General features: G+C 33.5%; 1 protein-coding gene and 1 long non-coding RNA gene across 7 annotated transcripts; one reads left to right on the top strand and one right to left on the bottom strand.

The window, feature by feature from the left end:
- Window positions 1–82,730: 82,730 nt before the first annotated feature.
- LOC127717740 (uncharacterized) lies at window positions 82,731–125,028 on the bottom strand. 3 transcript variants are annotated; one of them, XR_007989325.1, is made up of 3 exons: window positions 86,758–86,896; window positions 85,540–85,660; window positions 82,731–82,903 (listed from the first exon to the last, which is right to left on the bottom strand). It is a non-coding gene; the product is annotated as an uncharacterized LOC127717740 (long non-coding RNA). The 3 variants fall into 3 exon arrangements; XR_007989326.1 differs by lacking the exon at window positions 86,758–86,896 and adding an exon at window positions 124,782–125,028 and having other exon boundaries at window positions 82,732–82,903; XR_007989324.1 differs by having other exon boundaries at window positions 82,732–82,903; window positions 86,786–86,896.
- A 606-nt stretch (window positions 125,029–125,634) lies between these two features.
- On the top strand, window positions 125,635–280,438 carry LOC127717736 (uncharacterized). 4 transcript variants are annotated; one of them, XM_052223503.1, is made up of 134 exons: window positions 125,635–125,923; window positions 137,792–137,879; window positions 151,766–151,853; window positions 155,666–155,894; window positions 156,435–156,578; window positions 157,678–157,803; window positions 159,149–159,218; window positions 160,437–160,558; window positions 161,694–161,810; window positions 162,737–162,952; window positions 163,181–163,327; window positions 163,622–163,793; window positions 164,356–164,634; window positions 165,560–165,691; window positions 166,238–166,422; window positions 167,287–167,523; window positions 169,047–169,154; window positions 169,766–169,963; window positions 170,556–170,762; window positions 171,875–172,012; window positions 172,474–172,638; window positions 173,126–173,275; window positions 174,139–174,231; window positions 174,893–175,040; window positions 177,021–177,160; window positions 177,576–177,793; window positions 178,599–178,791; window positions 179,330–179,512; window positions 179,935–180,132; window positions 180,911–181,124; window positions 181,550–181,899; window positions 182,576–182,806; window positions 183,823–183,966; window positions 184,605–184,773; window positions 185,616–185,791; window positions 186,628–186,889; window positions 187,464–187,657; window positions 188,041–188,127; window positions 189,164–189,403; window positions 189,853–190,014; window positions 191,407–191,575; window positions 193,822–194,000; window positions 194,529–194,684; window positions 195,291–195,404; window positions 195,944–196,059; window positions 196,448–196,685; window positions 197,048–197,281; window positions 197,598–197,762; window positions 198,308–198,589; window positions 199,218–200,021; window positions 200,456–200,638; window positions 201,742–201,869; window positions 202,315–202,459; window positions 203,033–203,179; window positions 203,488–203,763; window positions 204,357–204,608; window positions 204,940–205,242; window positions 205,653–205,901; window positions 206,219–206,440; window positions 206,823–207,085; window positions 207,420–207,697; window positions 208,257–208,528; window positions 209,042–209,194; window positions 209,856–210,059; window positions 210,433–210,603; window positions 211,267–211,549; window positions 212,317–212,567; window positions 213,094–213,231; window positions 213,620–213,809; window positions 214,211–214,392; window positions 214,991–215,215; window positions 215,720–216,057; window positions 216,321–216,489; window positions 217,065–217,379; window positions 217,866–218,045; window positions 218,814–219,035; window positions 219,200–219,310; window positions 220,185–220,418; window positions 220,597–220,884; window positions 221,373–221,508; window positions 221,908–222,058; window positions 223,497–223,677; window positions 224,084–224,423; window positions 225,402–225,580; window positions 226,541–226,720; window positions 227,118–227,290; window positions 227,513–227,690; window positions 228,341–228,478; window positions 230,369–230,524; window positions 231,439–231,687; window positions 233,050–233,202; window positions 233,615–233,809; window positions 234,203–234,705; window positions 235,298–235,646; window positions 236,085–236,243; window positions 238,960–239,191; window positions 239,588–239,787; window positions 240,296–240,466; window positions 241,032–241,157; window positions 241,505–241,705; window positions 241,924–242,181; window positions 242,967–243,179; window positions 243,979–244,119; window positions 245,040–245,400; window positions 246,229–246,518; window positions 246,814–247,068; window positions 247,531–247,754; window positions 248,183–248,344; window positions 248,936–249,118; window positions 249,935–250,308; window positions 250,876–251,038; window positions 252,792–252,980; window positions 253,478–253,676; window positions 254,156–254,301; window positions 254,682–254,930; window positions 255,487–255,760; window positions 257,718–257,945; window positions 258,242–258,571; window positions 259,200–259,613; window positions 260,084–260,254; window positions 261,305–263,319; window positions 263,670–263,918; window positions 264,445–264,678; window positions 267,784–267,954; window positions 268,264–268,419; window positions 269,141–269,326; window positions 269,703–269,789; window positions 272,559–272,887; window positions 273,510–274,102; window positions 274,599–274,990; window positions 275,431–275,643; window positions 276,456–276,619; window positions 277,598–277,709; window positions 278,530–280,438. In XM_052223503.1, the coding sequence occupies exons 1-134, from the start codon at window positions 125,851–125,853 to the stop codon at window positions 278,719–278,721; spliced, it is 29,889 nt and encodes a 9,962-aa protein (XP_052079463.1). In that variant the 5' UTR covers window positions 125,635–125,850; the 3' UTR covers window positions 278,722–280,438. The 4 variants fall into 4 exon arrangements, with proteins under 4 accessions (XP_052079463.1, XP_052079464.1, XP_052079465.1 ...); XM_052223504.1 differs by lacking the exons at window positions 218,814–219,035; window positions 219,200–219,310; window positions 220,185–220,418 and having other exon boundaries at window positions 220,867–220,884; XM_052223505.1 differs by lacking the exons at window positions 183,823–183,966; window positions 184,605–184,773; window positions 185,616–185,791; ... (3 more) ...; window positions 189,164–189,403; window positions 189,853–190,014.
- The last annotated feature ends 7,920 nt before the right edge of the window (window positions 280,439–288,358 follow it).

Raw genomic sequence — 288,358 nt, 5'->3', positions numbered from 1 at the left:
TTTGAGGATTTCGAAAAAAATGCCTCCAAACAGAAGGCATAAATATATATCAACGGTTCATTTTTCTATGGACACGCTGTGTGCAACTTTCCTTAAAATAGTAGCACTAGCTTGTGCTTGGGAAAATGTGCTTTATTTTTGTCATAAGGAAGTTACAGATTGATGCATGCTAGTTTTTTTTAGAATGTCCGCTAGTTATTATTCTGTGTTGATTGAAGAAAATTTACAAGCACTAGTCTGCACTGGGACACAAGTATGAAAGTAACCAAAAAAATGTCGTATCTTTGGCAAAATTTTAAATAACATTGAATATCTAACAATTAAAAAAAAAAAAACATTAATATCAGAAAATTATCGTGATTACCCACCCTTTGATAATCGTCAAAACTTAGCTTGGGATACATACATCGATCTGATCAATTATGACACTAATCAATATTCAACGACTTTCTCATATGTTCTAAAACATCAGAAGCTCAACGAAGAGATGCAATATGACACTTATCAATTGTTGACACCTTAGCCTTTAAATAAAACGACTTGGTGTAAGATTGTCAGAACGAACATTTCAGCAGAAGAAGAAAGTCGAAAATAAATCTTAGATCTTTCCGGGTACTTACTAAGTGCTAATGACAAATTTACATTAGCACTAGTCTGTGCTTGGAGAGGAGATTGGCAATTTACACCTTAGAAGAAATACAGATGAAAATTTGATAACATCAGTGAAGCCGAGAACATTATTTTGAAATCTTTCCAGGTACTTGCTACGTGCTAATGATAATACAACATTAGCACTAGCCTGTGCTTGGAGAGAGATCACAAGATTAACATCACAACATCAAGAGATAATGGAAAAGAAAGGCGAGACGAAGACGACAGATTTACAGAACAATCTGATATCTTCCCAGGTACTTGTTATGTGCAAATGGTAAACAAGCATTAGCACTAGCCTGTGCTTGGAGAGGAGTCGGAAATAGCTTCACCTAAGAAACACAGAAGAACTCAAAAGGTACCACTCATGTCCAAAATGTTTCCAGGTACTTGTTATGTGCTAATGATCAATACACATTAGCACTCTCTTTTGCTTTGAGGATTTCGAAAAAAATGCCTCCAAACAGAAGGCATAAATATATATCAACGGTTCATTTTTCTATGGACACGCTGTGTGCAACTTTCCTTAAAATAGTAGCACTAGCTTGTGCTTGGGAAAATGTGCTTTATTTTTGTCATAAGGAAGTTACAGATTGATGCATGCTAGTTTTTTTTAGAATGTCCGCTAGTTATTATTCTGTGTTGATTGAAGAAAATTTACAAGCACTAGTCTGCACTGGGACACAAGTATGAAAGTAACCAAAAAAATGTCGTATCTTTGGCAAAATTTTAAATAACATTGAATATCTAACAATTAAAAAAAAAAAAACATTAATATCAGAAAATTATCGTGATTACCCACCCTTTGATAATCGTCAAAACTTAGCTTGGGATACATACATCGATCTGATCAATTATGACACTAATCAATATTCAACGACTTTCTCATATGTTCTAAAACATCAGAAGCTCAACGAAGAGATGCAATATGACACTTATCAATTGTTGACACCTTAGCCTTTAAATAAAACGACTTGGTGTAAGATTGTCAGAACGAACATTTCAGCAGAAGAAGAAAGTCGAAAATAAATCTTAGATCTTTCCGGGTACTTACTAAGTGCTAATGACAAATTTACATTAGCACTAGTCTGTGCTTGGAGAGGAGATTGGCAATTTACACCTTAGAAGAAATACAGATGAAAATTTGATAACATCAGTGAAGCCGAGAACATTATTTTGAAATCTTTCCAGGTACTTGCTACGTGCTAATGATAATACAACATTAGCACTAGCCTGTGCTTGGAGAGAGATCACAAGATTAACATCACAACATCAAGAGATAATGGAAAAGAAAGGCGAGACGAAGACGACAGATTTACAGAACAATCTGATATCTTCCCAGGTACTTGTTATGTGCAAATGGTAAACAAGCATTAGCACTAGCCTGTGCTTGGAGAGGAGTCGGAAATAGCTTCACCTTAGAAACACAGAAGAACTCAAAAGGTACCACTCATGTCCAAAATGTTTCCAGGTACTTGTTATGTGCTAATGATCAATACACATTAGCACTCTCTTTTGCTTTGAGGATTTCGAAAAAAATGCCTCCAAACAGAAGGCATAAATATATATCAACGGTTCATTTTTCTATGGACACGCTGTGTGCAACTTTCCTTAAAATAGTAGCACTAGCTTGTGCTTGGGAAAATGTGCTTTATTTTTGTCATAAGGAAGTTACAGATTGATGCATGCTAGTTTTTTTAGAATGTCCGCTAGTTATTATTCTGTGTTGATTGAAGAAAATTTACAAGCACTAGTCTGCACTGGGACACAAGTATGAAAGTAACCAAAAAAATGTCGTATCTTTGGCAAAATTTTAAATAACATTGAATATCTAACAATTAAAAAAAAAAAAACATTAATATCAGAAAATTATCGTGATTACCCACCCTTTGATAATCGTCAAAACTTAGCTTGGGATACATACATCGATCTGATCAATTATGACACTAATCAATATTCAACGACTTTCTCATATGTTCTAAAACATCAGAAGCTCAACGAAGAGATGCAATATGACACTTATCAATTGTTGACACCTTAGCCTTTAAATAAAACGACTTGGTGTAAGATTGTCAGAACGAACATTTCAGCAGAAGAAGAAAGTCGAAAATAAATCTTAGATCTTTCCGGGTACTTACTAAGTGCTAATGACAAATTTACATTAGCACTAGTCTGTGCTTGGAGAGGAGATTGGCAATTTACACCTTAGAAGAAATACAGATGAAAATTTGATAACATCAGTGAAGCCGAGAACATTATTTTGAAATCTTTCCAGGTACTTGCTACGTGCTAATGATAATACAACATTAGCACTAGCCTGTGCTTGGAGAGAGATCACAAGATTAACATCACAACATCAAGAGATAATGGAAAAGAAAGGCGAGACGAAGACGACAGATTTACAGAACAATCTGATATCTTCCCAGGTACTTGTTATGTGCAAATGGTAAACAAGCATTAGCACTAGCCTGTGCTTGGAGAGGAGTCGGAAATAGCTTCACCTAAGAAACACAGAAGAACTCAAAAGGTACCACTCATGTCCAAAATGTTTCCAGGTACTTGTTATGTGCTAATGATCAATACACATTAGCACTCTCTTTTGCTTTGAGGATTTCGAAAAAAATGCCTCCAAACAGAAGGCATAAATATATATCAACGGTTCATTTTTCTATGGACACGCTGTGTGCAACTTTCCTTAAAATAGTAGCACTAGCTTGTGCTTGGGAAAATGTGCTTTATTTTTGTCATAAGGAAGTTACAGATTGATGCATGCTAGTTTTTTTAGAATGTCCGCTAGTTATTATTCTGTGTTGATTGAAGAAAATTTACAAGCACTAGTCTGCACTGGGACACAAGTATGAAAGTAACCAAAGAAATGTCGTATCTTTGGCAAAATTTTAAATAACATTGAATATCTAACAATTAAAAAAAAAACAACATTAATATCAGAAAATTATCGTGATTACCCACCCTTTGATAATCGTCAAAACTTAGCTTGGGATACATACATCGATCTGATCAATTATGACACTAATCAATATTCAACGACTTTCTCATATGTTCTAAAACATCAGAAGCTCAACGAAGAGATGCAATATGACACTTATCAATTGTTGACACCTTAGCCTTTAAATAAAACGACTTGGTGTAAGATTGTCAGAACGAACATTTCAGCAGAAGAAGAAAGTCGAAAATAAATCTTAGATCTTTCCGGGTACTTACTAAGTGCTAATGACAAATTTACATTAGCACTAGTCTGTGCTTGGAGAGGAGATTGGCAATTTACACCTTAGAAGAAATACAGATGAAAATTTGATAACATCAGTGAAGCCGAGAACATTATTTTGAAATCTTTCCAGGTACTTGCTACGTGCTAATGATAATACAACATTAGCACTAGCCTGTGCTTGGAGAGAGATCACAAGATTAACATCACAACATCAAGAGATAATGGAAAAGAAAGGCGAGACGAAGACGACAGATTTACAGAACAATCTGATATCTTCCCAGGTACTTGTTATGTGCAAATGGTAAACAAGCATTAGCACTAGCCTGTGCTTGGAGAGGAGTCGGAAATAGCTTCACCTTAGAAACACAGAAGAACTCAAAAGGTACCACTCATGTCCAAAATGTTTCCAGGTACTTGTTATGTGCTAATGATCAATAAACATTAGCACTCTCTTTTGCTTTGAGGATTTCGAAAAAAATGCCTCCAAACAGAAGGCATAAATATATATCAACGGTTCATTTTTCTATGGACACGCTGTGTGCAACTTTCCTTAAAATAGTAGCACTAGCTTGTGCTTGGGAAAATGTGCTTTATTTTTGTCATAAGGAAGTTACAGATTGATGCATGCTAGTTTTTTAGAATGTCCGCTAGTTATTATTCTGTGTTGATTGAAGAAAATTTACAAGCACTAGTCTGCACTGGGACACAAGTATGAAAGTAACCAAAAAAATGTCGTATCTTTGGCAAAATTTTAAATAACATTGAATATCTAACAATTAAAAAAAAAAAAACATTAATATCAGAAAATTATCGTGATTACCCACCCTTTGATAATCGTCAAAACTTAGCTTGGGATACATACATCGATCTGATCAATTATGACACTAATCAATATTCAACGACTTTCTCATATGTTCTAAAACATCAGAAGCTCAACGAAGAGATGCAATATGACACTTATCAATTGTTGACACCTTAGCCTTTAAATAAAACGACTTGGTGTAAGATTGTCAGAACGAACATTTCAGCAGAAGAAGAAAGTCGAAAATAAATCTTAGATCTTTCCGGGTACTTACTAAGTGCTAATGACAAATTTACATTAGCACTAGTCTGTGCTTGGAGAGGAGATTGGCAATTTACACCTTAGAAGAAATACAGATGAAAATTTGATAACATCAGTGAAGCCGAGAACATTATTTTGAAATCTTTCCAGGTACTTGCTACGTGCTAATGATAATACAACATTAGCACTAGCCTGTGCTTGGAGAGAGATCACAAGATTAACATCACAACATCAAGAGATAATGGAAAAGAAAGGCGAGACGAAGACGACAGATTTACAGAACAATCTGATATCTTCCCAGGTACTTGTTATGTGCAAATGGTAAACAAGCATTAGCACTAGCCTGTGCTTGGAGAGGAGTCGGAAATAGCTTCACCTAAGAAACACAGAAGAACTCAAAAGGTACCACTCATGTCCAAAATGTTTCCAGGTACTTGTTATGTGCTAATGATCAATACACATTAGCACTCTCTTTTGCTTTGAGGATTTCGAAAAAAATGCCTCCAAACAGAAGGCATAAATATATATCAACGGTTCATTTTTCTATGGACACGCTGTGTGCAACTTTCCTTAAAATAGTAGCACTAGCTTGTGCTTGGGAAAATGTGCTTTATTTTTGTCATAAGGAAGTTACAGATTGATGCATGCTAGTTTTTTTAGAATGTCCGCTAGTTATTATTCTGTGTTGATTGAAGAAAATTTACAAGCACTAGTCTGCACTGGGACACAAGTATGAAAGTAACCAAAAAAATGTCGTATCTTTGGCAAAATTTTAAATAACATTGAATATCTAACAATTAAAAAAAAAAAAACATTAATATCAGAAAATTATCGTGATTACCCACCCTTTGATAATCGTCAAAACTTAGCTTGGGATACATACATCGATCTGATCAATTATGACACTAATCAATATTCAACGACTTTCTCATATGTTCTAAAACATCAGAAGCTCAACGAAGAGATGCAATATGACACTTATCAATTGTTGACACCTTAGCCTTTAAATAAAACGACTTGGTGTAAGATTGTCAGAACGAACATTTCAGCAGAAGAAGAAAGTCGAAAATAAATCTTAGATCTTTCCGGGTACTTACTAAGTGCTAATGACAAATTTACATTAGCACTAGTCTGTGCTTGGAGAGGAGATTGGCAATTTACACCTTAGAAGAAATACAGATGAAAATTTGATAACATCAGTGAAGCCGAGAACATTATTTTGAAATCTTTCCAGGTACTTGCTACGTGCTAATGATAATACAACATTAGCACTAGCCTGTGCTTGGAGAGAGATCACAAGATTAACATCACAACATCAAGAGATAATGGAAAAGAAAGGCGAGACGAAGACGACAGATTTACAGAACAATCTGATATCTTCCCAGGTACTTGTTATGTGCAAATGGTAAACAAGCATTAGCACTAGCCTGTGCTTGGAGAGGAGTCGGAAATAGCTTCACCTAAGAAACACAGAAGAACTCAAAAGGTACCACTCATGTCCAAAATGTTTCCAGGTACTTGTTATGTGCTAATGATCAATACACATTAGCACTCTCTTTTGCTTTGAGGATTTCGAAAAAAATGCCTCCAAACAGAAGGCATAAATATATATCAACGGTTCATTTTTCTATGGACACGCTGTGTGCAACTTTCCTTAAAATAGTAGCACTAGCTTGTGCTTGGGAAAATGTGCTTTATTTTTGTCATAAGGAAGTTACAGATTGATGCATGCTAGTTTTTTTAGAATGTCCGCTAGTTATTATTCTGTGTTGATTGAAGAAAATTTACAAGCACTAGTCTGCACTGGGACACAAGTATGAAAGTAACCAAAAAAATGTCGTATCTTTGGCAAAATTTTAAATAACATTGAATATCTAACAATTAAAAAAAAAAAAACATTAATATCAGAAAATTATCGTGATTACCCACCCTTTGATAATCGTCAAAACTTAGCTTGGGATACATACATCGATCTGATCAATTATGACACTAATCAATATTCAACGACTTTCTCATATGTTCTAAAACATCAGAAGCTCAACGAAGAGATGCAATATGACACTTATCAATTGTTGACACCTTAGCCTTTAAATAAAACGACTTGGTGTAAGATTGTCAGAACGAACATTTCAGCAGAAGAAGAAAGTCGAAAATAAATCTTAGATCTTTCCGGGTACTTACTAAGTGCTAATGACAAATTTACATTAGCACTAGTCTGTGCTTGGAGAGGAGATTGGCAATTTACACCTTAGAAGAAATACAGATGAAAATTTGATAACATCAGTGAAGCCGAGAACATTATTTTGAAATCTTTCCAGGTACTTGCTACGTGCTAATGATAATACAACATTAGCACTAGCCTGTGCTTGGAGAGAGATCACAAGATTAACATCACAACATCAAGAGATAATGGAAAAGAAAGGCGAGACGAAGACGACAGATTTACAGAACAATCTGATATCTTCCCAGGTACTTGTTATGTGCAAATGGTAAACAAGCATTAGCACTAGCCTGTGCTTGGAGAGGAGTCGGAAATAGCTTCACCTAAGAAACACAGAAGAACTCAAAAGGTACCACTCATGTCCAAAATGTTTCCAGATACTTGTTATGTGCTAATGATCAATACACATTAGCACTCTCTTTTGCTTTGAGGATTTCGAAAAAAATGCCTCCAAACAGAAGGCATAAATATATATCAACGGTTCATTTTTCTATGGACACGCTGTGTGCAACTTTCCTTAAAATAGTAGCACTAGCTTGTGCTTGGGAAAATGTGCTTTATTTTTGTCATAAGGAAGTTACAGATTGATGCATGCTAGTTTTTTAGAATGTCCGCTAGTTATTATTCTGTGTTGATTGAAGAAAATTTACAAGCACTAGTCTGCACTGGGACACAAGTATGAAAGTAACCAAAAAAATGTCGTATCTTTGGCAAAATTTTAAATAACATTGAATATCTAACAATTAAAAAAAAAACAACATTAATATCAGAAAATTATCGTGATTACCCACCCTTTGATAATCGTCAAAACTTAGCTTGGGATACATACATCGATCTGATCAATTATGACACTAATCAATATTCAACGACTTTCTCATATGTTCTAAAACATCAGAAGCTCAACGAAGAGATGCAATATGACACTTATCAATTGTTGACACCTTAGCCTTTAAATAAAACGACTTGGTGTAAGATTGTCAGAACGAACATTTCAGCAGAAGAAGAAAGTCGAAAATAAATCTTAGATCTTTCCGGGTACTTACTAAGTGCTAATGACAAATTTACATTAGCACTAGTCTGTGCTTGGAGAGGAGATTGGCAATTTACACCTTAGAAGAAATACAGATGAAAATTTGATAACATCAGTGAAGCCGAGAACATTATTTTGAAATCTTTCCAGGTACTTGCTACGTGCTAATGATAATACAACATTAGCACTAGCCTGTGCTTGGAGAGAGATCACAAGATTAACATCACAACATCAAGAGATAATGGAAAAGAAAGGCGAGACGAAGACGACAGATTTACAGAACAATCTGATATCTTCCCAGGTACTTGTTATGTGCAAATGGTAAACAAGCATTAGCACTAGCCTGTGCTTGGAGAGGAGTCGGAAATAGCTTCACCTAAGAAACACAGAAGAACTCAAAAGGTACCACTCATGTCCAAAATGTTTCCAGGTACTTGTTATGTGCTAATGATCAATACACATTTGCACTCTCTTTTGCTTTGAGGATTTCGAAAAAAATGCCTCCAAACAGAAGGCATAAATATATATCAACGGTTCATTTTTCTATGGACACGCTGTGTGCAACTTTCCTTAAAATAGTAGCACTAGCTTGTGCTTGGGAAAATGTGCTTTATTTTTGTCATAAGGAAGTTACAGATTGATGCATGCTAGTTTTTTTAGAATGTCCGCTAGTTATTATTCTGTGTTGATTGAAGAAAATTTACAAGCACTAGTCTGCACTGGGACACAAGTATGAAAGTAACCAAAAAAATGTCGTATCTTTGGCAAAATTTTAAATAACATTGAATATCTAACAATTAAAAAAAAAACAACATTAATATCAGAAAATTATCGTGATTACCCACCCTTTGATAATCGTCAAAACTTAGCTTGGGATACATACATCGATCTGATCAATTATGACACTAATCAATATTCAACGACTTTCTCATATGTTCTAAAACATCAGAAGCTCAACGAAGAGATGCAATATGACACTTATCAATTGTTGACACCTTAGCCTTTAAATAAAACGACTTGGTGTAAGATTGTCAGAACGAACATTTCAGCAGAAGAAGAAAGTCGAAAATAAATCTTAGATCTTTCCGGGTACTTACTAAGTGCTAATGACAAATTTACATTAGCACTAGTCTGTGCTTGGAGAGGAGATTGGCAATTTACACCTTAGAAGAAATACAGATGAAAATTTGATAACATCAGTGAAGCCGAGAACATTATTTTGAAATCTTTCCAGGTACTTGCTACGTGCTAATGATAATACAACATTAGCACTAGCCTGTGCTTGGAGAGAGATCACAAGATTAACATCACAACATCAAGAGATAATGGAAAAGAAAGGCGAGACGAAGACGACAGATTTACAGAACAATCTGATATCTTCCCAGGTACTTGTTATGTGCAAATGGTAAACAAGCATTAGCACTAGCCTGTGCTTGGAGAGGAGTCGGAAATAGCTTCACCTTAGAAACACAGAAGAACTCAAAAGGTACCACTCATGTCCAAAATGTTTCCAGGTACTTGTTATGTGCTAATGATCAATACACATTAGCACTCTCTTTTGCTTTGAGGATTTCGAAAAAAATGCCTCCAAACAGAAGGCATAAATATATATCAACGGTTCATTTTTCTATGGACACGCTGTGTGCAACTTTCCTTAAAATAGTAGCACTAGCTTGTGCTTGGGAAAATGTGCTTTATTTTTGTCATAAGGAAGTTACAGATTGATGCATGCTAGTTTTTTAGAATGTCCGCTAGTTATTATTCTGTGTTGATTGAAGAAAATTTACAAGCACTAGTCTGCACTGGGACACAAGTATGAAAGTAACCAAAAAAATGTCGTATCTTTGGCAAAATTTTAAATAACATTGAATATCTAACAATTAAAAAAAAAACAACATTAATATCAGAAAATTATCGTGATTACCCACCCTTTGATAATCGTCAAAACTTAGCTTGGGATACATACATCGATCTGATCAATTATGACACTAATCAATATTCAACGACTTTCTCATATGTTCTAAAACATCAGAAGCTCAACGAAGAGATGCAATATGACACTTATCAATTGTTGACACCTTAGCCTTTAAATAAAACGACTTGGTGTAAGATTGTCAGAACGAACATTTCAGCAGAAGAAGAAAGTCGAAAATAAATCTTAGATCTTTCCGGGTACTTACTAAGTGCTAATGACAAATTTACATTAGCACTAGTCTGTGCTTGGAGAGGAGATTGGCAATTTACACCTTAGAAGAAATACAGATGAAAATTTGATAACATCAGTGAAGCCGAGAACATTATTTTGAAATCTTTCCAGGTACTTGCTACGTGCTAATGATAATACAACATTAGCACTAGCCTGTGCTTGGAGAGAGATCACAAGATTAACATCACAACATCAAGAGATAATGGAAAAGAAAGGCGAGACGAAGACGACAGATTTACAGAACAATCTGATATCTTCCAAGGTACTTGTTATGTGCAAATGGTAAACAAGCATTAGCACTAGCCTGTGCTTGGAGAGGAGTCGGAAATAGCTTCACCTAAGAAACACAGAAGAACTCAAAAGGTACCACTCATGTCCAAAATGTTTCCAGGTACTTGTTATGTGCTAATGATCAATACACATTAGCACTCTCTTTTGCTTTGAGGATTTCGAAAAAAATGCCTCCAAACAGAAGGCATAAATATATATCAACGGTTCATTTTTCTATGGACACGCTGTGTGCAACTTTCCTTAAAATAGTAGCACTAGCTTGTGCTTGGGAAAATGTGCTTTATTTTTGTCATAAGGAAGTTACAGATTGATGCATGCTAGTTTTTTTAGAATGTCCGCTAGTTATTATTCTGTGTTGATTGAAGAAAATTTACAAGCACTAGTCTGCACTGGGACACAAGTATGAAAGTAACCAAAAAAATGTCGTATCTTTGGCAAAATTTTAAATAACATTGAATATCTAACAATTAAAAAAAAAACAACATTAATATCAGAAAATTATCGTGATTACCCACCCTTTGATAATCGTCAAAACTTAGCTTGGGATACATACATCGATCTGATCAATTATGACACTAATCAATATTCAACGACTTTCTCATATGTTCTAAAACATCAGAAGCTCAACGAAGAGATGCAATATGACACTTATCAATTGTTGACACCTTAGCCTTTAAATAAAACGACTTGGTGTAAGATTGTCAGAACGAACATTTCAGCAGAAGAAGAAAGTCGAAAATAAATCTTAGATCTTTCCGGGTACTTACTAAGTGCTAATGACAAATTTACATTAGCACTAGTCTGTGCTTGGAGAGGAGATTGGCAATTTACACCTTAGAAGAAATACAGATGAAAATTTGATAACATCAGTGAAGCCGAGAACATTATTTTGAAATCTTTCCAGGTACTTGCTACGTGCTAATGATAATACAACATTAGCACTAGCCTGTGCTTGGAGAGAGATCACAAGATTAACATCACAACATCAAGAGATAATGGAAAAGAAAGGCGAGACGAAGACGACAGATTTACAGAACAATCTGATATCTTCCCAGGTACTTGTTATGTGCAAATGGTAAACAAGCATTAGCACTAGCCTGTGCTTGGAGAGGAGTCGGAAATAGCTTCACCTAAGAAACACAGAAGAACTCAAAAGGTACCACTCATGTCCAAAATGTTTCCAGGTACTTGTTATGTGCTAATGATCAATACACATTAGCACTCTCTTTTGCTTTGAGGATTTCGAAAAAAATGCCTCCAAACAGAAGGCATAAATATATATCAACGGTTCATTTTTCTATGGACACGCTGTGTGCAACTTTCCTTAAAATAGTAGCACTAGCTTGTGCTTGGGAAAATGTGCTTTATTTTTGTCATAAGGAAGTTACAGATTGATGCATGCTAGTTTTTTTAGAATGTCCGCTAGTTATTATTCTGTGTTGATTGAAGAAAATTTACAAGCACTAGTCTGCACTGGGACACAAGTATGAAAGTAACCAAAAAAATGTCGTATCTTTGGCAAAATTTTAAATAACATTGAATATCTAACAATTAAAAAAAAAACAACATTAATATCAGAAAATTATCGTGATTACCCACCCTTTGATAATCGTCAAAACTTAGCTTGGGATACATACATCGATCTGATCAATTATGACACTAATCAATATTCAACGACTTTCTCATATGTTCTAAAACATCAGAAGCTCAACGAAGAGATGCAATATGACACTTATCAATTGTTGACACCTTAGCCTTTAAATAAAACGACTTGGTGTAAGATTGTCAGAACGAACATTTCAGCAGAAGAAGAAAGTCGAAAATAAATCTTAGATCTTTCCGGGTACTTACTAAGTGCTAATGACAAATTTACATTAGCACTAGTCTGTGCTTGGAGAGGAGATTGGCAATTTACACCTTAGAAGAAATACAGATGAAAATTTGATAACATCAGTGAAGCCGAGAACATTATTTTGAAATCTTTCCAGGTACTTGCTACGTGCTAATGATAATACAACATTAGCACTAGCCTGTGCTTGGAGAGAGATCACAAGATTAACATCACAACATCAAGAGATAATGGAAAAGAAAGGCGAGACGAAGACGACAGATTTACAGAACAATCTGATATCTTCCCAGGTACTTGTTATGTGCAAATGGTAAACAAGCATTAGCACTAGCCTGTGCTTGGAGAGGAGTCGGAAATAGCTTCACCTAAGAAACACAGAAGAACTCAAAAGGTACCACTCATGTCCAAAATGTTTCCAGGTACTTGTTATGTGCTAATGATCAATACACATTAGCACTCTCTTTTGCTTTGAGGATTTCGAAAAAAATGCCTCCAAACAGAAGGCATAAATATATATCAACGGTTCATTTTTCTATGGACACGCTGTGTGCAACTTTCCTTAAAATAGTAGCACTAGCTTGTGCTTGGGAAAATGTGCTTTATTTTTGTCATAAGGAAGTTACAGATTGATGCATGCTAGTTTTTTAGAATGTCCGCTAGTTATTATTCTGTGTTGATTGAAGAAAATTTACAAGCACTAGTCTGCACTGGGACACAAGTATGAAAGTAACCAAAAAAATGTCGTATCTTTGGCAAAATTTTAAATAACATTGAATATCTAACAATTAAAAAAAAAACAACATTAATATCAGAAAATTATCGTGATTACCCACCCTTTGATAATCGTCAAAACTTAGCTTGGGATACATACATCGATCTGATCAATTATGACACTAATCAATATTCAACGACTTTCTCATATGTTCTAAAACATCAGAAGCTCAACGAAGAGATGCAATATGACACTTATCAATTGTTGACACCTTAGCCTTTAAATAAAACGACTTGGTGTAAGATTGTCAGAACGAACATTTCAGCAGAAGAAGAAAGTCGAAAATAAATCTTAAATCTTTCCGGGTACTTACTAAGTGCTAATGACAAATTTACATTAGCACTAGTCTGTGCTTGGAGAGGAGATTGGCAATTTACACCTTAGAAGAAATACAGATGAAAATTTGATAACATCAGTGAAGCCGAGAACATTATTTTGAAATCTTTCCAGGTACTTGCTACGTGCTAATGATAATACAACATTAGCACTAGCCTGTGCTTGGAGAGAGATCACAAGATTAACATCACAACATCAAGAGATAATGGAAAAGAAAGGCGAGACGAAGACGACAGATTTACAGAACAATCTGATATCTTCCAAGGTACTTGTTATGTGCAAATGGTAAACAAGCATTAGCACTAGCCTGTGCTTGGAGAGGAGTCGGAAATAGCTTCACCTAAGAAACACAGAAGAACTCAAAAGGTACCACTCATGTCCAAAATGTTTCCAGGTACTTGTTATGTGCTAATGATCAATACACATTTGCACTCTCTTTTGCTTTGAGGATTTCGAAAAAAATGCCTCCAAACAGAAGGCATAAATATATATCAACGGTTCATTTTTCTATGGACACGCTGTGTGCAACTTTCCTTAAAATAGTAGCACTAGCTTGTGCTTGGGAAAATGTGCTTTATTTTTGTCATAAGGAAGTTACAGATTGATGCATGCTAGTTTTTTTAGAATGTCCGCTAGTTATTATTCTGTGTTGATTGAAGAAAATTTACAAGCACTAGTCTGCACTGGGACACAAGTATGAAAGTAACCAAAAAAATGTCGTATCTTTGGCAAAATTTTAAATAACATTGAATATCTAACAATTAAAAAAAAACAACATTAATATCAGAAAATTATCGTGATTACCCACCCTTTGATAATCGTCAAAACTTAGCTTGGGATACATACATCGATCTGATCAATTATGACACTAATCAATATTCAACGACTTTCTCATATGTTCTAAAACATCAGAAGCTCAACGAAGAGATGCAATATGACACTTATCAATTGTTGACACCTTAGCCTTTAAATAAAACGACTTGGTGTAAGATTGTCAGAACGAACATTTCAGCAGAAGAAGAAAGTCGAAAATAAATCTTAGATCTTTCCGGGTACTTACTAAGTGCTAATGACAAATTTACATTAGCACTAGTCTGTGCTTGGAGAGGAGATTGGCAATTTACACCTTAGAAGAAATACAGATGAAAATTTGATAACATCAGTGAAGCCGAGAACATTATTTTGAAATCTTTCCAGGTACTTGCTACGTGCTAATGATAATACAACATTAGCACTAGCCTGTGCTTGGAGAGATATCACAAGATTAACATCACAACATCAAGAGATAATGGAAAAGAAAGGCGAGACGAAGACGACAGATTTACAGAACAATCTGATATCTTCCCAGGTACTTGTTATGTGCAAATGGTAAACAAGCATTAGCACTAGCCTGTGCTTGGAGAGGAGTCGGAAATAGCTTCACCTAAGAAACACAGAAGAACTCAAAAGGTACCACTCATGTCCAAAATGTTTCCAGGTACTTGTTATGTGCTAATGATCAATACACATTAGCACTCTCTTTTGCTTTGAGGATTTCGAAAAAAATGCCTCCAAACAGAAGGCATAAATATATATCAACGGTTCATTTTTCTATGGACACGCTGTGTGCAACTTTCCTTAAAATAGTAGCACTAGCTTGTGCTTGGGAAAATGTGCTTTATTTTTGTCATAAGGAAGTTACAGATTGATGCATGCTAGTTTTTTTAGAATGTCCGCTAGTTATTATTCTGTGTTGATTGAAGAAAATTTACAAGCACTAGTCTGCACTGGGACACAAGTATGAAAGTAACCAAAAAAATGTCGTATCTTTGGCAAAATTTTAAATAACATTGAATATCTAACAATTAAAAAAAAAAAAACATTAATATCAGAAAATTATCGTGATTACCCACCCTTTGATAATCGTCAAAACTTAGCTTGGGATACATACATCGATCTGATCAATTATGACACTAATCAATATTCAACGACTTTCTCATATGTTCTAAAACATCAGAAGCTCAACGAAGAGATGCAATATGACACTTATCAATTGTTGACACCTTAGCCTTTAAATAAAACGACTTGGTGTAAGATTGTCAGAACGAACATTTCAGCAGAAGAAGAAAGTCGAAAATAAATCTTAGATCTTTCCGGGTACTTACTAAGTGCTCATGACAAATTTACATTAGCACTAGTCTGTGCTTGGAGAGGAGATTGGCAATTTACACCTTAGAAGAAATACAGATGAAAATTTGATAACATCAGTGAAGCCGAGAACATTATTTTGAAATCTTTCCAGGTACTTGCTACGTGCTAATGATAATACAACATTAGCACTAGCCTGTGCTTGGAGAGAGATCACAAGATTAACATCACAACATCAAGAGATAATGGAAAAGAAAGGCGAGACGAAGACGACAGATTTACAGAACAATCTGATATCTTCCCAGGTACTTGTTATGTGCAAATGGTAAACAAGCATAAGCACTAGCCTGTGCTTGGAGAGGAGTCGGAAATAGCTTCACCTAAGAAACACAGAAGAACTCAAAAGGTACCACTCATGTCCAAAATGTTTCCAGGTACTTGTTATGTGCTAATGATCAATACACATTAGCACTCTCTTTTGCTTTGAGGATTTCGAAAAAAATGCCTCCAAACAGAAGGCATAAATATATATCAACGGTTCATTTTTCTATGGACACGCTGTGTGCAACTTTCCTTAAAATAGTAGCACTAGCTTGTGCTTGGGAAAATGTGCTTTATTTTTGTCATAAGGAAGTTACAGATTGATGCATGCTAGTTTTTTAGAATGTCCGCTAGTTATTATTCTGTGTTGATTGAAGAAAATTTACAAGCACTAGTCTGCACTGGGACACAAGTATGAAAGTAACCAAAAAAATGTCGTATCTTTGGCAAAATTTTAAATAACATTGAATATCTAACAATTAAAAAAAAAACAACATTAATATCAGAAAATTATCGTGATTACCCACCCTTTGATAATCGTCAAAACTTAGCTTGGGATACATACATCGATCTGATCAATTATGACACTAATCAATATTCAACGACTTTCTCATATGTTCTAAAACATCAGAAGCTCAACGAAGAGATGCAATATGACACTTATCAATTGTTGACACCTTAGCCTTTAAATAAAACGACTTGGTGTAAGATTGTCAGAACGAACATTTCAGCAGAAGAAGAAAGTCGAAAATAAATCTTAGATCTTTCCGGGTACTTACTAAGTGCTAATGACAAATTTACATTAGCACTAGTCTGTGCTTGGAGAGGAGATTGGCAATTTACACCTTAGAAGAAATACAGATGAAAATTTGATAACATCAGTGAAGCCGAGAACATTATTTTGAAATCTTTCCAGGTACTTGCTACGTGCTAATGATAATACAACATTAGCACTAGCCTGTGCTTGGAGAGAGATCACAAGATTAACATCACAACATCAAGAGATAATGGAAAAGAAAGGCGAGACGAAGACGACAGATTTACAGAACAATCTGATATCTTCCCAGGTACTTGTTATGTGCAAATGGTAAACAAGCATTAGCACTAGCCTGTGCTTGGAGAGGAGTCGGAAATAGCTTCACCTAAGAAACACAGAAGAACTCAAAAGGTACCACTCATGTCCAAAATGTTTCCAGGTACTTGTTATGTGCTAATGATCAATACACATTTGCACTCTCTTTTGCTTTGAGGATTTCGAAAAAAATGCCTCCAAACAGAAGGCATAAATATATATCAACGGTTCATTTTTCTATGGACACGCTGTGTGCAACTTTCCTTAAAATAGTAGCACTAGCTTGTGCTTGGGAAAATGTGCTTTATTTTTGTCATAAGGAAGTTACAGATTGATGCATGCTAGTTTTTTTAGAATGTCCGCTAGTTATTATTCTGTGTTGATTGAAGAAAATTTACAAGCACTAGTCTGCACTGGGACACAAGTATGAAAGTAACCAAAAAAATGTCGTATCTTTGGCAAAATTTTAAATAACATTGAATATCTAACAATTAAAAAAAAAACAACATTAATATCAGAAAATTATCGTGATTACCCACCCTTTGATAATCGTCAAAACTTAGCTTGGGATACATACATCGATCTGATCAATTATGACACTAATCAATATTCAACGACTTTCTCATATGTTCTAAAACATCAGAAGCTCAACGAAGAGATGCAATATGACACTTATCAATTGTTGACACCTTAGCCTTTAAATAAAACGACTTGGTGTAAGATTGTCAGAACGAACATTTCAGCAGAAGAAGAAAGTCGAAAATAAATCTTAGATCTTTCCGGGTACTTACTAAGTGCTAATGACAAATTTACATTAGCACTAGTCTGTGCTTGGAGAGGAGATTGGCAATTTACACCTTAGAAGAAATACAGATGAAAATTTGATAACATCAGTGAAGCCGAGAACATTATTTTGAAATCTTTCCAGGTACTTGCTACGTGCTAATGATAATACAACATTAGCACTAGCCTGTGCTTGGAGAGAGATCACAAGATTAACATCACAACATCAAGAGATAATGGAAAAGAAAGGCGAGACGAAGACGACAGATTTACAGAACAATCTGATATCTTCCCAGGTACTTGTTATGTGCAAATGGTAAACAAGCATTAGCACTAGCCTGTGCTTGGAGAGGAGTCGGAAATAGCTTCACCTTAGAAACACAGAAGAACTCAAAAGGTACCACTCATGTCCAAAATGTTTCCAGGTACTTGTTATGTGCTAATGATCAATACACATTAGCACTCTCTTTTGCTTTGAGGATTTCGAAAAAAATGCCTCCAAACAGAAGGCATAAATATATATCAACGGTTCATTTTTCTATGGACACGCTGTGTGCAACTTTCCTTAAAATAGTAGCACTAGCTTGTGCTTGGGAAAATGTGCTTTATTTTTGTCATAAGGAAGTTACAGATTGATGCATGCTAGTTTTTTAGAATGTCCGCTAGTTATTATTCTGTGTTGATTGAAGAAAATTTACAAGCACTAGTCTGCACTGGGACACAAGTATGAAAGTAACCAAAAAAATGTCGTATCTTTGGCAAAATTTTAAATAACATTGAATATCTAACAATTAAAAAAAAAAAAACATTAATATCAGAAAATTATCGTGATTACCCACCCTTTGATAATCGTCAAAACTTAGCTTGGGATACATACATCGATCTGATCAATTATGACACTAATCAATATTCAACGACTTTCTCATATGTTCTAAAACATCAGAAGCTCAACGAAGAGATGCAATATGACACTTATCAATTGTTGACACCTTAGCCTTTAAATAAAACGACTTGGTGTAAGATTGTCAGAACGAACATTTCAGCAGAAGAAGAAAGTCGAAAATAAATCTTAGATCTTTCCGGGTACTTACTAAGTGCTAATGACAAATTTACATTAGCACTAGTCTGTGCTTGGAGAGGAGATTGGCAATTTACACCTTAGAAGAAATACAGATGAAAATTTGATAACATCAGTGAAGCCGAGAACATTATTTTGAAATCTTTCCAGGTACTTGCTACGTGCTAATGATAATACAACATTAGCACTAGCCTGTGCTTGGAGAGAGATCACAAGATTAACATCACAACATCAAGAGATAATGGAAAAGAAAGGCGAGACGAAGACGACAGATTTACAGAACAATCTGATATCTTCCCAGGTACTTGTTATGTGCAAATGGTAAACAAGCATTAGCACTAGCCTGTGCTTGGAGAGGAGTCGGAAATAGCTTCACCTAAGAAACACAGAAGAACTCAAAAGGTACCACTCATGTCCAAAATGTTTCCAGGTACTTGTTATGTGCTAATGATCAATACACATTAGCACTCTCTTTTGCTTTGAGGATTTCGAAAAAAATGCCTCCAAACAGAAGGCATAAATATATATCAACGGTTCATTTTTCTATGGACACGCTGTGTGCAACTTTCCTTAAAATAGTAGCACTAGCTTGTGCTTGGGAAAATGTGCTTTATTTTTGTCATAAGGAAGTTACAGATTGATGCATGCTAGTTTTTTTAGAATGTCCGCTAGTTATTATTCTGTGTTGATTGAAGAAAATTTACAAGCACTAGTCTGCACTGGGACACAAGTATGAAAGTAACCAAAAAAATGTCGTATCTTTGGCAAAATTTTAAATAACATTGAATATCTAACAATTAAAAAAAAAACAACATTAATATCAGAAAATTATCGTGATTACCCACCCTTTGATAATCGTCAAAACTTAGCTTGGGATACATACATCGATCTGATCAATTATGACACTAATCAATATTCAACGACTTTCTCATATGTTCTAAAACATCAGAAGCTCAACGAAGAGATGCAATATGACACTTATCAATTGTTGACACCTTAGCCTTTAAATAAAACGACTTGGTGTAAGATTGTCAGAACGAACATTTCAGCAGAAGAAGAAAGTCGAAAATAAATCTTAGATCTTTCCGGGTACTTACTAAGTGCTAATGACAAATTTACATTAGCACTAGTCTGTGCTTGGAGAGGAGATTGGCAATTTACACCTTAGAAGAAATACAGATGAAAATTTGATAACATCAGTGAAGCCGAGAACATTATTTTGAAATCTTTCCAGGTACTTGCTACGTGCTAATGATAATACAACATTAGCACTAGCCTGTGCTTGGAGAGAGATCACAAGATTAACATCACAACATCAAGAGATAATGGAAAAGAAAGGCGAGACGAAGACGACAGATTTACAGAACAATCTGATATCTTCCCAGGTACTTGTTATGTGCAAATGGTAAACAAGCATTAGCACTAGCCTGTGCTTGGAGAGGAGTCGGAAATAGCTTCACCTTAGAAACACAGAAGAACTCAAAAGGTACCACTCATGTCCAAAATGTTTCCAGGTACTTGTTATGTGCTAATGATCAATACACATTAGCACTCTCTTTTGCTTTGAGGATTTCGAAAAAAATGCCTCCAAACAGAAGGCATAAATATATATCAACGGTTCATTTTTCTATGGACACGCTGTGTGCAACTTTCCTTAAAATAGTAGCACTAGCTTGTGCTTGGGAAAATGTGCTTTATTTTTGTCATAAGGAAGTTACAGATTGATGCATGCTAGTTTTTTAGAATGTCCGCTAGTTATTATTCTGTGTTGATTGAAGAAAATTTACAAGCACTAGTCTGCACTGGGACACAAGTATGAAAGTAACCAAAAAAATGTCGTATCTTTGGCAAAATTTTAAATAACATTGAATATCTAACAATTAAAAAAAAAAAAACATTAATATCAGAAAATTATCGTGATTACCCACCCTTTGATAATCGTCAAAACTTAGCTTGGGATACATACATCGATCTGATCAATTATGACACTAATCAATATTCAACGACTTTCTCATATGTTCTAAAACATCAGAAGCTCAACGAAGAGATGCAATATGACACTTATCAATTGTTGACACCTTAGCCTTTAAATAAAACGACTTGGTGTAAGATTGTCAGAACGAACATTTCAGCAGAAGAAGAAAGTCGAAAATAAATCTTAGATCTTTCCGGGTACTTACTAAGTGCTAATGACAAATTTACATTAGCACTAGTCTGTGCTTGGAGAGGAGATTGGCAATTTACACCTTAGAAGAAATACAGATGAAAATTTGATAACATCAGTGAAGCCGAGAACATTATTTTGAAATCTTTCCAGGTACTTGCTACGTGCTAATGATAATACAACATTAGCACTAGCCTGTGCTTGGAGAGAGATCACAAGATTAACATCACAACATCAAGAGATAATGGAAAAGAAAGGCGAGACGAAGACGACAGATTTACAGAACAATCTGATATCTTCCCAGGTACTTGTTATGTGCAAATGGTAAACAAGCATTAGCACTAGCCTGTGCTTGGAGAGGAGTCGGAAATAGCTTCACCTAAGAAACACAGAAGAACTCAAAAGGTACCACTCATGTCCAAAATGTTTCCAGGTACTTGTTATGTGCTAATGATCAATACACATTAGCACTCTCTTTTGCTTTGAGGATTTCGAAAAAAATGCCTCCAAACAGAAGGCATAAATATATATCAACGGTTCATTTTTCTATGGACACGCTGTGTGCAACTTTCCTTAAAATAGTAGCACTAGCTTGTGCTTGGGAAAATGTGCTTTATTTTTGTCATAAGGAAGTTACAGATTGATGCATGCTAGTTTTTTTAGAATGTCCGCTAGTTATTATTCTGTGTTGATTGAAGAAAATTTACAAGCACTAGTCTGCACTGGGACACAAGTATGAAAGTAACCAAAAAAATGTCGTATCTTTGGCAAAATTTTAAATAACATTGAATATCTAACAATTAAAAAAAAAACAACATTAATATCAGAAAATTATCGTGATTACCCACCCTTTGATAATCGTCAAAACTTAGCTTGGGATACATACATCGATCTGATCAATTATGACACTAATCAATATTCAACGACTTTCTCATATGTTCTAAAACATCAGAAGCTCAACGAAGAGATGCAATATGACACTTATCAATTGTTGACACCTTAGCCTTTAAATAAAACGACTTGGTGTAAGATTGTCAGAACGAACATTTCAGCAGAAGAAGAAAGTCGAAAATAAATCTTAAATCTTTCCGGGTACTTACTAAGTGCTAATGACAAATTTACATTAGCACTAGTCTGTGCTTGGAGAGGAGATTGGCAATTTACACCTTAGAAGAAATACAGATGAAAATTTGATAACATCAGTGAAGCCGAGAACATTATTTTGAAATCTTTCCAGGTACTTGCTACGTGCTAATGATAATACAACATTAGCACTAGCCTGTGCTTGGAGAGAGATCACAAGATTAACATCACAACATCAAGAGATAATGGAAAAGAAAGGCGAGACGAAGACGACAGATTTACAGAACAATCTGATATCTTCCAAGGTACTTGTTATGTGCAAATGGTAAACAAGCATTAGCACTAGCCTGTGCTTGGAGAGGAGTCGGAAATAGCTTCACCTAAGAAACACAGAAGAACTCAAAAGGTACCACTCATGTCCAAAATGTTTCCAGGTACTTGTTATGTGCTAATGATCAATACACATTTGCACTCTCTTTTGCTTTGAGGATTTCGAAAAAAATGCCTCCAAACAGAAGGCATAAATATATATCAACGGTTCATTTTTCTATGGACACGCTGTGTGCAACTTTCCTTAAAATAGTAGCACTAGCTTGTGCTTGGGAAAATGTGCTTTATTTTTGTCATAAGGAAGTTACAGATTGATGCATGCTAGTTTTTTTAGAATGTCCGCTAGTTATTATTCTGTGTTGATTGAAGAAAATTTACAAGCACTAGTCTGCACTGGGACACAAGTATGAAAGTAACCAAAAAAATGTCGTATCTTTGGCAAAATTTTAAATAACATTGAATATCTAACAATTAAAAAAAAAAAAACATTAATATCAGAAAATTATCGTGATTACCCACCCTTTGATAATCGTCAAAACTTAGCTTGGGATACATACATCGATCTGATCAATTATGACACTAATCAATATTCAACGACTTTCTCATATGTTCTAAAACATCAGAAGCTCAACGAAGAGATGCAATATGACACTTATCAATTGTTGACACCTTAGCCTTTAAATAAAACGACTTGGTGTAAGATTGTCAGAACGAACATTTCAGCAGAAGAAGAAAGTCGAAAATAAATCTTAGATCTTTCCGGGTACTTACTAAGTGCTCATGACAAATTTACATTAGCACTAGTCTGTGCTTGGAGAGGAGATTGGCAATTTACACCTTAGAAGAAATACAGATGAAAATTTGATAACATCAGTGAAGCCGAGAACATTATTTTGAAATCTTTCCAGGTACTTGCTACGTGCTAATGATAATACAACATTAGCACTAGCCTGTGCTTGGAGAGAGATCACAAGATTAACATCACAACATCAAGAGATAATGGAAAAGAAAGGCGAGACGAAGACGACAGATTTACAGAACAATCTGATATCTTCCCAGGTACTTGTTATGTGCAAATGGTAAACAAGCATAAGCACTAGCCTGTGCTTGGAGAGGAGTCGGAAATAGCTTCACCTAAGAAACACAGAAGAACTCAAAAGGTACCACTCATGTCCAAAATGTTTCCAGGTACTTGTTATGTGCTAATGATCAATACACATTAGCACTCTCTTTTGCTTTGAGGATTTCGAAAAAAATGCCTCCAAACAGAAGGCATAAATATATATCAACGGTTCATTTTTCTATGGACACGCTGTGTGCAACTTTCCTTAAAATAGTAGCACTAGCTTGTGCTTGGGAAAATGTGCTTTATTTTTGTCATAAGGAAGTTACAGATTGATGCATGCTAGTTTTTTAGAATGTCCGCTAGTTATTATTCTGTGTTGATTGAAGAAAATTTACAAGCACTAGTCTGCACTGGGACACAAGTATGAAAGTAACCAAAAAAATGTCGTATCTTTGGCAAAATTTTAAATAACATTGAATATCTAACAATTAAAAAAAAAACAACATTAATATCAGAAAATTATCGTGATTACCCACCCTTTGATAATCGTCAAAACTTAGCTTGGGATACATACATCGATCTGATCAATTATGACACTAATCAATATTCAACGACTTTCTCATATGTTCTAAAACATCAGAAGCTCAACGAAGAGATGCAATATGACACTTATCAATTGTTGACACCTTAGCCTTTAAATAAAACGACTTGGTGTAAGATTGTCAGAACGAACATTTCAGCAGAAGAAGAAAGTCGAAAATAAATCTTAGATCTTTCCGGGTACTTACTAAGTGCTAATGACAAATTTACATTAGCACTAGTCTGTGCTTGGAGAGGAGATTGGCAATTTACACCTTAGAAGAAATACAGATGAAAATTTGATAACATCAGTGAAGCCGAGAACATTATTTTGAAATCTTTCCAGGTACTTGCTACGTGCTAATGATAATACAACATTAGCACTAGCCTGTGCTTGGAGAGAGATCACAAGATTAACATCACAACATCAAGAGATAATGGAAAAGAAAGGCGAGACGAAGACGACAGATTTACAGAACAATCTGATATCTTCCCAGGTACTTGTTATGTGCAAATGGTAAACAAGCATTAGCACTAGCCTGTGCTTGGAGAGGAGTCGGAAATAGCTTCACCTTAGAAACACAGAAGAACTCAAAAGGTACCACTCATGTCCAAAATGTTTCCAGGTACTTGTTATGTGCTAATGATCAATACACATTAGCACTCTCTTTTGCTTTGAGGATTTCGAAAAAAATGCCTCCAAACAGAAGGCATAAATATATATCAACGGTTCATTTTTCTATGGACACGCTGTGTGCAACTTTCCTTAAAATAGTAGCACTAGCTTGTGCTTGGGAAAATGTGCTTTATTTTTGTCATAAGGAAGTTACAGATTGATGCATGCTAGTTTTTTAGAATGTCCGCTAGTTATTATTCTGTGTTGATTGAAGAAAATTTACAAGCACTAGTCTGCACTGGGACACAAGTATGAAAGTAACCAAAAAAATGTCGTATCTTTGGCAAAATTTTAAATAACATTGAATATCTAACAATTAAAAAAAAAAAAACATTAATATCAGAAAATTATCGTGATTACCCACCCTTTGATAATCGTCAAAACTTAGCTTGGGATACATACATCGATCTGATCAATTATGACACTAATCAATATTCAACGACTTTCTCATATGTTCTAAAACATCAGAAGCTCAACGAAGAGATGCAATATGACACTTATCAATTGTTGACACCTTAGCCTTTAAATAAAACGACTTGGTGTAAGATTGTCAGAACGAACATTTCAGCAGAAGAAGAAAGTCGAAAATAAATCTTAGATCTTTCCGGGTACTTACTAAGTGCTCATGACAAATTTACATTAGCACTAGTCTGTGCTTGGAGAGGAGATTGGCAATTTACACCTTAGAAGAAATACAGATGAAAATTTGATAACATCAGTGAAGCCGAGAACATTATTTTGAAATCTTTCCAGGTACTTGCTACGTGCTAATGATAATACAACATTAGCACTAGCCTGTGCTTGGAGAGAGATCACAAGATTAACATCACAACATCAAGAGATAATGGAAAAGAAAGGCGAGACGAAGACGACAGATTTACAGAACAATCTGATATCTTCCCAGGTACTTGTTATGTGCAAATGGTAAACAAGCATAAGCACTAGCCTGTGCTTGGAGAGGAGTCGGAAATAGCTTCACCTAAGAAACACAGAAGAACTCAAAAGGTACCACTCATGTCCAAAATGTTTCCAGGTACTTGTTATGTGCTAATGATCAATACACATTAGCACTCTCTTTTGCTTTGAGGATTTCGAAAAAAATGCCTCCAAACAGAAGGCATAAATATATATCAACGGTTCATTTTTCTATGGACACGCTGTGTGCAACTTTCCTTAAAATAGTAGCACTAGCTTGTGCTTGGGAAAATGTGCTTTATTTTTGTCATAAGGAAGTTACAGATTGATGCATGCTAGTTTTTTAGAATGTCCGCTAGTTATTATTCTGTGTTGATTGAAGAAAATTTACAAGCACTAGTCTGCACTGGGACACAAGTATGAAAGTAACCAAAAAAATGTCGTATCTTTGGCAAAATTTTAAATAACATTGAATATCTAACAATTAAAAAAAAAACAACATTAATATCAGAAAATTATCGTGATTACCCACCCTTTGATAATCGTCAAAACTTAGCTTGGGATACATACATCGATCTGATCAATTATGACACTAATCAATATTCAACGACTTTCTCATATGTTCTAAAACATCAGAAGCTCAACGAAGAGATGCAATATGACACTTATCAATTGTTGACACCTTAGCCTTTAAATAAAACGACTTGGTGTAAGATTGTCAGAACGAACATTTCAGCAGAAGAAGAAAGTCGAAAATAAATCTTAGATCTTTCCGGGTACTTACTAAGTGCTAATGACAAATTTACATTAGCACTAGTCTGTGCTTGGAGAGGAGATTGGCAATTTACACCTTAGAAGAAATACAGATGAAAATTTGATAACATCAGTGAAGCCGAGAACATTATTTTGAAATCTTTCCAGGTACTTGCTACGTGCTAATGATAATACAACATTAGCACTAGCCTGTGCTTGGAGAGAGATCACAAGATTAACATCACAACATCAAGAGATAATGGAAAAGAAAGGCGAGACGAAGACGACAGATTTACAGAACAATCTGATATCTTCCCAGGTACTTGTTATGTGCAAATGGTAAACAAGCATTAGCACTAGCCTGTGCTTGGAGAGGAGTCGGAAATAGCTTCACCTTAGAAACACAGAAGAACTCAAAAGGTACCACTCATGTCCAAAATGTTTCCAGGTACTTGTTATGTGCTAATGATCAATACACATTAGCACTCTCTTTTGCTTTGAGGATTTCGAAAAAAATGCCTCCAAACAGAAGGCATAAATATATATCAACGGTTCATTTTTCTATGGACACGCTGTGTGCAACTTTCCTTAAAATAGTAGCACTAGCTTGTGCTTGGGAAAATGTGCTTTATTTTTGTCATAAGGAAGTTACAGATTGATGCATGCTAGTTTTTTAGAATGTCCGCTAGTTATTATTCTGTGTTGATTGAAGAAAATTTACAAGCACTAGTCTGCACTGGGACACAAGTATGAAAGTAACCAAAAAAATGTCGTATCTTTGGCAAAATTTTAAATAACATTGAATATCTAACAATTAAAAAAAAAAAAACATTAATATCAGAAAATTATCGTGATTACCCACCCTTTGATAATCGTCAAAACTTAGCTTGGGATACATACATCGATCTGATCAATTATGACACTAATCAATATTCAACGACTTTCTCATATGTTCTAAAACATCAGAAGCTCAACGAAGAGATGCAATATGACACTTATCAATTGTTGACACCTTAGCCTTTAAATAAAACGACTTGGTGTAAGATTGTCAGAACGAACATTTCAGCAGAAGAAGAAAGTCGAAAATAAATCTTAGATCTTTCCGGGTACTTACTAAGTGCTAATGACAAATTTACATTAGCACTAGTCTGTGCTTGGAGAGGAGATTGGCAATTTACACCTTAGAAGAAATACAGATGAAAATTTGATAACATCAGTGAAGCCGAGAACATTATTTTGAAATCTTTCCAGGTACTTGCTACGTGCTAATGATAATACAACATTAGCACTAGCCTGTGCTTGGAGAGAGATCACAAGATTAACATCACAACATCAAGAGATAATGGAAAAGAAAGGCGAGACGAAGACGACAGATTTACAGAACAATCTGATATCTTCCCAGGTACTTGTTATGTGCAAATGGTAAACAAGCATTAGCACTAGCCTGTGCTTGGAGAGGAGTCGGAAATAGCTTCACCTTAGAAACACAGAAGAACTCAAAAGGTACCACTCATGTCCAAAATGTTTCCAGGTACTTGTTATGTGCTAATGATCAATACACATTAGCACTCTCTTTTGCTTTGAGGATTTCGAAAAAAATGCCTCCAAACAGAAGGCATAAATATATATCAACGGTTCATTTTTCTATGGACACGCTGTGTGCAACTTTCCTTAAAATAGTAGCACTAGCTTGTGCTTGGGAAAATGTGCTTTATTTTTGTCATAAGGAAGTTACAGATTGATGCATGCTAGTTTTTTAGAATGTCCGCTAGTTATTATTCTGTGTTGATTGAAGAAAATTTACAAGCACTAGTCTGCACTGGGACACAAGTATGAAAGTAACCAAAAAAATGTCGTATCTTTGGCAAAATTTTAAATAACATTGAATATCTAACAATTAAAAAAAAAAAAACATTAATATCAGAAAATTATCGTGATTACCCACCCTTTGATAATCGTCAAAACTTAGCTTGGGATACATACATCGATCTGATCAATTATGACACTAATCAATATTCAACGACTTTCTCATATGTTCTAAAACATCAGAAGCTCAACGAAGAGATGCAATATGACACTTATCAATTGTTGACACCTTAGCCTTTAAATAAAACGACTTGGTGTAAGATTGTCAGAACGAACATTTCAGCAGAAGAAGAAAGTCGAAAATAAATCTTAGATCTTTCCGGGTACTTACTAAGTGCTAATGACAAATTTACATTAGCACTAGTCTGTGCTTGGAGAGGAGATTGGCAATTTACACCTTAGAAGAAATACAGATGAAAATTTGATAACATCAGTGAAGCCGAGAACATTATTTTGAAATCTTTCCAGGTACTTGCTACGTGCTAATGATAATACAACATTAGCACTAGCCTGTGCTTGGAGAGAGATCACAAGATTAACATCACAACATCAAGAGATAATGGAAAAGAAAGGCGAGACGAAGACGACAGATTTACAGAACAATCTGATATCTTCCCAGGTACTTGTTATGTGCAAATGGTAAACAAGCATTAGCACTAGCCTGTGCTTGGAGAGGAGTCGGAAATAGCTTCACCTAAGAAACACAGAAGAACTCAAAAGGTACCACTCATGTCCAAAATGTTTCCAGGTACTTGTTATGTGCTAATGATCAATACACATTAGCACTCTCTTTTGCTTTGAGGATTTCGAAAAAAATGCCTCCAAACAGAAGGCATAAATATATATCAACGGTTCATTTTTCTATGGACACGCTGTGTGCAACTTTCCTTAAAATAGTAGCACTAGCTTGTGCTTGGGAAAATGTGCTTTATTTTTGTCATAAGGAAGTTACAGATTGATGCATGCTAGTTTTTTTAGAATGTCCGCTAGTTATTATTCTGTGTTGATTGAAGAAAATTTACAAGCACTAGTCTGCACTGGGACACAAGTATGAAAGTAACCAAAAAAATGTCGTATCTTTGGCAAAATTTTAAATAACATTGAATATCTAACAATTAAAAAAAAACAACATTAATATCAGAAAATTATCGTGATTACCCACCCTTTGATAATCGTCAAAACTTAGCTTGGGATACATACATCGATCTGATCAATTATGACACTAATCAATATTCAACGACTTTCTCATATGTTCTAAAACATCAGAAGCTCAACGAAGAGATGCAATATGACACTTATCAATTGTTGACACCTTAGCCTTTAAATAAAACGACTTGGTGTAAGATTGTCAGAACGAACATTTCAGCAGAAGAAGAAAGTCGAAAATAAATCTTAGATCTTTCCGGGTACTTACTAAGTGCTAATGACAAATTTACATTAGCACTAGTCTGTGCTTGGAGAGGAGATTGGCAATTTACACCTTAGAAGAAATACAGATGAAAATTTGATAACATCAGTGAAGCCGAGAACATTATTTTGAAATCTTTCCAGGTACTTGCTACGTGCTAATGATAATACAACATTAGCACTAGCCTGTGCTTGGAGAGAGATCACAAGATTAACATCACAACATCAAGAGATAATGGAAAAGAAAGGCGAGACGAAGACGACAGATTTACAGAACAATCTGATATCTTCCCAGGTACTTGTTATGTGCAAATGGTAAACAAGCATTAGCACTAGCCTGTGCTTGGAGAGGAGTCGGAAATAGCTTCACCTAAGAAACACAGAAGAACTCAAAAGGTACCACTCATGTCCAAAATGTTTCCAGGTACTTGTTATGTGCTAATGATCAATACACATTAGCACTCTCTTTTGCTTTGAGGATTTCGAAAAAAATGCCTCCAAACAGAAGGCATAAATATATATCAACGGTTCATTTTTCTATGGACACGCTGTGTGCAACTTTCCTTAAAATAGTAGCACTAGCTTGTGCTTGGGAAAATGTGCTTTATTTTTGTCATAAGGAAGTTACAGATTGATGCATGCTAGTTTTTTAGAATGTCCGCTAGTTATTATTCTGTGTTGATTGAAGAAAATTTACAAGCACTAGTCTGCACTGGGACACAAGTATGAAAGTAACCAAAAAAATGTCGTATCTTTGGCAAAATTTTAAATAACATTGAATATCTAACAATTAAAAAAAAAACAACATTAATATCAGAAAATTATCGTGATTACCCACCCTTTGATAATCGTCAAAACTTAGCTTGGGATACATACATCGATCTGATCAATTATGACACTAATCAATATTCAACGACTTTCTCATATGTTCTAAAACATCAGAAGCTCAACGAAGAGATGCAATATGACACTTATCAATTGTTGACACCTTAGCCTTTAAATAAAACGACTTGGTGTAAGATTGTCAGAACGAACATTTCAGCAGAAGAAGAAAGTCGAAAATAAATCTTAAATCTTTCCGGGTACTTACTAAGTGCTAATGACAAATTTACATTAGCACTAGTCTGTGCTTGGAGAGGAGATTGGCAATTTACACCTTAGAAGAAATACAGATGAAAATTTGATAACATCAGTGAAGCCGAGAACATTATTTTGAAATCTTTCCAGGTACTTGCTACGTGCTAATGATAATACAACATTAGCACTAGCCTGTGCTTGGAGAGAGATCACAAGATTAACATCACAACATCAAGAGATAATGGAAAAGAAAGGCGAGACGAAGACGACAGATTTACAGAACAATCTGATATCTTCCAAGGTACTTGTTATGTGCAAATGGTAAACAAGCATTAGCACTAGCCTGTGCTTGGAGAGGAGTCGGAAATAGCTTCACCTAAGAAACACAGAAGAACTCAAAAGGTACCACTCATGTCCAAAATGTTTCCAGGTACTTGTTATGTGCTAATGATCAATACACATTTGCACTCTCTTTTGCTTTGAGGATTTCGAAAAAAATGCCTCCAAACAGAAGGCATAAATATATATCAACGGTTCATTTTTCTATGGACACGCTGTGTGCAACTTTCCTTAAAATAGTAGCACTAGCTTGTGCTTGGGAAAATGTGCTTTATTTTTGTCATAAGGAAGTTACAGATTGATGCATGCTAGTTTTTTTAGAATGTCCGCTAGTTATTATTCTGTGTTGATTGAAGAAAATTTACAAGCACTAGTCTGCACTGGGACACAAGTATGAAAGTAACCAAAAAAATGTCGTATCTTTGGCAAAATTTTAAATAACATTGAATATCTAACAATTAAAAAAAAACAACATTAATATCAGAAAATTATCGTGATTACCCACCCTTTGATAATCGTCAAAACTTAGCTTGGGATACATACATCGATCTGATCAATTATGACACTAATCAATATTCAACGACTTTCTCATATGTTCTAAAACATCAGAAGCTCAACGAAGAGATGCAATATGACACTTATCAATTGTTGACACCTTAGCCTTTAAATAAAACGACTTGGTGTAAGATTGTCAGAACGAACATTTCAGCAGAAGAAGAAAGTCGAAAATAAATCTTAGATCTTTCCGGGTACTTACTAAGTGCTAATGACAAATTTACATTAGCACTAGTCTGTGCTTGGAGAGGAGATTGGCAATTTACACCTTAGAAGAAATACAGATGAAAATTTGATAACATCAGTGAAGCCGAGAACATTATTTTGAAATCTTTCCAGGTACTTGCTACGTGCTAATGATAATACAACATTAGCACTAGCCTGTGCTTGGAGAGATATCACAAGATTAACATCACAACATCAAGAGATAATGGAAAAGAAAGGCGAGACGAAGACGACAGATTTACAGAACAATCTGATATCTTCCCAGGTACTTGTTATGTGCAAATGGTAAACAAGCATTAGCACTAGCCTGTGCTTGGAGAGGAGTCGGAAATAGCTTCACCTAAGAAACACAGAAGAACTCAAAAGGTACCACTCATGTCCAAAATGTTTCCAGGTACTTGTTATGTGCTAATGATCAATACACATTAGCACTCTCTTTTGCTTTGAGGATTTCGAAAAAAATGCCTCCAAACAGAAGGCATAAATATATATCAACGGTTCATTTTTCTATGGACACGCTGTGTGCAACTTTCCTTAAAATAGTAGCACTAGCTTGTGCTTGGGAAAATGTGCTTTATTTTTGTCATAAGGAAGTTACAGATTGATGCATGCTAGTTTTTTTAGAATGTCCGCTAGTTATTATTCTGTGTTGATTGAAGAAAATTTACAAGCACTAGTCTGCACTGGGACACAAGTATGAAAGTAACCAAAAAAATGTCGTATCTTTGGCAAAATTTTAAATAACATTGAATATCTAACAATTAAAAAAAAAAAAACATTAATATCAGAAAATTATCGTGATTACCCACCCTTTGATAATCGTCAAAACTTAGCTTGGGATACATACATCGATCTGATCAATTATGACACTAATCAATATTCAACGACTTTCTCATATGTTCTAAAACATCAGAAGCTCAACGAAGAGATGCAATATGACACTTATCAATTGTTGACACCTTAGCCTTTAAATAAAACGACTTGGTGTAAGATTGTCAGAACGAACATTTCAGCAGAAGAAGAAAGTCGAAAATAAATCTTAGATCTTTCCGGGTACTTACTAAGTGCTCATGACAAATTTACATTAGCACTAGTCTGTGCTTGGAGAGGAGATTGGCAATTTACACCTTAGAAGAAATACAGATGAAAATTTGATAACATCAGTGAAGCCGAGAACATTATTTTGAAATCTTTCCAGGTACTTGCTACGTGCTAATGATAATACAACATTAGCACTAGCCTGTGCTTGGAGAGAGATCACAAGATTAACATCACAACATCAAGAGATAATGGAAAAGAAAGGCGAGACGAAGACGACAGATTTACAGAACAATCTGATATCTTCCCAGGTACTTGTTATGTGCAAATGGTAAACAAGCATAAGCACTAGCCTGTGCTTGGAGAGGAGTCGGAAATAGCTTCACCTAAGAAACACAGAAGAACTCAAAAGGTACCACTCATGTCCAAAATGTTTCCAGGTACTTGTTATGTGCTAATGATCAATACACATTAGCACTCTCTTTTGCTTTGAGGATTTCGAAAAAAATGCCTCCAAACAGAAGGCATAAAAATATATCAACGGTTCATTTTTCTATGGACACGCTGTGTGCAACTTTCCTTAAAATAGTAGCACTAGCTTGTGCTTGGGAAAATGTGCTTTATTTTTGTCATAAGGAAGTTACAGATTGATGCATGCTAGTTTTTTAGAATGTCCGCTAGTTATTATTCTGTGTTGATTGAAGAAAATTTACAAGCACTAGTCTGCACTGGGACACAAGTATGAAAGTAACCAAAAAAATGTCGTATCTTTGGCAAAATTTTAAATAACATTGAATATCTAACAATTAAAAAAAAAACAACATTAATATCAGAAAATTATCGTGATTACCCACCCTTTGATAATCGTCAAAACTTAGCTTGGGATACATACATCGATCTGATCAATTATGACACTAATCAATATTCAACGACTTTCTCATATGTTCTAAAACATCAGAAGCTCAACGAAGAGATGCAATATGACACTTATCAATTGTTGACACCTTAGCCTTTAAATAAAACGACTTGGTGTAAGATTGTCAGAACGAACATTTCAGCAGAAGAAGAAAGTCGAAAATAAATCTTAGATCTTTCCGGGTACTTACTAAGTGCTAATGACAAATTTACATTAGCACTAGTCTGTGCTTGGAGAGGAGATTGGCAATTTACACCTTAGAAGAAATACAGATGAAAATTTGATAACATCAGTGAAGCCGAGAACATTATTTTGAAATCTTTCCAGGTACTTGCTACGTGCTAATGATAATACAACATTAGCACTAGCCTGTGCTTGGAGAGAGATCACAAGATTAACATCACAACATCAAGAGATAATGGAAAAGAAAGGCGAGACGAAGACGACAGATTTACAGAACAATCTGATATCTTCCCAGGTACTTGTTATGTGCAAATGGTAAACAAGCATTAGCACTAGCCTGTGCTTGGAGAGGAGTCGGAAATAGCTTCACCTTAGAAACACAGAAGAACTCAAAAGGTACCACTCATGTCCAAAATGTTTCCAGGTACTTGTTATGTGCTAATGATCAATACACATTAGCACTCTCTTTTGCTTTGAGGATTTCGAAAAAAATGCCTCCAAACAGAAGGCATAAATATATATCAACGGTTCATTTTTCTATGGACACGCTGTGTGCAACTTTCCTTAAAATAGTAGCACTAGCTTGTGCTTGGGAAAATGTGCTTTATTTTTGTCATAAGGAAGTTACAGATTGATGCATGCTAGTTTTTTAGAATGTCCGCTAGTTATTATTCTGTGTTGATTGAAGAAAATTTACAAGCACTAGTCTGCACTGGGACACAAGTATGAAAGTAACCAAAAAAATGTCGTATCTTTGGCAAAATTTTAAATAACATTGAATATCTAACAATTAAAAAAAAAAAAACATTAATATCAGAAAATTATCGTGATTACCCACCCTTTGATAATCGTCAAAACTTAGCTTGGGATACATACATCGATCTGATCAATTATGACACTAATCAATATTCAACGACTTTCTCATATGTTCTAAAACATCAGAAGCTCAACGAAGAGATGCAATATGACACTTATCAATTGTTGACACCTTAGCCTTTAAATAAAACGACTTGGTGTAAGATTGTCAGAACGAACATTTCAGCAGAAGAAGAAAGTCGAAAATAAATCTTAAATCTTTCCGGGTACTTACTAAGTGCTAATGACAAATTTACATTAGCACTAGTCTGTGCTTGGAGAGGAGATTGGCAATTTACACCTTAGAAGAAATACAGATGAAAATTTGATAACATCAGTGAAGCCGAGAACATTATTTTGAAATCTTTCCAGGTACTTGCTACGTGCTAATGATAATACAACATTAGCACTAGCCTGTGCTTGGAGAGAGATCACAAGATTAACATCACAACATCAAGAGATAACGGAAAAGAAAGGCGAGACGAAGACGACAGATTTACAGAACAATCTGATATCTTCCAAGGTACTTGTTATGTGCAAATGGTAAACAAGCATTAGCACTAGCCTGTGCTTGGAGAGGAGTCGGAAATAGCTTCACCTAAGAAACACAGAAGAACTCAAAAGGTACCACTCATGTCCAAAATGTTTCCAGGTACTTGTTATGTGCTAATGATCAATACACATTTGCACTCTCTTTTGCTTTGAGGATTTCGAAAAAAATGCCTCCAAACAGAAGGCATAAATATATATCAACGGTTCATTTTTCTATGGACACGCTGTGTGCAACTTTCCTTAAAATAGTAGCACTAGCTTGTGCTTGGGAAAATGTGCTTTATTTTTGTCATAAGGAAGTTACAGATTGATGCATGCTAGTTTTTTTAGAATGTCCGCTAGTTATTATTCTGTGTTGATTGAAGAAAATTTACAAGCACTAGTCTGCACTGGGACACAAGTATGAAAGTAACCAAAAAAATGTCGTATCTTTGGCAAAATTTTAAATAACATTGAATATCTAACAATTAAAAAAAAACAACATTAATATCAGAAAATTATCGTGATTACCCACCCTTTGATAATCGTCAAAACTTAGCTTGGGATACATACATCGATCTGATCAATTATGACACTAATCAATATTCAACGACTTTCTCATATGTTCTAAAACATCAGAAGCTCAACGAAGAGATGCAATATGACACTTATCAATTGTTGACACCTTAGCCTTTAAATAAAACGACTTGGTGTAAGATTGTCAGAACGAACATTTCAGCAGAAGAAGAAAGTCGAAAATAAATCTTAGATCTTTCCGGGTACTTACTAAGTGCTAATGACAAATTTACATTAGCACTAGTCTGTGCTTGGAGAGGAGATTGGCAATTTACACCTTAGAAGAAATACAGATGAAAATTTGATAACATCAGTGAAGCCGAGAACATTATTTTGAAATCTTTCCAGGTACTTGCTACGTGCTAATGATAATACAACATTAGCACTAGCCTGTGCTTGGAGAGATATCACAAGATTAACATCACAACATCAAGAGATAATGGAAAAGAAAGGCGAGACGAAGACGACAGATTTACAGAACAATCTGATATCTTCCCAGGTACTTGTTATGTGCAAATGGTAAACAAGCATTAGCACTAGCCTGTGCTTGGAGAGGAGTCGGAAATAGCTTCACCTAAGAAACACAGAAGAACTCAAAAGGTACCACTCATGTCCAAAATGTTTCCAGGTACTTGTTATGTGCTAATGATCAATACACATTAGCACTCTCTTTTGCTTTGAGGATTTCGAAAAAAATGCCTCCAAACAGAAGGCATAAATATATATCAACGGTTCATTTTTCTATGGACACGCTGTGTGCAACTTTCCTTAAAATAGTAGCACTAGCTTGTGCTTGGGAAAATGTGCTTTATTTTTGTCATAAGGAAGTTACAGATTGATGCATGCTAGTTTTTTTAGAATGTCCGCTAGTTATTATTCTGTGTTGATTGAAGAAAATTTACAAGCACTAGTCTGCACTGGGACACAAGTATGAAAGTAACCAAAAAAATGTCGTATCTTTGGCAAAATTTTAAATAACATTGAATATCTAACAATTAAAAAAAAAAAAACATTAATATCAGAAAATTATCGTGATTACCCACCCTTTGATAATCGTCAAAACTTAGCTTGGGATACATACATCGATCTGATCAATTATGACACTAATCAATATTCAACGACTTTCTCATATGTTCTAAAACATCAGAAGCTCAACGAAGAGATGCAATATGACACTTATCAATTGTTGACACCTTAGCCTTTAAATAAAACGACTTGGTGTAAGATTGTCAGAACGAACATTTCAGCAGAAGAAGAAAGTCGAAAATAAATCTTAGATCTTTCCGGGTACTTACTAAGTGCTCATGACAAATTTACATTAGCACTAGTCTGTGCTTGGAGAGGAGATTGGCAATTTACACCTTAGAAGAAATACAGATGAAAATTTGATAACATCAGTGAAGCCGAGAACATTATTTTGAAATCTTTCCAGGTACTTGCTACGTGCTAATGATAATACAACATTAGCACTAGCCTGTGCTTGGAGAGAGATCACAAGATTAACATCACAACATCAAGAGATAATGGAAAAGAAAGGCGAGACGAAGACGACAGATTTACAGAACAATCTGATATCTTCCCAGGTACTTGTTATGTGCAAATGGTAAACAAGCATAAGCACTAGCCTGTGCTTGGAGAGGAGTCGGAAATAGCTTCACCTAAGAAACACAGAAGAACTCAAAAGGTACCACTCATGTCCAAAATGTTTCCAGGTACTTGTTATGTGCTAATGATCAATACACATTAGCACTCTCTTTTGCTTTGAGGATTTCGAAAAAAATGCCTCCAAACAGAAGGCATAAATATATATCAACGGTTCATTTTTCTATGGACACGCTGTGTGCAACTTTCCTTAAAATAGTAGCACTAGCTTGTGCTTGGGAAAATGTGCTTTATTTTTGTCATAAGGAAGTTACAGATTGATGCATGCTAGTTTTTTAGAATGTCCGCTAGTTATTATTCTGTGTTGATTGAAGAAAATTTACAAGCACTAGTCTGCACTGGGACACAAGTATGAAAGTAACCAAAAAAATGTCGTATCTTTGGCAAAATTTTAAATAACATTGAATATCTAACAATTAAAAAAAAAACAACATTAATATCAGAAAATTATCGTGATTACCCACCCTTTGATAATCGTCAAAACTTAGCTTGGGATACATACATCGATCTGATCAATTATGACACTAATCAATATTCAACGACTTTCTCATATGTTCTAAAACATCAGAAGCTCAACGAAGAGATGCAATATGACACTTATCAATTGTTGACACCTTAGCCTTTAAATAAAACGACTTGGTGTAAGATTGTCAGAACGAACATTTCAGCAGAAGAAGAAAGTCGAAAATAAATCTTAGATCTTTCCGGGTACTTACTAAGTGCTAATGACAAATTTACATTAGCACTAGTCTGTGCTTGGAGAGGAGATTGGCAATTTACACCTTAGAAGAAATACAGATGAAAATTTGATAACATCAGTGAAGCCGAGAACATTATTTTGAAATCTTTCCAGGTACTTGCTACGTGCTAATGATAATACAACATTAGCACTAGCCTGTGCTTGGAGAGAGATCACAAGATTAACATCACAACATCAAGAGATAATGGAAAAGAAAGGCGAGACGAAGACGACAGATTTACAGAACAATCTGATATCTTCCCAGGTACTTGTTATGTGCAAATGGTAAACAAGCATTAGCACTAGCCTGTGCTTGGAGAGGAGTCGGAAATAGCTTCACCTTAGAAACACAGAAGAACTCAAAAGGTACCACTCATGTCCAAAATGTTTCCAGGTACTTGTTATGTGCTAATGATCAATACACATTAGCACTCTCTTTTGCTTTGAGGATTTCGAAAAAAATGCCTCCAAACAGAAGGCATAAATATATATCAACGGTTCATTTTTCTATGGACACGCTGTGTGCAACTTTCCTTAAAATAGTAGCACTAGCTTGTGCTTGGGAAAATGTGCTTTATTTTTGTCATAAGGAAGTTACAGATTGATGCATGCTAGTTTTTTAGAATGTCCGCTAGTTATTATTCTGTGTTGATTGAAGAAAATTTACAAGCACTAGTCTGCACTGGGACACAAGTATGAAAGTAACCAAAAAAATGTCGTATCTTTGGCAAAATTTTAAATAACATTGAATATCTAACAATTAAAAAAAAAAAACATTAATATCAGAAAATTATCGTGATTACCCACCCTTTGATAATCGTCAAAACTTAGCTTGGGATACATACATCGATCTGATCAATTATGACACTAATCAATATTCAACGACTTTCTCATATGTTCTAAAACATCAGAAGCTCAACGAAGAGATGCAATATGACACTTATCAATTGTTGACACCTTAGCCTTTAAATAAAACGACTTGGTGTAAGATTGTCAGAACGAACATTTCAGCAGAAGAAGAAAGTCGAAAATAAATCTTAGATCTTTCCGGGTACTTACTAAGTGCTAATGACAAATTTACATTAGCACTAGTCTGTGCTTGGAGAGGAGATTGGCAATTTACACCTTAGAAGAAATACAGATGAAAATTTGATAACATCAGTGAAGCCGAGAACATTATTTTGAAATCTTTCCAGGTACTTGCTACGTGCTAATGATAATACAACATTAGCACTAGCCTGTGCTTGGAGAGAGATCACAAGATTAACATCACAACATCAAGAGATAATGGAAAAGAAAGGCGAGACGAAGACGACAGATTTACAGAACAATCTGATATCTTCCCAGGTACTTGTTATGTGCAAATGGTAAACAAGCATTAGCACTAGCCTGTGCTTGGAGAGGAGTCGGAAATAGCTTCACCTAAGAAACACAGAAGAACTCAAAAGGTACCACTCATGTCCAAAATGTTTCCAGGTACTTGTTATGTGCTAATGATCAATACACATTAGCACTCTCTTTTGCTTTGAGGATTTCGAAAAAAATGCCTCCAAACAGAAGGCATAAATATATATCAACGGTTCATTTTTCTATGGACACGCTGTGTGCAACTTTCCTTAAAATAGTAGCACTAGCTTGTGCTTGGGAAAATGTGCTTTATTTTTGTCATAAGGAAGTTACAGATTGATGCATGCTAGTTTTTTTAGAATGTCCGCTAGTTATTATTCTGTGTTGATTGAAGAAAATTTACAAGCACTAGTCTGCACTGGGACACAAGTATGAAAGTAACCAAAAAAATGTCGTATCTTTGGCAAAATTTTAAATAACATTGAATATCTAACAATTAAAAAAAAAACAACATTAATATCAGAAAATTATCGTGATTACCCACCCTTTGATAATCGTCAAAACTTAGCTTGGGATACATACATCGATCTGATCAATTATGACACTAATCAATATTCAACGACTTTCTCATATGTTCTAAAACATCAGAAGCTCAACGAAGAGATGCAATATGACACTTATCAATTGTTGACACCTTAGCCTTTAAATAAAACGACTTGGTGTAAGATTGTCAGAACGAACATTTCAGCAGAAGAAGAAAGTCGAAAATAAATCTTAAATCTTTCCGGGTACTTACTAAGTGCTAATGACAAATTTACATTAGCACTAGTCTGTGCTTGGAGAGGAGATTGGCAATTTACACCTTAGAAGAAATACAGATGAAAATTTGATAACATCAGTGAAGCCGAGAACATTATTTTGAAATCTTTCCAGGTACTTGCTACGTGCTAATGATAATACAACATTAGCACTAGCCTGTGCTTGGAGAGAGATCACAAGATTAACATCACAACATCAAGAGATAATGGAAAAGAAAGGCGAGACGAAGACGACAGATTTACAGAACAATCTGATATCTTCCAAGGTACTTGTTATGTGCAAATGGTAAACAAGCATTAGCACTAGCCTGTGCTTGGAGAGGAGTCGGAAATAGCTTCACCTAAGAAACACAGAAGAACTCAAAAGGTACCACTCATGTCCAAAATGTTTCCAGGTACTTGTTATGTGCTAATGATCAATACACATTTGCACTCTCTTTTGCTTTGAGGATTTCGAAAAAAATGCCTCCAAACAGAAGGCATAAATATATATCAACGGTTCATTTTTCTATGGACACGCTGTGTGCAACTTTCCTTAAAATAGTAGCACTAGCTTGTGCTTGGGAAAATGTGCTTTATTTTTGTCATAAGGAAGTTACAGATTGATGCATGCTAGTTTTTTTAGAATGTCCGCTAGTTATTATTCTGTGTTGATTGAAGAAAATTTACAAGCACTAGTCTGCACTGGGACACAAGTATGAAAGTAACCAAAAAAATGTCGTATCTTTGGCAAAATTTTAAATAACATTGAATATCTAACAATTAAAAAAAAACAACATTAATATCAGAAAATTATCGTGATTACCCACCCTTTGATAATCGTCAAAACTTAGCTTGGGATACATACATCGATCTGATCAATTATGACACTAATCAATATTCAACGACTTTCTCATATGTTCTAAAACATCAGAAGCTCAACGAAGAGATGCAATATGACACTTATCAATTGTTGACACCTTAGCCTTTAAATAAAACGACTTGGTGTAAGATTGTCAGAACGAACATTTCAGCAGAAGAAGAAAGTCGAAAATAAATCTTAGATCTTTCCGGGTACTTACTAAGTGCTAATGACAAATTTACATTAGCACTAGTCTGTGCTTGGAGAGGAGATTGGCAATTTACACCTTAGAAGAAATACAGATGAAAATTTGATAACATCAGTGAAGCCGAGAACATTATTTTGAAATCTTTCCAGGTACTTGCTACGTGCTAATGATAATACAACATTAGCACTAGCCTGTGCTTGGAGAGATATCACAAGATTAACATCACAACATCAAGAGATAATGGAAAAGAAAGGCGAGACGAAGACGACAGATTTACAGAACAATCTGATATCTTCCCAGGTACTTGTTATGTGCAAATGGTAAACAAGCATTAGCACTAGCCTGTGCTTGGAGAGGAGTCGGAAATAGCTTCACCTAAGAAACACAGAAGAACTCAAAAGGTACCACTCATGTCCAAAATGTTTCCAGGTACTTGTTATGTGCTAATGATCAATACACATTAGCACTCTCTTTTGCTTTGAGGATTTCGAAAAAAATGCCTCCAAACAGAAGGCATAAATATATATCAACGGTTCATTTTTCTATGGACACGCTGTGTGCAACTTTCCTTAAAATAGTAGCACTAGCTTGTGCTTGGGAAAATGTGCTTTATTTTTGTCATAAGGAAGTTACAGATTGATGCATGCTAGTTTTTTTAGAATGTCCGCTAGTTATTATTCTGTGTTGATTGAAGAAAATTTACAAGCACTAGTCTGCACTGGGACACAAGTATGAAAGTAACCAAAAAAATGTCGTATCTTTGGCAAAATTTTAAATAACATTGAATATCTAACAATTAAAAAAAAAAAAACATTAATATCAGAAAATTATCGTGATTACCCACCCTTTGATAATCGTCAAAACTTAGCTTGGGATACATACATCGATCTGATCAATTATGACACTAATCAATATTCAACGACTTTCTCATATGTTCTAAAACATCAGAAGCTCAACGAAGAGATGCAATATGACACTTATCAATTGTTGACACCTTAGCCTTTAAATAAAACGACTTGGTGTAAGATTGTCAGAACGAACATTTCAGCAGAAGAAGAAAGTCGAAAATAAATCTTAGATCTTTCCGGGTACTTACTAAGTGCTCATGACAAATTTACATTAGCACTAGTCTGTGCTTGGAGAGGAGATTGGCAATTTACACCTTAGAAGAAATACAGATGAAAATTTGATAACATCAGTGAAGCCGAGAACATTATTTTGAAATCTTTCCAGGTACTTGCTACGTGCTAATGATAATACAACATTAGCACTAGCCTGTGCTTGGAGAGAGATCACAAGATTAACATCACAACATCAAGAGATAATGGAAAAGAAAGGCGAGACGAAGACGACAGATTTACAGAACAATCTGATATCTTCCCAGGTACTTGTTATGTGCAAATGGTAAACAAGCATTAGCACTAGCCTGTGCTTGGAGAGGAGTCGGAAATAGCTTCACCTAAGAAACACAGAAGAACTCAAAAGGTACCACTCATGTACAAAATGTTTCCAGGTACTTGTTATGTGCTAATGATCAATACACATTAGCACTCTCTTTTGCTTTGAGGATTTCGAAAAAAATGCCTCCAAACAGAAGGCATAAATATATATCAACGGTTCATTTTTCTATGGACACGCTGTGTGCAACTTTCCTTAAAATAGTAGCACTAGCTTGTGCTTGGGAAAATGTGCTTTATTTTTGTCATAAGGAAGTTACAGATTGATGCATGCTAGTTTTTTAGAATGTCCGCTAGTTATTATTCTGTGTTGATTGAAGAAAATTTACAAGCACTAGTCTGCACTGGGACACAAGTATGAAAGTAACCAAAAAAATGTCGTATCTTTGGCAAAATTTTAAATAACATTGAATATCTAACAATTAAAAAAAAAACAACATTAATATCAGAAAATTATCGTGATTACCCACCCTTTGATAATCGTCAAAACTTAGCTTGGGATACATACATCGATCTGATCAATTATGACACTAATCAATATTCAACGACTTTCTCATGTGTTCTAAAACATCAGAAGCTCAACGAAGAGATGCAATATGACACTTATCAATTGTTGACACCTTAGCCTTTAAATAAAACGACTTGGTGTAAGATTGTCAGAACGAACATTTCAGCAGAAGAAGAAAGTCGAAAATAAATCTTAAATCTTTCCGGGTACTTACTAAGTGCTAATGACAAATTTACATTAGCACTAGTCTGTGCTTGGAGAGGAGATTTGCAATTTACACCTTAGAAGAAATACAGATGAAAATTTGATAACATCAGTGAAGCCGAGAACATTATTTTGAAATCTTTCCAGGTACTTGCTACGTGCTAATGATAATACAACATTAGCACTAGCCTGTGCTTGGAGAGAGATCACAAGATTAACATCACAACATCAAGAGATAATGGAAAAGAAAGGCGAGACGAAGACGACAGATTTACAGAACAATCTGATATCTTCCAAGGTACTTGTTATGTGCAAATGGTAAACAAGCATTAGCACTAGCCTGTGCTTGGAGAGGAGTCGGAAATAGCTTCACCTAAGAAACACAGAAGAACTCAAAAGGTACCACTCATGTCCAAAATGTTTCCAGGTACTTGTTATGTGCTAATGATCAATACACATTAGCACTCTCTTTTGCTTTGAGGATTTCGAAAAAAATGCCTCCAAACAGAAGGCATAAATATATATCAACGGTTCATTTTTCTATGGACACGCTGTGTGCAACTTTCCTTAAAATAGTAGCACTAGCTTGTGCTTGGGAAAATGTGCTTTATTTTTGTCATAAGGAAGTTACAGATTGATGCATGCTAGTTTTTTTAGAATGTCCGCTAGTTATTATTCTGTGTTGATTGAAGAAAATTTACAAGCACTAGTCTGCACTGGGACACAAGTATGAAAGTAACCAAAAAAATGTCGTATCTTTGGCAAAATTTTAAATAACATTGAATATCTAACAATTAAAAAAAAAACAACATTAATATCAGAAAATTATCGTGATTACCCACCCTTTGATAATCGTCAAAACTTAGCTTGGGATACATACATCGATCTGATCAATTATGACACTAATCAATATTCAACGACTTTCTCATATGTTCTAAAACATCAGAAGCTCAACGAAGAGATGCAATATGACACTTATCAATTGTTGACACCTTAGCCTTTAAATAAAACGACTTGGTGTAAGATTGTCAGAACGAACATTTCAGCAGAAGAAGAAAGTCGAAAATAAATCTTAGATCTTTCCGGGTACTTACTAAGTGCTAATGACAAATTTACATTAGCACTAGTCTGTGCTTGGAGAGGAGATTGGCAATTTACATCTTAGAAGAAATACAGATGAAAATTTGATAACATCAGTGAAGCCGAGAACATTATTTTGAAATCTTTCCAGGTACTTGCTACGTGCTAATGATAATACAACATTAGCACTAGCCTGTGCTTGGAGAGAGATCACAAGATTAACATCACAACATCAAGAGATAATGGAAAAGAAAGGCGAGACGAAGACGACAGATTTACAGAACAATCTGATATCTTCCCAGGTACTTGTTATGTGCAAATGGTAAACAAGCATTAGCACTAGCCTGTGCTTGGAGAGGAGTCGGAAATAGCTTCACCTAAGAAACACAGAAGAACTCAAAAGGTACCACTCATGTCCAAAATGTTTCCAGGTACTTGTTTTGTGCTAATGATCAATACACATTAGCACTCTCTTTTGCTTTGAGGATTTCGAAAAAAATGCCTCCAAACAGAAGGCATAAATATATATCAACGGTTCATTTTTCTATGGACACGCTGTGTGCAACTTTCCTTAAAATAGTAGCACTAGCTTGTGCTTGGGAAAATGTGCTTTATTTTTGTCATAAGGAAGTTACAGATTGATGCATGCTAGTTTTTTAGAATGTCCGCTAGTTATTATTCTGTGTTGATTGAAGAAAATTTACAAGCACTAGTCTGCACTGGGACACAAGTATGAAAGTAACCAAAAAAATGTCGTATCTTTGGCAAAATTTTAAATAACATTGAATATCTAACAATTAAAAAAAAAACAACATTAATATCAGAAAATTATCGTGATTACCCACCCTTTGATAATCGTCAAAACTTAGCTTGGGATACAACGATAACGATAAATATATTTTATTTGAGTGTCACACATTGATTGATACAGTACATATATACAAATGAATTTAAGTAATATCTTTAAAATTCAATCAATGCCCAGCCAAACATTTGACTTATGAGACACTTTAAAAACATACATGTACATATACACAATAAACTGCATGTTAATTTGTAAAATATTTCTAGAATTAAAAATCTAATAAATTATTTTTTTTTTTTAAATCGCTTTCCAAATACAATCAAATATAAAATGTTATTATTAATTATATAAAATACACTATTAGAGTTCTTATTAAAAAAAAGTTATCAGTTGTTTTCTAAAATAGAAATAAATATAATAAAAATATAAATCTCAATGACTAAAATTGCCTTATTTTAAAGATTTGAGAAAAACAAATATGCTTAATGTTTAAAACTTAGACAAAAACTAGGCTATCAAAATAAAACATTGTATATATCTTCAATCAAATGTAAATAATTTCCTTCTCATACATACATCGATCTGATCAATTATGACACTAATCAATATTCAACGACTTTCTCATATGTTCTAAAACATCAGAAGCTCAACGAAGAGATGCAATATGACACTTATCAATTGTTGACACCTTAGCCTTTAAATAAAACGACTTGGTGTAAGATTGTCAGAACGAACATTTCAGCAGAAGAAGAAAGTCGAAAATAAATCTTAGATCTTTCCGGGTACTTACTAAGTGCTAATGACAAATTTACATTAGCACTAGTCTGTGCTTGGAGAGGAGATTGGCAATTTACATCTTAGAAGAAATACAGATGAAAATTTGATAACATCAGTGAAGCCGAGAACATTATTTTGAAATCTTTCCAGGTACTTGCTACGTGCTAATGATAATACAACATTAGCACTAGCCTGTGCTTGGAGAGAGATCACAAGATTAACATCACAACATCAAGAGATAATGGAAAAGAAAGGCGAGACGAAGACGACAGATTTACAGAACAATCTGATATCTTCCCAGGTACTTGTTATGTGCAAATGGTAAACAAGCATTAGCACTAGCCTGTGCTTGGAGAGGAGTCGGAAATAGCTTCACCTAAGAAACACAGAAGAACTCAAAAGGTACCACTCATGTCCAAAATGTTTCCAGGTACTTGTTATGTGCTAATGATCAATACACATTAGCACTCTCTTTTGCTTTGAGGATTTCGAAAAAAATGCCTCCAAACAGAAGGCATAAATATATATCAACGGTTCATTTTTCTATGGACACGCTGTGTGCAACTTTCCTTAAAATAGTAGCACTAGCTTGTGCTTGGGAAAATGTGCTTTATTTTTGTCATAAGGAAGTTACAGATTGATGCATGCTAGTTTTTTAGAATGTCCGCTAGTTATTATTCTGTGTTGATTGAAGAAAATTTACAAGCACTAGTCTGCACTGGGACACAAGTATGAAAGTAACCAAAAAAATGTCGTATCTTTGGCAAAATTTTAAATAACATTGAATATCTAACAATTAAAAAAAAAACAACATTAATATCAGAAAATTATCGTGATTACCCACCCTTTGATAATCGTCAAAACTTAGCTTGGGATACAACGATAACGATAAATATATTTTATTTGAGTGTCACACATTGATTGATTCAGTACATATATACAAATGAATTTAAGTAATATCTTTAAAATTCAATCAATGCCCAGCCAAACATTTGACTTATGAGACACTTTAAAAACATACATGTACATATATACAATAAACTGCATGTTAATTTGTAAAATATTTCTAGAATTAAAAATCTAATAAATTATTTTTTTTTTTTTTAAATCGCTTTCCAAATACAATCAAATATAAAATGTTATTATTAATTATATAAAATACACTATTAGAGTTCTTATTAAAAAAAAGTTATCAGTTGTTTTCTAAAATAGAAATAAATATAATAAACGACTTTCTCATATGTTCTAAAACATCAGAAGCTCAACGAAGAGATGCAATATGACACTTATCAATTGTTGACACCTTGGCCTTTAAATAAAACGACTTGGTGTAAGATTGTCAGAACGAACATTTCAGCAGAAGAAGAAAGTCGAAAATAAATCTTAGATCTTTCCGGGTACTTACTAAGTGCTAATGACAAATTTACATTAGCACTAGTCTGTGCTTGGAGAGGAGATTGGCAATTTACATCTTAGAAGAAATACAGATGAAAATTTGATAACATCAGTGAAGCCGAGAACATTATTTTGAAATCTTTCCAGGTACTTGCTACGTGCTAATGATAATACAACATTAGCACTAGCCTGTGCTTGGAGAGAGATCACAGGTTTAACATCACAACATCAAGAGATAATGGAAAAGAAAGGCGAGACGAAGACGACAGATTTACAGAACAATCTGATATCTTCCCAGGTACTTGTTGTGTGCAAATGGTAAACAAGCGTTAGCACTAGACTGTGCTTGGAGAGGAGTCGGAAATAGCTTCACTTGAGAAACACAGAAGAACTCAAAAGGTACCACTCATGCCCAAAATGTTTCCAGGTACTTGGTATGTGCTAATGATCAATACACTTTAGCTCTTGCTTTTGCTTTGAGGATTTCGAAAAAATTAGATTTTATGTTTTGTTAAAATCAAACAACTTGAAGGTTTAATTTTGGACCCTTTGGACTAAAGACACGATTAGATTCGGCATATAAAAAAACCCCATTAATTTAATTTTTGATGAAATTAAACGGAAATTTTATTTCGGACCCTTTGGACCTTGATGTGGATCAATTTAAAAACAGGGCCCAAATCAAAAATCAAAATACTCTGTTATATTCAGCATATTAAAGAACCCAAAGAATTCAAGACTTTAAATTAAACCCAATTGAAATTTGTGAAGAAATGAGCTTATATACAAAGTATTTGAAAAGTATTGTTCTTGTCCCCTTTTTCCTAAACGGTTTCCATTTTCCATAATCCCCTTTGACTTATACTGAAGTTATTGCCCGGAAACCAGAAAATCCTTGGGTTTTTTTTTTTGCCCCTTTTTGGCCATAAATTCCTAAACAGTTTGGGTCATAACCCAAAAAATCAATCCCAACCTTCCTTTTGAGGTAGGAAACCTTATGGTACAATTTCATAGAGGTCCTTATACTTATACACGAGTTAATGTCCTGAAACAAGAAAAATACTTGTTTTTGACCCCGAATTCCTAAACAGATAAGACAATAACCCCCCAATATCAATTCAAACCTTCCTTTTGTGGTATGGAACCTTGTAGTACAATTTCATAGAGATCCGTAAACTTATACGCAGGTTATTGTCTGGAAACCAAATGTCTTAGGACGACAACGACGACGACGACAATAGACAACGTCATACCATTATACGACGGCAAAAAAATTGTGGTCGAATAAAAATGATAAATTTAATTCATATTATATTTTCATTTTTTACTAAGTAAGAGACAGCTTTGTAACAACAAACACATATATTTGGAATATCGTTTACATTTGTAAGTAGCTCATCATGGAACCAAACTGAATTAAAAGGGGAACATTAAAATGAGCCTGTTGTGCAGTGGTTGTCGTTTGTTGGTGTGGTTCATAAGTGTTTTAGTAGGGTGCCCAATGTCCAAAAAATCCTCTAGTTAACGAGTTTAAGTTAACGGATAACACACGGCTAATTATTTTTGCAAATTATAGGAAAATCATTATATTTTACAATTATGATTGTCGTCGTAAGTTCCCATGGTCACGATTTTCTAAATTTCGTGTTTTACAGGGTACCCCCAGATACCGTATTGTACATGAAATCTTTAACATGAAAAATAAAATTATTACGCTTTTTGTTGGCGGTTTAAATAGTACTTATAATATAGTTTATACATTAAATATATCATATAACAAATGCGGAAAGTATTTAAGTGATTTTAGTATAATTATTTCAGCATTTCAGTAAGACTAAAATTTTACCCGAAATTTACCACATTTTCATCGAAAGCAAAATTATAACGTGTATCATCACGATATTTTTTACTCTGATTAAAGCAATAAGACACGGTGCATGTGTGTGCCAAATTTCATGTGTGAATTGAAAGTAGTTTTGAAGAAATTAGCAATTAAAAACACAAATTAAGTCAACATTTTGACATTGATTAAACACGGATTATCCCGTGCCATTCATCATTTTTTTGCTTACACTATTAGGTCATTAACAAGGACAGTGGTCACTCAATACATTTCTCATTTTGCTTGTTGTGTGTTTGATTTATTTGTTTTGAATAGCCAGCTAACTTTGTAAATTTTTATTTTCTTCTGAGGAATATGTTTTGTGTCTGTTTTTCAATATTTTAAACTTTTAATTGAATAAATATTTTTCAATCGGAACTACTCGGCCTTTCTGGTTGCACGAAGAAATATTATTGTACTGCATAGCGAGAATGGCCGAGTAGTTACTAACTCGAATAATTCAAGCCCTTTCCGTGTCCGATTTTCTCCCACACGAGGTTAATGTAGCCTTCGTAGATCAGCGGAATATAACGACTGAATTATTCGGGTTAAGTAGTTACGATTGAAATATTTTTGTTATAATTGTAGTATAAGAATCAAATCGGCCGGTTTCGTTTCACACCCGGAATATGGCACATCAAGCCTATGTTATGGTCTTGCATGGTGTTTTCGACCTTAATAAAGGGAAAATTCGCGATTTTTTACTTTTCATCTTATTATGTTCATAATACAATAAAAAACATATTCACCAAGTTTTATCTGGATATGAACACTAATAAAGAAGAAAATTGGGAATCAATAATTTAATTTATTCGAACTTCCTGACTTATGTGACGTAGTTTAAGTCTTTTTGCATGCAGGGAGTGAATAAATCTCATTGTAAGTCTTGTTCGTTAATCATCTAATAACGCGATTTAAAGCGCATCGACGACTTTTGGTGTAGCTATTAACCAACTAATAATTGAGAAAGTAAAGTGATCAGCCGTGCAACTTTCAAAATTAAAATGTACGATTTATATTTAAAGGATTTCTGATATGATTATAGTAATAAAAGTAAATCATACAATAGAATATATTTTTTTATGATTTTTTTTCCGACGGATATTTTGAACAAACATATATAACTGATATTGTTTTACAAATGCATGTTTGTATTCTCACATGAAAGCTTTTACTTCAGTCTATCAAACATTTCACACTAGTACTGTGTAAATACAATGTGTATTGTACTGTGACACTTAGTGACTACCTGTTGAATGCGTGGTTAAATTCAAGGCAATTAAAAGATTAGCATTCTGTAATTCTATTCTTTTGATCTTCACTCAGTGAATTTTAGCCAACACGGTTCACCGTTACAGGTGTGAACAACATTTCGTATGAATGATAAAAACATTAATTATTTGGGGAGGAATATGGTGGCAAAATACCTGAATCGCTTTTATATATATCTTTTATATTTTGCGTAAGCTTAATTTTATAATAGATAGGTGAGTATTTTGTTGTAACATCGAAATTCTGTATTACTTTCAATTAAATAATTTTATAAATAAAAATGGCCCACGAAAACGAGCGTATAAACCAAACACTGTACTTACTTTTTTCAAATTATCATGGGTATTAAGCTTGAATATTTCAATGTTTAGCGAAAATTATCGTGGTTACATGATTAATATAGCTTGGTCCGTCCACAGCGATCTACATTTACCTAAACGGGAATGCCCTTATTAAAATATTTAAATCTCACAACGTAAACATACTTTAGCTATTTGACCAACGATGTTTAAAAAAAATATCAGAATCAATATAACGTCAACTTTCCTTTTTTGAATGGAGACAGACCGGCGGAATGAATTTTCAATGTGCTTTATATTTTGTACCTTTGAAAGACTTATCATTCATTCATAAACCCACCCTATACCAGATACATATATGTCAGTCTTAACTGACAAGAATACACCTCAAGCGGACAAGCAGTATATTCTTTAAATTTCTGTGATTTGATACGAAGAAAGAAAAAAATCCCGAAATTAATTTGATACTTTGATACTCCATATTTTTCCTGGAAAATAGTCACATCTTCGTTTGGTCTGAAAATAAGATAAGAATTTGGTATACAGAACATGCAGATGTGTGAATGTCATAAAACCTTGTTATCAGAAACCAATGTGAACCTGTATACGTAAGACCTCATGGGACGTCACCTAATTAACCACATACAGGTAATATACAAGTAGCTCTGTTATACCCGGAAATGTCAAGGTAAATCACTACCGATACAGAATGTACCAATGCAAAGAAAATTCTGATGATTGTGAAGCGTGACCATTCATGATTTCAGAGGAGTCTTAGGTGGAAATTGCCGGTACGATTTAAATTCTGACTAGATTTTTTTCTCTCAATTTAAATCACTGAACTAAAAAAAAAAGAAACCTACGTCCAAGATCAGAATTATTCATGTAAATTCATAAATACAACGTTCTTATTTTGTAACTTTCAATATACTTTACCTCCAACCACCGCCCCCCTCCCAACCTGGGAACAGTATATCTAACATTACAATGTTTGTGTACCTGCCCAAATAAAAAAAAAAAAAAAAGAAAAAAGAAAGAGATGAACGGTAAGTCACATCAGATTCAAATATTTATATGGTTGATTGTCGTTAACTAGAGATGTATAGTTACATGTCTCTGCGTTAACTTATAAGAATGACAGGAAAGTATATACTTGAAATAGATTTATGATGAATAATATGCAACTGCGGCACCTCTTTTTGTCAAAGTGTACATGCATGTATTTTAATGACTGTCCGTTATTTCGATTAAGAATGACAATTGTACGTGAAATTCTATAGTTGCCAGTGAGACTTTCTTTTACCAGATATGCGACTTTTCGTATTTATATTTTCTCTCATATTACTCTCATTTAATATTTTATGCATAAGTGCAATATTTGGGAATAGTTTATTCCCCCCCACAAGCCAACTAAATAAATTAATCAACCATCTAGCTAATCAGACGTTAATACAAATACTATCAGTCTATCCGGAGTGAAGTTTCTTTATTTCTTCAAATAGATTTTTTTGGGGATCATTAGTGTACGTCAAGTGGCATATATATTACATGCATGTCGGAACAGGAAAGTTAGCATAATGTACTTTTAGAACCATGTTCACATCATTATACATTATACTCATCAATTGTGGTGATGAGGAATTTCTTTAACTGTTCGAGAACAATCTAAATGAAATATAAATCTGTGATTTTACTATGTCCATAACTTCGATGAACCAAAGCAAGTAAGATATCAACCTGTATTTAAATCAAATTGGTTCTGAATGTTTTTCTGTTATATTCAAAAACATGTATATATTTTTAATTGCGACTATCTATAGTTCCGTAACTTTCTATCTAGGCGTATTAACCAATGATCGACAAGTGCGTACATTTTTGTTAAATCAATATTTGTATGTTTCAAAATGTCCATCATTATTGACAACGAGTATATACTTACATTTCCACAATTTACCCTTGGAAAAATTTTATCAAATCTTTTTTTGGAATTATTTAGATTTTCATAAATATCATTCTTTACACCAGAAATGTTATTTATAAACAAGCGTATGTGTTTAGTAATGACTAGTATATCACTATCGGACACGCAAGACAAAGATGTATATTACACCTGATAGTTTCAAAATGGAAAGTTACAAGTTATCGGCCGTGTACACTGATCAATACCCTTAGAAATGAAGGGATGCATGAACTTGCTTTATGTAATTGTGTAATAAGAGTTTTTAAGCCTGACAGGAAATCGCATGAATACCTGGACGTGTCACCTCACAATACCTCTGGGAATAATTCCTTTAGCCATGCTGGTGATCAGATAAGGGAAGGTCTGAATTTATTTAAATAATTAGATATAAGAAAATGTGGTATGAGTGCTAATGAGACAACTCTCCATCCAAGTCACAAATTGTCAATTTATAAAAGTAAACCATTATAGGTCAAAGTACGGTCTTCAACACTTGGTTTATTACATAAAAGTTTATTACATAAAAGAATTATGAACAAATTAGATTTTCGAAAACAATTATACACGGGACACTTATTTATGACTTTGAACTTTGACTTTTTAACTAATTCCCATATAAATTTCTTGTTTCAAAACTTAGTAAAAACAAGGATTTGTATAGTAACAAATACAAATCCTTGGTAAAAAAAACAAGACAGTTTAAATACGACAGACCATAGTTATTTAAAGAAAAAAATTACATTTTCCGTATCATGTTAGTTAGGAAAGGTTGCACAACCATGTCTATCATAATCATTTTTGTTACCCGGGAAACTGTTTATGCTTTTCTTGTCGGATAAAACAACTGTACGCTTGACAAGATATCGACACGCAATTACGACTACGTTAGGTTACTGCTGGTTTTGGTCCTTTGTGGTTTATAGATATATCGTGGTTTCTAAACCCAGAAGATGTCAAAATGGCCGCATGCAGAGAATTGATACTCTAAATTTAAAATCGATGGTGATCTCTTATATAGCAGAATAAAACTTTAATATTTATGAATTTGTGCTTTTTTATACAGAATGAACATAATATCAATTTTTAATTTTTTTGCGAAGTTTCCCTTTGTCCTCGGTGTGAACGACAACGAAAATATATCATCGTTCGTGCTTTAAATTATACACCAGCAGACACAACTGCAATACTTTCAAAGCTGAATTGAAAATAGGTTTGTCTTGAGCAAACCAGAACATGCTGAAGCCAATGACCTATATGTGCGAAGCTGGCAGCAGGAACTTATTTTTCCGGATTGACCATTTTTTTTTCATTTGTTGCTACGCATGCTTATTTTTTTCCGCGTCTTTGCTGCACGAAAATTTATCTTCACTTTTGTACACATTTATATCCTCAACTTTCCTGTATTTCATGTTGCAGAGTATTCATTTTCATCCGGTCTTGTACAAAGTCATTTGTTTTCAGTTCATACCAGGTCAAATTATTGATTTTCAAAATCATCCTCCCTTCCCTCCTTTCGAAATCAAATGGTCGTCCCCTTACTGAAAGCTAATGAAAGGACGTCATCAATTAATAGTCTGAGAAAAGTATGATCCTAAATATAATTACCGTAATAACTAGGATTCTACTGGTACAGCATGTTTTACTAACTGACTGATTTATGTCGAAATTCTTAGAGAAAAGATTATACATTCATCATACAATTGTATTGAGTGACCACTGTCCTTGTTAACGACCTAATAGTGTAAGCAACAAAATGATGCCTGTCCCAAGTCACGATCGAGCCGGTATTTGAGTGGTTGTCGTTGGTTCATGTCTGGGTTTTTTTCTGGTAAATTGTTTCGTTATAAATTAGGCCGTTGGTTTTCTCAAATGAATTGTTTCAATTTTTTATATCCGGGCCTTTTATAGCCGACCATACGGTATGTGTTTTTCTAATTGTTGAAGGCCGTACGGTTGCCTATATCTGCTTATTTCCGCATTTCCTTATTTTTATATTATACAAGTATTACATAAAATTAACCTTTATTTATCAATGTTCCATGTAATAGAGGTAAGGTCAGATGAACTCTGCCACAAAGACATGTACACTTTGCTACCATTCCATACACCAAATATATTTGACCCACTACTTATAGTATCTGAGATAAGGACTTGACCACTGAAACTTTACCTTGTTCACTGATCCATGAAATGAGGTCGAGGTCAAGTAAACCATGTATGACCGACATGTAGACCTTGAAAGGATACCATATATTAGTAACCAAATATAGTTATCCTAGATGCGAAGGATACCAAAGGGACATTCAAACTCACAAGTGAGACATTCACATGATGATAAAAAGTTATACAGTTTTTTAGCAGTCACCAAACCATGAAAATGAGGTCAAGGATAATGATTTTATGACAGACGGAAACTTTGTAACACAATGGATCTATATACAAACTTGAAAGTATGAATCATCCGATTCATCTACCCTCGGAAATATAAAGATATACAAATAGTTTACGGTGTTGCTGCCGCCACTATCAGATTGTATGCTGTATGCCTCGCATTCTGCGACCTTGTTCGAATGCGATTGAAAAAAGAACAACTGAAATTAGCTCTCTTACCTAAACCTGGTCGGTGGGCTTTCTACTAAACAGTAGACAATGAAACGTAATAGCTACTGCTAGCTTCGGAAATTTTTCTATGTCGTTTCAATCTGATTAAAATTCTGATCTATGTTAACTCGCGTGCTCGTATATATAAGCTCATATGAGGATATCGAAATCAGAGATCTATATTTCAATTAGATTGATGTTGTTTACAACCCTCTTTTTGTAGATAATCTTTTACTTCATGTCAATTGTAGGCCAATTTATGCTAAATAAGGCATGCAAGTGTGTAAGATGTAGTGATTAACCTGCTTCTAATTGTCATTTTGTTTTCATATATACTTTAACAGAAACCCTCCCCCTTTTTCACTGTTTGTAGTCTTTCTTATTTCTATAAAGCAAAGATATACTCAGACCTGCTTATTCAATCCATTCTGCGTAAATATTACACTAGTTTTGGAACTAAGTACAATTGTATGTGCTTCCACACTCACCAAAATAAAATTGGATATTTACCGAGAAAATCATTACGAACACCTCCTATCAAAAATGTAAAAATAACATTTTGGGAGGGTAACTTTAAAATGTCAATATCTAAAAAAACATCTCTAGAGATCACTTGTATCGAATCTTATGTAAAAATTCCGAATTTGAACATTTTAATAGATCAAGGTCACTGTTATTTAACAGCTGAATGAAAATTGTAAATGTGCACCCTATAAGTACAAATGTCAATCTCGAACCATATTTGGCAACATAAATATCAAATTATTCCTAAATATAGAACATATAATTATAATCCTTTGAATTATTCTAATTTATTTTTTTTATAAACGCATATATGTAGGGACGGCCAGCTGTCTAAACGTGACTCTGCGTTTTCCTTGAAATTTTAGTTTTGACGTTTTACCCAAATTTAAGAACATCGTGACCACTGTAGACAACGACGACATCAATATTTCGATGAGGCTTGTTCTCCTCTTTCCAATGATATCAAACACAGCCGTGTGTTATTCCGTTAACCCAAATCGATCAAATTTGTTGACTGGGCACCCTACTATTTCTCGTTTCTCGTTTTTTATATAGATTAGACCGGTGATTTTCCTGTTTGAATTGTTTTACACTAGTCATTTTGGGGCCCTTTATAGCTTGCTGTTCGGTGTGGGCCAAGGCTCCGTGTTGAAGGCCGTACTTTGACCTATAATTGTTAACTTTTTATACATTGTGACTTGGATGGAGAGTTGTCTCATTGGCATTCATACCACATCTTCTTATTTATATATACATTGAAGTTCTGTTGTTCATTTCTAGGTCTTCCTCCAATTTTAGCCTCTTTGCTTCATTTTCCAAGCGACTATTTTCAATATCTAGTCTGTCTTGTTCTACTTTTAATGTCTTTTTCTCCAAACCAAGCTGTTCTTTTTTCAATTTGTAGTCTTTTTTCCACTACAAGCAACTCTTCAGCTGTTCTTTTCCCTATTGCTGGAACAACTGTTGTTTTTGTTCTTTTAACTATTGCTGGAACAACTGTTGTTTTTTGTTCTTTTAACTATTGCTGGAACAACTGTTGTTTTTTGTTCTTTTAACTATTGCTGGAACAACTGTTGTTTTTGTTCTTTTAACTATTGCTGGAACAACTGTTGTTTTTTGTTCTTTTCCCTATTGCTGGAACAACTGTTGTTTTTGTTCTTTTAACTATTGCTGGAACAACTGTTGTTTTTTGTTCTTTTCCCTATTGCTGGAACAACTGTTGTTTTTGTTCTTTTAACTATTGCTGGAACAACTGTTGTTTTTTGTTTTTTTAACTATTGCTGGAACAACTGTTGTTTTTTGTTCTTTTAACTATTGCTGGAGCTACTGTGCCTGCGGCACTAGTAATGGAAACACTATTTACTGCAGTTCATAATAACATACATAGTGACAACATCTTGTCATTTTATTGAATGCTTGTCAAAGAAAAAACGCAAAAAAATGGGAGGACTATACATAACAGACCATGCAGAGGGGCCTGATAGGGGGGGGGGTCTCATCACGATTCACGAGTTGATTTTTTTGTCAATCACGATTCACAGAAAATAAATTTCCATGATCACGGATCACGAAAATATAAAAAAAAAAAAATCTTTAGAAAAACGGATCACGATAGCGAAAATGCGCCGATCACGAAGAACGAAAATAACCCATCAGGCCCCTCCATGCAGTGCATTACATTTGACCTCAAAAGTTGGTAGTTTAGTCTGGGTATAGTATACTAACAATTCATTATAACAATATATTATTTCCAGTTTCAGTGTATGATCAAGGAGCATAATTATTTTCTACAACTTAAAACAAAATCCACTAGAAAATAACAAAACATTAGTTCGAGGGGAAAGTGAGGTCACCGGGAAAAGGGATTGGGTCGTACATCAAGAAATATCTGATAAATGAGAAACACTATTATTTTTCTTTATCCACGCATTCATATTTAAAAAAAAACCCTAAAAACCTAATCGTTCTCGGTAATTTCATGGTGTTGATTATAGGATAATAAATTTGAATTTGAATTTCTTCTAAGTGATAAAACAATTTCTATCGGACCTTGTAGTTTTCGGTCTCCCATATCGATGTCAACATGGTCAATATTTGACCGAAATTCTAAGGGAAAGACTTTTTGACATGGTAGTTTTTGTTCTCGCACATTGTTACCAAAATGTTTACTGATATATGACATAATACAGAGCTTAACTATCACTGTTGAATACAATGGGATATAGAGAGAGCACCCGAGCTGAGCATGAAAATGTCCAATGGTGGAGGGAGTAACATCACTAGCTGTATATAAAGAGAACACCTGTTCTACCAGTTCGGGGGGGGGGGGGGACTTCAATACCTAATTATTAGGGGTGCCGCTGGGGTTCTGTTACCCCACCCTTTTCATATAATTAGGTTTCGAAAATGTATACCTCTTCATATATATAGCGTTGGTAAAAATGTAACATTTGCCCTATAATATTGGTTGGGTTTCGTGTGGTGACCGTGCGTGAGAAAAGTGGAATACCAAAGATCACCAAAGTGCCAAAAGAGGAAAAATTATCACCTTTGCTCGGAGCTCAGATCTGAGGCTCATATTCCTTATGCAATGTTTACTTACGGCGAAACTTTCGGTTGTGAAAAAAGGTCGGCACTTAAAGTTAACCAGCGAGGGACGTTAACCACCGAGGGTAGTAATGAATATTCATCTTTACTGGATGATTGACATCGATGTAAATAAAAACATGAGTGTAAATGCCGGAAGTAGTTGCAATTACTGTGTGTCATCGTCAGAGCACATTAGTTCATTTTAATTATTAGAAATCATGTTTTTGATGAAAATTGAAAAAACAAAAATGAAATTGAAATTGAAATTGAATTGAATTGAATTGAGCTATGTACAATACAGTAACAGTAGACACTTAGCATATTTTGCATGATAAATCGTGCTTTTTGCATGCATATTTGGTTATACTATGTACTCATTGTTTCCATACTGTTTTATGTTCAAATAAGACCTATATGTGAAACATTTATACACGATTAATATAAAGAAATGAAGTGGGTTCATACAGGATCATACAGTTAACGATTTTATAATGTACGAAAGCTAATACTACAATACTGTTTATCAGTAATCAACTTTCAATTGCATGAGTCGTTTGCAACGAAAATGAAAATACATAATAAATGCTTATGCAACTGTTGACATATCAGCGGAATTTTTAAACAATAAATATATTTATGTTTTAAGAAAAAATATTTTTTTTAATTACATTTTCAAAAATGATATAAATTTGTTTGATATTTGATAACCGCGTCCACTCTGCACTTCATTTGCGCCTATTTTATTTCTTTGTGCCATTTGTTTTTCTTCATTTGCACCAATTAACAGGTAAACACAAGTCATGAGACATAGAAGATGTATAGATTAATAGAATAACAAAAATATCCCTACTGGCCTTCTGCCATCTGCCCCTTGTTAACCCGTGACGGGGAGGAAGAAGTGGAATTTTGAGCAGGATAAATTTATTGCAAAAGTTCTAAAACTGTATACATCACACTAAAAAAAGAAATTTATGAAATAAGATAGTAACAGTTTGACATCAAAGCATATTTACAAGTCTTCCCTTGTGATATCTTCTCTACAATATATCATATACTTTTTATTAAAAAAAGTCATTCTTTTCCCTTGTCATGTTATGTTACGGTTGCTGCCACGTTGAGAGATCTGATTATTATGTTTACATATATTAAATTAATGCCTGGATTTTCTTTATGACATCCATAAATTAAAGTAAATGTTCGGGTAACAAAAGTGTTTTATAATTAAATCAATGAGCATAACATGTATCTATATACATGTATCTATAACATAGACATTCTCATTAAGAAAAAATTCACACACCTAATTAAATGGGCATTTAAAAAGTCAGAATGTGAATATATATGTTCAAACTCTTTTAGGTCATTTTTTAGTAGCAATAAACAAAAAAACTATGTCAATTGGACATGCTTTGATACTATATATGCCCTTGAATTTTTACTAGATAACATTTTTGTTCGCTTTGGAGATTCCGTATATCGTCAGGTTATCGGAATTCCAATGGGGACTAACTGTGCACCACTTATTGCGGACCTTTTTTTGTATTGCTATGAGTTACAATTTATGACAAAAATCAGTAAAGACCCATCGAAACAACATCTGATACACAAATTTAATAATACTTTTAGATATTTGGATGATATTTTGGCTCTCAATAATGACGACTTCAGTATGTATACTAAAGAAATTTATCCTGTTGAACTTACTTTAAATAAAGCTAATACTAACAATGACCACTGCCCTTTCCTCGATCTTGATATCTATATCATTAACGGAAAGCTTAATACTAAAATATATGATAAAAGAGATGATTTTTCATTTCCTATCGTTAATTATCCATTTTTAGATGGTGACGTTCCCTTGTCACCATCTTACGGTTTTTATATATCTCAACTTGTACGATTCGCTCGTGTATGTAACAATGTTTTAGATTTTAACGAGAGAAATTTATGTATTACTGAAAAATTATTACACCAGGGTTTTCGATATCACAAACTAGTCAAAACATTTACTAAATTTTATCATCGGTATAAGGACATCATTCGTAAATATAGCTCAACATGCAGACTTCTTATACGTTCACGTATTTCACATCCAATTTTTTATGGAAATATTCTTTATAAAGCACAAAAATGTCAGTATTCACCTCTGAAACTAACAAAACCTTTAAATAGACTTATTAAGAAGGGATATAGTTACGAGACTGTTGTCAGGTCATTAAAGATTGCATATTTTGGCGTTAATATTGATTCACTTATAGGGTCTTTGAATCGGCACTAAACACAATATAAAAACCAGTTGTTGGCATGACACGGGTTATGTTCTTCTCATATATGTTATGATGGTATGATACTAAACCCCTAACGGGAAGGATTGTGCCTGATATTCATATGATGAAGACATAATCTTTCAATCAGTTTAATTGAAGTCTGGAGCTGGCATGTCAGTTAACTGCTAGTAGTCTGTTGTTATTTATGTATTATTGTCATTTTGTTTATTTTCTTTGGTTACATCTTCTGACATCAGACTCGGACTTCTCTTGAACTGAATTTTAATGTGCGTATTGTTATGCGTTTACTTTTCTACATTGGCTAGAGGTATAGGGGGAGGGTTGAGATCTCATAAACATGTTTAACCCCGCCGCATTTTTGCGCCTGTCCCAAGTCAGGAGCCTCTAGCCTTTGTTAGTCTTGTATTATTTTTAATTTTAGTTTCTTGTGTACAATTTGGAGTTTAGTATGGCGTTCATTATCACTGAACTAGTATATACATTTGTTTAGGGGCCAGCTGAAGGACGCCTCCGGGTGCGGGAATATCTGGCTGCATTGAAGACCTGTTGGTGGCCTTCTGCTGTTGTCTGTTCTGTGGTCGGGTTGTTGTCTCTTTGACACATTCCCCATTTCCATTCTCAATTTTACATGTACTCATTGAACTGCTGCGTTTGGTTAACCTAAGTGAATGCAATTATCTAAAATGTATCAGATCTAAACTGTTTGAATTAATTTGGCGCAAATCAAAAATTGATAATTGGCGCAAATGAAACTATGATATTTCGATATTTTCAAAATTGGCGCAATTGATATACGCACATAATTTACCCTTAATTGGTTAGATTAAAAATAATATGATATTTAGATTTAAAAGCACCTCAGAAAATTGATTGATTGTTGTTTGCCATCAGTCCAGCGGCAAATATTTCAGCCAAGTTCGGGGAGAGAACTAAACAATTAATACAATAGGGATATAATGTTCCTGTAATCGGTCAATCGGAGTGAAGTGAGATAAATACGGAAATTTGGACTGCCACTTGCATATAGTTTGTTTGGATATATCTTTGGAATCGTCCCCCTTTTTTGGATTGACAAGAACTTAAGTCTTGCCAGAGGCGACCTCCGGATACCTCAACGATTTATTGATAGGGTTCTCTAATTTCGGATTTCATTGCACTCTCTCTACTCGAAGCTAACGATTAGACGTATCCCTTATTTAACGTGGATACGTATGTATACATCCTGTACAGCAAAAAATACACCCCCCTTTGGAAATAATTTTACCAGCAAATTTGAAAATGCCGATTATTTTATTTTAATTTGGACACGTATGTATACATCCCGTACAGCCAAAAGGATATCCCCTTTGGAAATATTTTTACCAGCAAATTTAAAAACCCCGAGTATTCTAACTTTAATTTGGACTTTACCGTTTACAGATGGAAACCTGCATTTCAGCGTTAGGTAACAGTAACCTAAAATAAGACATCTCATGGATTTGAATAGAATTAAGAAACTAAAACAAATGAAACTGTTTATGAATATCGTAAAATTATATTTGTAATGTTAATACCTTTCGATGCAAAAGGAATTAGAATTGTTGAGTTTAAAATTAAATTATCGGTATTATTTTAAGTAGGTGCTTCTACATGAATCAAATTTCGAATATATATAAGCAAGGGGTAGTTAATGCCAGATACTGTTTATAGACTGCATATTGGAGTACTTTATTGTAATGTCTCATATCCGACGGTAAGCATAAACAGATACAACCATTTCACTCCCTAAAATTTAGAACGTATGTAAAAGTAGCCCAAAAAAAAATAGTGCTTTTGGTGTCATTGTTTACTTTAACTAACCAAATAAATTCTAGAAATGAACTTTTAGCGAAAGAAAAATAAATATATATATAGACTATTTTGAGCTAAAAGTTACTTGTCTATGAGTTTGTATCTAAAATTAGGGATTAATGCGCTCCTTAGATTCCAGAAAACATAGGGATATAGGTGTAATACCACCAAATCATAGTACGTCACATCCGGTTGCATACGAAAATAGGTCGAAAAAAAATATTCCCTTGAATTTGACAGTTGTAGGTAATTGATCCTACATTTCATTGCAGTAAAACATTTCTGGGTAATAAACATATATCTTGGGTATTTCAAAGCACCATTATTTTTTTATTTGGAGTTTCTATAGAATATTTTGGAAACTTGAGGTCACATGGTTACTAAAGCTAGTACACAGGTTAAAAAAGGGGGAAAATTTGATTGGTTAAATTGCAGTGATGGTTATTTTCTTATATGCAATGAATGTTATGTGAAATTTTGTCCATAGTACTGGACAGGATAAAACTTTACTCATGCCAAGTATTTCTTTATATTAAACAAAGATAAATTCTGCACAATTTTTTGAAAAGTGCAAATTTAACAAAGACTAATACGGGAAAATCAATGGTGGTATTACACCTTTAGCTTCCTAAAGGCAGTTGATAGACTGTGTAATGGAGCACTGTATTGTATGTTAACCACCGACGGTAGGTATAGACAAATACTGTTGATATACGGTATATAGGAGTACTATATTGTATGTTAACCACCGACGGTAGGTATAGAAAAATACTGTTGATAGACTGTGTAATGGAGCACTGTATTGTATGTTAACCACCGACGGTAGGTATAGACAAATACTGTTGATATACGGTATATAGGAGTACTATATTGTATGTTAACCACCGACGGTAGGTATAGAAAAATACTGTTGATAGATAGTGCATATGAGTACTATATTGTATGTTAACCACCGACGGTAGGTATAGACATATACTGTTGATAGACGGTATTTAAGAGAACTATATGGTATGTTAACCACCGACGGTAGGTATAGAAAAATACTGTTGATAGACTGTGTAATGGAGCACTGTATTGTATGTTAACCACCGACGGTAGGTATAGACAAATACTGTTGATATACGGTATATAGGAGTACTATATTGTATGTTAACCACCGACGGTAGGTATAGAAAAATACTGTTGATAGATAGTGCATATGAGTACTATATTGTATGTTAACCACCGACGGTAGGTATAGACATATACTGTTGATAGACGGTATTTAAGAGAACTATATGGTATGTTAACCACCGACGGTAGGTATAGAAAAATACTGTTGATAGACTGTGTAATGGAGCACTGTATTGTATGTTAACCACCGACGGTAGGTATAGACAAATACTGTTGATATACGGTATATAGGAGTACTATATTGTATGTTAACCACCGACGGTAGGTATAGAAAAATACTGTTGATAGATAGTGCATATGAGTACTATATTGTATGTTAACCACCGACGGTAGGTATAGACATATACTGTTGATAGACGGTATTTAAGAGAACTATATGGTATGTTAACCACCGACGGTAGGTATAGAAAAATACTGTTGATAGACTGTGTAATGGAGCACTGTATTGTATGTTAACCACCGACGGTAGGTATAGACAAATACTGTTGATATACGGTATATAGGAGTACTATATTGTATGTTAACCACCGACGGTAGGTATAGAAAAATACTGTTGATAGATAGTGCATATGAGTACTATATTGTATGTTAACCACCGACGGTAGGTATAGACATATACTGTTGATAGACGGTATTTAAGAGAACTATATGGTATGTTAACCACCGACGGTAGGTATAGAAAAATACTGTTGATAGACTGTGTAATGGAGCACTGTATTGTATGTTAACCACCGACGGTAGGTATAGACAAATACTGTTGATATACGGTATATAGGAGTACTATATTGTATGTTAACCACCGACGGTAGGTATAGAAAAATACTGTTGATAGATAGTGCATATGAGTACTATATTGTATGTTAACCACCGACGGTAGGTATAGACATATACTGTTGATAGACGGTATTTAAGAGAACTATATGGTATGTTAACCACCGACGGTAGGTATAGAAAAATACTGTTGATAGACTGTGTAATGGAGCACTGTATTGTATGTTAACCACCGACGGTAGGTATAGACAAATACTGTTGATATACGGTATATAGGAGTACTATATTGTATGTTAACCACCGACGGTAGGTATAGAAAAATACTGTTGATAGATAGTGCATATGAGTACTATATTGTATGTTAACCACCGACGGTAGGTATAGACATATACTGTTGATAGACGGTATTTAAGAGAACTATATGGTATGTTAACCACCGACGGTAGGTATAGAAAAATACTGTTGATAGACTGTGTAATGGAGCACTGTATTGTATGTTAACCACCGACGGTAGGTATAGACAAATACTGTTGATATACGGTATATAGGAGTACTATATTGTATGTTAACCACCGACGGTAGGTATAGAAAAATACTGTTGATAGATAGTGCATATGAGTACTATATTGTATGTTAACCACCGACGGTAGGTATAGACATATACTGTTGATAGACGGTATTTAAGAGAACTATATGGTATGTTAACCACCGACGGTAGGTATAGAAAAATACTGTTGATAGACTGTGTAATGGAGCACTGTATTGTATGTTAACCACCGACGGTAGGTATAGACAAATACTGTTGATATACGGTATATAGGAGTACTATATTGTATGTTAACCACCGACGGTAGGTATAGAAAAATACTGTTGATAGATAGTGCATATGAGTACTATATTGTATGTTAACCACCGACGGTAGGTATAGACATATACTGTTGATAGACGGTATTTAAGAGAACTATATGGTATGTTAACCACCGACGGTAGGTATAGAAAAATACTGTTGATAGACTGTGTAATGGAGCACTGTATTGTATGTTAACCACCGACGGTAGGTATAGACAAATACTGTTGATATACGGTATATAGGAGTACTATATTGTATGTTAACCACCGACGGTAGGTATAGAAAAATACTGTTGATAGATAGTGCATATGAGTACTATATTGTATGTTAACCACCGACGGTAGGTATAGACATATACTGTTGATAGACGGTATTTAAGAGAACTATATGGTATGTTAACCACCGACGGTAGGTATAGAAAAATACTGTTGATAGACTGTGTAATGGAGCACTGTATTGTATGTTAACCACCGACGGTAGGTATAGACAAATACTGTTGATATACGGTATATAGGAGTACTATATTGTATGTTAACCACCGACGGTAGGTATAGAAAAATACTGTTGATAGATAGTGCATATGAGTACTATATTGTATGTTAACCACCGACGGTAGGTATAGACATATACTGTTGATAGACGGTATTTAAGAGAACTATATGGTATGTTAACCACCGACGGTAGGTATAGAAAAATACTGTTGATAGACTGTGTAATGGAGCACTGTATTGTATGTTAACCACCGACGGTAGGTATAGACAAATACTGTTGATATACGGTATATAGGAGTACTATATTGTATGTTAACCACCGACGGTAGGTATAGAAAAATACTGTTGATAGATAGTGCATATGAGTACTATATTGTATGTTAACCACCGACGGTAGGTATAGACATATACTGTTGATAGACGGTATTTAAGAGAACTATATGGTATGTTAACCACCGACGGTAGGTATAGAAAAATACTGTTGATAGACTGTGTAATGGAGCACTGTATTGTATGTTAACCACCGACGGTAGGTATAGACAAATACTGTTGATATACGGTATATAGGAGTACTATATTGTATGTTAACCACCGACGGTAGGTATAGAAAAATACTGTTGATAGATAGTGCATATGAGTACTATATTGTATGTTAACCACCGACGGTAGGTATAGACATATACTGTTGATAGACGGTATTTAAGAGAACTATATGGTATGTTAACCACCGACGGTAGGTATAGAAAAATACTGTTGATAGACTGTGTAATGGAGCACTGTATTGTATGTTAACCACCGACGGTAGGTATAGACAAATACTGTTGATATACGGTATATAGGAGTACTATATTGTATGTTAACCACCGACGGTAGGTATAGAAAAATACTGTTGATAGATAGTGCATATGAGTACTATATTGTATGTTAACCACCGACGGTAGGTATAGACATATACTGTTGATAGACGGTATTTAAGAGAACTATATGGTATGTTAACCACCGACGGTAGGTATAGAAAAATACTGTTGATAGACTGTGTAATGGAGCACTGTATTGTATGTTAACCACCGACGGTAGGTATAGACAAATACTGTTGATATACGGTATATAGGAGTACTATATTGTATGTTAACCACCGACGGTAGGTATAGAAAAATACTGTTGATAGATAGTGCATATGAGTACTATATTGTATGTTAACCACCGACGGTAGGTATAGACATATACTGTTGATAGACGGTATTTAAGAGAACTATATGGTATGTTAACCACCGACGGTAGGTATAGAAAAATACTGTTGATAGACTGTGTAATGGAGCACTGTATTGTATGTTAACCACCGACGGTAGGTATAGACAAATACTGTTGATATACGGTATATAGGAGTACTATATTGTATGTTAACCACCGACGGTAGGTATAGAAAAATACTGTTGATAGATAGTGCATATGAGTACTATATTGTATGTTAACCACCGACGGTAGGTATAGACATATACTGTTGATAGACGGTATTTAAGAGAACTATATGGTATGTTAACCACCGACGGTAGGTATAGAAAAATACTGTTGATAGACTGTGTAATGGAGCACTGTATTGTATGTTAACCACCGACGGTAGGTATAGACAAATACTGTTGATATACGGTATATAGGAGTACTATATTGTATGTTAACCACCGACGGTAGGTATAGAAAAATACTGTTGATAGATAGTGCATATGAGTACTATATTGTATGTTAACCACCGACGGTAGGTATAGACATATACTGTTGATAGACGGTATTTAAGAGAACTATATGGTATGTTAACCACCGACGGTAGGTATAGAAAAATACTGTTGATAGACTGTGTAATGGAGCACTGTATTGTATGTTAACCACCGACGGTAGGTATAGACAAATACTGTTGATATACGGTATATAGGAGTACTATATTGTATGTTAACCACCGACGGTAGGTATAGAAAAATACTGTTGATAGATAGTGCATATGAGTACTATATTGTATGTTAACCACCGACGGTAGGTATAGACATATACTGTTGATAGACGGTATTTAAGAGAACTATATGGTATGTTAACCACCGACGGTAGGTATAGAAAAATACTGTTGATAGACTGTGTAATGGAGCACTGTATTGTATGTTAACCACCGACGGTAGGTATAGACAAATACTGTTGATATACGGTATATAGGAGTACTATATTGTATGTTAACCACCGACGGTAGGTATAGAAAAATACTGTTGATAGATAGTGCATATGAGTACTATATTGTATGTTAACCACCGACGGTAGGTATAGACATATACTGTTGATAGACGGTATTTAAGAGAACTATATGGTATGTTAACCACCGACGGTAGGTATAGAAAAATACTGTTGATAGACTGTGTAATGGAGCACTGTATTGTATGTTAACCACCGACGGTAGGTATAGACAAATACTGTTGATATACGGTATATAGGAGTACTATATTGTATGTTAACCACCGACGGTAGGTATAGAAAAATACTGTTGATAGATAGTGCATATGAGTACTATATTGTATGTTAACCACCGACGGTAGGTATAGACATATACTGTTGATAGACGGTATTTAAGAGAACTATATGGTATGTTAACCACCGACGGTAGGTATAGAAAAATACTGTTGATAGACTGTGTAATGGAGCACTGTATTGTATGTTAACCACCGACGGTAGGTATAGACAAATACTGTTGATATACGGTATATAGGAGTACTATATTGTATGTTAACCACCGACGGTAGGTATAGAAAAATACTGTTGATAGATAGTGCATATGAGTACTATATTGTATGTTAACCACCGACGGTAGGTATAGACATATACTGTTGATAGACGGTATTTAAGAGAACTATATGGTATGTTAACCACCGACGGTAGGTATAGAAAAATACTGTTGATAGACTGTGTAATGGAGCACTGTATTGTATGTTAACCACCGACGGTAGGTATAGACAAATACTGTTGATATACGGTATATAGGAGTACTATATTGTATGTTAACCACCGACGGTAGGTATAGAAAAATACTGTTGATAGATAGTGCATATGAGTACTATATTGTATGTTAACCACCGACGGTAGGTATAGACATATACTGTTGATAGACGGTATTTAAGAGAACTATATGGTATGTTAACCACCGACGGTAGGTATAGAAAAATACTGTTGATAGACTGTGTAATGGAGCACTGTATTGTATGTTAACCACCGACGGTAGGTATAGACAAATACTGTTGATATACGGTATATAGGAGTACTATATTGTATGTTAACCACCGACGGTAGGTATAGAAAAATACTGTTGATAGATAGTGCATATGAGTACTATATTGTATGTTAACCACCGACGGTAGGTATAGACATATACTGTTGATAGACGGTATTTAAGAGAACTATATGGTATGTTAACCACCGACGGTAGGTATAGAAAAATACTGTTGATAGACTGTGTAATGGAGCACTGTATTGTATGTTAACCACCGACGGTAGGTATAGACAAATACTGTTGATATACGGTATATAGGAGTACTATATTGTATGTTAACCACCGACGGTAGGTATAGAAAAATACTGTTGATAGATAGTGCATATGAGTACTATATTGTATGTTAACCACCGACGGTAGGTATAGACATATACTGTTGATAGACGGTATTTAAGAGAACTATATGGTATGTTAACCACCGACGGTAGGTATAGAAAAATACTGTTGATAGACTGTGTAATGGAGCACTGTATTGTATGTTAACCACCGACGGTAGGTATAGACAAATACTGTTGATATACGGTATATAGGAGTACTATATTGTATGTTAACCACCGACGGTAGGTATAGAAAAATACTGTTGATAGATAGTGCATATGAGTACTATATTGTATGTTAACCACCGACGGTAGGTATAGACATATACTGTTGATAGACGGTATTTAAGAGAACTATATGGTATGTTAACCACCGACGGTAGGTATAGAAAAATACTGTTGATAGACTGTGTAATGGAGCACTGTATTGTATGTTAACCACCGACGGTAGGTATAGACAAATACTGTTGATATACGGTATATAGGAGTACTATATTGTATGTTAACCACCGACGGTAGGTATAGAAAAATACTGTTGATAGATAGTGCATATGAGTACTATATTGTATGTTAACCACCGACGGTAGGTATAGACATATACTGTTGATAGACGGTATTTAAGAGAACTATATGGTATGTTAACCACCGACGGTAGGTATAGAAAAATACTGTTGATAGACTGTGTAATGGAGCACTGTATTGTATGTTAACCACCGACGGTAGGTATAGACAAATACTGTTGATATACGGTATATAGGAGTACTATATTGTATGTTAACCACCGACGGTAGGTATAGAAAAATACTGTTGATAGATAGTGCATATGAGTACTATATTGTATGTTAACCACCGACGGTAGGTATAGACATATACTGTTGATAGACGGTATTTAAGAGAACTATATGGTATGTTAACCACCGACGGTAGGTATAGAAAAATACTGTTGATAGACTGTGTAATGGAGCACTGTATTGTATGTTAACCACCGACGGTAGGTATAGACAAATACTGTTGATATACGGTATATAGGAGTACTATATTGTATGTTAACCACCGACGGTAGGTATAGAAAAATACTGTTGATAGATAGTGCATATGAGTACTATATTGTATGTTAACCACCGACGGTAGGTATAGACATATACTGTTGATAGACGGTATTTAAGAGAACTATATGGTATGTTAACCACCGACGGTAGGTATAGAAAAATACTGTTGATAGACTGTGTAATGGAGCACTGTATTGTATGTTAACCACCGACGGTAGGTATAGACAAATACTGTTGATATACGGTATATAGGAGTACTATATTGTATGTTAACCACCGACGGTAGGTATAGAAAAATACTGTTGATAGATAGTGCATATGAGTACTATATTGTATGTTAACCACCGACGGTAGGTATAGACATATACTGTTGATAGACGGTATTTAAGAGAACTATATGGTATGTTAACCACCGACGGTAGGTATAGAAAAATACTGTTGATAGACTGTGTAATGGAGCACTGTATTGTATGTTAACCACCGACGGTAGGTATAGACAAATACTGTTGATATACGGTATATAGGAGTACTATATTGTATGTTAACCACCGACGGTAGGTATAGAAAAATACTGTTGATAGATAGTGCATATGAGTACTATATTGTATGTTAACCACCGACGGTAGGTATAGACATATACTGTTGATAGACGGTATTTAAGAGAACTATATGGTATGTTAACCACCGACGGTAGGTATAGAAAAATACTGTTGATAGACTGTGTAATGGAGCACTGTATTGTATGTTAACCACCGACGGTAGGTATAGACAAATACTGTTGATATACGGTATATAGGAGTACTATATTGTATGTTAACCACCGACGGTAGGTATAGAAAAATACTGTTGATAGATAGTGCATATGAGTACTATATTGTATGTTAACCACCGACGGTAGGTATAGACATATACTGTTGATAGACGGTATTTAAGAGAACTATATGGTATGTTAACCACCGACGGTAGGTATAGAAAAATACTGTTGATAGACTGTGTAATGGAGCACTGTATTGTATGTTAACCACCGACGGTAGGTATAGACAAATACTGTTGATATACGGTATATAGGAGTACTATATTGTATGTTAACCACCGACGGTAGGTATAGAAAAATACTGTTGATAGATAGTGCATATGAGTACTATATTGTATGTTAACCACCGACGGTAGGTATAGACATATACTGTTGATAGACGGTATTTAAGAGAACTATATGGTATGTTAACCACCGACGGTAGGTATAGAAAAATACTGTTGATAGACTGTGTAATGGAGCACTGTATTGTATGTTAACCACCGACGGTAGGTATAGACAAATACTGTTGATATACGGTATATAGGAGTACTATATTGTATGTTAACCACCGACGGTAGGTATAGAAAAATACTGTTGATAGATAGTGCATATGAGTACTATATTGTATGTTAACCACCGACGGTAGGTATAGACATATACTGTTGATAGACGGTATTTAAGAGAACTATATGGTATGTTAACCACCGACGGTAGGTATAGAAAAATACTGTTGATAGACTGTGTAATGGAGCACTGTATTGTATGTTAACCACCGACGGTAGGTATAGACAAATACTGTTGATATACGGTATATAGGAGTACTATATTGTATGTTAACCACCGACGGTAGGTATAGAAAAATACTGTTGATAGATAGTGCATATGAGTACTATATTGTATGTTAACCACCGACGGTAGGTATAGACATATACTGTTGATAGACGGTATTTAAGAGAACTATATGGTATGTTAACCACCGACGGTAGGTATAGAAAAATACTGTTGATAGACTGTGTAATGGAGCACTGTATTGTATGTTAACCACCGACGGTAGGTATAGACAAATACTGTTGATATACGGTATATAGGAGTACTATATTGTATGTTAACCACCGACGGTAGGTATAGAAAAATACTGTTGATAGATAGTGCATATGAGTACTATATTGTATGTTAACCACCGACGGTAGGTATAGACATATACTGTTGATAGACGGTATTTAAGAGAACTATATGGTATGTTAACCACCGACGGTAGGTATAGAAAAATACTGTTGATAGACTGTGTAATGGAGCACTGTATTGTATGTTAACCACCGACGGTAGGTATAGACAAATACTGTTGATATACGGTATATAGGAGTACTATATTGTATGTTAACCACCGACGGTAGGTATAGAAAAATACTGTTGATAGATAGTGCATATGAGTACTATATTGTATGTTAACCACCGACGGTAGGTATAGACATATACTGTTGATAGACGGTATTTAAGAGAACTATATGGTATGTTAACCACCGACGGTAGGTATAGAAAAATACTGTTGATAGACTGTGTAATGGAGCACTGTATTGTATGTTAACCACCGACGGTAGGTATAGACAAATACTGTTGATATACGGTATATAGGAGTACTATATTGTATGTTAACCACCGACGGTAGGTATAGAAAAATACTGTTGATAGATAGTGCATATGAGTACTATATTGTATGTTAACCACCGACGGTAGGTATAGACATATACTGTTGATAGACGGTATTTAAGAGAACTATATGGTATGTTAACCACCGACGGTAGGTATAGAAAAATACTGTTGATAGACTGTGTAATGGAGCACTGTATTGTATGTTAACCACCGACGGTAGGTATAGACAAATACTGTTGATATACGGTATATAGGAGTACTATATTGTATGTTAACCACCGACGGTAGGTATAGAAAAATACTGTTGATAGATAGTGCATATGAGTACTATATTGTATGTTAACCACCGACGGTAGGTATAGACATATACTGTTGATAGACGGTATTTAAGAGAACTATATGGTATGTTAACCACCGACGGTAGGTATAGAAAAATACTGTTGATAGACTGTGTAATGGAGCACTGTATTGTATGTTAACCACCGACGGTAGGTATAGACAAATACTGTTGATATACGGTATATAGGAGTACTATATTGTATGTTAACCACCGACGGTAGGTATAGAAAAATACTGTTGATAGATAGTGCATATGAGTACTATATTGTATGTTAACCACCGACGGTAGGTATAGACATATACTGTTGATAGACGGTATTTAAGAGAACTATATGGTATGTTAACCACCGACGGTAGGTATAGAAAAATACTGTTGATAGACTGTGTAATGGAGCACTGTATTGTATGTTAACCACCGACGGTAGGTATAGACAAATACTGTTGATATACGGTATATAGGAGTACTATATTGTATGTTAACCACCGACGGTAGGTATAGAAAAATACTGTTGATAGATAGTGCATATGAGTACTATATTGTATGTTAACCACCGACGGTAGGTATAGACATATACTGTTGATAGACGGTATTTAAGAGAACTATATGGTATGTTAACCACCGACGGTAGGTATAGAAAAATACTGTTGATAGACTGTGTAATGGAGCACTGTATTGTATGTTAACCACCGACGGTAGGTATAGACAAATACTGTTGATATACGGTATATAGGAGTACTATATTGTATGTTAACCACCGACGGTAGGTATAGAAAAATACTGTTGATAGATAGTGCATATGAGTACTATATTGTATGTTAACCACCGACGGTAGGTATAGACATATACTGTTGATAGACGGTATTTAAGAGAACTATATGGTATGTTAACCACCGACGGTAGGTATAGAAAAATACTGTTGATAGACTGTGTAATGGAGCACTGTATTGTATGTTAACCACCGACGGTAGGTATAGACAAATACTGTTGATATACGGTATATAGGAGTACTATATTGTATGTTAACCACCGACGGTAGGTATAGAAAAATACTGTTGATAGATAGTGCATATGAGTACTATATTGTATGTTAACCACCGACGGTAGGTATAGACATATACTGTTGATAGACGGTATTTAAGAGAACTATATGGTATGTTAACCACCGACGGTAGGTATAGAAAAATACTGTTGATAGACTGTGTAATGGAGCACTGTATTGTATGTTAACCACCGACGGTAGGTATAGACAAATACTGTTGATATACGGTATATAGGAGTACTATATTGTATGTTAACCACCGACGGTAGGTATAGAAAAATACTGTTGATAGATAGTGCATATGAGTACTATATTGTATGTTAACCACCGACGGTAGGTATAGACATATACTGTTGATAGACGGTATTTAAGAGAACTATATGGTATGTTAACCACCGACGGTAGGTATAGAAAAATACTGTTGATAGACTGTGTAATGGAGCACTGTATTGTATGTTAACCACCGACGGTAGGTATAGACAAATACTGTTGATATACGGTATATAGGAGTACTATATTGTATGTTAACCACCGACGGTAGGTATAGAAAAATACTGTTGATAGATAGTGCATATGAGTACTATATTGTATGTTAACCACCGACGGTAGGTATAGACATATACTGTTGATAGACGGTATTTAAGAGAACTATATGGTATGTTAACCACCGACGGTAGGTATAGAAAAATACTGTTGATAGACTGTGTAATGGAGCACTGTATTGTATGTTAACCACCGACGGTAGGTATAGACAAATACTGTTGATATACGGTATATAGGAGTACTATATTGTATGTTAACCACCGACGGTAGGTATAGAAAAATACTGTTGATAGATAGTGCATATGAGTACTATATTGTATGTTAACCACCGACGGTAGGTATAGACATATACTGTTGATAGACGGTATTTAAGAGAACTATATGGTATGTTAACCACCGACGGTAGGTATAGAAAAATACTGTTGATAGACTGTGTAATGGAGCACTGTATTGTATGTTAACCACCGACGGTAGGTATAGACAAATACTGTTGATATACGGTATATAGGAGTACTATATTGTATGTTAACCACCGACGGTAGGTATAGAAAAATACTGTTGATAGATAGTGCATATGAGTACTATATTGTATGTTAACCACCGACGGTAGGTATAGACATATACTGTTGATAGACGGTATTTAAGAGAACTATATGGTATGTTAACCACCGACGGTAGGTATAGAAAAATACTGTTGATAGACTGTGTAATGGAGCACTGTATTGTATGTTAACCACCGACGGTAGGTATAGACAAATACTGTTGATATACGGTATATAGGAGTACTATATTGTATGTTAACCACCGACGGTAGGTATAGAAAAATACTGTTGATAGATAGTGCATATGAGTACTATATTGTATGTTAACCACCGACGGTAGGTATAGACATATACTGTTGATAGACGGTATTTAAGAGAACTATATGGTATGTTAACCACCGACGGTAGGTATAGAAAAATACTGTTGATAGACTGTGTAATGGAGCACTGTATTGTATGTTAACCACCGACGGTAGGTATAGACAAATACTGTTGATATACGGTATATAGGAGTACTATATTGTATGTTAACCACCGACGGTAGGTATAGAAAAATACTGTTGATAGATAGTGCATATGAGTACTATATTGTATGTTAACCACCGACGGTAGGTATAGACATATACTGTTGATAGACGGTATTTAAGAGAACTATATGGTATGTTAACCACCGACGGTAGGTATAGAAAAATACTGTTGATAGACTGTGTAATGGAGCACTGTATTGTATGTTAACCACCGACGGTAGGTATAGACAAATACTGTTGATATACGGTATATAGGAGTACTATATTGTATGTTAACCACCGACGGTAGGTATAGAAAAATACTGTTGATAGATAGTGCATATGAGTACTATATTGTATGTTAACCACCGACGGTAGGTATAGACATATACTGTTGATAGACGGTATTTAAGAGAACTATATGGTATGTTAACCACCGACGGTAGGTATAGAAAAATACTGTTGATAGACTGTGTAATGGAGCACTGTATTGTATGTTAACCACCGACGGTAGGTATAGACAAATACTGTTGATATACGGTATATAGGAGTACTATATTGTATGTTAACCACCGACGGTAGGTATAGAAAAATACTGTTGATAGATAGTGCATATGAGTACTATATTGTATGTTAACCACCGACGGTAGGTATAGACATATACTGTTGATAGACGGTATTTAAGAGAACTATATGGTATGTTAACCACCGACGGTAGGTATAGAAAAATACTGTTGATAGACTGTGTAATGGAGCACTGTATTGTATGTTAACCACCGACGGTAGGTATAGACAAATACTGTTGATATACGGTATATAGGAGTACTATATTGTATGTTAACCACCGACGGTAGGTATAGAAAAATACTGTTGATAGATAGTGCATATGAGTACTATATTGTATGTTAACCACCGACGGTAGGTATAGACATATACTGTTGATAGACGGTATTTAAGAGAACTATATGGTATGTTAACCACCGACGGTAGGTATAGAAAAATACTGTTGATAGACTGTGTAATGGAGCACTGTATTGTATGTTAACCACCGACGGTAGGTATAGACAAATACTGTTGATATACGGTATATAGGAGTACTATATTGTATGTTAACCACCGACGGTAGGTATAGAAAAATACTGTTGATAGATAGTGCATATGAGTACTATATTGTATGTTAACCACCGACGGTAGGTATAGACATATACTGTTGATAGACGGTATTTAAGAGAACTATATGGTATGTTAACCACCGACGGTAGGTATGAATAAATGCTGTTAATAGACAGTGCATAGAAGTAATATATTATATGGTTACCATAGAGCGTGTTTGGATATGACGGTATACTCTCTAGAGACTGAAGATACAAGTACTGTTATATATGGTAACCACTGAGAGTAGGTATGGTTATAACGGTATACTTTAAATAGACTGTAGATACAAGAACTGTTATATATTTGGTAACTTCTGAGGGTTGGTATGGACATAACGGTATACTCTATATAAACTGTAGATACAAGTACTGTGATATATTGTAACCACCGAGGGTAGGTATGGACATAACGGTATACTCTATATAGACTGTAGATACAAGTACTGTAATATATATGGTAACCACTGAGGGTTGGTATGGACATAACGGTATACTCTATATAGACTGCAGATACAAGTACTGTAATATATTTGATAACTACTGAGGGTTGGTATGGGCATAACGTTATACTCTATATACTGTATATGTACTGTAGATATAAATTCTGTAATATATGGTAACCACTGACGGTAGGTATGGACATACAAGTATACTCTATATCGACTGTTTATACAAGTTTTGCATTGCATGTTAACCCCTGAGGATGGGTTACATTATACTTTCATCTGTTGTTTCCTTTTTTAGCCACACACACATTATCGACTGTTGATATGCTTTTCGTGATCATGGAAACGTTGTACCCGCCACATTATGTGTGTACCTTTCCCAAGTCAGTAAGTAGTCTTTAATTCAGTGGTTGCTGTTGGTTGCTGTCTTTGATATTGGTTTTACATTTATTGTTTCAGCATTACTCGGGCTGTTAGTTTTCGTTTTTCGTCACATCTAGTCAGGAATGGGTTTTAATAACATTCTACATCATTGCATAGGAGTACTACAGTCTATATAAGTACATGTATACGTATGGGTTACTCATTGTTGATTCACGTTCGTTTGTCTTAGGTGGATAGTTTTCTCATTGGCAATCATACCACATATCTTCTTATCTTCATTGCATCATCTAAACATGGAAAATACGTATACAGAAAATATATACGTATAGATAATATATATATAAGATCCATACAATACATACAGACCATATATCGAAACCAATATATACTAAGCATTCAGGCACTCATACAAAATGCATCTTAGAACCAGAGGTTATTTTGACACTGTATATGAGTCAGATATACAGTATGTATACAGACTGTATGTAAAAATTAGACCCATAGACAAAGCATACAAAAAATGCATAGACTGTATTAAGAACCACAGGCAATGCACACACTTTATCTTGCAGTAACAAGCAAAACATAGACTGTATCTTCAACTTAGAACAACTTACAATGTATACATACTTTATATCTGATCCATAGACAGTGTATGAATCTAAGATATACCGACAACAGAAACTGTATCTTAGAATCATAGTCAAAGCATATAAACAATGTAATAGACTAAGAACCACGAACAATACATAAACTTAATTTAACTTACAACAAAAGACAATGCATACAGACTGTATCTTGGAAGCACAGACAATGCATTGATTGTGTCTAATTAAAGAACCTTTGTGAGCAGACTCACATACCCCACAGCCCGACATTGTCACTTAGCAAGCAAAATCTCAACAGATTATTAAGTTCAAAGACGCATAACTCCTTCAAAAGCCAACTGATACTAATTTCTTGTGGATATGCACAAAGTTCAAAGGCATAATTCCTAATTCCAAACAAGAGTGCACATGCACGCTGAAAAGTCTCGCCTTCTTTACTAACTATTGATTTTATGTTGATAGTTCTAAATATAAAGCTTTACTACAACTATAAACTGAACATGACAGTGGCGGATCATATGACCTTGACCTTGACCTCATTTTATTGGATCATGTCCAAGAAAATGAGGTCAAGGTCATATGACCAAAACGAGAAATACATATACACCTTACAATCTTTCAATACACTAAATATAGTTGACCTATTGCTTGTATTTTCTAAGAAACAGACTAAACCAAGAAAACTAAACATTGACAAATGAACCATCAATATGAAGTCATGGTCAGATGAACCATGCCAGGTAGACATGTACAGCTTACAATTCTTCCATACAACAAATATAGTTGACCTATTGCTTATAGTTTAAGTAACCAAAACAGACCAAAACACAAAAACTTAACACTGAGCAATGAACCGTGAAAATGAGGTCAAGGTCAAATAAAACTTGCGAGACTGACATGTACATCATAAGATATTTCCATACACCAAATATAGTTGAACTATTGCATATAATATTAGAAAAAAGAACAATACTCAAAAACTTAACTTTGATCACTGAAACAAGGAAATGGGGTCAAGGTCAGTTGATACCTGTCAGTTGGAAATGTACACCTTACAATCATTCCATACATGAAATATGTAGACATATTGCATACAGTATAACAAAAACAGACCAAAACACAAAAACTTAACTATAATCACTGAACCATGAAAATGAGGTCAAGCTCAGATGAAACCTGCCAGTTGGACATGTACACCTGACAATCCTTCAATACACCATAAATACTAGACCTACTGCTTATAGTATCTGAAATATAGACTTGACAACCAAAACTTAACCTTTTTCACTGATCCATGAAATGATATCGAGGTCCAGTGAAAACTGTTTGATGGGCATGAGAACCTTGCAAGGTATGCACATACTAAATATAGTTACCCAATTAATCATAAAAAGAGAGAAATTAACATTACAAAAAATCTTAACTTTTTTTCAAGTAGTCACTGAACCATGAAAATGAGGTCAAGGACAATGAACATGTGACAGACGGAAACTTCCTAACCTAAGGCATCTATATACAAAGTATGTATCATTCAGGTCTTCCACCTTCTAAGATATAAAGCTTTTAAGAGGTGAACTAACGCCGCCGCCGCCGCAGCCGGATCACTATCATTATGTCGAGCTTTCTGCGACGAATGTCGCAGGCTCGACAAAAACAAGAATGTGTCCACAGTACACGTTTCCCCACTCGCACTATCATTTTTTATGTTCAGTTGACCGTGACAAGGGGGTAAAAACTCTAATTTGGCATTAAAATTAGAAAGAACATATCATAGGAAACATATGTACTAAGTTTCAAGTTGATTGGACTTCAGCTTCATCAAAAATTACCTTGACCAAATAATTTAACCTGATGCGGGACAGACGGGCGAACGAGCGGAGGAAGCATAGACCGGAAAACGTAATGCCCATCTACTATCGTGGGTAGGGCATAAAAATTTAATCATAATTTTCTGTCAATATGCACATCGACGTAGCATGTCATAACTATTTAAAAAATTTCATGAAACTCTGTTGTGTACTTTCAGAAAGTTGTGATGACAAACTGTTGTAGGAGTATATTAAGGCCAAATTTCTCATAACTAATAGAAAATCAATGAATCGATAATTTCATAATTTCCTGTCGATATTATCTACAAAGATTTATAAATTCTGTTATGTGGTTTCAGAGGAGTTGAGATAACGAGAACAGGACAGACAGACTGATGGGTCAAAAACATTGTACCCTTAGGAACTTTGTTTGGTTTGGTATAATAAAGGGTCTGCTAAATACTGTAAGGCTGAGATCAATTAGTCAATTGGTCACACCAGTTTTTGGTGAAGTTCGTATTGCTCAGTCTTCAGTGTTCTTTGTTGTGTTTTGCATACTGTTGATTGACTTTTAATCTTTTTCTTTTTTGCCGTGGTTTTGTCAGTTTATTATTGACTTATGAGTTTGAATGAGCCTTTGTTATCTTTCGCCTCTCTCTTCGATCAATTTGGGAGTTAGGACATACTAATTTAGGCCCAAACTTGTCTCTGATTGTTCAGTGATTATTGCAGATGTAAATCATACTAGCCTTTACAAGGTTCTATATGGTATGTTTTTGCTCATAGTTGAAGGCTGTATGGTTGCATATAACTGCTTACATCCACTTCATTTGAACTTGAGTGGATAGGTGTCTCATTGGCAATCATATCACATCTCCTTATTTTTACAGTATTGTATTAGTACTGCTACTAATCTGGTTACTTCCTGTTTATGAGGCCGGTGCCTTAGAAAAGAATTGTAACAACAGATCTAATCTTTCAAAAACCAAAGACTAACTTTACTAGGAGCAGCAGTTAGTTGTCATAGATACTCATGTATAAATAGGCAAAAAAACAAAACATCTGCCACTTTTATAAAAGGGACTACACATAGTTTTTGAAAGGGTATAATCGGTTTGTGCCGAAAATACTTTCTTTTGTCCCGAAACTCATTTGTGCTAAATGGTAATCTCCACCCACATTTTCGTGTTGCTTAGTCTTTAGTTTTCCATGTTGTGTCTTGTGTACTATTATTTGTCTGTTTGTCTTTTTCTTTGATAACCATGGCGTTGTCAGTTTATTTTTGATCTATGAGTTTGACTGTCCCTCTGGTATCTTTCGCCCCTCTCTTATGACTGGCAGTTCCCTTTGCAATAAGGCTGATATTTGTAGTTTTTATCAACAGCTTGCACTTTTCTAAATTACATTCGCTTCTTAAGACTGACCTAAACTGCTTTTTAACAGTGTAATTTGATTAAGGTAGTGTTTATCAAACAACTGTTGGAAATATTTTGGACAACCCTCTTATTTACAATATTATTTGATTAACACCTAGTGATATTTGATGGTATCTTGCATAACATTAATAAAGTCTTTTTTAACAGGCAACTTGAAATTATTGGCCCCTTATTTATGTACATCTATAGCACATGCATGTACTGCTGATCTGCATATATGATAGCAATATATTCTTATGTTTTCAATCACCCCTTATTTCTTCACTCCATTTTATAAGATAACAATCTTTTTTATTCCATATTTTATTGTTTTTTTTAAAATGTATCATTATTTAGACATAAAGACAAAATGAAGCACAGTGAAAAAAGTCTACTCTGTCCTGTAAAATTTTAGATGTTTTTGTCGTTCAATCTTTGACACTTGTATGGAAACACTAAATCTTGATTACCTACAACAGAAATATTATCACTTTTAATAAATAAGTCCAATTAAGTTGCTGCAATTAACATACATGTAATAAGGAAAACGACAAAATTCAATAGACAAGATCAGATCTCCACATGAAGAATATTCAAAAATATATCAAACATAAAAGCCAAGAACAGTAAGTTTTATTTGCCATTTAAGGACAAATAGGACCATTCCACCATTTGAAGGGAAAAAACGAAATGTACAGATTACATAAAATTTCAATGCAAAAATACAATTTATGTGCAACACTTTTCATTTAAATAAATAAATTCAACACACAGTATTTGTCTATACCTACCGTCGGTGGTTACCATACAATAAAGCACTCCTATAAAAAGTCTATATACAGTATTTGTCTATACCTACCGTCGGTGGTTACCATAAAATACAAGACTCCTTTACAAAGTCTATATACAGTATTTGTCTATACCTACCGTCGGTGGTTAACATACAATACAGTACTCCTATACACAGTCTATATACAGTATCTGTCCATACTTACAGCCGGTGGTTACCATACAACACAGTACTCCTATACACAGTCTATATATACAGTATTTGTCTATACCTACCGTTTATGGTTACCATACAATACAGTACTCCTATACACAGTCTATATACAGTATTTGTCCATACTTACCGTCGGTGGTTACCATACAATACAGTACTCCTATACACAGTCTATATACAGTATTTGTCCATACTTACCGCCGGTGTTTACCATACAATACAGTAGTCCTATACACAGTCTATGTATACAGTATTTGTCCATACCTGCCGTCGTTGGTTACCATACAATATAGTACTCCTATACACAGTCGATATACAGTATTTGTCTATACCTACCGTCGGTGGTTATCATACAATACAGTACTCCTTTACACAGTCTATATACAGTATTTGTCCATACTTACCGTCGGTGGTTACCATACAATACAGTACTCCTATACACTGTCTATATACAATATTTGTCCATACCTACCGTCGGTGGTCAACATAAAATACAAGACTCATATACACAGTCTATATACAGTATTTGTCCATACCTACCGTCGGTGGTTAACATACAATACAGTACTCCTATACACAGTCTATATACAGTATTTGTCAATACCTACCGTCGGTGGTTACCATACAATACAGTACTCCTTTACATAGTATATATATATACAGTATTTGTCCATACCTACCGTCGGTGGTTAACATACAATACAGTACTCCTATACACAGTCTATATACAGTATTTGTCCATACTTACTGTCGTTGGTTACCATACAATACAGTACTCCTATACACAGTCTATATACAGTATTTGTCCATACTTACCGTCGGTGGTTACCATACAATATAGTACTCCTATACACAGTCTATTTACAGTATTTGTCTATACCTACCGTCGGTGGTTACCATACAATACAGTACTCCTATACACAGTCTATATACAGTATTTGTCCATACCTACCGTCGGTGGTTACCATACAATACAGTACTCCTATACATAGTCTATATATACAGTATTTGTCCATACCTACAGTCGGTGGTTACCATACAATACATTACTCCTACACACAGTCTATATACAGTATTTGTCCATACCTACCGTTGATGGTTACCATACAATACAGTTCTCTTACACACAGTCTTTATACAGAATTTGTCCATACCTACTGTCGGTGGTTACCATACAATACAGTACTCCTATACACAGTCTATATACAGTATTTGTCCATACCTACTGTCGGTGGTTACCATACAATACAGTACTCCTATACACAGTCTTTATACAGTATTTGTCCATACCTACTGTCGGTGGTTACCATACAATACAGTACTCCTATACACAGTCTTTATACAGTATTTGTCCATACCTACCGTCGGTGGTTACCATACAATACAGTACTCCTATACACACTCTATATACAGTATTTGTCCATACTTACCGTCGGTGGTTACCATACAATACTGTTAGAGCATTAGGAGTAAATCATATTTGTATGATAAGTAACAAAACTATTTTACGCAACAAATGGTATGAATGAATATTGTATTATTACTTAAAATATTATCATTTTACCCAGTGAATTTTTATTTGGTCTTTTGATTAGTTTTCATTGATAAATTTATCAGGACTGGGTTGAAACTAACCTTCAGATTTTGAAGGCTGTATCAGGTACCAGGATTGTAGTATAAAATTTTACTACCTGTTAACCCATGAGTTAATCAATTGTATAAATCAACAAGCTATCAGCTTTACAGGCTAGGTAAAATTGTTCAACGATTGTTTCATTGTTCTTTTTAATTTAACAAAAAAAAATACCTGTTTCAGTAGACTGAAAATAATATTATTTTATAAAGGAGGATGCATTTAGATCAAATTGTGACATGAAAATGTCAAGATTCATTCGAAATTATGGACAAATGATAATTAATAAAACCAAGTCGTAACCATTGCCTTTCTCTTTTCTATTTACAATATTTATGACTAGGTAATATTGATTACTTTTTTCAACTATTTTCATACTCTTTTGTTTCCTCTACTTTTCTATTAAGGACATAATTGTTTATTGCAAACTAAACATCTGCATATTTAAACTATTCCTGACTATACTCTACCTCAAATTCTGGAAACTGCAAAATTTTTCTTATCATGCTTATGGCATGAATGGTAGCTGAACAATTTCAATTTTTTGGTAATCTGGATTAGTCTTTTGCCACTGTTCTGACCATTCTGGGGCTACATAAAAAAAACATGACAGAATTATTAAAATTATTTGTGTATAATGTTTGTGTACAGTCATGTTCTTAAAAGGATAAAAAATATTTTTAGTTTACAAATAAATAATTGTGATTTTAATATCTTAATATTATAAAAGAAAAGATTCAATTTATATTTTAATTAAAACATGAATGAGCACATATAAATCAACCTTTTACTCAGATTTAAATCTATCATCAGTTATTATAATTACTACATGTAGCTATAACTATCATCATCTAATTTTACAAAACAGTATTTATTTTGGTGGCACATCCTGCACAATTAGTATGATATGCCTTAGGTGTCATTTTGATGCAATCACATTGCAGGTGGTTAATGTCTTAGGTTTTTATTGATGAATAAATTACAGTTTAGGCTGACCTGAGGTCAATAGGCATAAACAATGACGAATGTCATCAAACTATCGGATTTTACTGTAATATAATGATATTGTGACATTTATGGGAAAGAGCATAGGAGTTGGTTATATTGTTCAATAAATTTGAAAGTTTATAACTATGTTAATATTAATTACATAATAATTAAATTACCTAAAAAATCATTTCAAAGATTGCTCTTAAAACATTTTTTAGATCAGAGCCTGTTTGCAATATATTCAGGGGTAGTTCAAATAATTATGACTTCTTAAAAGGTTATGTTATGGTTTTTTTTCTGCAGTAGGAATACTTCAAAGCCAAAAAAAACACATAAAATAGGGTTTCAAGACGTCATTATGATAATAATTTGAACTAATTTGGGATAACAATACATTTAACTTCCTTTGATGTCCGGGGGGCAGGGGGGGAGCCAAAAAAACACATAAAATAGGGTTTCAAGGCGTCATTATGATAATAATTTGAACTAATTTGGGATAACAATACATTTAACTTCCTTTGATGTCCGGGGGGGGGGGGGGGGGGGGGGGACCTTTTGACAAGTAATAATTCTTGAAAGTAACAATAATTATTTCTTATTGACTATTGTTACTTTGTGCAGCGAGCGCGATGGCCAATGTGTGGTTCTCGAGTTATTTTTTAAAAAGGGGGAGTGTTTGTTAGCTATATCAAATTTACCCAGTTTTGATTCAAGAAAGAATCTAACCATAAACTCCAAGGTTCCTGCTTTTCTGAGCAGAACAAAACACGAGACATTCTCGTCTCTAATATAAACAATAGTTAACTCATTTCTTCTTACAGGTTACTTTAATCCATCAATATACGGCAGCCGGTACGAGCACAGAACCGTACAAATGCAGCACCGGAATACGTCTCCAGAACCATTCAAAAGTCATGCGCAGCAGTTGTTAGCTAATTACCGACAAACAATTATGACCTGAATGTACACCAATAATCACGACATATATATTGATTTACTCGGAGACATATATTATATCTGAGACTACTATAACTCAGTAGTCTTAGATTATATACACTTTTAGTTTGTACAATGTCTCTGATTTAATGATAAAGTATAGAAATTAAAGACTTCATTAATTGCATGTTAGCCGGTGTTTTGGGTTCAGTATGTAAAATTTAATGTTTTGAGATGCGTCCTTAATTAGATAACTTTATATTTTATTATCTTTGTCAGTTATATATTAGAAACCTCTGTTATTTACACTTCATGATCTATTGGTCCCAAGAGACATATTTCAATTTGGTTTTATGTGCTAGATAGTGTATCCTACAATAAAATATGAATATTATACAATTGGTTTCTTAATCTTTGGTTTATTTTCTTTCTAAATATTTTTGTCCGAATTTACACGTACAATTTTTCTTCGAATACACTTGTTTTCTTAAATATGGAATAGGGAGTCGGTAAGATAAACAAATTAAAACATTTATGTCACATTATACAGCTGTTATAAGGGAAAACAGTTGCTTCTCGATAAATTTGTACGTCTATCCATTTTTGCTTAATTTTAGCTGTATATTTAACTATTAAAATATTTTTTCATTAACTCATTACATAACTTGAAAAATGAGTATGTGAAAACTGACAAGATAGAGCATCGCAACCGCTGAATTTTCACTTCAAAAATAATTAAAAAAATGGTTGGTTAAAAGGAGGTAACAATTTTTAATAATGAAGACAATTTGGTTCTGAGAAGGTTTTGTTGAATTACCAGAAATATTAGTTGGTTCTAAGGAGGTTTCGTCCTATATTTTAAATACAGAAGTAGGTTCTTACAGGGTGTATAATTTACTGTAAATAATGATTGGATTTGACTTATATTAATAGGGAGCTACCATTTGATTTGTATGGGGAGGGGGGGGGGGGGGGGTAGGATGAAATTTGAGTAAAAAAAATAGGCAGGGTGAGCAACTTGGCAAAAAAAGGCAGGATGACAATTTATGTAAAAAATGTCAGGATAAACTATTAAAAAATCCCCCCCCCCCCCCATAAAAATCAAATAGTAGCTCTCTAACTTTAGTTTGCCCCAACCAAATGTTATGAAACTTATACACAATGCTTATTACCACAAAACACAGATCAAGATTGAATTTGGGTGGCGTCACTTTTACCTTTCTAGAGTTATGCCCTTTACAAATGGAAAATTGTTAAAATTTTCGTTTCCGTTCTCCAACTTAAGTTTGCCTCAACCAAATGTTATGAAACTTATACATAATGCTTATTACCACAAAACTCTGATCAAGTACGAAATTGGGTAGCGTCACTTTGACTGTTTTTGAGATCTATATACAAGCGGGCCGGGGGCATCATCCGTGTGTCCCATAGACACATTCCCCATTCATTTTCATTGAGATCCTAAAAAAGTACAAAAGTTGGTTCTTGCAAGGTATATACAGTTGAATTTAATGTATATAATGGTTGGGACTGAGCATGGTACGTTTCGTGTCTCAAATAAACAAAATGGTTCTGAGGAGGTAACGACCTAAAGTCGATAAAAAAATCGGTTCTGACAAAGTTTTGTTGTTTTTACTGTAAATAACGATTGGTTGTGAGGAGGAACCGACCTAGAGTCTACATAGATAATTTAGTTCTGACAAGGTATTGGTGTTTGTACTGTAAATAACGGTTGGTTCTGAGAATGTACCGACCTAAAGTTTACCTAGGAAATTTAGTTCGGATAATTTATTGTTGTTTTACTGTAAATAACGGTTGGTTCTGAGGAGGTACCGTCCTATAGTCGGTACCAACATTCAGTTTACTCAGAAAATTTAGTTCTGACCAGGTATGGTTGTTTTTACTGTAAATAAAGGTTGGTTCTGAGGAGATACCGATATAAAGTTTAGTTATATAAATTCGGTTCTGACAAGGTATTGTTGTTTTTACTGTAAATAACGGTTGGTTCTGAGAAAGTATCGACATAAAGTTTACCGAGAACATTTGTTCTGAGAAGGGATTGTTGTTTCAACTGTATGATATAACGGCTGGTTCTGAGAATGTACAGTCCGACATAAAATTTACATTCAAAATTGAGACCTGACAAGGTATGGTTGTTTTTACTCTGTATAACGGCTGGTTCTGAGAATGTACAGTCAGAAAAGTTACATTTGAAATTTAGTTCTGACAAGGTCATGAAGGTATGATTGTTTTAACTGTAAATAAAGTTGGTTCTGAGGAGGTACCGATATAAAGTTTAATTTCGGTTCTGACAAGGTATTGTTGCTTTACTGCAAATAACGGTTGGTTCTGAGAAAGTATCGACATAAAGTTTACCGAGAATATTTGTTCTGAGAAGGGATTGTTGTTTCAACTGTATGATATAAAGGCTGGTTCTGAGAATGTACAGTCATAAAATTTACATTCAAAATTGAGTTCTGACAAGATATGGTTGTTTTTACTATAAATAAAGGTTGGTTCTAAGGAGGTACTATAACATAAAGTATACATATACAATTTAGTTATGACCAGGTATTGTTGTTTTTACTGTAAATTTTTATTAATAACGGTTGGTTCTGAGGAGGTACCGACAAAAAATTTAGTTTAAAAATTTATTTCTGACAAGGTTTTTTTTTTTTTTTTACTGTAAATAAAGGTTGGTTCTGATGAGGTACCAACATAAAGTTTACATAAAAAATTTAGTTCTGACCAGGTATTGTTGTTTTTACTGTGAAAAAAGGTTGGTTCTGAAGAGGTGCCGACATAAAGTTAAATGAGAAAATTTAGTTCTGACCAGGTATTGTTGTTTTTACTGTAAAAAAACTGTTGGTTCTGGGGAGGTACCGACATTCAGTTTCCTTTAAAAATTTGGATCTGGTAAGATATTGTTGTTTTAACTGTTAATAACGGTTGATTCTGAGGAGGTACATCCATTCAGTTTACTTTGAAAATTTGTTCTAAGAAGGGATTTTTGTTTCAACTGTATATAATGGCTGGTTCTGAGAATGTACAGCCATAAAAGTTACATTTAAAATTTGGTTCTGACAAGGTATTGATGTTTTTACTGTAAAAAAAAAGGTTGGTTCTGAGGAGGTACCGACATTCACTTTACTGACAAAATTTGGTTCTGATAAGGTATTGAAGCTCTTACTGTAAATAAAGGTTGGTTCTGAGGAGGTACCGACATTCAGTTTACGTAGAAAGTTTAGTTCTGACAAGGCATGGTTGTTTTTATTGTAAAAAAAGGTTGGTTCTGGGGAGGTACCAACATAAAATTTACTTAGAAAATTTAGTTCTGACAAGGTATTGTTGTTTTTACTGTAAATAACGAATGGTTGTCTGGAGGTACAGACATAAAAATTACTTAAAAAATTTGGTTCTGACAAGGTATTGTTGTTTTTAGTGTAAATAAGATTGGTTCTGAGAAGGTACCAACATAAAGTTTACTTAGAAAATTTAGTTCTGACAAAGTATTGTATTTTTTTACTGTAAATAAAGGTTGGTTCTGAGGAGGTACCGACATGAAGTTTAACGAGAAAATTTGGTTCTGACAAGGTATTGTTGTTTTTACTGTAAATAACGGTTGGTTCTGAGGAGGTACCGAGATAAAGTTTACTTGTAAAATTTGTTCTGAGAAGGGATTGTTGTTTCAACTGTATATAACGGCTGGTTCTGAGAATGTACAGTTATAAAAGGAGGTACCGATAAAAAATTTACTGAAAAAATTTGGTTCTGACAAGGTATTGTTGTTTTTACTGTAAATAAACGTTGGTTCTGAGGCGGTACCGACATAAAGTTTACTTAGAAAATTTAGTTCTGACAAGGTATTGTTGTTTTTACTGTAAATAAAGATTAGTTTGGAGGAGGTACCGACATAAAGTTTACTGAGAAAATTTAGTTCTGACAAGGTATGGTTGTTTTTACTGTAAATAAAGGTTGGTTCTGAGGAAGTTCCAACATAAGTTTACTTAGAAAATTGAGTTCTGACCAGCGACTCTTTTTACAAAAAATCTTACGATTAAAATTGATCTTAAGTTATACTGAAATGTTCATAACTTACGAGTATTTTTACTCTTAAGATTTTTTGTGAAAAGAGCTCCTGGTATTGTTGTTTTAACTGTAAATAACGGATGGTTCTGAGGAGGTACCGATAAAAAATTTACTGAAAAAATTTGGTTTTGACAAGGTATTGTTGTTTTTACTGTAAATAAACGTTGGTTCTGAGGAGGTACCGACATAAAGTTTACTTAGAAAATTTAGTTCTGACAAGGTATTGTTGTTTTTACTGTAAATAAAGATTAGTTTGGAGGAGGTACCGACATAAAGTTTACTGAGAAAATTTTGTTCTGACGAAAAGGTATTGTTTTCACTGTAAAAAAAGGTTGATTCTGAGGAGGTACCGACATTCAGTTTACTTTGAAAAATTTAGTTCTGGCAAGGTATTGTTGTTTTACTGTATATAAAGGTTGGTTCTGAGGAGTATAGACATAAGGTTTACTTATAATTTTTTCTGAGAAGGGATTGTTGTTTCAACTGTATATAACGGCTGGTTCTGAGAATGTACAGTCATAAAAGTTGCATTTAAAAATTTAGTTCTGACAAGGTATGGTTTTTATCTTGAAAAAAAGGGTGGTTATGAGGAGGTAGCGACATAAAATTTACTGAAAAAAATTTGTTCTGACAAGGAATTGTTGTTTTTACTGTAAATAACGGTTGGGTCTGAGGATGCACCGACATTCAGTTTACTTTGAAAATATGGTTCTGGCAAGTTATTGTTGTTTTTACTGTAAATAACGGTTGGTTCTGAGGAGGTTCCGACACTTAGTTTACTTAGAACATCAGATCTGATTAGGTATTGTTGTTTTTACTGTAAAAAAAGGTTGGCTCTGAGGAGGTACCGACATAAAGTTTACTTAAACAAAGGTTCTGACAAGGTATTAATGTTTTTACTGTAAATAAAGGTTGGTTCTGAGGAGGTACCAACATAAAATTTACTTAAGAAAATTTAGTTCTGACAAGGTATTGTTGTTTCAACTCTATATATCGGCTGGTTCTGAGAATGCACAGTCATGCATAAAAGTTACATTTAAAATTTGGTTTTGACAAGGCATTAATGATTTCACTGTAAATTAAGGATGGTTCTGAGGAGGTACCGACATTAACTTTGCCGAGAAATATTGGTATTGACAAGGTTGTTTTCAATGAAAATAAAGGCTGGTTCTGAGGATGGACTGACATAAAGTTTACTTAGAAAATTTGATTCTGACAAGGTATCATGTTTTTTTTACTGTAAATGAAGGTTGGTTCTGAGGAGGTACCGACATAAAGTTTACTTAAAAATTTAGTTCTGACAAGGTATGTTTGTTTTTACTATTAATAAATAAAGGTTGGTTCTGAGGAGGTACCGACATTTAGTTTACTTAAAATTTAGTTCTGACAAAATTTGGTTGTTTTTACTGTAAATAAGATTGGTTCTGAGGAGGTACCAACATAAAATTTACCAAGAAAATTTAGTTCTGACCAGGTATTGTTTTTGTTTTTTCTGTAAATAACGATTAGTTCTGAGGAGTAACCGACATAAAATTAACTTAAGAAATTTGTATCTGACAATGTATTGTTGTTTTTAGTGTAAATAATGGTTGGTTCTGAGGCGGTACCAATATAAAGTTTACTTATAAAACTTAGTTTTGACCAGGTATTGTTGTTTTTACTGTAAATAACGGTTGGTTCTGAGTAGGTACCGACATTCAATTTACTTTGAAAATTTTGTTCTGGCAAGGTATTGTTGTTTTTACCGTAAATTAAGGTTGGTTCTGAGGAGGTTCCGACATTCAGTTTACAGAACAAAGGAAAGCATGTAGAACAAAGAAACTCAAGCTATGGTGATCTGGCAGGGGTGATCCGGCTCAGAACCAAGGAACTAGGATGTAATAAATAATGACGAACGGACAGACGTACTATGTTATACTATAATATGTATTGACGGGTGTAAAAAAAACTAGCAGAAGAAAAACACTTATCATATAATATAAGGTCCAGTATTAAAGTTCATTCTACCATTCAATTTCAATCTCCTTCTTATGCGTTTTTAGCACTTTAAGATTCTTTTGTAAGTATAATTTATCAAACAGTTTCTTGATAAGTTCACATAAATTTGAGTGATGATACTAAATGTCGACGAACGGACGGACGTACTATGTTATACCATAATATGAATTTGACGGGTGTAAAAACAAAACCTAGCAGAAGAAAAGCACTTATCTTATAATACTTGGTCCAGTATTAAAGTTCATTCTACCATTCAATTTCAATCTCCTTCATATGCGTTTTCCCCTAGCACTTTAGAATTCTTTTATAAGCATAATTTATCGAACAGTTTCTTGATCAACGGTTAAACCTTTGATCAAGGCATTTTAAACGCTTCCACTTATTTCAGAAGCTTGTAAATCAGTTATAAATTTTGCTACATTAACGACAAGATAGCTTTTTATAACTCGTTGGTTTCCTTCAGTTTATTCAAATGTCGTTGTAGTAATTTCTTACTCATTATTATGCTATGACTATGTGTCGAAGAGTAAAATTTCGTGAAGTTTGCCAAATAACACAAAACTTTGCGAAATCATGCAAAATTTTTCGAAATAAGGCAAAAGTTAAAAATTTAAAAGAAAAACCCACCCTCCCACCTCTTGATTTTAGCGATATACTGCTGCTGTTTTGATTTATTTTTCAGGTTTTTATGGACATATATTATTTCCGTGTACCCAATGTTGTATGATGATTCGTCATGGCTCACCAAGTGTAGAAATTCCAAGATGACTCAAGAAGAGATTTAATTAGCTATATTCCGTTCAAATTTTGATCGTTATTCTATAATTGAACTTTCTACACCTTAACTAATGGACAAATGTTGAAATATTTTGACACAGAAGCGTTGGATCAATGAACATTTTCATTCTCTTAAAAATCAACTAATTTTTTTGAAGGACTATCTGAAAAAGATTGGCGGTAAAGCGACACAACGCCAACAATCTTGCACCATGTTCACATAATGGACTATAATATCCGTTACTGAGCTTCTGTTCCCAGGGCCAGTATTTTTAAAGTCAATGTCAGTATTCATAAATGGACAGTAATGATAAAGTGCTCTTTTTGTACAGATGGTTCTAATTGATCATTCTTGATCCATGCTAATGTTATAATTGATCAATCGTGATCCATGCTAAGGTTTTAATTGATCAATCGTGATCCATTCTAATATTATAACTGATCAACAGTGATCCACGCTAATGTGTTAATTTTGATCATTTGTGATTCATGATCATGCTATAATGTTTCATCTTTATTGATGATAATGTTTGATAAATTTGTGAGCCGTGGCCTTTATTTTGCCAATTAAAATAATAATTAATTTATATCTCTTTGGTATTTATTCAAGCATGAATATTAAGTTAAATCACTCGGCGCTAATATGCGTCCGCACTTTTCCTATATGTTCATCTTCAGTTTGTTTCAAATCTTGTATAGGTATGTGGTAACTTTCTATACGCTCTATAATTCGTAATGGTACATGTATGTATGCCGTTGCTCGTTTATCCGTTAGTTCATTTTTTTCACACAAGGACTGTTTTCTAAATGTCTTCAAATATATACTATAATTCGCTGTATTATAGATTCACATTTATAGATTTTAACAAATTGTTGGCGTATTTTGCGAAAATGTGACCAAATTGTAAATGCCTAAAGATGCACCAAAACAGCAATATTGATAGTTTTGCGTTGTTATTAAAAGATTGGAATATCGTATTTAACCAAGCCCAAAATTATTTGGACGGTAATTCTATATGGTCTTTCAGATGCAAATTTAATAATTTTTTGTTAACGATTCTTTTTTTTGCAAAATTTCACAACAAAAAAAATGAAAAATGTGCAATATTGTCTTCACTAGCAGTATTCCTGTAACACTAAAAATAATTTCAATAATTATGTATATTTAAGTTTATGAAATAGACTCCTAATATAAATATTTGAATAGGGTTTAACAACTTTCTGATTTTGACACTATTAGTAACATACGTACATATACGAGGGAAATTTTCCCCACACCTTTATAATGACATTGTGTATATATAGGTTTGTGTGTGTGTGTGTCTTTTTAATAAAATTGACTTAAAATACTTGCTCCGAGATTAACTTGGGGAATGAATAATAACTTTATTTGCTTATTTCACCTATACCACGACTGTCATTCGGACATGGATGTCAGCTGAAATTTTGATAGATATTCAGCAGAGAGACAAATTTTTATCTGATTTTAGGACTTCTAAAAATCCTGAAGATTTCAAAAAGTTTAGTAAACTTAGAAATCATGTTCAACGATCATGCAAAACTGCAAAATCTGACTATTACAGCAGTGAAATTGAAGAAAATAGAAATAACCCAAAACAACTTTGGAAAAGTTTTAAAAATTTAGGATATCAAAAAGATCCTAAATCAAATCCTAATATAGTATTAAATATTGATGGGCAAAACTGTCACGATAACAAAAAAATATCAAATAATTTTAACATGTTTTTTACAACTATAGCTGCAAAACTGGTAGAAAAACTACCAACTGCAAAGGGTTTATATAGTGCTACTACAAATATTGTTAGATCCTTTTATGTTCAGAGAAGGAAATCAGATATTTTTTTTAACCTAAAGCATGTAGCAGAGGAGTTTGTGTATAAAGAACTATGCAGTTTAAATATAAGTAAGATCATGGGCCTAGATGGTATTCCAGCAAGGTTTCTTAAGGATGCAGCCCCAATTCTGAAAATACCCATTACTTTCTTGATAAATTTATCTATCTCTGAGGGTACGGTACCTGACGATCTGAAAATGGCTAAGGTCAAGCCCCTATTTAAGAAAAATGACAGACTTAAGCCTGAAAATTACAGGCCTGTTAGCATTTTAAGTATTGTTTCTAAAATTCTAGAAAAAGCTGCCTATAAGCAACTTGAAAAATTTTTGATTTCAAATAATTTATTATTTGAGTTTCAATCAGGATTCTGAAGTTCATATTCAACTGATTCTTGTCTCATTCACTTGATAGATCACATTAAAGCTCAAACAGCCAAAGGTCTTTTTACAGGCATGGTCCTATTAGACCTACAGAAGGCATTTGACACAGTAGATCACAAGATATTATGTGACAAATTAGAAGTAATTGGGGTTAGATCTATACCTTGGTTTGAGTCATATTTAACAAACAGAAAACAGGTTGTAAGTGTAAATGGGATGATTTCAGAAGTGTGTAATATTACATGTGGTGTCCCTCAAGGTAGCTTACTGGGTCCACTTTTGTTTTTGATCTATGTCAATGATGTTCAAACTAGCATCGACTCAGATTGTAAAGTTTTGATATATGCAGATGATACTGCAATTTTATTTTCCCATATAGACCCTGGGGTCATCTCGCATAAATTACTAGTATCCAGAATGCTGGAATCATGCCATGATTGGTTAACTGACAATAAATTGTCCTTACATTTGGGAAAGACGGAGAGTATAATTTTTGGTCCTGGTCGAAAACTTCGGTCTTTAAAACCGGGTGATTTTGCTATCTCCTGTAATGGTATTAATATTGAATCCAAAACTTTTGTAAAATATTTGGGAATAATAATTGATCAGTTTCTAACTGGTGATTTTATTGTCAACTCTATAGTGAAAAAAGTCAATTAAAGGCTTAAATTTTTATATAGAAACAAAGAGTGTCTAAATTTTCAATCTAGGAAAACATTGTGCTCTTCCCTAATTCAATGTCATTTTGACTATGCATGTGCATGCTGGGATGAAGGTATATCAAAACAAATGAAGAATAAACTTCAAGTGGCACAAAATAATATTGTGAGATTTATTCTGCAATTACATCCCAGAAAGAATGTGACATATATTGAATTCAAGAAATTGGGCTTTTTAAATATTAGTAATAGAGTCAAACAACTAAGACTCAATCATGTTTTTAACATTTTTAACAATATATGCCCAAATTATTTACATACTAATTTTGTTAAAAATGAAACATCTTTCAATACAAGATCTAGTAGTAAAAACTTTTATATACCAGGAATTAAAGGGTGTGAATCAACCACTTTCTTTTATAATGGAATAAAAGACTGGAATTCGTTACCAGACATGATTAAAAGTTGCTCTAAAAAATATAATTTTAAAGTGCAGGTGATCCATCTTTAATAGTGAATTTGTTTTTTATTAATTATACTGGGGCTTTGACCATTTATCTGTGATAAATTCTAAATGATTTGTGCTTGTATTTTCTATGTATCAACCCTTGGTGTAAACTGGAAGTCTCGTTATAAAAGGACCCCACTGGAAATAAGTTTTACTAACTTTTGTGGGTCATCCTAAGATATTAGGCTACAGTGTAAAATCTAGTCAAGTTAAATTTCACTCATTTCTAATCTAGTCTAATCATATTATCAAAATATCATGAAAATTTTCATAATTTTATTTTTTATTTCTTAATTTAAAATTTTTAGTAAACATGTATATCATTTTAGTGTCTATAAACTATGTCTAGTGCTATATCTGTGTCTTTGTAACATTTTGTATCTGTCAAATTCATGCCTTTTTATCTTGAATAAATATATATATATTATATTGAGAAAAATGATCGTGAAAAATACCTAACGGTGGTCGAAAGCATTGCGATCGGATCGTGAATCAAATTATTTGTAATTCTACTTCAAAATCTATGAAAAATCTGCTGTACTTTCAAAACGCGGAACAAATCCAAAAAAGAATTGTGTCTGTCAAAATGATTCTTAATAATACTGAGGGGGGTTCGGAGGGGTCCTGATCCCGAAATCCCGGGCTTAAAAACATGAAATCCCGAGGTCCCGAATTTAAAGAAATTTAAATCCCGACATCCCGAAATTCGAACAAAGAATTCCTGGATCCCGAAAGGATCAACCCCGAAATAACGAGCTAAAAAACACCCGATCCCGACGTCCCGAAAATTAATTGTCATCCCCGATCATTGACATTGTTTCAACAGACATAGAATGTCATATTCCGAGATTACTCTGACGTCCAACGGTTGTTTTGCCAGACATGATGGGGCGCTGTTGTCCCACGGCCCCAGCTTGTCTGGCAAAACAGCCGTTGGACGTCAGAGTAATCTCGGACTACAACAGACATAGATAGAGCTATCTGTCTTGGATGAAATTAATATTAAATTCACATGAATTTAAAAAAAAAAAAAATTGCTTCGCTGAGCGCAGCTGGATACGACCGCAGATGTCCAACCCTGAAAAGTTGGGGCCAAAATGGACACAATATTCATGCTTGATACAGGTCTGAATTTGGATTGTAATTAAATTTTTGACACATAATAGGTTTCTGACACAGAATAACTGTAGTCAAAGAACTTCAAATTGGTTATATGATTTGAATTTATATTTTTTGCTTTTGTACAATACACTATGCGAATTGACCCTCCCCCCCAAAAAAAAAAATTTACCCCGTTTTTTTGCGTTTGTGCAATACACTATGCTGTTGAATATTAACCCTCCAAAAAAAAATATTTGAAGAAATTTTCTTTTAATTTCTGAAATCTGAAATGAGAAAAATTGTCCCCCTCCAATTTTTTTTCACCTCCCCCTTTCCCTTATTCAAAAAAATAATTCTTTCCCTCAAGTTATGGTCCGTATCTCAGACAATCATCATTTCTTAATACATAATTTACAAGCAGTGTAAGGGAGGTAATCAAACATTGTTATTCAAATTGATTTGGATTTTGATTTGGATTACCTCCCTTACACTGCTTTTAAATTGTCTCAATTGTCCTTTAACCAGGAAAACCCTTGTTTTCCCCTTTTTTTGCCCCTAATTCCTAAATGGTTTGATCCATAACCCCCCAAAGTCAATCCTTACCATCCCTTTGTAGTATGGAAACTTGTGGTATAATTTCAGAGAGATTCATACACTTTAACACAAGTTATTGTCTGGAAACTACAAAAATGCTTATTTGGGCCCTTTTTTTGGCCCCTAATTCCTAAACAGTTGGGACCATAACCCCCAAAATTTATCCCAACCTTCCTTCAGTGGTTATAAACCTTGTGTTAAAATTTCATAGATTTCTATTTACTCATACTACAGTTATTATCCGGAAACCATCTGTCTTCGGACGACGCTGACGACGACGACGACGACAACGTGATACCAATATACGACCAAAAAATTTTTAATTTTTGCGGTCGTATAATGACAGATGAAAACCTCATATCCCCTTGTTAGTCTATTGACATGCAATTAGAACTCTTTTGTAAGGGAAATTTTAAGAGTTCCAACGTTAGAGACCAAAGTGGTGGTATTGTGATTGCAATGCTAATAATAGTTAGGGATGAGTTATTGGTGCAACTACTTTCAGTTTGAAATACATTGCAGGTTTCAGGGGCAAAAGGAAAAAGTATTTTGCTCAGTCAGAATAATGCATGTGATTGTGGTTAAAGGTATTTTAAGGGAATGTTTTAATACATTGAGATCTACATGCATAGCAATATAACTATCTTACTCAGGATGTTGTTGAAATATTCAGCTCACTCATTATGTTGATCCTATTATGGATAAAAAGTTCCAACTGGATGTCAAGCAGCCAATAAACAATCATTATCATTATGATGAAAACAACTATATCAAAAGCTGTTTAATATTTTTCAAGGGCATTTTTTGGAATACATACACATATTTTAATTGTATTCAACACATTTCATTTACCTAACTAACATAATTTCTCTTGTTAAACTGCATCTTCTATGCTTCCTTGATATATACACATGTATGAATTTACATGAAAATTCACACAGTCAAAGGTTATTTGACGAAAATAATCAAAATTATACTAAACCAAAGCGAACCAGAAAGTAAGATATGGTACAGACTGTACTACAGGCACAAATACATCATATTATATGCATATGAGCATGTTTCTCCTCCTTTTCTTTGAAGTAACTTAGTCGTAATATGTACATAAAATTCTAAATCGCACAATTAAAAAAAAATTATACCGCTCGCTCCACTTGTAGAGCACCCGCCTCAACAAAACTCATTTTCAAGAAATAAATACAATAAAAAAAAATTCGCTCGCTCACCCCAAATTTTTTGGAGCTATTGTCCGAAGAACTAAAAATCAAATTGGTGTGGCCTAATGGTCACATTCCAATATATAATGATATATTTGAAACTGGATCTTTGGTGTGTCAGATAGTACAGTAAAATAAAAAGTTTTTTCCCCTTGAAACCGTTCATTTTGTTTTTGAAAACAGTGAATTTTGTTGATTTTTCATCAAAATTGATCGTGAAAGACAGGGCAACGCATTATCTTGATCGTGAAAGACAGGGCGTGACTAGACGGACACAAGACGTTTGCGCTTTTTTTTACCTATAATAGTTTACCTGTAATCTTTAGGAAATTTACCAAAGTCATAGAAAGATGTTCACGAATTCTTTGAAAGTTCTTCCGAACAAACGACAAAATCAGAAAAAATTATTCGGGTAAACCAGACATCTATACTACTAATGGAAGAAACCGATTTTATTGAGGCGCAACTCCTCTAAACCATACAAAGTCGGAAGTATTTGTGATATGACCTATAAATATAGTGTTTTTACTTCCTAAATTTGTCTTTGAAACAATCTTTTTTCCACAGAAAACGCCAATTTTTGAGAACATATCCAAATTCGGAGACCGTTATTGATTCGTGTCTTATACGCTTTCGCGCATCCTCAGTCGACGTAATGCCCGCAAAATTTACTTTATATATAAAAAATATAGGACAATGGTGTAGATTAAAAATTACACCATTCCAGGCCATTTGGTTTTCCACATAATAATCAACAAGTTCCGGGTCGAATCCAATAGTATATGTCACAAAATTACCAGATCCCTGTTACCTTATCTGTACGTTCCGCCTTTGTCAGGCGCACAACCAAACGGTGTCAATGATTCAAGATTTGCTATAAAAACGGGTAATAATCACACCTGAACTTCGTCATTATACAAGGAACAACTGTGCACCTTATAATCAGCATGACTTTACCAAATGACAATACGAATTCTAAAAATCCAGGCTAAAAATAAGGCGTAGGTTCTTTATTTCAGTCACGGATCCGCGATGTCGCGGGTAAACTATGGTCTAGTATTATAAAAAAAAATATAATTTCTTGGTAAACGATACAGAAAACGAAACTTTTATAGATGGAACATTTGAATTTTGAGCGAAATTTTTCAATTAGCTTTCTAATTATTTTAGTAGTGGATTTAGAATTTGAAACTATATTCCTCTTGTACTAGGGGTATAGAGGAGGGTTGAGATCTCACAAAACATGTTTAACCTTGCCGCAGTTGTGCGTCTGTCCCAAGTCAGGAGCCTCTGGTCTTTGTTAGTCTTGTATGTTTTTTTTAATTTTAGTTCATTTATATGTTTTGGAGTTTGTTGTGACGTTCATTTTCATTGAACTAGTACACATTTTGTTTAGGGGTCAGCTAAAGCTCGCCGGGTGCGGGATTTTCTTACTGTGTTGAAGACCCATGGGTGACCTTCGGCTGTTTTTAGCGGTTTGTTGTCTCTTTGGCACATTCCCCATTTTCATTCTCAATTTCATCATCGTTTATCTAAGCTTAATTCAATTTTATGAAGACCGAAATTGTATTTTTAAATCACCCGCTGTACATCTTCACTTTTAGAAAGATTCATGTTTATTAAAAGGAATTTACTCCCATCCATCCTCCCGGAGCGTAGTCGTTTTCATCTGACACAAGTATGATGGTGAAAGGTTGATGATTTTAGTTGTATATAAATATATGAATATTTTGTGTTTTTTGTTTTTTGTTTTTTTATGTTATGTTGATAAAGCACAAATGTCCTAATGAAAAAGCGCAGATGTCCTTTTTTTAAAAAGCGCAAATGCCCTAAAAATTAAAGCGCAAACGTCCCGCAACGGACCAGACTTAATAATAAGAGAAAAATATTTCTCTTACCAATTGATTAACTTGCAACTAGTTGAAGCGTGCAGGGACTTTCTATGTTAGTATAGAAAGTCCCTGAAGCGTGTAACTATTTTTTGTTTTTTTTTTATTTCAACACTTTTCCTTAAAAGTTATTAAAATAACTAAAAACGTGTGAAGATAAGTAGATTTACAAGATGAAAGAACCTTCAGGAGCAAAAGTAAAAGAATATATGTATCTATAATGCTTAATGTATCGGCCCTTGAACTATATGCATGTGTACGCATTGTACCCAACTAGGTGGGGAAATTACCAATCCACGTACCTCGATGGTGCATGGTGCCACGCTTGAACTGTAATTCAGCCGATTAAGTTGTATTCTCAATCATAAATTTGTATATGAAATCAAAACTTATAGAGAACGGACAAATATACTGATATTGCTATAAGGCACCTAAAGTCGGTGTGGTATTATAAGATTATCAGATCAAAAAGCATTGAATGATTATAGCCCTATTCACCAACAAAAGAGAACCGGAATGAGTCATGCAAATCCAATATTTGCTATACCAATTAAAAATATAAGTTATCCTATAATTAAATAATGATTTGAATGTTTTCGTAGAATTAGATCTTTCATGATCCTTTTCACGATCTTCAAAAAGCAGTGCGCCATCTTTCACGATCCAAAAAATCAATATTTTGTAAATATCTCATTTTTTGCTAAATTTCTTATTATGCTAACACAAAGTAGCTTTAAACTACTGTGACCTATAATGGTTTACTTTTATAAATTTTGACTTGGATGGAGAGTTGTCTCATTGGCACTCATACAGCATCTTCTTATATATCTATTAAAAACCATTTGAATCATTAAACTGGAATGATATTTTACAAAGAAAAGTTGTTTAGTCATTTGAATTATGAAAAACAACTTGTTTGTTTACATATTTAATGTCATTTAAATGTCGAGGAGCAATCTGCCTTTTGTAAAACTGTTATGTTAAAACGATGTACTTTTAAGGCTTGAATTTTCTCACATACTGATCATTATGTTGAACCTTTTTGACAGACAGTTTTTTTTTTTGCAAATTTGTCCGTATAATTCATTAAATTAGATTAGTAATTGACCTTGGATATGTCTTTTCGATAAGATTTCCTTCACGGTCCTATACCAGAACTTTCACGATCCAATCGCAGTATTTGACCACCGTTAGGTATTCTTTTACGATCATTTTTCTTTTAAACTGAATGACATCCGTGTATACGGGCTAGACGGAAACAATTAAGAACAAACATTAACGCAGAAAAAAGAATAACATGATGCCGCTCTATTGTTTCAATAAGAACAGTTGGGCACCTTATATAAACCACTGTTATTGTAAAATCGTATGGATAAGAGTAAGAACACATTAAATATCAGAAATAAGTCAAATATTAAAGAATATATATTTAAAAAATTGAAGAAAAAACAAAAACAGAAAAAGGGGTGTTTATTTTTCGGTTTCAGTACTTTTATGAGATTTTAGTATGACAATGATAAGGATTTGTGGCGATTTAAATTTGCTTAATTGGTAGTATTAGTATTGCATTGAAATATATTTTTATTACTGCTATCTTATGCCCCATCTCAGTGCGTTACGAGCTGAAAATGGGGGATTAATGACTAATAAAAGTGTCATTCTAATTAAGCTTCTGTTATTCAAAGTTTATGAAGATCACAATTAATTATTTTATCTATTTTATTTCTTTGATTGAGCACGGAAGTATCATACTGCAAAGTAAATATTTCAATGGATTTTAGAAGTTAACATAAAAAGTTGCATTTCCGTTAAGCTCAAATTTAGTATAGGTGTAAAATCATACAGACGTTACGCACGATATTGGTGTCACTATTGGTAACGTCGAATGTTAACGTAAAAAGCATATAAATATTGACGTGTTGTAATATTGCGTTTCAGTATATCTTTTTTTATACATTATTTTATGTGATTAAAACAAGATATAGGTATACAGTTTGTGTTCTGTAGTAAAAAGAAATATATAGAATACGTATTGTGTTCTTTGAATGAAAGAATATGTGGGATATACCGTGTGAGTACATGGCCATAAGAATTCGTCCCTTTAATACAATATTTTGCTATATACATATCGTATAAATCGATGTGTTTTTTTTCAAAAAAATATTGAGGGGCCATTTCTGGTTGGATCTGTCATACGTTTTTTTAATGGTAATATATTTGTTGTGAAACGTTAATTACCAATTTCTGATGATATAAACACAAAATTTTATTATTTGTCATAAATTTTTTTCTATATATTCCAACCAAATAAAATTGTAAATAAATTTGATACTTATTCTCATCAGGAGGAAAAAATTAACTGAAGACAAAAATATGACCAAATAAACAACTACACTTCAGGCAATGCTGCGTCTTTCAACACATGGTTTGTGAAAATCCTACTCTAAAAGCCGTAAAAAAGTGTATTTTTTAAAAGTAGTTTTATATTAAATAATTTTAATTTTTATCTTGTCTGACCGATTTATATGTGTTTGAGAAAGTCAGAACTTATGAAATATACGACTACCGGAGATCATGGTTATAGAATAAAGGCAAAACGAACGTACTTCTTCCATTGAGTCCGAACACCAACAATTGTGGAACTATAATATAGACATGGATAAACTATATTTACGCACATCAAAGTTCACGGTCTTGCATTCATTTTACATATTTTTTTAAAGAGTGAAGAGAAGTAGCGCCGTTAATTTTGAAATTTTCGGATAAATTGACTTTCTTTTTTTCTTTTTTTTTAAAACTTATTAACAATTTTTTCAAAGCTGTATGGAAGACTGGTAGAAGTTTGAGCTCAAACTTTTACGTTTTTATATATGTTTTTTAGGATTTTATCATGTATTTCCATAACGAATATCGAAAAAAAAACATTGTGCACAGTATGGAATAAGTATGCTTTCAATAAGGGAGTGCGGAATGAGCAAAGGATTATTTTTCAAACAAGGGAAGGTTATATAGTGCAGACTATGTATAACAAAATATAACTTTGTTTTTCTTGAAATTGCAAGCGTTGCAAATCGTGAAAAAAATCAATACAAAACATTCATTGCTTAATCGCTTCATTAAATAGTAAATGGATGAGTAAAATAATGAAAAATTCTCTTTTTAAACTAATAAATAGTATTGCTAGGAATAATATGCAAGTACTCTCATTTTGTCTGTAACACGAGATAAAACGGAAAATGTTTGAATATTGATTGATTGATTGATTGTTGGTATTTAACGCCACTCTCAGCGCTATTTGCTATAGAAGGAGATGACGATCTTTTATTTCCATCAAATGGGCTTACAAAGAGTATATTACAATATAAGACATTATTTATACAACAACAACAAAAAAAACAAATTGGTGTCTATTTTTTTAATTGGTGGAGGAAGTCGGAGTACCCGGAGAAAACAACCGACGTTCGACAGGAAACCGACTGGCAATCCTAGTAAATAAGGATCGGAGTAGAACGCCATTGCTTCGAGTGGGGTTCATCGAATTAACAACCTCAATGTTGACAGGCTATTGCTTACTGTAGATAAACTTCTAAGATCGCTCGGCAAACGAGGCCTCGGAAATAACAGAAAAATAAAAAAGATGTGGTATGATTCCAACGAGACAACTCCCTACCTAAAACCGAATGACATAGAAGTTAACAACTGTAGGTTACCGTATGGCCTTCAACAATTATAAAAGTTATAAATAATTAGCAAATCCCATACCGCGCAGTACGCTATAAAAGGCCCCGAAATGGAAAATGTAAAACAATCCAAACGAGAAAACTAACGGCCTAATTTATGTACAAAACAATAAACGAAATACAAATTTTATATGATGTACAGCAACAAACGACAACTACTGAATAGCAGGCTCCTGACTTGGGACAGGCACATACATAATGTGGCGAGGTTAAACATGTTTGCTGATGCCAAACCCTCCCTTAATCTGGGACAGTGGTGAAACAGTACAACACACTCGCACATTCCAAAATTATATCATTTTCTTCTTCAGTTAAATTCATTGTGTCTCATTTTAAGAAAACTTTACAGATAAATCAAGTCGAATGACGACTTTTCAATAATTTAAGTCCCCTTTGAAGATATTTAGGCAACTATTTGAAAGTAGTGGGCAAAGTTAGGTGTTGTCTCACAGATTTTTTTTCATTAGTTTAACTAATAAAATATTTAAACGGCAGTTCCAGCTCCGATCCACAACAGAAACGGTCACTGTACGGGGTTTAGGCTATTTGTATACTAACAAATACGTATGGAATATATCTTTTATTACGTTTTTTTTTGTAATTTTACTGTAACTTGTTATAGTTATTAAAAAAAAAATCCGAATTTGATTTATTGCAGTTGTACCCAAGTTTGGCTTAATTTATTATAAGTTAAAACGATCAACATTTGAATTAATATGAATAACGTTTTGTATATGATGTAAGTAATATTTGAATTAATATGAATAACGTTTTGTATATGATGTAAGTAATATTTGAATTTCTACTTTGGTAATAGGAAGATTTTAGTAAATATGTATTTTTTGTTGTTGTTGAGTTGCTGTCACATTGAAATATACCCATATCACGTTTTATTAAAAATAAATGTTAAATTGAAAAGAGGAACCATTTCAACGAGGTGAAATAAAAAATATATATTCTAATTTCATACATTAGGTATTCTTTTATTAGAATAGATACGTTACAAATACATAATAATACACCATAATGCGAACATACGTTGCCTATATAGTTAACGTCAAAAACGTCAAATTAGAGATGCTGTGACATTTTGGTAGACCACCATGTGACCGCTTTATTTTGATGATTTCTGCATAAATCTTTATTTCAAATATATCGAAAGGTTCCTTTTGCAAAGGAATTTGATATTATGATTATTTTTTTCAAACAACTGATGTTGTTTTCGCCCTTTTTTGAAGATTTGTAATAACTTGTCCTTCATAATTCAAAGCAAAAATGAAGACGCTAACATTGTGACATTTTGGTAGACACCCTTTCAACGCATTGATATTCGATACTAATCGATAAAAATATAATTGAATGCATTGAATATTTTCTTTTTTATTTGGAATTTATCATACTGGTTTCATTTCTTCGTTCTAAAATATTTAACACATTATTTTTCATTGTTTTCTGTAACCCACACCGGAATTACTAGCGTTAAACGTTGGTTAAAAGTTTTGTGACGGGAGACCTTTGAGAATTCATATACCTAGTATTTTTTGGTTTAATGCCAAAAATGAGATTGATGTCCGAATAAATGCTGTTCAAATGTTATAGATTAGGAGACATGTTACATTTTCTGACTACATGAAATGTTTTGCACAGTTTTACTCAATATTGATAATTTCTTTATACAACAGTTTTTTTAAACGTGGTTGTGACAGTGTACTTCGTGCTAGGTTTTTGGTAATGATATCGAAGTAATCATGGGATTTGCTCTTTTCCATTGGATTTCTTTGCCTTCAAAGAGTTTTCCAAACTTGTTTTACAAAAGGATATGCGCTATCCTGAATTTGATAACATAAATCTCTCGCTATACGTGGACTATGAACTGTTGTGCGGTAAGGGAGTGATATTTATCATTGGTGTCTACAATCAATAATGACTTCTTTCAAGGTCTACTCATTCCGAAAATTGCGCTTTTCCGTCTTAAACACATGTCATCCCAAAGCCCTAATTTTACTCTTCCAAATGGTATAGCATTGTTATGTTTCATATACTTATAAGTAACCGAAAATAGGAGGAATACTCAAAGAACAACATTAGTATGTTACCCGTCTACACGGAAAATATAACATTTTTCTCGTTAGTATTCGGACAGCTGATTGACAAAACCGAATAAAAAACAATAAGCCATGATCTGTAATTTCACTTTATCTGTCCTGTATTTTTCTTATTTAAAGCTGATTTTTTGTCAAAGGTACATGAAAACAGAAAACGTCACCAACATTGTGCGTAACGTCACAATAAATATCTTAGGTTCATTGCAGAATTGAATATTTTTCAAAATTCTCTAAGGCTTCCGCGTATCTCGACTGCGATTGTTGCAGTAATAAGTGAAATGTTGACTCAAAAAAAAAAGATGTTTTCACAATTTTCTCCATATTCTATATATATTGATCACGGAGAAGCTGGTATGTCGTGCTGGATTTATAAATTTCCAAGAACTTTTTGACAGAGTTATTTTCTTTTACTATATCATCATATAACTTGTTTTATCGTAAAAAAGAATACACGTTAAAAGTTATCAAAATATACGATATTGTGATGAATGAATAAAGCACTTCTTTGGTCCTAATTGGCACCTTAAATCGCAGATATCAACAAAAGCTAGGCTACAACAAAAAGATGTCTGCAGAACTCAAACTTTATTGAAAGAACAAACAACCTGAAAACTAGTTTACAATCCCGACCCAATTGTCGTCAAACATAAACGTTACACTATGAGTATATGAATGATGTAATTTGCACTAGTGCATTCATTCACGACCATGACGTTGATAATAGAAAATAAAAGGATATGGAGTAAATGTACATGGGACAAAATCGCACACAGTACATAGAAAAAATAAAAAAAAAATATCAATGAACAGGGCTTTTATTCCCGTTCTTCATCTTGACAGTTGATGTAGGGTCTTCAACAATGAACGAATCATTCATACCCAACAACAAGGTCAAGACGGCCCCTACCGTCGGCTAAATCGGTCCTATTGATAAAAATAAACCACAGTTCACCTTCTTGCTCCCCACCCGCCTCGGAGTGCCAACTTGTGCGATGCTTATGTACGACGGTTCTCCAGTCGAAAGCACCAGGGATACAAGAAAAGTGTAGTAATTTTGAAAGACATCGATCGCCACTAAAATATGCTTTGAAGTTACACATGTCGGGAGCGGTCAATGAATTACATAATTTATAAGTACGGGCGAGGTTTTTCAACATATATTTGTCATACATTGCCCAACAAAAGGCCAATACATTTGAAACAACAAATGATAGACAATACATATCAAACTAAACAACAAATGATAGACAGCACTTCCTCAGATCCAACCGTTAATTTCAGTAAAACAACAATACCTTGTCAGAATTAAATTTTTTAAGTAAATTTTGTGTTGGTATCTCTTCATAACCAACCTTTATTTACAGTAAAAACAATAAAATCTTGTCAGAACCAAATTTCTTATTAAGTAAATTTTATGTTGGTACCTCCTCATAACCAACCTTTATTTACAGTAAAAACAATAAAATCTTGTCAGAACCAAATTTTCTAAGTAAACCGTATATCGGTACCCCCTCAGAACCAACCGTTGTTTACAGTAAAAACAACCATACCAGGTCAGAACTAAAATTTCTCAATAAACTTTATGTCGGTACCTCCTCAGAACCAACCTTTCTTTACAGTACAAAAAACAAAACCTTGTAAGAACCAAATTTCTTATTAAGTAAATTTTGTGTTGTTACCTTCTCATAACCAACCTTCATTTACAGTAAAAATATTAAAATCTTGTCAGAACCAAATTTTATAAGTAAACTTTATGTCGGTACTTCCTCAGAACCAACCGTTATTTACAGTAAAACAACAATACCTTGTCAGAACCAAATTTTATAACTAAGCTTTATGTCGGTACCTCCTAAGAACCAACCTTTATTTACAGTAAAAACAACCATTCCTGGTCAGAACTAAATTTTCTCAATAAACTGTATGTCGGTACCTCCTCAGAACCAACCTTTATTTACTGTTAAAAAACAATACCTGGTAAGAACTAATTTTTATAAGTTAACTTTATGTCGGTACCTCCTCAGAACCAACCTTAATTTACAGTAAAAACATAAGTACCTTGTCAGAACCAAATTTTATAAGTAAACTTTATGTTGGTACTTCCTCAAAACCAACAGTTATTTACAGTAAAACAATAATACCTTGTCAGAACCAAATTTTATAACTAAGCTTAATGTCGGTACCTCCTCAGAACCAACCTTTATTTACAGCAAAAACAACAATACTTGGTCAGAATTAATTTTTATAAGTAAACTTTATGTCGGTACCTCCTAAGAACCAACCTTTATTTACAGTAAAAACTACCATTCCTGGTCAGAACTAAATTTTCTCAATAAACTGTATGTCGGTACCTCCTCAGAACCAACCTTTATTTACTGTTAAAAAACAATACCTGGTAAGAACTAATTTTTATAAGTTAACTTTATGTCGGTACCTCCTCAGAACCAACCTTAATTTACAGTAAAAACATAAGTACCTTGTCAGAACCAAATTTTATAAGTAAACTTTATGTTGGTACTTCCTCAAAACCAACAGTTATTTACAGTAAAACAATAATACCTTGTCAGAACCAAATTTTCTAACTTAACTTTATGACGGTACCTCCTCAGAACCAACCATTATCTACAGTAAAAACAACCATACCAGGTCAGAACTAAAATTTCTAAGTAAAATTTATGTTGGTACCTCCTCAGAACCAATCTTTATTGATAGTAAAAACAACAATACCTTGTCAGAATCAAATTTTTTAAGTAAATTTTGTGTTGGTATCTCTTCATAACCAACCTTTATTTACAGTAAAAACAATAAAATCTTGTCAGAACCAAATTTCTTATTAAGTAAATTTTATGTTGGTACCTCCTCATAACCAACCTTTATTTACAGTAAAAACAATAAAATCTTGTCAGAACCAAATTTTCTAAGTAAACCGTATATCGGTACCCCCTCAGAACCAACCGTTGTTTACAGTAAAAACAACCATACCAGGTCAGAACTAAAATTTCTCAATAAACTTTATGTCGGTACCTCCTCAGAACCAACCTTTCTTTACAGTACAAAAAACAAAACCTTGTAAGAACCAAATTTCTTATTAAGTAAATTTTGTGTTGTTACCTTCTCATAACCAACCTTCATTTACAGTAAAAATATTAAAATCTTGTCAGAACCAAATTTTATAAGTAAACTTTATGTCGGTACTTCCTCAGAACCAACCGTTATTTACAGTAAAACAACAATACCTTGTCAGAACCAAATTTTATAACTAAGCTTTATGTCGGTACCTCCTAAGAACCAACCTTTATTTACAGTAAAAACAACCATTCCTGGTCAGAACTAAATTTTCTCAATAAACTGTATGTCGGTACCTCCTCAGAACCAACCTTTATTTACTGTTAAAAAACAATACCTGGTAAGAACTAATTTTTATAAGTTAACTTTATGTCGGTACCTCCTCAGAACCAACCTTAATTTACAGTAAAAACATAAGTACCTTGTCAGAACCAAATTTTATAAGTAAACTTTATGTTGGTACTTCCTCAAAACCAACAGTTATTTACAGTAAAACAATAATACCTTGTCAGAACCAAATTTTATAACTAAGCTTAATGTCGGTACCTCCTCAGAACCAACCTTTATTTACAGCAAAAACAACAATACTTGGTCAGAATTAATTTTTATAAGTAAACTTTATGTCGGTACCTCCTAAGAACCAACCTTTATTTACAGTAAAAACTACCATTCCTGGTCAGAACTAAATTTTCTCAATAAACTGTATGTCGGTACCTCCTCAGAACCAACCTTTATTTACTGTTAAAAAACAATACCTGGTAAGAACTAATTTTTATAAGTTAACTTTATGTCGGTACCTCCTCAGAACCAACCTTAATTTACAGTAAAAACATAAGTACCTTGTCAGAACCAAATTTTATAAGTAAACTTTATGTTGGTACTTCCTCAAAACCAACAGTTATTTACAGTAAAACAATAATACCTTGTCAGAACCAAATTTTCTAACTTAACTTTATGACGGTACCTCCTCAGAACCAACCATTATCTACAGTAAAAACAACCATACCAGGTCAGAACTAAAATTTCTAAGTAAAATTTATGTTGGTACCTCCTCAGAACCAATCTTTATTGATAGTAAAAACAACAATACCTTGTCAGAATCAAATTTCTTAAGTAAACTTTACGACGGTACCTCCTCAGAACCATCCTTTATTTACAGTAAAAAAAAAAGTACCTCGTCAGAACTAAATTTTCTCAATAAATTTTATGTCGGTACCTCCTCAGAACTTACCTTTATTTACAGTAAAAACAACAATACCTTCTAAGAACTAAATTTTCTCAATAAAATTTATGTCGGTACCTCCTCAGAACCAACCTTTATTTACAGTACAAAAAACAAAACCTTGTCAGAACCAAATTTCTTATTAAGTAAATTTTGTGTTGTTACCTTCTCATAACCAACCTTCATTTACAGTAAAAATATTAAAATCTTGTCAGAACCAAATTTTATAAGTAAACTTTATGTCGGTACTTCCTCAGAACCAACCGTTATTTACAGTAAAACAACAATACCTTGTCAGAACCAAATTTTATAACTAAGCTTTATGTCGGTACCTCCTCAGAACCAACCTTTGTTTACAGTAAAAACAACCATTCCTGGTCAGAACTAAATTTTCTCGATAAACTGTATGTCGGTACCTCCTCAGAACCAACCTTTTTTTACTGTTCAAAAACAATACCTGGTAAGAACTAATTTTTATAAGTTAACTTTATGTCGGTACCTCCTCAGAACCAACCTTAATTTACAGTAAAAACATAAGTACCTTGTCAGAACCAAATTTTATAAGTAAACTTTATGTTGGTACTTCCTCAGAACCAACAGTTATTTACAGTAAAACAATAATACCTTGTCAGAACCAAATTTTATAACTAAGCTTAATGTCGGTACCTCCTCAGAACCAACCTTTATTTACAGCAAAAACAACAATACTTGGTCAGAATTAATTTTTATAAGTAAACTTTATGTCGTTACCTCCTCAGAACCAACCTTAATTTACAGCAAAAACTTAAGTACCTTGTCAGAACCAAATTTTCTAACTTAACTTTATGACGGTACCTCCTCAGAACCAACCGTTATCTACAGTAAAAACAACCATACCAGGTCAGAACTAAAATTTCTAAGTAAAATTTATGTTGGTACCTCCTCAGAACCAATCTTTATTGATAGTAAAAACAACAATACCTTGTCAGAATCAAATTTCTTAAGTAAACTTTACGACGGTACCTCCTCAGAACCATCCTTTATTTACAGTAAAAAAAAAATTACCTGGTCAGAACTAAATTTTCTCAATAAATTTTATGTCGGTACCTCCTCAGAACTTACCTTTATTTACAGTAAAAACAACAATACCTTCTCAGAACTAAATTTTCTCAATAAAATTTATGTCGGTACCTCCTCAGAACCAACCTTTATTTACAGTACAAAAAACAAAACCTTGTCAGAACCAAATTTCTTATTAAGTAAATTTTGTGTTGTTACCTTCTCATAACAACCTTCATTTACAGTAAAAATATTAAAATCTTGTCAGAACCAAATTTTATAAGTAAACTTTATGTCGGTACTTCCTCAGAACCAACCGTTATTTACAGTAAAACAACAATACCTTGTCAGAACCAAATTTTATAACTAAGCTTTATGTCGGTACCTCCTCAGAACCAACCTTTATTTACAGTAAAAACAACCATTCCTGGTCAGAACTAAATTTTCTCAATAAACTTTATGTCGGTACCTCCTCAGAACCAACCTTAATTTACAGTAAAAACATAAGTACCTTGTCAGAACCAAATTTTATAAGTAAACTTTATGTTGGTACTTCCTCAGAACCAACAGTTATTCACAGTAAAACAATAATACCTTGTCTGAACCAAATTTTATAACTAAGATTAATGTCGGTACCTCCTCAGAACCAACCTTTATTAACAACAAAAACAACAATAATTGGTCAGAATTAATTTTTATAAGTAAACTTTATGTCGTTACCTCCTCAGAACCAACCTTAATTTACAGTAAAAACTTAAGTACCTTCTCAGAACCAAATTTTCTAACTTAACTTTATGACGGTACCTCCTCAGAACCAACCGTTGTTTACAGTAAAAACAACCATACCAGGTCAGAACTAAAATTTCTCAATAAACTTTATGTCGGTACCTCCTCAGAACCAACCTTTAAGTCAAAACAATCATACCTGGTCAGAACTAAATTTTCTCAATAATCTTTATGTCAGTACTTCCTCAGAACCAACTTTTTTTTACAGTACAAACAACAATACCTGGTCAGAACTAATTTTTATGAGTAAACTTTATGTCAGTACCTCTTCAGAACAATTAACAGTAAAAACATAAGAACCTTGTCAGAACCAAATTTTCTAAGTAAACCTTATATCGGTACCCCCTCAGAACCAACCGTTGTTTACAGTAAAAACAACCATACCAGGTCAGAACTAAAATTTCTCAATAAACTTTATGTCGTCACCTCCTAAGAACCAACCTTTCTTTACAGTACAAAAAACAAAACCTTGTCAGAACCAAATTTCTTATTAAGTAAATTTTGTGTTGTTACCTTCTCATAACCAACCTTCATTTACAGTAAAAATATTAAAATCTTGTCAGAACCAAATTTTATAAGTAAACTTTATGTCGGTACTTCCTCAGAACCAACCGTTATTTACAGTAAAACAACAATACCTTGTCAGAACCAAATTTTATAACTAAGCTTTATGTCGGTACCTCCTCAGAACCAACCTTTGTTTACAGTAAAAACAACCATTCCTGGTCAGAACTAAATTTTCTCGATAAACTGTATGTCGGTACCTCCTCAGAACCAACCTTTTTTTACTGTTAAAAAACAATACCTGGTAAGAACTAATTTTTATAAGTTAACTTTATGTCGGTACCTCCTCAGAACCAACCTTAATTTACAGTAAAAACATAAGTACCTTGTCAGAACCAAATTTTATAAGTAAACTTTATGTTGGTACTTCCTAAGAACCAACAGTTATTTACAGTAAAACAATAATACCTTGTCAGAACCAAATTTTATAACTAAGCTTAATGTCGGTACCTCCTCAGAACCAACCTTTATTTACAGCAAAAACAACAATACTTGGTCAGAATTAATTTTTATAAGTAAACTTTATGTCGTTACCTCCTCAGAACCAACCTTAATTTACAGCAAAAACTTAAGTACCTTGTCAGAACCAAATTTTCTAACTTAACTTTATGACGGTACCTCCTCAGAACCAACCGTTATCTACAGTAAAAACAACCATACCAGGTCAGAACTAAAATTTCTAAGTAAAATTTATGTTGGTACCTCCTCAGAACCAATCTTTATTGATAGTAAAAACAACAATACCTTGTCAGAATCAAATTTCTTAAGTAAACTTTACGACGGTACCTCCTCAGAACCATCCTTTATTTACAGTAAAAAAAAAATTACCTGGTCAGAACTAAATTTTCTCAATAAATTTTATGTCGGTACCTCCTCAGAACTTACCTTTATTTACAGTAAAAACAACAATACCTTCTCAGAACTAAATTTTCTCAATAAAATTTATGTCGGTACCTCCTCAGAACCAACCTTTATTTACAGTACAAAAAACAAAACCTTGTCAGAACCAAATTTCTTATTAAGTAAATTTTGTGTTGTTACCTTCTCATAACCAACCTTCATTTACAGTAAAAATATTAAAATCTTGTCAGAACCAAATTTTATAAGTAAACTTTATGTCGGTACTTCCTCAGAACCAACCGTTATTTACAGTAAAACAACAATACCTTGTCAGAACCAAATTTTATAACTAAGCTTTATGTCGGTACCTCCTCAGAACCAACCTTTATTTACAGTAAAAACAACCATTCCTGGTCAGAACTAAATTTTCTCAATAAACTTTATGTCGGTACCTCCTCAGAACCAACCTTAATTTACAGTAAAAACATAAGTACCTTGTCAGAACCAAATTTTATAAGTAAACTTTATGTTGGTACTTCCTCAGAACCAACAGTTATTCACAGTAAAACAATAATACCTTGTCTGAACCAAATTTTATAACTAAGATTAATGTCGGTACCTCCTCAGAACCAACCTTTATTAACAACAAAAACAACAATAATTGGTCAGAATTAATTTTTATAAGTAAACTTTATGTCGTTACCTCCTCAGAACCAACCTTAATTTACAGTAAAAACTTAAGTACCTTCTCAGAACCAAATTTTCTAACTTAACTTTATGACGGTACCTCCTCAGAACCAACCGTTGTTTACAGTAAAAACAACCATACCAGGTCAGAACTAAAATTTCTCAATAAACTTTATGTCGGTACCTCCTCAGAACCAACCTTTAAGTCAAAACAATCATACCTGGTCAGAACTAAATTTTCTCAATAATCTTTATGTCAGTACTTCCTCAGAACCAACTTTTTTTTACAGTACAAACAACAATACCTGGTCAGAACTAATTTTTATGAGTAAACTTTATGTCAGTACCTCTTCAGAACAATTAACAGTAAAAACATAAGAACCTTGTCAGAACCAAATTTTCTAAGTAAACCTTATATCGGTACCCCCTCAGAACCAACCGTTGTTTACAGTAAAAACAACCATACCAGGTCAGAACTAAAATTTCTCAATAAACTTTATGTCGTCACCTCCTAAGAACCAACCTTTCTTTACAGTACAAAAAACAAAACCTTGTCAGAACCAAATTTCTTATTAAGTAAATTTTGTGTTGTTACCTTCTCATAACCAACCTTCATTTACAGTAAAAATATTAAAATCTTGTCAGAACCAAATTTTATAAGTAAACTTTATGTCGGTACTTCCTCAGAACCAACCGTTATTTACAGTAAAACAACAATACCTTCTCAGAACCAAATTTTCTAACTTAACTTTATGACGGTACCTCCTCAGAACCAACCGTTGTTTACAGTAAAAACAACCATACCAGGTCAGAACTAAAATTTCTCAATAAACTTTATGTCGGTACCTCCTCAGAACCAACCTTTAAGTCAAAACAATCATACCTGGTCAGAACTAAATTTTCTCAATAATCTTTATGTCAGTACTTCCTCAGAACCAACTTTTTTTTACAGTACAAACAACAATACCTGGTCAGAACTAATTTTTATGAGTAAACTTTATGTCAGTACCTCTTCAGAACAATTAACAGTAAAAACATAAGTACCTTGTCAGAACCAAATTTTCTAAGTAAACCTTATATCGGTACCCCCTCAGAACCAACCGTTGTTTACAGTAAAAACAACCATACCAGGTCAGAACTAAAATTTCTCAATAAACTTTATGTCGTCACCTCCTCAGAACCAACCTTTCTTTACAGTACAAAAAACAAAACCTTGTCAGAACCAAATTTCTTATTAAGTAAATTTTGTGTTGTTACCTTCTCATAACCAACCTTCATTTACAGTAAAAATATTAAAATCTTGTCAGAACCAAATTTTATAAGTAAACTTTATGTCGGTACTTCCTCAGAACCAACCGTTATTTACAGTAAAACAACAATACCTTGTCAGAACCAAATTTTATAACTAAGCTTTATGTCGGTACCTCCTCAGAACCAACCTTTGTTTACAGTAAAAACAACCATTCCTGGTCAGAACTAAATTTTCTCAATAAACTGTATGTCGGTACCTCCTCAGAACCAACCTTTTTTTACTGTTAAAAAACAATACCTGGTAAGAACTAATTTTTATAAGTTAACTTTATGTCGGTACCTCCTCAGAACCAACCTTTATTTACAGTAAAAACATAAGTACCTTGTCAGAACCAAATTTTATAAGTAAACTTTATGTTGGTACTTCCTCAGAACCAACAGTTATTTACAGTAAAACAATAATACCTTGTCAGAACCAAATTTTATAACTAAGCTTAATGTCGGTACCTCCTCAGAACCAACCTTTATTTACAGCAAAAACAACAATACTTGGTCAGAATTAATTTTTATAAGTAAACTTTATGTCGTTACCTCCTCAGAACCAACCTTAATTTACAGCAAAAACTTAAGTACCTTGTCAGAACCAAATTTTCTAACTTAACTTTATGACGGTACCTCCTCAGAACCAACCGTTATCTACAGTAAAAACAACCATACCAGGTCAGAACTAAAATTTCTAAGTAAAATTTATGTTGGTACCTCCTCAGAACCAATCTTTATTGATAGTAAAAACAACAATACCTTGTCAGAATCAAATTTCTTAAGTAAACTTTACGACGGTACCTCCTCAGAACCATCCTTTATTTACAGTAAAAAAAAAATTACCTGGTCAGAACTAAATTTTCTCAATAAATTTTATGTCGGTACCTCCTCAGAACTTACCTTTATTTACAGTAAAAACAACATTACCTTCTCAGAACTAAATTTTCTCAATAAAATTTATGTCGGTACCTCCTCAGAACCAACCTTTATTTACAGTACAAAAAACAAAACCTTGTCAGAACCAAATTTCTTATTAAGTAAATTTTGTGTTGTTACCTTCTCATAACCAACCTTCATTTACAGTAAAAATATTAAAATCTTGTCAGAACCAAATTTTATAAGTAAACTTTATGTCGGTACTTCCTCAGAACCAACCGTTATTTACAGTAAAACAACAATACCTTGTCAGAACCAAATTTTATAACTAAGCTTTATGTCGGTACCTCCTCAGAACCAACCTTTATTTACAGTAAAAACAACCATTCCTGGTCAGAACTAAATTTTCTCAATAAACTTTATGTCGGTACCTCCTCAGAACCAACCTTAATTTACAGTAAAAACATAAGTACCTTGTCAGAACCAAATTTTATAAGTAAACTTTATGTTGGTACTTCCTCAGAACCAACAGTTATTCACAGTAAAACAATAATACCTTGTCTGAACCAAATTTTATAACTAAGATTAATGTCGGTACCTCCTCAGAACCAACCTTTATTAACAACAAAAACAACAATAATTGGTCAGAATTAATTTTTATAAGTAAACTTTATGTCGTTACCTCCTCAGAACCAACCTTAATTTACAGTAAAAACTTAAGTACCTTCTCAGAACCAAATTTTCTAACTTAACTTTATGACGGTACCTCCTCAGAACCAACCGTTGTTTACAGTAAAAACAACCATACCAGGTCAGAACTAAAATTTCTCAATAAACTTTATGTCGGTACCTCCTCAGAACCAACCTTTAAGTCAAAACAATCATACCTGGTCAGAACTAAATTTTCTCAATAATCTTTATGTCAGTACTTCCTCAGAACCAACTTTTTTTTACAGTACAAACAACAATACCTGGTCAGAACTAATTTTTATGAGTAAACTTTATGTCAGTACCTCTTCAGAACAATTAACAGTAAAAACATAAGTACCTTGTCAGAACCAAATTTTCTAAGTAAACCTTATATCGGTACCCCCTCAGAACCAACCGTTGTTTACAGTAAAAACAACCATACCAGGTCAGAACTAAAATTTCTCAATAAACTTTATGTCGTCACCTCCTCAGAACCAACCTTTCTTTACAGTACAAAAAACAAAACCTTGTCAGAACCAAATTTCTTATTAAGTAAATTTTGTGTTGTTACCTTCTCATAACCAACCTTCATTTACAGTAAAAATATTAAAATCTTGTCAGAACCAAATTTTATAAGTAAACTTTATGTCGGTACTTCCTCAGAACCAACCGTTATTTACAGTAAAACAACAATACCTTGTCAGAACCAAATTTTATAACTAAGCTTTATGTCGGTACCTCCTCAGAACCAACCTTTGTTTACAGTAAAAACAACCATTCCTGGTCAGAACTAAATTTTCTCAATAAACTGTATGTCGGTACCTCCTCAGAACCAACCTTTTTTTACTGTTAAAAAACAATACCTGGTAAGAACTAATTTTTATAAGTTAACTTTATGTCGGTACCTCCTCAGAACCAACCTTAATTTACAGTAAAAACATAAGTACCTTGTCAGAACCAAATTTTATAAGTAAACTTTATGTTGGTACTTCCTCAGAACCAACAGTTATTTACAGTAAAACAATAATACCTTGTCAGAACCAAATTTTATAACTAAGCTTAATGTCGGTACCTCCTCAGAACCAACCTTTATTTACATCAAAAACAACAATACTTGGTCAGAATTAATTTTTATAAGTAAACTTTATGTCGTTACCTCCTCAGAACCAACCTTAATTTACAGCAAAAACTTAAGTACCTTGTCAGAACCAAATTTTCTAACTTAACTTTATGACGGTACCTCCTCAGAACCAACCGTTATCTACAGTAAAAACAACCATACCAGGTCAGAACTAAAATTTCTAAGTAAAATTTATGTTGGTACCTCCTCAGAACCAATATTTATTGATAGTAAAAACAACAATACCTTGTCAGAATCAAATTTCTTAAGTAAACTTTACGACGGTACCTCCTCAGAACCATCCTTTATTTACAGTAAAAAAAAAATTACCTGGTCAGAACTAAATTTTCTCAATAAATTTTATGTCGGTACCTCCTCAGAACTTACCTTTATTTACAGTAAAAACAACAATACCTTCTCAGAACTAAATTTTCTCAATAAAATTTATGTCGGTACCTCCTCAGAACCAACCTTTATTTACAGTACAAAAAACAAAACCTTGTCAGAACCAAATTTCTTATTAAGTAAATTTTGTGTTGTTACCTTCTCATAACCAACCTTCATTTACAGTAAAAATATTAAAATCTTGTCAGAACCAAATTTTATAAGTAAACTTTATGTCGGTACTTCCTCAGAACCAACCGTTATTTACAGTAAAACAACAATACCTTGTCAGAACCAAATTTTATAACTAAGCTTTATGTCGGTACCTCCTCAGAACCAACCTTTATTTACAGTAAAAACAACCATTCCTGGTCAGAACTAAATTTTCTCAATAAACTTTATGTCGGTACCTCCTCAGAACCAACCTTAATTTACAGTAAAAACATAAGTAACTTGTCAGAACCAAATTTTATAAGTAAACTTTATGTTGGTACTTCCTCAGAACCAACAGTTATTCACAGTAAAACAATGATACCTTGTCTGAACCAAATTTTATAACTAAGATTAATGTCGGTACCTCCTCAGAACCAACCTTTATTAACAACAAAAACAACAATAATTGGTCAGAATTAATTTTTATAAGTAAACTTTATGTCGTTACCTCCTCAGAACCAACCTTAATTTACAGTAAAAACTTAAGTACCTTCTCAGAACCAAATTTTCTAACTTAACTTTATGACGGCACCTCCTAAGAACCAACCGTTGTTTACAGTAAAAACAACCATACCAGGTCAGAACTAAAATTTCTCAATAAACTTTATGTCGGTACCTCCTCAGAACCAACCTTTCTTTACAGTACAAAAAACAAAACCTTGTCAGAACCAAATTTCTTATTAAGTAAATTTTGTGTTGTTACCTTCTCATAACCAACCTTCATTTACAGTAAAAATATTAAAATCTTGTCAGAACCAAATTTTATAAGTAAACTTTATTTCGGTACTTCCTCAGAACCAACCGTTATTTACAGTAAAACAACAATACCTTGTCAGAACCAAATTTTATAACTAAGCTTTATGTCGGTACCTCCTCAGAACCAACCGTTATTTACAGTAAAACAACAATACCTTGTCAGAACCAAATTTTATAACTAAGCTTTATGTCGGTACCTCCTCAGAACCAACCTTAATTTACAGTAAAAACATAAGTACCTTGTCAGAATCAAATTTTATAAGTAAACTTTATGTTGGTACTTCCTCAGAACCAACAGTTATTTACAGTAAAACAATAATACCTTGTCAGAATCAAATTTCTAAGTAAAATTTATGTTGGTACCTCCTCAGAACCAATCTTTATTTATAGTAAAAACAACCATACCTTGTCAGAACCAAATTTCCTCAGTAAACTTTACGACGGTACCTTTTCAGAACCAACCTTCATTTACAGTTAAAAAAACCAATACCTCGTCAGAATCAAATTTCCTAAGTAAACTTTACGACGGTACCTCCTCAGAACCATCCTTTATTTACAGTAAAAAAAAATTACCTGGTCAGAACTAAATTTTCTCAATAAACTTTATGTCGGTTCCTCCTCAGAACCAACCTTTATTTACAGTAAAACAACAATAACTGGTCAGAATTAATTTTAATAAGTAAACTTTATGTCGTTACCTCCTCAGAACCAACCTTTATTTACAGTAAAACAACAATACCTGGTCAGAATTAATTTTTAAAAGTTAACTTTATGTCGTTACCTCCCTAGAACCAACCTTAATTTACAGTAAAAACATAAGTACCTTGTCAGAACCAAATTTTCTAACTTAACTTTATGTCGGTAACTCCTCAGAACGAACCGTTATCTACAGTAAAAACAACCATACCAGGTCTGAACTAAAATTTCTAAGTAAAATTTATGTTGGTACCTCCTCAGAACCAATCTTTATTTACAGTACAAAAAACAATACCTGGTCAGAACTAATTTTTATAAGTAAACTTTATGTCGGTACCTCCTCAGAACCAACCTTAATTTACAGTAAAAACATAAGTACCTTGTCAGAATCAAATTTTATAAGTAAACTTTGTTGGTACCTCCTCAGAACCAACAGTTATTTACAGTACAAAAAACAAAACCTTGACAGAACCAAATGTCCTATTAAGTAACTTTATGTCGGTACCTCCTCAGAACCAACCTTAATTTACAGTAAAAACAACAATACCTTGTCAGAACTAAATTTTCTAAGTAAATTTTAGTTTCAACTTGGTACCTCCTCATAACCAACCTTTATTTACAGTAAAAACAACCATACCTGGTCAGAACTTAATTTTCTCAATAAACTTTATGTCGGTACCTCCTCAGAACCAACCTTTATTTACAGTAACAAAAAACAATACCTGGTCAGAACTAATTTTTATAAGTAAACTTAATGACGGGACCTCCTCAGAACCAACCTTAATTTTACAGTAAAAACATAAGTACCTTGTCAGAACCAAATTTTATAACTAAACTTTATGTTGGTACTTCCTCAGAACCAACCTTCATTTACAGTAAATACAACAATACCAGGTCAGAACTAATTTTATAAGTAAACTTTATGTCGGTACCTCCTAAGAACCAACCTTAATTTACAGTAAAAACATAAGTACCTTGTCAGAACCAAATTTTCTAAGTAAACTTTATGTCGGTGCCTCCTCAGAAACAACCGTTATTTACAGTAAAAACCAAAATTTCTATGTAGACTTAATATCGTTACCTCCTCAGTACCTTGTCAGTTGTCAGAACCAAATGTTATTAACTAATGTTTAAAGTGTAACCTCCTCAAAACCAACTGTTATTTAAACTAAAAACAATACCTTATCAAAACCATTTTTTTTATTTATACTTAAGATCGTTACCTTCTCGGAACAGACCGTTTGTTCCAGTAAATATAACAATACCTTTTTTGGGATAATTTTTCTTTCTGTGCAGACTTTCTCATATACCTTTTCAGAATAACTTTGAAAACCAAGAATACCGTGTCAGAACCAAAATTTCTATGTAGACTTTTGGTCGTTTCCTCCTCAGGAACAAACCGTTATTTTAAGTAAATATTTTAATACTTTTTTTGAATAGTTGTCTTTTAATGCAGACTTTAGGTAGTGACCTGCTACAACTTTTCGTTATATTCGGTAAAAACAAGTATGCCTTGTCAGAACCAACATTTTTTTCTCACAAATAGATAAAAGTATTCTAATCCAAGCAACTGTTTTACACATATGATCAGTATAACTAAAATTATATTTATACGTTATATCGCTTCTTTTATTACCGTTTGATATATTAATGAATTATATGTTAGCTCGGCTACACAAAATGTTGTTTGAATAATTTTCATTGATTGAATAATGCACACTTTTATTGTGATTGGGGTAAAACTCAATGTCACCTAGCTGTGGTATCCATTGACATTAAAATTTAAAAACAAAATATTTTCTACTGTTAGTTCAGGGGACAACACGGAAAAGCCCCTGAAAGGAATTGGAAGAGAAGGTGAGAAGATACTGAAAGAAATTCAAAAGAAACATATTCATGAAATGAATATTTGGAAGTGACTCAATGGCAATTTGAAAAAAATGAAATAAAAATCACTACTTTCATTTCCGGGGGCATCGGTCGCAAATTCGCAAACTGTTGAAGAATACTCTAAATCTTGTACTGAGTAAATTACGAACTATACACTACACAATACATTATACAATACAATACAATGTGTGTTTGTTCCAATTAAGGTTCCCTAGGGAGCAGTGACAACGATATCGAACGGGTGTTTCATGTATCATCCGTGTCAGCTAGTGTGGGGTATAAATCCATATTATGTATTTTGATAAAAATAAGAGAGCTATATCATATTGAAATTGAGCTATTTAATGTTGGGGTTATCTATCTTTGATGTTTTTACATGTCTCCTGTTTTTCTAATTAACTTAAATCTATATTTGTAAAATTACAATAGTTTATCGGCTGCTTATTTCACTTAAATACTAATTTGTAATTCATATAAAATTTTAATATATATCTTATATAACCTCACATGGTAAAGTAATCACCACGTAGACATTTTTATTACGCCGGCTCTGTTAATGCAAACAACTTTAATGTTTTATTTCAGGGTCGTTGTTATCTGTCTTAATTTTACGGGAGTGAGATGTCAATCAAAGACATATCTGCGCAAGACTTATATTGGTTCTGAGAACGTACTCCGGTTCTGCACAAGTAATGGTTCTGGGGAAGTACACCGCTGTCGTACCCTGATCCTTTAATCAGCTGTTTATCTGTTTACCATGTTTAAACTGGTCCGCCATTCCATCGTAGTGCAGGAGGCTCAGTGCAGCGATAAATAAACACAACAGGGGTCCAGTTTATTCACGGGTAACGTCTGTAAACCAAGAACAATATAAAACATTGTCGACAGTCCCTCAATTCTGTATACTTTTCTTATCTTCATACTAAAGAGCTCCAAAAGTAGGCGTGCATAGTTGCACTGGGCGTGTCTAAAAACCGACCCTCGGTGGTTAACGTCTCTCGCTGGTTAACTTTAAGTGCCGATGGTGAAAAAATTACAGGACTGTTCATATCACAAGTAATGGTAACTTTGTAGACCTTATCTATGTATTCTATGTGCTGTGTGCGATTTTGTCCCATGTGTACATTTATTCCATATCCTTTTATTTTCTACTTATCATATATTTCTGATAGTTTTCCCCACCTATTCACATATTTTCAAGCTGGAAAATGTGACCTATTCCAGTGGCACGTCCTATCACCTTGTATATAGGAAGTGGTCCCCCCCCGAGTCTAAAGAGTAATACAATTGTATTATATGTTCTACATATGAAAATCTGGTTCCTCTACAAAGGGGGTTTAAAGATCTTTAAAGATAAGTGTAGATTAGATTGGATTAGTTAATTAAATAGCGGACGTCAAAGAAGGCCCCGACTGTTTGACGCTTTTGTGAGGTCCATTATTTCAACAGAGTTCTGTTCCCATCCCCTTTTCTCCATGTTTAAGTTTGATTAATATTTTTTCTCTATTTAAATAAAGTTTTCAAAAATTAGAATGTTGACATAATTACCAGGTAACCGCCTGGCGCATGCCAAATAAAACCGGATGTAGCATGAATTATATTTGTTTACGGGTGCAAGACTGGGACGATTGGAAGTTATTTCGTTGCTCTAATTTTTCGAATTTTATGTGAAAAGCTGCAACACCATCATGTAAAAGTGAACAAGAATTTCGATATGCATATATAGTACTTTAAGAGCGGGTCTCTTTATTTTAGATTGTGTTGTAAATGATTGTTGAAATACAACAGTAGTTGGATAACGAATCTGCATACCGACTACCCCGTTATGAAAGAGGAAGTGATTTTATTTTCATTGATATATTTGTGCTGGTCACAAATTCATTTAGTCAAATCTCAAAGTAAGTTTTGTATCTTAATTTTCTAATGGATTGGAGATATATTTTTTCTTAATTTTTCGGCCCTTTTTTGACTGCTTTTCTCTATTCTTTATTTTATTTTTATCCATTCTTTTCTATTCTGTAATATAATTTCTCTAATTCTTCGTCAATTTATCCCTTTGTGCACCATTGTATAAAATAAATTTAATCAACGTGTGGTTCGTTTGATCTCAGTTCTTCATTGGTTAAAATCCGATTATGACGTCGAATTTTCTTGCTTTCCTCAGAATTTCCTATTCTGACGGCATGAAAAAAGGCGACCATGCCTGATGACGTCACATAGAAAGAACACATCTTTTTGCAGATCATGCAAAAAGAAGGAACAAGTTTGCCTGCATATTGTTTGAAAATCATGAGAGAAACAGATTCCACCACCAAATCTTGTGTAATACGATATTTATCCACTCTCGACAGTTATATTTTAAACATTAAAAACGCTTGGCAAGCCTCGCGTTTTAAATTTGAAAATTTAACTGTCTCGAGTGGATAAATATCGTATCACACTCGATGCAGTGGTAGAATCTATATATAACCCAATGGGTCATTTGAACTTGGCAACCACAATATGCAAATTCAATTGATCCAACCCCTCATTGATAGCTACATACAATGTATGTATACAGAACTTTGTAAAAATATGATATATGTACAATCCCAAAAAATTGGGAATAGTTCTCAAAAAGAATAGCTTTCAGATATTTTTATAGTGTTTATTATACTTGAAACGGAAAGAGTTCCATATGGCACTCCCACGGAATAAACTGTAATACATTATTGTGTTCTTTTAGTATGGTGGGGGTGCAATGTGGATCTCTTACCCTTGAAACATCATGTTGGCAAGAATAATGCCTTACATGTATAGTCACCAAAAAGGGGTTGACTGGGTGCATGGCAATTTTGCATCAAATTTTATGGGTATGCGGACCAGTTACCGTCACTTAGGAATCAAGCCACTAAGTAATTGAGATTACCACTTAATATGATCATTAAGTTCATATTTTGATATTTTAAAATTGTTAGGAAGAGACAGATGAATTCCAATGTCAAATTAACCAAAAATTATCCTCATTTGTTTAAAATTCAGAAGATCTTCTTCCTCTTCAGGGATCACCACAGAATTTATTTTAAGGGTGGTGTTCACGAAAAAAAAAATTATATTGAAATTACAATCACAAGATCTTTATTGTAGATCATAATCTGTTAATTAGGAAAAAGATAAACAAATTTAAGCCATTGTAAAACAAATGTAATATTAAGGCATGAATTTATACTTTTTGAAGTAAAAATTGCCAAAAATTTTACCTTTTCATCACATTTTTCAAAAATTCAATAGGTGGTGCTGAGAAATTCAAGAGTGGTGCTGGAGATTTAAGGGTGGAGGAGGTCCACCCTTAAATAGCCTGTGGTGATCCCTGCTCTTAATATGTTTTCATATTAACTTGATTAATAAACCTTTTATTTCTTTTGAAAGAAAATTTTGTTCTGAAGCAAGCTTTGATATATTTATATATATTACTTTGTCTGAAAACCATAAGTTTTCTAAAATTGAGAATGTCATAAAGTGATGGTGTTATGTAAATGTATCTACACAAGTTTCTTCCCATGACGTGTTAAAAAAAAATGATAAAAACAACATTATCTTGTCTTAATGGTATTAAATAAAACAAAGTTTTTAAGAATTGAATTCAGGAATGACTCTCAATGGTTATCTGTATAAAATGTATATATTTAGCTATAATACTATTAAACTACAACAAGTCTGTACTATTTTGTATAAAAATAAGCTTGAAAAATCAAATTACCCAGTATTACCCGTTTCTATGAGTATTGCCCAGACCGGGAAAACCCGGACCCGGGTAATACTTTGCCAACCCTGAAAAAATGTCCCATTTTCTAGTGTAATGTACATGTAGTGTTTCCTGCATCTTTCATGTCTTGAAAAGGGCAAGGGTACTTTTTTCTCAGAGGGCACTCTAAGCACGATTGGCAATACTTTAAGGGCACCCTTAGTTTGCAGGACTACACCTTTATAAAATTTCTGTAAATTTGTGTGATTTTAAGTAAAATGGATTCAACTAATCATTGCCTATACAGTGATTCAGCTAGACTTCTGGAGCTTCAGCTCAATTTCTGTTATTAAAACTTTCTTTGAGAAGTTAACTGAATTTTTCAAATTCCTTCAGAACATTTAGAGAGGAAGGTGGGCAAATGTCCTATGACCAGTATATACATGTACATTTCGTACATTTAGTTAAATAACTGTAAGAATTTATGAACAAGAAATTATTTGAATCTGGAATAATTTTGAATTCTGGAAAATTGATAAGAAATGTATGATAAAATCTAACCCCATTTAGGAGGGCATGCATGGCTAAGAGGGTTAGTAAATTCATTCTGAAACATACATTTTGTGTACATCAGAGAAAGTAAAATTAACCTTAGCCATGCATTCATGGCTAACATTTGTCTTTAGTCTGGTTAGATTTCATCATATATTTTCATATCAATTTTCCAGAACTCAAAATTATTCCAGATTCAAATAATTCCTTATTTATATACATTAATTTTAGCACTTTGAATTTTTTTTAGTTTTGTTTCATCATAAGCACATGCTTCATATTTGATCAAAAACAAGTAAATATATACAATGAAATCCCAAACCTTGCTTAAGTGCGATAATAAAAAAAATTGAAAATTGGGAGCATTATATATGGGAACTTCTAACTATTTTAATTTTTTTAAAGGCTCTTCGTTTTAAATCAGATCAGCTGATTTTGGAAATCATGGTACAGTTTTGTACTCAGAAAAATCTTAAACAGGGGACTTCTAAAATATAAACAGAAATTCATCATTGTATATAGTAAGTTTCCTTTTTGAATATTTTTATTTGTCGTATTTATTTGGACTATTTTTGTAAAATTTCAAACATGAATAAATACTCTTTTGAACCTTTTCACATTTTAATATCACAGGCCTTTTATAATGTTTTATAGCTTTCTACTTTCAGATATTAGTATTGCTTATCATTGAAAGACGTACAGTGACCTTTAGTTGTTTACACCTTTATCCTTTGGCCTTTTAACTTTTGAGGATAACTGTCTCATTGACAATTATACCACATACCCTTTGTTTTATAAGGATCGTAAATATTGTTGAGAGGAATCAATTCCACGGATACATGTAACTGTAAAAAAGAACAGTTCACATAAACATGATAAAGATCATAGAGAAACAATGAAATTATTGGCATGCATTTTCACTGAACTACATGTAGTACACATTTTTGTTTAGGGGCCCGGCCAGCTGAAGCCAGCCTCCGGGTGTTGGATTTTCTTGCTGTGTTGAAGTCCCATTGGTGGCCTTGGGATGTTTTATGCTCTTTGGTCGGGTTGTTGTCTCTTTGACGCATTCCCCATTTCTATTCTCAATTTTGTTTTAATTCTTGAAGGAAATTCTACTCATTCTAATTTATTATCTATATATATATATTACATTGTATATACAACTCGTCTAAACATGTTAGAGAAAGCAAATTTTTTGTTCTTCCCTCGCCGGGATTCGAATTCATGCTACTGAGATATTGTGACACCAAATCGCCTGCACTGTATACGACGCGCTAGACCACTCGACCACCTAGGCTTCACTATAATAAAGCTTTCGGTGGCCGGGTGTTATGTTTAGACGAGTTGTATATACAGAATGTACACAGCCATGTATCACAATCACTGCTGGTGATCCGATGGATAAATCTGTTGTAGAGTTGTCACTGGTACAGACGTACTTATATATATTACATTGTATATATAAATGATAAACCTGCTTATTTTTGTGAATACTTTATAAAGTTAAAAGTTGATTTCACAACAATTTATAATAGTGTTCATCATGGTCATTGTATCTTGCAGTCCTTGATCGTGAAAAGATAATTAAAAAATTCTTGACAAATTTTATGTAATACAAACTTTTTTTTCAATTTTGTCCTTAAATCTTATGAGAATAGATAATTTTTGCGACATTAAATAAAATTGGCCTCTAGGCACAATGATATCATATTATAGTTGGCAGAGTGAGACAATTCAAGAAGACAGGAAAAGAAAAACGTCCTACATCAGCAAGCAAAACTTTAAATTTAAATTTGTATTTGCCAAACAACAGAAATCTTTTTAACCATATGTTAACCTAAGTTTTAAGGTTATTTTGTAAAATTAACTATCCCTGGAATAAAATGAAACGTATATGAACTTTTTGTAGAGATGCAAATGAGTTTGCAGCATACATTTTGAAAGAAAGAAGACACTGTTATTTAAATTGGACAAATAATGTCAGATTTTAAAATTCTACATGTATATATGATTTTGGTAAATGAATTTCCAATCCCAAATTATAATTTTATTCAACTATAAATCAAAGAAATTGATCAAGAAGTACAAAAAATAGTCAATTATGTGCAAATGTATATCTGAGAAGAAAAGTAAAAAGTTTAGAATTCTCAAAGAAATTTCACCATATTTAAGACCAAATTTACAATATTACACCAAATATGATAAATATTGACTATTTATAATGCACTTGTATATCGTTTTACTTAAATTTCTGCAAGAATATATGCCAAATTCATTAAAAAATTCAAATTATAATGAGAAAATTGAAATGGTTGAGAATTATTCAGAATTTAAAATGTAATTTATAAGGGTCTATCTACATTGTACATGTACTTGTAAAACTAGATTTCCCATTAATTCTTTAATTTTACGTAAGAATTTTGGCTTTAAACTTCATGTTTTATTCATTATATAAAAGATGGCCTCCTGTGTCGCCCAAGTAAATAAGTAAATATCTAAAGTCTGACTGACGTACTTGTCCTGAAAATTATAACATTAGAAGGTCTTCTTAATTTGTTCATAAATAACCCTGACAAAGGAGGCATATTTCATTTAAATCACTTAAACAAATACATTTTGTTTGGATAAATATTCGTTTGAGATTTTATGTCAATAATTTGGCAAGAGTTATATACCTATGCTTAAAAAAGAAATTACTGACTATCAGTTAAAAAAGTTTGGTTGTGAAATAACATTCATACAAGATAAAACTTCTGTATAATTAGTGTAATTACGATTTTATAATTGACGAACTTCAGAATGTCACCTTGGATTTTGTATCATATTGATCATGATTTAAGTTAGTCCAATGTACATGTATATTATGAATCTACCCTGTGACAATTCTATACCTTAGCTTAATTGGTGGCCTACCAAGCCCTAAATAGAGAGATGCAGCTCCCCTCTGCCCTTTATGTGCATCACTTTGCCCTTATCTAACTGCCCTATGTATTTTTGTTTTCTATCATGTCTATGGGAAAATGAATACTTTTCATTGCAAAGAAATCATTGTAACTACTGGGAAAGCTTTTTACAACCCCAAAATACTAATAATCCAGCAAAATATATAAATTTATTTAATCATTGTTAATAATTACAATTTTTCATCTGTAAACCTGAAAATGTTGGTTATTTTTCAGACAAGAAACTGTGCTAACGTGCCCTTCTTCTTACAATTGTGCATTGCCCCTAAATCATAGCTAGAACAAGAACATTCTTTATTATACATACATGTAGTGTAATACCACCATTGATTTTCCCCTATTAGTCTTTGTTCATAATATTCACATAACATTTCATTGCATATAAGAAATAATTACACCTTATGTAAGAATCCTGGGTTTTGATTGGTTGATAGCCAGTGTATTTTTCACCAATTTACTGTTATCAAATGAATATCGTTCATTTTTTAACGCCGCCGGGGTATATGCAAAAAGGATATGATTTTTTTACCCTCTCTGCCATGGTATTTGCCAAAAAATACTCTATCCGACTGGACGCTTGTAACGTCACGATCATCAATGCGTTTTTGAACGTTAACATTCGGTGTAATTAAACAGATATAGCATGTTCTTGAGGGGTATTTGCGAAAAATACCAGTCTTGAGAATGAATTTCCCTCGCCTTACGGCTCGCGAAATTTAACATTCTCTCGACTGGTATTTTTCGCAAATACCCCTACTTAACACGATCGATATATCTGTTCAATAACCATCACTGGAAGTTAACCAACCAAATTTTCCCCCTTTTTATACGACTGTAAAAATTAAAAAAATTTTGGTCGTATATTGGTATCACGTTGTCGTCGTCGTCAGCGTCGTCCGTAGACAGGTGGTTTCCGGATAATAACTTTAGTATAAGTAAATAGAAATCAATAAAATTTTAACACAAGGTTTATAACCACTAAAGGAAGGTTGGGATTGATTTTGGGGGTTATGGTCCCAATTGTTTAGGAATTAGGGGCCAAAAAAGGGGCCCAAATAAGCATTTTTGTAGTTTCCAGCCAATAACTTGTGTTAAAGTGTATGAATCTCTCTGAAATTATACCACAAACTTCCATACAACAAAGGGATGGTTAGGATTGACTTAAGGGGGTTATGGCTCAACCCATTTAGTAATTAGGGGCAAAAAAGGGGAAAAACAAGGGTTTTTCTGGTTAAAGGACAATTGAGACAATTTAAAAGCAGTGTAAGGGAGGTAATCCAATTCAAATTAAAGAACACTGTTTGATTACCTCCCTTACACTGCTTGTAAATTATGTATTAAGAAATGATGATTGTCTTGAGGTGATAAGCTGTCAATTTATTTTTAGCAGTTACTTATTAATTAATATTAATTTTAGCCATGACTTTGTATGTCATTTTATATTTTAAAACTTTTATGATGTATTTAAATGGGTAATTTTGGTTGCAAACTGCATTAAAAATTTGATGAATTGAGATACTGACCATATCTTGAGGGAAAGAATTTTTTGGGGAATAAGGGAAAGGGGGAGGTGAAAAAAATTGGAGGGGGGGGGGGGACAATTTTTCTCATTTCAGATTTCAGAAATTAAAAGAAAAATTTCTTCAAATATTTTTTTTTGGGGGTTAATATTCAACAGTATAGTGTATTGCACAAAAGCAAAAAACGGGGCTAAAATAAATTTTTTTTGGTAGGGGGGGGGGGGGTCAATTCACAACAGCATAGCGTATTGCACAAAAGCAATAAATTGAATATAAATTCAAATCATATAACCAATTTGAAGTTCTTTGACTACAGTTATTCTGTGTCAGAAACCTATTATGTGTCAAAAATTTAGTTACAATCTAAATTCAGACCTGTATCAAGCGTGAATATTGTGTCCATTTTGGTCCAACTTTTCAGGGTTGGACATCTGCAGTCGTATCCAGCTGCGCTCAGTGAAGCAATTTATTCAACCTGTGTACAAGCTTTAGTAACCATGTAACCTCAAGTTTCCAAAATATTCTATAGAAACCCCAAATAAAAAAATAATGGTGCTTTAAAATACCCAAGATATATGTTTATGACCCAGAAATGTTTTACTGCAATGAAATGTAAGATCAATTACCTACAACTGTCAAATTCAAGGGAATATTTTTTTTCGACCTATTTTCGTATGCAACCTGATGTGACGTACTATGATTTGGTGGTATTACACCTTAATTGTTCTTAGAAATGAAAAGACATGATGTATGCTGCATTAATTCCTTTTATATGCATTTAACACACTCAAAGCAAAGGAAAGTTTGTTTTATTTACAGTTCTTTGTCATACATTTGTAGTTATCTTTTTCAACATGTACATTTTGTAGCAAAAACTCAAACTTCACTTTTATAATGTTATTTTAAGACAGCTCCTTAATAGAAAAACAAAGGATATGGGGTATCCATCCATGACACAAAATCTGTACATGCACAGCAAAAAAACCACACTATAAGCAAAGGAACAGCGCTTTTATTGCTGTTCTTCTTCTCAAAGTCACAGTGAGGCCTTCAACACGGAGCAAAAAAACTCTCACCTCACTGCAAGTTTAAGACTGCCCCTAGCACCGACTTTAGTGGAATTCTTTGTAAAAATAATTTTGGATAGACTTTATAAGATGTAACACCACCTAATCGGGGCTGGTCAAAAAAGAGCATACTGGAAAGAAGTACATATTTAAAACAAAATAATTCCTACGCATAGGAACACATGTACATATGTGCTTAAGTTCCTTAAGCACATATGTGCATGTGAGTGTTTTGAATAGAACAGTCATTTTTCATAATAAATGTTATTCTTAAGAATGAAAGAAAGAAATCAAGGGCAATAACTCTCTTATTCTTAGCTACATGTTGTAATTGAAACTCCCTGAAATGTTGAATGATTCTAATTTATTATTTTTCTCTCTGTCATTTGATATTGCATTTATGTGATGTATAAATAAAGGGCCATACATGTACATGTACATGTATATGCCAGTCTGATGTACAGTAGTGTAAATAAGAACTCAATCCTTTGCAGATAATTGAAAAATGTTAACATTTGTCTACTGTGTATTTTATGAAGGAAACAGATTTATCCTTTGTATTTTAAACGACAAAATATTTCTCCAATCACAACTGTTGCTTAGCAAGCATCACTTCCAAAGTTTGAATATTCAACTGCCTTAAGTGATGAAATATTGTCTCTGGTGTGTGCCTCAATGCAATAGGTCACTGTACATCCTTCAACAATGAGTAAAACCTATACCACATTTATCAGTTAATATAAGGATTAACAGATCAGATCAAAAACATTACTTGTCAAACAAAAATGTTAACTGTAAATTTTGTTTCATATGCAAAATCATCAGGGCTGACAAAAACCCGGGTTTATGAGTATTGCCCAGCCCAGTGGGAAATACTGGGAAAACCCGGGCTTTACCGGGTAATACTGGGCAATACTGGGTAATATGAAATACTGGCTGAATTTTAAAGAGGATTCAGTGATTAATCACAAATGCAATACATTAAAGATTATGATATGTATAAAAATAAAACATAGTATTTTAATTTATAAGTTCACTTGTTTTAAATATATATAACTATTAAGAACTAACAAATATATGGAAGGAAAATCACTTTATAGGTTGCACTTTGTAAATACAGCTGTTTCTCAAACCACGCCTCTTTTGGGGAGATATATAATATTCATAGATATGTTAATTTGTTAACGTACTGGTTCCCATTTATGATCTCTGTGTTTCATCTCATAGAGACATCACTTGGGAATGTAACCAGTATAGAAAAACATGGTAGCGCCTAAATTTTAATTCTTAGGAGGTCCAAAAATGGAGGTAAGGGTAGTATAGAATTTTAGTATAAGTTTAAACTCTTAGAAGTTCAGGGCATATAAATGTTGAAAATATGCCGCACAACCCTATATTTTGACCTTTGAATAAAATAGTAGTGTATATAAACTTTCCGTTCTAGGATATTATTTTTCACGAAACTTCATAGTAAAAGTGTCACAGTTTTAGCCGCAAAGGGAGTTCCTATGGGAAATTGCATTGTCTATATTTACAGAATTGCAACCTTAAACAGTTTTTGTTCATTGCTAAAAATGTTTACTTTAAATTAGAATATAGCAAAGTGCTCTCGACCAATGAAAGTGTAGAATTTGGTGTTCCTTAATTGTGAAGAATGAATGTAAATCATGTTCTTAGTAAGGGATTATCCTTTTGTTTAGGCCTATTTACAGTTCAAAACAAAGAATTTGTATAGATGAGTTACAACTGCCTGAAGCACATTTATTAGGATTATTGATTTAAAGTTGATTTCGAAACAAACAAAAATGATCAAAATAAGTTTGAAGTTTACTTGTGCAGTACAATGATACCGTTTGTGTTATCATGTGAATACTTAGAACTTTCAAATTACCCAAAAATAAGCAATATCAAGAAGAAAAAGATAAAAAAATTTAAAATCAAATATAACCTAAATCTTTAGCTACATGTGTTACGCTTATCAATAGTCGGATAACTGTATTCGCAGTTAGTAAAAATCGTCATTTCCAAAATACCGGTACATACAGGAAATTGAATATACTTTTGAATTTCCTATAAAAAGCAATTCCTTTCAAAATTTAAAATTTAGTTAATTAAGTAGTATTTAATGTAAAGAGCTGGAATAAAATTGGCCGCGGAATACACTTTAGTTGTAACTCTGATTTTGAATTTATCTAATTGAACTGTTACGTAGATAAACAAAAAGATAATTCCTCGCTAAAATATTACATAATTTACACTCATACTCACAATTAGGAACACAGCTTATACAATTTCTACAATTGCATTGTAAAGTTGTGTCATCTAATGTCTAAAACACAATTTATTAAAATTTCCCAAGTTAAAAGTAAGTCCACACATCACTAAGACCAATACATAAACGAAATGCCTAAAAGGGAAGTCATCCATTAATTATAAACATTTCACGGACAATGAAACAAATTCTTGAATAAAACCAATCAAGAGATCATTTGAGCCTTGAGCACTTTACAATATTCTAAGTTTGTAAGAGAATGATAATCCCTTTCATCATGATAAGTACTCGCTAACGCTCGTACTTAATCATGAAGAAAGGGATTATCATTCTCTTACATATACATAGTACATATATATGTATATCACTAATCAATAAGTAATTATTCAGATTATAACACAGATTTGTTTATATAACAATAATCAGCCTTCTCATTTCTATAAGTGTTCATGACATGTCCCCTAAGGTGTTTATTTAGCAAATTGATTGTATTTAAAACAATTAAAATTTACAATTCACTTAAATACTGCAATAAAATGTATATTTTCAAAGTTTGTATTATTGAATCAAAGCTTGGAAATTAACAAGGTATTCTAAAATGTGCAAAACTTGTATTCTGCCTGCATAGAATTATTGAAGAAAAGGAAGAAATTGAATTTTCAATCCTCTAGAAATGACACTCAATGGTTTTCTGTATAAAATGTATATATTTAGCTATAATATTATGAATCTACAACAAGTCTTTACTATTCTGAGTAAAAATAAGCTTAAATCAAAGTACTGAAGTACTGAAAATCGGATGACCGCAAGTCAGTCTTTTGGATGGTCACAAGCACTTGTCTCAGAAAGTAAATCACATCTCTATACCTGAAAGTGAGGTTAATGTACAGAGATATATTTTTTTTTAAGTCAAGTTCGTGCGTGGATGATGAATAAATGACAGGGAACTCAACCTCACCGTAATAACTATAATATTGTAGTAATATTATTCTAATATTTGTATATAACAGTTACATGTACATGTATATATAATTTTCATCCATTTGTATATCATTCTATTCTACTATTCTAATAATAGTGCAGTGCAAGTGCATGGTGGACACTCTTCTGTAATAATTCGATTTTTCTAATAGATTGGATTTGAGCAGGCATTCATATTTTCGTGCAAAATGTTCTTGAGATATTCGACTTCCGCATGCGTTTACACAACTTTTCTGTACGTGTGCATAGATATTAATGATTTTTTACTTATATATATATTTCTAACGACAAAACATTTTCATATTATTAATTTATGTTCTAAAAACAATATTTTTATGAGTCTTCATTGAAGAAATGAATTTATAACAAGCGATAAGGAATGTTATTTTGCACTCGATAATGTCTGCGTAACTATAGATCGGTTACCAGTCAAAAACGAAAGTTACGTACGTAGAAATCTCTGTGGCAACAATACATCGAAATGCCCTCAGGGTCATCACGATGTAAAAATCATATAACCCAGTATTGCCCAGTATTACCCATTTATGGGAGTATTGCCCAGCACGGGAAATACTTTGCCAACCCTGAAAATCATTGACTAGATAAATAGACATTATACATAAATAGACATTATACAATTTTTTTTAAATTTCAACATTTCAACATTTTTCTTATTTATTTCAGCATGTAACTGTGCAACAGATTGTACCACAAACTGTGTTGCAGGAGAATTCTGGGATGGTGGATGTGTGGCATGTCCTCAAGGTTACTAGTAAGTATACTATGCAGGAGAATTCTGGGATAGTGGAGCATGTGTGGCATGTCCTCAAGGTTACTAGTAAGTATACTATGCAGGAGAAGTCTGGGATAATGGAGCATATGTGGCATGTCCTCAAGGTTACTAGTAAGTATACTATGCAGGAGAAGTCTGGGATAATGGAGCATATGTGGCATGTCCTCAAGGTTACTAGTAAGTATACTATGCAGGAGAAGTCTGGGATAATGGAGCATATGTGGCATGTCCTCAAGGTTACTAGTAAGTATACTATGCACTGGGATAATGGAGCATGTATGGCATGTCCTCAAGGTTACTTGTAAGTATATTAAAAACAGGGAGATTTGAGAGGGGGGTTCTGGGGGTTGGAACCCCCCTTTTTTTTTACGATCAATGCATTTGAATGGGACATATAGTTGGAACCCCCCTTTTTTTTTGACAATCAATGCATTTGAATTGGGACATAAAGTTGGAACCCCCCCTTTATCCTGGGTTGGGAACCCCCCTTTTAAAAATAGCTGGATCCGCCCCTGCTTTTAGATGGTTTATGTTTTGCCTGTGACAAAAATAAAAAATGCGAGACATAGGAATTACAATCTGTCTTATATTTCAGATGGAAGAAGACCTGAATGGTTCATACCTTGTATATAGATGCTTATGTTACGAAGTTTCTGTCTGTCATATGTCCATTGTCCTTGATCTCATATTCATGGTTCAGGGACTGCTTAAAAATTTTGGGTTTTTTCATGTGAATTTTTCATGTCATATGAGTTAAAGGATACATGTAACTATAAAGATATTTAGTACATGGGTTCCTTGTAAGGTCTACATGTCCATCAAACAGGGTTCACTTGACCTCCACCTCATTTCATCGATCAGTAACTCGATTACATGTTACATGCAGAATTTGTCAAATAAAGAAATGAAAAATCCATGAAAATACAATTATTTCTGGGGCCTCTGAATTCTAGACAAATAAATGAATCCACAGTATTCTTTATACATATGTTTTGTTTATTTGCACTATCTGATGTATTTTGATTTAAAAAGAGATTTTTATCTGCATTGGGTCAGCATTCTGCCAAAAACCCTCCATGCCAGAAAGTTATTTTAAATCAAACCAATTTGAAAAAGATTTCCTTAACTTGAATACAGTTTTACTAGTCACAGGCTTAGAGCTAGTATTTTTTTTACAGAGTATTAAATGGGCATTTAAAAAGTCGGAATGCGAATACATATGTTCAAACTCTTTTAGGTCATTTTTTAGTAGCAACAAACAAATAGGCTATGTCAATTGGACATGCTTTGATACTATATCTGCCCTTGAATTTTTACTTGATAACATTTTTGTTCGCTTTGGAGATTCCGTATATCGTCAAGATATCGGAATTCCAATGGGGACTAACTGTGCACCACTTATTGCGGACCTGTTTTTGTATTGTTATGAGTTACAATTTATGACTAAAATCAGCAAAGACCCATCGAAACAACATCTGATACAAAAATTTAACAATACTTTTAGATATTTGGATGATATATTGGCTCTCAATAATGACGACTTCAGTGTGTATACTGAAGAAATTTACCCTGTTGAACTTACTTTGAATAAAGCTAATACTAACAATGACCACTGTCCTTTCCTCGATCTTGATATCTATATCATTAACGGGAAGCTTAATACAAAAATTTATGATAAAAGAGATGATTTTTCATTTCCTATCGTTAATTATCCATTTTTAGATGGTGACGTTCCCTTGTCACCATCTTACGGTGTTTATATATCTCAACTTGTACGATTCGCTCGTGTATGTAACAACGTATCAGTGATCGGGAAGGACGTGCGCCAATTGCGCTTTTCGACCATAACTGGCGCATAGGGTGACAAATGTAAGCGCCCACATGGCGCACGATATTTTTCACTTCGTTTTTAAACTTTAGATATCGTAAAATGGATTTCCGATCGTGAATCGTGTCGCCATATGTATGTACAAAACTGTGTAGTGTTCCCTCCAATGATAGGAGCACCACCTATTGATTTTTGGGACGTCTCGGGCGTTTTTCTATGGTAATAATAGCAACATGCGGTATAACTGATTACCCAAAATACGTAACAAACCATCATTCATGATATAAATTTTTATAAACAACTTTAAATTTGTGAAATTTGGCTAGTACAGTTGAAAATTTTTCTCTAATTATAATCTTTTAAGTAAGCTTGCTATTATTTCGATTGAAAAATCCAAAAGCCTTTTTATGAATGTAGTATTTGTTTCCATAAAAGGCGCTTAACTGTCCTTGTCAATTTTTTGGTCTTTGGCTTGTTTGAACATTTTTGTAAACATGCCTTCAGCGAATTGTTGTTGTGTCTTATCAATTAACGTTACTCTCTACTGTTATTCTTGTCATCGCGATGAAGTAATAATAATACAAGAAGTGCAGAGGAAATGCCAGAAACGTCATCTAATACGGAACGTCTGGAATAAAGTATGGCAATCGACGAAGACCCAAATTTAATGTAAAGAAAAACATGAACATGAACAAGGCAACAGTACCAGTTGTAAATAAAGGTTATCGTAAATATTGCCTGGTTTGGAAGAAATTATTGTACATTCATTGAAATTGAAATTACAAAGCACAGGAACAATATCCATGATATCAATTAGAATCATACAGGTACTGTAAGTACCACTGCCTCGTTGCTGAAATATACATTTTATTTTTTAATTATTTATTGTAAACGAATGGCCCACTCATTTGACAACATGGCCCATTAATTCTAAAAATGGCCCATTGAATTTATTTTATGGGGGCCCTGGGCCCATAGAGAAAAAATCCTTCCAGATCACTGCGTATTAGATTTTAGCTAGAGAAATTTATGTATTACTGAAAAATTATTACACCAGGGTTTTCAATATCATAAACTAGTCAAAACATTTACTAAATTTTATCATTGGTTTAGGTGTAATACCACCAAATCATAGTACGTCACATCCGGTTGCATACGAAAATAGGTCGAAAAAAAATATTCCCTTGAATTTGACAGTTGTAGGTAATTGATCCTACATTTCATTGCAGTAAAACATTTCTGAGTCATAAACATATATCTTGGGTATTTCAAAGCACCATTATTTCTTTATTTGGGTTTTCTATAGAATATTTTGGAAACTTGAGGTTACATGGTTACTAAAGCTTGTACACAGGTTAAAAAAGGGGGAAAATTTGATTGGTTAACTTCCAGTGATGGTTATTTTCTTATATGCAATGAAATGTTATGTGAAATTTTTTCTATAGTACTGGACAGGATAAAACTTTACTCATGCCAAGTATTTCTTTATTTGAAACAAAGATAAATTCTGCACAATTTTTTGAAAAGTGCAAATTTAACAAAGACTAATAGGGGAAAATCAATGGTGGTATTACACCTAATATGGGAAGCTGTACATGCACCTTTGACCTTGTGAGTACTCTCATGTGTTAAAATTTCTTGCTATTTAAGTGAAATATTACAAATAATGAAATATTCTGAGTGGATTGAGTCTCCAAAATACATTTTATGAGAAAATTTCCTTGAAATAGGACTTTACCATGAATATTAGTAGACAGAACAAGCCATACTTAGAGTCTTTGGGAGCTTTTTCTCCTTATTTCTTATATTCTGCTATACTAGAAAATTTTTCCTAAGAAATACTTTAATAAATATATAGTTTTAAGTAAATGAAATTATTTTTAAAGCAGTAACAACAAATTATTCACCAAAAGAGAAGTTTTTTATGTCCCTCTCTGGAACGCGGCGTAAATTTAAGTTTTACGCAAGGACTTATTGAAACCTCCTTGGAGACAGTAAACTTTTATACGGATAGTTCAAGCAGCTTGAATACTTCAATTAATCATTTATAATAACATTCCTATCATAAATGAGTGAAAGTTACCCCAAAATTTTTATTTATTGGCCTAAAAAGTAGAAATTTTGAGGAAATGAGAGGTATAAATGGACCAAAAGAGACTTTATAAGGAAGAATAAGAGGTCCATTAGTAGTATTTATCATCCTAAAGTCATCTTTTGTATCATATTCAACTGTTTGTAGGCAGATGAGATAAATATTTGATCATTTATTGGTCCACACTATATTCTATCATGATGCGGCTTGGTTTGAATTTTTCGAAGAAATTTTGCTCGAATCGCTGTAGATGTCGTCTTACATTATACTAGATTTTTCTCAAACTATTGAACTGATTATGACAAAACTTGACAGGAATGCTTGAAATAACCAGTATTACAAAGGAAAAAAGTCACATTCAGTTTATTCAACAAAAAAGTCTTCTTTAGGTGTAATACCACCAAATCATAGTACGTCACATCCGGTTGCATACGAAAATAGGTCGAAAAAAAATATTCCCTTGAATTTGACAGTTGTAGGTAATTGATCCTACATTTCATTGCAGTAAAACATTTCTGAGTCATAAACATATATCTTGGGTATTTCAAAGCACCATTATTTCTTTATTTGGGTTTTCTATAGAATATTTTGGAAACTTGAGGTTACATGGTTACTAAAGCTTGTACACAGGTTAAAAAAGGGGGAAAATTTGATTGGTTAACTTCCAGTGATGGTTATTTTCTTATATGCAATGAAATGTTATGTGAAATTTTTTCTATAGTACTGGACAGGATAAAACTTTACTCATGCCAAGTATTTCTTTATTTGAAACAAAGATAAATTCTGCACAATTTTTTGAAAAGTGCAAATTTAACAAAGACTAATAGGGGAAAATCAATGGTGGTATTACACCTATAAGGACATCATTCGTAAATATAACTCAACATGCAGACATCTTATACGTTCTGGTATTTCACATCCAATCTTTTATGGTAATACTCTTTACAAAGCACAAAAATGTCAGTATTCACCTCAAAAGCTAACAAAACCTTTAAACAGACTTATTAAGAAGGGATATAGTTACAATACTGTTGTCAGGTCATTAAAGATTGCATATTTTGGCTTTAATATTGATTCACTTATAGGGTCTTTGCATCGGAATTAAACATATTTATTCTAAAACCAGTTGTTGGCATGACACGGGTAATGTTCTTCTCATATATTTTATGATGTTATAATACTAAACCCCTAACAGGAGGGATTGTGCCTGATATTCATATGATGAAGACATAATCTTTCAATCAGTTTAATTGAGGTCTGGAGCTGGCATGTCAGTAACTGCTAGTAGTCTGTTGTAATTTATGTATTATTGTCATTTTGTTTATTTTCTTTTGTTTCCTATTCTGACATCGGACTCAGACTTCTCTTAAACTAGTTTTACTGTGCGTACTGTTGTACGTTTGTTTTTTCTACATTGGCTAGAGGTATAGGGGGAAGGTTGAGATCTCAAAAAACATGTTTAACCCCGCCGAAATCAGGAGCCTCTGGCCTTTGTTAGTCTTGTATCATTTTTAGTTTTAGTTTCTTGTGTCTAATTTGGAGTTAAGTATGACGTTCATTATCACTGAACTAGTATACATATTTGTTTAGGAGCCAGCTGAAGGACGCCTCAGGGTGCGGGAGTTTCTCGCTGCATTGAAGACCCATTGGTGGACTTTGGCTGTTGTCTGCTCTATGGTCGGGTTGTTGTCTCTTTGACACATTCCCCATTTCCATTCTCAATTTTATGCATGTAAATACAAATAATTTGATTAATACACAAAAACTTAAGTTTAATCATGGTCTACTAGATATACTTCCTTAAATGCTAGATCAGTTACTTTCTTTTACATAATTTATTAGTTAAACCACCCCTTTAATTGGAACGATGCCAAGATATTTTGTCTGTTTAAATAAAACCATGACAGAAAATAAATAATTACTGTAATTTGAAAACCAAATAATGTGTTTTAACAAATTTGAATGGATCAGTAGGAAAGTCGATACCAAAATACCTATAGCTGTTTAATATAACTATTTTAAATTGATTTGATTTTTCTTGACTCAATGTAGACATGTATATCTTGGGTATATTTGTACCTGCGTATAAGGCCACCCTTAACAAATTCTTTGTTTGATGTTGCCTACCCATGCCTTGTAGGGTTGGGATGGTAGTTAGGGATTTTATTATTTTTTTGGCCAACAACATATAAGTTACATGTTTTCGACAAGAAAACAACGTTATTAGAGCATGAAAAAAACTTTAAAAAAAAGATTTGTCATATTATTTTTCAGGAAGGCTGCTTTTTAGGTGGGTGGGTAGGCAACATCAAACAATTTCAATTTTATTTTTGGTCATAGTTGGAAGATTTTGAGTCGAATTATAGGTTCTGTGTGAGGGCTCACAACTTGTAGTGACATGAAACAGAATTTTCTTCATAATATAAGTTTCAAATGGAACAAATATTACAAAATTTGTTCCTAATGGAATAAAGGGTATAGCATATTTTGTTCCAACAGGAACAGATATTATGGCATTTTTATAATAAAGTTTCCAGGAGAACTTCTGTAAGGCGGGACAAAATATACATTGACAGTAGTCTATATTTAGTATCAGGATAACATAAAAAATAAGTCAAGAGTTGAGGATAAAAGCCTGGTGCTAATTTAACGCATTCCAGAGGAGAAAACATTCAATTTGAATCTTATTAAAAAAACATCTTTCAGCCTTAATGTTGTAAATATGTATATACATGTAGTGTGTACCAATTGCTTGGGATTAAAGTAGAACTGAGTAGAATACATTCAAAATAGCAGAATAAACAGGAAAATTCAGATAACTGTTTTGGGGCGACTATTTTCTTGATATTTAGTATAAATAATTTATGAAAGTTACTGAAATGTAATTACGTCCCTTGACATCATCTCATGACTTCTTAAATTTCTAATTATATATTGCCACTGGATTTGTTCAGTTGTAAAATCACATACAGGCGTTAGTAGATTTACTATTAAACATGGTAATTGCTATTTATAACATAAATTTATTACAAGTATACATCATCTATATTTAAATTCTTTTTAATACATAGAGTGAATTATATCCACAAAGAGGGCAGTATTAAGGTTTACATGCACAAATTCAATGTATTATATAATAATTATATTGTATATTCATGAATTTTTTGCCTTTTTTTTCACATGATGGTTGTTATTCAATGAGTGTTGGGCAATATATTCAATATGCCCAATACACACAAAAGCAGAAATTATTTTTCATTCCTCAAACAATAACAGTTCACTTTCAAAATACATTTCTATATGTTCAAATGTTTATGATCTACACCAGTTTGGAACCCCCCTCTCTGAAAACCAAAAAAAAAGAAGATTATTATTGAAGTCGAGGTCATAACCCCCCTCTCTGTGACACCCTGGGTACAGACCTGGTATTCCCTATTTACATGATCAAGACATTGTAAGACTAAAATCTATAAAATAGTCACTGTGAAAATAGCACCAGCAAAAAACTTTTGAAAGAAAAACACTGTTAGCAATGGTACTGTGAAAATGTATAGTGGAGTATGTTTTAAAACTGGAAAATCATTTTAATATGTACAATCAAGCATGAAATGTGATATATCTTATTTACTGCATAAAATCTCCCTTAAAAACTTTATATCTTCATTTCTATAGATAAACTGTAGGACTTTACTGAAAGGTTACCACAATTAATTGCTTCATTTCACAATTCAAAATACTTCAAATGAAAACTTTAAAATTTAGAATTAAGAAATTTAAAAAAGCCAACCTAAATTTGTTGACTTTTGAAGTGAATAATTATTGAGTTCTTATTTAATTTCAAAGGTTTGATTTTCTTAAGATTGAATTGCTCTGCGACAATGACCCAAAAAATCTGGTTCACATTATGTGGTAACAGCACGATTTTAAATCTTAGGCTTTAAATGATTAACAGTGGTATGTACATGTATGCCTTAACTATGTATCTACACAAAAAAAATGGGTATCCATTTTAGAAATTTCTATTACAAGATGATTTACATATATTATACTAATAGTACTTATTTTGCTCCTATTTATAGAACATCAGTTGGTTCATATTTTGTTTATTCGACTGGGACAAACAGCAAATGGTTATATTGTACTGTGCCATCATGAATATTAATTAAATATATATAATAAACATATAGACTATTCTGTAATCTCCCAAAAACTACATAGCTATAGACCTTAGCTTTGCTTTGGTTGAGCTAGCACGGATAGCCTATGGTCTAATTCTGCAGTGACATTATGAATATTAACATAGACTACAGAGACCTCAGCTTGGCAATGGTCCATATATTTTTTGGGAGATGACTGTCAAGTACATTAACAGTTGCTGCCATGTGGCCTTCAGTGCCAAGAATTACTTGTAAAATATTACATTTCTGTATAGACCATCTATTTCCTATTGTTATCTGTTATCTGGTAAGAATTAAGAGATATCCTGAAAAAAATCCCTGTATTAACCTACAATAGGAAAACAAAGGATATGGGGTATCCATCCATGATACAAAGTCAGTACATGCACAGCAAAAAAACACGAAAATAAAAGGAACAGTACTTTTATTGCTGTTCTTCATCTCAAAGTCACACTGAGGCCAAGTTCACTTTAACCTTATTCACTCGAAATTATTTCTTCAAAATTCATTATATATGTTAATTCTCTTCCTTTAAATGTTTATATAAGTGATTTAAAGTTTTTCTTGGGTTATATTGAGGTTTTCTCTGTACAATGTTGTACTTTTAATTTAAACATGTGAACAAGACCTGCTTTTATAACCTGTTATAAACTGTTTGCTTAAATCCATTTGGAAAAATGTCAATATTGAAAATAGACATTACAAAAGGTATTAGAACAGAAAAGTTGACTTTTAAAATTTAATTCTTATATTTAATTTAAAAAATTAATATTTTAAAAGGAAAATCAACAACAAAAAATTTCTACAAGCCTTGACAATAAAATAGGAATGTTTTAATCATAAGTTTAAAATTTTAAATTTATGCATGCTTATAATTATACGCCCGTTTACGGGACGTATTATGGTATACCGTTGTCCGTCTGTCGTCAACATGTCAGACATTAACTCAAAAATGCTTTAACCAATTTGCATAAAACTTTGGTGAATTGATCATATCTATTGACGTGAGCTCCCTTTCGTTTTTTATAAATTTTAGATTTAACGTTTCCAAGTTATGGGGTTTTATTTTTATTTTACTTAACTGTTTGCAAAAAACTTTGTATGTGAGGACGCATATTCTTGTAAAGGATTATTGAAGACTGTTACGGTGACTCTTACACGTGGATATCAAATAAAATATTTTTGTAAAAATCTATTTCAGAACATATGGCATACAATAAATTATCAATGGGTCTAATTAAATCAGAAGATTCTTTACACTGGTGTCCATTCTTTTACTTTATGACAAGAAGTATTTATAAAATAAGATGTTCGTTATACATGACTGAGACAGCAACCAATTACTGTAAATTCATAAATTATTGCGAGGTTTTTATTAATGCGAATAATGCCACTAGGTGAGTATCGCAATAGTAAGAACTTGCATTTTGATATCTGTCGTTATAACACAAATAACAAAACTAAATATAAACAAACTGCTTCAACAGTAGATATTGCTATCCAATTTACATGATATAAAATAAATCAAGATCTATAGCATCTGATTCTCATATTGTTTGAATCAAATTAAATAGAAATTATCAAAGATCTACGATCAGCACCAACTTAATTATTAGTTTTTATTAAACAGACAAAGATGAAAGTTGTTGTGCATAATAATGAGTTCATTGATATTAAAACTTTGAATCTCTCTCCACGACACATATTACAGGTACCTCCTGTAGGTTTTATGGCTTATCAAATGTGTTTGGTAATATCTATGTATGGCTTTTTCATTTTACCTGACAAGTGTATTGAAAACAAGACATTAAAACATTGCATAATTCAGCGAAAAATTAAATGCATTAAGAATAAAACTTTATTTCTTACAGTGTAAGTGTACTTGTTATTGATAATTATAATTGGTAATACGGATTTTCAATTTAGTTTTAAATTACTTCTATTGAGAGATAAGTTTTTCCATTAAAGATGAAAATTATCAATATGCATTGAGCTTTTAGTATTTGATTTTAGAGAAAATATGAGACCTGAAGCCAGAAGGGATTTAATTTGTATGGGAAACATTTCTGCTCTTGTAATGGTTTAGTTCTCATGCTTACAATTAAAAATATATATGTATTAAAATTGATGTATCAATACATGTACAAACGTATGTTAAGCGTAAATTGATATTGACAAGAGTGCTTCATTTCAAATTGAGAATGAGACCGAAGGAACTGTTCAGATGAAGAACGACAATAGAAGAACTTTTTTGAAAAATAAATTCCCAGTTTTTCATCAACATCAACCCCATACTCCTTTTTCAATAGACATTTATTGTACCATAAAAATTGTAAATGATTATGAACAATGGAGATTATGAAAAACCAGTCGCCGTTTTCATGAAAAATTTTACCATAAAAACTACTCCTGATTGTTTATAATTCAGATTGACTTATGATCCATTTTAATCATTTTTTTTGTGAAACTAGTACATGTCTTTACAATGTAATCCTGGATACAGTACTTATGTGGGCTAAGTCTTGATGGGAGGTCTCTATTTCATTTTTAAGCCATTTTTCTGTATTCTTTATTATTTTTACCCATTATTATTCTCTATCCTGTAAACCCCATTCAGTCAGACCCTCATTTATGCAACAGTTACAAAGTGTTCCACAAGTAGTAATAAAAGAAATACAAAAGTGGCATAATTCAATAATAAACCAATAAATGAAAAGAGGATGTCTTCTTTAATGTTTTTACTTACATAACTGTTTTAAATATGGGAAGTATTTTAGATTTTTTTTTCTTTTAAAAGGAAAAAAAAAAAATCAGTATTATAACCCTTTCTGTGTTTGTTGATCCTTATACAAGTAACCAAGCAAAACTTGAAATTTTTTGACAAATTTGATTTTACAGTAAACATTAAAGGGTAAATAGGTTTAACTACATCATAAAATCTGCAATATTTGTATGTAGAACCTATTAAAGGTAGATTGTCTCTCACATGATATATAGAAATCGTCAACAATTTATAACCGTTAATATCTAGCGGTAAACAATATGAAATTTACAATAAATCAAGTTCTATATATACTGACGAGATTATACTTTAAGGATGTTCGCTCCTCTGGTTTTTGAATTTTTGCCAGATTTTCAGAATCCTCTGGTTTTATCCATGTTTTGCCATAAAAAAAATTTGTCCACTATTCCCTACTTTTCTTTTCCTTATTTTATTACATATAGTTTTAAAAGCAATATTTGAAAATCTTATAAAATCCTTGTTATTTTTTCATAGTTTTTGAAACAAAAAAGCGGCCAATGTTAAAAGTATGAAAAGTCTAGAGAGAATCATTTCCCGCCAAATTTTCAATGGCTTTTATCTCGAAAACAAGCACACGGACCCTTCATTCTTTTCTGCATTTTTAGTTCCTCAATTTATATACTATCATTTTAGAACAGTCTTTTAAAAAGCTTGTTATTTTGAAACAAGAGTAGCGAACATCCTTAAGTCTTTTACAAATAAATTATTTATCACATCAAGAATGAGAAAAAGTAACATAGTTGGTACATACATGTACCAAATGTAAATCCTAAGATAATCTCAAACAATGGCAGATATCAAGTTCTATAAGGTTTATAGAACAGTTAAGAGACACACCATGATAATTCATAGTGAGGGATGGTGATACCACTGGCAATGAACACTCTAAATGCAAAAGAAATTACTATGATATATTGAACATAAAAATGAATATAGCACTGAGGACATGGAGTAGAGGGCATACAACTATTAATGTACATGTATATTAAAGTGATATGTTTCTGTCAATATTGTTTATTTTGACCGGACTTATACTGAACATATACAACAGAAAAAGGCAAGTTCTAATTAGGTACTGGATAGTCTATCCAATGCCTATTTAGAACTTGCCTTTTTCTGTTGTATGTTCAGTACTTAGGTAATTTGAACATTTAGTCTGTTATTTTTTTGCACCAAGTGTAAGATTAGTAGATTACAATTTGAAATAAGGTATTTTCTACTTCTGTTTGAATTCAGAAGTTTGTCCACTTGGAGTAGACAAATAGAAATAAAAAGATTTGGTATGATTGTCATTGAGACAATGAAATAGCCCTGCCTCAAGCTAACTACCCGTAGCTGCACAATGTAAGGTCATACACTGCAAGCACAGGGACACATGTCTACTTGTACACTTGTTGATTTTTTGTCGTGCCAGCGACTTTTGTCGCAGAAAGCTCGACATAGGGATAGTGATCCGGCGGTGGCGGCGTTAGCTAACTTCTTAAAAGCTTTATATTTTAGAAGGTGGAAGACCTGGATGCTTCATACTTTGTATATGGATGCCTCATGTTACGAAGTTTCCGTCAGTCACATGTCCAATGTCCTTGACCTCATTTTCATGGTTCAGTGACTACTTGAAAAAAAAGTTAAGATTTTTTGTAATGTTAAATTCTCTCTTATTATAAGTAATAGGATAACTATATTTGGTATGTGCGTACCTTGCAAGGTCCTCATGCCTGTCAGACAGTTTTCACTTGACCTCGACCTCATTTCATGGATCAGTGAACAAGGTTAAGTTTTGGTGGTCAAGTCCATATCTCAGATACTGTAAGCAATAGGTCTAGTATATTTGGTGTATGGAAGGACTGTAAGGTGTACATGTCCAACTGGCAGGTGTCATCTGACCTTGACCTCATTTTCATGGTTCAGTGGTTATTGTAAAGTTTTTGTGTTTAGGTCTGTTTTTCTTATACTGTATGCAATAGGTCTACTATATTTGGTGTATGGAATAATTGTAAGGTGTACATATCTAGCTGGCAGATGTCACCTGACCTTGACCTCATTTTCATGGTTCAGTGGTCAAAGTTAAGTTTTTGAGTTTTGGTCTATTTTTCTAATACTATATGCAATAGTTCAACTATATTTGGTGTATGGAAATATTTTATGATCTATATGTCAGTCACGCAGGTTTTATTTGACCTTGACCTCATTTTCAAGGTTCATTGCTCAGTGTTAAGTTTTTGTGTTTTGGTCTGTTTTTCTTAAACTATAAGCAATAGGTCAGCTATATTTGTTGTATGGAAGAATTGTTAGCTGTACATGCCTGCCTAGCATGGTTCATCTGACCTTGACCTCATTTTCATGGTTCATTGGTCAATGTTTAGTTTACTTGGTTAATGTTAAGTTTATGTGACAGTTGTAATAAAGCTTTATATTTAGGACTATCAACATAATATCAATGATTAGTAAAGAAGGCGAGACATTTCAGCGTGTGCACTCTTGTTTTTTTTATTACTCTAAAATTATATCATCATTTGTATAACACTACTCTTTGTATGTTTAATCTTCCAATAAATATTTACACACTTTTCTCAGAATGTACTTTAAGAATGGGTTCATATTTGGTCAGCAGCTTGAACAGAGATGAGTTGAATTGTCGTGAATGTATTGACACTTTTTGTCTGTCGGCCACTTGCTAGTTTACTGATACCGGTACTTTGAATTACAAGTGTGTGTATGCCTAGCACAACAACATGTGCATTCTTGTTTTAGTCAAGATTTATTGTGGGATGTAAACATCCATCTACCCAGCCATCTTATTTTTTTAAGATCTCTAGTTGGATCCGTTTCTGAGGACTTTATGCTGTTATACTTCCAATAAAGTGTCAATAACATGTCTGTTGTTTTATTCTTCAAATAAAAGTGCTAAAGACCTGTATGATAGTGATAATCAGTAGTATAATTCAAATATTTATATTTTTTCAGCTGTCCAGGAGGATCCAGTACAAAGACCATTTGCACCGCTGGGACGTACAATCCTGATCCTAGCAAATCAGCTTCATCTGACTGTTTAGTAAGTACATGTTTTAACCCCTGATAAACCATATGGAAATTTATTCTCAGTTGCCTCTACTACTGTGGATTTATTATTTTTTTATTTTTGTGAGTACTAATGTTTAAGGATTGAGGAAAAAATTGTATTTTCAGGGATTATTGATTTTGTTGTTATGCCATAGCTTACTAGACTTTTGGAAATGTATACTTCCATGAATATTTAAATTATTGATATATCTATACCCTTGAAATTCACAAAAGTGTGTACTCAAAGAATGAAAATGAGTCCACTGCATTAATATTATTAGCTCCTTTTTATACGACCGCAAAAATTGAAAATTTTTTGGTCGTATATTGGTATGACGTTGGCGTCTTTGTCGTCGTCGTCGTCCAGCGTTGTCCGAAGACACATTGGTTTTCGCACTCTAACTTTAGTTTAAGTGAATGGATCTCCATGAAATTTTACCATAAGGTTCAATACCACGAAAGGAAGGTTGGGATTGATTTTGGGGGTTATGGTACCAACAGTTAAGGAATTAGGGGCCAAAAAGGGGCCAAAAATAAGCATTTTTGTAACTTCCAGACAATAACTTGTGTGTAAGTGTATGGATCTCTCTGACATTGTACCACAAGGTTCCATATCACAAAGGGAGGCTGTAATTGATTTTGGGGGTAATTGCCTCAAAATTTTAGGAATTAGGGGCCAAAAAAGGGGCAAAAAACAAGCATTTTTCTAGTTTCATGACAATAACTTGTGTGTAAGTGTTTGGATATTTCTGAAATTGTACTACAAGGTTCCATATCACAAAGGGAAAGCTGGAATTGAGTTTGTGGGTAATTGCCCGAAACGTTTAGGAATAGGGGGCCAAAAAGGGGCCAAAAATAAGCATTTTTCTAGTTTCCAGACAATAACTTGTGTTCAAGTGTATGGATCTCTCTGAAATTGTACTGCAAGGTACCATACCACAAAGGGAAGGCTGGGATTGAGTTTGGGGGTGATGAATCATAAGGGGGTTCAAAAAATTTGGGGGGGGGATTTTTTTCTTTTCTTTTTTTTTCTTTTTTTCCTTTTTTTTTTCTTTTAAAATTTTCCATTTTAAGTTGGTTATTTCTGATTAATATTTAAAAGCAAATAATAATGATATGGTAGGAGATACACACCAAACAGGATGTGTAAATTATTATATAATAAGTATTGTGCAATAGCAAGAAATTTTCAATTGCACAGTATTGCACAATAGCAAGAAATCTTCAATTGCACAGTATTGCGCAATAGCAAGAAATCTTCAATTGCACAGTATTGCGCAATAGCAAGAAATATCCAATAGCACAATATTGCGCAATAGCAAGAAATTGTCAATTGTACAGTATTGCACAATAGCAAGAAATATTCAATTGCACAGTATTGTGCAAAAGAAGATACTTCGTATAAATTGCTTATTTCTTGATCAATTTCAATGGGGTTTTATTCTTGAATTCTTGGGGTTCTTTAATATGCTGAATCTAACCGTGTATTAAGTTTTTGGATTTTGGGCCCCGTTTTTAAATTGGTCCACATTGAGGTCCAAAGGGTCCAAAATTTAACTTTGTTTGATTTCATCAAAAATTGAATTATTGGGGTTCTTTGATATGCCGAATCTAACCATGTATTTAGATTCTTAATTTTTGGTTCCGTTTTCAAATTGGTCTACATTAAGGTCAAAAGGGTCCAAAATTAAACTTAGTTTGATTTTAACAAAAATTGAATTTTTAGGGTTCTTTGATATGCTGAATCTAAACATGTATTTAGATTTTTGATTATGGGCCCAGTTTTCAAGTTAGTCCAAATCGGGGTCCAAAATTAAACTTTGTTTGATTTCAACAAAAATTGAATATATGGGGTTCTTTGATATGCTGAATCTAACCATGTATTTAGATTTTTGATTTTTGGGCCCCGTTATCAACTTTGTCCACATTGAGGTCAAAAGGGTCCAAAATTAAACTTTGTTTGATTTCATCAAAAATTGAATTCTTGGGGTTCTTTGATATGCTGAATCTAACCATGTATTTAGATTTTTTATTTGTGGACCCGCTATCAAATTGGTTCATATTGAGGTCAAAAGGGTCCAAAATTAAACTTTGTTTGATTTCATCAAAAATTGAATTATTGGGGTTCTTTGATATGCCAAATCTAACCGTGTATTTAGATTTTTAATTTTGGGTCCCGTGTTTAAATTGGTCTACATTAAGGTCCAAAGGGTCCAAAATTAAACTTAGTTTGATTTTAACAAAAATTGAATTCTTGGGGTTCTTTGATATGCTGAATCTAAACATGTGTTTAGATTTTTGATTATGGGCCCAGTTTTCAAGTTGGTCCAAGTTGGGGTCCAAAATTAAACTTTGTTTGATTTCAACAAAAATTGAATATATGAGGTTCTTTGATATGCTGAATCTAAACATGTATTTAGATTTTAGATTTTTGGCCCAGTTTTCAAGTTGGTCCAAATTGGGGTCCAAAATTAAACTTTGTTTGATTTCAACAAAAATTGAATATATGGGGTTCTTTGATATGCTGAATCTTACCATGTATTTAGATTTTTTATTTGTGGGCCCGCTATCAAATTGGTTCATATTGAGGTTAAAAGGGTCCAAAACTAAACTTTGTTTGATTTCATCAAAAATTGAACTATTGGGGTTCTTTGATATGCCAAATCTAACCGTGTTTTTAGATTTTTAATTTTGGGTCCCGTTTTTTAAATTGGTCTACATTTAGGTCCAAAGGGTCCAAAATTAAACTTAGTTTGATTTTAACAAAAATTGAATTCTTGGGGTACTTTGATATGCTGAATCTAAACATGTGTTTAGATTTTTGATTATGGGACCAGTTTTCAAGTTTGTCCAAGTTGGGGTCCAAAATTAAACTTTGTTTGATTTCAACAAAAATTGAATATATGGGGTTCTTTGATATGCTGAATCTAACCATGTATTTTGATTTTGGACATTGGACCATAATAGGTAAATTAAAAAAAATTCTTAAAAGTTCTTAGACCACATTCTTTCTGTGTCAGAAACCTATGCTGTGTCAAATATTTAATCACAATCCAAATTCAGAGCTGTATCAAGCTTAAATGTTGTGTCCATACTTGCCCCAACTGTTCAGGGTTCGACCTCTGCGGTCGTATCAAGCTGCGCCCAGCGAAGCATTTTATTTCCAACTTAGTTCAGGATAGTCTTTATCTCTGCACTGAGAATCCATGTGAATAAAAAAAACCAGCTAACAGGCAACACACAAAACTGAGTACCAAGCTACTTAAAGTTGCTTCCTAATCTATTCCAAGTCTGAATTAAAAAAAGATATGGAGATTAACAATAGTGTAAGCAACAAATCCAAAAGTCAACATCTAGAGGTCAGCTTATGACCTTCAGAAAGACTGGATAACTAAAACATTTATAATTGGTCCTCTATAAATTTTGACAACAATAGTTTCACTGTATATTTGGCAGGAAGAACTATTAATTTAAAAGCTGAGCTTTGTTTTCTTAATTTTTTTTTAAATCACTGTAAATTCAGAAATTTTTGCAATGTTTTTTGTACTATTGAAAAAAATTGCCAGAGATAGGTTTCACAAATATAAAATATAAAAATTCAATAGCATTATTTGTATGCTGTATTTCCCTAAATCGTAAAAGTTAATCTGACATTTTTTCCATTGTTCTTCAATTGTTAAAATCAATGCATGCAAAAAATTCTGAATTGACAGTACTGGGTGAACATATTTTAAAATTTACTTGGTATTTATTTTGTCACTACATGCTATGGTGATTTTTAGAAATGTTTTTTGTAACCCATAGAATTGTGCAGCTGGAGAATACAGTAGTGCAGGTGCCACCGCATGCATCTCTTGTCCAAAAGGCAAATACTGTCCATCAGCAGGTACAGGTACCCCCACTTCCTGTGCTGCTGGGACTTATTCTTTAGGAGGAGAGGACAGCTGTACAGATTGTCCAATAGGAAGTTACTGTGTAGCAACAGATGAAGGACCAAGAGCTTGTGCAGCAGGAGAACATACAGCCAGCTCAAGTAAGTATACAAATTCTACTCCTTTAATTTCTTAGATGATATCTTTCACAGGGAGTCTGATATAAAGAAAATTCCTTGGCAGTGTTAGAGCTTGTATTTGAAAAGGGTGAGGTGCTATAATATATATACAGAAAACTGGGAGCTTACTGTAAATTCAGAAATTATTGCGATGTTTTTATTATTGCGAAAAATGCGACAGGGTTTTAATCGCAATAATTCAAACTCGCATTTTGAAACTTTTTTATATGAATTAAACAGGATTTTTCTCAATATCGCAAACATTAAAATCGCATTTTAGTCTAAAATGACAAAATCGCAATAATAAATGCACGCAATAATTTCTGAATTTACAGTATCTAAAAAAGGCTTTTTAGGGCATAAACTGCATTGGAAAAACAAAAGGATCACATTGGATAGATAAGCAGAAAGATACGTTTGTTCAAATATGGTCTATTAAAGGCAATTTTTCTTTGAAAGCTATCATTTTTCAAGTTTGAAATTAAATTGCATTAAGTATGTTTTTGTTTCTTTGTTATATAGATCAACAGTCATGTTCCCAGTGTCCAGCAGGTCACCGTTGTCCAAATCAAGGAGCAGCAGTTGCCTGTCCTGCAGGTTTCTATAGCAATGCTGGTGATGGGGCATGCTCAGCCTGTGCCCCTGGAACATATATAGGCTCAACAGGTAACTATTCGACTGAGAAACAGATTCATATAACTATTTCAATGAAAACAAAGGTTGCAGCTTGATCATTGAAAACATTTAGAAGTAAATTTCTGTAAAGTTGTATGATCCTCCACCAGTCAAAGCAAAGTTTGAGGAAAATTTGTTACTTTTGATTTTATGCCATTACTTAAAAAATATTGCAATTTTTTTTATTATACAGATTATACAGATTTTTTCCCATTCTTGCATTTCCCATTACCATTCTCAATTTTATTACTGATAATCTTTTTTTATGATAACCCATGCAATATGAAGTAAGGGAGGTATAATGTTTTTGTACCATCTGTCTGTCATCACTCTGTTGTTGCCATGCTAGCTCCTTTATTATAAGCCTGTTGACGGGACATATTATGGTATACCGCTGTCTGTCCGTCCATCCGTCCTCAACATGTCAGACAGTAACTCAAAAACGCTTTCACCAAATTTTATGAAACTTTGGTAAATTGTTTATATCTATTGATGTAATCTCCCTTTCGATTTATATAAAGTTTAGATTTTATGTTTCCGAGTTCTGTTTTTAATAAAAAATGCGGTATTTTTCCACTTTTCTGACTATAACTCAAAAATGCTTTGAACAATTTTCATGAAACTTTGTTGAATTGTTTATATATTTTGACATAAGTTCCCTTCCGATTCTTTTAAAATTTCTGATTTTGAGTTTTGAAGTATTTGGACATTATTCATAAAAAAGGGGGGATTTTCAGTATTTCTGACAATAACTCAAAAATGCTTTTAGCAGTTATCATGAAACTTTAGTGACTTGTTTATATCTTTTGAAATGACCTCCCTTTTGTTTTTTTATAAATTTCTGATATGACATTGCAGAGTTATGGAACTTCATTAGTTGAAAAATGGTCGAAAATTGTCCAGTTGGCTGGGCATATCATGCGCTCATGGCATGGCTCTTTATTTTTTGTCAGATCCTCTTTGAATTTTAATGAAGATTTCAACTTGTGTGATTATCAGAAAAATCTTAAATGCGAGAGCATTCTTTTTGGAGGGTGCCTTTTAGAAATATCCCATATTGCTCACTAAAGGTTTCTTTATTTTCTTTCAGGATCTAGTACTTGTGACACATGCCCAGAAGGAAAAAAATGTGAGAATGCCACATCAACACCAACAGATTGTGATCCTGGCTATGTGGCTGCAGCGGGATCTTCCACATGTACACTATGTGCTAACAGTATGTATTCCTTGTTATCTCCCTTAGTCAAGATACTTATACACTAATCCTGGATGGTCAAGAGACCCATACATTGGCCCTGGATGTATAGACCAATCTGTAGTTGGTTTTTATGAATGAGTTACATCGGTTGACATAAGGTCAATTGGCATAAATGATGCATTGAACAATCAGTTCTTACTGTGACATTACTGTTGATTCATTTATTCGTGGTATACCAATTTTCGTGGGTTTCGTGGGTCACAGCAAACCACGAATTTAAGAATTCAACGAAGAATAATCCCGAGAAATGTGTATGGAGTCGGATGTTTATTTCCGGTTATGTCATGCAGTTCTAGTATAGGGTTGACTAGCGATAAACATTGTAACATAACACTTGTTTTTATTGAAAGAAGATACAAGTATTCTAATTAAATCAACAATTAATATATCGAATATCAGTGATAATTATTAAAATTTGATTAAAACTGTTCATGGAAAATAACTGCAAGTTGTTAATTACCGTGTCATAGTTTGGTTTACTGGTGATTAAAAATCAATAGGATTAAGTACGGGGATAATGCCCGTAGGTAATATTGTTTATGACAGGAACATTTTATTTTCACACCTTTTACTTATATGACTGTTTATTATATCGTGATTAGGGAACTGAGTTTTCAATCATAGAATTTTGAATGCCTTATAAAATTACGAAAAGAATCTATAAATTGTAAAACAAACAATAATTAGTTGTCTCTGTCCATTATTGTAATAGAAGTTTTCAATGAACACTTTAACCTAGAATGACCAAGCGAGGATTTTGATAATTCAAAACTCTTTCAATGAATTCCTTCTTTTTTGTTTGTTTTATTATTGATCAAACCAAGGAGGTTATATGATCTTCAAAATCAAAAAGAAATGCACGAATTACGTATCTGTTTTTTTTTGTTTTTTTTGTAATCAGCGATCCACGAATTTACGTTTACCACGAAACGTCTTTTTTTCTCTATCCACGAAAATTGATACCCACGAAAATAAATGAATCCACAGTATTACATTAGCATTGTGAAAGTTGTCTATTGCTAGATCAATTATTTGTTAATAATTATTCGCTGTTATGCTTTTTTGCATCATAAATTATCAGAAAATCCAGACCATTTATTGTGCAAAGAGAAAATAAATCTTTGAATTTTTTTTTAGTTTATAAAGAATTATTTCAAAAAGAAACAATCTACCAGCAAAACCCTCAGAAAGTAAAAAAAAATTCTTGAGGCTTCTTGATTTTAACTTATATTTAAAAGTTTTAGCAAAGGGATACATCACCGATTTTACTTATGTTTTAATTTGAATATTTTTCTCTTTGCAGATGAAGTAGCGAGTACCACCCAGGCGATATGTGAACCATGTCCTGCTGGTAAAGCATGCACAAATCCAACGTAAGAATATATAATCTTTTACCTTTTCTTGGCCTGGTTACCACAGGGCAGGGCTTCCAAAATGGTTGAATTGTCCGGACAAGTCTGGTAAATTATATAATGACTTGTTGTGCCGAGGCTGAAACGGACATTTTAACATAGTTCAGAAAAAAATTTTAAGTTTTTGCGATCTTTTTGACCTGACCTTTTGTCTTAAACAGCCACACATTTCCGGTCATAAAAGTGACATGATGAAAAATTACTATCAAAACAAACCCTACTTTAATACATTCTCATTACCATCAAGGTTAAATAGTTCTCTGACAGCTGAAATTTACCTGTTGAAGTGTTCAGACGACAGGTAAACTATTTTGTACCGGACATTGATCGATCTATTAAAAGTTATTTTCTTAAATATCAGTGGTTTGCATCTTATGATTTTAGTCAACAAGATTTAGATTATCAGAAAACGAATATAAATATGATTTGATGACAATTTAAAAAGGTAGTAATAAAGGTTTTAAGGGAAAAATCGTCAGAACCACGTTGTTTGAACTAGTACACTCGTGCGCAGGTGTGAGATTTAGGTATTCATGCGAATTTTCAAAAATGCTAAAAATATCATTGATACCTTTATCTAATGTTCATTTCGAGTATTTTCCTGAAGAAATAACGGGAAAAGAGCTACTTAAACTCAATTGTGCTTTGTAAACGTACAGGTATTCTACGTATCTGTCTCTGGTCCATTTTTACCATTGTCAAGTCAACATCCGGTATTATGAAAATGTATTTTTTAAAACCGAAAGTGAAGTAATTTTGCACAAATAAAGAGTCTAAGGCAGATATTAGTACGCTGATGTTGCACACTTTGATTGGTGCACTGTCAATTTAACAGTTAATGCAAGAACATCAAATTTATATAAAAATCAATTTAATATCGTTTTTGTGTCAATCATAATTTATATGTTGCTCAACTGATTACTATGGTTGCCTTTTGTTACGTAGTCTTAAGGGATTAAAATCGGGATGAGACCAAAAAAAATGTCCTGCTGGTTCAAATATTTTTTGGAAGCCCTGCGGGTCACAATTGATGACGAGTTAGGTAAATATTTTAATTCATTTCTGTTAGATCTTTTCTTATGGATTTTATAATTTTCTGGTGTGTGGACAGTGCATTAATTTAACGAAATAAAACTATCAAAGTAAAGATTTTCATTTCAGTAATTGATTTACTTACAGAAATACCCCAGTAGATTGTAACCCAGGAGAATATGCACTTCAAGGAGATGCTGCATGTACTACATGTCCTGCAGGAAGTTATTGTGCCACAACAACAGCCGCTGCTGTACTTTGCCCTGCAAGTGAGCATTTATTAATTTATTACGTTTATTTATTACATTTAAAGAAAAGAGATGTGAGGTATGCACCATTAAGAGGGAACCCCCAGGGAATTTTAGAAAAGACATTTAGAAGGCAACATACTGGTCTTTCACAATACTGTATATTCAGAAATTATTGCATGCACTTATTATTGCAATTTTTGAAGAATTGACAAAAATGCGAGATTAATTATTGCGATTTACGAAATATCTGCATAAAGATATATATATATCAGATATCAGAATGCATGTTCTTATTATTGCGATACTGATCCAGTCGCATTATTCACAATAATAAAAACCTCGCAATAATTTCTGAATTTACAGTAGACAAATGTTCATACGATATATACTGTAAATTCAGAAATTAATGCATGCATTTATTATGTGAATAAATGCTACTGGTGAAAATGCAAGATTTAACTATAAATGTGATTGCAACAATTTTGTGAAGGAAAATTACTACTGAAATTCTGAATGTGAGTTTTTGTTATTGCTTACCTGATACCTGTCGCAAAAACACAGCAATAATTTCTGGATACAGTTTCAAGCCTGAAAATACACAAGCCTTGGTAACTTACAACTCTTGTTAGCATTGTGTGTATGTTGCATTGAGTGCTAACCAAAACAAATCATGACAAAACTGTGAATAATTCAATAGAGTCTGCAAAAAACCTGACATAAACAAAAAATGCTTTAAAGTTGACAAATGTTTTGGTATTAAATGACATAGAACATTATTAGGCAAGGTGATGGCACATTTTCTACAGAAAATACCTCTCAAACCAATGACTTTGAAATCTAGTAATTTTTGTTTCTCCCCTAAACAAGAATCATTTTGGAGTAAGGGCAACGATTCAGCTCAGAGTCACAGGTTTACATTGATATCTTGATAGGTAAAATATCTGACTCAGCGTGTCCTTCCAGTAAAAATCACAGTTCATTTTAAATCACATTAACATCTTTTTTACCTGATATTAAAGTTGTATCATTGCCACTGGAGTTTAAACACCATTTCATTTTTGTCATCATCTAAAACAAAAACACCCTAGGCTTTTCCTGCAGTAAATTGAAATTTCCAGATATTAAATTCTATATATGTTATCTCCCTTTTCAGATCAGTATTCAGCAGCAGGAGCAATGTCCTGTACAGATTGTCCAGCAGGATATAAATGTGACACAGCTGCATCAGTACCAGTTAAATGTGCACTGGGAGAGTACAGTGCTGCTGCTTGTAAGTAGGAATATATACACACACAATCTCAATTTTTTTATGACTCCGCCGTAGGCGACGGGATCATTAAGTGTTACCCTTGACCGTCAGTGCTTCGATCTTTCTGTCTTTCCATCCTTCCATCTTTCCGTTCATCCTAATTACATGGATAGCTTGAGCGGGGCATTCATGTCCTCAGACCCATTCTTCTTTTATTTTGCATAACACATACTGGTAATCTTCTGATGGTATGCTCAAGTTCAAAATGGTTCATAGTATGCTTAAGTTCAAAATTGGTCAAGTTCAAAAGCTTTCATGGTATGCTAAAATACAGATGATTTCATGGTATGCTCTACTTCAATGCTTTCATGGAATGTTCTACTTAAAAAACCTTTCTTGGTATTCTAAAGTGCAAAACATTTCAAAGCCAAGGTCAAAAATTGTTAGAAGAGAAAATAAAAAATGTTTCCAATAAAGCTAGACTTAGGCAGTGTTGTTGGCAGCTGTGTCATCATCAGCAGCAGCAGCATCAATAATTTTGAGATTAGGTCAGTTTAAGAGGAACCACTAAAGATAAATCAATGATATTTGATATACTGTTGTATAAACATTAGGACGTTTCATTTCCATGGGGATTATTTGGCTTCCCTCCCTCAGTCATGGTCTATTGACTTTAAAACAATTGCTTGGTTTAAATATTTAAGTTTGTAATTAGGTCAGTTTAAGGGGAACCACTAATAAGAAAGCAATGATATTTGGTATGCAGTTGTATAAGCATTGGCACATATTATTTCCAATTATTGTCATGGTCCATTGACTTCGAAACTTTTGCATAGTTTACATGTTAAAGCTTGAAACGTGAAATCAATTCCCCTATATATAGCTAGTTACAGAACATTACATTATTATTCAATTAAAAATTACATTTTATATTGTTCTGTTTACAGCAATGGTCTGTACCACTTGTACTGCTGGGAAGTACTGCCCTGATGAAGCTGCTGCTGAAACAGATTGCCCTGATGGATTTTATGCTCCCGCTGGTCAAGCCACATGTACTGCATGTGAACCCGGGAAGGAATGTTCAGATAAAACTCAGTCTACAGATTGTGCTGCTGGGACATACTCACTTGGATTACAAACCAGTTGTACAGCAGCAGATGCTGGTAGGTTTAACATTGATCATCGGATTTATAAATACTTTCGTCAAACTCTAAAATCATTGAAAATATTGCAGGGATCACACAGGCTATTTGACTTTGATGCTACTCCACCCATTGAATTTTAGCCCAAACCTTTAATTTCTAGCTCCACTTAATTTTCACAGATCAAGCTTTAAATTTTGAGGTTATGTGAGATTAGTTTGGAAAACAATTTTCTATTTTTTCTTATAGGATATGAAGTACTTGACAAATCAACAACACCAAATGCTTGTGATACAGGAGAATATAATCTGGCTGGCTCTTCGTCAAATTGTACGACCTGTCCTGGAGGTTCTTATTGTCCAGTAACAACATCTAATCCAATAGCTTGCAGTGCAGGTAGGTTGATTGACCAAAAAATCAGTTCAAGTTTTCCATTTTGGAGTGTATAGTGTGGAAATTGTTTTCAGTTATTCAGTATTTTCTGATGTTTAATTTGTAGCATTTGACAATATATCTCTCTCAACCAAATTGTGAAGACATATCTTTTTTCTTTGTTTTTTTTTTTTTAACTTTTTTATAGATTACTGATTATCCTCATTATTATCAGAAAATCATGTACAGAAAATACAGTTCATGACAGTGGTCATTGATTCATCAACTGAGTAAACAAAATTATCTTTTTTTTTACAGGATATCTCAGTAGTCCAGGAGCCACAGAATGTGTCCAGTGTCCAGCTGGTTATGAATGTCCAGATACCGCTGATGCATCCCAAAATAAACAATGTGCTGCCGGATGGCACTCTGTTGCTGGAGATATGGCTTGTACTCCATGTACAGCAGGATCTTACTGTTTTAGTGTTTCGTAAGTATCTCAATGTAATAATGATCACTTCACTTTAAAAAGCAGAAGTTTGCATATTGATGGTGACATTAAAGGAGTATTATCCCATGCCCAACAAAATTGGTACATATCAACTCTTTATAGATTTTTCTATTAAAGAAAGTATGAAGATCACAAAGGGACAATCAGAGACCACAATTTTGAAGAAGGTTGAACAACACCATGGCCAAAGGATATAATACAGGAAGCCAATTACAAAAACAGTTCAAAAAACACCACACAGAAAACTTGTGATTGAGCAATACTGATCCCACAAAAAATTGGGGTGAACCTGCGTACACCATAAGGCTCAGGACTCAGGAGTTTCTGTTCTGCTAGTTACAACCACTGCATTACTATTGGGAGGGGGGATATCTGGTGAAGCATCACGCAACAGTAGATTTGTAAATGTATCTTGTCTAATCTTTAGACTGTACCAAATTTATAAACCATCAGTCAGTACATGTTGATTCATGTTTCAGTTCAGTCATGTTATGAGAACGTCAAAAGACAAAAATCAATCAGTAATTTATTATTTTTGCAGGTCAAGTGTAGAGATACCCTGTCCGGATGGTCAATACTCCGCAATCAATTCAACAAGTTGTACTGTATGTGAAGCTGGTAAAATATGTCCAAACAAAGATGGTACAGGAATAGAAGATTGTTTAGCAGGAACCTACTCTACCGCAGGGCAGACTGTCTGTACCGATTGTCCTGCTGGTCATGCTTGTCCATCCACAACAACAACACAAACTGATGAATGTCCACCAGGGACATATTCGCTGGTCAAGGCAACATCTTGTACACCATGTCCTGCTGGAAAGTATGTTATAGAAGTTGTTCATGTTATTGTATAGGAAACTTACTGACCATAAGTTGTCTTTTCAAATCCATTTCAAACAACTTTGATATTAAATTAGAATATTTGTTGCACTTTTATTTTGTAGTGGATCTATTATAACTGATCATTTTAACCTTTAATGAGATTGCAATGCACATGATTATAATTATTTTGTGGAATAAAATGATAGAAATTATAAACTGTAAATTCTTAAATTTTCAAAAAAGTTCCAATATTCAGAAATAGGACTCGATTAGTATTGCATTGATTTATACTTACAATATTTTATCACAATACTAGTATATAGCATTTTCTGTAATTTATCAATTAGTTGTGTATTTGTCTGCCTATCAGTGATAAATGCATTAAGTGTTGCCCTTGTACATCCCCAAAATTGGTTTCTGTTCTCTAACTTTAATTTGCCTCAACCAAATGTTATAAAACTTATACACAATGCTTATTACCACAAAACACAGATCAAGTTTGAAAATTGGGTTGCGTCACTTTTACTGTTCATGAGTTATGCCCCTTTATAAACATAAAAATTGCTGAATTTTTCGTTTCTGTTCTCTAACTTTAGTTTGCCTCAACCAAATGTTATGAAACTTATAAACAATGCTTATAATCACAAAACGGTTTTAACTACGTGAATCCTGCATCTGTATGTGGAAGTTGACTCATGCATATTTACAAGAAGGGGCATCTGTGGCCCATAGACACATTCTCCATTTATTTTTAATTTATAGTATAAAATTTGCAACTGCACAGGAATAAACAATCATAAAACTATGATTTGCAATAACAATGAATTATTCAATTAAAGTTATATGATAGTTGATGATATTAAGATAATACCAAAGTCACAGATCAACACTCAAATGTTCAACTGTTCACATTATTTTTACAGGGCGTGCCCAACAACAAGTCAAGATGTTGAAGTTACATGTGACCCAGGAACTTACTCGTTAGATAATCAGACAGTCTGTACACAATGTCCAATAGGAAAAGAATGTCCAGATGTAGACACAAATTCTACTATGTAAGTAGTCATGTGACCTCCATCATTAACCAATTAAAGAGTTCACATGTTGTCCATGGGCAAAAATAAAGGAGCCACATGGCCTCAATTATTGGTCATTCAGACTGTTTGTAAATTATTATATAAAATTTTATTTTATTAGTGTGTCACATATTGATTGTACATTATACAATAACATAATAAAAGTATACATTTAAACAATCAATACCCAGCCATTGAGTTGGCTTATGAGACACACATTTACAATTATTGGCCATTCAGACTGTTTGTACACAATGTCCTGCAATATCCTACAGGCATGAATACTACTGTATACTAGAAAATAATGTGTGTAGGTACACAATCTCTCACAGGAAAGAAATGCACTTACAACCATTAACTTCAATGTGTGGATGCAATATCTTTTTGATTTAAAAAGAATTAAATACTACACCATAATATTATTTTGTACTAACAGAATTTTAGATTACTCTTGAACGTTAAGCAAACATTGATAAATATGTGTTAAATAGTGATTTAATTTATTCTAATGTATATTTTTTACAGTAAAGACTGTGATGCCGGTTACTATTCCCTTGGCAACCAGAAAGAATGTACTCTTTGTGATGAAGGTTATTATTGTCCACACACAACAAAGGGCCAAACAGTCTGCCAACCAGGATTTTACAGTGCTGCTGGATCAACAAACTGTACCGGATGTGAAGCTGGCTATTATTGTCCTGAACCTGAATGTAAGTGATTGTTTGTCTAGTTAAGAAATAATTCTATCATGCTCATTTTAACATGGGTAGGCATTATATTTGTCAATATCTTTATACCAAGCATTATTGAGGTGTAAAATGTTGACAAATATAATGCCTACCATGTTAAAATGAGCATAGAGCATGGCATGATAGTAGTATTTGTATTCTAATAGGAAAATTTAGAACTTTTGTACTTTAAAGTGTTCGAAAGGCAGCCATTGTGATTTGATGAACAGAAAAAGATAAAAAAGATAAAAAAAATCAACTATTTAATGATAAAAAATTAATAGATACACGTAAACTTACTGTGGATTCATTATTATTCTTGGATACCAATTTTTGTGGTTTTCGTGGATACAGCTGAACCACGAATACAAATATTCAACGAATTACAAATTTTCTATAAGCCTTGTATGCAGAGATTGACAAAACCACGAAATCAAATATCCACGAAAATGCCAGTTTTCCTCAATCCACGAAAATTGATACCCACGAAAATATATGATTCCACAGTACTTTTAAAATGATTTTATTTAATTTCCTAGTGAGTGAAACTTGTTGTTTTGTTGAACTCTGAAAATAAGTACTCCACAAATAATAATGAAGCCACAATTATTTAGTTCCCATAGAGAAAGTAATGACAGTATCTACATTAATCTAAATACTCCATTAATAGTTTATATGTTAAATTAAAAAATGATTGCAGGTTTTGTAAACAACATATATTATGGTATAAATGCAAAACGAATAATTATTTCAGTTTATAGATATAAGAAGATGTGGTATGAGTGCCAATGAGACAACTCTCCATCCAAGTAAAAATTTATAAAAGTAAACCATGTTTGATTTTAGATTCAAGAAGATCCGAATGTCCTCCAGGAACGTATTCTAATGGTGGATCCACTGCCTGTTCTAATTGTGATGAAGGGTACCAATGTGCTATGGGATCAACCAGTCCATCACCAGCTGATGGCCTGTGTCCAGCCGGAGGGTGGTGTGATGGGAAGAACTTTTACCGCTGTGAACCAGGACTTTATAACCAATATAATGGATCTGTAGATGCAAGTGCTTGTGTAGCTTGCCCACCAGGTAAGCAACCTTTCCTTTATATGCCTGTTTAAAAGTTCTAATTTTTTTGCCCTATATCTGACCAGGTAATATTCTTGTCTATTGTTTGCCAACCAGTTTATTCACATTTATTGTTAAGAGATAATTTTTCACAAGTGACAGGGAAAAACAGATTTAGTAAAAGCTGTTTCTGATGTTTTTCAATGAAAAAGAAATCCAACAACACACATACATAAAATAAAACTGAAAAGATTTTTTTTTAGTTACAGTTTTTGGTTGCTATCTCATGGACATTGATCTCTGTTTATTAGAATGTATTGATGCTGTATGTCTGGAAAGATACACCTATGTTTTAAACAATGAATCAAACATAATGTTTAATCTAGATCAGCTATGGTGGTTATGTGATTGAGTGCTGAGTTAGATAATAGGCTTAATCTTATAAAAAACGTAATAGTAATTTTCATCCATATCATATTTACTTTTCTACTCAACAACCAAATTCTTTCTATTTTTATACGCCCGTCAAATTTTTGACGGGACGTATTATGTTATACAAATGTCCGGCGTCCGTCCGTCTGTCTGTCCGTCTGTCTGTCCGGCGTAAACATGTCGCACCGTAACTTGAGAATGACTTATCCAAATTTCATGAAACTTAAGATAGTTGTTTCTTATGATGGCCAAACAATCTGTATACTTTTTGGTGAAAATAAGATTAAAACTTTTTGAGTTACGGGACTTAGTAACTAAAACAGGTGTGTGTTTTTTTTTCACATGTCGCGCCGTATCTCAAAAAAAATTTATGATTATTGCTTAAAACTGTACACACTTCTTAGTTATACTAATCTTAAGATCTGTATACTTTTTGGTGATGATTCAAAATTTTATTTTTGAGTTATTGAGTATTTTGTTAAAAAGGGGGAGGGGTTTTTCACATGTCGCGCCGTATCTCAAAAACAGTTTATGATTATTGCTTAAAACTTTACACACTTCTTAGTTATATTAAACTTAAGATCTGTATACTTTTTGGTTTTGATTCAAAATTTTATTTTTGAGTTATTGAGTATTTTGTAAAAAAAGGGGGAGGGGTTTTTCACATGTCGCGCCATATCTCAAAAATGATTTATGATTATTGCTTAAAATTTACACACTTCTTAAATATATTAATCTAAAGATCTGTATACTTTTTGGTTTTGATTCAAAATTTTATTTTTGAGATATTGATTTTTTTTTTTAAAAGGGGTGTTTTCACATGTCGCGCCGTATCTCAAAAACGATTTATGATTATTGCTTAAAATTTTACACACTTCTTAGTTATATTAATCTAAAGATCTGTATACTTTTTGGTTTTGATTCAAAATTTTATTTTATAGATATTGAGTTTTTTGTAAAAAAAAAAGGGGGGTTTTCGCATGTCACGCCGTATGTCAGAAACTATTTATGCTTATTGCATAAAAATTCACACACAAGACGACGGGCGTATCATGCGCTCATGGCGCAGCTGTTTATTGCTATATTTCATATATAATATTTGTATATCATAGGATACTACTGCCAAGGACCTGGAGAAGTGGACTACAATAATTATCCCTGTCCTGTTGGTCACTACTGCTTATCTGGGACCACACTTAGTGTACAGTACCCATGTCCAGGTAAGGTACAAGGGGAGATAAACCAGGTGAAATAACTATAATCAATTTTTGTTTTTTTGTTTGTTTCTTTTTTTTGGGGAGGAGAGGATAGAGGGTGTTAAGTTTAGTTCATATCCTTGTTTTATGCTCAGAAAGGTAAAAAAGTGTATAGATAGTCTGTCACATTAGTCATACTATATGAAGCAGAAATATGTAAAACATTATTGAACTGCAGATTTCTTCTCACATATTTTTTATATATGTGAAATTATGTATTGCAATTTCAAGGATTGGTTATTTTAAATACTGTAAATTTTGAAATTATTGCGAGGTTTTTATTCTTGCGGATAATGTGAATGGGTGAGTATCACAATAATATATAATATATCTGTATCTAGATTTACCTGAAATCGCAATAATTAATCTCGCATTTCTGTCCATTCTTCAAAAGTCGCAATAATAAATGCAAGCAATGATTTCTGAACTTACAGTAATGCAATTAGAATATAATTTATTTTTGCAAAACCTATCCCTCACAATTTTTGCAAGTATAAAAAGATTTCAATCATATCTGAATTTTATATGTATGCAGGAACTACCAATACATTGATACTATAACATACCTATTACAGGTGGAACCTACCTTGATGAAACCAATGCCACCAGTGTTTCCCTGTGTAAACCATGTCCTGAAGCTAAGTATTGTCAACAAGGATCCACTACAGATGGCATAGATTGTCCCGCCGGATTTTATTGTGTTGGAAATCAAGCATCAGGATTCCAGAATGCATGTCCCATTGGAACTTATGGACCTGATATTGGATATAAAAGTAAGTCATTAAGGCATTTGTATGCAAATAGACCATCTTTATGTTTACAATTACAATATATTTACACTTCATATGATCTAGGCTTTCCAATTAGTTAATACTTTTATTAATTTTATGGCGCAAAAAAAAATAGAATTTATAGACACTCCCACATATACCAATACTACTTTTAATGGACTCTGCATACATATTTTTGTATAAATACAGAGTCATCGTCAGTCAACACGTCTACATAGATTGCATGCCAATATATGAAGAGATATTATCTAATTTACTCTTTTGATGTGACCATTGATGTTACCAGTAGCGATAATACAAGGAAATAAGCAAAATGGACAGAAAATTTTAATTGATATTTTGAAAGGAATAACTCATCTTTGTAAAATCAATATGAAATCCATTAAATAAATGAAAAGCATTTTGCAAAAATTTATATTGCAAAAAAAAAATGGTAAAAGGTGTCTCAGAAGCGAACCAAACAAATAACCAGGAGTAAAAATGTTCTGAAAAACAGTGAAAAATGTTTAATAGAACATTGAGGAAATTGATGTGGTCTTTACGCAATGTAAAAATGTTTGACTTTTTTTTTTAGACGCCAGTGAATGTATTGCATGTCCAGCTGGATTTTACTGTCCAGCAGGAACCCAGTCAGAACCTAGGACTTCACCAATCCCTTGTGAGCCAGGAACCTACAATCCAACAGAACATACTGGTCACCCACTCAACTGTAAAGCATGTGAAAAAGGCTTTGCCTGTCCTGAAATCAACCAAACAGCATCAACAATGGCATGCAAGCATGGTAAGAACTGACTTAGCTAACTCGGCTGTGTATTTTTATATGTTGGATTAAGTTGTTTTATGTAATGTATCCGTTTTTATTCTGTAGTTAGTCCCCACTTTGGTTTTATCATGTATATCTATTATATAATCATTTTATAATATTTACTGTTTGCAAAATTATAAATTATTCTAAATAATAAGGATGTTCTTGTCCCAGGCAGAAAATCCTGGCTGTGTTAGGCGCAACTTTTTGGAAGTTTTGGTCCTCAGTGCTCTTCAGCTTTGTACTTGTTTTGGCTTTCAAACTTTTTTATCTGAGCGTCACTGGTTAGTCTTGTGTGGACGAGACGCACGTCTGGCGTATTGAATTTTAAGCCTAGTACCTTCTGCTAGCTATTATTCGTGTGTTTCTTTGTCCTATATGTTCTCCCATTTATTTGTATTGTGGTCCTGTCATGTGATGTTGTCGTTTTGGTGTTGTGTTTGACGTTGCCATAAAAGCGGGAGGTTTGGCATGCCACAAAACCAGGTTCAACCCACCATTTTTTTCTTAAAATGTCCTGTACCAAGTCAGGAAAATGGCCATTGTTATATTATAGTTCGTTTCTGTGTGTGTTACATTTTAATGTTGTGTTATTGTTGTGTCGTTGTTCTCTTCTTATATTTGACGCGTTTCCCTCAGTTTTAGTTTGTAACCCGGATTTGTTTTTATCTCTATCAATTTATGAGTTTCGAACAGCAGTATACTACTGTTGCCTTTAATTACCAATGAATGGAAAATAAATGAATATAATTACCGAATGTTATACAAGTATTGATAGATGCACTGTCTGAAAATGCTATTCAAGTAAACCCCCTTCTCTCTCTGGCAAGTACTTCTTGTCAACACCAATCTAGTAAAAACCCTTATTAAAAAAAAAGGAGAATAAAAGTTGAAAATAGTTTTGATGGTCCAAGTTTAAGATTTTTGCAAAATAACTTCTGTCCAAGGTTAAAAATGAAAGCCTGCCTCATGTACACACAGATTTAAAAAATTGTGCAAAGTGGATAAATTTTGTATGGCCAAGTTTCATAATACTTTTTATGTATACTAGTTTAACTAAATATTCTATTTGTGTTGCCTTTATGCAGGTTATTTTTGCCCAGCTGGAACAATAGTGGATGACCAGTTCCCCTGTCCACCTGGATCTTACACAAACAGTACAAACTTGACGTCTGCAGACGAATGTAGCACTTGTCCACTGGGAATGTATTGTGATTGGGCTTCAGGTGAGGTCACATGTACTTTGAAATTTGGAAAAGCATTATTCTTGATAAAAAAGGGGATGCATAAGTGATTTCCTTCTTGACTTTGGCAAGCAGATTATATATACTTGACAAAAAAAAAAAAAAAAATATTTTGCCTAATGAATCAATTTTTACCTTGAATAATTAGTGTAAATCAATGGGACAGCAAAATGAAATTAACAACACCTCATTTGTTGACTTTTGTTTTAGAATTTTGTGAGCTAATTACAACAGTTTGTTGGATACTTTTAAAAATATTACCCAGAATGCGTTTGATTTTTAAATGGTGAATTTTGAAAATAACATTAACTCATTGGTTAAACTGCTATTGTTTTAGAATGTTGTTAGCCAATCACAATGTTTTGTTTTATGATTATGAAATATTACCCAGAATGCCTATAAAGATCTGGAATGACAAATTATAAATGCTATTTGATTTCCAGGATGGCCTGATAATCCACCAGAGCCATGTCAGCCTGGTTTCTACTGTCCACTACAGACACCATCGGACAGTACATACCCTTGTCCATCGGGAACATTTTCTACTGCTTCAGACTTGTATGATGCCTCACAGTGTACACCATGTACCCCTGGTTATTATTGTAATGGTAAGTACCTAACTACACCCTTTAATGTTAATTAATAACTGAATATACTGTCAGAAAAACCCAGTTAACAAGCTCACTTTCTTTGATTTAGCTTATTATCATAATAACATGACTACATGCTACAGCTTTATAAATAACACTAAACAAGTTTATATTAAGACAATGAAAGATATTTTGGGACTTAGTTTAGTTAAAGTATATAAATGTGTGTGTGTGAAACATCAAGCATATTAATTGTATCTCAAAATTAATGAACTTCAAGGTGCATGTCAAAATACTGATAACTTGTACAAAAACTGACTTTTTGACAGTTTGTACAAAATTACAACTGGTACACAATATACTTATTGCATCTTATTCTTGCAACAAATTCAATATGCAGGTGTATCATGTGCTCAAGTTGCAAATGTTTATTATACATATCTATGCAACGCTATAATAATATCTTTAATCATATTAACATGTTGGATTGATATTCAACTTACAGGAGGAGAAAGTTCCGTATCTGGAATATGTCCGACAGGGTACTACTGTCCAGAAGGAACAAGAATTGCTACAGAGTTTGGTTGTCCCAATGGTACTTATAATGATGGACTAGGATTGTATGCTGAGTCACAGTGTAAAAATTGTACACTAGGTAGGTTAATTATACAGTCTCATAGTCTCATAGGTAGAGTCTCCATAATAGCTAATTGATGCCCTTAAATCTTTAAATAAAATACTGTTATCTGCATATTACTATTGATCTTTTATAGTTTAAAAAAAAAAAGATGACAACTGAATTCTGAATACTATGTGTGAGTATTCTTTTTATGCCCCACATAGGGGCATTATGTTTTTCGGTCTGTGCGTCCGTTCGTTCGTTAGTCAAGGTAGTTTTTGATGAAGTTGAAGTCCAATCAACTTGAAACTTAGTACACATGTTCCCTATGATATGATCTTTCTAATTTGAATGCCAAATTAAGAGTTTTGACCCCAATTTCATGGTCCACTGAACGTAGAAAATGATAGTGCAAGTGGGGCATCCGTTTACTATGGACACATTCTTGTTAATTACTATTTCGTTAGAAAAGAAATATGATCAAAAAAATGTTTGGTCACTGATTTAGATTTGGGCCTGAAGATTTTATGACTCCTTAAATTTGAAAAAATTATTATGGAATAGATACCTGGAAAAATCTCTTTTCAACCTGCTTTATTTCATATTAAGTGTTGGACACATATGTGGGTTATATATCAATGAGACAAGTGTCTGAATTGCATGGCTAGCTCTCAATTGCCCAGATCATAGACTTCAAAACTACGTAAAGGTAAATAAAACTAAATATTGTTTACAAATAAACTGTCATCAACACCTAATTATTTCAAGGGCCAAAAAAAAAAATCATTGTTGACAACATCCAACAAAATCTATATTTATTTTAAAAGCATAAAAAAATATTGAAATATATTATATCATAAATTATTTCCGGTAATTTTATATTATCATGTGTATTTTAGGACATTACTGTGAGTTTGCTGTGTATGAACCAACAGAATGTGAGGCAGGAACTTACATGCCATATGGAGCAGATACATTAGGAAATGTCTTAGGTATAGTTGATCTCTCAAAAATGAAATTTTAGATAATTACAATCATTATTTTTTAGGATTATCAAACTAAAATAAATATATCAAGAATACGATTTGAGATTGATATTACTGTTAAAGTAAATTTAAGTGAGGGGTTTATACTCACTTATTTAGCTTTAAAAAACATCTTAATATCCACTTGCATAAATTTGCATTCTCTAGAAGATAAAAAATCACAGACATGAAAAGTTTGAAAATAAAACCTTGCATACAGGCTTGGCTCAAGAAATGGCAATTTTAAATGCCATTTATTAAATCACTTTACAGTTTATAGATCATATAACAGACAACAACACCAACACCAACAAAACATATGAAGATTGGTTTGACACAAAATAAATTACTTCAAAGCAATATTTATTTGGAGTTTTATATTTGAATATTCATGCAGTGCTAAATTTCCTTTCAGGCATACCTGCTAAAACAAAGTTTTACACAAAATAAATTACTTCAAAGCAATATTTTTTTGGATACACCATAATATATATATTTTTTTGATATTCATGGAGTGCAAAATTTCTTTTCAGGCACACCTGTTTAAAGAAAGTTCTACACTAAATAAATTACTTCTTTGAAGCAACATTGTAGTTGAATATTCATGGAGTGTTAACTTTACTTTCAGGCACTCCTGCTAAAAGACAGTTTGACTGCTACGATTGTCCTGGAGGGTTCAACTGTCCACAGGGCACAGGAACAACCACACCTATAGATTGTACAGTAGGATGGTATTCAGAACCAGGCCAATATATATGTATTGTTTGTCAAATTGGGTAAGTTTATATTATCCTTTAATTATTAAAAAAAATTATAGCAGGCAGTGGTTTGTTTGTGTTTTTTCCAGAAATTCACCTCATCATTGTTCTAATTTTACCCTACTTGTGGTGAAATTGAACACAAATCACTGGCTGTTGAATAATGTAGAACCTAATATGGGGGTTTAAACAAAATTACCTTAATCAGACTTGACAATACCATTTCCAAACAAATTGATGTTTTAGTGCACATAGCTCATTGTGATGTCAGTTAGTGTTGGTTATTGTACATTGAGATTTAAATACATCCTTATTTACAGGACATTTACTGCACCCCATTAAGTATCTGCTTGTCCTAGAAAAGCTTACATTTCCAACTAATATGATGTTTTTGGTCTTGCTTGTGACAAAAACGAGGAAGCAGAAAAGCATGCTATTTCTGGGATAAGTTTTATGCCCCCGCTGTAGCGGTGGGGGCAATAAGTTTTACCCTTGTCCGTCTGTACGTACGCCCCAAAATTGGTTTCCGTTCTCTAACTTGGGTTTGCCTCAACCAAATGTTATGAAACTTATACACAATGCTTATTACCACAAAACACAGATCAAGCTTGAATTTTGGTGGCGTCACTTTAACCGTTCTAGAGTTATGCCCCTTTATAAATGGAAAAATAGTAAAATTTTTATTTTCTTCTAAATACCAAGTAATTTTTAAAATTAGAGTTATCTTCCTTTGTCCATGATTATAGTTGAATCAACTAAAATCAATGCTTTATACAATGCAATGTTTAATTTTTACTTCCACTGATAAAACACAGATCAAGTTGAATTTGGGTAGTGTCACTTTAACCATTATTGAGTTATGCCCCTTTATAAATCGAAAGATTGCAAAATTATTAGTTTGCATTCTGTAACTTAAGTTTGCCCCAACCAAACATTATGAAACCTATACACAATATTCATTACCACACAACTAAGATCAAGTACAAATTTTTTTGTTCCGTTTTCTTACTTTAGTTTGCCTCAACCAAATGTTATGAAACTTATACACAATGCTTATTACTACATAATACAAATTAAGTACGAAATTTGGTGGCGACACTTTTACCATCCTTGAGTTATGTCCCTTTATAAACGTAAAAATTGCTGAATTTTTCGTTTCCGTTCTCTAACTTTAGTTTGTCTCAACCAAATGTTATAAAACTTATACACAACTGTTCTAGAGTTATGCGTGTTTACAAATAGAAAAATTGCTGAATTTTTAGTTTCTGTTCTCTACTTAAGTTAGCCTCAACCAAATGTTATGAGACTTACACACAATGCTTATTACCACAAAACTCAGATCAAGTTCAAATTTGGGTACAGTCACTTTTACCGTTCTTCAGTTATGTCCCTTTATAACTATATGATATGCAAGCAGGGGCATCATCTGTGTCCACATGTGGACACTATCCACATTTATTTTAAAAGTTTTTTATTAGGTCAGTTTAAGAATAACCACTTATAGTAAGTCAATGATAATTGGTATGCAGTTGTGTTAGCATTGGCAAATCTCATTCCCATGAAAAGCATTTGCCCAGCTTCCACAGACACTGTCTTGTTTTAAAAATTTTTGCATAGTTTACATGTTAAAGTTTGTGGTTAGTACCGTTAAAGTGTATCAACGTATAGAAAGTCAATGGTTATCATCTGAATTAACAGTATCAGATGTCATTTCCATGGAAATTATTTGACCCTTTCCCCTTAGTCATGATCAATTTGACTTTGAAATTTTGCATTCATATACTATTCACTTATTAATATGATGCCATTTTAATTTCAACTGTTTAGAACTAGTTATTGAACTCTTACCTAACACTCTAGAAATAGAATGATCTAATATGGATTCACAACAGAAGTATTAACACAGTACTTATATTTCCACATGGACATGTCTAGAATTAGACTGAAAAACAGAGGATAAATGTAATGCATGAATTGTTTCTTTTTTTGTTATTTCAGACACTATTGTGACAATGCCACCACATCAGAGGAAGCCATGTTGACTGATATGAGATGTCCTGCAGGATCTTATTGTTTGGCAGGATTAACTACTGTCAGTGATGCCACTCCATGTTCTGTTGGAAAATACTGTTTAGAAGGTAGGAATCAAGTTTCAAGTTAAATTCCTGAAGTTCTGTCCAAGAATTTAAAATTGAATATTCCTCAGAAAATAATATTATATGAACATTAAGGTGGTACATAACACTACAGGGAGATAACTCTGTAAAAATCAGCTGACCGTTTTAATCGTGTTCTTTTTTTAAGGAAATATTAAGCTTCTCAATGATCCAAATTTGTGTTTGTCAAACTGCTATATATCCAATGAAATTTTCCGATGAAGTGTGTGGTTAAGTTTTTTGAAATTTTTATATTTTCGTCAAAGGGTCAAAGTAAATATTTAGTCAAAATTTTATGAAAACTAAACAAGCCAAATTAATTTTAGTCAGGTGTTTTGTACAACCTTAAGTTGAACTAGTTTTTATTGGCAGATTCATGATCAATTTTTTTCTTCAGCTACTGTTGAGGAAACCAACTGTCCCGTAGGAACGGTCAGAAAGACTGTTGGTGCAGCGGCTGTTACTGATTGTGCTCCTTGTGACGCTGGGTACTACTGTTTGGAAGGATCGTCAACACCTACAGGACAGTGTGAGAAGGGATACTACTGCCCTACCGATATAACAAATACCTACGGTTCAGTGCCAGCTTTGATTGGATCATATGGTTCTAGACAGGTAAAATTCACAATGCTTTGATTTTACCTAATAATTTTTAAAAGCTTACACTATTTTTATTTGATCATTTTTCAGGTGTTTCTTATTGATAGCATTGTGACAAGAAAGGTTTCTCAAAAATAAAAGTTGGTTGGTTTGGCTTTATTACTTATAACTTAACATCTTTTGTAAATTTTTACTGATTAAACAACACTAAGACAAAAGTTTGGAAATAAAATCATCTATGGCATTTGAAATTTTGATTTTTGATTACTTATTTTTGAAGATTTACATAACTCAAATGGACTAATTAGTATCTAGATGTATAGGGTACACCAGTGTGCTTACACTCTAGTTTGTAGTAAATAAACTTCTGTTAGACACAAGTCTGTCTGTCTGTCTGTCTGTCTGTCTGTCTGTCTGTCTGTCTGTCTGTCTGTCTGTCTGTTCCTCCATTCTTCTAACAAATATTTCTGTCACATTTGTCTCTACTGCTGAACAGAATGATTTCATAATATGGTCTGCAGCTTGACATTTATGAGTTGTAAGGTGTGAGTGAGCACTTTTCAGATCTGACAGTCACTTATTTACTGTTTACTGTTACTTTGCATTTTTCAATACAGTAAATGAACTTAAAAAAAGGTTGTCACAATTTTCTCAAGTATAACTGAAGTGAATGACTTCATATTTTAAGTCTTCAGCTTATCTGAGTGAAGAGAGCTCTTCCCATCTAATACCTGAAACCTAATTCCTGTTTCAGATACTTTGAATACTAGTTGAGGTATTCTTAGCACACCAACATCTGCATTCTAATTTTACTTTACAGGCCCAGTGTCCAGAGGGAACTTACACCGATGTCGAGGGTACTCCAGATCTAGCCAGTTGTAAACCTTGTAGTGCTGGATATTATTGTCCGATAGCATCCAGTGTTGAGACAATCTGTGATCGTGGATATTACTGTGTTGCCAACTCATCCAAACCAGAACCTTGTCCTATTGGAAGATATGGAAATGTATCTGGTATGTATCATGTCGTGTTAGATCTTGACATCAAAGATACAGATTGGGCCTTGGTGGTAGAATGGTCTAAGTAGCCCATCCAGATTTATCACTAGCCTGGCAACACTGAGGTTGTGATTTCAAATCCCCCTTATGACAAGATGTGCTCCCTCTGACCTTATTTGACTAGGATTGAAGGTTTTCCTGCTGATTATTGGTGGTTCTCTCCAGGTACTCCACCAACAAAAATAGGCCACCATAAAATAGTCAAGAGGGTTGAAAGTGGAGTTAAACAAAAACAATCAATCAATCAATCAAAGATGTAGATTACTGCTATTACCTTTCTATATGCAATTTATTAGTGGTTCCCAATACTTTTTCAATAATGGATTAGAATGCAACGTTTTTTTGAAAAAAATAGTTGGATTTTTGAACATCCATATTTTGGCCCCCTTTTACTGTAGAACATTAAAGTCACCTAAGAAAACACTATAGATATTATAAAGTGAAATCTTAGGAATACCTGATATTGGCATATTCTTGTATTTTCTGTTTTCAGGACTACCATCCCTTGAGAGCTGCCCACTCTGTGACCCTGGACAGTATTGTGATGCACCAGGTCTTCTCCAGCCTAGAGCTCCATGTGACCCTGGTTATGTCTGTATTTTAGGAGCTACCAGTTCATCACCAACAGATGGCACCACTGGATCATTGTGTCCAGCAGGAGGATATTGTGTACTAGGTACATAAAGTTCAAAAATATTTTTAAAAGTTGTTTATTTTAATGCCAACATAATTGTTACATTGTTAATCGTTTTTTCTATTTTAATGTATATCTTCTGACTTTGTCAGAACATTCAATATAACATAAAAAAGAATAAAAGGAATCACAACAGATAACATCAACCACCAGAACTTTACTCCTCCTGTAAAAAATTGATTCAAACAAAGCCAAACAACACATAGTCTAGAGGGGTACCGGTGGCCGAGTTGTCATAGTAGTCGAACTTCTGTATCACTAGCCTGTCAACACTGACGTGAGTTCGAATCCCACACATGGCAGGTAACAATTATATGCATGTTTGACTGTATATTCATAAAAAAATAATTTTAAGTTCATATATGAAGCAGCGCCTTGTCATATTCATATAAAAATAATTTTAGGTTCATATGAAGCAGCACCTTGTCCATTAGGAACATACAGTAATACCTCGGGAGCTGTGAATGATTATGATTGTACTGACTGTGATCAAGGCTATTATTGTTCCTCTGTCGCTGGAGGGGCACCAACAGGACAGTGTTGGGGAGGACATTTTTGTAATGGCAGTGCTAAAGTACCATACCAGTGGGAGACAGATCCAGGTAAGATTTAGGAAAAGTCTATGTAATACTGTGGATTCATTTATTTTTGTTGGTACCGATTTTCGTGGATTGAGGAAATCTTGCATTTTCATGGGCTTTTGATTTTGTTGATTTTTCAAAGTTTGCATTCAACCAAATTTGTATTTCGTTGAACATTTGAATTCTCGATTCACCTATCCCCACAAAATCCATGATAATTGGTATCCAATGAATGATAATGAATCTACAGTAGTTGACATCAGTAATTAGTGTTTGTTTTGGAAAATTTTTGTGCCGGGGGTTCATTTGGCAATTGCTTAAAATGCACCAAAATATTACACATGCAAATAGTATTTAGAATGTAACAATAGTGATATGAAATGCCAACCCATTGTAAATGTGTGAATTTAACCTACATACGTTAATCTATGTATCAAAAACATGAAAAATGAAACAACAACCTGCAAAAAATATCCAGGTCTACAGCATGTAAAATTTGCCTTAAATATTCACTTTTTGGATTCTAAAAATAAGAAGATGTGGTATGATTGCCAATGAGACAACTATACACTAGAGACTAAATGATGTAGAAGGTTAGTAACTATAGGTATTTGTATGGCCTTCAACAATGAGCAAATTTTATACCACATAGCAAGCTATAAAAGGCTGGAAATGACAAATGTTAAAACAAATCAAATGAGAAAACTGATTGCCTGATTTATTTACAAAACAATAGAAAGGATAAATTTTGTAAACAGAATAATCGTAGATGATGAAAGTGAAATAATTCCTATTTCAGGTCACTTTGCTATAAATGGATCGACAGCCCAGGAGGAGTGTGAGATAGCTACTTTCATGCCTTACCATGGTTACGCTGAATGTTTCGAGTGTCCACCTGGAGCCTACTGTCCAAATAAAGCCATGACAGAATTCTTCATTTGTCCAGCTGGAAAATACTGTGCAAACGGAACTTATGTGCCATTGGATTGTCCACCAGGAACATTTTCTGATAGGTAAATGTACATGTATAATTCAAAAATCGCTGTGCACAGTTAGTGCAGGCACATGAATTTTTAGAACAGCTGGAAAAAGTATAATACCTTATTTAGATATTCATTTGCAAAGGATAAATTCACTTAGATCCTTTATAATGATATTTTAAGTCCTTATCAACTGTTTCAGAGCTTCAATAGTAATTTAAAGGTTTCAGATATTGACCTCAAGCATGATTGAAGAGACATTATTCTTGAAAATGAGCATGAAATACATTAAAATTGGTATCAACAATTTAATGTTATTATAAATATTCTAAAGTAATGTAGATTCAGAAATTTTAGTTTGTATTTATTAGTGCAATTTTTTTGCAATGAACATAAATGCAAGATTTATTATTTCGATAACTTCGCCAAAATATCTGAATGTGAAATTTAAATTTCAGAGAGAACATGACAGACATAGCTAATTGTACTGACTGTCCAGCTGGGTCTTTTTGTCAGGATCGTGGTTCTGTCAACGTAACAGGACCATGTAAAGCTGGTCACATTTGTTATGGAAACGCTCTGTCTGATGATCCCGTATATAACAATGATACTGCCGGAAATAAGACAATAATTACTTACGGCGACACATGCCATCCTGGATATTACTGTTTGTCTGGTACTGCTGTGATGACACCATGTCCGAGAGGGACATATAACCCTGACAGAGGAGGAACGTCAGAGGCTGCAGCATGTCTACCTTGTGATCCAGGAACATATTGTAACGACACTGCACTCACTGATGTTTCCGGTAAAAAGCAATTTTATTTTTGTCTGTAATTCATGTTTGTTTTTTTAAAAGAAATCAACGCATATAAGTATACAGTATTAGGTCACTGTCAGTAAATCATAAACTTTTTCGTACGAGGCATACAAATTTTGGTAAAGGTGAGGTTTGAATACTGCAGCTGATACAATTATAGGTAACAAAATTTTTACACAAAAATAAAACTAATTTTTATCCCTAAATGAGCCTCATATTTTGAAGAAAAGTGATGTTATATGAAATTAACATTGTATAGAATTTCACTTTAATATTACTTCATTTGTTAATAAAGAAAACATGAAGTGCTCTAGCTGTAGTATAAAGCTAATTCAAGCAAACCATTGTAAAAAAAATTTATAGGTCAATTTTACTTGATCTCTTAATTTTTCATTTGATTGTGTCAAAATCTTTATTTGCAATTAAACATAAAATTAATTACTACATTTGATGAAAATAACAGCTTCCTTTAAACATTTCAAACATGAATTTGACAACTGTTAGATAAAACATAGGGTACAGCTACAGTGTAAACTCTATAACAAAAAACCATCCTAGATGCATTTTTTTTCAACAGGTTCTAATATCTGTTATCAGTTTTCAAAGAAAAAAGAAAACAATAAGTAATGTTGTTTTCATAATGTTGATTTTAATCTTTACACAGGTGATTGTGACGCAGGATATTATTGCACAGCAGGATCGTGGATTCCAGATCCAGTCAACAGTACTGAGGGTGACATCTGTCCACTCTATCACATCTGTCCAACAGGAAGTGATGCACCACAACAATGTGCCATTGGTTACTATGCCAACAACACTGGTCTTTCTTCGTGTACTTTGTGTATTGCAGGCTACATGTGTTATCCTGGTGTTGCACCACAAATATGTCCGCAAGGTAAGATATGTTTCTATGGCAAAAATATCAATCTGTGCTGGTAAGACTTTTGCTACACTACAGCTGACTTAGATTTTTCTATTTTCACCTCTCCATCATTGGAAACCCACTCATGTTCGCCAGTGGTGGATTCAGAGTGGTTGTAGACAGCATCCCTTTTGATTGGAAAAAGTATAAATTATTTGTCTGAAATCGTTTTTGAAAAAAATCCCCATACAACACTGCTTTATTTCTAACATCAATGACAGTTACTTCTCACTTTCCTCTAACCCTGGATTTGACCCTGGCTCCACCACTGTTCACTCAAATATAGCATGAGATTTAGTAAAATATTGAATACAATATCTTTCTTATTTTTCCAAGGTATCGTAAAATCAAGTTTTATGATTAGAAAAAAGAAATGGTATATTCACTCTTAAGGGTGGGAACACAGGACATCTTAAAGTTTTGCTTTAAACTCACACGACTAACCAATGGAAATGAAGAAATCACTATTTGAAAGGCAACTAGAAGTTTGCCATATTTTTGTCTGTAATGTTTAATTTCCAGAAGTTAGAATTTGATTTTATTGAAAAATGGTGCTGTTGAGGTTAAAAATATAGTCATACTTTAATAATGTGAATTCAGAAATGTTGGAATGCATTTATTATTATGGTAGTTGGACAAAAATGGGAGATAAGTTTTTACAATTTGAAGAATTGCTACATACAAATAATGCTATATAGTTTTTAAATTCAAGTTCTGAATTTTGTGAAATCTGATTGCAATTTTTTGGCAAAAATAAAAACATGAAAAAATATAGGAATTTGCAGTGTTTGAAAGGCAATGATTAGTTTATCATATTTTCTCTGTAATACTTAATCCTTCAATATTTAGAATTATGAAAAATAGTTGAGTCTGTCATATTTTTCTCTGTAGTACTTAATCTCCAATATTTTTAATTTTCAAAAATAATTGAGTCATACTTTATACTTTAATACTTCATGGAATTTGATGTTTTATTATATAATTTTCAGGATATTACTGTCCAGCTAGTACATTAGCCCAACAATTACGTCAACCTAAGGCCTGTCCTGTGGCGACGTATGGTAACCGTGAGGGTCTTGAGGCTGAATCAGACTGTACAACGTGTGATGGAGGATATTATTGTGAAACTACAGGTAGGTTTTACTGCTGAAACTGAATGCATAAACTGTTGAAAATGTAGAACTTTTTTTTCTGAATTTTGTTATTTTACTCATAATTTCATGATTATAGCATTTTTAAAAATGTTATTATATGAATCGAATGCTTCTTTTTTATAATTTTTTTGTAAAAGGTTTTAGAAGTGTTGATCATGCAAACATTTTTAGTATGAAGCACTTCAGTGTTTTTTAAACTGTACTAATAAGATTTGAATAATAGATGAAGGGTATTTGTGAATGAAACATCAACCCAACGACTCAAAAATCCAAAGACATCAAGAGATTAATACAATGACTTTAGCGATTAACAATTTTCTACTTATTCACATCTTTCTTAACAATCGAAGAATGATAATTTTTTTTCTTATTATATATATAAGGGAAAAAAAAAATGAACAAAAAGTGCTCATTGACATTAATATTTGGAATAAGAATTCCAACTATGAATATAGCAATGTTAAAACCTTACAATTAATCCTATTTCTATTTTTTATTTAAACCTATTAACTTGTTGAAAGTTTGACAGTAAATTGTATGCTTTAGAATACAATTTACTGTCATACTTTTCACAAACCATTACATGTTTTTAGTTCCAAGTTTTGTTTTTTTAATAGCCCTTACCAACGTAACAGGTCCTATACAAGCAGGACATTTCTCACAATATGGATCTGGTGTTTCCACCCCCGGTGATGACCCTGGAGTCATTTCTGGCGTCTGTCCAAAAGGTCATTATTGTCCAGAGCAGAGTTCTCTTCCAACATCATGTCCAGCCGGAACTTATGGGTAAGTAACTCACATAAGTAACCATAGTGATAACTTTTGGATGATTTCTATTTCTTATTTTGTCTTTAACAGAGAGTTCCAATATTATATCCAGCAAAAACTTCGTCATTAATCTTTGTCCCACCATAGTGATGACCTTGGTTTGTCCTACAAAAAAAATAATTTTCATAACTAAGGATTCAATATTATTCAGGCAATACCAACTTTTGTTGATTTTATGGCTGTAGGTGAACAACTAATTAAATTGTTAACCCAAATACACTTTTTTATGAGCTTGTTTGCAGACTTTGCCAAAATTAGAAATCAAATACTGTTAATTCAGAAATTATTGAATGCATTTATTAATGCAACTTTTGAAGAATGGACATAAATGCGACATTAATTATTGTGATTTTGGGAAAAGCTGCATACAGATATACGCATCAGATATCAGAAAGTGAGTTATTATTGAAATAACTTGCCCAGTTGCAATATTTGCATATATGAAAACCTCGCAATAATTTTTGAATTTACAGTAGCCTTGAAAATACAATTTTTCCTAAATCATTGGGAAAAAAAATGAATCAACAGTATTATTTGAGTGTTGTTACACTTGGCTACCATTCCCAGAGCTGGTAATATATTCAATGTTTGTATCCAGTTTTCAAGTTTGATCGAACTCACTGAGTCAGTCTAGTTCAAAGCAAGGTATATTTTATTCATTAAAATGTTATTGGACAACATCTTTGAAAATCATATAGAATAAGATAAAAATTATATTGTGGATGGTTTGGGTTATTAAAAATCCTCCTTCCCTCAAATTCAATTTTTGGACCAGCCCTTACTTTTTTCATTTATTACAGATTTTCCATCAAGCTACAATCTGAGGCTGCCTGTACAAATTGTGATGGAGGGTACTATTGTCCCAGTCAGAACATGACTGACAAAGGACCACAGTGTACTGCTGGGTACTATTGTAGCAGTAAATCACCTGAGCCAACACCTGTCAATTCAACTTATGGAGATATATGTCCTGCAGGTATGTTAATCAAACATCACACTCGCCATTTATCCCACGATGTGTAGACTTTGAGCAGCCATTTTTAGATTGAAAAAAAAACCTTGCCAAGAAAAGGTGAGGTGGGGTGTTGTAAATTCAAAACTTTTTGATGTTTTTATTATTGCAAAAGTAGGTTTTGCAAAAAATGAAAAACTAACAATTTTAATTTAACAGCATTACTTGGATGAAGAATATCCTGAAATCGCAATAATAAATGTCACATCTTTGTCGTTGGGCAACAAAAACCATAATAAATCCATGTGAAAATTCACGAATTATCAGTATCCTTTAACAACAACAACATTGAATAACCAAAAGACTTTTTGTGCATTTTAATTGATAAGAAAGTTCAAAGCAGATATAATTTCATGTAGTTTCCATGATAAAGATAGTTCTGAATTAGTGACAATTAATTTGCTGTTTCAGATGCTGAAGGTATTTCTTTCATACACTAACATGAATATGTGTTTAATCCATTTACCATTTTAAATACTGTTATAAAAAGAACAATTTTCGTTTGTATTTTTTGTACAAGGAATATGTGAAATTTTAAATAATTTAACACTAGTTGAAATAGGTAAATTCACAAATTATTGCATGCATTTATTATTGCGATTTTTGAAGAATGGACAAAAATGCAATATTAATGCAATTTCCAGAATATCTGCATACAAATAAATGTATCAGATATTAGAAAGTGAGTTCTTATCATTCCAATACTCACCCAGTCGCATTATTCCCATTACCGGTAATAAAAACCTCGCAAAAATTTCTGAATTTACATTATCTATACCATTGATGGATGTTATTTTCAGGGTCCTACTGTGAGATTGGATCACAGGGTCCCACACCATGCCCAGCAGGGTACTATACCAACCAGACAGGATTGTCAGCATGTTACGATTGTCCAAAGGGACACTACTGCTTAGTTGGTACATCAAGTCCAGAACCTTGCCCCATGGGATATTGGTGTCCTATCAATTCAGAGCTACCGTATACAAATCCATGTCCTACAGGAAAATACAACAACAACACAGGACAGGATCAGGCCACAGATTGTACAGCTTGTCCACCAGGGTGAGTACTGTTTTTGGGGATGTTTGTTCGTAGGAATTAAAAGGTTCCAGACCACTAGGTTTTAGCTAATTCATTTGAAAATTATATGTTAATGTAGAACACTGCTTATTTTTTTAATATCAATATTTTCTAATTTGAATTTATTTATATCTTGCAATAAAAAAGATTGTAACATTGTTCAAACTTGCAATTTTACTTTGCTCCTTGTAATTTTCTCATTTAGAAAATAAACGAAATTTTCCAGGTGTTGTTTTTATAGTGTCGCCTTATATTTCCATGCTGAAGTTGATTCCCAAATGAAAAAATAAGAATATATAGGCATCTGATCTCTGTGACCTATTTTCCACATATGGTAGTGGTCTGGACCTGTTAAAGAAAATGTGGGGCATACATGAATGAGACAGCAGCCGAATGACACTAAATCTACAGGTTAACATACTGTCTTCAGCAATAAGACAGATGTTTTTTACAATATGTAAAGTTCTAAATTGGTTTAATTCTAGTATGGAATATAAATTAAGTTCTGTTATCATATTTATGAAGTTTATTAATTTTGTTTACCTGTGTCTTACAGATATTACTGTGAAACACAAGGACTTGCCATGCCTACAGGAGAGTGTGATGGAGGATGGTATTGTATAGAAGGCTCAGAGTTTGCCCAACCTAATGATGTTGCCCAAGGAGGAGAATGTCAGGCAGGCAACTTCTGTCCTAATGGTAGTTCTTCACAGACACCTTGTACACCTGGATACTATTGTGACAATAATGGTAAAACTTCTTGCCTTCTTGCCCTTACATGACAATATTTCAGATTTGCCTTTCTGACAAATATAATTAAATTCAATTTTGCCTTTGTGACAGAAATGTTAAAATTTCTTGCCTTCTTATCCATTCTTGGCAGTAATGGTAAAATTAAATTTTACTGACAATAATGGTACAATTTCTCGCCACCTTATCCGTCCTTGACAATGATATTTTCATTGAGTTTTGACTTTCTGACAATGGTGAAATTCATTGCAATCTTGCCCATCTTTTATCCAATGCTTTATATAAGTAGGGGTTTGGACAGATTAAAAATTTTAATAAACATTCCTTGTGCTGACTGACAACATTTGATGTGGTATTATGAGTAAAATGACTTTTTATTTCAGGTTTATCAAATGAGACTGGTCTTTGTTCAGCAGGATATTATTGTAATGGAGGATCGTCTACACCCACACCAGTAGGTCAGGCTTACGGTAAGTACCAGTTTTATTGAGAGTTTAAGCTTTACGACGTAGGCATAGGCATTGGTAATCATACCACATATCCTTATTTTATTTAGCAGAGGTTTATGTGAGTGTAAATCTGGTTTAACTAAACCACATGTTGCCTGTACCAAGTCAGGCTATCAGGTTTGGAAAGTAATGGTTTTATTGTGTGTTTTAGTTATACGACAAATGGTCTAGAAAGGCATAGGGGGGAGTTTATGTGGGTGTAAAACTTGTTTAACTTAACCACATTTTGTGTCTGTACCAAGTCAGGCTATCAGGGTTGGAAAGTAACGGTTTTATTGTGTGTATTAGTTCTACGACAAATGGTCTAGATAGGCATAGGGGGGAGTTTATGTGGGTGTAAAACTGGTTTAACTTAACCACATTTTGTGTCTGTACCAGGTCAGGCTATTAGGCATATGGGAAGTATCAGTTTTATTGTGTGTTTTAGTGACAAGACATACGGTCTAGATAGACAAAGGGGGAGGTTTGTGCTTAGGTAAATCTGGTGTGATCCCACCACATTTTGTGCTTGTACCAAGTCAGGCTATCTTTGGTAAGTTCTCTGGATCCTTTACAGCAGCACTTATCAACCAGACTTATTGAAAAGACTTAAAAATGTTTGCACCAGCACCTGTAGGTCAGGCTTACACTAGTAACCAACTATGCATGAGGATCTTAATGCCAGCTCCTGCAGGTCAGGCTCATAGTTGTTTTTAGTAACACATTGTTTTCTTTTAGGGTAAAATTGCTGTTGTATTACTTTTGACAGTGGTTTTAGGATGACTGAGATTTCCTGATAATTCATTCCTAGATCTATATTTTTTTATAAAAGAGAACACATGACCATACTGTCGACTATTTTCAACAGCTGTACTAACTATCAGGCAATGAAAAACTTTTCCCAAAATATTTTAATTCAACTCTATGCCATAATAAAATATTTTATAATTTATCAAAGAACATTCCTACAGATCATACAATAATGCTTAATAGTAATAATCTCTTCCATTAATTCCAGGTGATGTATGCCAAATGGGTCAGTATTGTCCTATCGGTAGCCCAAGTGGTACCAACTGTCCTCCAGGGACTTACCTCAACACTACAGGAAGTACAGACCTCTCAGACTGTCACACATGTCTACAAGGATACTACTGTGCTGGGTACGGAAACCCTGCAGCATCAGGACCCTGTACTGTTGGATTTTATTGTCCTACTGGAATGAACATCTCAACACCAGGAGAATACACTTGTCCACAAGGTATGTGTCAATATATCACCTTTAGATTCTAATTAAAGAATCAATAAGAAGCCATCACGCTCAAGTTATGATTATTTGGTCACATAAGACACACACATAAGATTTTTCTGAACGAGTATACATGTGTACTGTATAAGGATGGAAAAACACAGGTCAATTCCATAAAGTAACATACATATTACATGATTCACATTTATATTTATATTTATGGAATTATGTAATTAACTAAAAATGAGAAAGAACTTTTTATTTTTAAAACACCCAGTTCTTAAAAATAAAAAAAGATAAATGATGATCAAAGTACACATTGGACAAATGTTGGAAATCCAGCTCCTCTCACCAATGAAAGAGACCTCCTTTTATTTGTATTTCACTTATGAATAAGTAGAAAGTAAAATAAAGTGAAACATTGTGGGCTATAATTATTACATAGTATTTTTTAATTATAGGTCATTACTGCCCAGAAGGAAGCCACCAGCAAGTCAGATGTGATTCAGGAACATACCAAGATGAGACTGAACAGGGAACCTGTAAAGAATGTCCTACTGGTTACTTCTGTGACAATGTCAAAGCACCAGTAGTATTGTATAGCAGTTCCGTTTGTCCAGAAGGTTTGTGAAATTATTTTTGTTTACAAAACAAATGAGGGCTATTCCATTAAAATGTATGTGGGAGGGTAGGAAGGGAAGTTTAATTATTGAATGTGGGTCATGGGTCTTTTTTCAGTATGCGTCTATTACCATTATGCAAAATTATCTAAAAAATGGTTCTTGGTTGTAGGGATATTTTAAAAGTCCTCTCCTACCCTCCCACATACATTTTAATGGATCCTACCCTCCCACATACATTTTAATGGAATAGCCCTGAACATAAAATGGAGATTACTCATGAAAACTTAAAATATATTTTACTCTTATAATCTCGTGTATGAATTTATCATGGATCCTTATTTTGAGAGACTATCATAACTTTTTGTGAGCATTTCATCACCATAAACTTTTCTCCTTTATATCAGTTGTTGTAACTGCTAAAATGTTCTATAATAAAAATATTCCAAATTTATTAAAACCATGTTAATCATACCTGGATCTTGGGGACGATCTTAGTTAATGACTTCTTTTGTTGGCTCACACTATTTTAATAAAAAATCCTTATGAAGACATCACATAATAAAACAACTATTTGTAATAAGTTTTGAATAACATACCATTATACAAATTACTTGGCAAAATGTCTGAAATGACTTACTTCTATTATGTAGGGACAAATTCCTTTTGTTTCAAATTTTTACCATTCAGAAGACTTTTAAAAATATCAATAGAATTTGCAGTTATGTTATTTTCAGATAAAATTTTCCATTTGCTCACTTATCTTATCTAACTCTTTTTATGCTATGATGGTTGTGATTTGATGCCCCTGCCATGGCAGAATGGGCATTTTAAGGTTTATCGTCCATTAGTACGTATGTCCCGAAATTGGTTTCCATTCTCTTACTTAAGTTTGCCTTGACCAAATGTTATTAAATTATTCACAACGCTTATTACCTCAAAACACAGATCAAGTTGGAATTTGGGTGACAAGACTTTCACCGTTCTAGAGTTATGTCCCTTAATAAATGAAAATATTGGTGAATTTACCATTTCCACACTCTTACTTAACTTTGCCTCAACCAAATGTTATGAAACTTATACACAATGCTTATTACCACCAAACACAGATCAAGTTTAAATTTGGGTGGCATAACTTACACTGTTCTCAAGTTACTCCATTACTGTTTGTTATTGAACAAAGGGAGCACTCAAACCCCTGAGTAATCTCTAATGACAACATACAGAAACAAATGTCTATAAGTTTCAAAGAAAGCAAAACATCAATAGGTTTGAATTAGTAAATTGACTCTTGCATATTTACAAGTGGGGGCATTTGTGCCTCATTAACACATTCTATTTTTATTTGATAATATTTCTGACATAGGTCAGTAAACCCTACTATTTTTATTTCAGGATATTACTGTCCAAATGGTACTAAATATGACAATGAGTACCCCTGTCCCACAGGAACATACAGTAACTACACAGGTCTACAGATGGAGTCTGACTGTCTCCTGTGTCCTGGAGGGTACTATTGTGATCTACAGGCCCAGACTGATTATTCAAAGATTTGTGCTGCAGGGTAAGTGTTCATGTCTCTCAGGCAGGGCTTCCAAAACGGTCATATATTCCGGACTTGACCGAAACTTTCATAAAAAGACCGGCTGCTCTCAGCCTCAAACGGTCAAATAGAATTGGTGTGCCACATTTTGTTATTCAAGGCATTTTCATGAAACGGTCATTTCAATATTTACCAACTATCGATCGATAAAAATGTCCGTTTGGGGTTTTGGGCATGTCCGTTTGAGCATTTTAGTTTATAATTGTGGCAATCTATTTCACAAAGATATTTCGGTCATAATTGGGTTTAATAAAACAGAAGCAGCATATTTCAGATACTTTGAAGTGTCTCAGTTAGTCTAATCCTCTGGGTACATAAATGTACGGCTTGGTCTTTAGCTTGTGTACATCAATAAAAAGTAGAAAAAACACGTTTTCTTTTATTTAAATAACAACAAGCTGTCAAACAATTATCCCTTCAATAAGTTATATTGAAGCCATAAATCATTCACTGATTACAGGTTTGTTACCTTTGATGAGGTGTCCTTAGCTTGTCTTTATCAATAGAATTAATGATGCGTAACAATGTACATAAAGGTAATCAGGTAAACGAGGTCAAACATGTAAGCGTGTATGGAACAACATCCTATTTAATTACGCTTTATAGATATTATTTTAAATGAGCATTCAGTTTAAAAAAGTATCCTGATATTTAAAAGTTATTCTTCAAATAAGGATATTTATAAATAATAAGTATGATGTATATTATTTTATTTAACACTGTACATCGTGTTAAATACTGGGGTACTCTCAAGGGGAAAATTTACTAAAATATACAGGAAAAACACTGAGAATAGCTTCGCTTAGGTATACCAAGCTGAGTTGTCCAATAAATAAGGGGGGCGTTCTCTATTCTTGTTTTCATATTAAAAACTGTTTTTATAATTAAAATCATAAAGAATAATATTCAATCATGACAATCTCAGACTGTTATAAAGACTTTGTCTCAAATTGAACTTTACAAATCTGCCATCATGGGCAAATGTAAACGCTTACTTTATTGCTAAAGAAAACTTACCAATGGACAAATTTCAGTCAATAAATGATTTAACTAAGTTAAATGGTGCCGTGATCACTTCTAAATTATATCAAGATAACAATGCCTGCTCCGAATTTATTCAGACAATTTCCGATGTTATAGAGAAAGAGGTGATGTCCGACATAAAGTTAAGTCCCGCCGTGGGAATTATGATCGACAAGTCAACTGATCAGTTTAAAACAATATCCTTCATTGGGCCTCCTCAATGTTATCTATAAATACCGCATCAGTTGTAAAAGTCACGTGGTCAGGTAATCAATACACAAAAAGAAAAGTATCACGTGTATTGATGATCAAGTTGTACTGCAATTAAAGCCAACATCAACAGTTTCAAATAAGATGGCCTTAATTTACAAAGTGTTAAGTACTCACAGAGAGAAGATAGATTATATAAACAGAAACAAAAACATGAGAACAGTCAGGTACTGAAGCTGATTGATGCAATGATGGTTACTGTAACACGATACACAGAAAAATGACACAATACCGAGGATAATATTTTATTTATTTTTAGAATGAAGAAAACAAAACAGTTATAAATAATTTTATTGCATATAACACTACTAATTATTTAGACACATATATCAATTTATGCATCCTCTCAGTTACATTTAAGTATCCAGCTGATCATTGACCGTCAAAAATATTTCTTTGAAAAATGTCCGGCTGTCGTCAGGAAATTTTGGAAGCCCTGCTCTCAGGGTAACAATATCTCTCACCATGTCTCATTGAGAACTACAAAGTACCTCTGTCCCACAGGAACATACAGTAACTACACAGGTCTACAGATGGAGTCTGACTGTCTCTTGTGTCCTGGAGGGTACTATTGTGATCTACAGGCCCAGACTGATTATTCAAAGATTTGTGCTGCAGGGAAAGTGTTCATGTCTCTCAGGGTAACAATATCTCTCACCATGTCTCATTGAGTACCACAAAGTACCTCTGTCCCACAGGAACATACAGGAACTACACAGGTCTTCAGACGGAGTAAAATGGTCTTATTCAAGTATTTTAGTATTCACAGTGTAGTATTAATGCACCATGACAACTCTTGCGAGCAGCAACTTTTTTTTATTTAATAGTGAGACAGAAAAAGTACTATGAATACCATTGCTGAAAATGTTTTATTGCTCTTATGGTGATTTTGAAGTCAAAGTGTTATTTTTCAGATACTACTGCCGACAAGGGGCAATGACTGGAACACCTAACCAAGGAACAGATGCTGATGAATGTCCAGCTGGTCACTATTGTCCAATCCAGACCTCTGAACCGGTCAAATGTCCAAAAGGAACATTCTCAAACATGACCAAACTGATTGGAGAAAGTGAATGTGTCAACTGTACTGCAGGTAATGTCTTATTGATTAAAACATGTTCAAAAAGACCCACTTATTATACCCCAGCTTGGATATTGCTATGACCTTGCCCATTCATCTGTCAATATTTTCATTAATTTTACAGATTGAGAAAGGATTTTATATTTGGTTGAGAACTTTTTAATGTTGAGTTGTATCATGTTAGTGATTTTCAGACGGGATACACTTTGCACAAATCACTTACATTTTCTTGTTATTGAAGAAAAAATTATTTCAATGGCACTTTTACTTAAAAATTCTAGATGATCATTTGTATAATGAAGAAAACGTTCATGGGGTCTTGAATTTAGATGGATTTATACTGAATTTACCATGGATTTATACTGAATTTACCATGGATTCACCCTTTGTGCTGAATATTTTACCACAAGGGATAGCAAAATTATTGATAAACCTTTTGTAACGGGTATTAATATGAATATCATCACGAATGGCCATTGATTGTATTATCCATACTATTAACTTGTATTCAGTACTAAGTATAAAATAAATATATTTCAGGTTACTATTGTGGACAGCTTGCTTTATTAGATCCAGAGGGATTCTGTCAGGAGAGATACTATTGTCCAGAAAGTTCTGACCTTGCTACATTCCTTGACTGTCCCATGGGTGCCTACTGTCCAACAGGAAGTGCTATACCCACACTGTGCCCTAATGGTATGAAACAATAATTTGGCTTGTATATAAATGGAATACTTTGGTTTTTTTTTATAAAAATGTTACTTGTAACCTGTCCCATGCTTTCATATAATTTGTACTATAGGTTATTTAGGCTGTATGTAGATTTCCTTTATCCAAAACATTATGAATGCATTTTTTAATGCAATACATAAAAGGAGATGTTGAATATTTATTGATGAGACCCAACTACACAAAAATGGACATTCAGAGTACAAAAATGTTCATTTTTAATCAGAAAAATAACAAAATAAAAGCATGTGCAGTTAAAAACATACTAAAAAAAGTTCTTACATGTAACACAATAATAGTCGTCTATCACATTCGTGCATTCTCCAATCATTTCAAATGTCACAATGCTAATGTAGTAATGTCATAGTAAGAGTGGATTGTTAAATGACATCATTTCAGGTCAACTGGTGTAACTCAATTATAAATGGGAACTCGATATTGATCTATACTTCTATAATAGACAAGAAAAAAAACAAGCACATGCAAAAAAAAATAAACAGTACTTTGTCAAAGAATGCTTACTGAACTTATTGATAACTTGAAGATGAGTTTTGAATGTATTTTATTTTTTAGGAACTTACTCAAATGCAACAAACTTAAAGATCAGTTCTGAATGTACAATTTGTCCTGGTGGTTATTATTGTGAGACAGAGGGACTCGTATCACCAACAGGATTATGTGGAGAAGGTAGGAGAAATCACTTTCAATATTTCATTTAATTAAAGACAATTATTTCAATTAATCACAGAGTACTTGGTCATTGTTTAACAATTTTGTAGAACCATTACTTGAATCAACACTTTATATATTGATTGCTGCAGTAGTTTTGTCTCCGAGAGTTTTGTTTGATCAGCATTTCCTATTTTCTATGATGATAATGAGTTCTGTAAACCAACTTATTTTCGTGTTTAGCTCTTTCTAGCCAACTTCTTGACAGTTTTTTTGTTGTGTTATTTCCTCTTTTCATTAATGTATTAAAATTTATAGAGAAGAGCATAGATTGACATACTCTTTTATAAACATGTTAATTTTTCGAAAAAAGTGGCAAAAATAAATCTGTCAATATAATAAATAGTATTTTGAAAGGGAAAAAAGTGTTTTTTAGCGTATTTTTTTTTCAACAAATGTCAATGATTATACCTGAATACTGTCTGAAAGCCCTTGTTCTTATGTTTACATTTATACAAAGTGTTACCCTATACCCTAATACTTTTGTTTATTTTCAGGGTACTATTGTCCAGATGGGACCATACAGAAAGAACCACCATTAACCTTCTGTCCTGTAGGAAACTACTGTCCCACAGGTGTTTCACAACCTATACCATGTAGGAACCAGACAGAGGTATGTCAGACCTTTCACTTATGGTCGTGAAAAGGGGGGGTATGTGCACTGACAAACGGGAAATAAAATGGACATTTCACAATGAAAGAAAAATTAAAATCTGACTTACATGTTGCTTTTTAACCAATTGGCATGAAACAATGTGGATAATGGGCTTCAAGCACAAAAGACATGACATAAAAATTGCAGAAAAAATAATTCAATACCACCAGGTTATCTATTCTTGTGGGAAATGTTTTTAAATTTAGAGGCCTGACAATGCCAAAGTTTTTTTTTTTTATTAATTTCAGTGGCTGGTCTAGTAAGATGGTTGATATTAGGATTTATATTGAACACGGTATTGACTTACTTGATGATAATTTCTATATTGTAATAATTTTTTCTTCAGAATAACCACACCCATGCAGTTGAATGTTACCCTTGTCCAGCAGGATTTTACTGTGCCATCTCAGGCCAAAGTGAGATATGCCCTGCAGGATACTACTGCCCTGCTGGCACTGGGTTGGACTGGAAGAGCTGCCCCCGAGGAACCTACAGTGATGTACAAGGGCTATATGATGAAAGCCAATGTAAACCATGTCCAGCTGGGCAATTTTGTGATGGGGAACATCTCACAACACCTTCAGGTAATAGAAATAGGGAATGTTTCAAAATGATTTTCTGTTGTAGATAAATTGTAAAGGGAAGATATACCAATAATTTTTGGGGTAAAATAAATTTTCTGTAAAAAAAATCTGCAATAATTCCATGTTCTGTAAAAACATTCTCAAGTATTTAAACTTGTAGTTTCACCCTACCGATGGAAACCACAAAAAATTGATAACCCGTGAACAAAAGTAAACCCACAGTATGCACTGATTATAAGAGTTATTTATATTGAACAAGATAATTATGAAATTTTGTTTACACTTCGATAGCTGATACAAATAATGCAACATTATTTACAAAAAAAGTGATTTTCTAAATTAGTTTTTCTATGATATTTCAGGTGATTGTTCTGCTGGCCATTGGTGTATGCAGGGAATAGACAGAGATTATCCGAATGGACTCAACCAATCTAGTCTGCTCAACAACACATGTTATGATGACAGAGAGCTCGGATATGGTGGTCTGTGTTTCCGTGGTCACTACTGTCCAGTTGCAACATCTTATCCAATCGTTTGTGACAATGGAACTTATGCAAATGTAGAAGGCTTGTCATCTTGTGATCAGTGTCCTATGGGTAAGATATGATCTGTACATAACCTTTTACAGTATTTTCTGCATTCTTCAGCTCTTTTTGGTGAACTGGATAAAAAACTTCACATTGTGTTTAGCAGCTGATATTTTATGGTATCTTTATGCAAAAAACTTGATAATCTGTTTATTGTACAATTTCTAGTCACCCCTCCATGAGAGTAGAGTATTAGGCTTGGTTGTTATGCCACATAGCTGACAAATTCTGCAGACATTTCAAAGTCATGATACAAGAATAATCGAGCAACTGAACAGTGTAATATATGTGCAAGGAAGTATGATAATGTTAATTATCTTTTCAGGTTATTATTGCCCACAAGGAACTGCCAATTATACTGATTACCCATGCCCAACTGGTCACTACTGTCCTGCCAGTACCAAGAACTGGAACCAGTATCCATGTAATTCTGGAACATTTAACAATCAAACAATGAGAACAGCTAGTGGAGACTGTCTCAGTTGTACAGGTAGGTCAACACATTATTATAACTGAGTCTAGAAAACTTTTCTATAAGCTATAAGCCAGATGTTAAAAAAAATATTTTGGAACTTTATCAATTAGGTATACCTTATTTAAGAAGTTTAGCAATTTTGCTATTGCTGAAAGGCTCTTGTAAATAAACTGCATAAATTATTTGTGAACCCACAGTTTGGAAGTGTAAATATCTTAGTTTTTTTCTTGCTGACTTTGAGTGTTTTGCATTGTTTACATGTTTGAATACTGCCATTTTAATTTCAACCTTTGCATCTCTGTGTCAACTGTTTATAATAGATCTTCATTCTGTAATTGACAATCCCAAGCTGAAGTTTTGGAACAAATCATCTTTTATATGAAATTGAAGTATCTCAAGCTGATATATTCAAATTCCTGCTGAAAGATTTTGACCTCCCTTGCAGGTGACAGGTTCAAAGGTGGAGATTTCAAATTTTGAAAGGAAAAAGAGTGATTCTCCCTTCTATAACTTGTGCCTTGCCAGATGTGAAATCTATTAATTGATTTTCCCTTTTGCAGGAGGATACTATTGTGGACAGACTGGATTATCTGAACCATCTGGTCCCTGTGCTGCAGGATATTACTGTGATGGTGGCGCCACTACTGACATGCCATCTGGTGCTGGTGGGAACCAGTGCACTGCAGGGTATTATTGTCCTGAAGCCTCAGCTTTTGCTGTAGCATGTGACCCTGGTTATTACTGTGCTAATGACAGACTTAACGAAACATCTGGAAAATGTAATCCTGGATATTACTGTACCAGTCTTGCTACTGTAGCTAATCCTACTGATGGAACAACAGGTAACCAGTTCAGTTATCGTACTGCTAATTTATTTTGTGGTGTTAATGTGAAGTATAAATTCATAGACACAAGTTAATTTTAAAACATGATAGTAATTATCTTCTGTTCTTTTGAAGTTCAGTTCTTAGAATAGATTAGAAATGAAGACACAAGTAGGGGAGGGGAATACCTTGTTTCAATTTTTTTCATTTTGCCTTCAGGGAATTTTTTAGAGAGCTAAAATATAGTAGATCATCTTGTAAATGACATCATTAAGACCTTTAGACTGGCAGATCTCCAGTCTCTGATACAAACAGAAATGTCTCTTTTGACCTTCAGAATGCTTATTTAAGATCTTAACAACTATTAAAAATAAAGAACTGCAGAACCAACAACTCTTAATTTCCATATTGGTAGAGATCCCTTAAGTGGATACAGATGGTATGCAGGGTCGTCAAAAGAAATTAAATACCACTATTAAAACTATATTATATGTACAATACATAGAATAGGATAGTATAGTAGAACTTAAGACAAATGATTGCAAATTGATTTGTAATGAATAGATATAGGCACTAAAATGGAATTAGTAGATTTCGGTACTAAAAAATGTTAATTTCATAAATCTTATGATCTGATGTATTATAGGAAACATTTGTCCAGAGGGAGCGCATTGTCCTGAAGGAAGTACATCTCCTACCCTGTGTCAAGCAGGATATTACCTCAATAGTACGGGAAATGACGACATGTCTGACTGTATTCTGTGTACACCTGGAATGTATTGCGGTGGAAGTGGAAACAATGTTCCAGACGGATTATGTAGTGCCGGATGGTACTGTCCAGGTGGTCAAGATACATCTATGCCAACAGGATACAATTGTACTCTAGGACATTATTGTGCTGAGGGTAGTTCAGCACCATTGCGATGTGCATCTGGTTCATACCAAGATGAGCTTGGACAGTCAAATTGTAAAGGATGTCCAGCCGGATATTTCTGTGATAACATTATGGATCCAGTTGTACTATATAATGATTCCTACTGTCCAACAGGATTTTACTGTCCAGAAAATACAACCATGTCCAATGAATTCCCTTGTCCAACTGGAACATTTAATAACGTAACACACCAAACTTCTGTGAATGACTGCCAACAGTGTTCCGGTGGAATGTACTGTGACCAGACTGGACTAAGTCAACCAGTTGGACAATGTCTGCCAGGATATTACTGTCTGTATGGAGCAAATAGTTCTACACCATCGCAACCTAGTAATGCTGATATCTGTCCAGAAGGTCTCTATTGTCCATTAGGTACTGTCAGCCCTCAGTCCTGTCCTCCAGGAACATTTAATCCCACAACAGGAAGACAGAGTGTAGATGAGTGTACTAATTGTACCTCTGGATATTATTGTCCTAGCTACAACATGACAGCTGCAGTTGATTTGTGTCAAGCAGGTAAGTTGATTTGTGTCTAGTAGGTTAGTTAATATATGTATAGTAGGTAGCTGATTTCTGTTTTATAGGTAGTTGATTTCTGTCAAGCAGTTTAGTTGATTTGTGTTTTGCAGGTAGTTGATTTGTATCTAGCAGGTTGGTTTGATTGATAACATATGTTCTTTTAAAAAAAAAATAAGAAATACCATATTTTGTTGGAACATAGAAAATCAAGGAAAAGGGTAAAATTCGCATGTAGATAATAGCTGTTTCTTGAATAAACAAAATATAAAATTTCCCAAAAAATATGAAATAGTTCAGATTAGGCCAAAAAAAAATTCCTTGAGAAATTATACAATTTTTTTTTACAATGTATAACAACCTGATTAGAAGAGATGATACTATTGAAATGTATATATTACAAATTATCATGCATATTTAAAACTTTTTTCTAGGATATTACTGCCCCAGTAAGGCTGATGTAGCTGCCTTCATTATATGTCCAGCAGGATCTTACTGTCAAACAGGAAGTGGTACACCCACAGCCTGTCCTGCAGGAACTTTCTCAAACATGACAGGTCTAACAGCTGAAGCTCAGTGTAGTAATTGTACTGGAGGATACTATTGTCCTGATCCAGGTAATTATCTCCTTCCCTATGTTACTACCACATTCCTCCCTCTTTAGGGAATTCTCTAACCTAATTGGTCTATTAGCAGATGCTCAGTGGACTAATTGTACTGGAGGATACTATTGTCCTGATCCAGGTAATTATCTCCTTCCCTATGTTACTACCACATTCCTCCCTCTTTAGGGAATTCTCTAACCTAATTGGTCTATTAGCAGAAGCTCAGTGTACTAATTGTACTGGAGGATACTATTGTCCTGATCCAGGTAATTATCATATTTAATTCTCTTTTTCTTCTTTTCTATTACGGTACAAAAACATACATTCATCTGCAATGAAAAAATAATCATTTTCATGAAGTCAAATAATAATTTACACAATTTTACAGTAGAATTATATTACTCTAAAAGGGGGGGGGGGGGTGTTTGTCATAGGTTTATTTATGCTAATTTCACCAATATCGCTATTAAAATTTAATTGGGAAAATATCGCCTTTGATAATTTTTGTCATGCCTTGATGGAGTCAAAAAGCGAGACATAGGTATGCTGTTTCCGGCGTCGGCAGGGACGGCGATGGCTGCGTCAACAATGTATTAGTTTGTGATTAGGTCAGTTTAAGATGAACCACTAATGTTAAGTCAATGATATTCGGTATGCAAATGTATTGGCATTTGCAAGTTTCATTTCCATGGAGATTATATAACCCCACCCCCTAATTAAGGTTCATTGATTTTGAAACTTTTACATAGTTTATAAGTGAATGTTTGTGTTTAGGTTTGTTTAAAGGGAACGACTGTATTAGCATTGGTACATCTCATTTCCATGGAGATTGTTTAGCCCTGTACCTTCAGTCATGGTTCATTGACTTTGAATATTTGCATAACTTACATATTAAAGTATTGTAATTTTAATTTCAACATTTGCATTATCAAAATAACAAATAGGCGAGACATATCTCTGTGTTAACAGTTTATTATCTTTTTGATAGATCAGAATCAAAGCTAAGAAAAACATAAAAATTAACCCTTGTAAACTGGTTCTGCATTTAAAATCTGCAAATTTAAACTCTGAGAAATAAACCACATTATCATATACATATACCTAATGTTTTGTAGGAATGACAGACACAGGATACCAATGCTGGGGAGGATACTACTGTCCCACAGGAATATCTGTACCAAACCCTGTAGGGTACATCTGTCCACAGGGAATGCATTGTCCCAATGGAAGTGAAATTTACAAGGTGAGATTTGGTTCAATTTTAGATGAACCACAAAAGAGCTGTTTTTTGAATGATACCTCTGTTCATAGAACATCTTCAATTGTTAACTCTGTTCATGAGAAATTTGTTGTTAGAAATTGAGGTGGGTAGTGAAATGATTTGGGTCAAGATTATTTAAATTTTTTATCAATAAGGAATTCCTTTTTTCCCTTTTGAAGTGCAAAATTTGATACTTATATGGTATATTGTCAAAACTCATAGAATGGTGATAAAAAAATGAAGTCGGACCACAATTATTTTTGAAAACATAATTTGAATGGAAAATTGCACTGGCACAAAAATAATTGTGAAGAAATACTCCATAAAATACTTATGAACTGTACTGTAGACCATGAACAAAGGGAATGAATTGTTTTCTGAAACCTCTTTGAATGTCCACTTAACCAATTGGAAATTACTTTTGCAGCAATGTGCAGATGGAACATACACCAGCACAACAGGGGAGAGTTCATGTGCAGTATGTCCACAAGGTTCATACTGTCTCCCTGTTATACCAGACAACTCTACAGACAACATCAAAGACTGTCCACAAGGATACTATTGTCCTCAAGGTGAGAAAATGGAATTAACACCCCAAGCACTGTACTGTAAGGAAATGAATACACTGCTCTTCATCTGGACATAAAGACTTTAATCAATGATGTAAAGAACTTACACCTTTAGTATAGGAGGATCAAGATGACCCCTAATATTGACTTAAAATGCAATTGTTACAAATGATCTAGAAGATACATATGCAGTTTTCAATGAATAACATTAATACCTGGTGAGGCCATCCTACAGAGACTGTTTAAATATTTGTTGCCGAACAACACACAATATTATTTATTACCATTCATTTACATATTTGAAAGATCACCCATTTGCTTACTTGATAACATTGAAATAATATTATGAACTATTTTGAACATCTTTTCTATATAATTCCAATCAGTGTTTAAAATGTGGACAGACTTTGAAGTATGAAGTTTTGTAGTCTAAGATTGCTCTTGTGAATTATTTCTTCAGCCTCAGTAAGTCATAAAAATGTTGTCCTACGTGGAAGCAATCACGGATTAGAAGTAGTGTAGATGAAAGATTAAAACATTTTGGGAAAAAAACTATAATTTCATATTTTTTAACAGGTACTGGAAGAGATTGGATGTCCTGTCCATCAGGGACATATTCTAGCGCATTGAGTCTGTACGAGGAGAGTCAATGTTTACCATGTACTGCAGGGAAGTATTGTATGGGAACACATCTAACTACTGACAGTGGAGATTGTTCTGCAGGTATGGTTTGGTCACATTTTTAGAAGTACTTAAATTGTTTTGCTAAAATTTAGAAATTTGTGATTTCATTTAATGAAGTACAAATGTAAACTTTATGGCAATAAAAACATATAAAGTCTTAAATGCATAATAATGTTATTGTTTGAAGTGTCCATAGCCACAGATACCGTGGCCAAAAGAAAATTAAAAAAAGACAATAGTCATTAAAAAAAGATTAAGCAATTTGCCTAAATGCATAATGATATTGTTGGAAGTGTCCATAAGATTGATTGCAGAATTCCAATCTTTAATTATTTCTTGTCTTTCAGGCTACTATTGTACATCAGGAGTGGATCGTTCAATGCCTGGAGCTAGTAATGACACGGCCACAGCAAACTGTTCCTGTCCATCTACGACATACTTTACTGGTGTGGGAGGTATCTGTCCAGTTGGTCACTATTGTCCAACAGGTACAGATGTACCCAAGGAATGTCTGGCTGGAAGCTATACCGATATGATTGGTCAGTCTGCCTGTACTACGTGTCCAGAAGGATTTTACTGCTTAACCAATGCTACTGAATACTTATCAACACCTTGTCCAGTTGGTAAGTATCTTATCATAAAACATTATTGCATATACTGTATTGGGGAATTATTATGATGATTTTACATCTGCTCTTAAGTGGGAGTTATATTTCTTAGAATGAATTATCTTTAGTAGATCATATTAGCTTTAAATGAATCAAATTTACTTAAAACCAGTACAAAGCTACATGTTTTATTTATTTTTTATTTTTTAAAGTAAATTATTTTCTCAGGTTTGGATTTAATTATCTTCCTTAAAACTTGAGCCCATTTGAGAAAATAATAAAATTTGTATCAAGACCTATTTTCCTAATATTCTATATAACATCAAGAAAAAGATATTGTTTTTCCGATTTATTATTACAAGTCAGAGCAAACTTCACATGACCTTTTAACACAAAACTTCCTAATAAATCAATGCCGTCCTAGAGCAAAATATTAAAGTAAAAGGTTCAACACCACAGTTATATAATAAACAATGTTATTTAGTAAAGCAAGTTTGAGAATGTTGAATTACTACTGTATTAAAAACAGTAATTCAAAAGAAAATCAGTAAAATGGTTTAACAATCATGATCAGAGGGTAATGTGATATTTCTGTCACTGTTCTATAGGTCAATACTGTCCAAACGGTACACAGTATGGTACACAGTACCCATGTCCAGCAGGAACATACAACCCATCCACACAAAGAACATCACTGTCTGATTGTATTGACTGTCCTGGTGGAGAATATTGTGAAGGAGTAGGTAACTCTGCTCCGACTGGAAACTGCACTGCAGGATGGTACTGTTCTGGTGGCGCTGATAGTCCAAATACAACAACAAATGGTGGCAAATGTCAGCCTGGATACTATTGTCCTGAACGTAAGTAGCCATAATATTATTGTTCTGAACCAAAGTCATTGAGGTAGAATAATTTGTTATTCAAAATGTATCTTACAAGAAAACACAATGAAAATCATATTTAAGTATTAAAATAAATTTTAGTAATGAGAATCCACCTTAAAAAAATAGCCTTGTTATTAAATTTAGAAAAACATTTCACAGAAAATTTCCATTTTACTTCATATCAACAAAATAGATGAATTATGTGCACTGTTAAGTTGATGTAGTGTGAAATTTATACATGAAAGTGATTTATTTCTTTTGGTTAAATAAATTTATCATAAAAATATTTCTTTTTGATTAATTCCAGATTCTTCTGACCCCACACCATGCCCAGGAGGTCAATACTGTCAATTCGATGGTCTAGACATGCCCACAGATAACTGTTCTGCTGGTTACTACTGTATAGCAAGGGCAACAACTCCAACACCAACAGATGGCACTACTGGTGACCTTTGCCCTGCTGGATATTATTGTATATCAGGAGCATCTTACCCTACACCATGCAGCCCTGGAACATACAGTGGTAGTACAGGAAATACACAGTCTGGGGATTGTCTGCAGTGTAGCTTTGGAGAGTACTGTGGAAGCTACAATCTCACTGAAACAACAGGTAAAAAGGCAAAATGTGACCTTGAATTTAAACTTTGATTATAAAATATCAATAAGGCCATACTTTCATGGTTCTTACATGAATCTATTTGCTGGATAAAAAAATGAAATCTTTGTTTTGGACATGCTGTCAAAATACAATAATTTTATGCACATTAAAAGCTTTAGGAAAGCCTTGGCTAAACACAAAACATTTCTGATCATGGGATGCAGCAGGGGTTATAGACAAATTCAGTTTAATGTGATATTAGAAATATCTCTTCATGTGAGAAATAGATAAAAAAGGCCACAACCATATGAAATGTTTAGTAATGAATTAGATAAAAAAAAAGAAATGATAAGCTTTTTTACAATTGAAAAATACATGTTACAAAAATATTTTGAAATGTTATAAAATTGTATTTTTTTCAGGGAACTGTACTGCTGGCTACTACTGTCCACAAGGGCAGATAACTGACACACCATTTTTGTGTACTGTTGGCCATTATTGCAAAGAAGGAACAGCGACACCTACAATCTGTCCAAGTGGATTCTATCAGGATTTGATTGGCCAATCAGATTGTAAATTATGCCCCAGTGGTTATTATTGTGACAATACAGCAGGAGTGGTTGTTGTGAATGACACAGTCACATGTCCTGAGGGATATTTCTGTCCAGAAGGTAGGAACTGATTATAGATTAGGGTTTGTATGAGGGGGGTTCTTTATTTCTGTAACTGGCCAATGAGATTGTAAATTATGCCCTGGATGTTATTATAGTGACAATGCGGCAGGAGTGGTTGTCGTGAATGACACAATCACATGTCCTGATGGATATTTCTGTCCAGAAGGTTGGAACTGACTATAGATGAGGGTTTGGATAGGAGGGTGTCTTTTATTTTGCTCTATTTCTATAGTCAAATATTATTTGTGCATTTTTCTCTGAAAATTAGAAGTTGATAAAGTATTTTTCACATTTAAAAATTTGTTATATTTAAGGTACTGAGAGAAGCGACCAATGGCCTTGTCCACTAGGTACATTCAACAATTTGACTGGTCTGAATCAAAGTTCTGACTGTACCCCATGTACTGGAGGATATTACTGTGGAATTGTGGGACAGTCTGCACCAACAGCTCAGTGTGATGCAGGATATTTCTGTAAGAGATATGCCGAGATGTCAGCACCTAATCAGACAACAGATGCAGATACCTGTCCTCAAGGTAAGTACATTTACTTTCATAGAACTAAAACGCAATGTCGAATAAAGTGTCCAATTATTATTGAATTAATTATTGTAAGTAGACGACAAATAGCCATAGCTGTGTTTGTAAAACCTTTCGAATTTTGGATCCTCTATGCTTTCAACTTTATACTTATTTGACCTATTTAACCTATTTGATTCGAGTGTCACTGATGAGTCTTTTGTAGATGAAACACGCATCTAGCATACAAAATTATATGTTTGGTATCTTTGATGTTGGTTTTTATTTACATCCCCTTTTGTGGTATGACATCAGAGGAGTGAAATAATTGGTTTTTATTTGACTAGGAAATCACTGTATTTCATTGCAATAAATGTACTAAATCATTATTTGACTTCAGGGTCTTATTGTACCATGGGAACTACTACTCCTGAGGCTTGCCCACCTGGAACATTTGGAGCGTCAACAGGATTGAGAAATGTGACTGAATGTACACCATGCACAGCTGGATACTACTGCCAGACACCGGGACTGTTGAACAACGAAGGTCTCTGTAACGCAGGATACTTCTGTGTTGAAGGATCTGACTCTCCTAACCAAGAGATTTGTACCAGTGGTCACTTCTGTCCACAGGGTACAGGTACACCAGAGAGATGTCCAGAGGTGGGTTATTTAATAAGCTGCCGACCATTTATTTTATTGGTTCATCATTTGTTATTGTATTATAATATTATGAACCATTTACTTACTATCTTTGACAATGTTGACAAACTAATATTTGTCTCTATAATGAACCAAAAGAGTAAAATTAACAAAATTTAAACTAATCATAATACAGCATGATTGTACATTCTTTTTATGTATATGAACGAAGGGATGTTTTATTTAATAATAACACCCCAAAAAAAAGAACAGATGCAATGTAGATTGACGTATAAAAATTACTACATGTTTTTTGTTGTGAAAACTTTTTAAAATATTGTTTTCTTTACTTCAGGGCACATTTAATACCTACACTGGATTAAACAGTTCTGATCAATGTACACCATGCACAGAAGGACAATATTGTATGGACGAAGGTTTGAATGCTACATCTGGACCTTGTGAACCCGGTTATTACTGCCCACCTGGGCAAAATTCATCTCGCCCATCAGATTATCCTTGCCCAGTGGCATATTACTGTCCAATCAATTCATCACAACCAATACCATGTGACAATGGAACATACATGAATCATACCCTCGGATCAGAATGCTACACATGTCCTGCTGGTTGGTAAGTACAATAGTTATCTCCCTTGCTGCTGGTTTAATAAGTACACAGTCTATCTCCCTACTTATTGACAAGTACAAAAGTAATCTCTCTTGGTGCTGGTTGGTATATCAGTTAATCTGAAATTTTAAAGAGTGGATAAATATTGCATTTAATGGGATTACGTGGTAGAATCTATATTTAGACAATCACTGAAAGAAAACTGTAAGAAAAGAAAACTTAAAGTTTGCCTCAACCAAATGTTATGAAACTTATACACAATTTACCGTAAAACTAAGATCAAGTTCGGATTTGGGTGATGTCACTTTTACTGATCTTGAGTTATGTCCCTTTATAACGTTATATGCAAGTGGGGGCATCATCTGTGTCCCATGGAAACATTCTCCATTTATTTTAGTTGAATGACTATTGTCCCCAATTGATGGTAAAATTGCAAAGTGTTGTTGTTTATTCAAAATATGATGATACATACCTAAATTATTGTTATCATATTTCAAATTTTATGACTTATAAATGTCTGCAGCATTTCAGTAATTTGCAATCTTCACTTTTTCCACAATAGGTACTGCCAACAAGGATCTGTGGTGGGTCAATGTCCAATCGGTCACTACTGTCCAGCTGGAACAGGATTTGATTGGCAGCAGTGTCCAGTAGGTACCTATAACAACGAGACTGGACTGACCAGCGACAGTGAATGTAAACCATGTCCAGGCGGGTATTACTGTGATTCTCTAGGAATGTCTACATCGTCTGGTCAATGTCTGGCTGGTTATTTCTGTGAATATGGTGTAGATAGACACGACCCAAGTGGAAATGGAACATGTACTGGTCCAGGTGGGTAAACAGATATATACTACACTCCTTCCTGAAATTAATACCTTGATTGTCTTATAACATATGGTGATACAAGGCTCAGTGAGGGATTTCTTAGTTATTTTGAATAAAATGCGCTGAATTCTTTCCAGTATGGTATTATTGATTAAAACCAACAGGACTTTCTTGTCTTTAAATTTTTACCTTCCAATGTAAATTTATGTAGAAAAACAAATTTATAACTCTCACCATCTCTGCAAGTGAGTATATGGAGATTCTTAGAGATCTGTGTGATTATTGCAGATATAAGTGCAACTACTCGTTAACCATCCAAATCCATATGATCCTTTATATACATGTAAAGATATCAATAAAGCAAGGAATTTTCGATCAAACATGTCAAGTGTGGATAATTAAAGGAATAAAAAAATTCCAACTATCATCTTATTAGTATGCTTAAAGTACCTTTAGTTTCAATTATTTTACATGTTATATTGTCAAATTGAAAATTAAAAAAACTTTGTATAATTACAGGTAGTCAGACTGGAGTTGGAGGAATCTGTCCAGTTGGTCATTACTGTCCAATAGAAACAACACATCCTATACCATGTGCTGCGGGATCATTCAGTAATGTGACAGGACTTTCTACATGTTACAACTGTCCAGAGGGATATTACTGTCTGCAAGGTACACATACATTATTATGCATTTTAATTCTTGTGAATCAAGTCTTGTCATGAAGCTGACTAGACAAACTGGTATCATTTCAAACAGCATCAAAAACATGGCAAGTTTTGTTTGAAATTTAGAATTTGTAAGCAAGACACCTTTCCAAACTGAGGGGTATTTAAGTGCAAATGTTGTTGGCTTGGTGGCTTATATCAATAAACAATACCAGTTTTAATTGAAAACTTATAATATTTCTTTAATATTGCAAGAGGCTAAAATATTTGAAAGTCTAAACCTAACCAGATCAAAATAATATGCAAACCTGAATAAAAAATCTTGAGAAAATACATTCCAAAATTTCAAAAGATTTCCTGGTTTATCACTGCCAATTTAAAAAAAAAATATCAGCATTTTCAAACCAGTCCTGAAGCACTGAGCTGGTGGGTACCCTTTGGTACTCATAGTCCACCATTAGAGGTAAATTTCAAGACAATTAATTTTCTTATATAAAAACTTTAACATGTTATTAAAATAGAATAATGTTGTTGTAATGAATGCAATTTTAGTATGGGTCTTAATTTAAATTATGTGAACTTTTACATTCCATGTTAAATAAACATTTTACTATTTCAGTATTCAACAACATCTTTATATTTTAATTTTTTCATTATTTGTAAAGGTGCTGAAGAATATGCAGCCACACCATGTGACCCTGGCTACTATTGTCCATCTGGTACCATTTCATCTACACAGTATCCCTGTCCTGCTGGTACCTATTACAACTTAACAATGGCAAGAGATGTAATGGATTGTCTCCCCTGTCCAGGAGGAGAATATTGTGCAACAGATGGACTTGGCTACCCAACTGGAAAATGTTCACAAGGTATATTTACAAGTAATCTCTCTTAGTTTACCATAGAATTTTGTAAGAATTATAACTTAAGTTAAATGATTTTTTTTATTTTATGGGTAGCCTCCCATGCCCCTATGCATGTAATTCTGGAACAGGCATTATCAGAATATGTTTATCCAGTATGAAGATATTTATCTCTCATATGTTTATATCCATGGAAACTAAGATTTCAAATAAAGTTTTAAGATATGAATGGTGAGGGATTGACATGCTTTTGGGATGTGGGATATAGGGGGTTAAAAAGGTGGGTGTGTGGGATATGCAGGGTTAAAACCATGGTACCCGGGAAAAAGAAGCTCATAGATCTTTAAATTATATTGACTTTTTTTATTTTTCTATACAGGATGGTATTGTACTAGTAATTCTAGTTCAGCCACACCCACTAGTCCTGAGGGTGGTGAATGCCAGGCAGGGTTCTACTGCCCAGAAGGATCCTATGCCAAACAGCAGTGTACACCAGGAACATACTGTCAGACAACTGGACTGGCCACACCCACCAGCAATTGCACAGCAGGTAAATATATTTTCTGGTAGTCTCTTTTAATAGAAAAATGAGATTTATGGTTAAAATCAGTGAAATACTAATTCAAGAAGAAGCCAAAACTAGTAATTAAAACATCACCATGTGATCTTCATTATTTTTCCCAGTGCAAATCCATGAATTTTTAAAAGAAAAAGAAGGAGGGATAAACCTTCTACCTTGTTTATTCCAGTCTAACACATGAGGATTTTAACATTATTTAAAAAAAAGTTATAGATTGGGTTTCAACTCCTTGTACCCACATCTGTATGCACTATGGGTCAAGTGCCCAAACCATAACTTGAAAAAACATATCAGCACATGGAACATTTGAGTTGTTCACACCAGTTAAGATACTCATTAGATCGCAGAAATGATTTGTAGGAGTTATGCCCTTTGAACTAAAAAAAAAGGTAAAAAAGATTCTAAATGATTCATCATTCTTTTGTTTTAATGTCTTTGTAACAAATTGATATATATATATAAGATGACCGAGAAAATATGATTAACAAATGTAAAAAGGCAAGAACAATATCACCTATTTTGTTTTTAAAACCAACTGTAAACATCATTTTGTTCAATGTGTTTGGTACTTTTGTTCCAGATACCATTGTACATTTGTATTAGTTTGAAAAATGACATCTTTTATTATTTTAGGATACTATTGTGTATTGGAAGCTTCAGTACCCAACCCAACTGACGGCACCACAGGAAACGAATGCCCAGTCGGTCACTACTGTCCAGAGGGTAGTGCAGACAAACAACCTTGTTCCATGGGATATTATCTAGATGTGACTTTACAAGATGATATGAGTGATTGCAAACTTTGCCCAGGTGGTCTGTACTGTGCAGGATCTGGTTTAGAATTACCTACTGGCAACTGTTCAGCAGGGTACTATTGCCCTGGTGGCCAAAACATGTCCATGCCTACAGAGTACAAGTAAGTATACATGCAACTGAAACTACATTTAGAATAAGAAGCAGTTAGTTGTTTCCCTTAAATTAAGCTATTGGCAGAAGACAATATTGATTTAGAAATATATAAAAAAAATATGGTAGTTTGATAAACCATAGAGAACTTGGTTTCTTATTAAAGAGTAAGTTAACATTTAGAATTAGAAACAGGCAGTTGTCTGTGTTAAATAAACAATTGAGGGGAGGCCATATTAATTAAAGAATATATTAAAAATATTGTAGCTTGTTAAACCATTTGGGTTTCTAATTTTTAAAGAGATATGATAAGGTTTTATCATCAAAATGTTTTGAGAAAGACTGGCCAAAAAAATAAATAAATATTAATAATTTCCTGAATACGATTCTATAAATGTACAATAAATGTAAACATTTCACTGTACATCTGATAATCTACAGTATAGTATAGGGGCACCATGTTTTCAAGTCTGTGTCTGTCCACTAGTCCATCTGTCTGTTCCCTATCAAGTTAAAATTTTTGTTTAAGGTTGGTTAAAGTTTTGGTTCAGGATAAAGTCTGTGTTCATATTAACTTGAAAGTTGGTACACATGAGCATTATAAAGTGAACTGTTTGATACGTAGGCCAAAATTCAGGTTTAGAGAAAAATTTCACTGTTGTTCACTGAACAACTGAACATGGAAATGTGACCATGCAAGTGGGACATCGTGTCCTATGGACATATTTTCTCATCACTAAATATTTACATATAATTCATTTGATTTATCCATTACAGTTGTCCTGTTGGCCATTATTGTCCCGAGGGTACAGATGCAGCCCTCAGATGTGAGAACGGTACTTACCAAGAACAGGAGACACAAAGTTTGTGTAAAATCTGTCCATCTGGCTACTTCTGTGATAACACTGTCAGTATTGTTGTCCTTGACAACACAACAACCATTTGCCCCATGGGATACTATTGTCCAGAAGGAACAAGGTACAACTCTGAACACCCATGTCCTATTGGAACCTTCAACAACAGAACAGGTAAGATTGCTCATAGTATTTAGCTGATCTTATGACTTCATTATTCTACATAGACCTTATAGCTATTTGGGATTCTGCGACACTTGACCTAAGATTCTGCAACACTTGACCTATCGTTGTCAAACAACAATCACTTTTGCTTTATTACATCAGACAGTTTTTCTTGTGACATGATTATTTTTCAGTAACTTCTGTAGTATCATGTTATGGCGAACAAAAAGCGATAAGATCACAAGTTTTGTATATTGTAATTTCACACATCTGGCATAAATTTCTATAATTCTGTTTGCATGATTTTTGTACATGAAACTTTAGTTATATGTTATTTTTCACATTTAATCTTTGTCTTCTATGGTTATTGGCACCTTCATGAAAAAAAAACATAGTATCAGTCAATTTTTTTTTTAATACAGCACCTTACCGAATAAAAGTGTAAAATCTGTTCAAGTTGATAAATCAGACTCCTCATGCACAGATTTTGTTATATGGGATCATATGGTATAACTTTCTTTGTTTGTGTTTGCAGGTCTTCAAGTAGAATCAGATTGTACACCATGTTTAGGAGGATATTATTGCCCTATGGTTGGCATGGTAACACCAATTGACCTTTGTGACTCAGGATTTTTCTGTAAACAGTATGCCAATATCTCTGCACCAGATCAAGGTAGGAATTTATGTTCTTATCCACGTTATTTTTTTCATTGATGGAGTATCAATTTTTGTGGATTTTGTTAATCAATCATTACGTAAATTCAGAAATTACTTGCTGCATTTATTTCTTATTGCAATTATAGAGAAGTGAGAAAAAATGCAAAGATTAATAATTATGACTCAGGAAATACGAAATACAAGTAATGATTTCAAAATTAAAAATTCAGGTTTAAATTTTTGGAAACCTAACCTCTCACAATTTAGCAAATTTTTTTTGCAGTGTTATAGAAAATTTGATGCCAATTATTTTCCAATGCTGCTAAAATTTGAAGTGAATTGTATTTATATCTGTTATTATTTTATGGTTAGATTCTAATATTTATTGTTGTAAATATTTTAAGGAGTGGATGCCAATGTTTGCCCAGAAGGATATTACTGCCCAGTGGGAACAGCTAATCCTGTTCCCTGTCCTAAAGGTACATACAGTAATGGTACTGGACTAGAAGCTGAAGTTGACTGTGTACTGTGTCCAGCAGGAAGTTACTGTGCTGAAACAGGCTTGACCAATACTAGTGGTCCATGTTCAGAAGGGTGAGTTAAATTGAATTCTGTTGAAATCTGCATGACCAACACTAGCAAGGTGAGTTAAATTGAATGCTGCTGAAAAAGGCAGGGCCAACACTTGTGGTCCATGTTCTGAGGTGATTAATGGAGACCTATCAAGACATTCAACTACACTCCTCATAGATAGTGTTTGTAATGTTTGGATCAATCATAAACTCTAAAAAAATTGCCCTTGTGCAATGCAACACAATATCTGAATTGTTTCTTTGAATTAAATTACTTGCATCAATCTTAAATTTGATGATTGGAAATTTATTAACTTCCTAACTATAAAGTTCAGAAAAGGAAGTATGTGCCTTGATTTGGTGAAGCCACAAGGACACAACAATACAAGAATATATCCATCATTTGTCGATTCTGTATTTCAGATACTACTGTGAGATAGCCTCTAACCATTCAAGAAGAGATATTTGCCCTGTTGGCAATTATTGTCCTGAAGGATCTGGTTCGCCAACTCCATGTCCAAGTGGAACATATACTAACACAGAAGGTCTGGCAAACGTAACCCAGTGTACATCATGTGATCCTGGAAAATACTGCAATGATTCAGGTATGAGATACTTAAGTCTATAGATGTGAACTTCTGTTGAAAATAGAAAATTTATGGTTTGTGGGAAATTCATCAGTTTACAATAAAAAGAAATTTTGATATGCAACCATTGCAATTGAATTTATTTGCCTGCAACAAAGTGGACATTTAAGTCCATTTCATGGTAAAATAGAAATAAAAATTTGCAAAACAGTTTGCATGAAATATTTACTTATGATTTATATGTATTATTAATATGAGCAGAGATAGATATCTATGGAAATTGGTTAAATCTTTATGGGAGTCTTAAAAAGGGGGTTCACAAATAAACAGAAAATGAAATGGTTGTTTGAAGATGAACAGAAAATTTTAAATTAGCTAACACACTGCTGTTTTACCAATTTGCACGAAACATGGTGAATAATAGGCTTCAAGCCCTTAAACACATGATATAAAAACTGCAAACAGGTTGCACGAAAATGACCTTTTACCAGCTGTCTTTATTTATAGGGTGTTCAACAACAAAGAAGCCATACAGATTACAAGGAAAATCTCTTGCTTCATTGATATTATTGTTTAAACAGAGGTATATTAATCCACATTTGACCTTTAATTACAGGTCTTTCAACATATACTGGAGATTGTGATCCAGGGTTCTATTGTCCTGGAGGAGATTCTGTACCAAACCCAGTTGCTACACCTTGTCCAATTGGTCTTCATTGTCCAATGGGAAGTGGTGTACCAGTACCCTGTGAACCAGGAAGTTATACCAATCTGACACAGCAATCAGAATGCCTAATTTGTCCTGCTGGATTCTATTGTGTTCCAGAAGAAGTTATTCAAGGTATGTTTGTCAATATCATGCTTACCCTGAAAATAATATGTTGCTAACATACTTGTTTTTTTTTCAAACAAATTAATTTTTTTATGAAAATAAGAAGATGTGATATGATTGCCAATGAGACAACTCTCTACCAGAGACCAAATGACATAGAAGTTAACAACTATAGGTCACGTACGGCCGAAAATGTTGAGGTGATAAATTCATTGGTTCTCATTTACCCTAAAGTTTCATCTATTTAAAATCCAAGAGAGTTCATTTTTCGGTGGACTTTGAGGTTGAAAACCAAATTATAACCAAAGAAGTTCAAAGTCAGCATTTGATTGGAAAATTTAATATTGTCTGAATATGACCCCCTACTTGAGCAAATTGAAAGTTTAAAACAAATGGTTCACATCAAAATGAAACGTTCTAAACTAATTTATGAGAAAAATTTGTGAATTGGCCTGATTTTTTTTAATTGGTATAAGAAACAGCATAGAATGTATATTTGTGTTTTTGTTTCAGGAAATTCTACGTCAGGGTACAGGTCATGTTCCAGAGGATTTTATTGTCTGGCTGGAACTGGAAGGAACGAGTCTGCCTGTCCAGCAGGTACTTTCAGTAACGAGTTAGGTCTGGCTGACCAATCAGAATGTCAACAATGTACTGGTGGAATGTATTGTGATAGGACAAATCTTACAACACCAGTGGGATCATGTGACCCAGGATACTACTGTTCCATTGGTGTAGACACCCCAACTCCAACAGGGAACCATACAGGAACAGGAGGAATTTGTCCACTGGGATACAAATGTCCAGGAGGAACAGTACTACCTGAAGGCTGTGACCCAGGATCTTACCAGGTAATGTTTATGTGTGATGACATTCAAATTGACTGGAAAAATTAGAAGTGCTTTGCCTCTATTTGTTTTATAGGGTAGATACAACATGCATTAGCTTGCTAGTAGAAAAATGAAAATTTTTAACAAAACTTAATAATTACCGGTAATTACTAAAAAGTACATATGGTAACCGTATACAATACTTTATAGTTGTATGTGAAAAAGCCTGTAACTATAGTAACAAATGAAATACCCTGTAAATATAGTAACATATCTATTTATAGGATCAAGAAAACCAAGCATCATGTAAACCATGTCCAGCAGGATATTATTGTATTTCTAACAGTACCGACTACTCTGACAAGACATGTCCATCTGGTCACTACTGTCCAACATCTACTGAGTATGACATACAGTATCCATGTCCTGTTGGTACCTTCAATAATCTAACAGGTAAGCTATTTCATAAGCTTTTCCACATACATGAAAACTGGCTGCATCTTTTTAAGCTAAGTATGCTGAAAGTGGGGTTAAACACCAGTAATCAATCAACATTCAATCAATGGTATGATGAAGCTTTACGGATGATATGTTTTCACATTCTTAGCTCATCAACGGCTTGTTTACTAATTACTTATATATTTCTAAACATAATGGCAATGTAGTGCCCTAGTAGGTTACATACTTATCACTGGTGAACAGTTATCTGTCTTAATATCAGTCTTAAAACATCTTGATATTTTTAAATGTATGATATTTTATCCTGTTTTCCTCAGGTACTACAAATCAGAGCTTCATGAAATTTGGAATGAAGCTTCATCTGAGCATGTTATACATGGTGATGCATTTACAAATCTATTTCTCATCAACCTCCTGTTTACCAAATACTTGAGGCAATGAATACATTAGTCAGCAACAGCTCAGGTTTCAACTTGTCTATTTTACAGGTACATACAGCAAACATGTTTATTTTAATTAAAGAAGAATAGATTTTTTACTGTTTCAATCATATTTTTATTATATTTTAGGCCAAGCTAATGATTCTGCTTGTGAACAGTGTACCCCAGGACATTACTGTGCCTCACCAGGACTTTTTATGCCAACAGACATGTGTGATCCTGGATGGTATTGTACACTTGGGTCATCGTTAGCCCAACCCACCTCACCAGAAGGAGGCAAATGTGTGGCTGGTCAGTATTGTCCTCAGGGAAGCTCCGCCCCCTTGGGTTGTGAACCTGGACAGTATTGTGATGTGGACATGATGAGCAGTCCCCGTGGTGACTGTGCTACTGGTTATTACTGTAACAGTAACTCCTCAACAGACAAACCAACAGGAACTGGTGGTAAGAGAGATAACTCAAGATAATTTGCATATGATTTGCATATCTACAAATACTTTAATGTGATTGATCCATAAGCATTTTTTCATTGGTTTCTACAGTGACGGACCATGTTGTGGAAACAATATTTGTAACCAATGTAAAGTCAATGTTAATTTCACTGTATTATAATCATGCACAATACACCTGAATGGAATCCTGACCGTGCAAGACCCTCATGGGTAGTTGAGGTAGTTAAAAAAAAAACCTCCTCGTAGGGTTCCAAGAAAGTTGAAGTTGAAAAAAAAAACGAAACAAATGTTTTTAGTTTAGATTGATAAGGATTAAAAACATTTTTCTACCAGTGTATTATAATGAGATTGAGAGTTACACCCTCAGTCATTGCCCAACTTATTTATTTATGGCCAATTATTTATTAATAGTTTGAAACTTTGCCTTCTCTTCAGGATATTTTCAGTAGGTCGTTTTATATGATTAAAAATTTTGTAGGTGACAGATGTCCTCCAGGATATTATTGTGAGGTCGGAAGCCACACCCCAAGTCCCTGCCCACCAGGGTATTTCCAGCCAAGCTACAGAGCAGAGAATGTTACCTGGTGTATACTGTGTACTGGAGGCAAATATTGTAATGCTTCAGGATTGTCAACAGAAGACGGAGATTGTGATGCAGGTATGTTGGGAAAACATGCTACAGCAAACCATGGAGTTATATTCTTTTACCCATCTGCCGTGTTAAAAATGTGCCTGCCAACTGAAATCTGCTTATTTATACCCCCACTCTAGAGGGGGTGGCAATATTGCAATTATTTTATCTGTTTGTTAATCTGTTTGTCGGTATGTCCGTTCTTTCAACAAATATTTTCTTCCCATGTTCCGTAGAAATAACGGAACAGAATAAATTCATATTTGGTCAACAGCTTGACCAGGATGAGTTGTAGTGTATTAGCAATTCTTGGATCTATCAGATCTACGGTCCATTTGCAGATACTTGGAATTTTTCAGTATGGTGAATGAACTTAAATTTTTTTCATCACATATTTATCCAATATCATTTATCAGAATGACTTCATATTTGGTCAACAGCTTGAAAGTGATGGGTGATTATGTGTGACCACAATTGAGATCTATCAGACACATAATTCATGTTTGACAAGACTTAGAATTTTAAATGTTTTCATTGAACTCAAAAATGATGTCACACATTTCTCTAGTACTACTGAAAAAAATTACCTAAACAGCAGCTTCACAGTGATCAGTTCTAATGTCTGAGTGTTTATTGGATGCTATTTATGTTAATAAAATACCTTCTTTCTCTTTTGTTTTCTGATACTTTGAATTACACATGGGAGTATGCTTAGCACAACAATGCATGCCTTCTTGTTCACATATTACCTGACATTGAAAAAAATGCTGTAATGTAAGATTTATTTTGTTTTAGGATATTACTGTCCAGAGGGCCAGGTTGTCAGAGATCCCTCAGCATACCTTTGTCCAGCAGGCTATTACTGTCCACAAGGGTCACCAAGTGAGACATTGTGTCCCTCAGGGTCATATCAAGATGAGACCGGTCAGTCGACATGTAAAGATTGCCCTGAAGGTTTCTACTGCGACAGTTCTGTAGGACCAATTGTCAACTACACACTTTATGTTTGTCCTGAAGGTAGGTTTAATGTTATAGTGGTAAATTGTTTTCAGTTTATGTTTTCACAATAAGCAAACATTTTAATTATTAGATTTTTCTTTAATTGTATGAACTTTTGGCATAAAATTAAGTAGATATGCTATGATTGACAATGCTACATTTATCCATACTTGTGATTTCAGGTCATTATTGTCCAAATGGAACTAAAGTTTCATCGCAGTATCCTTGTCCAGCTGGAACATTCAACAACGGAACAGGTCTTCGATCAGATACAGAATGCTCAGACTGTCTAGGTTAGTGGGAAAGCAATTGTTTCTTATATTTGAAGTTTCATATACTCTTTATTTCTCAATTAATTGTAATAAAATGTCCTCAGTCATGCAGGTGTTCATGGGCACTTTATTTTTTCTCGTAAAATTGAGATTGCATTACAATTTACTTTGTCATATAAAAATTTCTTGAAGTCCAAATTTTCAAGTAAGTGTTAATGTGTTTGGTTTCTGTCGTAGAAAAACTTCATGGGGTCTTAAACTTACCATTTTTTCATGTTTCGATATTCAAACGTTTTCAATTGAAATACTTTTGGAATTTTTGTTTGTTTATGAATAAATTGTTTTTAATCATTGAAGATAGTTTTGGAAACTGAATTTTTGGCTGGGTTAAATTACCACTTTTAAGCTATCATTATGTTAATTTTGTATGAAATAGCTTTCCACGTTGATGCCATGGAAAAATATTCAAGATTCTCCTAACAAGGAGAACTGGGCAACATTATTAATCTCTTATCTTCCAAAATAAGTTAACACCAATGAAGATTCAATTTTATAGGCAAATTTTCAAGATTTGGGTGGGAATAGCGTATTATTACTAAAGTTAAGCTTCATTGTAATTAATAAGATTTTAGACAATTGTAAACCAAGATATTTATGCAAATAATTTTATTTGCATCTAGCCCTTTCTAGCTGAATTCATGTTAGCAATTTTATAACTTGATGTAGTCTTATAAGTGAAGATGCTATTTTGTAATATTCCCATTGATTTATTTTGGCTTTATGTTTCTACTAGCAAAATTCACAAAAATAAATCACCTGGAAATATTAGTTGGTTTACAGTATATACTTGTGCCCATTGTTAATTTTCTGACTATTATCTGTGTATTTATTACAGGTGGATATTACTGTACCAGTGGTACAACAAACCCATCCTTACCCTGTAGTGAGGGATTCTTCTGCCATACAGGAGCCATGACTGCAGCACCAACTCAAGGTCCCAATGCTGATGAGTGTCCAGTTGGTCACTACTGTCCAGAACAAACAACTGAACCAGTGAAGTGTCCTAGAGGAACATTCTCCAACAGTGTCAGACTTAGGAATGAGTCAGATTGTACTCCATGTACCCAAGGTATTGAATTATGGTTAAACATAAACTAATAAAACATGATATTCTAGAAAGTTCTTTAAAAATATTTCAATTACTGCACTTTTACATGATTTTACAGATTTATATTGTAATGCTCCACTGACCACTGCATAGACATGTTTTTCTATTTAGGCTTCTGACTTTATCTTTTTTTTTTCAGGATCTTATTGTAATGACACAGCTTTGACCCAACCAACTGGGCTATGTACAGCAGGATATTTCTGTGTCGTCGGCTCAGACAACCATGCCCCAGAGATCTGTACAGCTGGCAGGTATTGTCCTGAAGGTTCACACACACCAACCAGATGTCCTGCGGGAACATTCTCCAATACGACTGGTTTAACAGCTGAATCAGAATGTACAAACTGTACTAAAGGATTTTATTGTCAATCTACAGGACTAACTGATGTGGAGGGACAGTGTACTCAAGGATATTACTGTCCTGAAGGTATGTTAGGCCTCTTAGGTCTCGAAATTGTTCTTTGTAGTACTGTCCAACCTGTAATAAAGGTTACATCTATTCAGTGAAACATCTGTCTCATGGTAGGGTGCTTGGCTTGATGGGAGGTTTTGGGTTCAATCCCTGTTCAGGTCAAACTAAAGACTTTAAAATTCGTAATTGCTGCTGCTTCTAAGATTTTGGCATAATAATAAGCATTTTGGGTAGGATGACTTGTTTTCCTTTGGACTGTTACCTTGTGAACTAGCTCTTTAAAAATGCAGCTCAGCGTGTCGGTGTATTACAAAGCAGGGTTTATATTCATTTAAAATAAATATATTCTCCTGAATATGTATTTAATTCCCCTCCAGAGGTTAAACAGGCATCCATCATCATCAATATTATCAAATGACAAAAAATAGGTTAATAAATGTATAGGCAATTGAAGTACATGTTATTAACAAATGGAAAGTAATTCATTTTATTTTATTTTTCAGGCTCAGACAAAGCAAACAACATTATTTGTCCTATAGGATTACATTGTCCTGTAGGAAGTGATGAACCAAGGTCATGTTTGTCTGGTTACTACACCAACAGAACTGGAGAATGGGAGTGTGATATCTGTCCAAATGGGTAAGTCAGAGTTACCTCCCCTGGTCTGTACAACTAGAGATAACGGTAGAACCTTAAAGTGGAAGATTGATACCTATCTGAATATGAATGTCAGAGCTGCATCCCTTGTCTGGTTACCATAGCTACAAAAATGGAGATACGCATTATGATATCATTTGGACAAGAAACCCTTTTTTCAAACATGTTTGAAACACGTTTTCCAAATTATAAACGTTAAAAATGAAATTTTAAAAGATATTTTTTATAGCTTAGTAGGACTACTGTAAATTCAAATCGCAATAATGAATCTCAAATTTTGTCAATTATTTAGCAATCACAATGATAAATGCATGCAAAAATTATTGAATATAAAGTGTTCCGGATAAAGTTCTGTAGTAACAATTTTATGTTGTGCTTTAGATTTTACTGCCTACCAGAGAATGTAACAGCAGGTGTACCTACCTCTGGATATTTCGACTGCCCTGCAGGATACTATTGTCCAAATGGAACTGGACTTGACTGGATGCCATGTCCGAAAGGAACATACAGTGCCAAGACTAACTTATACATGGTAAGATTAGTTTTATTTGTTTAGACATGTTTATAAAAAGGTTGTGAAAGATGATATGTTGTTCTGATAGATATGCTATGTGTATGTGAGAAGTGGCATAAGAAAGCATGATAGATATGCTATGTGTATGTGAGAAGTGGCATAAGAAAGCATGATAGATATGCTCTGTGTATGTGAGAAGTGGCATAAGAAAGCATGATAGATATGCTCTGTGTATGTGAGAAGTGGCATAAGAAAACATGATAGATATGCTCTGTGTATGTGAGAAGTGGCATAAGAAAGCATGATAGATATGCTCTGTGTATGTGAGAAGTGGCATAAGAAAGCATGATAGATATGCTCTGTGTATGTGAGAAGTGGCATAAGAAAACATGATAGATATGCTATGTGTATGTGAGAAGTGACATAAGAAAGCATGATAGATATGCTATGTGTAGAAAGCATGATAGATATTCTCTGTGTATGTGAGAAGTGGCATAAGAAAGCATGATAGATATGCTATGTGTATGTGAGAAGTGACATAAGAAAGCATGATAGATATGCTATGTGTATGTGAGAAGTGACATAAGAAAGCATGATAGATATGCTATGTGTATGTGAGAAGTGGCATAAGAAAGCATGATAGATATGCTATGTGTATGTGAGAAGTGGCATAAGAAAGCATGATAGATATGCTATGTGTATGTGTGCTATGTGTATGTGAGAAGTGACATAAGAAAGCATGATAGATATGCTATGTGTATGTGAGAAGTGACATAAGAAAGCATGATAGATATGCTATGTGTATGTGAGAAGTGGCATAAGAAAGCATTTCCAGAAGCCAGGTTGTAGAAATCTATAATATTTTGAATTAGATGTGAGAAAGAAGACCTGACCCTAGTATAATCTTGCCAGCTGTTATGAGATTTGCATTATCTAGGGATTTTCAGATGAAAATAATCCAAAACACAAAATGAGAAGTCCTCTGTGAAGGATGTACCAGGAGTTTGGATAAAAAGGTTCCCTTACTGTGATTGTTGATCTTGTGCTTTTTATGCTTCTGCAACTAATTTCACAAAAAATGTATAATAAAAATTGATAGTAAGTTGTAATGAAATGTGTGGCCTCAGTGGCGGAGTGGTCTAAGTAGTTCAACTACTGTATTAATAGCCTATCAACACTGAGGTTTTAAGTTGAACCCTGCAGGTGGCAGGTGTGTTCGACTCCAATCATAATTGACTAGGATCGCTGTTTTCCTGCTGAAGGTCAGTGGTTTTCTCCAGGCACTCTGGCTTCCTCCACTAAAAAAACTGACCACCGTGAAATAGCTAATAGTGCTAAAATTGGCGTTAAACACCAACAATTATCAATCTGTAATGAGATGCTCTTGACTTGTGACAATTTTTAGAAAAGAGCCACTGGATGCTCACCTGATTTATCTGTATTTTGTTGTTTACAGGTCAATCAGTGTACTGATTGTGATGGAGGAAAACATTGCTCAGTAGATGGAGCCACTTCAGTAACAGGTGACTGTGATGCTGGCTACTATTGTCAGTCAGGAGTAGATAGACCAAACCCTGATAACTCTGCCACTAATAGCTCCTACCCACCAACCTGTCCATTAATTGGAGGTCATACAGGTAAGTCAATATTAGTTATTTCCCCTTTTAAAGATTGATTTAAAACTAAGGTTGAACGAACATATACTGGTTAATATGGGTGAAACTACTTAAAGTGCACCTGTGTTACAATATGTTTCCATAAAAATTCTGTGAAGCTGAACAGAGAGAAAATATTGTGATGTAAATGTTACATTAAATTTTTTAAATGATTAGATACAGTGAAAGTACTAATTTTCAAAGTGTACTGATTTTAATGTTAAAATGATTAAATATTGTTAAAGTATTCCTTTTCTCAGTGAACTGATTTTTTCTATTTTTCAAAGTGCAAAAATCATCGTAATAATAAACTTAATTCATAATGTAGAAAATATAAATTTTTAAACTGCAAAAAAAACAACTTAAACCTAAACAATTAATCTTGCAGGATATGGTGACATTTGTCCAAAAGGATATATGTGCCCTGTTGGTAGTGAGCTACCCACAGAGTGTCCAGCTGGTACCTATCAAGATGAGGAAGGTCAAAGTACTTGCAAAACATGTCCCGAAGGATTTTATTGTACAACAAACTCCACTGACTTCTCCGACAAGCCCTGTCCTGTTGGTCACTACTGTCCAAACGGTACGACTCATGCTAACCAGTACCCATGTTTGAAGGGAACATACAACCCGGCAACACAACAAACAAATGTCTCGTCATGTTTGGAATGTGACGGAGGCAAATATTGTCCATCAGATGGCGCTGAATTACCTGCTGGTAACTGCAGGTAGGTATTTTGTTATAGCAGTATAGTTGTTTAAATTTTATAAAATCGTATGCTGAAAAATCATCAATTTATGAATTATCTATTCAATGTTGTATTATTACATAACTAAACTATTCTTATTTATATAGAAAAACAAAGAATATTGCATATCCATCAACGACACAAAATCAGTACATGCACTGCAAAAAAACACACAAAAAGCAAAGGAACAGCGCTTTTTTTACTGCTCTTCATCTCCTTATTGTTTGTTAATTGTGATTTATTTTTAATGATTATGATTAATTTCATCATCTTATGTTAATGTAACCAAGGTTTACAATCTTGTGCTACAATATACAAAATTATGATTTAAAACAGGATGTTAATACATGAATTCAGATAGTCAAGATGCTTAAGTGCAACATCGATAAAAGAAAATTACCTCAATTTTATTCTTTTCAATAAACTTTCCCATACAGGACATAAAATATATTTATAGTTTGTTAGATTGATTGATTGATTGTTGTTTGTTTGATGTCCAGTGACAAATATTTCATGCATAAAGCTTGGTAGATAAAAGCAGATCTGGGATATACGATAAATGAATCTAAAAACACAAAAAAAAATCTAGGTCTTTAAGCAGAATAAATGTTTATATATTGTAAAGGAGATTAAACTTTTGTTTTCCAGGTCCATACTTGTTTGTGAGGTTTTTTTTTTACGTTTTTCTATTGTGATATTCTATAAAGATCAAAAATATGTGAAGAAATAGTTTTGTCATTTTAACCTCAATCGCAAAATTAACATATACACCCTCACGAAAATTTTCCACCTTACAGTATATGATCATTCCTGTAGTTTAGTTATGATCGTTGACCTTCCAAAACAGAAGGTTATTACATCAGACTTTTTGGAGATGAAAAGTAGTTAGTCTTGATTTTTTTTAACTTTTAAGTAAATAAAGATAAATAATAATGTTTTGATGAATTTATCTTTCAGTGCTGGTTGGTATTGTTATGGAAGTTCCATTATGGCCATGCCCTCTGACCCTGTCCAGGGAGGTCGATGCAGTGTTGGTCAGTATTGTCCAGAAGGTAGTGAAGCACCAATAGAATGTCCAGGAGGAGAGTATTGTCAGACCACTGGACTGTCCATTCCTACTGGAATATGTTTCCAAGGTAAGGTGTATAGTAAAATATTTAGAAAAAAATACATTGAAATTATAGTTTTAAAGGTTAGAATTTATAAATGCTAGATACTTTTAAGGCAAAGGGGGGGGGGGAAGGGGGGGGCTCTCAGGCTCGGTGACCAAGTGTCTAAGTAGTTCAACTACTGTATCACTAGCCTGTTGACACTGAGGTTGTGAGTACGAATCCCGCATTTCACAGGTGTATGACTCCAATCTCAATTGACTAGGATTGTCAGTTTTCCTGTTTAAGGTCAGAGGTTTTCTCTGGGCGCACCAGCTTCCTCCAACTAAAACTGACCAATTAGCCAAAAGTGCTGATAGTGGCATTAAATAACAATTAATCAATCAATCAATTTTTTAAAGCAAGAGAAAATATTCAAATTTAAAGTGTCTTATAAATTCAGCATAGGAACAACAATCCAGCAAAGGTCACAGTAAAAGGGGATCATTGGAAGTAGTATTTGTTTTTCTCTTTAGATTTAAGAATTGCTTATTTAGGTTAAATGATTATAGAAAAGATGAAACTGTGTTTAGTGTTTTACTATTTGAGTTGATAGGGATACAACCCTTCTTATATGTCTTTGCCAATGCGAAGTAATTGCATTAAAAACTTTTAAGTGAAAAAGCTTTTAGTTGGTTACTTCTGAAAGACCACAGACTCAAAATAACAAATTGAAAAAACCAAAAAATATTGTGAAAATTTATTTTTAGCTTAGTAAATACCAGAGTTTCTCCAGGTAATTAAATAGCTAAACTTTCAAAAATTTTGGGTGTGTTTTCTCTGAAGCTTTCAAATCACAAAATTTATTGTATATTGTTAGAGACAGTATGTTGACCTCTAGATGCCTTTCAGTGTTTTGTATCGTTGGGTTGCTGTCTCATTGACATATTCCCAGGGTTTCCTTCTTTGTATTCAAAGGAAAATACAGGATATTGTTTCTTTATACAGGGTACTATTGTAACATCAGTGCTTTTGTACAGACCCCACCTCCTGGTATGACAGGTGACAGATGTCCAACTGGTCACTATTGTCCAATACAGAGTAGTACACCAACACCTTGTCCTATTGGATATTACTATGGATCAACTGGAGCCACTCAAGAGTCAGACTGTGTCATCTGTACTAAAGGTCAGTTGTACTTTTATATGAAATGACTTTGAATTCAAGTCATATGTACTTTACATTTGTATAAGATATGTGTAAATAGATTAGAAATATTGTTTGAGGGGGTTTATACTAAAGTTATCTCCATATAACACTCAATTGTTTTTTCTGTTCTTTTTTTTTTTAATAAAGGTCAGATATACTTTTCCAGAAAACAAGTTTAAAAATCAATTGCTCTTTCCAGTAAATGATTATTTCAAAGATTGTGTCATAAGACAATTTGTACGTCCATGTTAATTTGGTCCAATCAAAATCACCCTTATAAACAAATTGCTTCAAATTGAAATATTAAATACCTGTAAAGTTTGTGAATCAAAATGTACTTTTCAGAATAATATTAAGAATACTGATTTTACTGTAGGTAAATACTGTGGCTCCTATGGACTTACAGCAGAAACTGGTGACTGTGATCCTGGCTACTACTGTCCTGAAGGTCAAACTGTGGCCACACCTGCCAACTATAGTTGTCCATTAGGCTACTTCTGTGTGGGAGGGAAAGAGTTACCAGAACCCTGTGCATCAGGAACCTATCAGGTATTTATCTGGGAAAAAGAAACATATTTATCAATATAATGTGATTTGAGTTGACAATACAAAATTGGCTGATTAAACTCATTTATCAAAAATAGAAAAATTGAATTTAAGTATTTTGTCCCTTGTAGCAAGTATTTTTTTTCAGGTGTTGGGTTACTGTACCACAGATGTATAACCCCACATCTCTTTCATTCATACTGTAATAACATAACTATATTTTAGGATGAACCAATCCAGAGTACATGCAAAACCTGTCCAGCAGGATTTTATTGTAATGCCACATTTGGTCCAGTTATTAACTATGCTACATACATATGTCCAGAGGGATTTTTCTGTCCTGATGGAACCCGATATCCTGAGGAATTCCCATGTCCTGAAGGAACTTTCAACAATAGAACAGGTAAATACCTTAGATTTGAGATAGTCAGATTACTACATAAGACCTGTTTTTTACTAGTTGTGGAATAGGAAAAAAAATACTTTATGAATTTGAGGTGTGATAAGTACTTTTCTGCATTTACCTTCAACAGGAAAGTTAAATCCCAAGATTTTTGAACATGTGTGAGCAAAATAGACCTAAAGAGAATACTGTTAATTCAGAAATTATTGTGTGCATTTATTATAATAATTCTTAAAGAATGGGCAAAAACGCAGGATTAATTATTGCGATTTTTGGAAAAGCTGCATACATATATATGTTTCAGCTATCAAAATGCGAGTTATTATTGCGATACTCACCCATTTGCATTATTTGCATTTATAAAAACCTCAAAATAATTTCTGAATTTACAAATTGACCTAAGGTCAGCTTTGCCTGAGGGAGTTGGAAGCTTAGTTTCTTAATATTTTCTAAATATGAATTTAAGAAAAGTATACATGTATCATAAATCATGTCAGTACAGAAGCATGGGCTTCTGTTCTGTAAATGATGGCAAATATTAATATTTCTTAGATACCTAATCATTGAAAGGTAAGAAAATAAAAATTAGGACACCCTCGTGGTATTTTAATTCCATCAATGTATTGAAATATTTATATTTGTGTTTCCAGGTTTGAACAGTACATCTGAGTGTTCTGAGTGTGTAGGAGGTATGGCGTGTGATGTTGAAGGGCTGACCTACCCCATAAGGCCATGTTCTGCTGGATACTTCTGTCGACAAAGTGCTGACTCAACAACACCAAGCTTAGGTAAATCTTATGGTGCTTTACAATGGTGGTATTACATGCATTAATATTTATAAATTGTAAATATTTAAAAAATAGAAATTTTTCATTGTTTTGATAGTTAAGAATTCCAAAACCACAAAATTTAAATCTTTTAAAAAACTATTTCTTGTATGCAATATATACTTGATACACAAAATTGCCATGAATTTTCTGTAAAGAAATGTCCTCTCTCTTTTGAAGATGTCCTAAATTGAGATATTTATTTTAAGGCTTTGAATTTTTAGAGAAGAAGATGTAATATTTCTGTACATCTAGAATAAGTTTAAATGTAAAAAAAACCATGAAAGTAAACCAAAATATGATCATTTAATATTTCTTAAGGTTCAAAATGCACATTTATGTTTTTGTTGAGCCTGCGACTTTTGTCGCAGAAAGCTCGACATAGGGATAGCGATCCGGCGGCGGCGGCGGCGGCGTTAGCTAACTTCTTAAAAGCTTTGTATTTTAGAAGGTGGAAGACCTGGATGCTTCATACTTTGTATATGGATGCCTCATGTTACGAAGTTTCCGTCAGTCACATGTCCAATTTCCTTGACCTCATTTTCATGGTTCAGTGACTACTTGAAAAAAAAGTTCAGATTATTTGTAATGTTAAATTCTCTCTTATTATAAGTAATAGGATAACTATATTTAGTATGTGCGTACCTTGCAAGGTCCTCATGCCTGTCAGACAGTTTTCACTTGACCTCGACCTCATTTCATGGATCAGTGAACAAGGTTAAGTTTTGGTGGTCAAGTCCATATCTCAGATACTATAAGCAATAGGTCTAGTATATTTGGTGTATGGAAGGACTGTAAGGTGTACATGTCCAACTGGCAGGTGTCATCTGACCTTGACCTCATTTTCATGGTTCAGTGGTTATAGTTAAGTTTTTGTGTTTTGGTCTGTTTTTCTTATACTGTATGCAATAGGTCTATTATATTTGGTGTATGGAATGATTGTAAGGTGTACATGTCCAACTGGCAGGTGTCATCTGACCTTGACCTCATTTTCATGGTTCAGTGGTTATAGTTAAGTTTTTGTGTTTTGGTCCGTTTTTCTTATACTTTATCCAATAGGTCTACTATATTTGGTGTATGGAATGATTGTAAGGTGTACATGTCCAACTGGCAGGTGTCATCTGACCTTGACCTCATTTTCATGGTTCAGTGGTTATAGTTAATTTTTTGTGTTTTGGTCCGTTTTTCTTATACTTTATCCAATAGGTCTACTATATTTGGTGTATGGAATGATTGTAAGGTGTACATGTCCAACTGGCAGGTGTCATCTGACTTTGACCTCATTTTCATGGTTCAGTGGTCAAAGTTAAGTTTTTGAGTTTTGGTCTTTTTTCTTATACTATTATGCAATAAGTCAACTATATTTGGTGTATGGAAATATTCTATGATGTACATGTCAGTCTCCCAGGTTTTATTTGACCTTGACCTCATTTTCACAGTTCATTGCTCAGTGTTAAGTTTATGTGTTTCAGTCTGTTTTTCTTAAACTATAAGCAATAGGTCAGCTATATTTGTTGTATGGAAGGATTGTAAGCTGTTCATGTCTGCCTGGCATGGTTCATCTGACTTTGACCTCATTTTCACGATTCATTGGTCAATGTTTAGTTTTCTTGGTTAAGTCTGTTTCTTAGAAACTATAAGCAATAGGTCAACTATATTTAGTGTATTGAATGATTGTAAGGTGTACATGTATTTCTTGTTTGGTTTTTATGACCTTGACTTCATTTTCTTGGATCATGTTAAGTTTATGTAATAGTTGTAGTAAAGCTTTCATTTAGGACTATCAACATAATATCAATGGTTAGTAAAGAAGGCGAGACATTTCAGCGTGTCCACTCTTGTCTTTTATAGGATCATTGGCTGACCAGTGTCCAGCAGGATCATATTGTCCAGTAGAGACAGCAGAGCCAATAGGTTGTCCTGAGGGAAGTTACAGCTCTGCCATGGCATTACAGATGGAAAGTCAGTGTATCAACTGTACAGGAGGTTACTACTGCAATGAGACAGGTAGGTCCATATTTTCTTGTTTCTTGTCTTGTTCGATCAATTAGTTGATAAAAAATGTACCAAGCAGAGCTATTTAAGATAATCTTGAAGATTTCATCTTTGAATAGGTAAAGATTTTTTTTTCAGAGCATTAATGAGACATTATAATGGCTGTGTATATCAAAAACGAAATAATCATTTGTTATGTGCTATTGTCAAAATCCCATATAGAAAACTGGTTATATTTTCATGACAACAGCTTCTGTTAAAAACAAAGAGCACATGTACTTTTATATTACACAATCAACTGTTCTGGTTTGCTAATGTCTTTAAGGCTTGATTTGTTTACAACATAGGTTAAAAGTACTTTTACAAACAAACAAAGGTCATATATATATATAGATTCTACCACTGCATCGAGTGTGATACGATATTTATCCACTCGAGACAGTTAAATTTTCAAATTCAAAACGCGAGGCGCGCCGAGCGTTTTAAATATTTAAAATTTAACTGTCGAGAGTGGATAAATATCCCATTACACGAGATTTGGTGGTGGAATCTGTTTCTCTAATGATTTTCAAACAATATGCAGGTAAACTTATTCCTTCTTTTTGAATGATCTGCAAAAAGATGTGTTCTTTCTATGTGACGTCATCAGGCATGGTCACCTTTTTTATGCCGTCACAATAGGAAATTCAGAGGAAAGCAAGAAAATTCGACGTCATTATCGGATTTTAACCAATGAAGAACTGAGATCAAACGAACCACACGTTGATTAAATTTTTTTTATACAATAGGTGCAGAAAGGGATAAATTGACGAAGAATTAGAGAAATATATATATATATTACACAGTCAACAGTACATATTTGCTTGATATATGCTTTAGGTCTGATTTGTTTTATAAGGAAGGTCATGTGTACTTTTATATTACAGGACTGACAGCTGTTGTTGGCCAATGTCTGCCAGGATTTTATTGTCCAGTAGGGTCTAAGACATCTACAGAGATCATATGTACCGCTGGATCCTATTGTCCCCTGGGAACAGAAACGCCCATACCATGTCCTACTGGAAAATACTCGGATGTGGAGGGACTTAGTATGGAATCACAGTGCAGTAATTGTACTGAGGGATATTACTGTGAAACAACTGGAATGACGAATGTGACAGGACCTTGTAAAGAAGGTGAGTACAATCGAGGGATATTACTGTGAAACAACTGGAATGACGAATGTGACAGGACCTTGTAAAGAAGGTGAGTACAATCGAGGGATATTACTGTGAAACAACTGGAATGACGAATGTGACAGGACCTTGTAAAGAAGGTGAGTACAATCGAGGGATATTACTGTGAAACAACTGGAATGAAGAATGTGACAGGACCTTGTAAAGAAGGTGAGTACAATCGAGGGATATTACTGTGAAACAACTGGAATGACGAATGTGACAGGACCTTGTAAAGAAGGTGAGTACAATCGAGGGATATTACTGTGAAACAACAGGAATGACGAATGTGACAGGACCTTGTAAAGAAGGTGAGTACAATCGAGGGATATTACTGTGAAACAACAGGAATGACGAATGTGACAGGACCTTGTAAAGAAGGTGAGTACAATCGAGGGATATTACTGTGAAACAACAGGAATGACGAATGTGACAGGACCTTGTAAAGAAGGTGAGTACAATCGAGGGATATTACTGTGAAACAACTGGAATGACGAATGTGACAGGACCTTGTAAAGAAGGTGAGTACAATCGAGGGATATTACTGTGAAACAACTGGAATGACGAATGTGACAGGACCTTGTAAAGAAGGTGAGTACAATACTTAGAGCTGTTGTCACAAAAGAGACAAATGTAACTTACAGAAGAATCAAACTCATAAGTCAAAGAGAGACTAAACAACAAACAAAAAGATGAAAACCAACAAAAGTCTACAAAACACTACATAATAACCTAAAGATTGAGTAACAAAAACCCCACCATAATAACCTAAAGATTGAGTAACAAAAACCCCACCATAATAACCTAAAGATTGAGTAACAAAAACCCGACCAAAAACCAGTTCAATAGTATGTATTTGGAGTCAGAAATATTGACGTCACAACTACATGTACAGTTATGTCTTTCATTGTAATCTTGCAGGTTTTGATTATGTATAACCTTATCTTAAAATAGACATAAATGGGTACTATGAATTAAAAGTTCAAATTTCAGTAACAAAATTATAGGCCAAAAAAAGACCTTACATTCTTCTGTCCTTTCATAGTTTCTGCTTTATGCTCAACTGAAAGTCTTTAATTGAATGTGAAATAAGTACCAAAATAGACTGTCAACTAAAAATAGACTGTCAACTACCTGTTTAAAAAGCTCTATGTTATGTTTCTGTTTATGTCAAAACTGAATTTTGCAGGACGAAAAATTGTTATGATTTGAGTTCAATGTGCTTCAATTTCTCTTTCACACTAGTTTTCTAGGTTACTCAAAAACAGAAAAAAATATCATTGTAAAAACTGAATTTAACAAATTCCCTTTATATGTTTTCAGGATATTATTGTCCAACTGCTTCTAGTGTGGAAACTCAGATAATCTGTCCAGCAGCCATGCATTGTCCTACAGGGAGTGCCACTCCACAGGAATGTCCAGCTGGAATGTTTGTGGACTATGATGGTGCTGCCACATGTTCAGTATGTCCTGAAGGTAAAGGAAAATCTATTAACACCTTATTTAATTGGTGCCTTCATAAATATGTATGGCCTTTTTTTTGTAGGAGTCCCGCTTTTGTAGATTTTAAGGTCGATCATAAAACCATTGATGTTCTTGATGCTAGAATTATAGTGACCAATCAAAGTAGTAGTATCACTAAAATCAGGAACACTATAAGTGGATATTTTTTTCCAGGAAGTTTATGATAGACACCAGAAGTTGTCCAGAATTGAAACATTTGAATCTTTTTGAAAAGCATGCGTTTCCCTGCCTTTACAAAAATAGATATGTCTTACCATCCATTATAAAGAATTAAACATGTTTTATCACAAAATCCAACTTTAATATGGATCACCAAAAAGGTATCACCAACGACATATTTATTAATTGTATAATTGCTTTCCAGGTTATTATTGTGTGCCAGAACTCTCAGTAGAAGGAAATTCAGCCTCAGCCAAGAATATCTGTCCTATGGGATTCTTCTGTCCAAATGGAACAGGTCATGACTGGCAGCCATGTCCAGCTGGAACCTACGGTCTTAGTCAGGGACTGAAGAAAGCTGAAGACTGTACACCATGTACTGGAGGACAATATTGTGAAGGTATAATTTCTTTTCAGTTTAAGCTCACCTAGTTCAAAAGACAAGTATGACATCACTCCCTAATTTACCCTTTGAATAGAGAAAAATGGCATTTCTTGGCTAGTGATCACTGCAGATGAACTACTTAAGTCCATTGTGGCCCAGCGTTGAAAATACCATCTTTTAAAACATCTATAGAAAAATATTTCAATCTGTTAACAAATTCGTAAAACAAAAAAAATAAAAAAAATTAATGAACAAAGTACTGTGGACAAGCCTGTAGAAAATATCTACTTCTTTGGACGTTTAAATTAGTGGTTTAATTGTAGTAACGAAATCCACAAATAATAATGAATCCTAGGTAGTCCATTTAAACATGTTTTGAAAAATTTCTTGTTTCATATTATATTCCAGGAACAAACCTGACCCAGCCAACAGGAGATTGTCTAGCAGGCTATTACTGTGTATCTGGTGTGGACAAAGCAAATCCACTCATGCTGAATGATTCACAATGTCCCACTGGTACTGTCCATCCAATCATTGGTCACCAATGTCCAGCAGGACACTATTGTCCAATTGGTACAGAGTATCCCATTGGCTGTCCAGCTGGATCTTACCAAGATCTAACCAATCAGAACTATTGTAAGGCCTGTCCTTTGGGTCACTACTGTTATGCAAACACTTCAGATTACACACCAAATATCTGCCCTGGTGGATACTACTGTGAACTGAATACAACAGACATTTATCAGTATCCCTGCCCACCTGGTACCTTCAACAATTTGACACAACAGCACAGTATAGCAGCATGTGAATCCTGTACACAGGGAATGTATTGTCAAGGTTACGGAAATGCTTACCCGACCGGAAACTGCTCGGCGGGATGGTATTGTACTAATGGATCAAATACAGCACAAGTGAGTAATTGTGGGAACTTTTCGGAGTTGCCATGTTTTCTTTTTTTAAAATGGACTGTCCTTTTAGAGATTATAAAAAACAAACCTTTGTCTGCATTTAAATTACCGGTAGCTTATTTTCACTCATTATGAACACACATTTAAGACAAAAAAATACAAGTAATTTTTACCTTTTCTCAGATTTTGGTAAGCTGAAATTTTTAATGTTCTGAACTTAAAAAATATTTTATAATATTTGCTAATGTCTCTCAGAAGTTTAATTAATTGCCATTATTTAAACCAAAATACAAAGGTCTGAGGAAAGCAGGCCTGAAAAAATGTAATAATAATTTTATAGTCCCACAATAGACTGCATGTGTATAACTGGCTTTTAATTTGTCAGCCGTAAACTCAGTTTACTATTATCAAATCACCAATTGATGCCAGCAAATCTTCAAATACAATACAGTTATTTCCTATATATAATGAATGTAAGATATGTACATACCTTATCTCCTTTTATTCATACAAACTAGCTCAAGGTTATATCAAATTAAAAAATGCACTAGATCCTGAGTTTATCATGCCAATAAAATATCATTCGACTTTACAGCCTACAGTAACAGGTGGTGAATGTACCGCTGGAAATTTCTGTCCAGAAGGATCGTATGAAATGCAAAACTGCACAGCAGGAAAATATTGCCCCACCAATGGCCTGGATGCACCTCTGGCTGATTGTGATGCTGGCTACTACTGCCCAGCAAGTTCCACTTCTCCACAACAGATTGACTGCCCCATAGGTCATTATTGCCCAACAGGAAGTGACCTTCCAGACCCATGTGCTAATGGAACTTATGGACCAGTAATACGTCTCCAGGTTGCTAGTGATTGTACACCATGTGATGGAGGATATTATTGTAATGGAACAGGATTAAATGCAGTTTCTGGACAATGTGATGCAGGTATGATATATTTTTGGAAGCAGGTACCAAAATTATATTTTTGTAAAATGTGCTTATGGAGAACAGGCTTGGTCTCTGGTGGATAGTTTTCTCATCGGTAATCATACCACATCTCATAATGTTTATATTGTAAAAAGCTAAAGTTTTTAAGGAGAAACTTGAAAATTTTAATTATGATTACTTGAAGTGAGAGGAAAAAAATAAACAAAAAGTAAGAAGTTTAAGTGACACAGTGGCAACCTTGATTATTATTTTTCTGAGAAAACAATAAATTTGAAATGACCTTGGAATATTTTTATAATGTAAAATCTGAAGAAAAACTACACAAAATTTAACATTTAACATTTGAAATGCTTTTTTCAACATGAAATTGGTGATTTGTTCATATGTTTTAGCAGATTTTTCTATATCTGTAACTGAATGTACTTGTTATTTTAGGTTTCTATTGCCCACCAGGACAGACACAACCAAACCCCTATGATTACAGATGCACCCTGGGACATTACTGTCTGGTACAGACTGCCACGCCCACCAGATGTAACAACGGATTCTTCCAGAACGAGTTAGAGAAGGACTCGTGTAAACCTTGCACTGAAGGTATGTTTAACATACGTCTTGTGATTCCATATATACTAACTTACAAGTTGTGCATGCTAATAATCATAGGAGAGAATGAAATACAAAATTATCTTGAGATTGATCTGCTTGTTTCAGGGTAAAATACAGAAAAATTCCCAAAAATACCTTTTGTTTCTTTATAAAGCTTATTTTCAAGTTTCAAAACATTCCATGAAAGTTTAACAAATTTATTTATGTCTAAAAAATTTACTGTAAATTCAGAAATTTTTGCAAGGTTTTTATTAATGCAAATAATGTGACTGGGTGAGTATTGCAATAAGGCCAGACTTTTTTTTTTATCTGTTTAACGAGAAAATTTGTAAAAAAATTAGGGTCCAGGGGACGAAATAAAAAAAAAAATAAAAGTGCAAAGTTGGTCCAGTCGACACTAAAAATAAAAATAAAACCATTATAAGTGACCTTTTTTTTTAAGAATTTATCAAAATACAAGAACAATGAAATGAAAACAGACCAGTATATTAACCCTTCTATTAATATGAACATAAAAAATATCTTTTGATTCTGTATGTCCTCTAATTTAGATCCATGCATATGCACCAGGCAAATATATCAACCTCCCTGCATATACACTATATATATGTATATTACCAGTCAGGAACCTCTTAGTGTATGTTACATGTTTATACTGTATATACAATTCAATTAAAAAAACTACTCTGTTATCATGTTCATGAAGTTAATTATTTTTCATTAAAAAGATATATTCATTTAACCGTTAAGCTTGGAAATAATATAATTATTTTATATTAGTGTAATAGACATGGTTGAGCAACATTAACTTATAAATTGAAACAATGCATTAAAAAGGAAATATAAACATTACTCAAAAATATCTAACCAAAAGTATGTTAATGCGTGTGGAATGCGTAATTTTTCCTTTTGGGATCAATTTTTGTCTGTCAGCAGTGCCATTCATTCGTCCGTAGTCATTATCGCAAGAATCCAGATTTCGGTCATAGCGGGTCCGCTTCCGATGAAATCCCAACTCCGATCCATAGTTCTTCAAAAATATACCCAATAATTTAAATGTCGGAGAAAACTTGACAAAAATAAACGATGTTTGATACGCTTTTTGGAAAGGAATATGACGTTTTTAATGCAATACATGGATTACAAATTTACTTCAGGCTAATTTCATCAAGTTCAAATGAAGTAATAACTTATTTAGCCGAAAGTTAGAATGATTTGATGTACTCTCTCGTGTAACAAGTACCGGCGAAAGTGGTTTTAAACAAATTGTTTTTATGAAAAAAACATGCCACCAGCTTAAAAAATCAATGCTTCAACCTCTTTTTTGAAGTCATAAATCGTTTATGCCTTTAATTTCTTTACTTTGAAATTGCTGTTTCATAGACTTGGTAAAAATCAAATATTACCGATGACGAAAGCGGGTATCGTAAACCACAGATTTTATTTTTGTTCTGAGGATTTCGTAGCAGTCAGCGGGAAAAATAAAAATAAAAGTAAAAAGCACTTCTTTTTTATTTTTATTCTGAAATTGGGAAATTGGAGTCGGCAGATCTCGTTAAACAGATAATAAAATAAGTCTGGCCTAATAAAAACTCACATTCTGATATCTGATACATATATGTAAATGTTAAATGCAAAAAAAAAGTTCATTTCGGTCTAAGTTTCATGAAATTACATGAAGGTTTGATTTTGTTGTCGAGCCTTCGACTTTTGTCGAAAAAGCGAGACATAGCGATCCTACATTCCGTCGGCGTCGTCGTCGTCGGTGGCGTCCACAAATATTCACTCTGTGGTTAAAGTTTTTGAAATTTTAATAACTTTCTTAAACTATCCTGGATTTCTACCAAACTTGGACAGAAGCTTGTTTATGATCATAAGATAATATTCAAAAGTAAATTTTGTAAAAAAAAAATTCCATTTTTTCCGTATTTTACTTATAAATGGACTTAGTTTTTCTGCCAGGAAACATTACATTCACTCTGTGGTTAAAAGTTTTTGAAATTTTAATAACTTTCTTAAACTATCCTGGATTTCTACCAAACTTGGAAAGAAGCTTGTTTATGATCATAAGATAGTATCCAGAAGTAAATTTTGTAAAAAAAAATTCCATTTTTTCCGTGTTTTACTTATAAATGGACTTAGTTTTTCTGCCAGTTAACATTACATTCACTCTGTGGTTAAAGTTTTTAAAATTTTAACAACTTTCTTAAACTATCCTGGATTTGTACCAAACTTGGACAGAAGCTTGTTTATGATTAGAAGCTAGTATCTAGAAGAAAATTTTGTTAAAATTTTATTCCATTTTTTCCGTATTTTACTTATAAATGGACTTAGTTTTTCTTCCAGTTAACATTACATACAGTCTGCAGTTTAAGTTTTTAAAACATTTATTAGATTCATAAACTATCCTGGATTTTTACCAAACTTGGACAGAAGCTATTTACGATCAAAAGATAGTATAGAGAGGAATATTTTTATTAATTTTTTTCCTCTTTTTTGTTGAGCCTGCGATTAACAGCAAAAGTAGGCGAGACACTGGGTTCCGTGGAACCCTTACGAATTTTTTGTTAGCATGGATGAAATTTTGTTTTTAATCATTATAAATGTTTGAGATTTGTTTAATATTTTATGGTTGGCCTTTGGTACTACTAAGCCGTTACCTATGTTCATGATTTTGAGTAATCAGTACTGTGTTATTTTTTAGGCTATTATTGTGACAACAGCATAGAAGCCATAGGAGATCTAACCAATTACACCTGTCCTCTTGGTCACTACTGCCCAGGCCAGACAGAATATGGTAATCAGTATCCCTGTCCATCTGGTACCTTTAACAACAGAAGTGGAATGGTAAATGAGACAGACTGCCAACAGTGCACACCAGGATATTATTGTCAGAATACTGGTCTTCCAGAGCCTCAGGGACTATGCTTCCCAGGGTAAGTATAAGAATACTAGTCTTCCAGAGCCTTTGGGTTCTGTTTTCTGAATGTCAGATTAGCTATCTTCCAGAGTCTTCTGTTCACTGCTACCTTCTTGTGAATTTTGCATTGCTGATGAATTCACATGATTTAATTTTGCACTATAACCAAAACATATCAAAACTTAAATAATGGACTTACAATGTTTAAATGTCATTAATAAGTCTTTATTTGTTTAACAATATAAAACAAAATAAACAAATATTACCATTATCAAATAGTTCTCTGTTATTATTCGATTACGTTGTACCACAAGGAATTTGATAAAAACTCAATGGTACAATATTAGGATAAAGATTAATGTATATTGTATTTCGTATTCATGTAATCTTAAACTTTTTTTTCCTCTTTCAGTTACTATTGTAATGGAAGCACCGTAGATCCTAATCCAGCAGACGGTCTCTGTCCAGTTGGTAATTACTGCCCAGAAGGGAGCTATCAACCAACTGCCTGTCCCGATGGAACAATAGCAGCCTCTACAGGAAATGACAACCTTACCGATTGCCAGCTATGTAAACCAGGAAACTACTGTACTCCGGCTAGTTCTAAAAATGGTAAGTTATAAAACAGTGGTATGAAAAATGGTAAGTTATACAACTTGCATAAAAAATGGTAAGTTATACAACTTGCATAAAAAATGGTAAGTTATAAAACAATGACATAAAAAGATAGGTTAAAATATCATGTTTATGTCATAATGAATTCAAAATTGTTTGTTTTGAGTCAGATTAAATTTGAAGCTTTTTGTAAGGTCAGAAAACGTTAAAAAATATTGAAATTTTGTCAAGGATAAATTTTGCAATACTGTAAAATAATTTAATTTTATATTGAATTTTTATGGCGTATGAAAAATGGCTATTTTAACGCTGGTGACAACTTATCAATGGTCAGGTCAAATACTTCATTTTTTAAATTTGAATATTCCAATGGCAATGAACAATTTTAATCCAAAAAAACAGAAAATAGATAACTTATTTAAGGTTAAAAAAGAAGATGTGACTGATAAAACAGCTTCAGTTAAAGGGAGTATGGAAATGTAATTTGACACTTTGTTTTTTGTAGGTCACAGCTTGCCCTGTGATGCTGGTTTCATCTGTATGACAGGATCCAATGTTGCCAGTCCTACAGATGGACTAATCGGCTACATTTGCCCTGCTGGACACTACTGCCTATCAGGTGCTGTCACTGAAACGCCTTGTGATATTGGAACATATGCCCCTAGTACAGGATTAGGTGTGTACAAATCTAATGTATTCTGGGTGATATTATTAAAGTGTAAAACATTGTGATTCGCTAACAACATTTCTTGACCTTATACCCGATGAAAAAAAAACCTCTAAGCAGTGTAATATAAGAAAGTAGGCATTGTAATTGCTAAAAATTTCTAAATATTTTATTTTTATTAAATCCATAGGATTTGTTAATTTTTATGGAACCACTTGGAACCAGATTGAGTTGTATTTTCTTTAATTTCTTTAATTCATGGTTGTATCAAATTCAGTGGCGGAAATTTTCATAAGTGGGGGCCCACTGACTGCCTAAGAGGGGGCACGCTGCGGTCATGCTTCAGTGATTCTCTATATAATCAACAAAATTTTTCCCAGAAAAGGGGGGGGCCCCCTTGGCCCCCCTCTAAATCTGCCTCTGAAATTCTGCAAACAATCTTATAGGAAACTAATTTTTCTTTGATTTTTTAACTTTTTGGTTCATGTATAACTAGGACAACCATATATTGAAATGAATACTACATATAAATAGGCTAGAATTATTGTATTTATGTTTATTTTTCTTTTGACAGGTGCATGTTTGGACTGTCTAGAGGGAACAACTTGTCCAACTATGGGAATGAATGCAACACTACCATGCCCATCAGGTCACTACTGTCTCAATGGCACATACAATGATGGAATACCCTGTTCTATAGGTAATTGTTGTATCTATAGTGACTAACAAAGAACACATCTTGTGTCCTGGCCACTGTCACACTTTATTTATACACAACTTCTTGAAAACATCTTAACAGAATTCAATCAAACTTATACAGATTCTTCTACAGGACATGAAGTTGTACTCCTGCTATTTTGATCTAAATGATTTATGGGGTTTCCCATACCAAAACTGGACTGACTAAGTAATTTCTGATTAAATCAGTCAGTTATCTACAGAATCTAAGAATTGGTTCAAAGTGTTAAAATTTCTTCACAGCAGGTAATTAAAAAAATCAATTTCTAAAATTGCTTCAATAATTACAAGTTATTCTCTTTTTTGTAGGAACTTACAATCCACATGAAGGACTGTCATCAGAAGACGAATGTCTTGCCTGCCCACCTGGTCTGTATTGTGACCAGTCTGGATTATCTGCCCCTGCTGGTAACTGTTCTGCTGGTTTCCTATGTTTAGGAAATGCCACGGTCGCGGCACCAAATGATGGAGTCAATGGACCATGTCCTCATGGTTATTACTGTGAAGAAGGTAAGAAGAATATTGGTCACTTTACACTTGTGTTCTTGAGGTTTTCCTTTAATTTATTCACTGATTAAGTTTTTTGTGTTGAGTAGCAAGAACATATAATTTTATTACATTTCAATATTTTAAATTCAAAATATAGTACCGGTAAGCATAAGTCAATTGCCACACAAATGTAACAATTTTGCAGAATGCCATACATTTTTTTCTTAAATGTTTATCAGGTACAGTAGCAGCTACTCTATGTCCTCGTGGAACCCAACGTAACCAGACAAACGGAGCAGCAGAGAGTGATTGTTTCCCTTGTGACGCTGGATACTATTGTGCCAATGAAGGATTGTTGGGTCCAACTGGAGTATGTAATGAAAGATACTACTGTCCAGACACTTCTAAGATTCAGAGTGATTCACCATCTGGTTACCAATGTCCACCTGGATTTTATTGTCCGCAGGGTTCAGCTAATCCAATAGCTTGTCCACCAGGTAAATGAATAGATAACTTTTTATTATTTGCCAATGTCCGTCCAGGTTTTCATAAGTAACAGCTAAGCCAACATCTAGTCCTTGAATTGAATATGAAAAAATGATATTTTCCCATGATCTCTTTTTTGTGAAAATTTCTGTTTTATTAATGTGAACAAATGTGTTCAAGAGAAGTAGCTATTCCAATAGCTTGCCCATGGGTAATTTATTTTTAAAAGATTTGTCTGTAGTTTATAATACCTAAACTATAAGAAGGGGCTTTACTGCATTCACATTGTTTGTTCGTCCAACAAATATTAGCTTCACACTTTTTTCAGGTACTACTGAAATGAATGACTTCATATTTAATCAGTAGCTTGACAGCAATGAGTTGTAACCTGTGAGCCCTTTTTGGATCTGTCAGACACTTACTTCATGTTTGCTGATTATTTGATTTTTCCAAAACGTTAAATGAACTTGGTCTTTATGATAGTTGTCTTGTTAGTAATCATATCATATCTCCATATTTATATTATATAAATGTTTTCATCACTTATTTCTCCAGTACAGCTGAATCTTAATGACTTTTAATCTTGCCAGCAATTTGAAAGTAATGAATTGTAACATGAGAGTCCTTTTCCTGATCTGTCAGACACCTACTACCTGTTTTCTAATACTTTCATTTATATATGGGATATGCTCAGTACGACAACCTGTGCAGCTTCTTCTTGTGTGTTAGAGAGGCTTCAGGTATTAATGTGAATATGACCTGAAATGTTTGTAAACATTTATATATTTTTTTCTAGGAAAGTACCAGCCAAACTATGGTTCCATTGAATGCATTGATTGTCCGAGTGGTTTTTACTGCATGTTAAATTCCAGTAATCCCGAGCCGTGTTCACCATTCTCCTACTGTCCTAATGGAACTATCAACCCCATACAATGTCCAGATGGTCAATACACAGACAACTCCACAACAGGATTAGAAAGAGCAGAGGACTGTCCTTATTGTCCAGCAGGTAATTGGGTCTTTCAAATATTGGGGAGGAGTGAGGGAGGATAGTATTTCTGTGCTGATCAGTACGAATACAAATACTTCATTAAATACTATTACTGTGACTTGACTGTTAGTGTTACTCTCCACCTATTGCAATTTATTCAAAATTCTGACCATATTGCAATTTGTTTTATAAAACAAAACTGTTCAACTGGTCAGAAATTTGAATAAACAATGCTGTAGAAAACCACAGTCAAGTTGTGAAAGTGCAAGGTGATAAAATAAAGCATACTTACAATCCTATGAGACTTTAATTCCACTTCAATGTTATTATGATAAATCAGTCTAACAGTTTGTATAGAAACTTTATTGTTATTGTCGTGCTAAAGGTGATAGTAATTTTGAATTGCTATAAAAATGTCCAAACTAAGCTTTCATATGATTTTTCTTTCGAAAAGTCTTCTATATATGTGAAATTACAATATGTCGTTAATAAGTTTCCATGGGAGATAACCTAAAACATTATTCTTTTGAATAAAGAAGACTTTTCGAAAGACAAATTGATTATCTCCCATGGAAACTTATTAACAACGTATTGTAATTTCACACATACTTTACTGAATATAAGATGTTTTAATTCAAATGATGTCTGATTCTTATGAATATAGAAGACTTTTAAAAAGAAAAATTGTATGCATTTACAATAATAACATTTTCTAATTCATACTTGAAGTATGACAACCATGTAGCTGCAAATGTTCATAGAATAGAATTCCACTTTTATTTGAGTATAACAATTTATGTTTTTATATTTTTTCCAGGAAAATACTGTACAGGAGGCCAAATCACAGGTCCTTGTGCTGCAGGATACTTCTGTCTGGCTAATATGTCTATACCCAACCCTGACAACTCCCTCCGCCCTGATGGTGGCCTCTGTCCATATGGATATTACTGCCCTGAAGGTAGGTATTACATTGGTTAGACATAATATTTTGTTTTATTTAGCTAACATATCAAAACCTATCCTAACGACTCCCCCCTGACCTAATGGTGGCATTTGTCCATATACTGTGGATTCATTATTATTCATGGGATACCAATTTTCGTTAATTTCGTGGTTACAGATTAACTACGAATTCAAATGTCCAACGAAGTACAAATTTTCTATAGGTTTGTATGCAGACTTTGGTAAAACCACGAATTCAAATATCCACGGAAATACAATTGTTCCTCAATCCACGAAAATTGGTACCCACGAAAATAAATGAATCCACAGTAGATGTATTACTGCCTGATGGTACGTATAACATTGGTTAGACAACATTCCATAAGCTGAAAACTTTTGTTTTATTTAGCTAACATATCAAAACCTGTCTTAACAACCCCCCCTGACCTGATAGTGGTCTCTGTCCCTATGGGTATTACTACCTGAAGGTAGATATTACCTTGTTGGGGAACATTTTGTATGCTATAAACTTCTATCGGGTATTAAGCTAACATATCAAACTTATCCTAACAACTCCCCCCTGACCTGATGGTGGCCTCTTTCCCTATGGGTATTACTACCTGAAGGTAGATATTACCTTGTTGGGGAACATTTTGTATGCCCTAAACTTCTATCAGTTATTACGCTAACATATCAAAACCCACTCCAAATCCATATTACATGTGGTATAGATATTATAGGATTTAAATGTATTATTTATAAATACAACGAAAAATTGAATATTGAAAATGAAATTAGGTTTGAATTTTTGCTTTGAATCAATTCACAAGTGTTAAATTATTACAGTTACTTAATCATTCTGAAATAAGCAACTTCCAGACCTTTGTTTATATTGAAACAATCATTAAAAACTGTTGAATTGTAATTTATTTAAAGGAACACCAGATAAGCTGACTTGTCCAGCTGGAAAATTCATCGCCATAGAGGGCGCCAACAGTTCTGCTGATTGTAATGAATGTCCAGGAGGTAGAGTGTGTGCACACAATTCCACATTGTCAGAACCTTGTTACAGTGGGTATTACTGCCCCTTCGGATTTCCAGATCCTATTCCATGTCCTGTAGAGACATACAATGACCTTCAAGAAGCAGACGACATTGCCTGGTGTAAACTTTGTCCAGCTGGATATAGATGTAATGAAACAGGAATAGCAGACTACACTATATATCCATGTCCTGTTGGGACATATTGTCCAAATGGTTCTTTGGATATATTGCCTTGCCCAGCTGGTACCTACAGGTAAATTGCTCTCTCCGTAGAGTAACTGTGCAAGAAGACTAGAATAGAAAGTTTCTGTTTATATCTCCTTTTTTTGCCATGGAACTTGAAAAATATGAATAAATTATGTCATTTTGGAAAAGAATTTTGTTTTCAAATTGTATAACACATCTTTGATTGCTATTATTTATTTTATGCCCAGTTTAAAATTGATCCAATTGATATTGATTTTTATGTTATTTTCCTTGACAGCCATGTTGGAAGGCAAAGTGGTTAAATTTTTTTTTGATTTACAAAATTAAAACATGTGTTATAAGCAATTATGATATAAAGAGATGCTATTAGTACATCGTAGTGAGGAATATTACAAAATTTAATCAAACAAAATTATTCAGAAATTAACAAGTTTAGCAGTCAGTTTAGATGAAACAAGTTTGAATTTGGTTGATTTATGAAGGAATTCCTGCACATAGCTCTCCAATGGTTCTCCAACATGACATCAAAGGAAACTCTTAACTCAAATTATTTCAAACTATTACTATCTATAGTACACAGTCTTTTAAATTTATATGAAAATTTTGATAGCAGACATTTAATTATTTGTATCACTAGCCTGTCAACACTGAGGTTGTGAGTTTTGAACCCTGCACATGCCAGGTGCTTTCATCTGCAATCTTAATTTACTAGGATTGTCATTTTTCCTTCGAAAGGCCATGGTTAGCTCTGGCCACTTAGGCTTCCTCTGTGAATAAAAAATGACAGCCACAATATAGTCAGTAATGCTGAAAGTGGCTTTAAACAACAATCAATTAATCAGTCAATGTAATTATTCTATTTTTCTATTTATAGAGATACAATAGCAGCTGGTAATATATCAGATTGCCATCTTTGTCCTGCTGGAAACAGATGTCCAAATGAGAGCATGACATACTCTGGAATACAGTGTGATGAGGGATACCATTGTCCAGATGGCGCTCAGATCCAAGTCCTTTGTGCGGCAGGATATTACTGTAACTTCTCTATGGCCCAGGTCCCATGTCCACCAGGGTATTACTGCCCTAATGGAACAGCTTATCCAATACCATGCCCACAAGGACATTATTGTGGAAAACTGGACAGTTGTAATGTTTCGGATGCAGGTAAGGTTTTATCAGTAGGATATTTTACCTGAATCATGAATGTTTATTTAAGTGAAAAACGATACTTATTTGAATGCCAGTTACTTAAAGTTTTATCTATATTGGAAGTTTTTGGGGTAAAAATTGCATGAAAATTAATATTTGTACTATTTTCATGTGCAATAATAACTATCTGAAACACCTGTACATCTATTTGTAGACCCTATCTACTTTGACTTTTGTTTGACTGAGTTTCTTGAAAATACTCAAATGAGAATTAATAAACTGTAATGCCACATGATCATTTTTTTTTAAGGTGCCATTGAACCTGTTATGTGTCCACTTGGTTACAAGGAATATGATGGATCTCCCAGAGCCACTTTTGAGGACACATGTGAACCATGCAAACCAGGAACATTTGGAGCACACACAAGCAGAGCAGTATGTGAAGCTTGTAGAGCGGGAGTGGTATGTCTGGCAATGGCAACAACTGATCAACCTGTGGCAAATGCCAGTTCTATAGCAGAAATCTTTGGACCGAATGCTACAAATTCTTACTTATGTCCAGCAGGTACGTTAAAATATATTTATATATTAGTTTTTATAATTTGGATTTATTATTATTCTAGGGATACCAATTTTCTATGATTTCCTAGGTAAAGGGTGAAATAGGAATTTATGTGTTCAGCAAAGTACAAGTTTTCTATAGGGTGTTGGCAGACTTTGGCAAAATCACAAAATCAAATATGTAAGAAATGTACAATAAAAATTTCCCAAATTGCAAAAAAAAAAAACCTACTTTTTCCAACAGACTTTAGACAAAATCTCACAGAGTCAATTCTATAAGAGTATTAAAAGACAGTTTTCAAGAATACCATTCTCAGAAAAAAATAAGCTATTGTTTGTCAGACAATGGATAACCTTACTAATAATATTTATACTCAAAATGAAAAAAAATTATGTATTTCAAGAGTTTCTAATTCGTGTTATTATTGTAATGGTACTAACTCTAAAATCTTGTTCTTGTTTACAGGATATTACTGTCCACAGAATAGTTCTTCTCCCACACCGTGCCCCGCAGGACGTTACAATGCATACAGTCAAGGAAAGAGTATAAATGACTGTGAACTTTGCCCTGTCAACCATTTCAATAAATGGGAGGCACAAGAAGGGTGTTATTTCTGTGGAGGTCAGGCCTTACAACCTGAGAGAGGACAAACAACTTGTCAATGTACAGGATCTGGAAGAGATTTCCAGGTAATTTATCCAAATAAACCAAAAATATTACTCTCAGGATTATAATGTTTTTCCAATGTTTATAGATACTTGTTTCGAATGCTGTAAATTTAGAAATTATTGCTTGCATTTATTATTGTGTCACAAATATTAGATTTATTATTGGAAATGCTGTATACAAATAATGCTATTGAAAACTTCCCATAGCGATTTTCCCAATAATTTCTGAATTTACAGAAATTTAGAATTACATATATATGAAATTACTCATTGTTGCTGTATAATTCAGTATTTTGTTTTAAAATAGAGATAGAATTGTCATGAGAATAATGGAACTTTCCATGTTTTGCCAAATTTATAATGTAAAATAAATTGATATTATAAATCATGTTCAGTTGTGAACAATGTATTCCAAAGGTTCTTTCATTACTTTGATTTTATTATTACAGGAGAGTGATAGAACTTGTCCATGTGGTGCAGGATTCATTGAGAATACAGATATTATAGATTGTACAAAGAAAGTATATGACCTTTGTTTGTCAGGAACAACAAGAGCACAGAATGGCGAGTGTCTAACTGATGGAGAATGGGAGGACTATTGCAGTAATTATGTAAGAATCAGCTTGAATGAATTTAAAATTTACTCACTGGGCTTTAGTGTCCATGGGTTAATGTCATATAAAATTCACAATTCAATGGTCAAATGTCATTCATAATTATTTTTCCTCCACTGCTTATTTACCAGTAGTCAGAATTGACAAATTATTGCTTTCAGTTTCATACCATTATTGTAACATATACTCTTTAATAACTAGATTTGTACTTGGTTTCTCTAAAATGCAAATGAGAAATTCATAGATTCCTGTTGTAGTTTGATGAATACATGAAAGGGGAATCGATAATTCCCTTCTTGATCCTTGTTAAGGCCTGTCTTTAGTCTTTAATAGAGCAGGTACAAGATAAACCAAAGAGTAAACATTGCTTTTATGATCTTTTCAAATGTATTTGTTTTGAAATAATACGTTTTGTTTATTGAATTCAAACCTAAAATGTCCAATTTTTTTTGCAGTGTGTTTGTAGAGCTTCCAGACTGAAATGACCATTAGATATTTTAATTGCATATTCTCCTTATTCTTAAATCATCAATGTTTTAATTGCTTATCCTCTTTCTTTATAGATATTATCACATTTTCATTATACAGGTGTGTGACACTTATGTTGGATATGATCGATACATTGGAGTGTGTCTATGTCAGTCAGATTACTTGGAGGATATTTGTAACCTGGAATGCCGAATAGCTCAGCGTGATAGAATTGGTCTTGTCTGTGCCGAACCTCCTTTAGAAGTACACGTTGTGATACGAAATGAAAATGATACCATTTCTGTACGTTTTATAACATTATGGTTTTAATTTTCAAAACATAATTAAACTTTTATTTTAACACTGAAGGATGATCAGGCATATAGATGAGAATTTTTTTCTGACTTATATTTGCAAAAACCGTTGATATGACCATTAATTTCATTACTATCTTAACAGCTTAGACAGTATATTTTGAATTCTTATGCAAAAGATCAAGATAATTTTAGATCGACATTTAAACATAATTATTTTGATAAGTCTTAAGGATGTACTTAGGTGAGGTTTAGGAATTTTTGTCAAATGTTCAGACACCTTTGTTTTTTTCCTACGATACAGGGTAAAATTATTTTCCCCATAACACCCATTTTTCTTTTCATATAAGGCTTCAATAGCTCATAAAAAGTCATTTACCAAAATTTTAGCAGATTCTAGATTTCTTTTCTTTCAATTTGAGACCCAAATAAAACCAATGCAAATATAAGGTATAAGTCAGAGTCAGCCTTTTCCAGCCATTTTTCAAAAATTAAATATCTCGAAAAAGGAGTTCCATAACCTATCAATATTTTTAGCTTATTTTGTTCCTTATCTATAAACGCTCTTCTGACTTATAGTATCAATTTTAAATTCAAATTTTTTTTTAATTTCACCTAAGTACATCCTTAAGATAATAGATTATTGAATATTGATGACTAGCGAATCATTTGACAAAAAATTTTACAAAAAAAATATTGCAAGTCACAAACATTTCAGTATAACTTACAATCAATTATTGTTGTAACAATTTTTGTTTAAAGAGCCACAGGTTCATGTCTGTTGAAACTTTGCTTGATTTTTCAGCATGAAATAACATCAGACAACATGCTGTCATCCATTAATTCCCGAGAGGCCATTACAGAGGATCAGTGTAGCTTGTTAGATGGTTCAGAAAACACAATTCATCTAGTTGAATCTGGTCCATCAGGATTTTTGGGCGTGTATAATCCCACAACTGATGATGTTGTCTCCCTTTTCACATCAAACGTCAAAGACTCGTCCATTACCTACAATGCTTCAGTTGATAGTAACCAATATACCGGAAGACGTCGTCTGCTAGCTACATCTTCTCTGGCAAATTCTACATTTACCGGAATAGCCAACCCCGTCACATGTTTGCTGTATGGGGAAATAATGGCATGGTCAGTTAGTAACTCATATTATCCAATTTATGACATGTAAGTACTATATCTTCTGCTTCACTGGGGTCTGGGAAATGGGTCTAAGCTTGAAATCTGATTTGTTGATTTTTTGACAAGAATGAAGATGATTGTAAAAAGAGGTTTTGGCGTTTGTGAATGAAAGAGATATAGTTTTTAATCTTGCAATTATATGAATAAAAGATATGCTGGGTGTACATCAAAGTGACAGCAACCCAACAGCACATTATAGATTTTCATCAAAAGACACAGGGAAATAAAAATGTTAAAAAAAAATAAGAGCTTCCTGAAATTTGGTTGCATACTTCCTGTGATCATGCTATACTGTGTGATGTTTTTTTCATATTCATTGCTCATCAATTAAACCAAATAATTATATAATCTTACACATAATGGCCATGTATGACATTTTCATTGCATTGTTCTCAGGATCTGCCAAATCAGAGCTTGCTGAAATTTTGTATAAATGCATTCTATACTGTGCTATGTGTTTCACATTCATCGCTTATCAACTTCTTGTTTTCCAATTCCTATAGCAGGGGTATCATTAGTGAGCAATAGCTAACAGTTCAATTATATTTTCAGAAACAACCTGTTTAACACGAATGGTAATTTTGATTATGGTGGATTTAGACTGTTAGTAGAGAGTATGGTTCAGTCTACCTCATCAGCCACTCTGTTCTTCTACCAGTTCAATGACCCTGGCGTCTATGTCTTCTATGTCAGCTCTGATGTCAACAAGAAAATGGTAAGCAATAAATATATTATATCTGTGTTTTTGCAATAAACAAAATTCATGCTGCAAAAAAATATTGAAAATGGAATATATGTGTGGTGTCAATTTTCCTGGATTTTGTGGGTAATGGTAAGCCCCCAATTTAAAATGTTTAACAAAGTATAAAATTTATATAACCTTGTATGCAGACTTGGGCAAAACCAGATATAATAAATATCAGATGTCCAATAAAATACCATGCTTCTTCGATAGACTATTTTTATATTACCGACTTTTGACTCCGGATTATATATTTTTCGACATGTTACCTTCTCTGTGGTAGAACATCCTGATATTGGGTCAAGTGAGAGCAGCTAAAAGAAGTAAAATCAAACATATGATCGGTGCAATTTGAGGGGAAAGTTTGCTGTTTTCCAATGATTTTTGTTTGTGTATATAAAACATAAAACAGTTAATTTCCCCCCAAAATTGTATCGATTGAAAGTTTGATTTGACTTCTTTACTAGTTGCTCTAACTTGATTGAGTACCAGGATGTCCTACCAAAGAGAAGGTAACCTGTCGAAAAATTATAAACTCCGGAGTCAAACATCGGTCTATAATAAAATAGTCTATTCACGAAAGTTGGTACCCATCAAAAAAGATGAATCCACAGTATCATCTGGAGTGGTTATTTTCATGTTGGTTTAAATTAATGGTTTAACCATTTGAAGGGGCAGATAAATCTTCATATATATATATGTTGAGGTAAATTATATGGCCTTCCAAATACCGCTTCGATTCCTAACATCACTGAAGAGACATTAATTGTCGAAATCCATATATGGTGTACACTTTTTTTGCACCTCATGTTTGAGGTATTCCATCTTTTCCGCAAGTTTATTGTTTTCTATTTGCTCATAAATTATTATAAGATCCATTTTGTTACATCTGCTGATCTATTTATTTGGCAATCGCCAATGGCAGTCAGCAGGGTTTAAGAACATCAGTTGTTCGACCTGCTAGTCAAATGCGTTTTGTTAAAATATACTTTTTCACTTTTTTGGTCTTTTGGAAAATGTTGTTTGTGCTGTATTTAGACCCCTCTACCAAGAAATTTGTTTTGCATGCACACGTATAAAAATTGCGGTTTTTATCCAACGCAATCATAGGTTTGAACGTTGTTTTCAATTTAGACTTTTTATATATATATATATATATATATATAATACGTTCAAACCTATGATTGCGTTGGATAAAAACCGCAATTTTTATACGTGTGCATGCAAAACAAATTTCTTGGTAGAGGGGTCTAAATACAGCACAAACAACAATTTCCAAAAGACCAAAAAAAAGTGAAAAAGTCTATTTCAACAAAACGCATTTGACTAACAGGGCGAACAACTGATGTTCTTAAACCCTGCTGACTGCCATTGGCGATTGCCAAATAAATTGATCACCAGATCTAACAAAATGGATCTTAATATTAATTAAATACCAAACAGAAAACAATAAACTTGTGGAAAAGATGGTATACCACAAACATGAGGTGCAAAAATTTGTACACCATATCTGAATCATGATTCATTGCTTTGTACAATGCATTTGAATGGACAGTGAAATCTTTGAATGAATAAATTTAGAAGTAAAATGCTTACTCCATACATAGCAAAAATTAGATATAAATTAAAATTTCCTAATATACAGTACTATTATTAAGAAAAAAATAAAAAAAATGTTGGGAGTTGTTTGTCATAAGATTATACTTAATTGAGTGATTTCTTTCAGTACATTCGTGTAATGGCCCAGAACTCAGTCTGTTCTGAAGATGGACCCTTCTTCCCACCAACATCCAGATACTTTGTACAGAATGGTATTGGGCTTGCTTCAGACATCCTCCAAGCTCCAGATTGGGCTATCATCTTCATCATTTTAGGAGCTGCTCTGTTAGCCATGGTTATAATGTTGATTGCATTGGTAGGTATAAAACATCGGGGTAAAATCTGTGAAAATAGATGGAACTGTTAAATTAACCACAATCACTGAATGATATTTACCTGCCTTAATAATCAAACAAATTTATATCAAGAATGTAGAAAAAATATACATGTATCTAGTACAAAAAATAGGCAAAAATTGTTCCAGTTACTCTAAACGTTCAAATTGTCTCACTTGGGTTATTTTCACTTATTTCAATTGTATAAAATGCACAGAAATATCTGCTGAGGACTTAGTACAAATCAACGATATTTATGTGAAGGGTGCACTTTTCCAAGTTTATTCATTAAATTTGCTAAAAATAGCAACTTGCAAAGCGTTCCACTTAAACAGATAAATTAGAGATTTTGCAGTAGGATGATTGTTCAGAATTTATATATATAGTTTTTACAAAGCTTGTATTTTAAATGTATTTTTTATATCTTTGATAAGTCAAAAGTAGTTAAGTATTTAAAATGATAAATATTATTATTCAGGTATTGTTCCGTAAATATGGCTGGACAAAGACATCATACTTATTCCCATTCTACCGAGCCAGAACCAGGAAATATAACTTTGATGATTACTCCAGTAAAGGATCCACCGTACATCCTGCACGGAAATTCCACAGGAATATGGAGGCAGCTGCTCTCCGTAGAGATAATCCAGATGATAATAGACTTGCTATACTGGATGGTAAGGCTTGCAATTATTATATAAGGGTCTGGTTGGGGTTTACATTATAGAGAATAATGGGCGAACAAAAAAAATAGAGAAAAATGGCTTAAAAATGAATAGAGATATGAAGATACATCCAACCCAATATTTCTTTGTATACCCACCCTCTCAAATTTGGTATTAAGTGTAATATATGCATGATGTAAGTGGTATAAATTATCAGATTCAATACGCAACAACCTCCTGTCTACTGAATACTTATACATTCTTACACATTTTGGCAAATGAAAAATTTTCATTTGATTTTCCTCTGGGACTACAAAGCTGGATTTTCTGAAATCTGGAATCAAGCTTCCTGTGAGCTTGGTACTTGTAACTTGTTTTCACATCCTTTTCTCATCAACTTTTGGTTTATCAAATACTTACAGGCCAGCAAGGAGGTCTCCCATACAGCAATAGTTACCTGTCTTTGTAATTTATAACTATTTCAATTCCAGCCAATGCCATTGAAGTGAAGAGTGATGATTTCTGGGATTATGACAGACAAGTCGACTTAGAAGCATTTAACACAAAAACTCTATACGATACACTGTCCAAACAATCTAACAAAGTCACACAGACGATCGGCAGACAGAAAGATGAGGTTAGTAACTATATTTCAGGAGGAAGATTTAACTTACAATGCTGTCATTTTTTGAGGATTTAAGTTAAAAATAGTGAATTATTAAACATAATTGGAAAAAAGTCTGGTTGGCTCAGAGTTGGAATAACCTGTCCTGGGGTGAAGTGACATGTCTTCCTGCAGATTGTTATTTTATGAACCAGCATCTTAACATTATGTGCTGAAGTACAAAACAGGGTTCATATTCGTATCACATTAACATCATCTCTTCTTTATAAGCAAATTATATTTGCCACTGAACATAAACACATTTTTATTAATAGAATTTGATAGGCAGTCATAACGTTTTTTACTTATAATAATTTAATAATACTCATCTTTGGACATCAATATGATTTTAGGTCAAAAACATGTATCAAAGAGTAGCCAATCAAAATGAGTCTCTGAAGGGACTCTGGGCAGCCAAGATGAATTTGCAAGGACCTGGTGTATTGGCTACAGATGGTGACATTGCAGTGTATGATGAAAAGTTGAGAGCTCTTGAAAATGAACTTGAAAGGAGGAAGGATGTTGGAAGACAGTTTGAAGAAATTCTCATCAGACAGAAAGAATTAATGGAGGATGATGAAAAATGCAGAGAAAAACATCAGGTAAATTGAATTCTGTATTACATGTATTCATAAAAGATGGTTTGGATGGGCTTCTTCTTTTCTGCATTCTTTAATTTTATAGACCATTTTTCCCTATTCTTTATTTATTCTGCCCATTATTTTTTATTCTTTATATTTTAGCACCCCATTATTATCTTTTCTTTATTTTTTTGGACTATTTTTCTCTATTTTTTTTTGTCCTTCATTCTGCACTTTTGCTTATTAATCTCTATTCTGTAAACCCCATCAAGAATCTCATAAAGGAAATATCATTAATGAGTTTTGTATGAAATTTAAAAGTAAATATTTTAAGTGACTATTGCAATTGGTTGTCTGTTAATGTAAATTCCAAAATTTGTGTTTGCATTGAATTTGAACAGCAGAAACAAATGCAAGATTAATCATTGTGACTTCAGAAAATGCTGCATTAAAATATTGTTATAAATTTTTTTAAATGTTTTATAAAACCTAACATGTTGCAATTTTCGCAATAATTAAAAGATTGCAAAATTTCTGAATTTACATTTAGAAGAAACAACATGTTGTTGTATTTCAGGTTGAATATCAAGCCTCACTCAGAGAAGCAGTGAGAACATTACAGGAGCATGTTAAACACATACAGGAAGGTGGACTAAACAAAGACGGGGATATCGACTTAGAAGCTCACACATCGAATAACTCTCGTGTCACAATGCTTGTATCTAACATGGTGGACGAGAGTAAATCGGAATGTCAGCGTGTTGGAGCATGGGGCATTACTGGAGAAGGAACAGGAGGCCGTCTCGTCAGGGCTGGAAATACATCACCAATGAAGAGGGACCAACTATTTGGTTAGTACAGAGGAAATGATAAACAATTTGATGAATGAAAGTTTGATAAAAATTTACCTGATTTCAGGATTATGTAGATATAAGAAGATGTGGTATGAGTGCCAATGATCTGAGTCACAATTTGTGAAAAGTAAACCATTATAGGTCAAAGTACAGCCTTCGACTCAGTGCCTTGGCTCACACTGAAGAGCAAGCTATAAAGGGCCCCAAAATTACTAGTGTAAAATCATTCAAACATATTTTGTCCATTTAAATTACTTTATAAAAAAATGAAGTGTTCCTCAATTCTAGGTTTTAACCTCTTTTTTACTTTTTTCACCAATACAGTTCATTTGTGATCTGTGATTTGGATGGAACTTTTCTGGCATATTCATTGGCGTAGCTTACGTTGAGGCAACCGAGGCAGTTGCCTCGGTAAAAAAAAAATAAAAAATAAAAAAAACTTTTCTTTTAAACAATTTTCACAGCAGCAGACTCGCTACTAAATGTTAAAGTACTGACTTGTATCGTCTTTTTACCGTTATTGATTCATACCCTTTGCGAGTTCAAGACTTATGGAAACATTTTCCTCCTCTAATTGGAAATCCCGATCCCTTTGCGATAGTTTTCAGTAATCTCAATATGTCGAAGTCAAAGAAATCGACACAATTGAAGCTGGCACATCTATATAATCCTACCCCAAGCAAAATCAGTAGAATAGATGATTACCCAACTCACAAAAAGAATTAGAAATAAATATTTGAGGACGCCCATACCAACCCTCATATATAATTGGTAACGTCTAAAATTGAAATTTCTTTGTGTGTTGACATTTCCCCCAACGTGTAATACTTCAGCTAGTACATTGAGTTTCATTAAACTTTGCTACCAATTGAAATAAAAATTACTAATATTAATCAACATGCACAGAAAATAATTTGCTATGTTGTTCTAAAGTTTTATTCTCACCAAGGATTTGTATAGTATAGTGTCTTACTATACAAATCCTTGTTATCACTATTTAAAATTTATAGTTTTTTCTCTAGCAGGGAATTTTAAATAATTGAAGGAGTCATTAATTCCAGCGACATAAATAATATATATCAGTTTCTATATAAAATTTTCAATCAAATACTGTTTTCATTTATTATGAAGACTTCAGAAAAAACGTAAATTTTTCCGTTAGTACTTCACCGGTTGTGATTTTCACAATGGGAAAAAGTTCAAAACCGAATAAGAATTTGAAGACCATCCAAAAAATATCAGGACAAAACACAATCAATAAAAGTGCCGTGGTGCATTTCACATGTAGCATATGTTTATTTCCTAGTTAATCAAGAAATGCTGCAAGCGTGATGTCTGGTAATGTTTCTGGCATTAAAACCCGCTTACAGCAAATCCAATCAAGAGCATATAGCTGGATTGCAAAGCGCACATTTTGAATCTTGTTGTTAAGTCCACTATTCTGTAAGTCAGTTGATATGGTTTCTTTGAGGATTCTCAGCTGTATTGTTGACTTGCTGTGTCACTAAAAATAAACCCCATACCCATTTCCTTTAATTCGTAAAGAATTTAAAATCTGGGACGTTCACTGGAAGGATTCAATTTTAAAAAAGTGGTTAATATCATTGAGAACATTTATGTATTCATCCGAACATTGAAAATGTTGTAGGTACCAGTAATCAATTCAAAAATCTGTAGTATAACTTAGTGTAAGGCATATTAACATTATTATGATGAAGTAAAATAAAACAACTGTTACTGCTTTTATTTTTAATAGATTCTTTTTTTTCAAATTGCAAAACTTCAACAGCTTCTGGGTGCTGTGCCCCACCGACTCCCTGCCTCGGTTATAACAGAAGGCAAGCTACGCCACTGATATTTTGTATCTTAATAATGCACTTTGATTTTGGAGAGGCAGAAAAAAACCTATGATAGTATGATCGTGGAATACATTGTATCTTATGTCTATTTATAGGACCTGATATGAGTGTCAAGGCTACTGATCTTGTTGCCATAGACAACAACACAGGGTTAATCAGACCAAAACCAGGAACTAAAATAGTGTTAGCAGACGGCAGTTTAATAGATGTTCCACCAAATCATTTTGTTCATCCACAGACAGGTCATGTTTTACCAATTCAAGGAAATGTAGCATACGACCCTGTCACTTCTCGCCTTGTTTTTGTTGTAGACTCAGCAACAGGTAAGAGTTACTTCCCATAGCATTAAAGTCTTTTTTGGGGGCCTTGAAGCGATATGCATTGTAGTTGCAAGGGATAAACTGTTTTTGATCATTCTATCTTCACTTTAGTGTCAGACTAAATAAAGATTGGGATATCACTCATATATTTAATATTTTTTTACAATATATGAACATATTTATGTCTGTACAAGTTTACTTAAACCCAATAAATGAAAAATATATCAATATTTCTCAACTTCACAAGCGTTAAATTTGCTACATTGAATATGTTTTAAAAATCATTTTGATTTCAACAGGTGAAGCAGCCAGAGCAGATGAACCATTTATACCTTTCGTGCCGTTCCCAACCAGAGATGGTCAACCAATCAAAACCAAGCTTAAACCAATGGAGCACAAGAGTGATATGAAATTTGGTGCTCCTATTTCCGATCCAGTGACAGGAATTCATGTACCCATCATGGCTGTTACAATGCACCCCCAGACTGGAGCTATTCTACCAATTGGTTGTACACATGTTGATCCTGTGACTGGTTTACCAACACCAGTAGAAGTTGGATCAGTAATGGTTGATCCAAACTCAGGACAAGCAGTACCTATCTTAGCCGTCTCCTTGGACCCATCTTCAGGTGAGATACAGAAATGTTTGCAATCCTTTTTTTTTATTGTGAAATTTGCTGTAGGATAGGTATCGCAAAAATAAAAATTGGCATTTTTAGTTTTGATGGCATTTATTGTATGAACCATTTTCTAAAATTGTAATAATTAAACTTGCATTTCATTCCATAATCAACAATCGAAATGATAAATACAGGCAAGAATTTCTGAATCAACAGTACCAAATTTCAAGTTTACATTATGATCAGACTATATTATAGCTTATATTGTTCAACTATAGTGCTATCAACTTATAAATTCATTTATAGATTAAAGAAATTATTTCCCTTCCTTCTTATCAATTGAAAAACAGTGATATTTGTCAAAAAAATTAAGGAAGCAAAATCTCCTCATTGGTAATGAATGTAAACTTCACCTTTTTACATATGAACTTTGCCTTTGAACTTTTACTGAACTCTTAACAATTGCTTTGATACACATGAAGCAAATGATCTGAATATGAATGATAAAATGATTGATCCCTGTCAATATAAGGCACAATTTAGAAGTTCATTCCGATTAAAAAAATGAAGCTTTCTAAAAACAGCATCTAGACCACTTTACCGTCAAATAAATAAAAAAAATTATTTCTCTGTTCAGGTGATGTCGTTCCAGTAGGAGGAGTCAAACAAGGTGACAGAAGACCAATACCCATAATTCCTGGTGACCTCTATGTTGAACCACTCAGTGGTAAGGTCGTTCGTGTCCACAGTGGAATCTTACAAGATACAACTGTCCTGCCATCATCTGGAGGGTTCCAGGCTCTGTTAGATTCCAGTGTTTTGGCATGTGAAGCCAGAGTTAACGATGTCATGGATCATTACACCAAGGCTGTATTTAACCAGACTGGTACAAATATCAATGTCAGACTGGAAGAGAGTAACATGATGGCTGCCATAGCCGAGCTGGAGAAGGCTAGAGCTCGTATGAAGTCACATCTACTAAGAAATCAACATGATACTGAGAGAAGACTTGAGAGAGCCTCAGTACTGGCTGTCACAGGAGGCTGTCCAGGTTAGATTTGTTAGAATTGTTTGATGATAAAAATAAGGAGGTGTGGTATGATTACCAATGAGTCAACTTTTCAACAGAGTCCAAATGACGTGATTGTCATTTAAAAGATCACCCTACTGCCTTCAACTTTGAGCAAAACCCATACCATATAGTCAGCTCTGAAGCCCAGGAATGACAATTGTAAAACAATTCAAACAAGAAAACAAAAAACCTGATTTATGAACATAACAAAAAGCAAAAGGACTTGTGTGGTCCATATGTGAATTGCAAATTTCAATACAGAAGTTACTTAGGTTTTTTACCAACAATGTTTTTTTAAATCTTATTTACTATTTTACTTGAATTTTTTTCATTTAGCAAATTATCTATATTAAAAAAGTTTATTGCTGAAAGTAAGCCACATTTGTTTTTCTTGTCAAATGATTGACAAAAGTAGTTCTAGGGACTATAAAAATCCAATTATTTTTCAGGCATGTATGAATTTTCAAAGACTGGACAATTACTACCCATTCTTGTTGGAACAACCATGATGGACCCTGCAGGTAGTGGACAGGAAGTGCCTATTCTTGGAGCTGCCACAGACAAAAAGACGGGAAATACTGTACCACTAGGTGGCACAATGGAGGATCCTGAAGGAGGAGGTAACTCGTTATTATTTTATATGGATTATTTCTGAAAATCATAAGTGCACTAAGAAATTTAAAAAATACTAGAAAAGTCATCTGGTCTTTAAATTTATTGATTGTTACTTATTCCTGATTGTGACATATTGACTGATTGTGACATATTGACTGATTGTTACTTATTCCTGATTGTGACATATTGACTGATTGTGACATATTGACTGAGTTTGGATGCACATTGCAGGTGATACATGCATAGCAGGAAACGGTTACCCTGTTAGCTGTTTTTATGCCCCCGCCTTATGTCCTTCTGTACGTCCGTACGTACGTCCCAAAGCTGGTTTCCGTTCTCTAACTTTACTTTGCCTCAACCAAATGTTATGAAACTTATACACAATGCTTATTACATCAGAATACAGATCAAGTTTGAAATTGGGTGGCGTCACTTACAAGGTTCTTGAGTTATGCCCCTTTATAAACATAAAAATTGCTGAATTTTTTCGTTTCCGTTCTTTAACTTTAGTTCGCCTCAACTAAATGTTATGAAACTTATACACAATGCTTATTACCACAGAATACAGATCAAGTTTGAAAATGGGTGGCGTCACATATACCGTTCTTCAGTTATACCCTTTATAACTTTTTTAGATATGCAAGCGGGGGCATCATCTGTGTCCCATGGACACATTCCCCATTTATTTTATCTTGATTTATATCTCCTTAAATAAATGAACTTATGAGATTTGAACTTTGGTAAACGACATTGGCTCTTATTTAAGTTAAGAACTTCATCAGTGGTTACTTTTGTTATACCTAAATGTTTTTGTCAGACTGGGTAAATGATGTTGGTGGCATATCTTTCATTAGTTTTGCAAGTGATGTTCTGATTATTGATTATAATTGAATATCAGTGTGTTTAGCAGTCCCATCTAGATAAAATTGTATATTTCAGAATGGTACTCTTTTTATGCAAAAATGATCTTTTTGTATATGTAAGGACATCATTCAGATAACTGGCAAATATTCTTTGCACTTTTGCTGATTTTCTTTTTAATCTCTATTTCACAGGCCTAGTGCCAATTTCAATTGGAAAGAAAGCAGTAGACCCAGTAACTGGAGTGATGTCCCCTGTCATCAGTGTCCGCAGCAACCCAGATAATGGTCTTGCAATACCAGTAACACTGTCAACAGGTGGAGCTAGGAAGAAAAAACCACCACCAGGTGCCCTCGCTATGTTAGAAGAAGAGTTAGTTGCTCGTCGTACATACTGGAGACGTCAAAGACAACACGAGAAAGAAGTCACATACAAAGAACATCAGACAGCACAACAGTTATTGTTTGACATGGATTCCGTCACATCTAAGACAATCCAAAAATTCTTAGAAGATATTGATGTTGAAGTGCACAATATGTCTGAAAGTGAGAAGCGAGAATTCCAGAGACGTGGCGGTGCAGAACAAGAATATTCAATGGTTGTTCCTCCAGATGTTGTAGCAGTCTTGACACAAGGAGATGCAAATGAACACAGCCATGAAGAAGGCCATACAGCTGCCCATGTTAAGTTGTGTGATGTTCTTAGACGATTCTACACCAAACTTCAACAGGAAGAGAAACAGTTCAAGGACAAATTAGGTGACCTGGATGGAGCCATGAATCCAGATGCAGAAAACACTGCCATGAAACGATATCGTCAAGCTAAAAATAGACTTCAGGCAGAACTTCAGGATCATATTATCACCAGAATGCATGGCCTTGATGAGGCACATTCAGCTCTGGAGTATGCTAGAGAAAGATCTGAATTGTGTGCTACTGAAGCTAAGTTAGTGTTGACACATGAGGCCTTATTGGCTGGTGATTTTGACTGTCAGTTGTCAGGTGTTTATGGGGATGTTGAAAATACTGGTGAAAAAGACTCTGAACTAATACCATTACTCAAACAATTGATAGCCATGTTAGAATCTGGAGGACCATTCACTTTGTCGTCAGAGTTATTGAACCTGATTAATTCAGGAAAGAACATTGCTGGTTCTCAAAACACGACAAACATTACCAATATGGGCCAGGGTCAAGGTCAAGATGGTGACAGAGGAAGAGACAATCAAGATAAGGATAAGAATGGAAAAGATTTGAACAAAAAATCTAAAAAGAAAGACAAAGAAGAGGTTAAACATGTGACTTCAAGTATGGGCGGTACTGTGATTGGAACGTCAGGGCAAACTTCAACAGTAGAAGATGGAAATATTTTCGGTGGAAAGAACCAAGGTACTCAAGCAGAATTACAGAGAGCAATGTTTGAAAAGCAAGCTTACGAAGCTGCCAAACTTGAAAATGACCTAAAACGTAGTGAACTGGATACAATTAATGACACTCTTGATGATTGTGAGAAAAATAAACAGAGAGCTATAGACGAGGCCAAGGCCGATTTAGAGAGAAAGTTAGCAAAGGTAAAAACTGAACAAGAACAAGAGAAGGTCATGATAGACTATGCTACAAATATGCAAAAGTTGAATGAATCATTTGAGAAAAATAAACAGAAACAGTTGGACACACTTAGACAGAAACTTCTCGAGCACCGCAGACAAGGGAAGAAAGATTTACACAGGAAACACATTGGTGAAGCACAAGCACAGGGACTTCCTGCTGATTCAGTTCCTAGCGTCCAGAACCAATCTTACGAAGAATTGATGAAGGATCTGTTACGTTTACAGAAACAGCAAGAAGAAATGATGGCTGAAATGAGGAAGAAGAGTGCAGATGAAGGTGACAAGGTCAAACCTGCTGACATTGACAAAGAACTGGAACAGCAAATCAGAGCCATGGACTTATCCAAAGCACAGAAAGAACAAATGATTCACTTGGCTAATGATCGCTCAAAGGAACTGAGCAGGCAAGTTGAAGAAATGAAGAAGAAACTAAGAGAAAGGAAAGAAAGAAAGAAGGCAGGAAGTTTGACAGCAGATGAAGATCAGAATCTCAGTGAAGAGGAAAAGAGAAAATTGATGGAAGCTAGAGAAATGCAGAATGATGCTGATAGAATGATGGAAGAACAAGCTATCCTTGATACAATGAAACTTATGGAACAGGTTAGTCAATCTTAACTGCAATAATGACATCACTTTTTTTTTTGGCATGAGTTGGCTCCCTTTTGCACAAGAAATTTTGAGTAGTATAGGATTTAAGCCATAAAAAAATTGTCAAAATTTACAATGAGTTTATCTAATAAAAATAAATTATTTCAAGAATTCAAATGAATGTGAACTGAATAAATTGCAAATTTTTGTCTTGTGAATATTTGTCATATAATCTTTTTAACAATCTGTCCATTCATTTTATTATTTTTTTATATATATTAATGAGTTTGAGGGGTATATGCGAAATTTTCTTTTTCTTTTTTTTATTAGTGGTACATAAATTCTTTACCGTGTTATTATAGGAACAAAAGAGAAAAGCAGAAGAAGATGCTTTACGGGAAATATTGAAAAATGAGTCTGCTCAGGAGAGAGATCGTATTATGGCTCAGTTCCATCAACAGATGAGAAAGATGAATAATCGTTTTGACGATGAAAGATCAGAAATGGAGGACAAGGTTAAGGCCAAACTAGCAGCCAAAAAACGTCTAAAAGATGAACTTGAAAAGGAGAAGGCAGTTTCCAAGGAGTTAGATAGAATAACAAAAACACATGTAAGTGGGAGTTAGAGTAACCAAAACTTGTTAAAGTGGGAGTTAGATAGAATAACTAAAAATCTTGTAAGTGAGAGTTAGATAGAATAACCAAAAGTCTTGTAAGTGGGGGTGAAATAGAATAACTTAAACACATGTAAGTGGAAGTTAGATAGAATAACCAAAAGTCTTGTAAGTGGGAGTTGTAGATAGATTAACAATAATACATGTAAGTGGGAGTTAGATAGAATAACCAAAACTTTTGTAAGTGGGGGTGAAATAGAATAATAAAACACATGTAAGCAGGGGTTAGATAGAAATTTGTACGGGTTTTAATATGTGTGAATCAAATGATTTTGGCGAAATTTTAATATTCTATTATTACGCTTTTACATTTAATGCATTTCATTAGCTTAAAGATAAATACACTATCTTTTTTTCATTGTAAATTAAATATGACTAATGAAGTGAAAAATGCGTCTTCAAGTTCATTGTTTAAATCTTAAAATGGATTTTAATAATCCGATGAAATAAAACTTATTTATAGGTTGCTAAGGGTGATGCTGACACCGCTGATGTCATCATGAAAATTAACGAGAAAGTCAATGGTGAAAAGATGACTGCAGATCAAGAAAAACTTCTCAGAGAACAGATGGCTCAACAGGAAGAAATAGAGAAGAAACAGTTAGACGAAGCAAGGAAAATGAACAGAAACATTGAGGATGAATTTGATGCTGAACGGCAGAGCATTGATGGTAACATGGCTAGTCAGAAGAAATTGGTATGTAATTTTGACATGTACCATTTAATATCTGATTCGATTTTACAGTTCTTTAAAGTTTTATATTTGAAATTTGTGATTACAAGATAACTCATTATCTAGTAAGAGTTAATATTCAAAGATAAATGCTAAGTGTTTGCTAAACAAATGAAGATTTTACTATGTCTTCTATAATTCATCTGCAATCTTAGACATTAAAGGGGGAAATTTTTTGTGAAGGGTTCATTTCAAGAACATTTCCGTCGCTTAAATTTGGTCTATACACAAATCAGAATAAAAGATAGGAAAACCAAGAAAATGAAATCTTGCGAAGTAGTTTGGCCTTTTATATTGTGAAACTAAACTTTACTAAGGAAAAACAAAAACATTTTACAGTCTCTGATATGAGTTTCTTCTGCATATTGATACTTTAGAATATTAGCTGCAAGCTTTACATCACAATATAAAAATTTTTGTCCATAGCAAATGAGTTCAAAAAAGTCGTCATCTTGTGTGGAGCAGCTGATATTTTACATTATTGCATGCCTGCTATCAATAATTCAATCTAAAAATATGATTTAGAATGTTAGGAATGTAAGAAGGATTAATTTACTACACTAAAACCTTATTGCCTTATTACAATCCGAATTGTATTTATGATGTGTTTCACAAAAATATGTGATTGCTTTATTGATGACAGAATATGTAAAAAATATTTTTCAATATTAAATCAACATTTTTATTTTTTGTTTACCCTATCAGGTGGTAAGTAAATTTGGTGCATGGTGGTTTTTGATTGATAATTGTTGGTGTTTATCCTAACCCTACATTAAAATCTTACTTGTCAATGATGTGCATAGATTTTGAAATCATTTAATTTGTTACAAACAAACCAGAATTTAATCATTTAATTTGTTACAAACATACCAGAATTTAATCATTTAATTTGTTACAAACATACCAGAATTTAATCATTTAATTTGTTACTTTGTTACAAACATACCAGAATTTAATCATTTAATTTGTTACAAACATACCAGAATTTGATCATTTAATTTGTTACTTTGTTACAAACATACCAGAATTTAATCATTTAATTTGTTACAAACATACCAGAATTTAATCATTTAATTTGTTACTTTGTTACAAACATACCAGAATTTAATCATTTAATTTGTTACAAACATACCAGAATTTGATCATTTAATTTGTTACTTTGTTACAAACATACCAGAATTTAATCATTTAATTTGTTACAAACATACCAGAATTTAATCATTTAATTTGTTACTTTGTTACAAACATACCAGAATTTAATCATTTAATTTGTTACAAACATACCAGAATTTAATCATTTAATTTGTTACAAACATACCAGAATTTATTCATTTAAATACTACTGATGTTATATTTGTTTGACTTAAGTCATATAAAACAAGAGATTGACAAGTTGAGAAAATCTTGTGATATCACACTGCCCTTTTGATTTTTTTTAAAATGTTGAAAGTATGAAACAAAATCTTTTTTTCAAAAAAAAAATTTAAAACTATTTTAATTTCCTTGTTTTCTAACATCACACTTGTACATTTAACAACAAAAAAGAAGTATCAAACATACCAACAATGTCAATGTTTCACTTTAATTGTTCACAAATCTTAATTTTTCTAAAAGATGTGTTTTTCAAACCTTTTTAAACAATACTATTTTATATTCTGAAAATAAGAGAACATTAAAAGAGAAGGAATATGTCTGTACACAAAAAAAGAAGTTTTAAAAAATAATGAGAGAGCCATATGCTGTTTCAAGATTATATGGCTATTAAAATTGAGTTGCCAATCTCTTGTATTATAATATATATGTCTTTAGTTTGACTGACAACATATTTGTCTTGCCATGGTCTAATGATTAATTGTTGATGCACCAGTATCCATATTATGTTTCTTTGCACAATGAAAGAATAGACATTTATAGTCTTAAAATTTGTCAATGATTGTTAGGAATATTTATCTATTAACATGTAGGACAAAGATGAAGAGAAACATGTTTTATTTCAATGTGCTTTTTCATGACCTGAAATCACACACAACTATCTTTTTCACTTATAAACATTTCCACTTTCCTCCCCTTATCTGTATCCATCATTGATATCCAATATTTTAATTAACTGGTTCTTAATCAAATTTCATAATATTTTGATATTTGCATGGTAAAATTTACTATTCCCTTACTTATTATGCTTGGTTATAGTGGGATTCATTGATGACAACAGTATACATGTCTATTTTCATTTGTTTTAAGGCAGTATGGGATATAGTTTACAAAAAATGTAGTTTATATCATGCTATTTTCGAAAATATAATAAAAAAAGGGCAAAGGTTAAATCAAGTTTGTTTCAACCCACAGGTTGTGAAAAATTTATCATATTTTGCAAGGATTGTACACGAAAAAAGAATGATTGTGTTTATAGAAGGAAAACTAAATGACAAAAGTTTAGAATAAAATATTAAAAGATAGTTATTATAAAATGCTTTAAGAAAGTTAAAAGAAGACAATGGTGTCACCCTATTTGTTTATTTGATGCATAAAAAATAAACAGATGTTCTGTACATTCCTTTATATGAAAAAAAAATTATAAGAGTTATATCCCCTCATAAATCAAAAATTTCTCTTAATTTTTTTTTTATCAATAAAAGCTTTTCTGTATCTGTGGTAAAAGTTGTTATTTTAAGATAATATCGTTCACCTTAACCAATCAAAACCATCAAAAATAGTAAACCACAAATAATAATGAATCTACAGTATATCACACATTTCAAAACATTAACCGATTTATCTTGTATCTACTTATTGTGTCATTTTTTTATGAGGGTGGTAAAGGTTTTTTTTCGTGCAAAATGTTTGCCATTTTTATTTCACGTGCAGCCGTGAAAAAGGCTCGTTATTCACCATGTTTTGTGAAATCGGTAAAAAGATCAACGTGCAAGAAATTTTTAATTGATCATTCATCGTGAAATGGCAATTTTATTTCGCGTTCTTCCGTGCAGATACCCCCCTTTACGCCCCTCATTAATGTAAACAACAAATTTTTCACAAGTAGTTTTAATTTTACTTTTATTTATTTATTAGTCTTTAGAGGCTCACAAGTCTAAATTTGAGAGAGACATTGCACTACATCATCCTAATATTAGTGATGCAGAATACCAAAAACTCTTGGCCAAACATAAAGCAGAGTTAGCTGCCCTTGAGAGAAATTTGGATGAAGAAAGAGAAAGACAAAATAATGTACTGAAAGAAAAGGTAATAAATTTTATACGATTTGCATATCTAAAAATACTTGCATATGATTGGTTCTTTAGAAATTTTTACCTAAGTGTAAACATATTTTATTAAAGAATTCATTATGTATAGCAACAAAAGTAGATAAACACGAAATATAAAGGTAAATCAATTTTTTATCTTGAATAATAATTGAAATTTTTCCATACACTTAATTTTCATGAAACAAAGGACTTTAACTATGGGGTAAAGAGCTTTGTTTAATTGACATCAAATGTTTATCACTTAAGTGAATCAATTGATAAGCTACATAAGAATCTATTTTGACAGATAAAACAGAGACAAAGAAAGAGAGCAGAGACATTGGAGGATAAACACAGGATAGAAAGAGAACAAGAACTGGCTCGCCAACAACAAGAGAGAGACAGACTAAATGAGAAACTAGCAAGAATTATTGAGAAGTCAGCACTTGTGGAGAACGTCAAGGTTGGTGTATGAGATTATTCTGTTAACATAAGAGGACTTCCAATTTTTTTCCTGCAATTGACCATTTTACTATACAATCATGTGTGTTAAAGTGAAGATTCAGGAACACAAAGCGAAATCAGTCAATTTGAAAACAGTTTTATTTTTACTTAAAACACACTATTTATTATGATTTAGTGCTTTGTGATCAATCAGTATTTTTCAAAATTGAATTTTTCTAATGGAGACTTGTATAGATTCCTCTTAAAGTATCTGTATGAATAATGTAATATCAGCTTTTTCAGCAAATACTCCGGACTTAAAATTTATTTCAATTTCTAACGAGGAAGATGATATTGATATATCATACAAGTAGACATTTTTCCTTCTTTAGAAACAAAAAGAGATGGAAGATGCCTAAGGGATAACCAAAACTCATAAGTAGAAGAGAGACAGACAAAACCTTGTAAAATTAAATTGAAAAGACAACCAATTCTCTTTGAAACACTTCATAAAAAACTAAAGACTGAGCAACACAAATCCCACTAAAAAATAGGGAATTAGCCTTCATGTAAAATGCATGGAAATGTCCAACCACATGAATAGTTAGTCCTTCATCAATATTGTTGATTTCACTATCTACTTTTTATACACAAATTTAACTAGTTCATGAAAATTTTATGCTTTGAATGAAAATACCCCCATTTACAGGATATAACATTATTGAAAATATATTTCGTAGGGAAAAGATGATGACACTGCAGAAAACATGATATACTCTGTTCTTAGACAGAGACATTTGAAAGAAGCTATTCACCTTGAAGACCAACTTGCACGTGAACTGGCAGCAGCCCGTCGTAGAGCTCGTGCTGACATTGAATCCAGAAGAAATGAAGAAAGAGACAGATTATTAGCTGTATTTGAACAGGTATGCATTGTTAGAGTAATTAAAGAGGCAAATGTTCAAATAAAGTTACATAAGGGCTTTTATGTAAACATTTTATATATTTTCATAACTGAGTAAATTGTAAGAGATCAGTAGAGGTATTTATTCATATGCAATAGCTTTAGAATAATGAGGTTTGTTTTCAATATTTTTTTTTTAATCATTGAATAATTGCATTTGTCGCAGACTATGTGCTGAACCATCGGTGGCCTTGGGCTGTTGTCTGCTCTTTGGTTGGGTTCTTGTATCTTTGACACATTCCCCATTTCCATTCTCAATTTTATTAATAGCTAATTTAAAAAAACATGTAAAATTGTCCTGAATGATGCTATTATTAGTTTTGTATTTGTTATTTTAGGAAATGAAGGATCTGATTGCTGACAGCAGTGACCTTTCACCTGAAGAACTGGCTCTTCGTAAAGAACAGCTGAGAAAACAACAAGAGGTAAGATATATTCTGTATGTGACATGAAGTTAAAATATGCATAGATACCTGTCATGTGATTTATACGACAGATCACATAGGTACCTGTCATGTGCTATATACGACAGATCACATAGCTACCCGTCATGTGCTATATACTACAGATCACATAGATCCCTGTCGTGTGCTATATAGGACAGATCACGTAGATACCTGTCATGTGTTATATAGGACAGATCGCATAGACACCTGTCATGTGCTATATACGACAGATCACATAGATACCTGTCATGTGCTATATACGACAGATCACATAGCTACCCGTCATGTGCTATATACTACAGATCACATAGATCCCTGTCGTGTGCTATATACGACAGATCACATAGATACCCGTCATGTGCTATATACTACAGATCACATAGATACCTGTCATGTGCTATATACTACAGATCACATAGATACCTGTCATGTGCTATATACGACAGATCACATAGATACCTGTCATGTGATTTATACGACAGATCACATAGATACCTGTCATGTGCTATACACGACAGATCACATAGCTACCTGTCATGTGCTATATACGACAGATCACATAGATACCTGTCTGTCATGTGCTATATACGACAGATCACATAGGTACCTGTCATGTGCTATATACGACAGATCACATAGCTACCCGTCATGTGCTATATACTACAGATCACATAGATCCCTGTCGTGTGCTATATACGACAGATCACATAGATACCCGTCATGTGCTATATACTACAGATCACATAGATACCTGTCATGTGCTTTATACGACAGATCACATAGATACCTGTCATGTGATTTATACGACAGATCACATAGATACCTGTCATGTGCTATACACGACAGATCACATAGCTACCTGTCATGTGCTATATACGACAGATCACATAGATACCTGTCATGTGCTATATACGACAGATCACATAGATACCTGTCGTGTGCTATATACGACAGATCACATAGACACCCGTCATGTGCTATATACGACAGATCACATAGATACCTGTCGTGTGCTATATATGACAGATCACATAGACACCCGTCATGTGCTATATACGACAGATCACATAGACACCCGTCATGTGCTATATACGACAGATCACATAGATACCCGTCATGTGCTATATACGACAGATCACATGGGTTTTGTCATGTACTATACACTACAGATCACATGGGTTTTGTCATGTACTATACACTATATACTATACACTACAGATCACATTGGTTTTGTCATGTACTATACACTACAGATCACATAGGTTTTGTCATGTGCTATACACTACAGATCACATTGGTTTTGTCATGTACTATACACTACAGATCACATTGGTTTTGTCATGTACTATACACTATATACTATACACTACAGATCACATAGGTTTTGTCATGTACTATACACTACAGATCACATTGGTTTTGTCATGTACTATACACTACAGATCACATTGGTTTTGTCATGTACTATACACTACAGATCACATTGGTTTTGTCATGTACTATTACAATACAGATCTCACTGGTTTTGTCATGTACTATACACTACAGATCACATTGGTTTTGTCATGTACTCTTACACTACAGATCACATTGGTTTTGTCATGTACTATACACTACAGATCACATTGGTTTTGCCATGTACTATACACTACAGATCACATTGGTTTTGCCATGTACTATACACTACAGATCACATTGGTTTTGTCATGTAATCTTACACTACAGATCACATTGGTTTTGCCATGTACTATACACTACAGATCACATTGGTTTTGCCATGTACTATACACTACAGATCACATTGGTTTTGCCATGTACTATACACTACAGATCACATTGGTTTTGTCATGTACTCTTACACTACAGATCACATTGGTTTTGTCATGTACTATACACTACAGATCACATTGGTTTTGCCATGTACTATACACTACAGATCACATTGGTTTTGCCATGTACTATACACTACAGATTACATTGGTTTTGTCATGTACTATACACTACAGATCACATTGGTTTTGTCATGTACTCTTACACTACAGATCACATTGGTTTTGTCATGTACTATACACTACAGATCACATTGGTTTTGCCATGTACTATACACTACAGATCACATTGGTTTTGCCATGTACTATACACTACAGATCACATTGGTTTTGCCATGTACTATACACTACAGATCACATTGGTTTTGCCATGTACTATACACTACAGATCACATTGGTTTTGTCATGTACTATACACTACAGATCACATTGGTTTTGCCATGTACTATACACTACAGATCACATTGGTTTTGTCATGTACAATACACTACAGATCACATTGGTTTTGTCATGTACTATACACTACAGATCACATTGGTTTTGTCATGTACTATACACTACAGATCACATTGGTTTTGCCATGGAGGAGTGGGTAAAACTTTAAGATGTCCCCTGTTCCTTCCCTTAAGAGTTGCAATTTCTTTTTTATAATCCTAAGAATTGATTATACAAAACTATGGAAAAATAGGAAAATCTATTGTATTCAATGTTAAAAAAATTATGTTGCATTTGAGTGAGCTTCCCACGTAGGGCAAGTGGAAAAAGCATTCTCCACCTGATTTCAAATTTCAGTAAGCCATTTTATTTTGCATAACTGAACCATGAAAAGATGAGCATATTATATTAATAGCTACAAAAACTGGTACATATAATATACTTTTTGAGAAAATCTCAACAAAACTTTCTATAATATTTACAGAAACAACTGAAAGACTTTGACAATGTTACAACAAAACTACTTGAACAAGCTGAAAAAGAAACAACACCACAACAGAAAATCCAGGAAACCCATGCACGACTACAACTAAAAGAAAAACAACTCAACGAACTGGCCGATGCCATGAAACAATACTCGCCTAAAGACGCCCTCTATAAGAAATATCAGGAAGATGCTCGATTGGCAAGTGATGAAGCTAAGCATTACAAGGACGATGTATGGAAAAAGATGCAAGACGAGTATGAAAGACGTAAAGCTGAACAGAAACAGAGAGAGGAAGAAAAACAAAGGAAACTGATGGAGCAGTTTAAGTGAGTTTTCTTTTCTGATGATTTGTGAAATGATTGAAAGATTGATTGATGTCAATACACATTTAGAATAAATACTATAAATTAAAAAAAATTTGCTCACATTTATTCTTGTGATTGTTTTAAAAAAAGACAAAATGTGATTTCAATTGTTAAGATTTCAGGAATTTCTGCATACAAATACTGCTATCAAAATTTAAAAGTTTTGAACTGTCAAAGTGTCTGCAGTAATAAAAATATCAGAAAAATTTCTGCATTTACAGTAGTTGTATCATTACAAAAAACGTTATTGTACTTCGTTTATGGTATGGTAATTGTTTGAAGCTGTTATGATAGAAAGAATGGTAATAATTATTTGTTTGCAGTTAAATACATTGAACTCTTTTTGAGGGATTTTTATACACTTATGAACTTCATGTACAGAAATGTTCCATGAATTATCTTTTTCCTGTATTGGAAATGTAGAAAATTGTGCAATTAAACATTTTCTCAATTTCATAATTTTTGCAACTGTAATTGAAAAAGTCTATGATTCTTAAATAAGAAACAGTGACAAAAATATCTTGTTATTAATATTCTGAAATACTATTTATGCCAACTGTATCAATGTCTGTATCTTTTAAAGGAATATGGAGAGAGAGATGGAGGAAGAACATCGTAGAGAAATGCAGAGACAGAAAGATCGAGAGGAAGAGAAAGAAAGATTACGTAAACAACAGATTGAGGAACGTGATAGACGTCATCAAGACGAGATCAAAAAGATGAATGTGAATGGAGATGAGAAAGAAAGGTTGCTACGGGAACACCAGGAACAGATCAACAAAATGAAATCAAATATGGAAGAGGAACAGGCTCGAAGCAAAGCCAACCTCCAAGCTCGATTGGATGCCAGGAAGAAAAATCGTATTGACTCTAATAAGGCTAAGTTAGAGAAAGAATCATTGTTAGACATAGATGCAGAACATCGCGAAGATTTAGCCAGAAGACAAGCAGAAGATGACCTCACTAGTAGATTACCCCCAGTAGGTGGCAGCTCTGACTCCACTCCAGGTGTACCTAGTGGTGCTGGTATCCCTGGCTCCTATGTATCAACAGGAAACCAGGAACAAGACTGGGTCAATATGTTAATGATGTCTCCTCTATTTAAACAGATCAATGACCTTGCAGAGATGTTAGATAAAACACCAGAAGGTGGAGCCACCAGTGATAAAATAATGGGTATAAAACTTTGATATTGGAATTTTCACAACTGCTTGTAGAAACTAGGGATTTCAGGCACTTTATTAGTAAAGTTGAGCAATCTTATATCAATTCATAGTTCTATCTTTGATTGGTGTTGTTATACTCAGCTCAGTCTGATTATTAAAAGTAATTTAAACCACATATAAAAATAAGGAGATGTGTTATGATTGCCAATATTCTTCCACTCAGCGCTTCAATTTTTATTTTTCAAAATGTTAAAAATCAGAAAAGCAATTTAATCGTCATTTTGATGTGACTCATCCTTTCTAGATTGATAATCTGTATGACTGTGTAGAATATACAGTTTCGAATAACTTTCATATAGTTAGCACTAAAATAATAAGTTATTTTTTTTAAGAAATTCACCTCTATAGGTATTGATTCTTTAGTCTCATTGTCATGCTGAATTTATTTTAATCAATTTGATCTGGCAATGCATAAAAGGCTGATTTCAGAATATTTTTATTTACAGGTGGGGATTACAGCCAGGCTTACATGGATGTCAAGGACGCACAATGGCAATGTAAGGGTGACCTTGTCCCAGTGGACATCAACAACATCACACCAAGTCAGTTCGTCATCTATCGTTATGGTGTGTTTGTCATCCGCTTACTCCATCAAAGTATTGGAACACCTGATGTCAGCCTCCTTCTGGCATCAAATCTTCCACCAAACAACTACGGAAAGAATGCATTCAGGAATTCTGTCTTTTATGAAAATGGTCGTAGGATTATATTTGTTCGTCGTGAGAGGATGGATTCTATTGGTGAATTTGTCGTGGTGATTTTACACACACTTGCTCATATCAAAGTGGGAGATATGACAGATGATTCCAACACATTGTTTTTGAGAGAATTCTATAAGGTAAGTTAAAAAAGACAAATTTATACAAATTTCAGTTGTAATCAATTAAACACTATTGATAATACACTACTGCATAACAGTAAAGTTTTAAAAAGAAGTTCAATATATATCAATTAGGTGGCAACCAATCAAAACAAATACTGTAAATTCAAATTTTTACATAATAGAAAAACAAAGAATATGGGGTATCCATCCATGACACAAAATCAGTAAATGCACAACAAAAAAAACATACAGAAAGCAAAGGAACAGCGCTTTTATTGCTGTTCTTCATCTCAAAGTCACAGTGAGGCCTCAACATATGCATTTATTATTGGGATTGCTGAACAATGGAGAAAAAGTTTGCCATCTTTGTTTTATTTGTCAAATATCAGACAAGAAATATGTGCAGTTTGGATTGTTATCATAGATCCACTTCATTTTTATTTTTTGAATTTCAGGCATTACGAGTAGTCTGCCAGGATATGTTCTTTTCAAGAACTAATAGCTCATCTGCAGCATCATCCGTGATGGGAGCACCCTCTGTTGGTTCTCGTACTGCATTGGAATCAGCTCTTGGGCAGACCAGAAGTGCTGATGAGAAGATGAATGTGATCGGAGATCTTGTAGATATGAAAGTTGAAGGACCAACACAACTTGATTTCTCTGAACAGGTAAAGCAGCTCCTCTAATAAGAGTTTTCATGCAAAAAATTTCAAGTACATTCCATGCAGGGATTTTTTAGAAATTCTGTTTTAAATGACACAAGTTAAACAACCTTAAAAAAAGTAAAATAATTTCACTGTTGTGTCAACAATAAAAATTAATTGGCGATAAGGGTTGTTTTAAAAATAATTTTATTGTGTGTATGAAGTCCCCTCCTCCCAAATCCATGTATACAGTTTTAATTGATATTTTCCTCTATTTTTGAGGTAGACTTTTAGAAACCAAAGTAGTTTTTCATATTTAACATCAAGGGTCTTCCTTCCCCATTGTATAATCATCATTGGAATATTAATAGATGGACAATTAATTCTCAAATTGAAATTCTGAAATATAGCATCACTTCTTTCTCCTTGGATTAGGTTCTGTTTTAAATTACGATAGTTGTTCATTTTATGTTTTTTGTTTTAGTATTTCAGATAAATATGCAAAAGTTGTTCATTTTATTTTGTGTGTTTCATTAGTTAGGTTAAAATACCTAAAAGTATATTATATTTTGTGGGTTTAGTAAGTTCAGTTAAAATGCAAAATGTGTTCACTTATTTTTTTGAGTCTCGTTAGTTCAATTGATAATGCAAAAGTTGTTCATTTAATTTTTTCGAGGTAAGTAAACCCATTTAAAAATGCAATAGTTGTTTTTTTTTTCTTGGTGTGTTTAGTAAGTTCAGTTAAAAGTGCTAAAGTTTTTCATTTTATTTATTGTTTTTCCTTAATACTGTATTCAAATGCAAAAGTTGTTCATTAAATTTTTATGTTTGTACAGAGGATGTCACAGAGACTGTATGGTGCTGAAAGTCTTGCCAGTAATGCCAGATTACGACAGCACTTAATGGCCAAGGGAGGAATCATGACAACCAGTGATTTTGTCAGTGTCCGAATGGCTGAACTTAGAGGACTGAAAAGCCCAATTACTTCACCCAAAGCCAGGTAGGAAATCACAGTTATCTTCACAAAAGTGTCATCACATTCCTTTCTTTTTTCTTATTATGCCCCACCTAGGGCATTATGTTTTTCTGTCTGTGCATCCATTCGTATGTCTGTCCCGCTTCAGGTTAAAGTTTTTGGTCACTTCAGGTTAAAGTTTTTGGTTAAGGTAGTTTTTGATGAAGTTGAAGTCCAATCAACTTGAAACTTACAATGTAGTACACATGTTCCCTATGATATGATCTTTCTAATTTTAATGCCAAATTAGAGTTTTGACCCCAATTTCACGGTCCACTGAACATTGAAAATGATATAGCGAGTGGGGCATGCATGTACTATGGACACATTCTTAATTTCATTTTAATGAAAATAACTAATAATTTTAAACTAAATCATATTTGTCGAAGGTCGAAACATGTAGACCATAGCAAATAAAGTTGCAGACCATCTGAAGTGTTGTTGTCAATTTTGAGTATAAATCATATTTGATATGAGCTGAGTCGGATAGAAATCAACCTAATGCAAATGAATATCAATATATCTGTTAACCTATTTCGAATTGAAAAAATCTCTGCGGAAAATCTGTAAATGTTTGAAAATTGAGTTATTAGACCACTACAAAAACAAGACCCAAATTCATCTTTTATTTCGTATTTGAAAGTTCCAATATCAATCAAAGTCTTATACATGTACATGTATACGTGCACTTGCATAAGGTCGATTTATACTCGACTCAGCTCATATGATGAAATACTGTGGATTCATTTATTTTCGTGGTTAACAATTTTTGTGGTTTTGCCAAAGTTGGATTACAAGCCTATAGAAATTTTGTATACATTTAAATTTGTGGTTTGTCTTTATATTACCTACAACAAAAAATTGGTATCCAGCAAATAATAATGAATTCAAAGTATAAAGAGTTATCTCCCTTAAGTTAAATTAGAGTGTTTACTAAGTTCATTATATTTTATTTATTTTCAGTCCAAAGAAGCAGATAGCTCCACCACCTGTTGGGTCAACACGTGATCTACTTGACTCAAAGTTGATGGACCTTGAAACAAAAAATGACAGTCTTAATGAAGAATTAGCTCAGGTATATTTTCTGAACTATTTATTTTTATGACATTGTGCTCCTAAGTTCTACTGAATATCCTGTATTTATTGCCATTCCCTCAGTGCTTTTGACAGTATAGCTGGTTTATAATCAGTTCCTCTCAACTAAATGGAAGTTTATATTTCAAAGTTTTCAAGATGGTGAACGAAATTTTATTAGATTTTTGTGTACCTTCTAATACCTCTCATCATAAGATTCAATATCCCACAGGGTTTATATTGAGGTAAATACAGTACAATAATTAAGATATTAAAGGGGGAGGGATCTGGTATCTATCAAACTGATTTTTTCTCAACCCAGTTTCTAGTGCCTGTACCAACTGAGATTTTGATTTTATTTATCCTTCATCTGTTTGATAGTAGAATTTGTGATAGGTAAAGTATGACAAGATATTTTGACCATTTCTGTTATTGTATTTATAACGTATAAAATGATCTACCCGCTGAAATCTGAAAAGTTAAAATTATTTCTGAATGAAGGCATCCAGAATATCAAATCATCTGTTATTTCAATAAATATTTCATTCCATAAATTAAAAATACCTCCATCCCGGTTAACATTTTCAAGGGAGATAATTTACTCTTTAAATCATCCCTGTTAAGGACATTTTCAAGGGAGATGATTAACTCATTTCTTTAGAAATTAGAAGTTTACAATATGTTTTACAGTGTTACGTTTTTATTTTTATTTAGCTTATATATTTCTTTTGTTCTTTAGATTCTTTCCAAAGTAAGCCTTCTTGATTAAAACATGTTTTTCACAAACACAATCTATAATTCTTTACTGAAATCTATTGTAGACAATGAAAAATGAAGCAGAACTTAGAGAAGGTATCAAAAGCATGATGGACTCTCACGATAGTCGTCTTCCAACGGAGCAAGAAAAACTTGTCTCCCTCCTCGCCAAAAAGGAAGATCTGATGAAGAGAATTGCTTATACCGAAGCAGATATCACAAAGAAGGAGAAAGAACTAAAATCAAAAAAGCGATAATTTCAGATTTTCAAATTTGACTTTAACAGGAACTTTGAAACTCAGATTATTTGTTGAATATGTGTAGAGAATTTTTTAATGATTCAAAGAACAGGAGCTTCATTATAGATGTAATACAAAATGGTAATTTATCAGTTTTGATTATAAATGTTTATCATATTTTGAAATGTTGAAGATGTTATATTCATAAACTTTTATGCAGTAATCAAAGAAATGGTGAAAATTTAATGGAAAAAAAAACATGTCCGAAAAAGCATTCTGTGATATTAATGAATATATTTTCCATCCCCAGTTATGTCCCTTGTTAGCAGTTGACAGTTTTTCCAGTCCTTTCTAATTTACTGAATTTTTTTAAATGACATAACAACAGTTGTTTTTTTATGTATATTTTTTTGAATATATTTATACTATGATGTCAGGATAAATATTTTAATGTTAAACTTTGTGGGGAAGTTTACATTACAAACATTACAATGAATATTTTCCGTCCACAGTAACGTCCTTTGATAACAGTTCACCTTTTTTTTCAAATGACAATTTTTTTTATATATTTGTTGTGTCAGGACAAATATTTTAATGTTAACCTTTGTGGGGAAGGTAACATTACAAATATTTTCCTTTTTGTTCAATTGTTAATTTTACAGAAAGATTTATATTTTTATATTTATACACCAAAAACATTCAAGTTATTTATAGTTTTAACAAAAAAAACCCAAAGTTGATAATCTCCCTTTATTTGCTGCAAAAATATCATGGTTCAATATTCTATAATACATTATTAATAATTTGATGGTACTGTCAATTTTAAGCTCCAATCAAAAAGTACCTTTTACTAACATATTTATTTTGTTTAATGATTTTTATGATGACAAAGGTTAAAATTAGCCTCCAATAATGTGCAATCATAATTAATATTAATAATAATAAATCTGCAATATTTATACTTCTCTTGCAATATGTATCTGTATCTTTATTTTAAAATGTTATGTTTATATGTGATTTTCATTTGGACAATTTAAAAGAAACCAAAACATAAATAATCAAAGTATATCTGTAAAAAATAACATTTAAGGGAATCCCCAAATGATAATGAATTTTATAAGTGATTTTTAGATTTTAAAATTAAATTTTATGTCTTTACAATTGAAAAAAAATTTATATGCAATTATTAATAAATTGCCTAAGATAACAATTTTGTGATTTAACAGGGGTAGATCCTGGATATTTTAAAAAGAGGGGAAGGCTTATTTCCAGAAACAAATTAGACCATTTTTGGCCAAAAAAAGGCAAATAAATTGTAAGAAACAGTTAGATTTTTTTTTCACAATTAAAGGGGGGGTGTACACACTCTATGCCCCCCCCCCCCCTGGATCTTCCACTGTTTGATATTTAATATGTTATTTTTGACCACATGGAAAACACGTTTTTGTAGATTATCATAATTGTAGATATTTTCCGTCCACTTGTTTTTTGACATTCCATCCATACATTGTTTAATGACTAAAATTGTTTATACATATATTTATATTATGAAAATGGCTGGTCCATTGGTTTTTTTCTTTGTTGTACATCCTTTTTCTCATATACCGGTATATGTATGTTGTACGTCATGAATTTGAACAAAAACACTAATAACATATTTTGTAATTTCATCACCTATTATTTTTGTTTTCTTTTTGCTTATTTTTTTTAGCTAAATAAATATAGAGCAAACTTATTGATTGTTTAAATATATATCCAGCATTTAATCCTTTCTGTTAAGACATTAATGATGTAATCCTTTGAGATAGATTTCATAAAAATCTAGCAAGAATTGTACAAATGATATCGCTTAGAAGACTGGAGCAAGGAACAGACATTCCAAGGGAGACAATCCTTTAAATATAGTTGTTCCTCACTGCCACTGTTTTTCAAAATGTCCACAACATTGTTGGTATTGGAAAATCTAGCTACAATTGTATGTAAGAGAGACACAGTGCTTAAGTGACTGGACCATGAAAATCTAGCTACAATTGTATGTAAGAGAGACACAGTGCTAAAGAGACTGGACCATGAAAATCTAGCTACAATGGTATGTAAGAGAGACACAGTGCTTAAGTGACTGGACCATGAAAATCTAGCTACAATTGTATGTAAGAGAGACACAGTGCTTAAGAGACTGGACCATTAAAATCTAGCTACTATTGTATGTAAGAGAGACACAGTGCCTAAGTGACTGGACCATGAAAATCTAGCTACAATTGTATGCAAGAGAGACACAGTGCTTAAGTGACTGGACCATGAAAATCTAGCTACAATTGTATGTAAGAGAGACACAGTGCTAAAGAGACTGGACCATGAAGATCTAGCTACAATTGTATGTAAGAGAGACACAGTGCTTAAGAGACTGGACCATGAAAATCTAGCTACAATTGTATGTAAGAGAGACACAGTGCTTAAGTGACTGGACCATGAAAATCTAGCTACAATTGTATGTAAGAGAGACACAGTGCTTAAGAGACTGGACCATGAAAATCTAGCTACAATTGTATGTAAGAGAGACACAGTGCTTAAGAGACCGGACCATGAAAATCTAGCTACAATTGTATGTAAGAATTGTATGTAAGAGAGACACAGTGCTTAAGAGACTGGACCATGAAAATCTAGCTACAATTGTATGTAAGAGAGACACCGTGCTTAAGAGACTGGACCATGAAAATCTAGCTACAATTGTATGTAAGAGAGACACAGTGCTTAAGAGACTGGACCATGAAAATCTAGCTACAATTGTATGTAAGAGAGACACAGTGCTTAAGTGACTGGACCATGAAAATCTAGCTACAATTGTATGTAAGAGAGACACAGTGCTTAAGAGACTGGACCATAAAAATCTAGCTACAATTGTATGTAAGAGAGACATAGTGCTTAAGAGACTGGACCAGACACTTAGAAGGATGGATGCCCAATATTTCTATGCCCCTGCACCAACAAAATTTAGGAAATGAGTTGTGATTTCTAATGAGACAACTATCATCAAAAGAACAAGGTGTGTGTAAATGTTACATTTCACATCAATGAGCAAAACTCATACTATACATTGTTGTAAGCTACTGAAAGGGCAGGGATAATAAAATGTGAATCACTTCAAAAGAGAAAAATCCAGCTTAGTTTATAAAAGAAATTGTTCCTATTATTGCCTACCTGTATTGAGCTGCACATATTTACATATAATCAGAAACTATGCACTTTTTATATATAAAATACACTACCTAAAAAAATTGATGAATAATGTCAAGAAAAAGAGTTTAACTAAGTCATTTAGTTATAACCAACACTATAAAGCAGCCAGGAGTTTATGGAGACTGATTGCCATCACCAACTAACATGTACCTGTGTTGGCCACTAAATCTTGATCTTCATACACTGAAATTTTTTCCCCAATACTTCTGATGTGTATGTTAATATATGATAACAGTGTATTGTCTCAAAATATAAAAGTTATGTGTACAAGGCTTAGATACATTTATCCTGTTTCTAGCCTGTACAATTAAAATTAATGATTTACTGCAACTCTTACAACTGTTTCAAACAAGCAAAAATTGGATAGTAAGTGACTGTAGAAAGCTTACCTTTATATGGTCAATGTATTTTGATGGTGCAAATAACACAGTAACAGTATAAATGTGCACAAATGAATTGAACAGTTTTAGGTTTATCTATAGATCAGTTATAGGATGTCATTATCTTGTCTTTTTGCTTGCTTATTAAGTAAGAGTAATGAGCCAATATCAGTATGATTGAAAACTGTTAACAAACAATTCAAAACGAAGGCAGGTTTGTTTAATGAAACCCCCTCCTCTTCCTGGCTATCTTATTTGACCAAATTACCTAACTTTTGCATTATATTGTTTAGCAGATACTTATTACACAATCTTGACCTCTATAGTATGTTATTTGTTTCATATTAAACAATAACAAATTTAACTATTTTTTTATCAACACGACATCAAATTACTAGTATTATGTAAATTACATCTCAGAGGATACTGAATAAGGGGCAATTTAAACAGGAGTGCACACGCTGAAATGTCTTGCCTTCTTTACTTACCATTGATTTTATGTTGATAGTCCTAAATATAAAGCTTTACTATCACATAAACTTAACAAGATCCAAGAACATGAGGTCAAGGTCAGATAAACCAAACTGGAATACATGTACACCTTTCAATCATTCCATACACCAAATATGCTTTAAATATAGTTGACCTATTGCACATAGTATCTAAAAAACAAACTTAACCAGAAAAACTTAACATTGATCAATGAACCATGAAAATGAGGTCAAGGTCAGATGTACCCTGCCAGACAGACATGTACACCTTACAATCATTACATGCTTTAAATAAAGTTGACCTATTTCATATATTATCTAAGAAGCAAACTTAACCAGGAAAACTTAAGATTGACCAATGAACCATGAAAATGAGGTCATGGTTAGATGAAAATTTCCAGACAGACATGTACACCTTACAATCATTAACCAAATACACCAAATATAGTTGACCTATTGCTTAAAGTACAAGAAAAACAGACCAAAAAAACAAAGAACTTTACATTAAGCAATGAACCGTAAAAATGAGATCAAGGTCAAATAAAACATGCCAAACTGACATGTACATGTAAAATATTTTCATACACCAAATATAGTTGACCTATTGTATACAGTGTTAGAAAAACACACAAAAACACAAAAACTGAACTTTAACCACTGAACCATGAAAATGAGGTCAATGTCAGATGACAGCTGCCTGTTGGACATGTACACCTTACAATCATTCCATACACCAAATATAGTAGACCTATGGCATACAGTATTAGAAAAAAAACAGACCAAACACAAAAACTTAACTATAACCGCTGAACCATGAAAATGAGGTTAAGGTCAGATGACACCTGCCAGTTGGGCGAGGTTAATTCAATTCAAATCTTTATTGACATTACACCATGTATCTATAGCATGTGACACAACATAACAAAATAAAAATAAAGAATATCATCAAGATACAAAAGTAAATATTTCAAGAGTCCCATGTCCTCAGTTCTATAGACTGTTTTAAAAAGGATCCGAGCTTATTTACCTGAATGTGTGGTTTTGGGTTGAGTATTTATGTAATTTTATCTATATTATTTAAATCTGTAAAGTGCATATTCTCAATTTATCAAAAAATCAAAATAAAGTTTTTTAATATTACTATATAATGTCACAATATAAAAAGAAATGAATTTCATCTTCAATTTTTTTGCAGTTTTTGCATAATCTTTCTTCTCTTGGCATTTTAAGATATCTTCCCTTTTCTATTAATAATTGTGGTCACTTATTCTAAATTTGTTATAATTTTTCTAAATTCAAATTTTGAGTAAGTTAAATATTTTTCTTCTGTATTATTTAGTTGTATATGTTTATAAATAGTGAGTTTGCTGTTATTCTCTATATATGATATTTTATCATTTACTAGCTTTTCAGACAAAACAAAGGATTCTTTTACAAGAGGATTAATGTCATCAGAATATAATCTAATAAGATACAATTTAGATTGAAATTTAATATTTAGTTCCAGACTGAGGAAGTCTCCCCAAATCAGCTTTGCACCTAAATTTGATGAAGTTTTTCTAATATTGTTTATTTCTTACCAGGCTAGAATATTGATTTTGAAAATCCCCCAACCCAAGGATTTGTAAATGATAAGATTGTTAATTATAATCATGCTGACTCGATAGTTTTTTTTATCAAACCTGACATCTCAATGATAAGTTATGAAAGAGTTTTAAAAAACTAAACAAAATCAGAACATAAAAACTATTCAATTACCACACATGAATACTGATGATGTCGATTTATTTAAATAGTAACCCGATGAACTTTCTCATTATGTCATGTCAGTCTGATGGGTCTACTTAAAAAACAATTAAACCTCCCACCTATCAACTGGATCAGCCTGATAAAAATATACTATTTATGTTACTTTTGTACTTAGTATCCCAGCGTGAACATGCTGTTTTGTTAGTAGTATATTTGTTTAGTTATCAATGAAATCTCTGAGTTAATATGTTCCTGTCCGTGTGAAAACAGTAATTGACTTTCTCTTGTGTCAGCAGGATTCGTTAATTTGCAGTTTTACACGAAAAGTTTACATTAATTATGACCTCTTTAAAATGAAGTTTGAACCCAATGCTTTTCCATATTTGTTTACTTTACAAGTTTAGTACGTTGTAATAAAATTATAATCTTCTGTAACTTTTTAGGGGGCGATTAGATATGTTTACTATACGTATACGGATGAATAAAAATTTTACGGAATATTTTATCTATTTAAAAATATAATCATAGTATTATATTGACATACTTGATCATACTTCTAGGGTATACACATACAAATAATATCTATGGTATAATCAAACCACGAAAACAAACCTTCACGATAAAACATTGCCATACGTGTATTTTGTGAAATGCTTACTTCATGTTCTATAATCAAAGGCCTTATTCTTGCTGACCATTCATTTATTATATGAACTATAATTTGTTTTGGCTGTATATGCCAATATTTGTGTCACGAAACCAGCTACTTTAAGGTTAATCAATATAAACAGTTAAAAAATTAACCTATACATGCAATGAGCTCTGACCGATGAATAAGTCACTAATTATAGATGAAAATTGATGATAATTAAACCAGATGAAATTTGCATATAATCATTATTATCCCTTAATTCACAAGTTGTGATGATCAATGCTAATCGATGTATAAATGCCATTAATTTCATATTTCTTGAGTATCAAACTTTTACTCCAAATTAGTGACCAGTCCACAAACAATCTGATTAGCATTATTGAAAGGTTGTATGAAAATATGATAGGCCGAATCAGCAGGGAAAGGGAAAGGACGTGATCACGACACACTCGATCACTCCCTATGTTATACTACGAACGTGTCCCCCCTGGTTGAATTTGACGAATATGCCCACTGACTGTTTTAATGCGACTGATTCACCCACTGACTGTTTTAATGTGACCGATTCAGCCACTAACTGGTTGAATGTGACTGATTCAGCCACTGACTGTTTTAATGTGACTGATTCACCCACTGACTGTTTTACTGTGACTGATTCACCCACTGAGTGTTTAATGTGACTGATTCACCAAAAGTACGGTTGAATGTGACCTATTCAGCCACTGACCGGTTGAATGTGACTGTTTCGGCCACTGACTGATTGAATGTAACTGATTCACCCACTGACTGTTTTAATGTGACTGATTCATGCACTGTGTTTTAATGTGACTGATTCATGCACTGTGTTTTAATGTGACTGATTCACCCACTGACTGTTTAATGTGACTGATTCACCAACAAACTGGTTGAATGTGACCGATTCAGTCACTGACTGGTTGAATGTGACTGATTCAGTCACTGACTGTTTGAATGTGAATGATTCAATTACTGACTAGTTGAACGTGACTGCTTCATCAATGGACTGTTTAATGTGACCGATTTAGACACTGACTGTTTTAATGTAACTGATTCAACCACTGACTGGTTGATTGTGACGAATATACCAAGACTGATTCATGCACTGTCTGTTTTAGTGTGAGTGATTCACCCACTGACTAGTTAAATGGAATGATTCAACCACTGACTGTTTGAATGGGACTTATTCACCCACTGACTGGTTGAATGTGACTGATTTAACCACTGTTTTAATGCGACTGATTCAACCACTGACCGTTTGAATATGACTCATATACCCACCGACTGGTTGGATGACGGATTCAGCCATTGATTGGTTAAATGTGACCGATTCACCCAGACATTTGAATGTGACTGATTCAGCCGATGACTGGTTGAATATGACTGATTTATGCACTGTCTGTTTTAATATGACTTATTCATCCACTGACTGTTTGAACGTGACTGATTTAGCCACTGACTGTTTGAATGGGACTGATTCACCCACTGACTGTTTGAATGCGACTGGTTCACCCACTGACTGTTTCAATGTGACTGATTCACCCATTGACTGTTTGAATGCGACCAATTCACCCACTGACTGGTTGAATGTAACGAATATACCCACTGATTCAGCCACAGAGAAGTGTGACTGATTCACCCATTGACTTGTTGAATGGGACTGATTTATCCAGACTGTATTAATGTGACTGATTCACCCACTGACTTTTTGAGTGTGACTGATTCACCAACCGACTGGTTGAATGTGACGAATATACCCAGACTGATTCAGCCACTGAGAAGTTAATGTATCTGATTCACCCACTGACTGGTTGAATGTGACTGATTCACCTAATTACTGGTTGCAAAAAACTGATTCACCCAGTTTTAATGCAATGGATTCAGCCTCTGGCCGTTTGAATGTGACGAATATACCCACTGACTGGTTGAATGTGACTGATTCACCCAGACTTTAAGAATGATACTGATTCATCCAAGGACTGATTAAACCACTGACTGTTTGAATGTGACGAACATACCCACTGACTGGATGAATGTGACGGATTCACCCACTGACCGTTTAATGTGACTGGTTCTCCCACTGAGTGGTTGAATGTGACGTCACAAATAACCCTTGATCACTGATCCATGAAATGAGTTCCAGGTCAGATGAACTGTGTCTGACAGACATGTAGACGTTTCAAGGAACCATACACATGTACCAAATATTGTAATCCTATTACTCAAAATAATAGAGAAATTCACACGACAGAAAAACTATTTTTTTTTTCAAGCAGTTGCTGAACCATAACAAGAGTGCACATGCTGAAATGTCTCGCCTACTATACTGACCATTGATTTTATGTTGATAGTCCTACATATAAAGTTTTACTACAAGTATCACATTAACATTTATGATCCAAGAAAATTAGGTCAAGGTCAGATAAACCAAGGTGGAAATACATGCAACCCTTTAATACAATCATTCCATACACAGAATATAGATGACCTATTGCTTATAGTATAAAAGAAACAGACCAAACCATGGAAATTCTATATTGACGAATGAACCATGAAAATGAAGTCAAGGTCAAATGAACCCTGCCAGACAGACATGTACACCTTAAAATCATTCCATGCATCAGATATAGTTGACCTATTGCATATAGTATCCAAGAAACAAAACTGAACACTGACCAATGAACCATGAAAATGAGGTGACAGTCAGATGAACCCTGCCAGACAGACATATACACCTTACAATCATTCCATACACCAAATATAGTTGACCTATTGCTTAAAGTTTAAGAAAAACAGACCAAAATACAATAAACTGTTATCACAGAGATATGTCTTGCCTTTTTGTAATTTTGATAATGCAAATGTTGAAATTAAAATAGCAATACTTTAACATCTAAGTTATGCAAATATTCAAAGTCGATGAACCATGACGGAAGGTACATGTCTAAACAATCTCCATGGAATGAGATGTGCCAATGCTAATACAACTGCATACCAAATACCATTGACTTATTATACGTTGTTCCCTTTAAACAAACCTAAACACAAACATTAACTTGTAAACTATGTAAAAGTTTCAAAGTCAATGAACCATGATCAGGGGTGGGGGCTATATAATCTCCATGGAAACT

This window comes from Mytilus californianus, unplaced genomic scaffold (genome assembly GCF_021869535.1).
Source record: "Mytilus californianus isolate M0D057914Y unplaced genomic scaffold, xbMytCali1.0.p SCAF_10, whole genome shotgun sequence".
NCBI lineage: Eukaryota > Metazoa > Mollusca > Bivalvia > Mytilida > Mytilidae > Mytilus > Mytilus californianus.
This window is presented reverse-complemented; position numbering and strand designations above follow the sequence as displayed.

Bases quoted from the DNA above. Each gene is read 5' to 3' on its own strand.
- LOC127717736 (XM_052223503.1), top strand. From the start codon at position 125,851: ATGAAAGAGGAAGTGATTTTATTTTCATTGATATATTTGTGCTGGTCA. The intron at 174,232-174,892 runs GTATAGTTGATC...CTTTACTTTCAG, and splicing joins TACATTAGGAAATGTCTTAG to GCACTCCTGCTAAAAGACAG. The intron at 258,572-259,199 runs GTGAGATACAGA...TTCTCTGTTCAG, and splicing joins CTCCTTGGACCCATCTTCAG to GTGATGTCGTTCCAGTAGGA.